This window comes from Apostichopus japonicus, chromosome 11 (assembly GCF_037975245.1).
Source record: "Apostichopus japonicus isolate 1M-3 chromosome 11, ASM3797524v1, whole genome shotgun sequence".
Classification (NCBI taxonomy): Eukaryota; Metazoa; Echinodermata; class Holothuroidea; order Aspidochirotida; family Stichopodidae; genus Apostichopus; species Apostichopus japonicus.
This window is the reverse complement of record NC_092571.1, coordinates 11,205,252-11,430,907: the sequence shown is the minus strand read 5'-3', so window position 1 is coordinate 11,430,907 and position 225,656 is coordinate 11,205,252. Positions and strand designations below refer to the sequence as shown.

The window sequence follows — 225,656 nt, the reverse complement described above, 5'->3', positions numbered from 1 at the left end:
GCACCCTCCCAAATGTATTTTTCATTTGAAGGGACACTGGGATGGTACGGCCCAAAACGAACCTCGCCTTCACCCACTAACGGGCCAAGACAAACCTTGAAAAGGGGTGTTACTAAAACGAATGACAATTGCGTTACACATAACGAATGACAATATGTTGTACACACTAAAAAATGCGTTGACTAAAACGAATGACAGTAATGACAGCACAGACATTTGCTTCAACCGGATATCACAGTTCAGACTTCGTGGGTATCTAGATCTAGTAAAGTACGAACAAGATAAAAACGCACCTTACAGTAAGCGAAATTGTAAGTCTAATTTTAAAAAGTAAATTTAACGTCACTTTTTCCGATATTAATTGTTAGAAACTAACAATACTATATAATCTTGAAACGGCTTCAGTTATCTTTCTATATAAATCTACAGAGGTAAAAAGCACAGCACTCAAGCGCAATCTCACACAAAAACTTTCCCTGTGGTTTCTATACGTAAATTACACCAAAACCCTGCAACCATGCACGTGATGCGATTTTCCTCAAATCATTTACCGCATTTACTCCACTCCGTTAATCATTCATTCTCTTCTCAACACTGTCCTTCATTGTCATTCGTTGTCGTTCGCTGGCATTCGCTGTCATTCGCAAATGATAATTAACCCTGTACAAAGTCAATTGTCATTCGGTCATTCGCTGTCATTCGTTTTAGTTTGTCCCCTTGAAAAGACCCCTCACCGCAACTTGTACATATTTCGAAAACTGATCTACCCACATTGCAATGCCTGAAGTAGGCCCATCAGGGTCCAATTACTAACAAAACTCATCCATACTATTCGCCATGACTACAAACAACAGGGAGAAAAACTCCATATTATTTATAACACTTTTTAAAAGGGGCGTATCCAGGATTTTCACACCCGGGGGGCGCGAATTACTATCTAAGCGGAGCGCCACCATCGAAGTTGTACAAAATTTCATCTATGGACAACCAATATAGAAAAACTACCTTCAACCCCTAATAGACCGGTCAAAATTGCACGAGTAGAGGGAAGTGTGATGCAGAATGTTGGTCAGAAATTTTCGAAAATTCAGACACAGTTAATTTATTGGTGTACAAATATTAAACCTCTTATAACGGCTATTATAAAACTTGGTTGAAGGAAATGAAAAAATAGCAGATATTTCCGAAACCGAACACTACACACATAGGCGTAGGAGGCGCGGCGGCAGTGGCGGAGCTAGAGGTATTGGTCAGGAGGGGCGAGAATGGTCTGTAGGGGCGCTTTCGACACTATCTAAGCGGAGCGCCACCACTGGTTGGCGCGTAGCGCACAGACAAATTTTGAGTAAAGATACTCCCTAGATCGCCGGAAATGACCCTTTCAGGGCCTGGCTAATTTGCATATAAACGAAGAATAGGGTGTCATCGCCAAATTACACCAACAAAATGTGACAAATGTCAATAAGTAGATGAGAGCGCAATAAAAAAGTCAATAATCTAGAATAAGTAAAAAGTAGTAAAAAAAGAGCTGAAAAAGGCTCCAGCAGTCCATTTGAGTCCATCAGGGGGGGGGGGGGGGCATCCGCCCCCTGACCGTATGGACGCTCCGCCACTGCGCGGCGGGGGTGCAGCCCCCTAATTCGCCATTACTAATGTAAAAGAAACTTTTGACATAATTGGACCTCCATGCTTTTTATACATCTACATGAGACATTTCGTTGTTTACATTAGCATCCCGCGGTATACTGCGCAATTTGAACGGACCGTACGGTACATGATGGCATGCGATGTAATAACCGATGCTTGCTTATATGATATTGACATTGACACGTTGAAATTTTTGGTTATTTTTTCAAGCAAGTCGGACAGTTTTGAGGATTTTCATCCTGGAACGCCATTTTCATGCTCACTGATATGATGTGATATCTGCTGTTTGCGTTACAAATTCGAACAGGCGCGTAGCGAGGAATTTGCCAAGGGAGGGGCGAAGCCTGTAGGCAAATTATCTAAGCGTAGCGCCACCATAGGTTGGCGCGAAGCGTACAAGAAAATTTTGGCCGAAAATGCCTCCCAGATCGCTGGAAATGGCACTACCCAGGACCATTTGTTAGCGCGAAGCGTACAAGCAAATTTTGGCCGAAAATGTCTCCCAGATCGCTGGAAATGACACTTCCCAGGCCTTGTAAGTTGCATCTAAGCACTTTCTATTTTGAAATTACTTAGCGATATCATTTAAAAAAATGCTGAATGGGGGGGGGGCGGTCGCCCCCATCCCAAAATGCGTCATGTTACCCGACGACACGGTCGAGTTCGAGACCAGCCACAGTTGGTTTCATAGCACAATTCTACACACGCGTTATGATAGACCATATATAGTATATATATAGATCATTAGTGAGAGAGGAAAATGGAATCCAAAAATGGAGTTGTCGGTGTAAGGGGTAGGGCGAGGCACACTTTTACGAAATCATTAATCCATCACTGGCTACCCTTCAGCGCTGTAATGATGTCACTGTTCCTCTTTCTCTTCCCGGTGTCTTCGCGTTTTTCTTTTACTCCCTCCTTTTCTCCTTCTTCTCTCTTTCTTCTTTTTCTTTTCCCTTCCTTCCTCTCCTCCTCCTCTTTTTCCCCTCTTTTTTCCTTTTTTCTTCTCTTTTTTTTTCTCTCCTCTTTTTCTTACCCGGGGGGCGCGCGCCCCAACGCCCCCCCTGGATACGCACCTGTTATAAATTTCTGAAGCTTTATATACATTAAAACTTCTAGTATTTCTATTATTAGCGTTGGCCTATCTAGCAAACGACTGGATCAAATCCACACGCACAATGTATCATAACTTCCTAATGTACTTACTCAACTTCAAAATAGTTTCGTATATATATATATATACATATGTATTTGCACTGAGGATAGTTAAAAATCTGTTATTTTTTGTATTCGAACATGTCATTGTGAAGATAAAGGTGGTGTCTTCAAGCAAAGGACAGCCAGGACAGGAAGTGTAATTAGAACAATGTCATAAATTACACGAGCAATTTCGTAGGCATTTATGGTATTCATATTCGGCAATATAGCCTAAATTTGGACACCTAGAAGGTGTCATGAGGTCAGAACAATCCTGCAATATTGTGCACAAGGCTGATATTCATTTAAAGGCAAATGCAACCATCAAGAACGTTTCAGAGAAGCCTCACTGCTTGTTTTGTCGCCGACATCGAACTTTCTGTGTCTTATTGTTACTTTTAAGTACCAACTAAACTATCTATCTTACAAATGATGATAAATGCCTATAGGTATGTGTGGTAATAGGGTATAGACACAGCTATTTCTGTATGTTATCTTGTGTGGACAAAGCTTTGTCTGTTTGTTTTGTCTATTGTGTGGCATACCATGAATAAAATAAACATAATGCATCAATAAACTAACATTTGGTAATGCTTTTCTATCTGGCTTGCTGTATTATCTTTTAATTAGAATGGTTACGTGCATGGTTAACTAATGAATATTAAATTAACACCATTCATCACCCTAGGTTGAAAGTTTTTATTCTGCTATATTTGCTCCGAATAAAGAGATTCAAATCTTCGATAAACAAGAAGGATTTTTTTGGCACCAAAGGTCATGTTTCAACTTGTACGATATGTTATGCAGTTTATGTCAATAAGTCATATTTGTACTTAACGCAGCAAAACCAATCTATAAACGCACAAGTTAAAATGGCAGCGTACAGGAGAGTAGTCCTACTCGGCATCGTGTGGCAATACCTTACCTTGTGCATGATAGCGGAAGAGGCGCCAAAATTAGGTAAATCTATATAATTTTGTTTGAGTCGAGGCTAGATATCCGAAGTTTTAAATCTTGATTATTTCTGATATGACTATATCGATCTGTTTACGGACCAGGCGGTTAATATAGTAGGGATTCATTCTGTGCCAGCTCGGTGGTATACTTTTTCTATCAACTGTCAACTCAGAGACTCATCCAAGCTTTAATGACGGCGGGGTGGAATGTTACGGCCGTGAAACCGACGGTCGTAGAAGAAGAAGGGGTCTGGCTACCCTCCTGAAAACATTGAAATTGTATCGATGTCAAATGGTATACATTTGGAGGCATATTTAGACTATAATTTAGGCCCGCAGTTGCGCTAATAACTACGGTACTTCGTGGGGTGGGAAAGAGGGAAGGGACTGCACACTCTCACTTCAATTTGATCAATTTGAAGGCTTCCTTTGGAATACAGTGCATTATAATGGAGAAGAGATCAAAGAAGTTGACAAGCATGTTCTGTGAGTTTGCTAACACATGTATCGTGAGAATAATACTGACATGGAAAATGTCCTGGCAGGGGACTATTTGTTTCAATTGAACCATTAAACATATACTTACTATCGATCTCGTAGAGTACATTAGTATACCTCCTCCACCTCCCCTCCCTATACATCCCCTAGTTTGAATGTCTAGAAACGGTAAGACTGACTCAGATCATGGCCGGTAAACAAGGATACGTTAAGTTGAAATGTACGTCTTGCCATATTTAGCCAAAATACCAAATAACAACTTGAATCAAATATCCTGTTCACAGAATTATAAAGTTATCGAAGAAAGTGCGAAAGTGCATGGCATGTTGTTAACTCGGTTGAACCACTCCGCACGCACCCCAACCCACCCACCCTGTCCCTGCACCACTACCAGCTACCTATTCTCTCTTTGATCACTAATGTTCACACAAAACCATAACAAAAAATAGTTCTCTACAGTTCTCTCTTGTCAGGCTGGTTGAGAACTGTGTAGGAAATATTATTACATAGGCCTATAACTTCACTTTTATTGAAAGAAAGAAACTCTGTCATTCTTTCTTCATGTTTCCAGAATTTTCTTGAATTTCCCGAATTTATGCAAAGCCGACGGAGTCTGTTTTGAGACTTTATAATGTAGGTAGATTACTTATATTGATATGACAAGAAGAAAAACTACAAGTGACGATTGAATGCTGTTTCGATTTTGAAATTATTTTTTAACAAAATGTCTGATATATGCGAACTATCTAATTATCGTCCCTAAATCCTTTAGAAGTTCTCATTTGCTTCCCCCTTGCCCCCACTAGACAGACACGTTGGTCATTTATGGCACTTTCAATTTCCGTATCATGAAACTGTTTTTGTCACTTGTAAACAAGTTTATTTACCTGTTTATGAAACGCTGCTCTTGGAATGCCGAAATTCCGGTTCTAAAATTGCTACAATTTCACCCTTACATGTACTTCTTCATATTTCTGTACTCTGACATCCGAGCCACACAAAAATAGAGAAATGCTCATAACATATCGAAAAAGATTATTTACTGTTGCTTTTCTGATATGAAGTATTTTCCTGTGGTTTTTCTGACCTTTCAAGCTATTATCATTCATGGCGTATAGTGTTAATAAAAATATCTCAAGCAGCGAGGTAAAAATGCCTCTGTGATATCGTGGCATGCAGTTAAAATGTAAAATAACTGTAACAATTTTTTTCATCATACTTTCGAGCAAACTTGAAGATACATACCGTCTAAGCCGATCATGCCGTCAACTTCTAAGTAAAAATTTAGATATTAATGTTAATTTATTGTTTTAATTCAGTTCTTAACTTCATACAAAAAAAATGGCATCAATAAAAGGTTTCATGTTTTTCTGTTGAGTTTTTACGTTGCTCATCAAAGGATGAATAATGGTCCGTCAAGATAGACTTACAACCCCAGCCGCTTTAAATGTTCATTTACAACAAAATGAAAAACGACCATTATAATATACAACCTGCACTAACAGCAGTTGGGCTTCAACGGTGTGCAAGAAATCAACAGAGTTATTATTTGTAATTATTTGTTATTCATTTCAAATAGCTTTTCGCGTTGAATTTGATCAATATCCTGTTGTTTTTGTCATGCATGGTGACTATTATTGTTAAAGATAGTAAAATCCTTAGTAATCCAATATAATTTTACCATGCAAGTTCGGAGATACATTATTTGGGTGACGAAACTTTGAAACTCGAATCAAATTTGTTCACCACTCACACAATCATTGAACTTCACTTCGTGAGAAAAAAACAAGAATATTTCTAAGTGTTGGTCAAGCGATAATCAATAATAATATTGATTCATTAATCATCAATTATGAAAGAAAAGGTTGACCAAAGGGAAACCTAGCAACGTAGGTTATATATTAAAGATTCTCAGGCACTTGTACTTTATATGGCGGCCTTGTTTACAATCCCATTACACGTTTCTTGAATTTTGACCCTTGATCAAGAAACAAATAAAAATTATAGTTATGATTAAGTTCATAAGATCAACAGAATCGTATATATACACGTTCCTTTTGATAACTCAAGATCGTATGTATATTTGTTCCTTCGTTGTGTACCGGATCCAGTGAGTGGGCAATATTTGTCTATGGCAATGACAGGAAGTCTAAAATAAACGGAAAAAAGTCGTAATATGTAAACAAGACCGGACTTTCGGAAGGGTAGGTGGGTGGGTGGGTGGGGGGGGGGGAGAGGTGTAGGGAGGAAGGGTGGAGAAGGAGTGGGTGGGGAGGAGGGAAGGGGTTGCAGTGGTAGGGATAGCGGTGGTAACGAAAGCGCTTTGACATAAGCCGCTATAGGCAGTGTTAGCAGTTTTGTATTTTATATTATATTGTGTCTTAAATTAGATTTAAAAATATCTTGCAATCGAACTGCTAGGCCTAACTTAGCAGGTGCGTATCCAGGGGGGGGGCGTTGGGGGCGCGCGCCCCCCGGGTAAGAAAAAGAGGAGAGAAAAAAAAAGAGAAGAAAAAAGGAAAAAAAGAGGGGAAAAAGAAGAGGAGGAGAGGAAGGAAGAGAAAAGAAAAAGAAGAAGGAGAGAAGAAGGAGAAAAGGAGGGAGTAAAAGAAAAAGACACCGGGAAGAGAAAGAGGAACAGTGACATCATTACAGCGCTGAAGGGTAGCCAGTGACGGATCAATGATTTCGTAAAAGTGTAACTCACCCTACCCCTTTCACCGACAACTCAATTTTTTGACGTTTCCATTTTCCTCTCTCACTAATGATCTATATATATACTATATATGGTCTATCAAAACGCGTGTGTAGAATTGTGCTATGAAACCAACTGTGGCTGGTCTCGAACTCGACCGTGTCGTCAGGGACCATGACGATTTTCGCCCGCCCCCCCCCCATTCAGCATTGTTTTAAATGATATCGCTAAGTAATTTCAAGATAGAAAGTGCTTAGATGCAACTTACAAGGCCTGGGAAGTGTCATTTCCAGCGATCTGGGAGACATTCGGCCAAAATTTGCTTGTACGCTTCGCGCTAACAAATGGTCCTGGGTAGTGCCATTTCCAACGATCTGGGAGGCATTTTCGGCCAAAATTTTCTTGTACGCTTCGCGCCAACCTATGGTGGCGCTACGCTGAGATAATTTGCCTACAGGCTTCGCCCCTCCCTTGGCAAATTCCTCGCTACGCGCCTGTTCGAATTTGTAACGCAAACAGCAGATATCACATCATATCAGTGAGCATGAAAATGGCGTTCCAGGATGAAAATCCTCAAAACTGTCCGACTTGCCTGAAAAAATAACCCAAAATTTTCGCGCGCGAAGCGCGCGTTCAACGTGTCAATGTCGATATCATATAAGCAAGCATCGGTTATTACATCGCATGCCATCATGTACCGTGCGGTCCGTTCAAATTGCGCAGTATACCGCGGGATGCTAATGTAAACAACGACATGTCTCATGTAGATGTATAAAAACCATGGAGGTCCAATTATGTCAAAGCTCTCTTTTACATTAGTAATGGCGAATTAGGGGGCTGCACCCCCGCCGCGCAGTGGCGGAGCGTCCATACGGTCAGGGGGCGCATGCCCCCCCCCCCGACGGACTCAAATGGACTGCTGGCGCGTTTTTCAGCCTTTACCACTTTTTACTTATTCTAGATTATTGACTTTTTCATTGCGCTCTCATCTACTTATTGACATTTGTCACATTTTGTTGGTGTAATTTGGAGATGACACCTATTTATTCTTCGTTTATATGCAAATTAGCCAGGCCCGGAAAGGGTCATTTCCGGCGATCTAGGGAGTATCTTTACTCAAAATTTTTCTGTGCGCTACGCGCCAACCAGTGGTGGCGCTCCGCTTAGATAGTGTCGAAAGCGCCCCTTCAGACCATTCTCGCCACTCCTGACCAATACCCCTAGCTCCGCCACTGCCGCCGCGCCTCCTACGCCTATGTGTGTAGTGTTCGCTTTCGGAAATATCTGCTATTTTTTCATTTCCTTCAACCAAGTTTTATAATAGCCGTTAGAACAGGTTTTAATATTTGTACACCAATAAATTAACTGTGTCTGAATTTTCGAAAATTTCTGACCAGCATTCTACATCACACTTCCCTCTACTCGTGCAATTTTGACCGGTCTGTTAGGGGTTGAAGGAAGTTTTTCTATATTGGTTGTCCATAGATGAAATTTTGTACAACATTATGGGTATGTTTTCAAGTGAGTTTATTCATGAGAACTGTGAATTTTCAAATTCTGAACAAATATGGGGCTTAAAACCTTGAAAAGTGGGGCTGACGGGTATTGTGGGCCGCGACGTAGAATCACCTACAAAAGCAAAGACACACAGGAGATGCGATCAGGTCGAACATGATGTGTGCCGGGTTGACAATCTTCAAAAAGGTTATGGATGGAAAAAAAAAACTATTAGGAAATACTTGGTTCTCAGGCAAAAAGTGTACATCTGGTTGGTCATTTCAAGCCCGAGAAGTGCCGTTTCCGGTGATCTGGGGGTATCAAAATAAGAAATTTTCTTGTACGCTGCGCGCCAACCGATGGTGGCGCTACGCTTAGATAGTAATTTGCGCCCCGGGTGTGAAAATCCTGGATACGCGCCTGCTAAGGTATTGTAATTTATTAGTTCGAACACACTAACCTTGCCTATGTATTTAGTTAACGCTATACATATTGATCATTTTAAATATTCGTACGTAACAATACTTCAACGTTGGGTCCAAACGTTATCAAATGTCCATTCCTTGTGCAACGGGCAATACGTCTTAAAACATTTTAAGTAGTGACTTTATGCAGCCGACTTAACTGATAATAGTGTTTTCATAGCTGTTCCGGTCTTCAATATATATATACATTCAACATTAAAATATGCTAAATCTCTGGAATCCTCCTCTATCTATTAATAAGTTGGGCTCCTTAGTCGGCAGACATAAATGACAAGAAGCGGTTATGATACACAATCAAACTTCCACGGTATAGACGTGAGTCACACTGGACTTGCCTGGTCATAATTTCATATTAATTGGCTCGGATTTTTTTCTTCAAGATTATGTTTGGCTTTTAGAAAGAACATCTACTAAACCGTTCTGTCTCGATTATTATGTGTAATGTGACATGTCCACAGTTGGACTAATTTAATCCAAATTAATTTACGACAATAGTCTTAACTATACCATGTCTTATATTTGACTAGACTTAACTTTTAACAACACATTCAATGATCTCGACATCAAGGTTTATACTAGACCGTTTTGACAAGGTATACGTACAAATTAATGTGACTTGACTCATGCTGGACTCGTTAATACAAATTAATTTATTACCATAGACTTGACGATACCTTGTCATTTATTTGACTTTGACTTAACTTTTAAAATTTAAGTCTATAGTCAAATAAATGACAAGGTATACGTCAAGTCTTTGGTAGTAAATTAATTTGTTTGAATTGACAACACATTCAAGTTAGTCAAACTTGATACCATTCTGATTCAGATTCACAGGTTTAATGCGTCTTGAATTATAGAGCGATTATTAGCGTTTCGAAAAAGGAAGAAAATGTTTGATCCTATGATTTGTCTTATTTTTCAACGTACCGCCGATGTTGTTCGTGAATGAAATGTGTCATTTTGATGACTGAAAATGACAGTGATAGTTGCTAAAAGTAACGGAAAAGGGGTAAAAATGGTAAAATTTGGAAAGCATTTTTGAAAAACGGCTCTTGTTATAAGAGCTAGACCACGCCAATATGTGAGTTTAGTTATGAATATGCAAAACTTAACAGCGACGGTGTCACACCGGTGTTACACATGCATATTACTGCAGTTTTAGTTTTATATTTGTGGTCGCTTACAGGGGCGTCGGAAGCTATATGGGATTGGTACGGCAGATCAGAGTGTGGCCATCTATCATAATTATCGGGGGGACGTTTGGTAGGTCAAACTACGCTACCCGCCACCATGGTTGGCGCGTAGCGTAATGGAGCCAATTTTGAAGAAATACCTCCCAGATTGAAGGAAATAGCACTTCCCGAGCTTGAAAACAAGACCCCTGCCATGCCAGAGTTGTCACATTTAGCCTACTTGCTTGTTTCATTTGGGTTCTTTATTTTTTGCCATTTTGTTTTCTTAGTCCCTTTTTTTTTGGCGCCGTGAATATTGGTCCGTACCGGCTCCGACGCCCCTGGCTTAGTGTCGTAAAAATAACTGCCCCATGTATTTATTATTTATCCCCAAATGCATGGTCTGTCAGCAGTATTTGGTACTGATGATGATACTACATTGCTGAGGTATGCATACAGTACATATACATACTATCAGGGAATGTTATTCCACAACTCCCTGATAGTACACACATCCTGTTAGATAGTAGTATAGGCTTAGTGATACTGTTTGTTTTCTCCTCGACTTTAAACTTCCTGTGCGTTAGGTTTTATGACAGGACAACTATTTCATATAATAGGACTTCGGAAGAGAGATTATTGCTGAAGTGAATATACAATAAAGATGGTAAGTCAATGTTCCTTCAATCAGCTTCATCGAACGTCATTTTTAATGTAAGTAGGTCTTAGGTCTGAATGTAATATTAGTAGCCTAGGCAGAGACCTAGTTCTCTACAGTAACGCTAGTAGGCCTAGTCAGAGAGAGGTTGTGATGATGATTGCAGGTTGTGCAAAGTGTAGTAGATTATGTGTGATCATATAGGCTAGACTTTGCACACTTTATACTGTTATCACTGAATCTGCTAGTCGCATTGACAAATCAGCTGTTCTTCGAGCTTCCTTGGTACTGAATATGCATAACAGTGCGTTCTCTCATTGACTTGTTTAAATCAAGAGGCACGGTGTAACAGACCCAATGAATGAAATCTGTCTTCAGCTGATATATTTTATGATATACTTTCGATCATTAATTTGTTAGTTAATTATTGAAACGTTTTGGCAAAATTATGCATTTCCTTTTTCGAAACGCACGGAATCAATTTAATTGGACTCACATACACCTAAATTCATTCACTCGAATAGAGTTAACGGTAATCTTGTTGTTGTGTAGATTTTAGTTTTGACTGCAGCGTTTACTTGACTCGACTCGACACTTGACTCGAACATTTTTACTCGATTTACAAGTTTAATGTGACTTGACTCATGCTGGACTCCTAAATCCAATCCATGACACCATTTGACTTGAATGTCACTTACAAACACCGTGCAGGAATGGTTTTACTTTTGACTAAACATTCATTTCACTCAACACTCGAAAGGTGACGCTTGTCTCGATAAACTTTCATTCCGGTCACATGGAACGTGTAACTAGGACTCAATTTCGAGTCATAGATACAAATTTGGGTACACGAAATTTCACACGGAATCACTGCTTTACGCAAGTTAACTTAATTTTTGACTCAACATTCAATTAAGCCGTCATAGGTCATCTAGGTCATGACATTTTGAATTTAAATCATTAATGATAGTTCAAATCAACTCTAGTAACCAGTTAGGGCTATTATTTAACCACCACGCCGTTTACATGTGTACAAGTACACGTTGAGCTATATATGTCTCTTTAAGGTCTCTTTTTTTCAGAAATGAAAGGTACCCAAGTTAGAGCCCGGACAGGGAAACCAAACCACGTTATCTAGTTTAAACACTAGTCCCCTTTATACATCGATACTCTAACTTCACAGATCAAGGCATTGGAAAATTACACATGAAGAAGTATCACTATAGTCCCTTCAGAGACAGTTTATCTGTCATGTGATCTTGGTTAGGTTGTTGAGCAATCTATACTTTGATCTCTGTATCTGAGCTGCTGAATACTGCAGATATAGGCTGCACATGCTCTAAGCCAACAGTATATAAATATAGGTATATAGGTATCGTCATAGAGTCGAGTTTTAGATTGTCAACCATGCAAGTATGCAAGCGTCAATATACCTTATTTGCAGATACTTATCGTGAAAGGTCATGTGTTTATTGTCTCAAAATTTCATTATGCATTGTTAATAAAAAGAAGAAAAAACCCAAAACAAACAAACATCAAAAGCAATATGGCAGGTCTTCTGAGTGACGTTGCTTTCTTGAACGTCAATATCAAAAGTCGATGATACGGTGTTGAACTATAGGAAATATTATAACTATTGTGACTGACTATAGATTTGCAATGACTTTCAAGTATAGACTTCTAGTCAGGCGCGTAGCCAGGAATTTGCCAAGGGAGGGCGAAATTGTAGGCAAACTATCAGAGCCGTTGATACGGCACTGCAAACTATCTAAGCGTAGCGCCACATAAGTTGGTGCGAAGCGTACAAGACAATTTGGGCTGAAAATCCCTCCCAGATCGCTGGAAATGGCACTTCCCAGGCCTTGTAAGTTGTATCTTAGCATTTTTTCTTTTGAAATTACTAGCGATATCATAAAAAACATTATTATTATTTTTTTTAATATGCTCAAGGGGGGGGGGGGCGGCTGCCCCCTTCGCCCCCTTGGCTACGCGCCTGCTTCTAATGAGTACACACTCGTTACAACCTCAGTAACTGTTGTTCTCCTATATAGTTTAAGTCCGACCGGACATTATTTGCAAGGAAAATATGTCCGACCGGACAAAGTAAATCAAATTTAATTCTCACATCACAGAAAAGTTTGTCTCCTTGGAAGTAAAAATAAAATCGTCTGCCCGGAAAATGTCTTAAGCATGTCAATCCGTCCGGTCGGACAAGTCGTGATAATATCATCAGATACAACTTATTAGATACAGGACGTGTTAGGTTTTCAGCGATTACATAAACGTTGGCGTATCATTCAAATGGGAAATGATTTGTGTTATGGTTTTTCGATTATAAACTTTCGAAAGAGTTTAGACTCCCGACGGAACAAGACTATATTACTTAAGATATACATAATAAATCGGTAGCTTTTTGAAATTGCTACTCACCCCCACCCACCCACTAACACACACACGCTCGTCGTCGTGATCGTCACCATCATCATCCTCACTAATACTAGTACCGTCTGATGTTTCACTCGGCTCATCCGAACTATTATGTTCATTACTTCCCTCAGTATCCACCAGGTCATCGTCTTCTTCACTGCGGTCATCGGTCGAATCACTTTCACGATGTTTGTATTTCACGCCGACACGACGCGTATTCACATAACGATCTTTGCCATTCACACTGTCAGTGTCATCCTCGCTGTCAGTTACCATCCCCGCCTTTTGATTACTAGCGTGAATGATGGATTGTGTCGACGAAGATTGAAATGACGGTTAAATCCTTTATCGCATATTTTACAACGAAATCTCATCTTGATATGGTGTACTTCTTTGTGTCATTCGATGCATTGAGAGCTTTTAAACAAAAATGTGCATGATATACTTTTTGAATATTTCAATATGAGCATATGCTCAATTGCTCGTCTAAACGACTCTCTTTTGCTCACGGTGTGCTCTTTTGCCCTTTGAGTCACTCATTTTGTGCTCGCGTGCTCACCACATGAACCACATCATCATGCGTTTTTGTTTTGTTGCTAATTCGAACACAGTCTTCGCTTCAGTATCTTTCAATGATGTCCATGCAGAGTCCATGATACGTCTCGAGGATGTGGCAGTGTGATTACGATGCGATAAGATTATAACACCTTAGCGTCACAAGCAATGGTACGAACTGATGGTTGGTAGTTGTGAGTTTGTCGAGTCCAACTCAAGGAATGAAACTCACTGGGAGGCAAACGCCTCTTTTATAGCCAAATCAGAGATGCGCCATACGCTTCTATGGTCAGTGGCAGTTTTACATTCATATCCAATTAAGCTTTTCGCAGTAAAAACGATATGCGATCATCCCTGACGACAAGATTGTTTAGATGATCCCTCGAAGCTCCATTTGTAGGTAAATCCTCAAAGATTTCAGAAAATTCGTCGAGATGGTCCCTGAAATAACCATAGAAAGGTTAGTCCCCTACGCTCAGTTCAGCTTTGAACCGTTGCAGTATTTGAAGTTCGTTAAGTGTAAGCTTTGCTTCCTCGTAACTGATACCATGCCATGCTCCCACCAGGGCCTTCAGAACGATCAAACGCAATCGGTATCGAAAGGGATTGTTTTTCTTTTCGATCGCATGATTCCGTACAGCTTCCCTTACAATATCCGACCCATACTTTGTTCGAGCATCTCTGATGAGGTCTATCCAGTGTGTCTCCAGTGTGAAAATGGTATTCGGTAATAAAGCGTTTTCTTTCACGCGTGAGATACCTCCTTTTTCGCTTTTCCATAATCCCAGGATAGACGGGTACATCCTGCCAAACCGTCGAATTCTGCAGTTTCCTTCACTTTAAGGATGGCTAAAATACGGTCAAAAATTCTGTGGACGACGTCACGGTCAATACAGTCTATGATAGCTTGCCACATAGAGTGATCATAAACGATGGCATCCATGACACACGGGTGATGCGTTTGACTGGGGTGATCAATGTCACAACCGTAGCAGATCCTGTAAGGATAGGTAGTGATCGCATCCTCCAAACAGTGGAAGAACGATGCCTCCAAGACGTTGAATATCATCTCTTTCAGACACTTTGTTGTGAGAGAGTACACCAAGAGGGCTAGTAATTGTTTGACTCAAACAGAAATTGATCGATATCCTACCCAACGGACGAGTCGCTATTGTTATTGTCACTAAAGCCACTATGGACTTATCTTTGTGTTCAATACGTGTCTTCTATTCACATTCGTTGATGTTTTTACACTGTAACATATAGCCAGCGGTACACAGGTTTTTGCGTACAATAGCTACCCCTAGTCTCCTCACCGTTATGGTCAAACGATAACCAAAGTAGTGATGTACTATCGATATCATTTTTGTTTTTACATGTATGACTCAATGACCCATATCTTTCTTGTTTGATGTGAAGATATGCTGTGATGCACTCGAATAAATTGAAACAATTGTAGAAAAATGATGCTTTGTTTTTATTTTGACATGCCTGTCTGGCTAGAAGGGAGAAATGGGGAGGGGGGTGGGGTCATATTGATTCTATCTTACGGAGCTTTAGCGAAGGACACTTGTGTCCATAAATGCGCTATATCGGGTCCCCAATGTCTATTTTGTCCTAGTTCGGGTCCCCCTGTCCATTTTGCCCTAGTTCGGGTCCCCCTGTCCATTTTGCCCTAGTTCGGGTCCCCCTGGCCATTTTGCCCTAGTTCGGGTCCCCTCCCCCTTGTCGATTCTGCCCTAGTCTGACACCATACACTACTTCTGTCCAATATACGACTGTTAACTGTCCAAAACGAACGGTAAAAGGAAGTAAAATAGGAATTGGGGAAAAAAGAAAGACAAATTGTTGTTACACTTAAAGATTGATTACCAGGTTAACCATGTGATAACTGGTTACGTTTAGCAACTATTTAGTGTCATGTGATAGTATCGCATATATTTAGCTTACGCTGTAGTCTGACACCATACACTACACTGACAGACCATGTTAGTTACGGTACTTGAAAAGAAAAACTTGCATGAACTTCGCTCATTGTATATGAATAATAAATGTAAATGGCCTGGGAGGGTTTGCAGAGTTCGAAGCCTGAAAACATTGAGAAAAAATGCAAAAAACAACAAAACAACAAAACAAAACAAAAAACAACGCTAATTGCTTATATAGGCAAAGCAGCAAAAGAACTTCATTCTCTGTACACAGATCCACACTCGTTGATTACAAGAACCTTGTTATTCGTGCATGGATATGTGTTGAACAAAGGCGCATTTGAGTTCAATAGAAGTCAAAGTCTCAAAACCTTGTTTATATGATAACTCGAAAATGAAAAAGCTATGTAATTTACTTCATACTCGATATGTGGGCTAAGATCATGTGTAGTTCACTATAGTATCCGTTGCCTTTCGAGGGGAATGGTGATGCACACCTGACGATGATCACACAGTCACAGACCCGATGCAAGGGGACTGGGGTTGAGAGCGGATCAGTCGTTTGGTAGTTTGGTTTTCGCGCCCAGGTTTTTTCCTTGGTGGCTTTTTCTTAAAAAGTAGTATCTTGCTGGTTAACAATAGCCAAACTTGCCAAAGTATCTGGAAAAGCCTGTAAAACTCATGTATGTAGTCTTCTATTAAATTTGTAAAATACATACCAAATATGGCAGGGAATCACCAAGCCGTTTGGCTTTCTCGTTTGCAACTGCAATTGGTTAGAATTTTTTCTCTTTATTTCGTGTAGAGACAAGTTACCATGTATAGAGAGTCGTCACTGTGGTTTTCATTGTATCCATTTCTCAACAGCGCCACCTGCTGACACGTTAGCAGATGTGCTTAATACCACCACATACCCTACCGTCTACATGGACCAGGCATACATCACCGTTAAAGACACACATTTGAATCAAGTACCAATCCGCATCAACCAATCAGACATTGTTAACTATCATACGTCTTTCGGTGAGTAAACATCTTCCAATTTACAACATTTTGAGTTTATTTTGTCCATGATATTCGACAGTAACATCCGAAGACCATATAATTCATTACATTTATTGCTCAGACATGATATACATTGGAACAGAAGTAAAAAGTTCCAGTATTTGAATTTTTCAATTTGCATGCAGTAACCCGTATAAAATAAGTTCTCTACACCAGTGACTGTATGTTTTGTCGTTTAAAAGCACATGTTCCAGCCCGTTAGATACATTACTCACATCTTAAAAAAAAAAAAAATATCTTAACGTACATAACATTTTTGTTGCCCGCGTTATACTTCTATGGTGGATATCTTGTTAAACCTAGAATTCTATATGATAAAGAAAATATTGTATATTACATAATTGTGTATAACACATGCCAATGGTAGTATGTCAACATTGGTACAAGAGGGGCAAAGGCATCCTGCATAAGAAATTTACGGGAGGTGAGGAGGGTGAGGGTAATTGCGTTACAGTGCAATTTTACACGTTCGGCTCTCCATGGGTAATCCCAGTCTTCCTCATGCCCCCCCCCCCCTTTGTTCTCTCATCTTCTGGAAACAGGACGTTTGGCAATGAGTAACCTAATTTACATAACCTCTGTACAGCTATGTTTTTTAAAGCCATTTTATTAGTGTTTTGAGTAATTGGGTCAGTTGTTGTTAAAACAATAGGTATTTCATTAGTAACAATTCCGATCACCATGGAAACATTCTTCATTTTCAAGTTGACTACAGTGAATGCAATGTTTTTGTTTAATAAAAAAAAAACAACAACTATCGTGCATTAATGTTTTATTTGTCTTAACAGAGCTCTACTTGAATACAAGTGCCAGCCAATCAAGATACGCGTATTTAGAACAAGAGTATATTACAATTGAGGCCGGCGATGATAACTTTACCACATATCTTAGATTTGACGGAGAAGATTCCGCGTTCAGTACTAATGACAGTATATACACGATTGGTTTAAAGTCTTGTATTTATTGTGAGCTGGGAGTTCCAACCGCTACAGTACTTACCGTTCAGTCATCGAAAACTGGTAAGCTCACTCTATCAGACGCCGTTTATGACTTAAACGATGACCAGTATTGTCGTACAGATTCTATATATTATATCGTTGCTAAAGTTGATATCTTTTGCTTTATAAGTTTATCTTTTTTTCTACTCACGCACTTAGACATATTATTTACTTACATTGAGGGATGTTATTTTAAAAAATAAAATAAAAAATAAGGCTACTAACGGCTGCCGTTTATGACTTAAATGACGACCAGTATTGTCGTACAGATTCTAACATCGTTCCTAAAGTTTCTATCTATTATTGCTTTATTAGTTTATCTTTTTTCGCCTCACGCATTTAGGCTTATTATATACTTACATTGAGGAATGTTATTTAAAAAAAAAATAAGGCTACTTACGTCTGCCGTTTACTAACTTAAATATACCTATATGTTTTATACTATAGATATTCTATATAAGCATCATGGTTTAATTTTCTACTTTTACTTTATTAGTTTTTCTTTTTATTTTTTAGGCATATTATTCGCATTATATTTGAAAGGTGTTAAAGTTATAGCAAGTTAAGCATCTCATGGAAGGAAATTCTTTAGCGGTGGTAGTAAATGATTGTTGAGCTCGGGTTGAATATGAGTGACCAGTGCTTTTTGTTTTAATGTTTCAAACAAATGTAGGGGCAATACTTATGCATACTATACTCCAGTATGATAAACGTGTAGACATATCTCTGGTGCTTCAATCAAACGGGGCCTTTGTATTAAATGAATCTCTCATTGACAATTTCCCTATAAAGTTGCAACATTCTTTGTCCTAGTTTTGTAAGCAGATTTTGCTAGATACTGACATCCATAGCTGGCAAAACCAGGGAAGGGCGCACGTGCAAAAAAAAAAATGTTAAAAATCAGTGCCCTTTCATAAATTATACGTACCCCATTATTTTGGTAATAAAAAGTAACATACTCCAGTTTCATTTTCGTAAGTAAAAATGAGCCATGTTGTTATTTGAAAAGTAGCCTATTATTTAAATATAGTGCCGTTGTTAAAAAAAAGTGCCCATATTTGAATAATTAAGAGAAAGGGTCATCAAATTGTGCTCTTATACTGGAAATAACAGCACACTCAATGATACTGAAATTTGTGTTACGAAATGTACAGAGAATCCAATTTTTTAAGATAACATTGCGGGTTTCCCCACTCAAATCAAACACAGTTGTCACCCTGCCCATAGATGTTTTTAACCTACAGATGACCCTTCTTCTGTCCCTTGCCCGCTCCCTCCAACCCCCTCTGGTGACATTCCTGATTTGGATTTGATGACGTAGTAGTACAGACAGAGAATCTACTCTGCTGTACTCTGTAAGACGAATGGCTAGAACTCTTATAGCTTCTGCACATTTATGATTATTCATCATGCCTTTATATAAGCTTAAATACTGATTTTTCGCATTAATGAAAAACATGATTTATGAAATACATTGAAGCACTTTAAGAACTATCAATCAGATTAAAAGATGTGGCATTTCTCATGTGAAGTAACATAGCGATGGCGGATCCAAGATTTCTCGAAAAGAAAAGGGGTCCCGTGCCTCTGAAATATCAATAGATGTTGATAATAAAAAAGTGGAGCAAGAGGTATGGTAAATCTTCTACCTTTATTGGACATTGCTTTGAACACGAGCGTCCCGATCCCCAGGGTCCCAGGATCCCAAGGTCCCAGGGTCCCAGGCCCCATTAATGGATCCGTTCCCTGATATAAATGATGGAAATATGTTGCTTGATTTTACGCTTAGTGCAGTATTTTGCTCTTTTTTTTATATACAGTGAATGTAAGCTTTAGCTATGATACGGCGTATGGTTACGAAGGCGCTTGCAGCAATCCAGAATATTGCTACAAAACAATAAACGTTCGAACGAATCTTTACCTGAATGAGCCAGTCATGTTACGTAAGTGCATCAACAATAAGCTATACTTTGTCATTTATGTACTTTTAAAGTACTCGTCTCCCAACGGCGTTCCATACATTACGAAATACGGTCCGGAAGTTACAACGTATTTTGCTCACATATTTATATTGCATGTTTTGCATCGGATCATGTTTTATGAAAGCTGAGCAAAAGACAATCAACATTTATTTTGCAATGAATAGTAAAATATTCAGTTTGTGTAAATTATTGTATGAATTGAATACAAGTTTTTTTTTTATGAATGAAAACAAAAAGAACAAAAACAAAAGTCTCTGCATGTTATGACAATTATTCTAAGACACCTGTACTAGTTCAGTGTAACAACTTATTAGCAAACACGTATAAGCCCTAGTGGCTGATAAATACTCTATAACTGCTTAATAAAAATGTCTTCAGACTAGGATTAAAGTGCCGAAATGTTGTGTTTCCTTGACGATATAAAACTTGCACTGAAATCTGAGGTGAAACAATAAAACTGTTAAATATTTTCTTTTACTCCTCCTTTCGATCGAAACTTTTGTACCTTACACATTTGCTTTTCTTTTTGTGTATCTTTCGTAACTGGAAAGCTGTTGATATCTTTACTTATCTGTTTTTATTTCATAAATCAACATCGCAACTGCTTCTAACCTTTTCCCTTTTGTAGCATTACTTATCAAACCAAATAGTACGGCGACATATTCTCTCGACTATTATTTGGACAGCGATCCACCGGTCATTACATTGAACCGTGACGAAAGGTATCACTCCTTGAAGATATACATCAAAGATGACAAACTCTTCGAGGGGACAGAATATTTTTACCTCTCATTCGATGAAGTTAACTTTCCAGACGGGTTCGAAGTAGGAGAGCCAAGTTCCATTGAATTTCGCATAGAGGACGACGAATATGGTTAGTTTTCTACTCAGCTCGTTGCGTAAAGATGCATGGTTTCCAGCCTCAAAAATTTCATGATTTCGCTCATGCGCAGAATAGTACCAAAATAGTTACCCTGGAGATTGAATTGCAATCAAACATTTCGTTTTGTGGAAGAGGTATGGTGGGGGATGTTGGAGGGAGGGGGATAGGGTGGGGAGTATATGCCTACAGTTAGCTAGTTATCAAAAGACCGAACATCTATCCTGGTTTTAAAGGCTTGTTGATGGACCACATTGAGTATAGATTAACGTGTTGTTTTCATTGGAGGTCAAACGTCAGTTGGAGTCATCAGAGAACAAAATCAGAAAACCTTGTAAACCCAATACCAGGAACGGAATCTTCTTTGACCGTCACATATTGGTACCAAGTTAATTGTTTGTATAGTAGAGTTCAATCGTTATTTCATGTCAATTAAGCAAAGAACATTTGGAGTTAAGATGGCAGCCTTTAGATTTCAGTTCCCTGAAAGATGCAGCTAATTATGTCATCGAAAGGTCAATGCATTTTTGTAGTTCTGATATTATTTCTATTTCTATGTATTTCATTTTTTCAGGTCTCCTGATTGTGAAAGGAAACAATGAAAAATTCTCAGAGAGCGCCGGGACAGTGGAGATCACGATAGAAACCAATATTATTCAAGAGACGGAGATGCTGATTAGTAAGTTGAAAGGTTAAATAGGGTTATACGAACGAAATTTATGTTTGGTTGATAAATATTAACATAATCGATGCGGTGCCATGTATATGATTTCAGAGGTGGGGGAAGGGGTGGAGGGTAGGGGTAGGGGTGGAGGGTAGGGGGAAACTCTAAATTTACCCCGACTGATTTAGGTAGGTACATGAACCTTTATGATACAAGTGCCAGAGGCAAAAGAAGGATGTTAAAAGGAGAGGTGGCTTGCCCTGGGATCGGTACAGCCGAAGATTGACGTTAAGAACTTAAATGGTATATTCTGAGGCATATTTAGACTTGAACTATAGGTCTACAGTAATGTACAACAGCATGTGTGCACTAAAAGTACTCTTGAAATCTTTGTGGGAAGTTGAAACTAAGGGATTGTATACATTCGAAGGAATGACTTAATCCTTCCCCCGACTGAATATAAAAGGAGTCATTCCCTCCGTCGACTGAATATGGGAAGTGGAGTGGGGGGGGGGTGAGGGGGAAGAGGGGAACTGGTTCGATGTTTCCTAGTGAAATGAACACCCATTTCCTAGATAATGTTGTCATATATCTCTGCTTTAGAATTTGGTTAAAATATTTTTCTCTGTGACTCAGATATAACCACGGCACCTTACTACGACAGTGAATGGTCTTCTGCGACACCTGGGGAAGACTACGTGCCTTTCCACGGTTTATATTACATACCAGCCGGAGAGAACACTACAACGATAACTGTGACACTGATTGACGACGACTTAGCCGAAAATGAAGAAAGAATTTCCTTTGTTGTTGAACTCTACAGCAAAGAGCGCGATATTACCTTATACGAATACGGCCATATTACCATAGAAGATGACGAAACAAGTTAGTTAACGCGTTTTATACAACACCTAATTATATTCCGGCCATTTGATTGGTCAATTGCTCGTCGATTGCATGCAAAATCCGCTCTATTGCACGCTATGAAATAGAACCATGTGTTATACTTTTTTGATAGCACTTTTTTCAATGGTAAGAGAGCAGAGAAACCTGTCTGTTCAAAACAATCTGTTGCATGAGTGCATTTTACATCCAATTTTATCCAAATTGGAAGGTGTTGTATAAAACAAATAATGAATGGTTTCCATTCGTGCAATAGTGCAAATATTTCATTTGTTGAAAGATTGAATTTGTTCCCTTCAACTCGGCTGCGCCTCGTTGAATGGAACATTCCATCTTTCTACTCATGAAATATTTGCACTATTGCACGAATGGAAACCATTCATTATTTGTGTAATAACGCATTTCTGTGTCTTTCCACTTGGGCTGTTTTCACTCGTGCATGCTACTTCACTTGACATAACAATATCATGATCACATGGTTTCTGTCGAGTCGATCTATATAGGGGACTAGGGTTGAGAGTGGATCCAGTTAGTTATTTTTTTCGTGATCAGGCTCCATCTTGGATGACTAATCTAAAAACAAATATAGTAAAACTCTTATAACTTCGTTATAGTTCAGTAGCGTGACTAGTTAGGATTTTTTTCTTCAAATAAAGGTAAAAATCGATAATGGATATCAAAGTTTGCCAATTGGTTTATTGAATGCCATTTACTGATATAAGATGGAATTACTTGGAGTAATTAGAGTATGCTGTCTGAAATCATAAGTTACCATACAAAACACACAAATTCAAACGGACTTTTCAAAACGAGAAAAAAATCAAGATGGAAGAAATATTTACAAACTGACCGAGCGGAATTATGGTATAACGTTACAGTACGGACGTCAGCCGGAGAACCGAGTACAAATTAATGACTTGCAATTTTAGTCTCTTCTGGCGTCCCTTATGGGGCAGTGTTAAGTTAACAATCATAAATTTAAAATTCTTCAGGTTATTACCCGACGTGAAATGTAAGTTAAAAAGCCATTTGGTTTCTTCCACATGCATATCCCTGCAAGTTAGTGTCATGATGTATAACTGCCATCCAGGCCGATTTCTAATTACCTCATGAAGATAATTGGGTGATGTAAGGTCTTGTTCAGAACTAGTTGTAGCAATTCTTCGCTATTTTAGTAAGCTCATCCGTTGGTTTGTTATAGTTCGTATAGTAGTACTGAACAATTTCATATTCTGATCCTTAGAAAGCTCCGTGTTCTGTCCAAGTCATCTCATATAGACTGGCTATACTACACGCCTATATGCGTACACCAGAAACAAGACTAGAACTAATTTGTCCGAAATTAACGACTACATATTTTGGCTATAGGCTATAGCGGTCATTGTGAAAATTCATGCAAACACTATTAAAGAGTTAAACAAACAACAAAAACCCCCTACCCCCACCCCGCCCCGCCCTCCCCCCAAGAAGGAAACACGTAGGACAACATTTTAAGCATATGTTAATTTTGTCATTTTTTAAAAACAAAATCATAATTAATATAATCAATTTTATAAAATATTTCTGTTAATTTACTCACAGAGGACAATCCGCTGGTTTTCTCTTTCGTCAACTCAACCATCGTTGCTAGCGAGTCAAGTGGCACTTTAAATATACACGTCAGAGCTAATATTAAGAATGATGCGGTAATCTGTAAGTTATTGACACTTTATTTAAACAAAAAAACTACTTATTTTTGCCAAATAGGCTATGGTGTTTATCGTCTAAGGTTCCTGAAAAGGTTGCCTAAAGAACGTTTTTCCATAAAAAAAAATTATCACCCCAAAACTTTAACATACGTTACGTGGAGTTTCGAAACCGATATTATTGCCACTGAATTTAATTTCATTGCACTTCTTCTGTACTGTAACAGAACAAGGCGCCCTAGAATTGAATGCAGTGACCAAATTCATTAACATTCATTTACTGTCACGTGGTATACGCAGTGGCCTCTATACTCCATTACGAATATGTATAAAGTCCGTTTTCGGAATCATTTATATTAAAACTCGCAACCACTATATTACTTTACAGACATTTTCAAACTTAAAAATTAACAAGTTTTGTACATGTGAGAGTTTTACGTCATCATGATGCTTCATCGTCACACATATCACTAAATAAGTCTGCTTGTCAGACTTTTCTGTGTCGTTCTTGCACTTTTCTTCCCATTTTTCTTGATTTTTTTGTTACATTATTTTTCTTTTTTTGAATGTTGTGCGAATAAATCCAAACAAATCACTAATCAATTCAACTCATGCACATAATATGCAATTTCATTGTTAGATAACCCTTATCACATTTTGTTCTTACGACCTTTCAAGTTAAAAAATCGACCTATACTCTTGATGACGTCATTTTTCTCGTTTAGCGTTAGAATACTTACCGGCTGAGAAGAATGGCATGGTGGAGTACCGGGATTACACTGCGTTCTTTAATGCCACGATCAGACGGGACTCATTCTTCTTCGCAAAGTCCACAGAATACGTTATTGAGATACACATCATCGACGATTGTGACGTAGAAGACAGAGAGGAAGTGACGTTACTTATCAGTCAAACTCCTATCGGATCGATCGACCCTGCATTTAATAACGTAACAATTATTATAGAAGATGACGATTCAGAAGGAGATGTGCATTGCGCAGGTGAGTAGTGTGTCTTGTTAAGACCGCAGTATGAACAGCCTAGTATGAACAGCCTAATATGTACGGCCTATTATGTACAGCCTAGTATGTACGGCCTAGTATGTACGGCCTAGTATGTACAGCCTAGTATGTTCAGCCTAGTATGTACCTTTCTTTTTCACAAAGCTATTTGCCCGTATCTAAGCGTTACAAGCGACTTGGCCAAGACTAGTGAGTAGTGTGTCTTCTGTGTGACACAGAGGCGTACCAACTGAGTATCTGATATTCAGTGACGCGAACACGAAAAACTTGTATCATTCAATCTTATCTTAACAACAACAAGTAGCTAGGGTGTAGCCAGGGTTGCAGCGACCCAAGGCTTAAAAAACTGCACTTAACGTAAAGCCATAAATGTAAACCCACAAAGCTTCATATCGCTCACTTTACTGACAGTATTGTTGACAGTATATGGCTCAAAATGTCGGAAGCAACCCTCGGTGCCCTGGACATGTGGCCCCTGGTTCAATGAACCGCCTATTGTCACGCCTCTGACTATGCTTAAGTTATTTATATAGTCCTATATAATAAAATATGTTACGGTTTCATCTTAGTTCTCATTGCCAGAAACGTATCACGTATGGTGATAACGTACATCACCGAAAATTGGTAACTTTAACCCAGGGTGGGAACGAAATTTATCTTACCCGGAATCAGGGAAAATAGGGTGTATCCATTCTATGGGCCTCATCACATTATAAGAATGGATCTTACTCCCATAACAAAAAATATATATGGGCAGTGGGCCAAAGGATAATTAAATAATAAATGATAAGTAAATATAATAGATACTTAATAGAAATAATAAAAATAAATATATTCTAGGCCTAGTAAAATAACAATAACAATGAATACAAACTAAAATACAAATTTGTTTCTTTTTCAATATAGCATGCTCGTGTAGTGGCAGTGTTGCATTGCCGACAGATGAGCCTACTACGGAGCCTGGCCCTCAGCCATTGATGTTTTACTTTGAGCTTGATGAATTTACCATTTACGAAGGAGAATGCAGCTATTATGACATTAATGTACTAGCCACACAACGGACTAATGCGACCGTTTGTAAGTTTATTGTATCATAATCAAAAACTGATATATATCGCCTAAAGTCAAGGAGAAAGAGGGAAATTTGAGAGTAACTACACTTCAATCCAATGAATTGTATTTGTGCTCGAAAATCAATGAAAGAATACAACATATATCTGAAACCTCGTCATCCTCTGAGGGCTTACCCCCCCCCCCCCGCCTATAGCCTGGACCTATATGTCCCCTTGTTGGACCCTACACTTACAGCCGATGATAAAGTACCCCACCCCATCGGAGGGTACACTCAGGTCGAGGTCCCTATTTTTAATTGTCCCCTCCCCTGCCACACTTGTGAATTCCTAAAACAGGCCCCTACTTTATATTCATAAACCAAAACCCAATGGTAGCCTATACTTTTCACTGAACGAATTTACTCTCGCAGACAAGAAAAACACTGCCGTCTGCTGATAAGGTTACAACACAGAGGCACCACATTATAACATTCTATACAGCAAACTAAACAATGTTGGGTTCCTAAAAGGAGACGAAACCCATCCATTATTATTAGTCAATGTGATAGAAATAACTGTCATGAAAAACTTCCCCAGACATCTACGAAATATCTTGTTGCATTTGGAAGGTTTCTGCAAACATACGACTAAAGACTTGATCAAGTCAAACTATGACATCATCGAAACACTTGTGTTTCAATTTCAAACTTGTGTTTTTCTTTATTGCAATATTTTATTTTCTCTAATGTATAGTCTTGTTTTGCAAATGCTTTATTTAAATTATTGATAATATTGATACCGAAAAGTTTCAAAATTGAGGTGGTGTTCGAATTTTTTTGGGCGGTGAGGTGGCAGAGCGGTAGGCTGCATAGGATGCGCCAACGAATTCTTCATGAGAGATCGTTTTCTGCGGTGAGAAGGCATAAAACTGTTCTCCGATCAACAATGGGCAAGGAACGTCTCACAGCTCTTGTTCTCATGAACACGTATTATAACACTCCTATCGACACTGACGAAGTGGTCCGAAAGTTCATTGAGAAACATCCACGGCGTTTGTTCTCTCCAATCTACCATGAATAGATCATCAATAAAACTAGCTAACTCGTACTGATGCAGATACATTTCGAGTGACTTTTTGTAGGTGCTTTGAATGGCTAAATTGAAGGGGGTTCCCTGTTGTACTTAAATATCCAAGAATTTCACAATGGATAGAGGGAAACCCACTCCCCTTAGACCCTAGGATCACTGGAGGCCAAACCCCTCACCCTTCCAGAATCCTGGATCCCGCCCTGCATCAAACAGTGGTGACGGAACGGGAGAGGGATTGGTGGCTAAAGGCATTATGATTTTTGTATCATCTCAACTCATCTGATATGTATTACCATATTTCATAGACTGTTTTTTCTCATCAATTGAGAAATTGCAGACATGAGATCCATATTTTCAGGCTAGGTACATGCAGCTTAGAATACTCGGGAAGTGCCGTTTCCGGCCATCGGGGGGGGGTTTGTAAAGCCAAAAATTTTCTCGTACGCTCCGCGCCAACCGATGGTGGCGCTCCGCTTAGATAGTCTTTCGATCAGGCGCGGCTGGACCAGTCAGACCCCCCCTGTCAAAAATCCTGCATCCACCCCTGTTAAATATATGAAAAGAAAAACAGAGAAAAAGATATAAGATTTCAGATTATATAGTGGCACTATGACATCACAGATTTGCATAATGACAGCTCGCAGAAGCAACTTTTAAAACACCGATATCTCGCGAGTTTTTTAAATTTTATTTTTGATCAATGTGGTAGATAAGTTCATTACAAAGATCTCTGACATATTAGTTAAAGAGGATGGTTCGGTTTGAGTCTTTTTTAAGGCGATCGCATTGAGTAGGGTAGGGAGATGAGGGTGGGGGGGGGCTGGCGATGTGCGGGCGACACGGTTCTATCGTATCATAAGTCAGGTATTAGTTCGGTTAGGGAATAATCATGTGTATTTTCTTTTGCTGCAATTCTTTGTAATTCTGCGAAGTTTTCAAAGAAGATATGAAACTTACCGGGAACATTTCCTTTCTATGCGGTTCATTAATATTGTTATGTATTATGTTATAAGAGTTAAATATTTTTCCAGTCATAGGAGTGCAACCGTGGGAACTCACATACGGTGACGATTTTACGATCAGCGACAAGAAACTTGTATTTCAAAACAGCGACCGTCAAAACTTCTCATTCAGAGCTATACAGGATATGGAAGACGAAAATGTTGAGAGCACCCTGGTAACCATTGCTTACGTATCTGACGGAGAGATTGGTCAACAGAATGCTATTCTCGTCAACGTTATGGACGGAAATATCTCTTCCTCCGGTAATTATTCATTTCTAATATTTATTTGATATTTCCAGTCAGGCAAGATAACGTGGGTTACATGATAATCATACTAGCAACACCAATCAATCGCCACACCAATATCACCTGGTGGTAGTCACATCATAGTCGCACCAGTATCATAACACCGTAATATGAATATCGCCAAACGATAGCCATAACATAGTCTCATCAACGTTAGATCAGTTCAACTATACAGTCTATTATCAGTTCGCCATAAATACCAGTCGCATACATCATTACACCGTCATCATACTGTTGCTATATCACGGTCGCACCATTAACATATTAGTGTGATAGAATATCATCAAACCCTAGTCTAACCAGCGTTATATAGAACAATTTCATAATAACACAATCGACACCATTGCCGCACCGCCATCATGCCGTCGTCACACCATAATCATGTCATAGTCGCACCGTCATTATATCTCAGTCACCGTTTCTCACCACTGTCACACCATCATCCGATTAGTGAAATGCAAATGATTTCAAATATGGGGGGGGGGGGGGGGGGAGCTGTTGTGATAAGAATTCGAATGTATCGGCCAATCTACTTTTGATTTATAACCGATTATGAACTAATTCAAGGCATATATAATACCTGTACATATACTTTCTCTTTAAATGTTGCCCATAGAATTTAACATCCGCAACGAACGAAGCGTAGATGGAAATCTCATTCAAGAGACATCAACTGTGAACTTTGCCTCTGACAGCATCGCTACGGGCTTGGTGGCTGGTCTTGTTTCCTCCCTCTTTGTTGTCATGGTAACGGGAATGCTACTTGGCATATCTGTTGTGATCAAAAAGAAGAAATAAGACGAGGAATAAGCTGTGCTGAGATCATCATCCGCCATAGCTTACTAATTAATGGATTAGATACATACTCAGCTGGTGTAGTGCAGTAGATCTTTGCCTGAAGTGACTAGATTTGATTTCATCCGTTTCTTCCAAAAGGACCAATCAGTAAATTCGATAATCCAAAAGAAAACATATTAGAACTTCAAAGTAATACTGAAAGGGATGGCTATGCCTCGTTATAGTTACTACTTCTCTAGTACGGTTACATTACGTCAAAATGCCTTGTGAGGCACTTACATCGAGACTGTGGTGGATACAGTAACTTTATGATCAGTTTTAATCCATGAGAGCCCGGACCGATTGAAATGGTGGCAATAAAATCAGAGGCGTAGCGATAGGCGGTTCATTGAACGCAATGTCCAAGGATTTGCTCTGAAATTTGAAGCAGGCGGATCACAACTGCCAGTCATGTTTTGTATGAATAATTAAAAGAATCCCAAACGTGGGATATACCTTAGTCTGTTTAATTCAAATTACTAATTTACTGGCTATTCTAGTTGTCAAATTCAGTACACCGTTCAGTACTGGCAGATCATGTGGCCTTTTCTCATATTATAACTTTGCATTTACGGCTTAGCGTCAAGTTCAGCATAGATGAAGTAAGGATAAAGTACCCCAGCGGTATCTCTTGAACCGCACCCCCCCCCCCCCTTAAACTACAGTTATACGCCACTGAATAAATTCACTGCATACACTATGGTATTTTAAATAAACCAGAAGCAGACAGTATATGCAAATATTATTTACTGAATCGTAGCATGAAATAGCATCTTTAGAGCTGCACAAGTTGCAAATATAATACAGGAAAGCATTGTAATCATTCTTTTGTATTGTTTGGACTGGACAACATAGTTTAGAAAATGCTAAAATGCCCTGCACTGTGGAGACAAGCTGCGGAATTTCAAAGTGTGATATATCGGCCAATTTTGAAGTAATGCAGAATATGCTTATTTTGTTGTGGTAATTTTGGTAACTTGTTTGAAAGATGTCGAACCAAAACATACTCCAAAATTTGGTGGTTTGATATGGAATGACCCATCTATCTATCTATATATATATATATGCATTTAAATGACTAATTAATGAAGCATTTCTTGATGGTAGCAAACTACAGTGAAGTGTAGCCTTTGTAAACAATGGATCATACGTAACTGTCAAAGAAGATGTGAAAAGCTTCTGCAAATTGTGGTCATATTAGCACACCTGGCAGTTTTGTGTCACCTCGTGGTCTCTTTATATATTTACCTGTATACAGTCTCACTAGACAACATCGTGAGATTTAGTAGTAGGCCTAATTGTCAGATTTACGCGACACAACAAGGGCTCTACTTTGTAGGTTACTACTATTCATACCAAGAACTTACATCTCTGTTAACTTCCGTTTCAAATGCGGCGTTCGACTTCTTTATTTTGTCAGCGAGTTTATTTGAGGAGCAGATTGGCTTACGGAACTGTTTAGGCATATTAAAATGACTTAGGAGGATGGAGAAGATAAAATTTAGCACCGAGACTTGATTATTATTAGGATAGCTTAGGTACGGAAGAGGAATGATGATTGCGTACAAGTGGCGGTGATTATTATTTTTAGTTTAGTTTAGTTTAGTAGAAAAAAGGATCAGGAGGGACACTTAAGTCCCCATCAAGGACCCTATAAAGAGAGGGAAAAAACTGAAGACACAAACACTCAGACCCGATTACAATGCTTAAAGTGCTTGTCCAAAGCATTCTTAAACCCATTGACACTACTTGCAAGTACAACTTTCTCAGGCAAACTATTCCACTCATTCACAACCCTATTAGAAAAAAGTTAAACAGCGCCACCTTATTATGTTGTAGTTTTCGATACGCTTTCTAGTCACTTCGCCCAACAACCATTTCGCCCAACTGCCATTTCGCCCAACCAGCCTGGTCATTTCGCCCAACCAGCATGGTCATTTCGCCCAACCATCATAGTCATTTCGCCCAACCAGCATGGTCATTTCGCCCATCCGTGTTGGTCATTTCGCCCAACCTTATTTTTACTAATATTCAGTCAGAACAATATTACTTTTTCTATTCCACTAGTTCAATTTGATTTATTTTGGATTAGGTTACTTCGTAATAGGTAAATAAAAACGTGAGGTTCGCTCGATATCGATCGGAGTCTGAGCAGTTATTTCGGGTATAATGGGAGGATTACACTACCTTAGGCGTTTACGCATACAATGGAAGTTATATTATTATACAAACACGGGGAATCATAAAAACCTATCAAACCTAACCCCTAATACACTGATCGATCCTCAAGTTTCCTCAATATTCGGTTCGTATATCCTGTAACGTTAACAATTCCCGAACGTTTCCTTTTCAAGTATCATATTTAATAAAGGTTGGGCGAAATGACCAGGCTGGTTGGGCGAAATGACCAGGCTGGTTGGGCGAAATGACCAGGCTGGTTGGGCGAAATGACCAGGCTGGTTGGGCGAAATGACCAGGCTGGTTGGGCGAAATGACCAGGCTGGTTGGGCGAAATGGTAAGGTTGGGCGAAATGGCAGTTGGGCGAAATGGTTGTTGGGTGAAGTGTCCTGCTTCCCACAATACCCACCGACGTAATACTATAAACACATAACCCTATATATTCTCGCTCTGTATGATTTTTTTTCCCAAAAGAATACAACAGAGTAATGAGAAAATATCACAAAAGACACTCCCTAAAAGATGAAACTTAGCAAGACCAAATTGTTACAGCAGCTCACCATTTTCACCTTCACGCCATATCGAAGTTTGTTAAGTCATAATTCATATCCTGTTTCAGTATGTGTTTGTGAACTGTATCGTCCAAGTTAGTAACAATGGACCTAAGCCCGCGAAGTGAGAAGCAAACGTGGGAGCTGGGGTTGGGGAATTTGTCTAAAACGGTTGTTACATTCCGTAGTAAACTCCAGATTGAACACATATATGCTCTTGAAATATGTGTTTGCTTTGTAACCTTCATCAGTAAATTGTGCTGGAATAGATCTGAATTAAGCTAAAAATTAGGGGTTTCTTTTATCAAATCAGCCTAGGCTACTTACATGAAATACGCCCTACCCGGCTGCTGTTCTTCTGGTCGACTCCCAGCACATGTCTTTTCTTAACATACGCATATGCGGAAACTTTCCATGGAATATTCCAACAGTGAAAACATATGTGAATCAACGACTGACGAGCGCGGCTGTGTCATGAAATGTCACAAGGCGTAGACTAAGCTCCGCAGCCGTTGTTTCAACAATAAAGAAGAGTAAAAACAAAATTAATGAATACAGTCGTTTTCGTTACACCATGTATTTTGGTGGGTCAACATGGCTTTCAGGAGAACTTCAACCGTTCGATTATATATATTCAGACACAAAGATAGAGAGAGAAAGAGAGTGGTTTCTAAGCAGTTATAAAGTGTATTTCACAAATAAAACAAGTATAATACATTTACTTAAAATAGGTGTTAAATGAAATAAAAAGGCATTTCTCTGTCATTGTGTATTTCAATTTAAAACCAAAATAACCTGTCTCCTATTGACGTTCAAATGCAACAACAGCACTTTAAGAGTTAATTATGGTTGAGCGCACTTGGGACCTATACCCCCAAGTCCCTGCCCATGCCCTCCTTTCTCCCCGTAGGGACAGGCGATGACTTAGTTCCTGTTACCTGCAGCTCTACTGGTGTTCTGCATCCAAATTGCCCAGCATCTTGGCACATGAGCAGCAACCTATTTGTAGAGCGTGTCCCCTGCTCAAATTCGTCCCAATAATTTAATAATCATTTTCTGGATGTTTTTGTAGCCTTTTCTCTCCACTCTATTTAAATTGCCCTCTGACACGAGCAGAACTTGAAGTTTGACATAGCTGGCTGCCTCAAACATGGCCCACACCAGAGAATAAAATGGACTTTTAGCCCCTTACCTTCTTGTTGAGAGCATGCATGGTGCCACCCTGTAAAGAAACAAGTTAAATAGCTGTTAATATAAATTGAGCAAAGTCTGCAACAAGTTTAGTTATTAATGTAATGCATTTTGTAATATGACTATTAAAAAGATATAGTTCAAACAATTAGTTAAAGGATATAAAGTATCAACTCCTATCAATCTATTACCTTCTACATCATGTTTTGTATTGATGGATCTCCGATACATTCACCATGAATCAGTACATGCATCATTCACCATGGATACATGCACCATGCATCAGGTGCCCACAGTCCATGGCCAATCCCGGTCTCCCGGATATATGTACAGAGGGCCTTCATTTGATCTGATGATGCCTCCCCTGCCAGAATATCAAACTGGGGCCGGATTTGTCCCACTGGCAGCATGAGCAGAGCCATCATTTTTTGTTATGAAGGCCTGTGACCCACTGTCATCAAGGTAAGCCGTCCGTAGGCCTAAATTTTGCACCTACAAAAGAAAGGTTGATAGTTGGATGTTACTAAAAATAACATATAACAAAACATATAAAACGAGACATACATATTTCCACCGAAAACTTTTCCAATGAAATAAAGACATTTTCTTTATTTACCTTTCTCCAAACTGCTTGACGCCAGTGAAAATTGCTGCCCAGAATGGTGACATCCCTAAAGATGAATTGAGCTCCTCTCCATGAAGCTGCCTCGAAATCCATCATCATTCACCTCACCCTGGGTTCTGTAGGGGGGGGGGGCATTCTTCACTGCTTTCAGGACTTTTCTTTAATTTGTCCTTCTTCTGCGAGACATTATAGCAAAAAAGTAGAGGTAATTGCTTGATGTTTTTCCCTTGCTGTATGAAAGCATGGATTGAAAAAAAGTTGGCTGAAGGGAGATCGGCATACCTTAAAAGTGGTATCAGCGTACCTGTAAGAAGAAATTCCAGAAAGGAATTTATAATATAATATATGTCCTGCATAAGATGGAATGAACGATCTCAGATGTAGCATGCCAATGTGAACACTTAGAAGCACACTGTTAGAGGGTCATAATGTAATAAATGAAAAACACTCACCAGCACTTTGATTTTGAGAGTTAAACCAAGCTGTTGCTCTAGTAAATAAAACAAATCGGTAGGATGAAAATCGATTGATAAAAGAAGAACATAATACAAGTGTGACGGGGTCCTGTACATAGCCTGTATTACACAACAAGTACCGGTACAAATTAAGACGTGAACAGTTAAAATGTCATTCTGCTCTTTACTCCTCCCCTCTCTTTCCGTGCTCCCTATCTCAACGGCCAAACCAATCCAACGCAAATATACATAAAGGTAAAGAATGTCACTCTATAGTAAGGGTACAAACGCTGTATCAGACTAACAATAGGGCACACTCTCCATGCATGATTAAATACAATAGGCACCTGAGGTGCAGGAATTTAGTTATGCAAATACATGTTGTCACCTAAAACACACGCGCAGTTACCTTTGGACATGCGTAGTCGGCTGGAGAGCGCCCCCTGTAATACGGATGGAAGAAATATATAATCAACAAGCAATTATTAGACAAGGTAACAGACTGTGACACAAGTACTTACCTGCATGGTAAATGTTGCATTCAATTCTTGGATGAAGTTGTCAAGATGAGCTTGAAGCTGTTGTAAGATACGTATACTGACAACAAGAGTTTTAATCCAATTTAGGTATATGCTGATCAAATGTTGTTTCAAGCTTTTAACACCCCCCCCCCCCCCTTCGCAGTTTTGCACATTTTTTTGGCATTTGGAAATCTTACTCCCTAAAGTAACCAAAATTACCTCAATATAATATCACTATACTCTCTGGGACCTGACCTGTCTGAGCTTAGAGGCTCAGAGCATAGCAAACAGTATCCAAAGTCAATGGATGTATATACTTAGGCCTACAGTACAGTTAGCTTAGACGAATGTGTCAATTTAGGGGTATGAAAGAACTTGACACGGCAGACATTTTGTGGTCAAATTCTGCTCGATTGTACATTGCATAGACACAGAACAATAAATATTTTTAGATCATGACATTTCCGGGGAACTATACATATATGAAAAACGCATACAGTTGAGTGATTTTGGATTGTTCGTTGATAGACATCGTTAGTCAAACCCTTAAGTGCGTCAATTATCAGCCCATCATGCTACTCCTTATTTGTCAATTGTTTCGTTTTGGAATACACGTGGTTCTTCTTTATAATTTGTTACGAAGTCAGATACAAGTTTGCGGGAATGGTTAAAGAAGAGTCAAGACAGAGGAGACAGAGACTTCAATTATACGTTAACATAATTTTATTGCTTCCAATAAATACAAACAATAAGAGATACTATATATTTATATTTATATAAATATATATACATATATAGCCTATATATAGCCTATATATATAGCCTATATATATATATATATATAAAGCCTATAATATATATCTATATATATATATATATCTATCTATATAGATATATATATCTATATAGATAGATAGATAGATATATATATAGATATATATATATATATATAGGCTATATATATATATAGGCTATATATATATATATAGGCTATATATATCTGGATATATATATATATATATATATATATATATATTTATTATATATATATATATTTATTATATATATATATATATATATACATTTATTATATATATATATATATTTATTAGGCACCGGTACATTACAAATTAAGAAAAAAACTTACATAATCAATGCTAAAGCGCGAGGAGGTATACCGTACCTCCAGGAACGCTCGTCAACGGCAACGCTGGCTACTGTGGCTACTGTAACGTTGGCAAGTTCGCATTCCAGAAACGGCGTTGGCTACCGAGAAGTTTGGGGAGTTCGCTTTCCGGGAAGGAGCCTCGAAATTGGGTGAAACTAGGTGGCAAGTTTAACAAATTGGAAATTTAAGTCCTTTCATCAATAGTGTCCGAATCCAGTGGAAGTATAGTATAGGCAGCAGGTGTTAACGATTGAAAATTGATAGGAAAGTCTGTCAAATAAAGAAACCTTCTCAGAAACTTCCCGAAAATAATTTAAGGAAGAAGATCGAGATACAAGACGACAGACATAACAAGGCCCTGACAGCGTCACTAAAAGCAGTGAGAACGACCATACGGCTCTGGATACAGATTCGCTTCGAATAAGATTCCACCGGTGATATCGTTAGCGCGACCGTTACCGGATCTTGCGTAATATGGCTTTTGTTAAGATTCCAGAGATACAAACAACTGGAGAGCCAGGTGCGTGAGGCTCTTGCGAAATATGGCTTTCCAAGTAAACATGTTAACAAACTTGTGAAGTTAATTCATGAACTTCTTAGCAATATATACATATCATTTATGAAACAGCAACTATTAATTTGACCTCTCACAGCCTCGCCACGGGCTTCCTAGCTGGTCTAATACCTGGTCTTTGTAACGGTCATTACCTAACCTAGCTGTGTTGACTATAGGAAGGAGAAGTCACACGTGGAAGTAGCCAAAGTGGGTTAAACTACTTGATAATTCCGAATTCTTCCAAGCAGAACCATTTAATCTAGATAAGCGAATATGAACACAAGAAATTCATTTGTGGGAAAAGGTTTGATGCAGCTTTCCCACGCCTATGACAATTTCGCCCTGTAAGAGCCCCCGCCCCCTAAAAAAAAAGCATAACAGACGTTACTTTTATTGGAGATATGTCGATTTCAGGATTTATGATGACACGCTTGGCACATCGTAGACGGAAAGATGCATGTTTATAATAACTTTACTACCTGCATTCTCGATAGAGAAAAGAAGCCTCTTATAGAAAGCAGGGTTAGACCATCTGCGCCGACTCTTTGATCTTTCTTAACAACTGTTAGATGACAATGATTTATATATATATATATATATATATATATATATATATATGTGTGTGTGTGTGTGAGTTAGTAAAAATCCGTCTGTATGATTGTTAACATATCGAAATAACTGTGAAAAAGAAACATTGTTCTATTTATATTGCATTATTCTTCACCATATCACGCCGTAATGATTGTAATGATAAAATTAAAACATTTTCGATTACATTTGTTAATTTATTCTTCTTTTTTATGGTGCAAATGTGAAGAAGGTGTTTAAGATGCTGCGGCATTATATGTATTCATTGAAATAAATGAGAAGCCTTAAAAAAAAATTCCACGATAATTCCGGTGTACGAACAGATTTAATTAAAAAAAATTGAAATAGCCTCATAAAGGCCACCAAATCGCCATTTGAATGAATCTTGTCAACTTACAATGTCTTTGACCAAGAACAACCCAAGGAGAATACATAGGCAGTATCACACAAGTGCAAAAACACAAACGTTTTCCCGCCAAAGAAATAGAGTCCAAAAAGAAGAAAAGGAAAAGAAAAGATAACAGACAGTAGGCACAACACATGCACAACACATGCACTTGCACAATACAACACATGCACAAACGATTGCATTGCATCCCAACGCCAATCGCGGCGGGTACAACTTTCATGGGAGGATTTCTTGTTTTCAGTCGGGGAGGCCTTAGACCACTTCTCCGCCGGGGCTCAGGACGCCTTTCCATAAAGGTTCATGCCTTTATCTAAATCAGTCGGGGAATACAAATTTGGCAACCACCTCTGAAATCCTGCGTGTGTACGTCAGTGGTTATCAGAAATGGCCAACGGTCGCCAGGACGCGAGCATGATCACTTGAAAATTCAATTACGAAAGTCGTCATAACTGTTCATTCAGGGAATGATTTAGTCTTATCTTCTCTATCGCAAGGGAAACGAAGTTTATTGAATAGATTGTCTGGTGCCAGCCATATACTGAATATCCAGCTGTAGCACCTTTTCAGCTTGCAAAATATTTTCCTACAGAAAAATTCCAGACGTTGTTACCCAATATATCACAACGTTCAAGTAAATCCAATCTGTATTTGTTCGATCATTATAGCTACTGCACGTATGACCATGTTTCTACATAGCACAGAAATCCCTACAGATAAAGTGGCAACTCACTACGTATGGTCGAGCATATATTTTGTATAAACATCTATGTATATAAAATATCAAATAGAGTAGGCTTATATTGTATATTCATGGACATGGTATAGAAAAATTGTTTTCACGTGTGAGGGTCTAGTGTATATACAACCTTATAGGGATCGAGGGCTCATGCTTCAAAGCACTTATACTGACAGTATGAACAGTTTCTAACTTGTTGTCATACTACTCATAATGCTATTACGATTATACTTAATTGCAAAGCGGGATATGAAAGTAAAATATAGGAAATGTTTTCCTAACTGGTTGCAATACTTGATACAAAATATATTCAGCGTACTATACAAAATACTAACTGACATCACTAGCCGGCCATATACACATCAAAAAGTAATGCATAATATTACAGTCGGCCTGTGAAATACAATAAACAGACGTAAGATTGCTTGAGAGATTTTCTGGGGCACGAAAAGCAGACACAAGTGGGGAATATCAAATATGCAAACGTGCGAGGCATTTTACAAACTGAAAGACAAGGATATTCAGTGTTTTCCATCCTGGAGCAACTTAAGTCCCCGATGGCCCCCCTTGATGTGACGTGCACTTGTACCGGTATCTTCAAATTCACTCTCACTTTACAATTGCCACAGAACGGTGTGTAGTACTAATCATTTCTTAGAATAGCTGGGACACTTTTCGTAGTACAGAATTAAACGGTTCAAAAGCGACCTGGACATTTTTAATGAAAAAAAAACGACTTTCGAAATAAAATTGGACCAATCAATCTTTTGTGACCTATACAGTGATATGGGATTTTGATATTGAACGGTACCACAAAATTGACCAAAATCATCTCAAAACTGTAAATTTTGATTAAATTAATAGAGGATGAAATAGAGTGAGACAAAATCAGAGGAAAACTAAAGACAAACCCAAAATTTCATTTCATTTTTCATGTCATTTCATTTCATTTATTTGTTTTGTTATTTATTAATTTGACGTTGTTATTTTTCCTCTGCAGTTTTCTTCGAATAGTACAAATTAATTTGTTCTTTGTTAATATTATAAACTAAAGCTTATTATGATATAAAAAGATTTGTAGGAGTCATGTTACAATACAAAAGAAATAAGGGGAAAAGACCGAAAGATGACTGTATATATATATCGTGTATAATTCCCTAAACGTACGGGGCAAAAACTGGCAAGTTATTAGCGATAACTGGGGGTCAATCAAAGTCATTTCTTCGAATATGCCATTGTATGAGTTTTCTGTGTATTTAATACAACGCTAAATTATAGCAGATGTACACAGTAGCGATATAACGGTGCATGCTTGTACATGCCTCGAAATAAACTTCTGATTTTCAATAACATGTAAGACTTTAATTACTTCAAAAGTGAACATTTTGGGTTACAAGTAATATAATACAACTTTGAGTGGCTCTTACAGGAAGTGAAATGAGTTCACGTAAATAATCTTAGTACGGTATCGCAACCAAACCACGCGAGAACCACTTAACTCAAGCTAAAAGTCTTCTGTATTGACCCCAAATTTTAGTAAGCCTATGGTGATTTTTTTTTAGACGTTTTCAAAAGTACTTTCCTGCAGGTTCTGGTCATAGAAATGAATAATTAAATGTCTCAGTGTGTGTAACTACTCTTACAGTGACCGTAAAAGGATTATTAAATTTTGAGCATGGGTGACCATTAATTGACTTCCTAGCCTGTTTAGTGGGCAATGTTGAGAACCATTAAGAAGCGATTACATAAAATATTGCAGCCAAATTGTTACTTCATTACAAAACAATATACAAGACTATAATAGCCTATATAAATGCTTTGCTACAAAGTCCCACAGTATACTAATAATGATTTATTTAGCAGTTTACCCAACAGAAATGACATTTGCTACCGAAAATATTAACAACACCAACATGTCGAACAGGTTATACGGAAGCTGATAAGCACCATTGCAAAAGTCTTCCAGACAACAATATATACATGTCTCTATCCCATTGACTTCCGTACAAATATTAAAGCACGAAGACCCACAAGTGCGGTTTATTGCATGTGGACGATAGTGGCTGGGAATCAATGTTGATACACGGACTTCATGTTTCTGAAAAAAAAATGTATTGTTTCGCCTGAATACTAAATAAGAATAATTTTTAAAACGCATTTAAAACGGAAATTACAATTTCATACTTACGCATATACTATATGACTTGAGGGTTATCCTTTATTATCTTTGTCATGGCTGGTATACATTTAGTAAGAGGGGTAGGGGTAGAAGAGGGGCAGGGCAGAGGAGGGGTAGGGGTACATCTAACGCTATTTACATTTTTGGAAATGGCAATACGGAGGGGCAGTAGAAGGCGGAGAGGAGGAGAGGAGGGGAAGAGAAGGGAGAGGGGAAGGGGGGAGAAAAAGGAATATAATGATTGAAAAGGCAATTAGCTGAGAGAACCAAACTGCGTAACTCATACCCGAATCTATCCGGTAGTTACAGTACAATGGAATAGGCAGCCCTTAGCTAAGTATGGCTACATAAGGGCACGCCCCCACCCCGTGTAGACTACCGGCCCGTCCCCTTGCATATGTGCCACTACCAGGTGTGCAAAACCTTCACAAGTTACAGGACACGAACATTGTGTCCTTCTATAAATTGTTGATGCCGATCATTAAATTATTGGTTCTCTCTTCCAAACGCAGGAGAAATGTGTTTTACATGCACTGTCAGAATATTATGCATTGCATAACCTAACTAAAGAATTCTTTATTGTTTTGATTGTTCTTATTTGTATGGTTTAGAGCAAACATAAAATACAGATGGTGTGAAAATAAGGAAGATTGAAGGTGATTGAATGCATTTTATAAATGTTTTGGTTAATGTGGATATATTACTCCGAGCGAGCTGACGGAAAGGGTTGGAATTCAATACGCTAAACTCCTTGCTCTTCTAGCTCAACCTCTAAACCTTCATGGTTTTTGAAGATTACAGGCGCCACGAAAGGCCAACTCATCAGCCTTCTGAATTATGCCAGTTGAAAACTTCTATCTATGCTTTAGCAGGCTCGGAAAGTGACGAATTCAGTGTGTGAGTCAATAGAGCAATTAATTGTGCTACGATACATAATTTGGAGTATGTTTACATCGCAATGTTTCATAGGGGTTCTCTCTGTGTATATTTAAGTGCATTTTACCGCCAAGCTCGGTACTAGCACGTTATGCATTGGAGAAGGTATTGTACTATGATCAAAACAACCAATCGAACTCACCAGACAACGTGACTATGAATTTTAATGTCAATTTAAAAGCCAAATGCCCTGTAAAAGGTTTATTTTCTAGAAATGTCGTACAATAGCCAAGGGCATATAGGTCTAAGTTCTCCGATGCGAAAAAAAAAGTTAGGGAAAAATTCACGAAGGACAAAACTAGCCTGAAGTGACTATTAGATTAAACAAATTTTAGTTGTAAATGTGTCATGTGTGCCTTTATATGTTTCACTCTAGCATAATTATAAGACTTTGAAATGGTCATGCTTACAATACAATATTTGTCACACGAGTCGTCAACATTCACCGATGTATTTTCCTTGTACATGAACTCGTCCTCACAATCGTCGTTCGAGCCATCAGTCGTTGAGCAGATGTAACAGCTATTACCGGCAGCTAGCCCTGTACGAATAATTGTGAAAAAGAAACATCAACTGCATACAGGCGCGGGAGAAGGGGTGGGTGTGGGGGTAGTAGGTGTGGGGGAGGGTCCACCAAAAATTGAACGTAGTTATTAGCACAACTTTTCGTGTAGACCTAATTTCTAGCATAAATATGCCAGAATGCACATTTCATGTGTAAAATTTTAAAATTCTTTGGGGGGGGGGGGAAAGCAGCCCCCTTCATGGGAGTCGGCTTGAAAATAACTCTTGCTTGACCTTCGTGGGTCAATGAACCTTGACAAAATGACATTATTGTGGTTAGAACGTCAATAGTGGGAGTCAATTAATAAACTTAGTAGGGGTTGGAAAATACTTTGCACATCTTATCACTAGATACCACGTGTTCTCGTTGATCAAAGTAGTCCTCCTCCCCCACCCCCTCCCCCACCCCCAATAAAAACGTCCACTTTTAGTATACCAGATCTGCGAGTTCAACACCGGGCGTCTCGTCGTCTAAGACCTGTAATTACTTTTTACTATTATAGAAAAAAAGCACTCTGTACAGTTTTCGAGCTAACTGATCACAAACTCACACGTTTATCAAACTGGCATTCATTCCTCCAAAGAGTCATCACCATGGAAACACTCAAGGAGTGAAATTCTCACCGTATTCCAAATCAAGTTTGTATTCTCCCTAGGGTCTGTAAAGTCAGGTTGGGTTCGTGCACAGTTATGTCGCCCTTCCTCTGAAGTTTTCATTTATCGTATAATTGTTTGATAAACGCGAGAAGAATCAGATATTTCCCCTGGCGCTATATAATTGACTCCGGACGCCGCGGCTGTATATATCTCCCATATTACCCCCTCTATAGCCCTCGTTACCCCCCCCCCCCCCGGAGACCTGATTCTCACACAACAAAACGTTGTCACTTAAAACAGCCATTTTTACGTGACTTTCGTTGTGATATTTGATTAAAAATTCCCGTTAGAAACATATTTAATTATCTCAAGTTTTACTACAATTTCAAACATTTGAGTAAAACTCAATCTCATTGGATTTTATATACATATTTTGCTTGTCCATGTGGTTCATAGCGGGCATTAAAATTTGTCTGGTTGATTAATTAAATGTTGAAAATTCATACAGTTGGGACAATTTTTTCTATACTGCTGTGTTATGTCCCGCTTCAGAGCATTCGTATTGTGAATACGAGCAGTATGAATATCAGTTTCTATCAGATCAAGGTTAGGAACTGTTTGTACTGACAATACCAGTGCTTTGAGAGCATGATATTGGAGTACAGTTTTAGAGAGGTATTAGTATTAGGAAATTGTCCCAACTGGCTGCGGATTCGATATACCCACTGATATTAATTTCCTTCAATAAACTAGGCGCCTCAGGGTGTCTTATATATTTATGATCAATTACTATCTTAGACTATTAGTCGCTCGATAATTGGATTGATGAAATTCCAGACCAATCGAAAAAAACTGTATTTTACGTCGCATTTAGTGACAAATCACACTTGAAACTGCTTGACAAATTTGTAATGTACTGTGAACATGTCAACTGAGTTCAGGGGAGTAGGAAGCTTCCAAAACGTGGGGGGGGGGGGGTGGGGGCACAACATCAGAGGGGCACTTGCTCATTCCACAACCACCACTCGTTATGCTATAAACCGATACACACCGGCCATATCACTTAAATATATATAATGTGTTAGTATGCTATCAATACTCTTATGGTGCGCTGCAACATTGTTTTTTTTTATTTATTGAGATTGTTTATTGTTAACCGTTCTACAAAACGATCTGGGATGGAATTTTAAATTTTCATGTACAGACTAAAAATAAATAATTAAAATAAAATATTTCAATTAACAAAGGCTTAAGATATCCAAAAGACAGTTCTTCATCAAAGGGGCACATTTTATTTGCCAGAAGGGCACATTTGCTAGTTGGAAAAAAAGAGGGGGGCACTTGCCCCCAGTGCCCCCCGGCTCCTATCCTCTGTCTGAGTTCGTGTATTCCCGTTGACATTTATTTTGCATCTGAGACACTGGTCTAATGGTCTATGTATTAGACTCAATACTCCAGTCACTTTAATTAATGAACATCACTTGCTTAAAGAGTCATTTATCCAAACTTACAAGAAATATAGAAATAAAACCGATACCGATGTACCAAGAATATCAGTCAGAATACCAATACATTAAGATGGCAAAACATCTCCTTAATTATTTGTTAAGGCAATTTTACTACTGGCTCACAATTCGCAAAGTATAGAACAATTTAAGGAGTTTTGAGACAAGTTTGCTGTTGTTGCTGCTAGGATTTTTTAGAAGATAGATGCTCTTACAACCTCAGATTTTCATTGCGTAAAATATCGCTTTGATTTAGGCAGTGTAATGGAGTAATAGCGATATTTTCTCGCGCACCAATCTGCAGCTAAAAAACAAGATGAATAATTGGGAAAATGTACGCAGCCGCTCTAATCGAGAGGCAGTTCAAAGTAGCAGTGAGGTACTGTATAGGCTTAGGACTCGCGCACACCTAGTTACTGTATAGTATATGCCTAGTAAAATAGATGAGTCCTAATGTTACAAAAGCCAAGCTATCTTCGTAGGTATTTATAACAGATATTGTAGGCCTATTTTTAATTATTTGAGAAACTATAGTAGGCCTAGCTGCTTATTTATGATTCTGCGTCATGTTTTATTTTGTTCATACTTTTGGTGCAAAAATGTTTAATTTCATAATGCACAGAAACATACTTTTCCAATGTGCAATTACGTAGCACCATGCAATCTGCCTAAGTGTCTTTTCTTTCTTCACAGAAAGTATTGATGTTGCAGATCTGTACTTTGGAAACGTGACCAAATATCATAGGCCTAGTGGCGAGTGGAATTTGGCAAGTAGAATTTTATTCACGGTCGCCAAATAGCAAGTACTTTTAAAAATATTTGTCGAGGCCTGAAAACCTCTAAGACATGATTTCTCATGGTAGAAATCATGGATACTTTTCATACATGGTTTATGGAGTTGCCACATTGAATGAATACAACAATCTGTTGCTTGTGAGGTCAAATCTCATTTGAGGTCACCCAGAGGTCAAACTCTAAACCCTGTACATTATATCTAACGATGGGAATCGTGGATACTTCTCATATTGTTTTTGGTGGAGGTGTGTATTGCCACGTACAGTATACTAACCTGTGTTTATCATGCCATTGTGTAATTGTACATCAAAATAGTGGTTCGGACCATTTATATTGTAACAGCTACTTCTGGTTAACAAGCAGAAGTGAAGTGCATTGAAGTCATTGAAACCTCAATGCATTTTGCATTCTGGTTATGTTAGTTTAGGAGGGGTTCTTTACACGTGACTTCGTATGGACGATAACACTAACTGAGGATAAACTGAAGAGTGCACATCTTAACAGCAAAAAAATATTCAAAATTCAAAATATGTTCGAATTGATTTATTAACCCATTTTAACTTATAGTTAGAAAATAAGCTAAAGTAATTATATGCAGAAGCTGCATCTGAAAATAGATGCAGCTATATATAACTACTGTAAGCTACTTACCATAGCTGTTGACGAAGACGAACAACACAGTAAAAACCTTGGCAAATTTGATGTGTAGCTCTCTTTTCGAACAAGCTCTCAGTATGCCATTAGTAGTGAAAACTCGCACTAGAAGAACCATTATGAAGTCTCTCGGTTATTCGAAGCAAAGACAGCAACAGCCAGAAAGATGAAACAGAATGTAAAAGACTTTATATACATTCTATAATGAGATTTAGTAGCCGTGGTCTGTGCATTTTTAAAGCCACAAACAAGCTCTTTCCAACAGCCGTGGGGAATTGAAGTTAGCGGAAGCTTTCATCGCCTGTATCGGTTCAGCTGCAAGCGTTCCTATTCCTTCTTTATCGATTTCTGTGTTCTAAATCAGTTATATAGCTTTAGACTTTTTTTAAATAATCCAAAAACCAACCGACAAAAAAGCAAGGACTTTCTCGGGATAATTGGTATTGATTGCTAGACTAGAACCGATTTATGAGATGAACAGTCCTCATTGTTTAGTTTTATTTGGTAGTCAGTGAAGTATAACTTGAAGAAAGAAGAGATTAAACTAGTAAAAAATCTGCATGGACGAGTTTATCAATTACTAGTGGGTTTCTTTTTAAGGCGAAGGTTGGGGTTTGGGGAATAGGGGAAGATGGAGGTGCAGTTGGGTAAACAACATCAGTCGAATAGGTAATCCGACATACAGCTTACCATTTAGATCACCGGCGACATCCAGTCCCGCCAATGCCAACTTGTTAAGTATCAAGTTTCATTCAGTATGTATAATGTATATGATCCATAAAAAGATTAAATTAAATTAATCTTTGGAAACACGTCACAAGATGAGATCAACTATATTGGTAGGTTTGGGGAGGGCACTACATGAACGTCACTTTTGTACAGTTTATCTGTGTCACTGTCCTCCCCTCCCCTTAAAGTCTTTATTTTGCCTTAAAGGGTGTGACGACTCGCGCAAAAAGAAACGTCTAATGCCGGTAATCTGACCTAGTTTCGAATGAGGTGTAACAGAAATGTTAGACACCATCGATCCCAGAAAATACACACACAGCTTGCTACCGTCGGTAATTAGACACTAGTGTACAGCCAATACATGCAGCTGCGGTCAATACCCACAGCACAGTGTACAAACGATACAGCGATGGACATCTCAGGTCCAGCTAAAGATAAACAAGGTATCACGTTTTATTACTGTCTGCATTTTGTAGCGACACGAACAACACGTCACTTGCAAGCAACGGAAAGTTAACTTTTTCAGATGGCCGCACGCGTTATGGGGCGAGTCTTCAATGCCTTTAAAGTATATTACGAACATGAGACTTTAGGATACATTATTCTTTATCCCGTATATATATCCCCATGGTCCCTATAATTTATCCCGGAACCTGCCGTTGTAGCAAGCTCTGACTTAGGGGTATCCCCCTAAATTAATCTAGCATATAAATAGGTAAGCAAGGATGTGCTTATGAACTTTGTGTGAGGTTGTACACCCATATAGTGGTGGTCTAATTCTTCCCCGGATGAATGCAAAATTACCCCGACTGAACCATGCCCTCGACTGAGCCCTTCCCCCGACCGACGAAGGGAGGTGGTCACTCCTCTCCTTTGTGCACGCCTCTGATGTAAGCCATTTTTCACATCCCAACAGTAACGGCGAATTAGTAAGCAAATAACACATTTTAGAGGAGAGTGGACTATTCTCTTTTCAAAACCTATAGCTACGGTGGGAAAGGAGGGATTTGAGACTTTTTTATATAACTGTAATTAAGAAGAACTTTTACTCAGCATCCAGATGAAATTTGCATTTAATTAGACTATTTTCCATTTTCGCGATTAAAACATGTGAAGTTGACATGTTTGGTATACCAACAGTAAACTTTAAGCGAATACGTTTGATATCATAGGTGACATTCTTTTAATAATAGCTTACGTTTGTATGGAAATTGAAACAAAGGTAGATTGAGCTGTGTGTACTAATACATACTAGCCGCAATGTAGTTGACCTCGATCGTTACGCCAATGATGTCATACTATCACGTGATCGACATTTACCGATTTAAGGGAGAATAATCCATGAAATGCCCTATTGACTTACACACTAATGCATAACAGTAATGTGGTCTCTAAGTCTGGCTTTAGCTCACCCCTACCTATTACTGTATAACTGACACAGTTGACCATTCATGGCACCTTTAATATCCCGTATCATGACCATGTAGATTTTTAGTTATGAGAGCTGGAAGTTTTCGTCACCACCTCTTCACTCACCAATAAACAATTTTCGTACTCTCAGTTCTTGGATGGCCATAAGTGGTCTAAATATGCCTCAATTTCCCCCATATTACACCACTTGTTCTTCCATCTATGCTCATCGACATCCAAGCAGCAAAAACCAGATCCTGGTTGATAAAATATCGAGAAAGATGTTCTCCTGCTGTTCCTTTCTTTGTTTCTTGTTTTGCACTTTTCATTGAAAGAGAACACCCGTGCGGACTGATATATACTCTATATGGAGTATACCACCTTGATATTTGGTATATGTGTATATACTTAAACTGGCACAATGCTATGTAGCTTTGGAAGCTGATGTATCATGGTACTATATTAGTCCCTTGTCTTAAAATTGCTATAGAGAAGTTAAAAAAAAACAATGCTTTCTTGCAGGTTCTGGTCCTCTGATACTCGGACATAAGCGGCTTGTTAGAATGTTATATACGCAGAATTAAACAGTGTGGGTAATTAATTTTAGAGTGACAGTAAAATTACTTGCTTAAAATTTAAGCAGGCGTGAGTATTATCTGAATTTCTGCCATATTTGGGGGCAACACTAACGATGTAATTTAATATTTAACAATTGTTGTGTAGTAGCCTTCGTGGCTAACTATGCACTTAGTGAATTTCAAAGTAACAATTGTTATTGCCACTAAACGATTGCTTCAATTACTCAGGATATGACCGAGTCAATTGAAACGCAAACAGTTTTATTGTCTTAACGGAACAATGAACATTTGTAAGTATAAACTTGAGTAAGCTAACAGCGAATCTGTTTGGAAATTAAACTGGTTATAGAACTTTAGCGAAGAAACTCAACCAGCACCTTCCTGAAATACTTATTGATAATTACTCACTCTAAAGCTACCGTATTGTTTACGTGCCATCCATGCTAGTTAATCTAATCCACGTCAAATCTAATTGAGTATAGTCGTTTTACATCATCTCACTGTGTAAGTCTTGTAATTTTGTTTGTATTTGTATGTATGTATGTTAGATCCTCCTGCAAGTAGGAACTCGCGAGGGAGCCTCATTGGCTTATCAAAGCCGCAAGCTGACCGAAGTCAGTCTCTTAGATCCATATTTAACGTCCATGAATGTGAATTGTCAATTGTCAACAACTCTGTAACATGACGACATATATTAATCTTGGAGTGACTCAAACCGAGGACCCTATGATTGGAAGGATAATACTTACTTTTGGATAATACTTACTTTGTAATATCTTCCATGTGAAAATATTTGTATAACGAAGTGTACATTTCACTTGATGCATATGATAGCGGAGAAGGGCCATGGTTGGGGTTTAGTTATGGGAAGTAAACAGTCATTTGGTGGTAGAAGTATTCGTCGCACTGTTTCTCACATGTATATTCTACATGTATAGCTTAGAAAGCCTATCACAAGCATAGCTTGCACGTTTGATTGTTACGGTTAAGGTTTGAAAGTAGTAAGTACCTGGCAACACCCATTCTCCCACCTTGGCCTAGTAATCTCCCACCTAGGCCTTTATGACGACATAAAGGAAGGGGAGATGACGGGCCGTGTTAAGGCCGCTGCATGCCTCACCGTACACAAGGGCGGCGGAACCGGGGGGGGGGCACAGGGGGCACGTGCCCCCCACTTTTCCTCAGGTTAAAAATGTGCCCTTTTTCTACCTAAAAATTTCTAAATAAATAAAGAGTTTACAAAGCGAAACCCACGTCGAATGAAATATTTCGGGAAGTTTTAAATGTTTACTACCACAGGCGTAGGAACCCAATTTGATTTGGGGGGGGGGGGGGGGCTGTAACAACTTGCCCGAAAAACATTACCAAAATAATATCAGTTTAACCATTGAAAAACACATAGAAAATTATTTTTCTTTCAGTATTTTGACATATTTCATTTGCTTTCATGCATGTATCGATCGCGTGTGCAGGGACTTGGACTTTATAATGATTTTCCAATTTCCCAATTTGCACATTAGATATTGCAGTGCTAGTATGCATTGTTTACTTGAGGGGGGGGGGGGCGTTGATGGAGTGATGTGTATACGCAAATAAGATAATACAATAAGAGTTATAAAGGGTACTACATATCAGGCTGCAACAGTCCAATCGAATTTCTGCAAAGTGCCCTTCGACGTTGGTGCCCCCCCTGATTAAAAGTGCTTCCGCCGCCCTTGACCGTACATTAGGAAATGGAAAAAATCACGAGTTTGTCAGTAAGATGACATTGTGATGATTATATGATATTAATATAAGTTCAGACAAAATATCCTTGACATCCCAATGGGACGTTGGGAGCTCCGTACCATTAAGTTCTCTACTTAATTTGGTTTCAAACGATAAACGAATTAATATATAAACATAAATCAGTTCTTCTGGAAGTTTGATGTAGGCCCAATTATAGCCGGCTAACTACAAATTGGATAATTTAAATACAAGTTTTTGTTGTTGTTGCTATAGGTAGTATAGTTGAAGTTCGTTTTTTATTTTATTTTTCAATACTTGACTTAACTTTCAGAGGGAGGAAGCACAGTTTCATGATTTTAGACGGCATACGTGTTTAATCAGTGATCAAAATGGCGGCCAAGGAGTCAGTTGATAAACCTGACATGAGAAAGAGTTTGCCAGAAGCGAACACAGGATTAGTACGGTTCGTGTTTCCTGTACATTATTGTGTTTTATTCATAAATACATCAGCTTGGTAGTAATCGTAACTTGGCTCTATATCATATAGCATCAAATTTATATAAATAAAAAAAAACCCAAGAGGGGCTGTTTCTTTACGTCTTGTTACATGATACGGCAATGGCTCCAGAAACTGCACGGAGGGACGACTTGCAGTTCCTAAAAATCCATTTGCAACTGGAGGACCTAATTATATGCCACTAGTAAAAACACGGTATTTCATAGTCTGATCAGGGCCAAACAAAAATAATAATAAAAATCATAAAAATCATAATAATAATAATAATAATAATAATAATAATAATAATAATAATAATAATAATAATAACAACAACAACCATTCTATAATTTGTATTGCATGTATACGTTTTAGCACCATAAATGATTCATTTCTTAATTTCTTCGACACAGGGATATGAATCAAATGGACAAAGAACGGATGGCGCCTGCGTCAAGATCAGATGAAAAGAAGCCGATAAGTCAAAAAGCGGCACCATGGCAACGTATCTCTGATCGTAAGGGACTGATCTTTGCGATTTTCTGCGGTATAAGCAGCTGTGGGCAATTCATTTTCGTGAGTCTGGCCGAATTAGATGATAATTTTACACCATTTCAGTGCATATTTTTCAGAAATATACTGTTCTTATTTGTTATGCCGTTGGTCTCGTGGGAGAGGAGTAATACGTATGGACCATACGACACCTTTCTTTGCATATTGTTCGGATGTGGCAGTAACTTTGCTGCTATTTTCCTCTATACAGCTTTCCTGTATGCTGATATTGGAAACGTTTCTGCCGTGGCTCTTAACACTCCAATCCCTTCCGCCATCTTGGCTTATCTACTTCTCAGGGAGAAAATATCGGTCTTTTCTTCGGGTTTCTTTTTCTTAAATTTTATTGGAATAATTTTGTTAGCGAAACCACCCTTTTTAATGGGGAACGTCGATAGCGCCGACATCAATGGCGATGATTTTTTGGGAATAATGTTGGCATTTGCTGCCCTAATGTCTGTATCTTTGAGTCTTATTCCTATTCGTCTGTTATCTCACCGAGGAAAGTGTGATTCGTACCTAAACATTGTAATAGTTGGCTACGTAGGAATGATCATCTCTGGAGTGAGTCTCTCTATTACAAGCGGGTGGGCCATAAAGACTGACATATTGCATTTTATTTATTTGCTAATATTCACTGGCTTTGCTTTTACGACCAATCTCTTCGCTATACTGGCCGCTGAACATGAAGTTATTGCCAACGTGTCCGTATTAATTGCTTGTTCATCTTTACCGCTTAATTTCCTTGCTCAAGTCGCTTTATTTCACCAGATGGTAGACATGATTTCTATAACTGGTCTAGCATTGATCATAGGGTCGACTGTGGGGTACTATATGACCCGGAAGTAGATATTGACGTCGCTAACGAACACTATGGAGACATATCCGTCGGATACAATTTTTGCTGTGTGCAAGGAAAGCTTACTTGAATTGCGCTACGAAGTCATCAGAATATACTATATTTATCAGGGAGCAACCACATATACTTCTGTGGGAGGGTTACAACTATCACCTCCTAATAAAATATGGGGGCTCCACACTACACCCCCTTCTCTCCGCTGGCAGGCAGAATATTACCCCAAAAAATATTTAGTTTCAGTACATAAACATATATCCTTTATGTGTGGTACAACCTAAAGAGTCGAACATATGAGTTTTCATCATGTCCCATTTGGTAGAATGTAAGGTTTCTTCGTTATGGTACAGAAATCATACTTAATATTTTATAACCTGTAATCAGGGGCGGTGATTTATTTCAAATATTGGGGGGGGGGGGGTTGCATTTGCTTGGGTGCAGGCGCGTAGCAACATTCATCCCCAAAATTGTTCGTGCGCTTCGTGATATTTTGTGTATATATGTATATATATATATATATATATATATATATATATATATATATATATATATATATATATATATATATGTATATGTATATATATATATATATGTATATATATATATATATATATATATATATATTTATATATATATATATTTGTGTATATAGATGGATGGGTGGATGGATAGAAAAGTTTTAATTTTGATTGTCAAAGTTTATATCTCATAATGTATAACATAAATATTGACGTAGAAGGGGTGAGGGGTTGATAATCATGGGCCAGCACCTTGTTTCATTCAAGTCATAACTTACACTCCTAATTCATAATTAATTAAAAACAAAACTGTGTTATTCTTATTCACCCAGACCATTCCTTTGAAGCTCTGCTATTTTCTCATATAGGTATTGAGAAGTACCCTTAAAATTCCTCATACAATAACTCAGATAATAAACACAGAGGACATTATAATTTTTTACAATATTTAATCTTTTCTGTCGAAATGGTTTCGTTTATATTATATTTATTTCTTATATTTGTATTATACAAGTAATATATGCTTGTCAATATCTCTGCAATATTCAAAATGTGATAATAATATTGTTTCTTGTGTACTGCTTATGTGTGTACTGCTTAATCTTTTAATTTTTTTTGGTTTGCCGCTTTCAAGTTAACTCCTTCTCAATCCTCATGATTTCTGCTGGGATGGTGTAATCGCATTTGTCGACATCGAATATCGAAGACTAAAATCCTGGAAGAGAGAAAGAGAAACAAGAAATAAGAAAAAATGTAGCTCGCTCACAGGCTAATCCCTGACGCACCCCTCTGCCACACCCTCCCCACACCTTAGCCAATGGCTTTTAACTATATAAAACCACAACCTCTTCCACTCCCCAGGCGCCCCCCCCCCACCGCACCAATTCTTAATCAAAGGTCCCGATTTGAATATGTATCTTCTATTTGCCTTTTGTGGTCTTCCGGGTGTTAGGAAAACACAAGCAAACCTAGTCACAAAGTGTGATGTGGTCCTTTGTATTCAGTAAGTTTGTTAAAAGTTTGGTTTAGGAACATGCTACGAACATGTTATAGGCAATTAGTACAGGTATGCAAAAAAAAGTCTTACAAAACAGAAGCAAAAAGTTTATTGGCTTTAATTTAAAATTTTATTGGCTGTTTTAAAATTATAATCGTTTAGCGTAAAACAAGAAGCCTGTGGGCTATAATGAATGTGTATAGAAACGTAGTATGCACTGTTGTTTGGCGATTAGCATATACACAGGCGTATGTTCATGAAGTGGTGACAGTTTGAATTCTTACCCTAGTTCTTCTTGATATCGTTGACATATCTTGATGGTTCTCAGATTGTATTATCCCCTTCATTGTCTCTCATCTAATTGATACCTTCCTGTGGTCTCCATCTCAAACTGATCTGGTTGATGTTTCTCTTGTAGAGTCTCTGGTTCCTCTAATGATTCTCCAGCGATGACCTCTCCAGACGTTTGACTTTCAGATGGATTGTCGACTCTAGCGATATCCTAAGGAATAAACAACTGAATATAATGATTTGTTTTATGTGTTTAAACACCTTTCCGCTGTTTCTACTCTTTAACCCTTTTCAGTACTTTCAACCCTCCACCCCTTCCCTCTTATCAACAGATCATGTTCAGTTATTTCGGACGTTAAGTACAATTGATTGTACTGCCTGTATTCTTACATTGTGGTTATTCGAGTGTTGTTTTTTCTCCACTGAAATGACGGCTTCTCCTTGGCGTTTTTTTTTATCTGCGTTTTCATCTTCTTTACAAGTTCCTGTATCCTCGACTGATTCTACGTATGTTGAACTCGTTCTCTTCTTTCCTTTAACAGATCTTCACATTTTCCCCAAGCAAACAGGGTTCTGTTTCCTCGGGTAGTTCTGTGACAAATAGAGGGCGCTGTTCAACGTCTCCATCTGTTTCGGCTTCCTTTAAAGACTTTGCTGCCCTCTTTCTTTCCTGGTGAGTAAAACACATTGTCAAAATAAATCCATTAAATTTCGTTTAAAGGTCCACAGCCAACCGCCTGCTGAAACAACCTATTAACATAATTTATCCTAAGTAATATGCCTTGAAATGTTTAATCGACATTTCCCAAATGAACTAAATGTAAGCATAATTACTTTGACACAATGCTTAATGCAACATCTAATAAATATATTGAGAAGACCCAATTTAAACTCCTTTCTGATTAGTTTAATATTATGGTAAACCAGGCTCGTTTATGAAGCTTCTCAATTTCTCTATTTTAAACATAATCTCGTTTGTTCAGCACATTTGGAGGCCACCGCAGTATGAACGACCCAACATCTCTAATGTAGGTGTCTAGATCGGTTGCACGACATCCACGCGTAATGCATAGTGATACGTTAGGAGATTAAATCTAAGAAATTCACATTTCATTCAGAGATAGACAACCCCTATCTTCTATACAATATATGCCTTCCTCACCTTTTGCCTCTTTCTTCTGGCAAGATGTCTCGATCTCTTTTTATTAATAGCTTCCTCTCTTTGTTCAAGATTCACAGAATGAAGAAGCACTGGAATGGCGTTAATATCCGCTGAAGAGTTTACCTCGGTGTTGTTAACGACCTCTTCGGAAGGAATTTTAGCCTTCATGGTTGATATATCCACGATGTCGGCTTCAACCCAATCTTTGGCAGTCGCTTCAACCTTGGTGGTTGATTTCAACTCGGAATCGGTATCAACCTCTTCGTTGGTGGTCGTTTCAACCTCGGTAGCGCACATCAACTCGGTTTCGGTGTCAACCACTTCGTTGGTTATCGTTTCAACCTCGGTGGTAGAGTACAAATTGGTTTCGGTATTAAACTCTTCTTTGGTAGACGTTTCAATCTCGGTAGTGCACTTCAATTCGGTTTCGGTGTCAACCACTTCGTTGGTAGTCGTTTCAACCTCGGTTGAAAACTGCAACTCAGTTTCGGTGTCAACCACTTTATTGGTAGTCGTTTCAACATTGGTGGGGGATTTTAACTCAGTTTCGATGTCAACCTCTTTGTTGGTAGTTGTTTCAACCTGGGTATTGCACTTCATCTTAGTTTCGGTGTCAACCAGTTCGTTGGTAGTCGTTTCAACCTCGGTAGTGCACTTCAGCTCGGTTTCGGTGTCAACCAATTCGTAGGTAGTCGTTTCAACCTCGGTAGTGCGCTTCAACTCAGTTTCAATGTCTACAGTTGTTTCGGCTTCCTTTGAAGACTTTGCTGCTCTCTTTCTTTCCTGGTGAGTAAAACACATTGTCAAAATAAATCCATTGAACTTCGTCTAAAGCCCACAGCCAACTGCCTACTGATAAAACCTACAAACATAAGTTATCCAAAGTAATGTTTCTTGGAATGTTTAATCGACATTTCCTTAAATATACTAAATGTAAGCATAATTACTTTGACAATATGCTTGATGCAACATTTAGTAAATATACTGAGAAGACCCAATTTAACCTCCTTTCTGATTATGATGGTAAACAAGGCTCGTTGATGAAGCTTTTCTCCCTCTATTGTAATCATAATCTCTTTTATCCAGCAAATTTGGAGGCCACCACAATATTACAACCCAACATATGTATTATCCACGAGTCCATATCGTTTGTCCGACATCCACACCCCTATCTACTATACAAGAAATGTCTTCCTTACCTTTTGCCTCTTTCTTCTGGCAAGACGTCTCGATCTCTTTTTATTAGTAGCGTCCTCTCTTTGTTCGCCAAACTGCGTTTCTTTGCTTTGATTGGCTGCTATTGTGACGTCTGTGTTCTCTTTCTTGCTTTGATTGGCTGTTACATTGGTATCTTTAGACTCAAAGATGTTCAGTGCTCTCTTTATTTCGTCTTCGATCTTATTGCACAATCGTTCTTCCTCGTTAGTGCACTTCAACTCAGTTTCGATGTCAACCTCTTCGTGAGTAGTCGTTTCAACCTCGGTGATTAACTTCAACTCAGCTTTGGTGTCAGCCACTTCGTTGGTAGTCGTTTTAACCTCGGTGATAAACTTCAAATCAGTTTCGGTGTCAACCACTTCATTGGTAGTCGTTTCAACATTGGTGTGGGATTTTAACTCAGTTTCGATGTCAACCTCTTCGTTGGTAGTCGTTTTAACCTCGGTTGTGCACTTTAACTCAGTTTCGGTGTCAACCACTTCGTTCGTTTCAACCTCGGTTGTAAACTTCAAACCGGTTTCGGTCTCAACCACTTCGTTAGGAGTCGTTTCAACCTCGGTAGCGCACTTCAACTCGGATTCGGTGTCAACCACTTCGTTGGTAGTCGTTTCAACCTCGGTAGTGCTCTCCAACTCGGTTTCGATGTCAACCACTTCGTTGGTTTCAACGTCGTTTGTTAACTTCAAGCTAGTTTCGGTGGCAACCTTTTGGTAGGTAGTCGTTTCAACCTCGGTAGGGCACTTTAACTCGTTCTCGGTGTCAACCTCTCTGCTGGTAGTCGATTCAACCTCGGTAGTGCGCTTCAACTCGCTTTCAATGTCTACAGTTGTTTCGGCTTCCTTTAAAGACTTTGCAGCCCTCTTTCTTTCCTGGTGAGTAAAACACATTGTCAAAATAAATCCAATAAACTTCGTCTAAAGCCCACAGCCAACTGCCCACTGATACAACCTATAAACATAAGTTATCCAAAGTAATGTTTCTTGGAATGTTTAATCGACATTTCCTAAAATATACTAAATGTAAGCATAGTTGCTTTGACAATATGCTAGATGCAACATTTAGTTAATATAGTGAGAAGAACCAATTTCAACTCCCTTCTGATTATTATGGTAAACAAGGCTCGTTGATGAAGCTTCTTTCTCTCTCTCTCTATTGTAATCACAATCTCTTTTATCCAGCAAATTTGGAGGCCACTGCAATATCAACGACCCGACATTATATATAATATGCAAGAGTCTATATCGTTTTTCCGACATCCACACGTAATGCATAGTGATACGTTTGGAGATGAAATCTAATAAAATTCATACCGACATAGACGACCCCTATCTAGTATACAAGATATGCCTTTCTCACCTTTTGCCTCTGTCTTCTAGCAAGATGTCTCGATCTCTTTTTATTAGTAGCTTCCTCTTTTTGTTCGCAAAACTTCTTTTCTTTGCTATGATTGGCTGCTATTGTGACGTCTGTGTTTTCTTTCTTGCTTTGATTGGCTGTTGCAATGGTATCTTTGGATTCAAAGATCTTCAGTGCTTTCTTTATTTCGTCTTCGATCTTATTGCACAATCGTTTTTCCTCACCGACATCTCCGTCAACTTTCTGTTATCAACATGCATGGAATTTTTTTTTACACATCAGATCGTTAATAGGAAGATACATTAATGTTTCTAGCAAATTCTTAAGTCATTTACGATCAGAATTGACTGGGTTTCTGGCTATCATGTCTTGGCTTCAAATAATTTACAAGCAGCTCCTCCCTAGCTCCGCCTATCCCCAGCCTCCCCCTCTCTCTTTCTCTCTACAAACACACCCACACACAGGATGGGCAACCTCTAGGTACCCCAAAACTACAAATAAAATAAAAATAAAAGCACAACCGTTTCAAGGATCTTACTGACAAACATTGAAGCTAGATTACATTTTCTCAATATATTCATTAGATGTTGCATCAAGCATATTGTCAAATTAATTATGCTTACATTTAGTTTATTTGGGAAATGTCGATTAAACATTCCAAGGCAATATTACTTTGGATAACTTATGTTTATAGGTTGTATCAGTAAGCAGTTGGCTGTGGGCCTTTAGACGCAGTTGAATAGATTTATTTTGACAATATTTCGTCTGTATTTTGGATGTCTGCATGATGCGGGAGAGCAACGGTCAAGTTGATGGTCTCGAGATGGTCAGCAAATAGAGCTCTCACCTGTTTATTTCTGAATTTCTTGGTATTATTCAGATTTTTCTTGTAAACCACTGGAACCTGCCACTGGAGTTGTTGCGGTAGTGCTGGTGTAACTCCTATTCGATATCTCCGAGGTTTGCGTGATTGATTCTGGATCAAGAAAGAACACGAGAAAACGTATATTTCCTAAGGGAAACTAAACCACTTGGTTTCTACAAAATATTGATATTGATATTTTCTACCGATAGGATATTCTTAAAGTATACTCCTTGGTCTAGGAGAGTTCATTGCTTGTACCGTTACCTGGTAAGGAGATGTGAAGAATTCTCGCCGTTTTGTTTCCTGATATTTCGTTGTTCTGGCTTTCTGTTGATGACCCATTTTCCTTGTTTCTTTATTTTCCTTGTCCGTTTGTTGTTTATTTGTTATAGTTCCTGGTGTCTTCTTTTTGAAATAGGTTCGGTTACGTGTTCCACCTCCAATCTTAGGTGTTTGAACCTGTTTTGAAGTAATTAAAATGGGTAAAGCACATAACTATGCAACATCTTAATGATTAAAGAAAACATTGTAACAATATTTCTTTAAATAAATAATTCGACAGTAATTATATCTGTATATTTATATGACAAGATTTACAGAAAGTAGAAGCAATGGATTGGCTTTAATATCCTCTGATGAGTTTACCTCGGTGTTGTTAACGACCTCTTCGGCAGTAGTTGTAGCCTTCATGGTTGATATAACCAAGATGTCGGCATCAATCCACGCTTTGACAGTCGCTTCAACTTTGGTTGTGGATTTAAACTCGGATTCGGTATCAACCTCTTCGTTGGTAGTCGTTTCAACCTCGGCAGTGCACTTCAACTCGATTTCGGTGTCAACCACTTCGTTGGTAGTCGTTTCAACTTCGGTAGCGCACTTCAACTCGGTTTCGGTGTCAACCTCTTCGTAGGTAATCGTTTCAACCTCGGTAGTGTACTTCAACTCGGTTTCGGTGTCAACCTCTTCGTAGGTAGTCGTTTCAACCTCGGTAGTGCACTTCAACTCGGTTTCGGTGTCAACCTCTTCGTTGGTAGTCGTTTCAACTTCGGTAGCGCACTTCAACTCGGTTTTGGTGTCAATCTCTTCGTTAGTAGTCGTTTTATCTTCGGTAGCGCACTTCAACTCGGTTTCGGTGTCAACCACTTCGTTGGTAGTCGTTTCAACCTCGGGAAAGCACTTCAACTCGGTTTCGATGACAACCTCTTCGTTGGTAGTCGTTTCAACTTCGGTAGAGCACTTCAACTCGGTTTTGGTGTCAATCTCTTCGTTAGTAGTCGTTTTATCTTCGGTAGCGCACTTCAACTCAGTTTCGGTGTCAACCACTTCGTTGGTAGTCGTTTCAACCTCGGCAGTGTACTTCAACTCGGATTCGGTGTCAACCACTTCGTTGGTAGTCGTTTCAACTTTGGTAGCGCACTTTAACTCGGTTTCGGTGTCGACCTCTTCATTGATAGTCGTTTCAACCTCGGTAGCGCACTTCAACTGGGTTTCCATGTCAACCACTTCGTTGGTAATGGTTTCAACCTCCGTAGGACACTTCAACTCAGTTTCGATGTCAACCTTTTCGCTGGTAGTCGTTTCGACTTCGGTAGTGCTTTTCAACTCGGTTTCGGTGTCAACCACTTCGTTGGTAATCGCTTCAACCTCGGTAGCGCACTTCAACTCGGTTTCGGTGTCAACCACTTCGTTGGTAGTCGTTTCAACCTCGGTAGTGCACTTCAACTGGGTTTTGGTGTCAACCTCTTCGTTGGTAGTCGTTTCAACCTCGGTAGTGCACTTCAACTCGGTTTCGGTGTCAACCACTTCGTTGGTAGTCGTTTCAACCTCGGCAGCGCACTTCAAATCAGTAACGATGTCAACCTCTTCGTTGGTAGTCGTTTCAACCTCGGTAGTGCACTTCAACTGGGTTTCAATGTCTGCAACTGCAATTGTCTCAACCTCCGCGCTAGTGTGAACATTCGTGGTTTTCTCTACCGTTGTAGTAAAATCTGCTACGATGGTCTCGTCATTCTTGGAGGTCCCGATGACTTTATGAATATTTTCTCCAAACACCATCAAGTCAGCAGCTGTCATATGAACAAGAAAAAGTAGCTTTTGTGTCTTAAAATAATATACTCTTAGGTTAAAATTGGTGAATTGTTTGATAGTTAAATGCATGAAGGGATCCGGAGGAAAGCGCATCAAATGCACATACATACAAACAAATAATCACAAACATATTAGATATCATCTAATATATTCTTATTTTATTAATTGCTCAATATGACTAACAGTCATGGAAGAGTGAAATTATCACTAAATAGCTTCAATTTTATACTGTTATTTATCAACCGAAACCTTATACCAGCGAACTTTATATTCATTATCAGGCCCGTACGGGGCGCCCCCCCCCCCCGACACCCACACTCCCCAAGAAAAGACATCTCTCCATTTTCGCTTTAATTTTAAATTTACTTTGGGTAAAATAATTCCGTTTTTTTCAGCAGTTTATAAGCTGGAGGTAGTGGCAGGCGAGTTCAATTCATCTTGCACTATTGTCAAAACCGTATAAAAATTGGAATTATGTAATGGTTGGAATGTTTTTAATGTGAAGGAATATTTGGATTTTTCGACTTTTGTCTTAATTTTCTTCGAAAAATGACAATGTTAGCGCACCTTTCGTTTCTCCAAGATGTTTCTTATCAAGGCCAGATTTCTTGCAAAAAGATCGCGATTTCTGCTTCATCCCAGCCTGTAAACGTTGGGCATTTTTTCGAGCCTCAATTTCAGCAAGATATCGTTTGCAGAGTCTCACAGCCCGATCCCTAGATCGTCTCGTCATGATCCGCTGTCTTGCATTTTGTTTACCTGGACAAAGGGTACCTGAAACATATAAGCGTTTGTACTTAATAGCATACATCCATGTTTAGGCATGCGGTATAGTCAAGATTTCAAGACCCAGGAATGATTCGTATATCGTTGCCCTTATGTCTTTCCAGTGTCCTTTTGTTTTTATTTATTAAAATCAACGTTCAATTGTAAAAAAATCGTTCAACCATGTTTTCTTCAAAGTACAATACACTTCGAACGTATATGAAAGACGCAGCTTTTATCCTCGAAATTTAAGGATTATTCATTAACCTAGCTATATACGACCAAGTTTGGACATTTTTCTATACTGTAGTGTCATATCCCGCTTCCAAGAGCACTCCTATTGTCAGTACGAGCAGTATGAATATCGTGTTTCTATCATATCAAGGTTAGAAACTGTTTGTACTGTCAATACCAGTGCTTTGAAGCACGACATTTGAGTACAGTTTAGACAGGTATGAGCATTAGGCAATTATCCCAACTGGCTGTATATACTGTCCTGTACTGTAAAACCTAATTTCTAACTTGTATGAGATTTAAGATATCTTTTTTAATCCGTACTATGTCATGTAAAACGCAACGCAAGAACGTTCAGGAACACAGGGATTGCGCCACCTATGACCATATTGTAACCGGCACACCTCTGGGATCTGGCGCCTAATATAAGTCTTGAAAATGAACTACATAATCTTACCTTCTCGACGTTTCCAAGGCAATATCCCAAATATCCAAATTAATATGAAAACAACGACGAAAATGACGTCTTCAGTAGCCATTTAATAATCACCGTGTAAATTATTTTCTTCAAATAGTTCGCTATACGTGCACAATAAGTAAACGTATCAGTAAGTATGATGTGTATATGTTTACTGTACTGTATATGTATCCTTACAATTTCGTTGTTCAGTGATACGTTCTCTGTGACGTACCTACTTTGGAAACACTTGATTGGTCCAAAGTAGAACGCAGAGACTGATCCCTTCCAGATGTTTCTTAGCCCTCTGTGACGTAGTGCGAAACGTAAGATCGAGTCAACAGTTGCTATTGGCTATTCTTTTTATTCGCACGTATCGGGCAGAATGGCAACATAACGAGGACGCGCTCGTCGTCAATTCCAAAGATATTGTATGGCGTCGTATGCACTAGTATACTAACTTGTGTACTTCTTACACAAAAATAATAATATGAAGCCAGAGCACGCGCCCGCCGGCACGCGCACGCTTTTAATAACATGGCTTTATACAGTGCGTTCGTATACACAACATGATGATACAAACTAACGCATCATACGCGCGCCTATTCGTTTGTTTTGCTGATAGTTTAAATTTCGTGAAACTGCCTTGCCGTATGCCAAAGATCGCGATCAAAACTAAATGAAAAGAAAGAAATTATGAAAATCCTACCAAAAATCACAATTAATTTGCAGTAACAATGTGAATTATCTGTCATACGAAGAAAGAAAGTATAGCGTATTTCTTAAATATGTTTATAAAAAAAGTACAAAAGCAGGCGCGCATCCAGGGGGCCTTGGCCCCCCCCCCCCGGGTAAGAAAAAGAGTAGAGGAAAATAAAGAGAAGATAAAAGTGAAAAAGGGGGAAGGGAAAGGGGAGCAAGGAGAGAAAGGAAGGGAAAAGAAAAGAAAGAGAGAAAAATGAGAAAAGGACGCACCCAGCCAACAAATTGTGACACGGTTAGATAGGCGCGTAGCGAGGAATTTGCCAAGGGAGGGGCGAAGCTTGTAGGCAAACTATCTAAGCGTAGCGCCACCATAAATTGGCGCGAAGACGTAAAAGAAAATTTTAGCCGAAAATGCCTCCCAGATCGCTGGAAATGGCACTTCCCATGCCTTGTGTCTTGCAGCTAAGCATTTTCTATTTTGAAATTCCAGCGATATCATAAAAAAATTACAAACATAAAATATGCTCAAGGGGGGGGGGGGGGTACGCTACGGCTACGCGCCTGCGAATAGAAATCTTGTAGGAAGCAGGCCAAATGGAAACCCAGTGAACCCATATCGATGTGGATCATATATATGATTGTACGTACTTAACACTCATACACAAGAGATGTACAGACATTATGATAATAATCATAAGTGAAAACTTGCTATACGGTGACAGATTACAGAAACGACCACGAAGTGTCATTTACCTCATGCAGCATGTGTTGGATGAAGTTTTAACCGCCGTCTAGTATGATTTTGATAAATAATCTCAGCCTTATTTTCAATTTATAGCCACAAAAAAACTATGCCACCAAATGTTGGGGGGGGGGGTATTAGATACTATACCCCACCTAAAATATTGGGGGTGACATGTCGACCCCCCCCCCCCCCCCCCCCCCCCATGATCGCCGCCCATGTCTGTGACTAACTTGACGGGATAAAAGTATAATTGCGTCTCGGTTTTAGGGTAAATGTGAGTTATAGTATAAATGAATGTCAGTGGCGAAGAAGTTTTATTTTCCAGTGTAGAACTTGAGGGAGGGAAGGGGGGGGGGGGCGGAGAACCGAGGTGGATAAAATATCACTTTCCGTTTCATCCGCTCTCAAAGATAATTTACTAAATTATACGAATGAGACTATTAAATTCCAGTCATGTAGGATTGGAGTGTACAAAGGTATAAGCGAAATGTAACCATAGGGAAAACAAAAGGTTAATAAGAAGTGTTGTTCATATACAGAGACATGCGCTGGGTGAGTGGGTTTGGGGAAAATTCTAAATTTCGCCCGACTGATTTGTAGGTAATGACATGAATTTTCATGGAAGGGCCAAGGACGACTCTCATGTAGCGGGTCTGGGCGTGCTCGCCTATTAAAAACAAATACAAGTTTCGGCGTCAAATGGTGCAATCTTGTGTATGTTAAAAACTATAAACTAGGTATGTAATTATATCTAAGCGAAAGACTGCTAATACATACAGTCTCGTGATTTCTGATTCGGCTGAACTTTTAAAACATGCTCCGACTGAACCAACCGCCCCCTGCGCCATCCTCCCATCCCACCCTCTCCCCTTTCTGCATCCCACTGCTTATATATATATATATATATATATATATACATATATATATATATATATACATATATATATATATACATATACATATATATATATATATATATATATATATATATATATATATATATATATATTTATATAGTTATAATATTCGAGGATATTGATCCTGAGGTTAGAACAATTCAATGTGACACAGTGTGTGGTGTGGTTACTAAGTGGTGATGGTCCCCTTACGTTAAATTAAACTAATAGCTCAGGTATCCCACTGAACATATTGATGTGTCACTATCCATCATGCGTGTATAAAATTAAAAGAGCCCGAGCATGGTATAAGTTCGATTTATTAAGTCTCTCAAGGTTCTTGCTTTTTATCTAACACTTCAACAAAAGAACAATGTCATTTTACTCTTAATAATGAATATCACCTGAACAACAACATTTGGGATGAAACTTGCTCAATGGTGCTTCCTATCCTCCTTGTAACGGACTAATTGTAGCAGACTCTTTCAGTGACTTAGTGACGTACAAAACTACATGCACATACATGAACATCAATCTGAATCAACTCCCTCTTGAGCCCACAATGCATGTCTAATCTGTTACTTTCGTCTAAGATTTACACAGAGTACAATATCATTTACTCTTCAAACTGGATATTACCTGTCTTCTGAACAATGACGTTTTGGATAAATTTGCTCAACATTGTGTTTGCTTATCCTTATTATAATAGACTAATGCAGTGGTGAATAAGAAACAGCTTGCAACTCAATGAGTATTAACCTGAAACGATCAAACACCCCCTCTCCCCCCGCCCCCCAAGACACCAACATTAATAATCTGTCATCGTCGTCTCTGGCATCAACAATACAGCTACAGGATCAAGATATGAAATTAAGGCATAAACTAATTAAACAAGTGAAGAAATTTCATTAGATTCAAGACAAAGAATATTCTTCATTGAACTTTAAGTAATATTAAGTTGCTCATTTTAGAAGCATTCAAAACATTGTAACCTACACAAATTTCTTTGTTACACTGGGTATGTAACTATGTGTATGGCTTAGTCAGAGTTTTAGCAAAAATAGGGGAATTCCCTTGAAGAATCTAGAACTATGTTCTAGCTATGAACTACGCTAATTATCAATCACATATGAACTGAACTAACTTACATTGAAGATGACATTAAAAATGCTTCCCCACCCCCATGCCCCTCAAGCAAAGCTAGCGTATCAGGTAAAACAAAAGACTCTTATCATGCTTAAGAAGTCTCTGTGTCCATGAATTATGATCCTGAAGTTACTGACAACCTTATTAAAGTATTGAATTTAGGCACAAAGTAAACTTCCATATGTTGTAGACCAATAAAATCCAATGCAAATCAGTCCAGGTTAAATACTTCTATAAACACTTTTAATTTTTTAAGAAATGACCCTTAAACAGCTGAGTTTTCATCGATTAATTAAAGTGACCAGATTTATATAGTCAAATACACAAAACCATTACATTGCAAACCTCGATGGGATAACAGAAGAATTATATGACCTCAAATGACACGTTTAAAGGGTATGAAGACTCGCGCAAAAAGAAACGTCTAATGCCGGTAATTTGACCTAGTTTCAAATGAGGTGTAACAGAAGTGTCAGCCACCACCATCGATCCCAGAAAATACACACACAGCTTGCTACCGTCGGTAATTAGACACTAGTGTACAGTCAGTACATACAGCTGCGGTCAATACCCACAGCACAGTGTATAAACGATACAGCGATGGGCATATCAGGTCCAGCTAAAGATAACAAGGTATCAAGTTTCATTACTGTCTGCATTTTGTAGCCACACAAACAAAACGTCACTTGCAAGCAACAAAAAGTTAAACTTTTTCAGATGGCCGCATGCGGTTTGGGGCGAGTCTTCAATGCCTTAAAGTGTAGTTCAGATTTATCAAGGACGAATGTTGTTTAATGTCATACAATCCTGCTCTGCTCTTTATATGGAGCTCAAAGGACATGTTTTGGTTGAGTTATTATAATTCATAAAACAATGGGTTAGAGTTTACATTCAGGCCTGCACTGAGCAGCTGACCGCATCATCAATTTAGCCTTAAAGAAGCATTCCAGCACTTTTTAAATATGAAGATCTTGAAATACAGAATAGCTGAAACCTTACTGCTTTTTTTTCCTTCTTTTTTTGGAGACTATAATATATCATAAGTACAATTCTGGCTGAAAGATGATATTATAATTTGCCTCAGAGCAAATCTAGGGTATTAACTAAACAAAGGACCCTGATTGCACATGCCCCACCCTGTCTCTGTATTCCAACGTCAACGGTGACCACGAAGTTCCAGACATACTTGATATTTATTAAGGTGATGCTGATATTCCCCGGCTTGAATAAAAACCACTGTTAAAAGTCAGCTGACAGATTCATACCCACCGGAGTTACCATTATGAAAGGTTGAGCCATCTCAAAGTCACACCAAATCATTGAAAATTTGCCTTTTAAAGCAAATGCAAAACATGGATTTCTACTCCTGTTTACTATATACCATTAACCGTATCCATGACATTTATCGCATGGGTAAATGTGGATGCTGTACAGCTGCACTTTGAACTGTGCAGAATATGGACATACTCCTTTAACAGTCTACACAATACAATTTCTGCTCTCATAGTCAAACAAATGTACATCACAGCTCAGTCACTATCAAAGTCGACAAAATTTTTTCACATTTTCTGTCGTACTGAAATCAACAAAATTCTCCTTCTTCAAATACATATCATGTTCAGATTCTGTGAGATCAAAAAAAGCTCTCACTCTTTTGAACCATTGAGATGCCAATCCTGATGTAATCCAAGAGACATTGATGTAATTGTAAATTACACTTTCCAACGCTCGAATATTCTTTGCTCATGTTCGAGAAAGCTAAGAATGTCATTGAATTCACCCCTCTCTAGAATTTTGAGGCCACTCTCGAGATATTTAACTATTACGTTAAAGCTCGGCCTGCGGTGTCGATATGAACCAAGGACCGGGCGTGAGAGCACGTTTCCTTGGTGTGACCAAAGAGGGTGTCAAGAATGTCTTTAACCGATGTTACGGCACAATTTTACTTCTTCACTCACAGACAACCGCAGCGAAAGGCAGCGGATGATTTGCGGACTTCTTCAAATTTACATCCGGCACAGCTTGTGTGGAACCACTGATCGCAGTCATCACACTGAACCTGTTGCAGAGAGAAAGAGAAGCCCATTACAGAGTGAATGAACATATACAAAACATAGCCACAAACATAGCCACAAAAGGTATGCTATGAATTTGTTTCTATTGTGTGTGTGTGTTATTTTGTCTTTAATAGCCAAGTGCTGATGACTGTTTTGAGATACAAATAAACTCTTTATTTATAACTTCTATTCAATTGTATTTACCTGGCTAAGAGATGTTCACATGGGAAACACAAATGGCTCCACCCTTAACTTACCCACGGTATCATGATCCCAGTTGGTCTGAGACACTCCGACGCTGAACATACTTCAAACTCTGTGGTTGTCCTCTTGGCTGAGGGGAGCACACCGTCTGATTTCCTCTTTCTTGCATTGAGTTCAGTGGTTGATGAAAAGGATGTTGCTGAGGGAAGGATTTATCTCAGAATTAATAGCAGAATTGATCATGCAAAATATGATGTCAGCAGTAAAGACAGAATTAATATCAATAGTTACTTCAGAATATCAGTGGTGACTAGATCATTGGTGATGTCCGAGCTGACAGCAGTGGTGAAACAGAATTGATAGCAGTGTTGTCAGGATAGATATCAGTGTTGTCAGGATTGATATCAGTGTTGTCAGAATTGATGGCAGTGTTGTCATGATTGACTGCTCAGTGTTGTCAGGGTTGATATCAGTGATGTCAGGATAGATATCAGTGTTGTCAGGATTAATATCAGTGTTGTCAGAATAGATATCAGTGTTGTCAGGATTGATATCAGTGTTGTCAGGATTGACTGCTCAGTGTTGTCAGGATTGACTGCTGAGTGTTGTCATTGTTGATATCAGTGATGTCAGGATTGATATCAGTGTTGTCAGGATTGATATCAGTGTTGTCAGGATTGATAGCAGTGTTGTCAGGATTGATATCAGTGTTGTCAGGATTGATATCAGTGTTGTCAGGATTGATATTAGTGTTGTCAGGACTGATATCAGTGTTGTCAGGATTGATATCAGTGTTGTCAGGATTGATATCAGTGTTGTCAGGATTGATGTCAGTGTTGTCAGAATTGATATCAGTGTTGTCAGGATTGATATTAGTGTTGTCAGAATTGATATCAGTGATGTCAGAATTGATATCAGTGATGTCAGAATTGATATCAGTGTTGTCAGAATTGATATTAGTGTTGTCAGGACTGATATCAGTGTTGTCAGGATTGATATCAGTGTTGTCAGGATTGATATCAGTGTTGTCAGGATTGATGTCAGTGTTGTCAGAATTGATATCAGTGTTGTCAGGATTGATATTAGTGTTGTCAGAATTGATATCAGTGATGTCAGAATTGATATCAGTGATGTCAGAATTGATATCAGTGTTGTCAGAATTGATATCAGTGTTGTCAGGATTGATATCAGTGTTGTCAGGATTGACTGCTCAGTGTTGTCAGGATTGATATCAGTGTTGTCAGGATTGATATCAGTGTTGTCAGGATTGATATCAGTGTTGTCAGGATTGATGGCCATGTTGTCAGGATTGATATCAGTGTTGCCAGAATTGATATCAGTGATGTCAGGATTGATATCAGTGTTGTCAGGATTGATATCAGTGTTGTCAAAAGAAGTTAAAATAGCTCAAATTTGTTAAATCTAATTTGAAAGAGATGAACTTTGATGAGGCTCTGGAAAAACATTAATGAAGTACATAAACACAGCTCCAATAAACCTTGATGGATCAAATATCATTATCATTCAAGTTAGAGTGCACCAATTGTAAACAGCGGGGACTAATTTAATATTCACATTGTGTGTAGCAGTTTTGAACATTTGTCTCTCAATTATAAAATACTATGAATCCTGTATACAAACCTGCTATGTGTCTTTTTCACTGGTATATCAAATTTGACCATTTTGGGATGTGATACCAGAAAAAATATTCCATGCCTAGCAGTTTAATTCAGATGAAAAATGAAAATATTCAAGACTTTCTCTATACCTGGCTTGACTCCTGACTGAGGAATAGATTTCCGCCTGTCGTTGTAGAATCTCGTGCTGTTGTTAATCCCTCCGATAGAAGTCCCAGCGGTGCCTAGAGACGTCGGTAGGGCATCGTCAGAAAAGGAGGGAAACTTTGGCGAGAAAGAATCTTCCTCTTCCTCCTCATCTAGAAGCCTCTCAACTTTGCTCTTAACTTTAGACGTAATGGCAAAGATATCTTCATCACTCTCTAGAAAAATATGAAGAGATCATGATAGGATATGATAGGAGACACAGAACCTAACACTAATCTTTCATTGGTCTATAGATGGAAGAGAGATAACTGCCATGAACAACTTTGCCAAATAGCTAGGTTTAATGATGACAATTTTTGACATAACTTTTCTTATGAGATAGGGCATGGTTACAGCTGCTGCTATATTTTTAACTTACCGATAGTCGAGTCCCCGTCGCCTGTTTCATCATTTTTATATGCGCTGGTGCTTTCCACTCGGCTAAGGAAGGGAAAGTCGAACTTTCGTTCGACCGTAAATGTCTTTTGTTGAGTTACAGGTTGAACTCTGCATGCGGGCACTCCCAGAATAAGTTGCTTTGGAAGAATGTCACTTGGTGGCAGCACGATACTTTCACTGAACGAAGATGTAATACAGTCGTCACCCTCTAGTCGATTACTGATCGGTTCGCAACTAACAGCGCCCTCTCTCCTTGTAATCTCCCTTATCTCTCGTAAGCGTTGCTCATCTCGGTTACAGTTTTCTTTGATTTCTTGACTGTCAGCATCCTTACCTTTAGTGTCAGATACACTTCCAACTAATCCAACGTGACAGTTACTCAACGGTGAAGATCTTCTCGTCAATTTTAATTTCAAGCCATTCCTTGTTTCTTGGTCTATTTTTTCATCGTGCGTTCCTGCGGGTATGTTCTCTATCTTCCTGACGGCATCCTTGACAGAAACGCTCAATGTTTTATTTATGTCTCCATTCAATGTCTTGTTGGATTGGTTGTGATTATAGCTGCCCAAAGGTTGTCTGTTGGAAGAACCATCATCAGCGAGTGTCTTGGATGGACTATTCTTACAGCTGCTCAACGATCGTCTGACCGACGAGGGACTGCAAATAGGTTGCTGTTCTGTGACCTCTTCTATCTACACAATATCATTTCAAGCCAAAGAGAGAATAGGAGATAAGCATCAACTATAGATTGATAGATAGATATTTATTCAGCCAATCATATAAAAATACAATGGAAATTGGTTGATAACAAGAGCTTAAAACATTAAAAATTGTAAACAACAAATAAGACGAATAATAATGTACATAGATATTAAAACGTGTATGTAAACTTGGATGATGTTCTCACACATTGAATTACCATTTTCAACACTATATTAAGATATCTTCACATTACAATGCGTTTTTTCTGGTGAAACATTTTTTTTTATCATCATTTTGCCCCGAAAACGTTAGATTCCAGAATCAAAGAGAAAGGTACTGCATAGTCTCCAGTTTACTCAAGTACTTTAGAGGCAACTTATTGTTTTTTTCACTTCAAAAAACTTGCTTTGTCTTTATTACAAAAACTTGGAGAATTTGTCGTTCAGGAAGCAATTACTTTATCAATAGAGTTGTTACCAATATTTATTCATATTTTTGCCTTTCTCCTCCCCCCTTTTTTTTAATGCCTTTAGTTGGCAGTGATTTTTCTACCAACAAATATGAAATCGAGATGGATGCTGTATTTCAGACAATTTTTTTGGTTTTCTACAACTCTATATGAACCTGTAAAACATCATGCGTTCACCTACGTCCATAACTGTAAATAGCGGAAATGGTTTACCCAAAATCGGTCTTCAAAGTGATTTTTTAAGTTTGTAGATATATAAAACGAGTCTCTCACCTTGAATCTAAATTCAGAGTTGGGTTGTTTAGCTACTTCCCATGGTTTAACTCTGATCCCTTGAAGATGGCCAAATGTTACAGTGTCACCAACAGAAATGTGGATGGAGCCTTGAATCTGTAGCAAATTTGAGTTATATAATAATAGTGTTACTATAGATTTTTTCCCCCCTCCCTTCATTTATCGTTAATCATCAATGTGATCAGAAACTTGCATATGATTTGTTACATAAATTCTTCACTTTTTATATGTATACTACACTGAACAACATTGCAAGAACATGTACAATCTGCAAACAGATTGGGTAAAAGGAAAGTGAATCGAAAAAAGCCTAATTGAATAAATCAATAAATCAGGACATACATAAGAGAAAGGCGTTCCATAGCTCCACAAAAGTGACTTAATGTTTCTTAATCTGCAATTTCTCAAATAGTTGAACCTTTCAATACTAATTATGAATTTAAATTTAAAGAAAAACTCATCGTTAATTGGATTTTGTTCATTTTGTTTGTAATCATAAATATAGTATTTCATATGAAGTATGAGACATATAGTGTTACTATAACAGGTACTGTAACAGGCATCGCTCAGGCACAAAAATTTATGTTTTTTCTTCAAATGATGAAGGGACACCGAAATGAACATTCTGCATGACTAAGACTGGACAATAGTTTGCAAGGCTTGACATCCTTCTCAAAAGTAATTATGATACAACTAAATAACTTAGACATGTGGAAGCGCCAAAGATGAGTGACATGTATTGTATTAACAAGAAATAATGAACTAATCTGAAATGGTTTTCTTTTTTGAGCTTTTCTTCTGAAAGGTATCGATTGATGACTGACTGCTTGATTGTTATTTCATGACATTGATAACATAACAATGGTGGTACCCAACAGCAATGATAACAATGATTCTGACAATGATGTAAATTAATGACAGTGAAAACCTGAACTACAGGTCCCATAAAAGTTCTCTATACAGTACTGATCAAGTTTTTCATATCAACATAGTGACAAAACATCAATGATAGAGACGATGAAAATATTGACCTACCGGTGAAAGTCTTTGTGTTGTAATAAGAAAAGGTAGACAGAAACTTGTGTTTCTGTCAGAAGTTTTGCAAAAGTCAGACAGAAAGTTTTGTACAACAATCTGTAATTTTACAAACTGTTTTGGCAAATTGTTAGATGTGCAACATTAAAGGGATATGATCCCTTGTGTTCTTTTTCTATCATTTCAACAGCTTCACACTGCAAGGTGCCGACAGTTACTGCAGTGATTTGTATGTACAGTATGTATGTATTTTAGATCCTCCTGCAAGCAGGAACTTGCGAAGAAGCCATCATTGGCTTATCAAAGCCGCAAGCTGACCGAAGTCAGTCTCTTAGATTCATATTTTAACGTCCATGATTATGAATTGTTAACAACTATGTAACTGTACGACATACATTAATCTTGGAGTGACTCAAACTCGGGACCTTATGATTGAAAGGCACTGACTTTAACCACTGAGCTAACACTCCTTAAGTTAGCTATGGAAGGTTGCATATTCTATGGACAGTACACCTTTGGGGCATGAATACAACATTGCAATACTTTTTTGTGCTGAAGTTTATTTTCATGGCAATCTTGAGAGAACATTTGGTTGTAAATGCAAGTGGTTGCTAAAACATTCTGGAAACGTTACCTTTTTATCATTCACAAATGTTCCATTTACACTTCTGTCTTGAATGGTTAATTCGACCATTCCATTTTCTGTTCTCGTCTGAGAAATAATGGCATGTTCCCTGGAGATTAACTTAGGATGTAGTGATGAGTTGATATAACAGTCAACAACCATGGAGTTGCGACCAATGGCAGTCTCATCTTTCAATAACCTGAAAGAAAACATGAAAATAGTTCATCATCTTTACTTTCAATCATTTAAACTCCTAAAATATTTCTAGAGTAATGTGATCATGAAGATTTGTATATAATTGGTTCCTACTTTGATACTTTGAAAGGCTGAGAGCTGTACATTTTCCATGAAACACATTCGGAGGCTGTTTGCACCTGGTTGCCAATTTCAGAAACTACCTTGGATAGCATTGCTTAAAAAAATGTCTTTGCTAAAAACATGAAGAAATTAAATGTCAACTATTTCACATCATGCTAATAATATTTTTGACAAGATTCTTTTTTTGCATCAAGCAGAATGTGCAAAAAGCTGTGAAGTTTTCCTCTCTCAATGGAACTAAATATTGGTTTTTAACAAAAGGAGGTAGACCTAATGCATGTTCAACATTATAGTGGTGGTAGGTCTACCATATTCAATATACTGTACATTTCTAATATGTGTATGCTCAGGTTGTTGTAAATTCTCCCATGCTCCAAGTCCCACAAACGTAAAAGGCATTGAAGAATCACCCCAAACCGCGTGCGGCCATCTGAAAAAAGTTAACTTTCTGTTGCTTGCAAGTGACGTTTTGTTCGTGTCGCTACAAAATGCAGACAGTAATGAAACGTGATTCCTTGTTATCTTTAGCTGGACCTGAGATGTCCATCGCTATATCGTTTATACACTGTGCTGTGGGTATTGACCGCAGCTGTATGTACTGACTGTACACTAGTGTCTAATTACGGACGGTAGCAAGCTGTGTGTGTATTTTCTGGGATCGATGGTGGTGTGACTGGTGTCTTATACTTCTGTTACACCTCATTTGAAACTAGGTCAGATTACCGGCATAAGACGTTTCTTTTTGCACGAGTCTACACATCCTTTGAGTGGTGGCCTACTCAAGTATAAATATTATATAGAGCAAAGTAGGGAAATCATGCACCTCACAATTAGCCTGAAGCAAATTCTTGACATTGTAGAATAAGCTAGGCATACCTAGCCCTTTATCCTCATATTTAATATTCAAGTTACAAATTGATATAGCCTATTAGTAACAGTTCCAGCTTCCCTAGGAATAAACTGTGATATACTGATGCTTTTTTACTATTAAAGTTAATGCAGGCCTACCCGTTGTTACTATGGGTGCACAGTGGAATAGCCGCCAGTATTAAGTGCAAGGTAAGACTGCAGGCTTTAGTCAACAGCTTTGCATCTACCATACCTTTACAATTACACCGCGCAGCGTTATGTTAGGTAATACACATTTATGTCTATGCATAGGCCTTCAGTCTACAAGAGTATAGATGGCGTAGCGCTAACAGTAACACTAGTATCAGTAACCTGTTATTATTGAGTTAGGCTAAAGGCAACTGAGCTGACGTTTGTATACACTAGATATAGGCTTGCGTAGACAGATTAGTTACCGAAATGTATCTTTCACGCCGTGACAGGTGGCTGGATTCCCAACCCTTCTCATTTGGATAACACTGTTGCTCATAGTAACAATGCTCGTGCATTTTGTATTTCATGGAATAAAAAGTATTTATTTTGCGAAAGTGAAAACTCCCGCTATTGAGCGATTGGGTAGCACATTAACAACTAAACGTTCCATCTGCCAAAACGAACGATGACACAAATGTACAGTCTCGATGCAAGGGACTGGGGATGGAAGCGGATTAGTCGTTCGGTAGTTTGGTTTTCGCTCCCAGGTTCTTTCTTGGGCGACTTTTTCTTAAAAAGTAACTATATAGTAGTGTTGTAATGGAGTTTGGAGTTCTCTACTGCATTCGTTATTCCTGTCTTTACAAACACATTTATCAGCCAGAAGTTTATTTGTTTATTTATTTGTTTTATCAAAAAAAAATTACAATGTGAAAGGAAGTCTTCTATAAAGCCTGAATTGGCTTAACAGAGTAGAAGACTCCCTGGTAAGGAAGAAAGATATAATACAAGTTGAATGAGCAGAAAAATACAGATAATTTAAGGAGTAATAACTAGACAGTATAACATTGTCCTAGTTCACAGAGAATTTAGCTATACATGTATAATTACTTAATAAATATAAATATAGCATATAGACCGTATAAGTATGTTGTGATGATGTATTTTCTTATATGCTTCTTAAATATACTCAACGACTTTTTGGTCTTTATATTATCTGAAGTAGCTTTCCTTCTGAAATAACTTTTCTCCTAAGTCATCTTCTTAAACCCAACTACTTTCGTTGACCTGTCTGATCTGATGAATACACACTTGAGACAAACGTAAGAAAAGCTGCATTGGTTTAGGAATATTTTCGATGTTTTATACGCAAGATTATCGGATTGTATGAGGCTAAATATAATACCACATATAGCCACGTATACTGTAACTCTAAATGATGTACTTAATTCTAAATTGACCGGAAAAAGCACCCCCACCCCCCAACAACAGCATGCTGGTTTCTTCCGTGTGTATTTCAGCAAAGAACAGACGTTCATCGTTGCTGCGTTAGTGAGAAGTTACTATAGTAACATCGCATAAAACTCATTGACATGAAGGGATGTGTTCAGGCTCGTAGCCAGGGGGAGGGGGGGGGGGGGGCGAAGGGGGCAGCTGCCACCCCCTAGCTTGAGCATATTTTAAATTTTTTTTAAAATGTTTTTATGATATCGCTAGTAATTTCAAAAGAGAGAATGCTAAGATGCAACTAAGAAGGCCTGGGAAGTGCCATTTCTAGCAATTTGGGAGGCATTTTCAGCCAAAATTTTCTTGTACGCTTCGCGCCAACCCATGGTGGCGCTACGTTTAGATAGTTTGCAATGCCGTATCTACGGCGCTGGTAGTTTGCCTACATTTTCGCCCCTCCCTTGGCAAATTCCCGGCTACGCGCCTGGATGTGTTAGTATGGATATCTAACGACAGAGATACTCTTTGAAGCGAGATTGTTGCCGACAAAAACCCATTTTCATTTCGCTGCTAAACCTAATTCCTAAGTACGCTAAGTAGCTTACATTTACTAAATAATACACCACTTCTACTGTTCAACCTGTTGAAATTTGAAGATCCGATTTTGCACGGAAATACTGTTGCAAGTCGTTAAATATTAATGTTCAAATTGGCAATTTTCTATGCTCTGTACGGTGTTCCCTCAATTTCATGAAAACTGAGGGAAACTTCCCGTTGTTACTTATAGAGACAGGATCCCTGTTAGACCGCAACTGAACATTTGACAAATTCTCGCATAGATACCTTTTGCCTTTGGCTGTGAAAGGAATCAAAACTGGAACCCCACCTATTCCTATTTAACCACGATGTTCCTCCTATAGTACCTATTAATTATCGACACCATGTAATTCCATGGTTACTGTTGCTATGGTAACCATAGGTTGCAGCAGCCAACTGACTACAATATATCCGGCATCCCCACGTACAATACATGTTTATGAATGGGATAATAACAGCAAGAAGAAGGACAAACATATATGAAAGCAATTTTCCATTTTCACTTGTAATTTATTTCAGAACTATTTTGTGAATGCACAACTGCTAAACAAATATATTTTTTTCAAAGTCTCGATTATCGCCTCTTACTGATTCCTCCAATATGATGTTTGCTTTTAATATGTTTACTAAGTTAATGAACATTTGTTAAATACCTCAATTTAACTCATTTTAATAATTGGTGCGCTGTTTTCTTTCTCACAGAGATTGACAATTGTTTACAACTGTTTACCACATTAATGTAGATTATGAATAATCAAACTGTTATTTCTTACCTCTTTAAAATGGTCATGAATATTTAATACCTGTATGCTTCTACAATGAATATACATGAGAATTGGAATATTAATAACACTGCCATATATTACAAATATGTACTATAATTCTACATATCCCATATTTTGCTACTTGAGAATGTCTCTATGTGAACATTTATCTTTATCTAACATCTGAAAACGATTATGTAAATAAGAATGCCCGGAGAGAGTTAAAAATCTGCAAATATGCTTTTGATAAAAACAGCTAAAAGGCAACATCAGTGGCAACAATCATGCCGCTGATTTTGAGACGAAAAGGACAAAAAGTAAGAAAGTTAGAATCCCTGTTTTGGATACTAACAAATTGATCGACATTGTGAATTATTTTATATGAAGTATATATTTATGAAGTGTAAAAAAATCACTGAATTAATCCAGTGTTTTAATAAAGTAAGTTAAAATTTGTACTTTCTTCCCTCGTGGCATTCTTCTAAAACACAACTTGGGAAATGATAAAGCATTGCATAACTGTCATGGATATCTGAGGAAGTTGTGTGTTTCTATGGTTTCAAGAAAATTCAAAGGATCAACATACACTAAGTGCTGAGAAAGACCTGGGCCCTATTTCATTAAGAATACTTACGAAACTTCTTAAATAATTCTTCGTAAGTCACTTAAGAAGTTTTAACAAGAAATAGTTCATATCTTACGAAAGATTAATCTTCTTAAGTCCAAGATAAGAATGTTCTTAACTTTTATGAAATAGGGCCCCTGGTCATCATGGACGGATCTTCAAGGTGAATTGTCAACTCCCCACAGCCTGTTCATGTCTTATAATGAACACAGTCTTTGGCAGTGGTACATCATTTAGTTGACATCTGGCTATTTTATTTTTGTTATAGAAGGATAGAGATTTAATTCTTTCAGTTACAAAGATCATGTTATGTGATCATCCACATGAAAAGGAAATCCAGTGGTAGAACTTGACAGTTGAACAACAGGTGTAGGACTATAAATGAAAGTTATGCCAGCCCCTGTGCATATAAATAAACAAATACACACAAAAAGGTGCATGCCACTTAATTGTATCACAGGTAAAGTATCCCCCCTCACCTTAACCCTAACGTCCACCCCCAATACTCCCCCATCCACTCCAACCTAACCCTAAATGCCCGACTGCAAATCAGGAAACATTAGGGGCCTGTCACTTAAATGGATCACAGATCAAATTTCTCCCTAGCCCTATCCCTAATGACCCCCTCCCTTCTCTCTCTAACTCCAAGCCCCCTTAACTACACCTGCCTATCACGCACCCTCCAATATAACCCAAATTACACCTCACCCACCCCTTCTTAACTTTCATTCCAGGATTCCAGCGATACACTTCTTATTTCTACATATCCTGAGAGATTTAAGCTCACTGGCACAGCAAACAAACCTAAAAATAATCAAAACTTTTTTAAAAGCAAATGTTTACTGTACATCTGTAACAACTACATGTGCTTTCTACAATACTTGAATAAAAACGAATTCTTTGTTTAAAAAAATGTACACCTAATACTCAGCTATCATGTAATGACACAATACACTTACATAAATACATATATTACAGATAATTGTTGAAGTCACAGATGGTGCTATGGTGGGTAAGAGTTAGAATTCAGACATGAAGAATTTGCCCACTAGCAATAGCTAACTAATTTGCCCACTTGCCATAGCTTACTAATTTCAACACTTTCTGGAGCTCAGCTCACGGTAACTTTATCTCTGCTGTAAACAGATTATGCCCCGTGAACAAGCAGAGTTGATTTGCTCACGCCTTTATTTACATGCAGCTTCCGTCATCCTTCTATGCACCGAGGCCACGTTTATATTACGTACCAGACCCCATACCTTTTTTTTTCCAGATTTTAAAACAACTTGAAGATGAATTGATCTGAACCTCTGTGCATTCATTTTAGCCCCTGTGCTTGTTATCAGACCATGTTCTCATGATCACTTGAACAGGAAGATCACGTTTGTCTAATAAAAGATGAGGTGCAAAATCATGAGTTTTGTGATGTGATGGGCTGCTATCAATACCTCTACTAATGTGTCTATTTTCCCGCATAACAAACAACAATGGTGTTAAAGGTCACCTCTGATCCTAATCTGCATTTTCATTACAACACACAGAGTCTGAGGTATGCAGAGGTATGGTCATTCTTTGACCCCAGTCTATTGTAGGATTTCAGCTGGAAAACCGGTCTACAACCCAGATGGTGGTTTGCGGGCTCAAGCTTATAGCTAATGGGCACTTTCTTGGTATGTCTTTAAAACATTAAATTATGATGTTATAGCATACATGGAATTTCAAAAGATCACAGCTTCAAAAAGATTGCAAGAAATATGATTACTATATTCAAATGTCTTCACTAAATTTTTTTTTCTTGGATAAAAAGCAAATATTTTATGAAAGTGGAAGTGACAAACAAAGGTAATTTGGCAGATATAAAAAATATTTTGCCATCAATTTTGATAAACATTTCAAGGTGAGTTCAGAAGAATTGTAAAAATATCTTAAATACATGTATTGGTGAATACAAAGGTTGTACTTATGGGATAAGGAGGTGTTCAGTTGTAACAATATAAAGTATAGTAGATGGAGAGTCTTAACAGTATTAACCCCAAAATGGGTCACAAAATCCTTTGGGTGGGTAGCTGGATCTTTCAGGACGTAAATAAATTTATGTACAGCTTTGGAAGATTGCCGCACTGAGATCGATGAAGTGAATTTTTAAGACCAAATCCATACTCCAGACTAGATTTCATGCATTATAAACTTTGATTCTGAAGGGTGGGTGTCTAGTGGGATGTGGCTCAGTCCTAACAGCAGATCGTGGGTGATGCATCCTAACATTTGATGGTCCACTGTTGAAGTTTATTCATTTTATTTTGCAGTTTTTTGATCTGTGATATCATATATGAACCTCACCAACAATTGCATTTTTTTTAAACTTTGAATTGTTTGAAGTATTATGAAGTGTTTAAGTCAGTAAGGTATAATTGTGTGATATTTTCTATATACTCTTGTTTTCAATAGTTAGAGGTAAACTCAGTAGGAGAGGTGTCCTTATTGCAACAAGTAAAAACAAAAGACTTGTGTTTGCCATGTATGACATCACAAGTGATTGTGTAAATATACCAATCCAAATCAAATGAACAAGATTCAAAACTTTTTCGGCGATAACTCATACGATATCGAGAGGAGAGGTATTGGTGGACCAAGGCGTGTCTTTTCACCTGCTTTGTGTTAAATATCTTTCAAATCTTAGACCTTGTTATCCATTTTAAGTTTAGAGATGACAACTCAAGCTAAGAATAGATAGTTAATAATTGAATGCACAGTGGTACTTTATATTCCTGGCTACTTTGCTTCGATGGTAATGAATATGCATGGACGTTTATTTCGGTGAGATGCGACATAGTATCGATAGAAACGCTATAGAATGAATATAAGGTTCTTAGGACGAATGATTAAACTCTGAAAGCCCAATAGAATAATAAAAAAACTAAATATATCAATATATGGACAGAGGGGTACAACTCCCATACCAGATGAGACACCTCTGTATTTTGACATTGTCATCTTTAATTCGCTCCTTAACTATCTCCCTTTGACTCCTTTCTTTCCTCTGGTCTGTCGTGGGACCTGTTTCCCAGTGGCACCGGGACCCTTCTTGTCCTTGACTGGCAGTTTACCTTAATGAAAGAATAATTAGTGATTTAAGAAAATCCTTAATGAAAGAATAATTTGTAATTAAAAAAAACAAAATTAAGATTTTTGTTGCAAGGTGTGCTTATAACTACTTTGGAATAGTTTATTTAAAATTGATAAAGGGGTGGGTGGGTATACATCCCCATCAACTACCCCCTGCATCCACACCCATGAAGCAATGATTTTATTATTATTTTTTATTATTGTCATCTTTAATGAGGGTAGTTCTGCTCAGCATAGAAGCACTGCTTTTCCAAAGGAGCCCTTAATACAAACTACATATACAATATTATGCAGTAGAAAAACGGTAAACATCCAAAAGCACAAAAAGGACTGCAAAAAGTTAGACAAACAAATATCAGACATCTAAACAAAATACATAAGTTTTCATGATGATGGATTGATTTACTCCTCATTTTAATCTTTAAAGATTCTTACTTTTCTTTCCTCCTTTTCGGGGATTCAGTGGACAACCATTAGGTCCCATCAGGTGACTCTTCCAGCTCTCGTCATTGGCCGGAATTTGTGTCTCACAGAGTGGACAGCGAGCCATTCCTTCAGCGAGCGCTGAAGGCAGAATGTTTAAAAGTAGATTTAAAATATTCAGTGAGCACAGTCCCAACACAAACAGGTATCAATACCAATTTACCTTTGTCATAGGAACACGTCCATCGTGTGCTCCAAAAGAACTTAAAAGTAAACAGTTTGGTCTCTCTGCATGCTAATACACCGATATTTAATAAAACTACACAAAAATGCAAAGATGCATAACCCTATTATTCACAAACCGCCGGTATGTTCACAGTATTTTATGACAAACAACTGTTAGAAATGTCAAAATTCGCTATGTAAAATGAAGCCATTAAATTAGTCCACGTTATGGTCACTAGAGATGTTAGACTTTGCATGAGAAACTGTTGCTTTGCAAACCAAGCATCAACATTTAAATCTCTGACTATAAGACTTTATACGAAATCTAGCTCCAATGGGAAGCCTGCTTTGTCTTGACCACCCCTTGTTTCTTTATAACCCCATGCTGCGGTGTCTCTCAGCTAGCCGTAAATTCAAAGGACTAAAAACCACCTAATATATATTCCTTAGTGACTGATGATTTAAGCCTACTGCATACTGGATGAAAGTTAGTAAACAACAGCATATAGACATTTCTCACTTTAATCAACATTTCAAATATAAATCACCGTGTAACAAGTGAGAAACTTTCCTGTCAGACTCCATGGGGAAACATTGTTTACTGATTACTTTGTTATTTTCCTGCTACCCAACAGGTAATGCTCTGTAATGCTTGGAAACCCAATTTTAAAACCACCAACTATATAGTTTAGGATCTAGTCTACTTTACATACAGATGTTGACAACTTGTCGTCATTAACTGCTAATGGCAATGATCAGCTAATGGAACCACACAGTTGAGAAATGGGTATAAGAAATACCTCATTAGCATAAAGACTGCACCAACTAATTTGATTTCCAAAGCATACAAGTATCTTTCAAATAATTTACTTCCAGAATTAATTATCTAGCAGAGATTAAGCTTATCTCATATCACAGGATACAGCCGGCTCGGTTGCTCTTGAACCATTTTGCAAGTTAGTTTTACTTACGTTCACATATCTTTTCGGTGACATATCGGTCCAGTTCGGTTTTCTCGTGAGCCTCTGAGCACCTCGGACATTTCGCAAATTTGGTCCTGCTCTCACACTCTGTCAAGAGATGTTCAGTCTGGCCAGAAACTTCCACCACCTAAATTTTATGAGAAGTCAGAATTGTTCAGTACCATGCACCATGTCAAAGAGAAAACCTGCAGCAGCTGCAAACTTCCTTGCAGTAAAGGCTGAGTCATTATCAAATAATAGAGATCTTTGTAGACCATCATGCAGCCTGGCTGCAGCTCCTTCACCATCCAATGTTTTACACAGTGTCTTTATGAGCTGTTTATATTGAGATGATTGTCCTTCCATATTTTGATTCTTGCTATATTTCCTAAGAATGTTTTATACAATGTCTAACTAAGCTGTTTAAATAGAGACCATTTTCCTTCCTGCTATATTTCCTAAGATCATCAAGCATCCTGTCTGATATAACATTATTTCTGAAACATATTAAATCCAGGTAATGAAAGTTTTATCACTTACCTGTTTACATTTAGGACATTTCTTCAGCATAGGACACTGTTTCCAGTAATGTACATCCATTCCTCCATCTCGATATGCCTCATTCTTGTCTCCACAGAAGACGCACTGGTCATCCTCCCCTGCCTCTGATTGCTCTGCGATGCTCGGAGTTCTGGTGGGTATCTTCGTCTTTCCTTTAACCCCAGGACTTATAGCTGTTGTCATTTGTAGAGAGAGGGCAGCACATTGTTATCGTCTTAATAAACAGTCTGTTTACATGTAATACATGCAAGGCAGAATTTTGCATTAAATCTAATTCCTTTTCTTATAAATCTCAATGCAACTCACAACATCAATAAAAACATTTTGTTACTTTTCAATCGACCTAGAAAGACCAAAAAGATTATTTTAATTTGAAACATTTGAAAAGGTCCAGGGGTAAGTTTATTTCTCTTGGGAACAATAAAAGAGGAAAGTGATCAAATCATCTTGGTGAAATGAGCATTTGATCTCTAATATAACAACCAGGGCTCTGGGTCAATTCGATAGCCTGGCAAATATAGAGCAAAAATTGCAGGTTTTAGAATGTCTGGAAAAACTCATGACCCAACGAAAATGTACATAACCTACTCTTTAGTCTCGCCCAACAGTTTTTGCGGACTTTCTTTCCTCCTAGTTTGTGAACCATCGCCCTGGACTATGATGTATCCCTTGGTAGTTGTTCAATGAAGCAAATTTAACCAGCAGTTTTCTTACCGACCAAAGTTAGGATAAATTCGACAGAAGCTTCTTAAAGCTCTGCCTAATTTTATCGATGAGTTGTAATCCTCTGGATTTTTTACGTATTACTTTATGTAATAGGACCCACCGAGTCTATCACTTTTAAAACTAATCATAAATTTAAATCATAAATGGTTGCTCACCTCTTGGTGTTTTCGATTGGTTGCCATTGCTGTTGGTGTTCAGAGAGCCGCCTTCTTTATTCTGCCGACAAAAAACAGCATAACCAATTCAAGAAAAGATTCAAGGTTAGGATAAAAAATTGCAAGACCTTGGAGCTCTTATCATTTCTTATTGGAACATTAGATATGAATACTTAACCTGTTGGCATTATTTATGATATTTTGAAGATGAAATAATAATGTCCATTTATGGTAATGATTATTTACATTTTTGGCATGATGAATTTAAACAAAAATCAATATCTGATATTTAACCAAAGAAAGGAAGGCAGTGCATGTGAAGCTCCTTCATAAATAAAATATAAAAACTTGTTTGGGAGCTTTACACCCCAGATAAGACATTACCTGAATAGCTGGCATAGACAAAGGACATATGAAGAGGGTCAAAGACAAACCTGGTACAGCATAACACTATCCAATTATTACCTGGACTGACAATACACAAATTATATGGCTACACGAATTCAAAATCAGTTTTTAAGAGTGGTCGTACGAAGATCCATTATGTTTTTCATTATTCTATAAGGAACAACATTAAAAAAAAAAAAAAAAAATTGCCATTGCAAATGTAAATGCTAAATGATCCCTGCTAAATTAGTCCCAGCCTATTTTTATCTGTAGCTACTCAGATTAAATATTCTCCAATATCTCACCCTTTTTTTGGCTGCTTCAGCTGCCTGTGTTGCTGCTTTTAGATCAGCCAGTTGTTGCTCTAAGCCCTCAATTTCTTCCTTCTTGGCTTTCTCTCTTGCCAATTTGCCTTTCTTTGTCAAAGCCTAGAACCAGAAAACAAAAGCAAACAAAATGATCTTAAAATTTGACAATTAGCAAACAAACTGATCTTAAATATTTCAATTAATCTGCTAGTTAGCCTAATGGTTTTTAAGATTTAATATCATGTTCTATTTCAAGTGTTTTTTCCCCTTTCTAAGCACTCAATTATCCACCACTTATCTCGCGACTAAAATACTCCTGTTTGTGACGAAATACCTGAAGGAATTGCCTTCTTTTGTTTAAGTAAACAGTTTCCTTTGGAATATTCCCTTATCATTTACACCTTCTTCCTGTGATAACAAGGTGAACTTAGATAAACATTTCAGGAGACTTCCATTTAGTGCATCCAGAAGATAATTTTCACCACATACTCATGCAATCACAATATTTCTCCTCCAAATCTATGAAAATAGTATGTGATTAAGTGTCTTTATAATTCTTAACATGACCGTCCCCTTGAGAGAGGACTAAGAAATTACATAGGAACTTGATATGTGTATTAAGTCATATTAATGATGGTTTGAAGTGATAAACCCTTTTGTCCAGAAATGCTGAGTCATGTTCTGGTTGAGCTTCTAGAATTAATAAAACAATGGAACTAACATCAACGTTAGACCTGCGACGAGCAAGTGATGTCATCATCAAATCGGTATCAACGGAACATCCCAGAAATTTAATATATTTTAAAGGTGAAATGATGTGAATGTCTTGAAAACTGGAATAGCTTTTTCCTTAGGGTTTAGATTATGATATATTAACACTTCCTTTTTTAATGCGCTTGTAGAAGATCTGTCATTATCAACTGCGTTCACAGTTTTGATAAAAATTATAGCAGCAAGGTTTCTCGATACCAGGTAGGTAATACGCTCCAATGCAGACATTGGACTATTGTACATGTATTTAAAGTCATGTACTTTGTAGCAAGTTTAAAATACTGCCTCTGGTGATTTCATCTACCAGGCAAATATTGTAAACCCAACTTTTGGGAGCTAATATTCGAATAACTTCTAGTTGGCATGTGGTACGATCCAGATATCCTGCATACGGCAACCTGCATATATAGCTACCTGCATATATAGTTACCTGCATATATAGTTACCTGCATATATAGCTACCTGCATATATAGCTATATGCATATGGCAACTTGCATATATAGCTACCTGCATATATAGCTACCTGCATATGGCAACCTGCACATGGCAACCTGCATATATAGCTACCTGAAAATAAAGCTACCTGCAATATATAGCTACCTGCATATGGCAACTTGCATATATAGCTACCTGCATATATAGCTACCTGCATAAAAAGCTACCTGCATATATAGTTACTTGCATATATAGCTACCTGCATATATAGCAACCTGCATATATAGCTACCTGCATATGGCAATCTGCATATATAGCTACCTGCACATCATTACCTGCTGTTCTTGTCTGGTAGGTTTTCCGTCTATCTTGTTCAGCCCGTTAAATATCTTTACATAAAGAGGATTCTTCAGGACTTTGGGGTCTTCTTCGTTTGGCAACCTCGACTTAACCTCGGGCCCGTTGACCTTGTAGAGTTCACAGATTAATTGCATTCCTGCATCTCGCACCTCCCCTGCCATGTGCTGGACAGCTTTCATCGCGAACGTCATGACATTATCTACTGTCAAGCCACTGTGAAATATCAGAAGAGAAAATAAAGCAACAATAGGGAGGCACTTCCAACTGCAGGTCAAAGGTCAATGTTACTGTCTTTACCATTATAGTCATGATTTTAAAAGTAGTTGAGAGGATTGTTAAGCAAGCTAACATTAGAGACTATCAATTTCTCATCCTGAATAATAAATAAGGCTGACCGGGTTGGCCACTCTATTCTTCACTGAATACCATACCATCTCATGCTTACTCTGGCCAAGGTAATTTTACAAACAGCTATATGGAGACCACTGAAAATATGCAATACTGCAGATAATTATCATCGGAGGGCGCAAGGCCAGGGGATTGAGAGGAGGAAAGGGGGGTAGGCATTGGGCCCAGCGCTCTTCTGAACCTCTTTGGCACGGGATAGTTGTAGGCTGCTGTGAAGGGGAACCAGAGGAGGAAAGAGGGTGAGGGGGCATTGGGCCCAGTTCTCTTCTGAACCTCTTTGGCACAGGATAGTTGTAGGCTGCTGCGAAGTGTAACCAGAGGAGGAAAGAGGGAGAGGGGCATTGGGCCCAGCTCTCTTCTGAACCTCTTTGACATGGGATAGTTGTAGGCTGCTGCAACTGTTACGTTATCCATCGCCTTCTCACCTGTTATTGTCTACACCAAGATCCTGAACTAGCCGGATAACAATATCCACCTTTGTGACGGCCATCTTGGCTTGACAATTTGGCTTGAAAGGAATAGTACATTGACCAGGAACGGTATGCAAATGACGCACTTCACGCAGGCTGGCAAACTCAACTATGTAGTCTACAGCTGCCCCCTTTAACCTCGCATTCTGTAAGATGTAAAATGATTGACAGCTAATTAGCAAACAAATATGGAATTGGAATCAATGCAGCTACATGAAAGTCTAAGGACTATCGATAGCTGAATTTAAAAAAGAAACAAGAAGGGCAGAAACATCTAAAGATGTTTCTGCCCTTCACTCTGCTACTGATACATAAATATAGTTTATCTTTAAATAGAAAAATTTGACAAATGAAGATAACCTATGACCCTGAGGATGCAAATCCCTGTCAGTAATGCTTGTCATGGGAGTATGGGGTGTATGGCAGGTGAGAGGAGACTGGTCTAGTTGATCTTATTGCTAAGGACATACCTCTCAAGTGGCACATAATTAAATTAAATAACATATAAATTGGCCTAAACACATAGAATGTTAAATTATTTCACAGATTTTCTTTTAATGTATGGAAATTTCCTGCAAAACCTAAAGTTAAATAAAGAAGTAGTTGAAAAAAACAGTTTCTTAAAAAACTTCTTTTGCACTTCATATTATACAAGCAGTAACCCTCGGCCAATTGTGTGTGATAGTCATAAACAGGGCGATAACATTTGCATTCTGGGTGAGCTGAGGTACGCTATATCGACTATGTGATTTCATGCAAATTTCTTTCCAAGTTCTCGCACACCGAGACAGAACGCCAGAAATGGCATTCTCTGTGACTGAGTGAGTGAGTGAGCGTGCCTCCTCCCTCCCAGCTTCGTGCCAAGGGTAACTGAAATTATGTAATATTACACAGAAATGGGACTTCTACTACTGGAAGGTCTGTAAGGGTGGTGAGACAAATGATTGTGAATTATCAGATACTTGTCAAAAGACAGATTGGGGTTTATACAGTCATGATGAATAAACCAAGCTAAAGAGATTGAAAAAACTCTTGAAGTGCTTTACCTTCCTACGTTAATCCAACCCCTGAGAGGAATGACAGCTCAGGGGGGGGGAGGGGTGGAGGGAGGGGACAGTTCAGTTTCTGAGAGGCTACAAATATGGAGGCAACAAAATCTCTAGTTTCTGAACTATTGACATTTAAAGTCACCACTCTTGTAGCAAGAGGCATTAACCACATTTGTTGCAGGCATTCTGATCACACCCAAGTACGGTACTGGGCTGTTTTTTTATGTTATTCGTCAGGGAAAGTAACATGTAGACATTTGCTAACTCACTTTGTTCCTAAGATCAGTGAACATACAGCAGTGGGTACAAGGTATCATAAAAATAAATGTTTACGTAGCAACATTCAAATTACCGTGTCCCCAATTCGGCCCATGAGTTCCGGTAGGACATTCTCCACGACATAGCTGGTGTCGTTCTTGGCCATTTTATGTTTCACCAGCCAGTCTGCGATGGTGTAACTGATCAGATCCAGGGTAGCAGTAAAGACCTAGTGAATTAATTCATATACAACACTCATGGAGACTGATATATGTGTGATTACTGCATTTTATGTTTCACCAGCCACTCTGCGATGGTGTAACTGATCAAATCCAGGGTAGCAGTAAAGGCCTAGTGAATTAATTCATATACAACACTCATGGAGACCGATATATATGTGTGATTACTGCATTTCTAATCACGTTATATATTGAAGTAAACAATTACGACAGGTAAACAGAGAAAACTATTGGAAACTTAGAAAACTGTCAGAAACAGTCTGAGGTGAAAGTCTTTAAAATAATATATTTTAAGCATAATCATGATAATGGTCTTAAACATTCATTTTTATATTTCACAAAATTTCTGGTCTTTGGATTACTGCACATGTTGGTTACTGATTCAACTAAATCTAACAAGGAACCATGTCAAAAAAAAAGCTGCAGCAGCTGCAAGACCACCTGCAGCAAGGCTGCATCAATATGAAAAACAATAGAGATTATCTTATCATCTTATGATCTTGTTACATGTTAGTTCTTACATTCAAACTGAATATTGCATTTACACCAATGTCTTTTTATAACAATTATATTTAAGAGGGCCATGGGGAAGACTAGCCTCAGCTTACCGAGTAAGTTGAAAAAAAATAAACATAAAAAAATAAAATAAATAAATATGACTGACTGCCTGACTGACTGACTAACTAACTACTGAAATTGCTTTGCAAAAATTATTTTGCAAGACGCAGACTGCTCTGTAAAAGGTACCATTATTATGATACCACTCAAAATGACTTACAGCGATAACTTTATCTTTCAGCAATTTTACAATCAGGAACACTGTCGCCCTCAGGATGTTTCGGAGTAACTCTTTGTCCCTCTCTTCGACTCCATCGAGATGAGATCTGACCTCATTAAGTCCTTCTTTCCTCAACGACCAGTTTTTGGCAAAAATTTTGAAAACCTGATAAAATGAGAGAAAGTATGTTATCTCACTATGAAATACTGACATGAAAAAAAAAATTCATCTGCTTTGGGTTGACGAGATAATTTTTGTATTCATGATTATATTACTATTTTTTTTTTCCTCCCTTTATTTCAACTATACATTAATATACAAATATACAAATAACGTATCCATTCAAAAATAGCAAAAGTTAAATAACAATAAAGTTGAGCAATACCATGCAGTATCATAACGACCAACGTGGCGGATAGAAAACAAATAAATATGATAAGAACAATTACAAGAAGTACTACAATTTAGAGAAGAAACCACAAGAATCCCTGACTTACTAGAAAAATATCACAATGAATAGCAGCAAAATATAAGAATTGAGGATACGGAAATTGCAAAAAAATCAAATATTCGAGATATTTATTAATGAGGAGAAAGCATCCTTGAGTTCCTCGAAATTAAATTTACTCTTAGTATTCTTTTTTGTTATGTTGAGTTGTTGTTGGGTTGATGAGATAAATACAGAGCTAGTTCCACATCTATATGTGAGCACATACCATTGCTTGGTGTATTTATAGCATCCTGTGTATTGGTCACACTTGGATAATGCTTTATTCAAATTGATTCGCTTGAAATAATTAATCAACCTGAAATTTTTTTTTTAAGAAACATTGGAAATTACCAAATTTTCAACCCCCAAAAAATCAGACAATTTTTCACTCACAGTTTGTTCCCCGAAAGTGTCGATTGCACTAGATGCTTCTCTAAGTACATCAGATGTTACACCTGGAGGAAGTTCACTGGTACCCGCAGTCTCCTCTTGTTTCTCCTCTTGCTCTATCTCCTCCCTCGTAACCTCCCGCTCTGGACTACGAGGTGATCCCTGGGTGGGATCGGGTTGATCCCGAGGCGAGCTGGGCAGAGGATCAAAGTTTATCATTAAAGAACACAAAAACCCCACAAAAGGTTGTAACAAACGGGAAACAAGTGCTGCTGGACTAAACTTCCAGTATTAATTTTAGGCGGGTAATTTCTTTAGAAAACTTGCGCGTTTTATCCTATTATGATGACTGAATTCACCACAAAGATTGAAAAGTAATTGATATTACGCTGGATATTCAACAATTTTATGACTACGTGGCATTGAAGATGTGTCAGAGTACGAAGCCAGACAAAACCTGCTGCTATATCTATCTGATATGACTTACACAGACAATACCAAGGTAACTGTGGGAAGTACACATCAATCAAAAGGCTGAAATGAATTTCTTCTCCTTCTCAAGCAAATTCTAGATCAATATGACACAAAGGTACAACCAAACGAATGCAGCTATAAACTACAGTGAGGACACACCTGTACAGCTTTAATAATATATGGGTTTACTTTTGTAATATCGATACCTTTAGATTTAGCAATATTCTAGAATGTATTAAATGAGCTTTCAACTGCTATTCAAAGTGACATTTAAATACATTTTTAAATGTAATGATATTAAAATAATCAGTAGTACCATTAATAAACATAATAATAATCATAATAATTATCATAATATTCATAATATTAATCATAATAATAATCGTAATAATTATAATGATATTCATAATAATAATCATAGTAATAATAATCATAGTAATAATCGTAATGATAATGATAATAATAATGATAATAATAGTAATAATAATCATCATAATAAACATAATTATAAAAATAATCATAATAATTATAATCATAATCACTTTTTAGGAATTGGCAAGGGTATGTAATAATAATCATAATAATCATCATAATAATCATAATAAACATAATAATAAAAATAATCATAATAATCACTTTTTAAGAGTTGGCAAGGGTCTGTCCTCTGCTCTACTACTAACATCTACAGTATCTCTTTCTCTAAGTCGAGCATTTCTTGGTGACCGCTCTTCAGGATTCCTTTCACGTCTTGGACTCCTTTCCTTTGGAACATCAGATGGAGTATTTTCACTCTGGGGGATAAAAAATAGTTTACAAGCTTGAGAATGCTTCAAATCTGTTTTTGTGTTTAAAATGTAACAGTTGTAGGATTTCACATATGAAATTAGACCATGCTGTTGATACAAAGTTATGGTTACATTTATTTCAATTTACACATCATGACCCAGAATCATGTGACTGTATAGCATTACCATATTATATCGTCTGTGTCATATTTTTCCTCAAATTTGTCAGACGTTAGTAAAATGAAAAGCTAGTAGGATAGTAATTGGGTGACCAGACACAGGTATGTGGAAAGTGCTAAAACATTAACATGTTCTGTTAAGTTAGAAAGGAGTACAAGTGTGTATAAGAGTATGTAAGGAACAATCTTCAAGGTCTTCAATATGATCACCCCTCCATCACCCCCCCCCACCCCTCCTCGCCAGCATCCTAATTCCTAAACTTTTTCCTTAGTGACTCATGTTGTGATTTCCCTAGGATAATCATCATACATAATATGTTAGATACTATACAATAATTACTACTTTGGTGATTAAATTCCACATTTGACTGATTTGGTTGGAGTTGAATGCACATTGATTGAATGCAACAGCAACACAGACATATTTATTAACATTTGACAAACAAATCCGCCTGTGACAGGGAGGATGTTTACAGTCATATACCAACATGAACCTTATTTAGTAATAAAAATTGTTTTTCCTTCTACCCAGCTCAGAGCAAGTTTGGCGACCCACTTTTTGGAGTTACGACTGATAATTTGGGAAGCGTGAGTATGATAAGATCCTATCTATCAAAATTGATCTCTTGATTAGCATTGACAATATTTAGTACATTGATTTTGAATCTAGTAATTAGTCCCAGCTATAAGCAAATGCTAAATCCTTAAAAACAAAAGAATGTTTGAGAGAGAATGGCAGTAAAATGCTTGAAGTTTTCGATAAATTTGACTATTATTTAAATTTTTTCAGCGACATTTAGGAACACTTTAGTGACGTGTAAATGCTGTATTTCGTGGTATTTCAAACCTCAACATTTGATACACAAACAATACCTTGATCATGGTTGCAGATAGTGAAGAAATTAAAAGAAGGAAGGGACACCTGTGCAGTTTATGGATTGCGATCCATTAGATTTCCGTGCACTTGAGGAGCTAAATAACTCCTCAGTCCACCTACTTAACCTTTACTTTGGAACATAACTGTACACGTATATTGGTGGTTTAACACCCTGAATTTCACAACAGGACTGGATGTTAACGGTAAATATCTTGGCTAGAGGGTAAGAGGACGAGTTAGGGGGAGGGGGTTGGGGGATGCAGGGGGAGGGGGTTGGGGAGGATGCAGAGGGGAGGTATTGACCCAACACTTTCACTACCATGTACGTTGCAGTTCAGGGAGGTGAATATCATAGCTGAGGTTCATGCAAATTCAAAAAACTCTAGAGAATGTTGTTAATATTCAACTCAGTGATGATGTTACTTTTAAATTGGAGGAGGTGTCTTGTGCACTCTCATAGGTTGATGGCTGATATTGTTTGGTGAGCATTAACTTCACCTTGTAAAAATATCACTCAGTGCATTATGGTAAAATTGTATTAGAGAGAATTCAACCAGTACGGAAAAAGAGATTGTAAGGAGAAAGGTTATAATCATGAAAACTTGTTAATTTTAGCGGGAACATTGATCTTTCTACTAGTTTTCTACTTACATCGTTTGGAGGCCAGAATAAAAACTAAAATAAAAAAATGCATAGAAAGGAATTTTTGCACAATACAACCAACCATGTAGATTATGACATTTACATCATTTACTGTTCACTCCATCTTAACAAAAATGAAAAAAATGCAGAACTTATTAATTAAATCCATTTAAATGTAAACCTCCTTTCTTATTTTATTAAACTTATGGTATTTGCATATATTGTGAAATCAACCTCAAGTAAAAAAAATCCACTTCACATCAAAATATCAGGTCACTGCTAGGTCAACAGAAAAGGTCAAAAAGAGAATGACATGGCCATCAAACTGTCATCCTTCATTACATGAGTCACAATGAATATCAAGTCACCATGTGTATCAAGTCAACTTAATATTTAGATTTGTAAAAAGTCCATTCCAAATTTATGTAAATCACCTTAATTCTATAGCTTTTCATATATATCATGTCAAATTGATACTTGTATGAAAAGTATGATGAAAATATGTCAATCTTTGTTTACTAATCATGATCTCATTTGATGACATACTGTTAATATCATGTTAACTTAGATTCTTACATTAATGTTATGTACAGTCACATGTCCTTCCACCTTAAGGTTAAATCAGGGCAGTTTTTAGTCAACAAAACAAGTCATTTGAATATGAGATGGCCCTCCATTCTGGTTTTTGTTCTATGATCTTATTCCATGAGTTGTCACTTATCTAAAACAAACTCAAAGGTTTGTACTTTGATTTGTAACAATTCTCTTTCATCTTTAGTTCATTCCCCTCATTCTCTGGTTTCTCAAGTATGTAGCAAGTCCTTCTGCCTTTTAGATGAAATCATCTCACTTCTTAACTATCACTTTCTACGTCAATTTGATACTCCCATTTGTAACAAGTTACTTTAACAACCTTCAGTCACTGGCCTCATTCCATGACTTCTCATGTATATGTATTTTTTCTTTTTTAGATCCTCCTACAAGCAGGAACTTTCGAAGAAGCCATCATTGGCTTATCAAACCGCAAGCTGACCGAAGCCAGTCTCTTACATTCATATTTAACGTCCATGATTATGAATTGTCAATTGTCAACAACTCTCTTAACATACATTATTCTTTGTCAACTTGATACTAATGTAACAAGTATTTCAATACTCAGTGGCGGCGGAACCGGGGGGGGCTTGGGGGGGCTCAGCCCCCCCAATGAAAAAGTTGAGGGGGCAAATACATGATAAGCCCCCCCAATATTTACCAAGGCTCCGAAACGTGCATCTGCCCATTTTTTTAATGCATACTTGTCGATCTGTCCGATGCACACGTATACTACATAGGTGTAATAATTAAATATGATAATTGATTGTCTGTATCATGCCTCATCGAATGTTAGTGTTTTAAATAAGAGGGTAATAAGCTAAACGCTACACTCATGAACATTTGCGTTTACACTACGAGTACACGCAAGGCGTGGAACATGGCTTTATTTTTAAACGCAATCAATTATTAAACGAACAAAAACACAATATTAGCATTTCACCTGTACTGTATAGGGTACATGCATTCATGACATGATGACAGTGCTAGGTCATAGAAATTTGTTGGCAACTGCACATGGTTTTGGAATTACCCATTTGTTGACATTAAGAAATGCTTTCTGTTTTTTTCTTATGACATTTATTTAATTCAGGGCGTCGGAGCCGGTACGGGCAGGTCCGGCGAACGCCGGACCAATATTCACGACGCAAAAAAAAAAGTAAAAAAAAAGTAGGACTAAAATATGGGAAAACAAATTCTCGGAGGTATATGTTTCAATAATTTTCAATAATGATGACGGCAAGTAGGCTAAATGTGACTACTCTGGCATGGCAGGGGTCTTGTTTTCAAGCTCGGGAAGTGCCATTTCCTGCAATCTGGGAGGCATATTTTCAAAATTTTCTCCATTACGCTACGCGCCAACCATGGTGGCGCGTAGCGTAGTTTGACCTACCAAACGTCCCCTGATAATTATGATAGTTGGCCACATTCTGAACCGCCGTACCAATCAAAAATAGCTTCCGACGCCCTTGTAATTATTGCATTTAATTGCAAGTAGTAATTTACTACACTCAAAAACGTCTCTGCGAGTACACGTCGAGTATACTCTCTTAAAACACCATCGAATATACAAATTACAATGCTTTTACAAATTTTTACGTGCAATCTGAGAAATTGCAGGCTTGAGACCCATGTTTTAGGGCTAGGTATTCGCAGCATGAAACACTCGGTAAGTGCCGTTTCCGGCCATCTAGGGGGTTTGAAAAACCCAAAATTTTCTTGTACGGTCCGCGCCAACCGATGGTGGCGCTCCGCTTAGATAGTCTCCACATATTAGCCCCCCCAATAATTTTTCTGTTCCGCCGCGCCTGTCAATACTCACTTTGAGTTATCGATATCTATATCATGTCAACTCGATACTAATTTGTAGCAAGTCCATCCATCTTACGTTCAAATCAAACTTATTTTTACGACTTGTAAAGTAACAAATATTAAGTCAAAATAATACTGAAATTTTCTTAAAAAACATATTTTTCGTTACAAATTTACCTTTGAACTCTCCAAGAGATCATGGAGTTCCAGCTGTTTATAGATTTGTAATCTGTACTCATCCATTTGAATTTTCTTCACTTTGGCCAAGTCATAATCTTCTGTTTCAATCGCTCTCCTCTTCTCAACCTCAAACCTGCCGATCCTCTCGCCGACCTAGTAAACCCGACGAAGGGCGGAGAAGAGACATATAATGAAAACAATTTCCTTAGATGAGATGTGATTTATACAGAAGCCCATTTGGGCCAAGGTTGTTTTTTTCCCCTTGAAATCCGAAATCCTTTTTTTAAAATCCTAAATCTATTTTTTGAAATCCGGAATTTCAAGGAAAAAAAACAACCTTGCCCCTTATGGGCTTCCGTAGATTTAATTTACTTAGTTTTGATATTATTTCCATAAACTATTACTTATATCAATATTAGGACTTTCTTCAATGCAGGAAGGTGGAAGGGGAGGGGGGAGGGGGTAATTGAAACTAACTTTGCTTGAAAGAACAAGGAAATGACTTGCCTCACAGAAGAGATGTTAATATGATAAAAAATCCCTGCTCAACCAACTGAGTTATTTAGCTTGGGACATTTATCGGTTCTTCTTTATTAAAGACTGGAGACTTAATCAAGTCTAATAATGACATCACAGACAAGTGCAAGACGGTTGAATAAGGGGTTAATCAACGGTCTAGCGTGCGTTACTCACAGGATTAATGCACCATTGGGGGATAATGCAAGCGATGCACGAGGGCGGAGCCCGAGTGCATCCAGCGATAGCATTAACACCCGGGGTGCATTAATCATGTGAGTAACGCACGCTAGACTGTTGATTAACCATGTTCATTCATACACTACCATTTGTGTGGGGGAAAAATCATAAAACAAAACATTTTTGGTTACATATAACCAAAGATTTATTAAAGTGATGCCCCGTAATCTTACCGTGTGTTAGTCACAGGAATAACCACGGTCAGCTGACCTGAATGGACCAATAGGATTTAGGAATCTTTACTAAGTATGAATGAACATCTGTTTTTTAAATTCATTCCTTTATCCAATATTTATTTTTGAGGGTTAGGATTAGTGTTAGCTAACCCTATGAAGGTGTTATAAACGTAAATTTATGTTGCTACATAACTACCAAAATGCTGATGGTTTTTAATACCAGAATATATTAACTGGCATTTATAAGTTCTGATATTGTTTTCCACAAGCTTTAAAACATGGTTCACAACTGTAGCAGTTCATATAATCTTCTTGTACCTCCGCAAGTATTCAATGTGTGAATGTAAATACAGCATGGTTCCTATACTGATACCAGTTAACAAGATTAGTTGAAAGATGAAATATCAAGGCATCCATGATCAGTTCTTGAAGCTGGGAAGCAGAGAAACTAAAATTTTAATTTAGGAATAAAAGATGTCAGGAGATAAATAATACCTTCTGTAGATCTACGATGGCTTGTTTTAATCTTTTGGCAACGTCGTATTCCTCCTCTGTAAGATATAAGATCGATGGGATTAAAAATTAAAAAAAATATTTACAACGATTAGTTGCAATTGCAGCATAATTTCCTATCCAACTAAATAAATACTGAACATAACGTGATTGCCTTGTTAGTTTATTGCATTAACGTCACAGCAGACAGTCAAAGCATTTTAATTTTCCGCATAACATTAACTGTAGCCTATCGATTTACTACACTCTCTCAGAACATGTGCCTAGCCTAACCTACTGCACACATAATAATAATAAGGGCTGAAGCTGTTGTTATTATGAAAGGGTTGAGAATTTGTTTTATTCCACCCTTTGTGGAGAGAGAAATATTTTGTAGTGTCAACACCACTGAAGTTAGTTTATATTCAAGAGAATCTGGGTTGGACAAGGAATATTTCTTTGAATTTTGTTAATCAAGCCACATGTAATCACATTTATGAAATTTGATTTTAATAGAAAGAGAAAACAAGAGCATAAAAAGCCTCAAAAGGAAAATATTTTATTTTTTACTTTCCAATTTATCAATCATCCTTTCAAATCGATTATGTAACAAACAAATATATACAGTACATAGTTTTAAAAGGCCACTTTTACAGCCAGTTGGGACAATTTTTTCATGCTAGTACCACTCCATACTGTACTCTAATATCGTGCTCCAAAGCACTCGTACTGACAGTAGAAACAGTTCCTGGAACCTTTCTCTGATAGAACAAAGGATATCCTATACTGCTGATACTTTGATGATGCTAATACCCAACCACAGTGGAGTTCACTAAAAATGCCAAGTCGTGTTTCATTTCAATAATGCAAAGAACAAAATATCTTTGGAACATTTGTTAATTTGCTTCCGTTGGCCGGTTTTTTGGTTTATGTAGTTTGTTAAACTGTGTCTGGAAACACCAGTAAACTGGTTGAAACACAAATAGTTAAAACACTTTTGACAACACAAATTTGAAGTCACAACATCTGCAGAATTGTCGACCAGCATGGAACAGATAAACTACTTACGAAGAACAGCTTCATTTTTCCTGACGTCCAATTTCCGGATTATTTGAGCAACCTCTGGATCTTGATACATGTCAAAAGCCAGGTCATCCATCGGTGATATAAAGTCTGGGCTTTAGGATTAAAAAAGATAACAAGATAATAAATATCACATATTTTTCCCCACTCCATTTATGATAAATTCTTCTGGCATCTTAATATTTATTGTCCTTTGGTCGGTTTTGTGTTTAACACAAAAGCTACAAGTCTGAAGTAACTTCGCATGATATTAGCATGAACATACAGCATTAGTTTTCTTATTGAAGATTATTTGATCAGTTCATTCGGTGAATGTCTAGAAAAGATTGAAACTTGCTTCCTTTATTATATCCAATCAACATGAATGATATTTCAGATATAAATAGATGAAAACAATGTTCACATATTGACTGTAACCATGACCATATTCAGGCGCGTATCCAGGATTTTCAAACCCGGGGGGCGCGAATTACTATCTAAGCGGAGCGCCACCATCGGTTGGCGCGCAGCGTACAAGAAATTTCTTGTTTTGAAACCCCCCCAGATCACCGGAAACGGCACTTCTCGGGCTTGAAATGACCAACCAGATGTAAACTTTTTGCCTGAGAACCAAGTATTTCCTAATAGTTTTTTTTTTCCATCCATAACCTTTTTGAAGATTGTCAACCCGGCACACATTATGTTCGACCTGATCGCATCTCCTGTGGGTCTTTGCTTTTGTAGGTGATTCTAGGTCGCGGCCCACAATACCCGTCAGCCCCACTTTTCAAGGTTTTAAGCCCCATATTTGTTCAGAATTTGAAAATTCACATTTCTCGTGAATAAACTCACTTCAAAACATACCCATAATGTTGTACAAAATTTCATCTATGGACAGCCAATATAGAAAAACTTCCTTGAACCCCTAACAGACCGGTCAAAATTGCACGAGTAGAGGGAAGTGTGATGCAGAATGTTGGTCAGAAATTTTCTAAAATTCAGACACAGTTAATTTATTGATGTGCAAATATTAAAACCTCTTATAACGGCTATTATAAAACTTGGTTGAAGGAAATGAAAAAATAGCAGATATTTCCGAAACCGAACACTACACACATAGGCGTAGGAGGCGCGGCGGCAGTGGCGGAGCTAGAGGTATTGGTCAGGAGTGGCAAGAATGGTCTGTAGGGGCGCTTTCGACACTATCTAAGCGGAGCGCCACCACTGGTTGGCGCGTAGCGTACAGAAAATTTTTGAGTAAAGATACTCCCTAGATCGCCAGAAATGACCCTTTCCGGGCCTGGCTAATATGCAGATAAACGAAGAATAAGGTGTCATCGCCAAATTACACCAACAAAATGTGACAAATGTCAATAAGTAGATGAGAGCGCAATAAAAAAGTCAATAATCTAGAATAAGTAAAAAGTGGTACAGAGCTGAAAAGGCGCCAGCAGTCCATTTGAGTCCGTCAGGGGGGGGGGGCATTCGCCCCCTGACCGTATGGACGCTCCGCCACTGCGCGGCGGTGGTGAAGCCCCTAATTCGCCATTACTAATGTAAAAGAGAGTTTTGACATAATTGGACCTCCATGCTTTTTATACATCTACATGAGACATGTCGTTGTTTACATTAGCATCCTGCGGTGTACTGCGCAATTTTAACGGACCGTACGGTACATGATGGCATGCGATGAAATAACCGATGCTTGCTTATATGATGTTGACATGAACACGTTGAACGCGCTTCGCGCGCGAACATTTTTGGTTATTTTTTCAGGCAAGTCGGACAGTTTTGAGGCTTTTCATCCTGGAACGCCATTTTCATGCTCACTGATATGATGTGATATCTGCTGTTTGCGTTACAAATTCGAACAGGCGCGTAGCGAGGAATTTGCCAAGGGAGGGGCGAAGCCTGTAGGCAAATTATCTAAGCGTAGTGCCACCATAGGTTGGCGCGAAGCGTACAAGAAAATTTTGGCCGAAAATGTCTCCCAGATCGCTGGAAATGACACTTCCCAGGCCTTGTAAGTTGCCTCTAAGCACTTTCTATTTTGAAATTACTTAGCGATATCATTTAAAAAAAATGCTGAATGGGGGGGGGGGGGGCGGGCGGTCGCCCCCATTCCAAAATGCGTCATGTTCCCCGACGACACGGTCGAGTTCGAGACCAGCCACAGTTGGTTTCATAGCACAATTCTACACACGCGTTATGATAGACCATATATAGTATATATATATAGATCATTAGTGAGAGAGGAAAATGGAAACGTCAAAAAATGGAGTTGTCGGTGTAAGGGGTAGGGTGAGTCACACTTTTACGAAATCATTGATCCGTCACTGGCTACCCTTCAATGTAATGATGTCACTGTTCCTCTTTCTCTTCCCGGTGTCTTCGCGTTTTTCTTTTACTCCCTCCTTTTCTCCTTTTTCTCTCTTTTTTTCTTTTTCTTTTCCCTTCCTTCCTCTCCTCCTCCTCTTTTTTCCCCTCTTTTTTCCTTTTTTCTTCTCTTTTTTTTCTCTCCTCTTTTTCTTACCCGGGGGGCGCGCGCCCCCAACGCCCCCCCCCTGGATACGCACCTGATATTTATACCATAAACTAAAAACTATTACCAACTGCACCTCACCAGGAAAAAGGAGTAATTGGTAAAATTTGAAGAGGACAGTGTTAATTTGACAGAAAACTGAAAATACCAGAAACATTTTGTTCGGAACAGAACTGATTGTTTGAGCTGTGTACCAAATAAATTATGCTTTATAATGACTTCTTTTAAAATTATTAGCAATCAGTGATGTTAATTTATGCCTGGCTTGTCATCATGAAATTCAGGCTAATGCTCATCAACTCTGGCACAAAGTTATTTATAAAGGAAAAGAAGTAAAAACATATACGAAGTAAGTAGTCAACTTGGAGATCCAATACCTAATGATCAAACAAGGTATTTATGGAATAACTTGATTATTTTAAGTTTCTACACCACTGCAAGAAAATTTGCATCTTGACTGTTTCTTTTATTTTGAACACGTGGATTTTTAAAGTTTTGACAATGAATCTTTTTTGGAGACAGGAGAGTACTTACTTATTCATGGCCCCGAGTACGGAAGGGTCAATAGGATTCTGAGTTGTGGGTTCCTCTTCGCCTGGGTAGGCCTGTCCATTTGGCATGTATCTATTAATGAGTTCGTTGACTCGCTGCTGCTTGTCATCCGGGATGACGTTACCTTCGTCATCAACCTCATCACCCAGGACATTAATGGCAATAACTCCGACCTGACAGACAAAAAAAAAGGTGCTAATATAATAATAAAACAGGTATATCCAATCCTGATGAACCAACGAACAACAAGAAAGTAGTCTGTGGCATAGAACTTGATGAACCAACAAACCACAAGAGAGTAGTCTGTGGCATAGATCCTGATGAACCAACAAACCAAAACAATGTAGTCTGTGGCATAGATCTTGATGAAACAACAAACCACAACAGAGTAGTCTGTGGCATAGATCCTGATGAACCAACAAACAAAACAGAGTAGTCTGTGGCATAGATCCTGATGAACCAACAAACCAAAACAATGTAGTCTGTGGCATAGATCTTGATGAACCAACAAACCAAAACAATGTAGTCTGTGGCATAGATCTTGATGAAACAACAAACCACAACATAGTAGTCTGTGGCATAGATCCTGATGAAACAACAAACCACAACAGAGTAGTCTGTTGGACAGATCTTGATGAACCAACAAACTACAAGAGGGTAGTCTGTGGCATAGATCTTGATGAACCAACAAACCACAACAGAGTAGTCTATTGCATAGATGCAATAATTTAGGGAGATACAGAACTAACCACCGGCCATTGTTAGCTTATATGACAGAGATATTTGTTATGGACAGATCTTCCAAGTAGCTACATAAAACCTTGCTTCTAGTTTAAAGTTGTGTCTGTGAGCTGTTATTTTGTAAATCTGTGATGTTATGGACGCCATTAGGTATCTGACATATTTTCCTTTCTCTTACTTTGCCTCTCCACATTTTCAGGGTAGACTGTGTTTCCAATGTTGAAAATGATACCAAATGCTATCATAAGGTCATGTTAAGAGCTGCATTATATTTACGAAAATTGGCCTTTGTAAGATCCATCTCCATTACAGGAAACAACCATTGTAATACAAAGACAAAACATAACAAAGGGAAGCTGATGTGGGTCGATGATGTCATATTTAGACTTGATCAAGTCTTCAGTCTTCTGTGTGAATTAAGGGACATTATTTATCTGTGTTATATCTAAATATAATTTTTTCTATAGATTTTCCTCTTTCGCTGTTGTCGGTGACTTATAGACCAATGGTGACATCTGGTTTGTGCCTCCTTTACTGCCCAATACCATGTACAGTACTATAGTTAAGGCAATATTCTAATCTATGGTATAGTATAATCCTTTAAAATAAATCACAGGACAAATTTGTAAGCTTTTCTTCTGTTTGTTGTTGAACAACCAGGCCTAACATGTTGGTTGTCTCAACAGCAAATTTGGTTCTACAAAGTAATGTAGCAATAAAACAATGACCAATATGAACACTGTAGGATAGATGTGTAGGTTGGTATCTTTGGGGTGGTATTAATTTATCATTTTACTTATTTTGGGATACATAGTTACAGGGCAATCTGAATTTGATGTAACTAAGTGGGTGATTGGCCGGACAACCTCCATAGCTAATTTTGGTCATCCAAACCCAAAATTTGGTCCTCTCAGACTAACCGACTACCGTTATAAATTGCCCAGCATAAACCTCACAGGTTGAAATGAATTCCAATCAGCAACTTACATTACTGGTGAGAAAAGAATAAAATGATACCATTTGCATCTAAAAGAATCAATGCAAGGTCATTAGAATTGACACTAAGTTTTGCTACATTTAACATTGTGGAAATGTTTGAAAAATTTGTGTAGAAGAAATGATTGTTGGGGAAAGAAAGTAAAAATATTGCACATTTTAACTAATAATGAAACACAAAAATGCCTTTTTAAATCTTTATCACTGCATGCTCACAAGCTTTGGAAAACCTGCGAAAATAGTTTACAAAGCAACTGTAGACTCACCTGGTTATATAAATTAAATTTATTGATGTAGTTCTTATGCAAGACCAATCTGAGGTACTGTCCGACAGCATCGATGTGAACAGACTTGAGTTCCCTTGCTTTGAAGGACGTCTTCTCGTTGTCTGACATGGTGACGTATCTACGGAAACAAACAGCAGAAATCACAACAACATCAACGGCCATTCATTGACATATTTGACACTTTCATTTAAAGGGATAACCAAGGCTGAGATTTAAACAGAATATACAAGGCAGAGCTTGCTCAAATTCCCAGCTTCATGGCTTGTTCATTTGTTGCGAATACACAGTATGAAATATTGCATGTTATTCAACTTCACTTGGTTGAAAGTGCAAAGTAAAATTTGTTATTATTTGATATTGACTCTACAACTGAGTTTATTTTCTTGAAAATCAGAATGATGATATGACCCTGGAAAATAAGTCAATTGTGAGATGGACCAAGCAATCAAGATGCGAGGTATTTGACCAATTTGCTTCATTTTATTAGCTGAAAGTAAACCTTTAACTAATTACTTATAATTGACTGAGCTCAAAGAACAAAATATAAGCACATGCTCTCCATGTCTCCCTTTTCTGAAACCTAACAGCACCATCAATGCGTTTACAATACAAACTGGTGTCGTTGTTCTCACCTAAACTACGGTGTAACTAGATAACTTTGTACATAAAGGGTGCAGAATACAATGAGTAGTTGGACTTGAGTTAATACACACTCAATGTTTTTAACGTTATTGTACGTTACTAATTTATATGAGTTTGTGTTATATACCATACCATACTATAAAGAAATTTGAGAGAGCAAGATATTTTTTAACATAGTATGTGCTCTATCAACTGAGTTACTGAGCCTTCAGTCAGTTGTGATCCAATTTCTTTGAAGGGAGGGGGGGGGGGGGAGAAGAAGGTGGGGCCATCAGTCACAACTCACATGACTTTCAACAATATCAATATAACCAGCAATTACTGTATATGCCAGTTTATTTACATTTCTGAAAAACAACAAAACGTAAGGATAATAACAAAAAAATGAAATCAAAATGCTCCAATGTTTTTCGTTCATTTTGCTTTCTTTCTACTGCCCTCACTCACTTCAAGATGGAATCATCGAAGAAGAAGGAAAGACATTGAAAGCAAATAAGACTCACCCAAGTCGTTTGTAACGAGTTCCATGGAGAGATACCACATGTTCTGGGGGGTAACTACCGAGATAGACTTCAATTTTGGTAGCTTTGGTTTAGCACAAAGAAGAAAAACAAAATAATTATGTATTAACTCATCTTTCATCAAATTGGTGCAAAGTTTAGCATGATAATATGATTAAACCTGGACAAAAGATCTGAAACTCCTGATTGCTCTGACTGTGTTCAATTGTTCCCAAACATTTACAGAAAAAATAAGCGATGCCCTTAATAGCAGAGTCTACAGTATGTACAGTAGGTGTAGTTTGCATTATCTCTTAACAGTTCTATCTGAGAGCAAGGGTACCCAAATATGAAGGCTAAAAACAACGATTTCACAGCAGCTGACTTCAGCAACAACATATATTGGAAATGAAACTATCGATAACAAATGAACTGCACTGCCATTGGATTTTAGTTGGGAAACATTTTTTGAGATCAACATAAAAAGTGCTTGAAAATAACAGATTATTAGGTAAACCAAATTTCGCTTCACCCTAACATCTACTATTGTAAGGATATATGCAAAAGATGAGCGCTATCATAATTAATTACCAAAACCTTTAACAATTGTGTGATCTGCAAAACTTTTTGAAAATACCAAAAAGGAAACTCTTACGAATGAGGAACTGATGAGCTAAGAGCTGTAATTTCTTCATCCTTGTCTTTTTGGGAAGTTTTAAGATGATTTCTTGAGGGTAAGGGCAAAATTTGATAGACTGCCATCCCTTGACTAGAGGGTTGTGAATCTCCAACTCTTTGGTACTGTATCCACTGTCCGTGCTCGTAGCATGTAAAACCCGAAACGACAGTTTATGAGGCATTGTTCATTGAGGGAAACACCTGTATGAGGGACACAAAATGCTCATATTACAAAATGTAGTGCTAATCATGGTTTACCTTTCTATAATTTAGATGTGTAACACATTATAGCACATTACAAAAAAGCAAAATAAATAAATACAAAATCTGAGCCACGATGACAGTCATGCAAAACTTCATTGTCTTTCTCTTGTATAGAACAAAGCCAGACTCATAGTACCAGTCCTAAATAATTGCTATGAGTAAAAGTAGAACCTTTCTGAGCATGAGTAACCTATTTAAACTTACACTCAGTATACTTTAGGCCTAGACTGCCAGTATTCAAAATTTACGAAAAGTAAAACTATGGGGGTGAGTAGGCTACACGCACAGGTTACTATGATAAAGTATGAGTACATGCAAATACGATTACCTGGGCCAAGATTAGAATGTGTGCCTTTGAAAGATTTAATAATAATAATATTAAATCATTGATAGACACTGCACTTTGCCAGTGTATAGCCTACTACTACCTACTGTATCACTTGAAGAAGGCCAAGCAAAACTTAGCACTTGAGTCTAGGCCTATAGGCCTGTTACTGTAAGCTTTACTGCTTCAATTACTGAATCATGTACTGGCCACCCAAACATTGTATACGCCCATAATTTATAATCATACTGTGTTGGATACACTGTATGAAAACGTTGCCATGTATGAATCTGATGTAGGCTAGAACATCTTTGCCTAGTCTAAGCCTAGGCACTCTTCCCTAGCCTAGTGGCAGAGTGTTGTTACATCTTATGTAAAACGTTAGGACTTACACTACAGTAACATTACCAGTTAGGATACACTGATTGGGCACTCTTCAGTTAACAATAACACTGACGTTATACCTGTATATACTTACTGGCTGTGTCGCAAATCTAGGCCCCAGCTACTAAGCCTAATGCTGTAACACATAGCCTAGGCCTACTTGAGCTTTACTCTGTATGCGAACGAAGCTTAGGCCCTAGGCTAGGTTAGGCACGACTGTAGATTAGACTTTTGATTGTTTCACTTGATACTGATCGGTAACTAGTGTACCACAACTTAATCAGCAGTCTATTTAGCCTATAGCAATTCGATCTCGGGATTTAACACATACCTGCCCAGAATAACTGCACCAGCTACCCTTTTCAACGAGGCTTTTAGTTCATCTTACGTGAATCATGGAAAAGTATCCTCGATTGTTTCCAATCCTAAAATAAAACTCTTTGGTTTCAGTAATTTTTCAACCTGCCAATCGAGTTAGAATTGGTGGCGCTATTATGGTTTATAATGTGTCTCTGTTTGCATTATGAAATGACAAGTGAAGAAATAATGCTAAAATTAAACGAGACCCTACCGTTTTGTGTTCAGAATTCACAATTTGGGGAGGACCGTTCTTATATTCTGCTCTTTTAGGAGGACTGGGCGGTGTAAATGGCCATTTACTGTACAAACAGTGCGATGCCAGTTTATTTAAGTAAGTAATATGATTTACCTGGGCCCAAAATTCGAATACATGTATTAAATATCAGTTTGCAAAGGTTTTGTTAAAGTATAGTAAAAATGTGTAATGTGCATGCACATTACATATTTCTACTATATTCCAATCCAGTTGAGTACTGTGTTTCTATTTTGCGTGTCTTGCTCTCTGTATGGGTCTCCATACCCAGTACAGATGATCACGCTGGAAAGTTACTCTCAATTCTAATCCAGTTTTGGCCACTGATTTCCTATTTGATCGACATAACCCGCTTACATACAGTTATTCCACATTACAGATAAAGATTTATATGGCCATGTAGAACCAGATATAACTGGATTATCTGGTTTTTTTTTTTTAATATATCAACCAGATAAAGTTGTATCTGGCCCAGATATGGATGGCAAAACATTTAGCCAGATCTTTTTTTTTTTTTATATTGGCCATAAAAAGTTTATTTTATATCAAGTTATATTTGCCCAATTTTTTTATCTGGCAAGATATAAATTCCAGATCTGGAGCAGATCTAGCCCAGATTAAAATTCCAGATCTGGGCCAGATCTGGATTTTTATATCCGGCCAAGATCTTGAATTTCGGTAAGGGAGACCTTCACCCAAGTGATTATATTATGCAATATAGGCTACTTGTCAGGAAAGGTTCATGCAATAGTTCATGAACAGCAGCCCATCCCTTATGACGAAAGAAAAAAATCACACTGCAGTGGAAATTTTGAGATAAAGTAGTCGACATGTTTTGCAAATAAATTGGGATATTCGGATATGATTCTTATTCAATTTTTACGATGCAGGTGACAACTTGTAACCTACAGTGGGATTACGACCTTCCTTACCGGTTTCGAACCTCTGGACATACAATCAGCGTTCATAGCCTAGTGGTTACTAGGGTAACGGCATACTAAGCGAGTGGCCTGGGTTCGAATCCCGGTGGAGGCCGGAAGTTTTTTTTTCACTGTTCTGGATTTTCCAACTCATTACGTTTTCAATATATATATATATATATATATATATATATATATATATATATATATATATATATATTGTATAAGAAATGTTTCATTCTTTCTTCATCATACAAAAAAATTGTAGGTCTATTTGAATATCTGAAGCGTGCGGTTGCCAGGCACATTAATTGTTTGGCGTAAACTAAATTCGCACATGCTCATTCGATACTCAAAGCTTTTGATGCGTGGCCACGTTGGCGAATCACGCGCTCTTCAGCCAGAGTCTCTTGTACGACGCCTCGGCGCAATTAGATACTTGACTTCTTAATGAAAGTGAAACCCTTCTGTCCTTTTGTTTTGACATTTACCCGGGGGGGGGGGCCGCTTCAACGCCCCTGAATACGCGCCTGCTTTTGTACTTTTTCATAAACATATTTACGAAATACGCCATACTTTCTTCTGCAAATTAATTGTGATATTTGGTAGGATTTTCATAATTTCTTTCTTCACATTTAGTTTTGATCGCGATCTTTGACACACGACAAGGCAGTTTCAAGAAATTTAAACTATCAGCAAAGCAAACAAATAAACGCGCGTATATGCGCTAGTTTGTATCATCATTAAGTGTATACGAACGCACAGTATAAAGCCATGTTATTAAAAGCATGCGCGTGCCGGCGGGTGCGTGCTCTGGCTTCATATTTCTATTTTTGTGTGTGTGAGAAGTACACAAGTTAGTATACTAGAGCATACGACGCCATACAATATATTTGGAGTTGACGACGAGCGCGTCCTCGTTATGTTGCCATTCTGCCCGATACGTGCTAATAAAAAGAATAGCCAATAGCAACTGTTGACTCGATCTTACGTTTCGCACTACGTCACAGAGGGCTAAGAAACATCTGGAAGGGATCAGTCTGTGCGTTCTACTTTGGACCAATCAAGTGTTTCTAAAGTAGGTACGTCACAGAGGACGTATCACTGTACAACGAAATTGTAAGGATACATATACAGTACAGTAAACACATACACATCATACTTACTGATACGTTTACTTATTGTGCACGTATAGCGAACTATTTAAAGAAAATAATTTACACGGTGATTATTAAATGGCTGCTGAAGACGTCATTTTCGTCGTTGCTTTCATATTAATTTGGATATTTGGGATATTGCCTTGGAAACGTCGAGAAGGTAAGATTATGTAGTTCATTTTCAAGACTTATATTAGGCGCCAGATCTCAGAGGTGTGCCGGTTACAATATGGCCATAGGTGGCGCAATCCCTGTGTTCCTGAACGTTCTTGCGTTGCGTTTTACATGACATAGTACGGATTAAAAAAGATATCTTAAATCTCATACAAGTAAGAAATTAGTTTTTACAGTACAGTATATACAGCCAGTTGGGATAATTGCCTAATGCTCATACCTGTCTAAACTGAATTCAAATGTCGTGCTTCAAAGCACTGGTATTGACAGTACAAACAGTTTCTAACCTTGATATGATAGAAACATGATATTCATACTGCTCGTACTGACAATAGGAGTGCTCTTGGGAGAGGAATATGACACTACAGTATAGAAAAAATATCCAAACTTTGTCGTATATAGCTAGGTTAATAAATAATCCATAAGTGATGAGGATAAAAGCTGCGCCTTTCTTATACGTTCAAAGTGTATTGTACTTTGAAAAAAACATGGTTGGACGATTTGTTTAGAATTGAATGTTGATTTCAATGAATAAAAACAAAAGGACACTGAAGAAAACATAAGGGCAACTATTTACAAATGTTTCCGACCATGTGCTCACCTGGGTCTTGAAATCTTCTTGACTATACCGCATGCCTAAACATGGATGTATGTTATTTAAGTACAGAGGCTTATATGTTTCAGGTACCCTTCGTCCAGGTAAACAAAATGCAAGACAGCGGATAATGACGAGACGATCTAGGGATCGGGCTGCGAGACTCTGCAAACGATATCTTGCTGAAATTGAGGCTCGAAAAAATGCCCAACGTTTACAGGCTGGGATGAAGCAGAAATCGCGATCTTTTTGCAAGAAATCTGGCCTTGATAAGAAACATCTTGGAGAAACGAAAGGTGCGCTAACATTGTCATTTTTCGAAGAAACTTAAGACAAAAGTCGAAAAATCCAAATATTCCTTCACATTAAAAACATTCCAACCATTACATAATTCTAATTTTTATACGGTTTTGACAATAGTGCAAGATAAATTGAACTCGCCTGCCACTACCTCCAGCTTATAAACTGCTGAAAAAAACGGAATTATTTTACCCAAAGTAAATTTAAAATTAAAGCGAAAATGGAGAGATGTATTTTCTTGGGGAGTGTGGGTGTCGGGGGGGGGGGGGACGCCCCGTACGGGCCTTGTAATGAATATAAAGTTCGCTGGTATAAGGTTTCGGTTGATAAATAACAGTATAAAATTGAAGCTATTTAGTGATAATTTCACTCTTCCATGTCTGTTAATCATATTGAGCAATTAATCAAATAAGAATATATTAGGTGATATCTAATATGTTTGTGATTATTTGTTTGTATGTATGTGCATTTGATGCGCTTTCCTCCGGATCCCTTCATGCATTTAACTATCAAACAGTTCACTAATTTTAACCTAAGTGTATATTATTTTAAGACACAAAAGCTACTATTTCTTGTTCATATGACAGCTGCTGACTTGATGGTGTTTGGAGAAAATATTCATAAAGTCATCGGGACCTCCAAGAATGACGAGACCATCGTAGCAGATTTTACTACAGCGGTAGAGAAAACCACGAATGTTCACACTAACGCGGAGGTTGAGACAATTGCAGTTGCAGACATTGAAACCCAGTTGAAGTGCCCTACCGAGGTTGAAACGACTACCAACGAAGAGGATGACACCGAAACCGATTTAAAGTGCGCTACCGAGATTGAAACGTCAACCAACGAAGTAGTTGAAACCGAAACCGAGTTGAAGTGCCCTACCGAGGTTGAAACGACTACCAACGAAGAGGTTGACACCGAAACCGAGTTGAAGTGCGCTACCGAGGTTGAAACGACTACCAACGAAGAGGTTGACACCGAAACCGAGTTGAATTGCACTGCCGAGGTTGAAACGACAACCAACGAAGTGGTTGACACCGAAACCGAGTTGAAGTGCGCTACCGAGGTTGAAGCGATTACCATCGAAGTGGTTGACACCGAAACCGAGTTGAAGTGCGCTACCGAGGTTGAAACGACTTCCAACGAAGAGGTTGTCATCGAAACCGAGTTGAAGTGCACATCCAAGGTTGAAACGACTACCAACGAAGAGGTTGACACCGAAACCCAGTTGAAGTGCACTACCGAGGTTGAAACGACAACCAAAGAGGTGGTTGACACCGAAACCGAGTTGAAGTGCGCTACCGAGGTTGAAGCGATTACCAACGAAGTGGTTGACACCGAAACCGAGTTGAAAAGCACTACCGAGGTTGAAACGACTACCAACGAAGTGGTTGACACCAAAACCGAATTGAAGTGCACTACCGAGGTTGAAACAACTACCTACGAAGAGGTTGGCACCGAAACCGAGTTGAAGTGCGCTACGATTGTTGAAACGACTACCAACGATGTGGCTGACACCGAAACTGAGTTGAAGTTTATCACTGAGGTTGAAACGACTACTCACGAAGAGGTTGACACCGAAACTGAGTTGAAGTGCACATCCGAAGTTGAAACGACTACCAACGAAGAGGTTGACACCGAAACCGAGTTGAAGTGCGCTACCGAGGTTGAAACGACTACCAACGAAGTGGTTGACACCGAATCCGAGTCGAAGTGCACTGCCGAGGTTGAAACGACTACCAACGAAGTGGTTGATACTGAAACCGAGTTGAAGTGCGCTACCGATGTTGAAACGACTTCCAACGAAGAGGTTGTCATCGAAACCGAGTTGAAGTGCACTGCCGAGGTTGAAACGACTACCAACGAAGTGGTTGACACCGAAACCGAGTTGAAGTGCGCTACCGAAGTTGAAACGACTACCAACGAAGTGGTTGACACCGAAACCGAGTTGAAGTGCACTGCCGAGGTTGAAACGACTACCAAAGAAGAGATTGATACCGAATCCGAGTTTAAATCCACAACCAAAGTTGAAGCGACTGTCAAAGCGTGGATTGATGCCGACATCTTGGTTATATCAACCATGAAGGCTACAACTACTGCCGAAGAGGTCGTTAACAACACCGAGGTAAACTCCTCAGCGGATATTAAAGCCAATCCATTGCTTCTACTTTCTGTAAATCTTGTCATATAAATATACAGATATAATTACAGTTGAATTATTCATTTAAAGAAATATTGTTACAATGTTTTCTTTAATCATTAAGATATTACATGGTTATGTGCTTTACCCATTTTAATTACTTCAAAACAGGTTCAAACACCTAAGATTGGAGGTGGAACACGTAACCGAACCTATTTCAAAAAGAAGACACCAGGAAATATAACAAATAAACAACAAACGGACAAGGAAAATAAAGAAACAAGGAAAATGGGTCATCAACAGAAAGCCAGAACAACGAAATATCAGGAAACAAAACGGCGAGAATTCTTCACATCTCCTTACATGGTAACGGTACAAGCAATGAACTCTTCTAGACCAAGTAGTATACTTTAAGAATATCCTATCGGTAGAAAATATCAATATTTTGTAGAAATCAAGTGGTTTAGTTTCCCTTAGGAAATATACGTTTTCTCGTGTTCTTTCTTGATCCAGAATCAATCACGCAAACCTCGGAGATATCGAATAGGAGTTACACCAGCACTACCGCAACAACTCCAGTGGCAGGTTCCAGTGGTTTACAAGAAAAATCTGAATAATACCAAGAAATTCAGAAATAAACAGGTGAGAGCTCTATTTGCTGACCATCTCGAGACCATCAACTTGACCGTTACTCTCCCGCATCATGCAGACATCCAAAATACAGACGCATCCATATTGTCAAAATAAATCTATTCAACTGCGTCTAAAGGCCCACAGCCAACTGCTTACTGATACAACCTATAAACATAAGTTATCCAAAGTAATATTGCCTTGGAATGTTTAATCGACATTTCCCAAATAAACTAAATGTAAGCATAATTAATTTGACAATATGCTTGATGAAACATCTAATGAATATATTGAGAAAATGTAATCTAGCATCAATGTTTGTCTGTAAGATCCTTGAAACGGTTGTGCTTTTATTTTAAAATTGTTGTCGTTTTGGGGTACCTAGAGGTTGCCCATCCTGTGTGTGGGTGTGTTTGTAGAGAGAAAGAGAAGGAGGGGGAGACTGGGGATAGGCGGAGCTAGGGAGGAGTCGCTTGTAAATTATTTGAAGCCAAGACATGATAGCCAGAACCCCAGTCAATCCTGAACGTAAGTGACTGTAAGCTGATGTGTAAAATTGTTTTCCATGCATGTTGATAACAGAAAGTTGACGGAAATGTCGGTGAGGAAGAACGATTGTGCAATAAGATCGAAGACGAAATAAAGAAAGCACTGAACATCTTTGAATCCAAAGATACTAATGTAACAGCCAATCAAAGCAAGAAAGAGAACACAGACGTCACAATATCAGCCAATCAAAGCATAGAAAGGCAGTTTGGCGAACAAAGAGAGGAAGCTACTAATAAAAAGAGATCGAGACGTCTTGCTAGAAGAAAGAGGCAAAAGGTGAGAAAGGCATATCTTGTATACTAGATAGGGGTCGTCTATGTCGGTATGAATTTCTTAGATTTCATTTCCTAACGTATCACTATGCATTACGCGTGTGGATGTCGGACAAACGATATAGACTCTTAGATAATACAGATGTTGGGTCGTTGATATTTCTGTGGCCTCCAAATTTGCTGAATAAAAGAGATTATGATTACAACAGAGAGAGAGAAGCTTCATAAACGAGCCTTGTTTACCATAATAATCAGAAAGGAGTTGAAATTGGTTCTTCTCACTATATTAACTAAATGTTTAATCAAGCATATTGTCAAAGTAATTATGTTTACATTTAGTATATTTTAGGAAATGTCGATGAAACATTCCAAGAAACATTACTTTGGATAACTTATGTTCATAGGTTGTATCAGTAAGCAGTTGGCTGTGGGCCTTTAGAAGAAGTTTATTGGATTTATTTTGACAATGTGTTTTACTCACCAGGAAAGAAAGAGGGCAGCAAAGTCTTTAAAGGAAGCCGAAACAACTGTAGACATTGAAACCGAGTTGAAGTGCAATACCGAGGTTGAAACGACCACCAACGAAGTGGTTGACACCGAAACTGAGTTGAAGTGCACTACCGACGTTGAAACGACTACCAACGAAGTGGTTGACACCGAAACTGAGTTGAAGTGTGCTACCGAGGTTGAAACGACTACCAACGAAGTGGTTGACATCGAAACCGAGTTGAAAAGCACTACCGAGGTTGAAACGATTACCTGCGAAGAGGTTGACACCGAAACCGAGTTGAAGTGCACTACCGAAGTTGAAACGACTACCAACGAAGTGGTTGACACCGAAACCGAGTTGAAGTGCACTGCCGAGGTTGAAACGACTACCAACGAAGAGGTTGATACCGAATCCGAGTTTAAATCTACAACCAAAGTTGAAGCGACTGTCAAAGCGTGGATTGATGCCGACATCTTGGTTATATCAACCATGAAGGCTACAACTACTGCCGAAGAGGTCGTTAACAACACCGAGGTAAACTCATCAGCGGATATTAAAGCCAATCCATTGCTTCTACTTTCTGTAAATCTTGTCATATAAATATACAGATATAATTACAGTTGAATTATTCATTTAAAGAAATATTGTTACAATGTTTTCTTTAATCATTAAGATATTACATGGTTATGTGCTTTACCCATTTTAATTACTTCAAAACAGGTTCAAACACCTAAGATTGGAGGTGGAACACGTAACCGAACCTATTTCAAAAAGAAGACACCAGGAAATATAACAAATAAACAACAAACGGACAAGGAAAATAAAGAAACAAGGAAAATGGGTCATCAACAGAAAGCCAGAACAACGAAATATCAGGAAACAAAACGGCGAGAATTCTTCACATCTCCTTACATGGTAACGGTACAAGCAATGAACTCTTCTAGACCAAGTAGTATACTTTAAGAATATCCTATCGGTAGAAAATATCAATATTTTGTAGAAATCAAGTGGTTTAGTTTCCCTTAGGAAATATACGTTTTCTCGTGTTCTTTCTTGATCCAGAATCAATCACGCAAACCTCGGAGATATCGAATAGGAGTTACACCAGCACTACCGCAACAACTCCAGTGGCAGGTTCCAGTGGTTTACAAGAAAAATCTGAATAATACCAAGAAATTCAGAAATAAACAGGTGAGAGCTCTATTTGCTGACCATCTCGAGACCATCAACTTGACCGTTACTCTCCCGCATCATGCAGACATCCAAAATACAGACGCATCCATATTGTCAAAATAAATCTATTCAACTGCGTCTAAAGGCCCACAGCCAACTGCTTACTGATACAACCTATAAACATAAGTTATCCAAAGTAATATTGCCTTGGAATGTTTAATCGACATTTCCCAAATAAACTAAATGTAAGCATAATTAATTTGACAATATGCTTGATGAAACATCTAATGAATATATTGAGAAAATGTAATCTAGCATCAATGTTTGTCTGTAAGATCCTTGAAACGGTTGTGCTTTTATTTTAAAATTGTTGTCGTTTTGGGGTACCTAGAGGTTGCCCATCCTGTGTGTGGGTGTGTTTGTAGAGAGAAAGAGAAGGAGGGGGAGACTGGGGATAGGCGGAGCTAGGGAGGAGTCGCTTGTAAATTATTTGAAGCCAAGACATGATAGCCAGAACCCCAGTCAATCCTGAACGTAAGTGACTGTAAGCTGATGTGTAAAATTGTTTTCCATGCATGTTGATAACAGAAAGTTGACGGAAATGTCGGTGAGGAAGAACGATTGTGCAATAAGATCGAAGACGAAATAAAGAAAGCACTGAACATCTTTGAATCCAAAGATACTAATGTAACAGCCAATCAAAGCAAGAAAGAGAACACAGACGTCACAATATCAGCCAATCAAAGCATAGAAAGGCAGTTTGGCGAACAAAGAGAGGAAGCTACTAATAAAAAGAGATCGAGACGTCTTGCTAGAAGAAAGAGGCAAAAGGTGAGAAAGGCATATCTTGTATACTAGATAGGGGTCGTCTATGTCGGTATGAATTTCTTAGATTTCATTTCCTAACGTATCACTATGCATTACGCGTGTGGATGTCGGACAAACGATATAGACTCTTAGATAATACAGATGTTGGGTCGTTGATATTTCTGTGGCCTCCAAATTTGCTGAATAAAAGAGATTATGATTACAATAGAGAGAGAGAAGCTTCATAAACGAGCCTTGTTTACCATAATAATCAGAAAGGAGTTGAAATTGGTTCTTCTCACTATATTAACTAAATGTTTAATCAAGCATATTGTCAAAGTAATTATGTTTACATTTAGTATATTTTAGGAAATGTCGATGAAACATTCCAAGAAACATTACTTTGGATAACTTATGTTCATAGGTTGTATCAGTAAGCAGTTGGCTGTGGGCCTTTAGAAGAAGTTTATTGGATTTATTTTGACAATGTGTTTTACTCACCAGGAAAGAAAGAGGGCAGCAAAGTCTTTAAAGGAAGCCGAAACAACTGTAGACATTGAAACCGAGTTGAAGTGCAATACCGAGGTTGAAACGACCACCAACGAAGTGGTTGACACCGAAACCGAGTTGAAGTGCACTATCGAGGTTGAATCGACTACCAGCGAAAAGGTTGACACCGAGAACGAGTTGAAGTGCACTAACGAGGTTGAAACGACTACCTACGAAGTGGTTGACATCGAAACCGAGTTGAAGTGCACTACCGAGGTTGAAACGACTACCAACGAAGTGGTTGACACCGAAACTGAGCTGAAGTGCACATCCGAGGTTGAAACGACTACTAACGAAGTGGTTGACACCGAAACTGAGTTGAAGTGCACTACCGACGTTGAAACGACTACTAACGAAGTGGTTGACACCGAAACTGAGTTGAAGTGTGCTACCGAGGTTGAAACGACTACCAGCGAAAAGGTTGACACCGAGAACGAGTTGAAGTGCACTAACGAGGTTGAAACGACTACCTACGAAGTGGTTGACATCGAAACCGAGATGAAGTGCACTACCGAGGTTGAAACGACTACCTACGAAAACGTTGACACCGAAACTGAATTGAAGTTTACAACCGAGGTTGAAACGACTACCAACGAAGAGGTTGACACCGAAACCGAGTTGAAGTGCACTACCGAGGTTGAAACGACTACCAACGAAGTGGTTGACACCGAAACTGAGTTGAAGTGCACATCCGAGGTTGAAATGACTACCAACGAAGTGGTTGACATCGAAACCGAGTTGAAGTGCACTACCGACGTTGAAACGACTACCAACGAAGTGGTTGACACCGAAACTGAGTTGAAGTTTATCACCGAGGTTCAAACGACTGCTCACGAAGAGGTTGACATCGAAACTAAGTTAAAATCCCCCACCAATGTTGAAACGACTACCAACGAAGTGGCTGACACCGAAACTGAGTTGAAGTTTATCACCGAGGTTGAAACGACTTCTCACGAAGAGGTTGACATCGAAACTGAGTTGAAGTGCACTACCGAGGAAGAACGATTGTGCAATAAGATCGAAGACGAAATTAAGAAAGCACTGAACATCTTTGAACCCAAAGATACCAATGTAACAGACAATCAAAGCAAGAAAGAGAACACAGACGTCACAATAGAAGCCAATCAAAGCATAGAAAGGCAGTTTGGCAAACAAAGAGAGGACGCTACTAATAAAAAAAGATCGAGACGTCTTGCCAGAAGAAAGAGGAAAAAGGTAAGGGAGGCACATCATGTATAGTAGACAGGGGTTGTCTATCTCGGCATGAATTTCTTAGATTTCATCTCCTAACGTATCACTATACATTACGCGTGTGGATGTCGGACAAACGATATAGACTCGTGGATAATACAGATGTTGGGTCTTTGATATTGCGGTGGCCTCCAAACTTGCTGAATAAAAGAGATTATGATTACAATAGAGAGAGAGAAGCTTCATAAACGAACCTGGTTTACCATAAAAATCAGAAAGGAGTTTTAATTGGTTCTTCTCACTATATTTATTAAATGTTGCATCAAGCATATTATCAAATTAATTATGAAAATTTTGAAAATTATGAAAAATATGAATATGAATATGAATATGAATATGAATATGAATATGAATATGAAAAATATGAAAATATCCAAGAAAATTGAACCCTGTGGAGCCGATTGAGAATGCATTTTCAGATTGTCACTTTAAACTAGAGTTGATTTTCTTCTCTGTAATAAGACTACTGGAAAACAAAGCTTGCAGATAAATTCAGAAACGAAAGGAGACATATACCTAATCCACCATCAAGAAAAAAAGTGCAAAGATCACCTGGAGGCCATGCAGTTGCATGTCCAAGTAACATACCCATTAGGGAGGATGGAAGAGCATGGAGATGCATGAAAAGTAAGATTTGATTCATCATTTCTTAAATACACAATCATACCATTGTCTTTAATATAGTTGCAGAAACACTCCAATATTTCATGTTTAATCATTTGGAAATGTTAACAGAGAGGTACACTTCCAACAGAAGATTTTAGAATTGCTTTCAGTTTCAAAAATGTACCTGTACTAGCTTGTGTAAAGTTCACTAGTCTTGCTTCTAAATTTGAATATAAAAAAAACTAGGCTACTTATCTGGGGTTCTGTACTTTCAAAAGATTCGCAGTTATACTTTGAGGGGATCATGTTAGAATAAAATAAGAGTATTAAATATCGCAATTAGGAAACACGCTTTTCATTTCTACTTAGTCCCGTTCTTGTATGTGCATGATCATTGTCTTATTTTCTCAGGTCCCCTAAAGTTTGAGCTGCCATCTGTTAATGTCCAGGAATTTCTTCCTTTTATCACTAATAAGTTCTTCCAAATTTTGTGTTAACTAATGCTCTGTTAATCAAAACACATAAGTAAAATCACCATGTTAAACATGATAATCATTGTCTTATGAGTACATTAATTCAATCGTCTGTGTTACCAAGTGATCCGCCATTTTCCACTGCTGTTAAAAATTCCCACTCCCTTCCCTATTAAAGCATGTCAGGATGCATATCACACATTGTGAATTGATATAGGGATTAACATCAAAGTGCTTAAATATTAATGTATCACACAGATGGATTGTGCAAGAAATGAAGAAGAAGCATCAGGACTGTGTGAAAATAGTTCACCTATTTTTAGAAGACAAGATGCTCATTGCCAACATAAAGACCAATAACCCTGCTCTGTTTACATCAGCTGAGGTAAGTAGCTGATGAAGGTGCTGCAGACTATTTCTCAGTGTTTTGCTTTTCCTTTGCAGTGGAGTCCAAAAGTTGTGAAATTGATCCTTTTCTTTTGACTCCTTAAAAAAGGCAAAGGTAATTACCTACATAAGTATGTTGTTGATTGTGTGATTCTCTCAACTCAAAATGTACAGCTTGACTGACCTTTCAAGCTTTAAACTTGTGATGTAGACTCTCATGGAGATTTATACAAGCTTACTGGTGAATTTGGTGCAAATGTAGATTAGCATTTGAGGTCAAGAGATAAATTTTACTCACATTGTATAACTGAAACTAACAAATTACATCGTGGTTTGTTTCTCAAATTGATTTCCTGCATTGACTTGTTTCTTTAGTGTGCTGTTTGAACATCATAATTTTACACAATTTGTTACAGATATCAAAAGAATCCAAGAGGATCACATGACTTGACATTGAAACCATGATTACCAACCTCACAAAGCTAGCAGATGGTATTTTGAGACAGAAATACACAGATGAGTTAACCGAGATCATCAACAGAGTTCATGCCATAACCAGCAACGCTAATGTTGAATATTCTGGTAAGCATTAATATCCATTGCCCTAGGTAGCTGTTCTTAGCTGCAGGGTTGAAACTTACAGACCACAATCCTGAGGGAGACCATGTATCTAGGGGAAATTATCAGGTTTAAGAAACGTTTTGATGAAACCCAAGAGACTTCCCACTGGTAAGCATTATGATATCTAAGTTATATACCTCCAGAAGTTTTCTAAAAGTTAGTTTAAGATATCATTCAGTGCTTATGTCCCAACACTTTCATGATCCAAGCTGCATGTAAAACTTGCAGTAACCATTTGTGTTGTGCACAAGTGGTAGGCTAATTTTACACTTTTGAGTATGAAGAAAATACATCCTGGTATTTACAGGCCATGTTTACGTTTGGGACAATATTAAAGGACATTTACAAGATATCTGCTAGACCATGGGATGCAACTCAATTTGATAAGTTAGCCAATCCCTTTCATTTATGTCAGGAATTATTGAAGGTCATTTGACTTGACATAAGAAATTTCTTATTTTACCCTTTTCAAAAAAGCTGGTAATCATGTCATATCAACCTACCTTTCTCATTTTGGAAATGTTTTGAGAACCTAAAATGATGATACTTTAATGTGAATATTCCTGAGATGTTGGGCCATGTTTTATGATTGGTTACTAATAGTTCATTGAGGTGGAACAACTTGCTTCCTTTCCCTTTTGAATCATCAGCCATTGACATGTGAATTCCTTACAGTAAGAGTCTTACGGTAAAGACTGCTATGTTTTCATCAAACTGTACTTCTCAAATACCAAATTTTTAATCTATACAGAAAATGAGAAATATTTTGGCAAGGATAACGCACTAACTAAACGCTCTGCTGTATTGGCACCAACTATAACCTGCTTACACGTTATACCTCCACATAAAACTTTCTAGAACTATGCTGTAGACTCGATGAAGCATTTTATCAGTGTCTATGCAATGAGCAGTGCTGGCTAATGTGTAGACAGGCGACCATTGCAGAGTGATTATATAATCACAGACACTTTACAGTGATATCATGATATATTTGTGGTCAAGGCAGCATATCATGATGCAGACTCTTATCTTCAAAATAAGTGGGACATTCTTAAGTTATTATATGATCTCATAAAAGAAGGAAATCCTCTAAGCCAAAGGCCTTCATCTTTCAGTATGTGCTCCATTCTTGTGTTTGATGCATTGTTTGATGCATCTTTTTTTTTAGCGGAAGCGATTACTCTTTGTTGTTTTTTAAACAGACACATTTGGTTTGCATATGACATGTTATTTGTGTCATGCTTTTTTCTTGTAAAAATTTTTGGATTGATTTGACATTATGGAGGCCTTTTGAATGAAGACGAGTTATTCTAGTAGCAGTACTTACAAGACAAAGAACGAAATTTGATCTACCTTATAAACATCCCAAATCTACCTGGCTGATAATAGGAATTCTGTTAGGTTAGTTAACAGAAACTTCTATTCAGATTTAGAGAAGTTTATTTATTTTCTTTATTATTTTACTGAGAAATGGTTTTATCAGTAGTGTTGATTTTTTTTTTTGCTTTCTGTGTTTTATTTTATACTAAGATGCCTTGTTGTTATTCATAAAAAAAAAACCTTGTTAAAAATGCACTTTTCAAAATAACATTTTGACTTTGATACGTTATGTGTGCATGAGTTTGTGTCATCATGGGTCTGTTTTAGCTCCATGGTGTAATATACTATATATATTATAATCAAGGCTCAAATATGTATATATATGGCAAATGCGACTTCTGATGGTGTGTATATGGGAATTACAATCAGTTATCCTTACTTAGCAGTCACTTAGGAAAACCGTTTGCTCTGTATTTTATAACGTTCTTATCGTCTGGTAAGTATCAGCCATTGCATCATGTATTGCAAGTTTTTCAGGCCAACAAACATGTTTGTTATTTCTCTCCATCTCCATCTCACAGTAAAAATCTCATATACCGCAAAAAGGTTGTTTGATATTTGTTTTGTTTGTTCCTGATTTGGTTTGCAACTGATGTAGAATAAAGTGATAAACGTAATACCCTCTCTTTACTTCGCTAATATATGTCGTGTCCTAATCAACTACATTTAGCCAGAAGTGAGTATAAAAACTCGCATAACGTGTATAGTTTGGTGATGAGTAAATCTAACACATTTGACGAGTAATGATACACACTTACATTGTGAAAATTTACCAAATTTTGCATAGAATATAGGCTGTAAGTCAATCACTTAAAGAGAAGTGCAAAAAAGCGACAATAACTGCACTGAATCAGCAGCAGTTAGAGAAGCACATGGTTCATGCCTACTAAGTTCTCTATACCTGTGCATATTAACCTATTTTGCAAAGTGAAAATTAATACAAACACAATTGGCCATTTTTTCTCATTTCCCCTTTTCTTATCTGAGTGATTAACAGTTTATAAAGTAGTTGTTAGCCTTATTTTGAACAAAATACAATTTTGGGGTGAAAAATACAGTTTTAAAGTGTGGAAAATACGGATTTGTGTTTTGAAAGTGGGCAGGTCTTACAAAGGCAATGAATAATTAAGTAATCAAATAAAACGAATAGAAAAAGGATAAGACCAACTAACGAGCTGGTAACTATAATGGTTAATTATTATAATTTAGGTCGCTGATGTAGACGTGCCTGTCGGTACCACTGGTACCGCTTGCATCTGAAAGGAAACACGAATGATTTTGAATTTACTAAGAGATCATTACAAAGAGTTTTTCGTACGATGTAAGTTCAATATCATTCACCTTTCTACCACCCTTCTCTATTCCATTACTTTCCATATGCTCAATGATAATTGTTTATATCTACAGTAACAGAGTTCTGTCCTCAAACTCAATTTGGAAGTATTCTCCTAGTCAAAGTGGCAAATATTCTTACAAAATTTTGACATTTAATTGATTGATTAATGAAAAACACACATTGGAATTAAACTGAATGAAGACATGTCAATTTCTCATCTCATGAGGAGGAAGGGGTTGTCAGGGATGCCTACAATTGTGTTATAAATGCACTAAACGCTAATACATGGCCAATTAATATCGACTTCTGTTGAAATTCCCAGAACTATGTGTAGAAAAATGCAATGAAGCCGTAGCAATCTTTATGGACAATGTGTTTATTGAAAGACACAAGGACATATATACTTACATGTCTACGACAGTTCGACTTTGCAAAATATTTCCTGATGACTATGAGCGCTATAATGAAAGAAAGAAAAATTGACAAGTTTTAATTGGGCAAACAAGACATTCTGACAAAGTTTGACAAATTGCTGAGTTGGTTCGTTGCATATAGCTTGACAACTCGACAAACATCTTAATCATTCACTTAATTGGCAACATATTTTAAAGGAACTTTAAAAAACTAAAAAAAAAAAAAAAAATCACCAGGTGACAATCATCCGTTGTTTAGTTCTACCCCCAATGCAAATTATACGTGGAGATGAAAAAGGTTGTCGAAGGCCTTTGGCCAGCAGAAGTGTAAATTATACAACTTTAGACGCCAAAATGGTACATTCGGAGGCGTAATTAGCTGATTAATTAGTAGTGAAGAAAGAATATTACCAAAGTGCAAAAGAAGCATGGTGCTTCACCCTATACATTCCAATTTGCAATACATTCCAGAGAAATCGAATTCCTCTATCCAACATCTGTATTTGTGCTATAAACTCGCTACAAAACAGCAAGAAATATTTTTAACAAGTTACATCGTCCGGGCCTTCCCCCTGAACCCCCTCTAGAACTCTTAGATAAACACTAAGAACGTAATATTAAATCCTCCTTCTATATGTGTTTGCATATATATTTTTCTCTAACAATACTGCAGCTTCCGGTAACTTCACACCACCACCTGTGCTCCCAGTAAATGATATTGTGCAGTTGTACCATAATTATTAAACAAACTGCCCACTTTGTAAGTATACAATACTTCGTAAGCAGAATTGTTTTGGTTTTTAATTGACTAGTTTCTGTGATCTGCAATATTGGTTAATTTTGTATCAATATCAACAATACATGTTCACACAAGGGGAGGTCTAAAACATCAAGGGCATACTCCCGTGCCCCTGGTCCCCTCCCACCGTCAGGATATTACAAAAAATCATGTCATACATGTAGCTTAATTGTACAGTACAACCGTGGACATTTAAAAAAATGCACAACAAATAGCACCAAGCTTGCATCTAAGCACCTACCAGTTTCTCAAGTTTCTCTTCAGTCAAAACGCAAACCGCCCCTCCCCACCCTCCCAACAAAACTGTTCCCGTCTCCCCGACCACAGGACGTATAATAGTTAGTGGCTGTGGGCAGTCAATGTATTCTGAATACTTTGTAATCATATATATATATATATATATATATATATATATATATATATATATATATATGACATAGTTGCATATTTGTAAGTGTCTGTTTAAAATAAATTTCAATTGTTGTCCAATCCACTTGCATGATGATTTCTTTTGCTAGATATCAATGCAGCTGAACTACACTGATGCAAGCCATCCACCGGAGCCACATTACTTCACAAATTAGGCCTACTTTGTTGCGCCTTAGACAGTGAAATGTTCATTTGCCTATACTTATAGCATGACTTTATAAGTTGCTTTCATATTTGACTTACAAACTGGCGGCAAAAGTATATATGACTTGTGACTTGACTTGCGATAGCAACGCAAACTTACCAATGAAGACCATAAGTAACGTTACAGCAATCGTCAAACATATAATAAGCCCTACTCTGTTCTGCACTTCTTTGTCAGCAGGAAAAGGAGCATCCAAAATTTGAGGACACTTTACCTCATCTGCAAAACAAAAATAAAAAATTATCACCAATGACAACCAGTCGTGCATCCAGGATGTAATAAAGTAAAGGGTGTGAAGGGTCTCCTTGAAATCGATCCCCATGTAGGGCGCCTGGGAGAATCTTCCCGGGACTAGACGCAAGGTTTTGGCAATAAATACTCAGTATGACGTTACACGTTCATGTACTAATTGAGTTATACCGGTAGAGATTACGTCAAAAACAAACCGGCAAATCATCACCTTCCAGTATACTTTTTAAGAAAAAGTCACCCAGGAAAGAACATGGGCACGAAAACCAAACTACCAAACGACTGATCCGCTCTCAGCCCCAGTCCCCTTGCATCGGGACTGTGACTGTGTGATCATCGTCAGGTGTGCATCACCATTCCCGAAGGGAACAGATACTACACATGATCTTAGCCAAAAGGCTAAGTATATTCCTTTATACTTTTGCCAAGGATAAAATGCTAGTTTTTTTTTTCATTTTTAATTTGATACTAGTCCTCTTGTTTTATATTCTTTCCATCGTAGTGAAGTCAGACTAGTAGTCCTTTGTAACAATCTGCCATTTGTAGGTTTACGAATAGAGCACAGAGAATGAAGTTCAGCAATATTTGTATTGAGTTTAATTTGTGTTGGTTGGAAGGTATCACTTTTCCTGATACTTTACATCTTCATGCCATTGGTTATCGCGGACTTCTAGTTCAGTGCACTCTGTGTATAGACACAGTGCAGTGACATAGATTTCAAGATGAGACAGTGGATGCCTTTGATAGTAAGACCAGGGAGTTGTTATAACAACTCCATGGTAAGACAGGGGTAGTTTCTGGAAATATCATGTGGCCAGGTTGTACCAAAAGACAAGACAAAGTCGATATTAGACTTGAAGGTTCATATCCAAATATCTTCAAACAATTGACATAAATGGTGGCAACATTTTGGATTTCTGGTAAATAGTATTGTTACAACGAAATAACGTGTATAGAACAACAATATACTTACGAGATGATATTGAGATATAAGCATCTGATTTGAAGACGTTGGCAGCCGGTCCCACAGCTTGACAATTGATAGTTCCGTTAACTTGACAGCTAGCATCAACCAAAATCACGTCTCCATGAATGCTAGTGTAAAACAGCCCCTTGTCTTCGTAGGTTGATACCTTTGTGTTAATGACAGCAAGATTAGTTGACATGACTATTATCTTGAGTTCCACCTCAGGATGAACTCCATTCACTTTACATGTAATGCCTTTTGTTTCGGAAATATGGAAACTACATGGTTCAAAAAGGTTGCAACCTTCAACCAAGACTTTTGGTGGTGTGGGTTGAACTGTAAATCAAACAAAAAGAAATATATACGATGAACCATGCTACATGTTATCACAATGCCGAATCAAGTACAAGTCTGCACCAAAACTTCATTTACAGCATATCATCTAGCCAAAGAATGACAATGCATGGTGGATAAGCAACTTAAAGCCAACAATATCTATCTGGCCATATCTATTTGGAAACAGGTTGCTACACCATTAAACAGGTTTGTATCTCAACGAATCACACCATATACTCTAAACAAACAAATCATAATAGACATAGAACATGTTCGTATCTGGTTTGATGTTAATGGATTTTATACTTTGGTTAAAAACATACATTGAAAATGAAATATCTTCAAAAATAATAAGCAAACTGTTATCCTCTAATTAGCCAGCATACTGAGAAACAACCATTCGATTAAAACATTATCTGCCTTGTATGGTATCGATGTCCGTGATAAAGCATTCTCTCGTCCTACAAAGACTAAAGATTATTCTGTAACTCTGCTAGACACCCACTAATGTATGAAGATTAAAGAAATGTAATTTATATTTTTCTTGATAGATTCTAATTTTTGAAATGTTTGAACAATTTGGAAAATGGTGCAGATGATAAATAGCGGAAACAGTACACAACACAAATACGTTACCCACCTATTACTTCAACACGCTGCAGAAATGATTTTGTGGTGTTTCCCGTGCTTTGGACACATGCATACAGCCCGTCGTTATGTAATCCAACTTGTGAGATGACTAAGTCACTGCTTTTGTCGAGACTTAATTGCTCATCGGTCTCCACTGACGGAACAACACCATAAGCCGAATATTTGAGGTAAACACTGTTTCTTGTTTCAAGCGATTTGGCCATCCACAACACGATTAAATCTTCAACAGCAATGGTTAGTGGGCACTCTATTACCAAGTCTTGGTTTTGAATAGCGTAAACTGGATCCGGTTGTTTTTCGAAATGGTCATTTTGAGAGAGATCAAGCAATACTTTGCTATCGGATTCTTGTACCAAAGAATATGGGTTGTGAGACTTGCACACAAGTAACACGAAGGACTGCATTTTAACAAGAAAGGGTATTTCGCCTATGGCCATCTCTGAGGTTACCGTAAAAGTAATCAAATCTGCAGAAAGAGTCTGATTTGTGGCGGAGTTCAGTGGTATGTCGTGAGTCCCATCTCTCATGAACCACGATATTGTTGCTGCTGGTCTTGTATTGTGATGGACACACGAGATGACTCCATCTAGATTTCCTTTCATGATGCAATCAGATTTACCCAGGCACTCTGTAATAACCGGGATTGGTTCGATTGGTTCAACTGCGAAACGAAGTCATAAACTTTACTTGTGTAGAGTTATTGTGAATGCCCACGAAATGTTTTCTTATTCACTGCAAGGAATATCTAACTGAATTATTAAAATGGGGAATCAGGACCCAATTTGTCCAATTAAACGTCTTAAAGCTGGAACGGATGACGATTTCGCTTTGTAATATACAAGCAGGACGTATGCCTTGTGTGCAGATGCATACAGTTTGATCTATGATTTATAGCAGTAATAGTTGTGACGCAGCATTTTAAATGTCACTGGGTGTAATTCTCCATAGCTTGTCTGGTATATTGTCATAACGTTTTTCTTTCTTTCTCAATGACCCAGTCGCTCACTTGCAAATTGCACGCTGCCAAAGGCCATACTATATACAGAAATTACTCACTCACTTACTGCGTAAAGCGTTAATTTAATTTAAAGTAACTCTGACGAAGCTCATATATACATTACTGCTTGCCGCCAATAATTGATGTGACAAACTTTATTCAACATGTTTCAAATTATAATTAGTAAGTAAAACGTGACAAATTCGACTGGGAGACGATAGTAGTACTACCTACCATATACAATAACTGTTATGTCATTGCTTCTAATCAAGTTGGGGCTCAGACTTTCAAAGTGAAGTACTCTTTCGTGCTGAACCGTGACTGAGTTGATAATCAACGAGCCATCACTGTCTATGTTGAATTCCCCTCTCGTATATCCTATTCCGCTGACTCGTCCATTCTCCAATTTGATCAATAGAGTATCGCCTCCTTCATTATTCGTATCGAACCAGAAGAAACGGGTACTGTTAACGTCAAGTCGGCATCTGATGATTCCTTGACTTCCCAACAAGACGCTTTGTGTTTTGAGACAGTCTATTGCAAAATGTGAGAAGAATATTTCGCACATTTTGTATGGGAAGGCAAATGTTAAATAAGTTAATAAATCATGTTTATCGGTGGATAAAGTTTCCCTTGTTTATCAATCATAAACGTGGTTTATCTGTCGATAATCCGGATATAATGCTATCTGTTCCGACAAGGCTATGCTTAGGCTATATTTGCCAATCATCTGACACATAATGTTTTGTTTGTATTAAAAGAACTAGTAGTTCAACTAGCATGCACAGAAATGACTAGTAGGCGAATAGTGAATTAACTTACCACTAATATATTTGCACATATTGCACGCTGCTTAGGCCAGATGCAGAAATTATTCACTATTGAAATGTTTTTGATCGTTTGGAGTTATGAAGAATTCCTAATCATGATGCAGAAATAACGCAATTACTGTAACTATCTTAGTTGTCATAGAAGGAAAATCTCAACCGTCGCTATATATCTTCCAATCCTAAAGAATGATCCCTCAAGTATATTACTGCATGAGTTTATTACGTTAGATTGATATTCTGTATAAATCACTATGACTTAGGAAATGATACACGAACAATTAATTGCGTTCTATATTGGTTCGTTCTCTCAGAGTGTTATGTGATGTTCAGATATATATAGGTCGATGGTTGCAAAGTAGAAACGTACATTTCAATTATAATGCAAAACAATGAATAATACGGTTCATGAAGAAGATCCAATTTTCCTTACCTTTCTCTTGAAATGCTTCGTAACTGATTCATCTCGCTAACATTACATATCCCTAATTCCCTTACCCTTCCCAACTTGCATACACACAAAGTGGCAGCGCCAAGGTGCCCGCCCCTCCCCCCCTCCCACAACCGGCTGTTGCAAAACCAAACTGACTCTCCTTTCTTACGTCCAAATTGCTTGATATAAGGATACCAAATGCTCACCTTCCGGGGCCCCTATACAATGTAATACATTCAATCGAAATTGTACCCCTAGAATGTGTTTCTGGGCTAAGTTAAGATAGGTACAAGAGAACAGCCTGAATGCACTGCAACGCCTTCCACAAGAAATAAATTCCATATATAGGATTTTCTCTCTCACATGCATTTTGCGGTGTAAACTCACTGCGAAAAAGGAATATTTGAAAACGCGTGAGCTTCCGGAGCCGCCCCCCCCCCCCAACTAGGCACCAACTGAGATACGTTCAAGATAAATATAAGTGTAATTCCTCTTTGTGACATGCCTTGTGTCGTCCTGATGTACGTTTTATACATGTCCGTTTGTTGCCCTCCCCAAACTGTTTGCTACCCCTACACTGACGCCACCCCTTTCCTACCCCTTTGAATTTCTGGTGCCGCCACCGCAAACACAAACTTTGGAGCTTATATGCATATCTTAGCTTATATGCATACGCTTATATGCATGTACTTATATGCATAGCTTATATGCATACCCCAAGAAAAATTCGCAACTTTTAGTAAAAGATTAGTACTGTTTAAGTTACTGTCTCACCTGTGTTCCCTGTTGCACCACAACACAAACCAACCAATGGCATCATTATTATTGCCCGAGTTAGAATCCTAAGAGCAAGAATAGAACATTAGCGTGACATATGCATAACTCATTTAATGCTGAAATGTATGAAGATATTCATAAGACTTTGAAAGCATTAAAATAAGAGACCGTACGAAATTCAGCCAACTGGGCTACAAATGGATGCATTCACAAACCACTGCATCACCACCAATTTGTTTTAATTAAGACTTCTCCCCAACTAAACTGGTTGATCAGTTAAGTCGTTTGGTTCTTTCACGGATGACTTTTCATTAAATTACCGTTCCTGATTTTTGCAAATATTTCACATAGTGTGAATTACCAGTTATAGTATTTATTGCAAAATATTGTTACTAACATATTATAATTCTACGTGTTATTTTACACACTCTGATTATAACGACTATTTTAATGACGACACATTCCATCTGCTTTCGCTCATGATAAACTTTCGTCTCAATTTAACAAAATATAATAAAATATTACAAACCGTTGCTACGAATCGAGCTTTAAAACTTATTTCCAACACGATTGATGTAGAAGTGAATGTTAATTGTACAAAGTAAGACCACCTATAACGATCTTCATAACAAAAGAAATGATCGTGTACCAAGAAGTCGTCAGTTGAGGTCGTGGTTTGTGTTTCGGCGAGATAAGTCCTTGATGTAGTTGAACTAAACGATGTGTTCCTTCCTAAAATGAAAACATAGATTTGCGCTGGTATTCTGTTTATTTTTATTTTGCTTGACGTATTGATGAAAAACTGTATAACCTGTCTGAATCTCGGTGATATATATATATATATATATATATATATATATATATATATAAATCCATACGTGAATTTACTCTTCACTTGTAGATAATAAAACCGTAATTTGTAATGGAAAAATGCTCCATGCATACACAATATGTGGATAATCCACTATATATTACTGCAACCATTAATAATAGATATTGAAGAGTATACTACCCTATCAGAAACGCATGAGAGTAGTTATGATTGAGTTAAATTGATATGGTTGGGGACTGGAATGCTACCGGGGGGGGGGGGTAGCAGGACCATGGTGGAGGTCCGTACAAGGTAGAAGCTGCGTAGAGATAATCCCCTCCTCGGTTCGGTACGGTATTCCCAATACGTAACTAAACCCGAAATCATTTCGCTCTTTATCTCTAAATATTTTGCCGTCCAGAGTCATTTTTTCAAAACTTATTCCCCTTTCAGTAATTAAACCATAACAAAAGAAGGGAATCCATTTCAACTGCTGGATACTGATAAATCACAATTTTACTTTAATTAATTCAACTGTCAAATCATGAAACATCGGTCAAAATGTTAGCATATCGACTAAAAAATTGTATGGTTGAGCTACGTCGCTTGCTGGCAAGCACTACAACAGATGAATAATAGGTGAAACTTTTTAACTGCCTATCCGTGTATTTATGCAAATTTATTGTGTCATTTAACTTTCAAAATAATATTCTATTCTGTAATCTCAGAAACTGAACCCCAAAATATCGTAACATTGCGATATAAATGCTGTACTTAAAATATGATCCGCAGATATTCACTTCTCTTACGTGCATCTGTTCTTCCGCTAACTGCATTAGATGTATATTTAATTATATATTATTCATATTATTTTATTTATGATTATTCATTAATAAAAATTAAAATGTCGTGGATAAAAAGGATAATTACATTACACTTTATACATGAAGTGGTATGGCTTGGTAACTTATACCTTATTCAAAACTCTATCAGTAAATTGACGACTTTCTGAAGACATTTTCGTGTATGTCTGAATTCTAGATGTAAGGGTTATCTTCCTAGTTTGATAAAAAAAAATGCTTTTTATGTTGTTAACAATACTTCCTGTTCATTCTTACCTGCTTTGTTGATTTCCTAAACTTTATATGAAGTAAAGAAGAAAAAGATTTTTTTTTTCATCTTCTAGTAGATAAATAAATAGTAGCATATGCGATAACACATTAATAATTCACATGTACTATTTCTGGTTAAAAATATGGAGGATTTGTCACTCGTTCATTTTCTGAATAATATACCAGTAAGTAGACACAATTCTAGATTTTTCGGTCACTTCTATCTTAATTCAAGATGTAATGATAATACTAAATATTGGTTCTATTCTTTCTCATTGGAAATAAATATTGTCATTTGTTCATTCTTACCCGGTTTTCGTTTTCCTCTATCTGTATAAGAGAGAAATATTTGAAAATACATTTGCTAGTAAATTCATTGATAAATACGAGCATATGCAATAACGTAAAGATAATACACGCATACCAGTTATTTAGAATAAATGTGAAAGATTGGTCAACCATCAATAATTCAAACGTTATCAGTAAACAGACACCTTTACATTGTCAGGAAATTCCTGTCTCATTCAAGGGTTGGGTATTTTCAAACAGTAAAATAAATGCTCTACTTAACATATGATCCGCAGATATGCGTTTCTCGTGCCTGCATCTGCTTTCCCTCTAACTGCTTTAGATGATTTAATTATTATTTATAAATAAATTTTACTATGACTTGAATAAAAAGGTTAATTAAAATTACACTTGATACATAAAATGATAGGGTTTGGTAACTTATACAATACTCAACACTCTATCAGTAAAAATACCACATTATGATGTTGTGTTTCAATTATATCTGAATTCTAGATGTATAAGGTCCTTTTCCTCGTTCGAAATAAAAATTGCTTTATATGATGTCTTCACAACTTCCCCTTCATTCTTACCTGCCGTGTTGATTCCTCGAACTATATTTAAAGGGAATAAGAATAAAGAAATTTGTGTCATATTTTCACGTAGATATATAGTAGCGTGTGCAATAACATATTGCTAGTACTCATTTACTATTTCTGCGGGGATTGTTTCGGTCATTTCTATCATCTTAATTCAAGATGTAATATTCATACTAGATTTAAGTTTTATTCTTCCTCGTTGGTCCTAAATATTGCAATCTTTTAATTTCCTCTAACTGTAAAGAACAGAAAAATACTGGCAAAATGCTGGTAAATTCACAGATAAATACGAGCATATGTGATAACCTATAAATAATACACGCATAGTATATGTCGTGGATAGAAAGGACAATTACATTAACCTTTGAAAATGATATGGTTTGGTAACGTATACCTTACTCAAGACTCTATCATTAAATGAACACCCGATACTCATAGCTAGTACAGCAACTACTGTTCATGTTCCGTCACCGTGCATCAGTAACTACTGCGCTGTGTGCGTAACACGGTAACATGTGTTAAAGGTGGCAAAGTAGATTACTGCAAAGCTGTTACACTTTGAACTACGAGTCCGAAAGGCGAAAATGCGTGGCGGCTGGGTAACGAAGACTACTCCCTAGTTTTATACTGCATACGAGATTCAGATTTTATTTTTTCTAATCGTATTAGTAAATCCATTTGATTGAAACATTCTTCACGGACAGGTGAGTGTGTGCAAGTCTCAAATAGATACAAAACAGATACACAAAATGGGCCCTAAGGTGGGGAGGGGGAACCTAGATTAGCCTTATGGGTAGCTCCACGTCTAAATTAGGCCTAAATGTAGTAATAGTTTATCACGAAAAAACTCATAGACTCCTTGTCCAGTCGCACAGTTCTTTGTCCTACATGGGAAAGTGTAACAGCTTTGCAGTTATAACTGTGCCACCTGTAACACATGTTACCGTGTTACGAACACAGAGCAGAAGTTTCTGATGCACGGTTGTGGAACATGCACAGTAGTTACTGTACTAGCTATGAGTATCGGGTGCAATGAACCATTTTATGATGTAATATTCCATCTATATATGAATTCTAGATATAAGATTTCGTTTTCTCATATGAAATAAAAGCTGCTTTTTATGATGTTTGCACTACCTCCCTATCATTCTTACCTGCCGTATAAATTCCTCTGACTATATTTGAAGAAAATAAGAAAAGAAATTGTAATTTCTTATTTTCTCGTTGATAATTAGTATGTCGCGGATAACAAGGTCAATTACATTACACTTGTTACATAAAATTATAGGGTTCGTAACTTATACCTTACTCAACATGTATCAGTAAATATGTTTATGTTTATAGATGCCAGTCCGTCGTCATCGATAACATAAAATCTGCACCTTTGTTACTTAAATATGGTGTTCCTCAGGGATCAGTACTAGGACCAAAGTTATACACCATGTATACTAAACCACTGGGCGATGTTATAAGGCAGCATGGCCTTGATTACCATATGTATGCTGACGACACCCAAATGTACCTTTCGTTTAAGCCACATGATTCTCCTGATACAATTAAATCCTCTACATATATCGGAGACATGTCTTGAAGATGTCAGAAAATGGATGGCTGATCATATGCTTAGCTTAACGAGTACAAGACAGACGTGATATTTTTTCATTCAAAGCAATGAGCAATGATGTTATTCTACCCTCGACATCAGTACGGGATCTCGGTGTGTTGTTCGACTCGTATTTGTCTTTGGAAAACCATATAAATTTAAGTAGTCGCTCTTGTTACAACCAATTACGCATCATCGGAAGAATTCGTACATAACCAAGGAGGAGGTAACTAAGTCTCTCGTCCATTCGCTGGTTACATCTCGTCTTGATTACTGTAATGCTCTCCTGAATGGAACGTTATGCTCCCCAATCAATAAACTACAGAGTGTCCAGAATACGGCTGCCAGAATTATCACCAGAACCCGTCGTTACGAACACATCACTCCGGTACTCCGAGACCTGCATTGGTTGCCAATTCATGGCTGGATAAATTAAAAGCTCATTCTGCACGTTTCTCGTATTCTTCATGACTCAATCTCCGAGTTATATGACTGATTTGGTGAAACGCTACACGCCAGCTGGAGCCGGTCCCAAAGTAATCTTTCTCTAGTCATTCCTCGTACTAACAAAGTCACATATGGTGATTGTTCGTTCAGTGCAGTAGGTCCTAAACTCTGGAATGCTCTTCCTCATCACTTGAGAAATGTCACATCTATTGACACTTTTATTAAGAAGCATTTGAAAACTTATCTTTTTAGGCTTGAGTATGGGCATTAATCTTATTCGTTGTTTTATTCACATTAAAGTGCCGATTTTTATGTATATTTATATTTGTATGTTCCTTATTGTGGTTTATAACCCTGTCTTATATCATTTTTTACTTTTATTGCTGTTGTTATTACTTTTAGGTTTTCTTAAGTTTGGTATTTATATTCCAGGTACTGGTTCTTTTGTACAGTGCTCTTGAGCATGTTTTATTTCATGAATAACAGCACTTAAATATATGGTATTTATTGGTATTATTATTATTCTTCTTCTTATTATTATTCTTATTATTATCATTATCATTTTATTATTATTATTATTATTATTATTACAATAAAAAATAAGCCACTTTATGATGTAATGTGTCATCTACATCTGAATTTTAGATGTATAAGGTTCTTTTCCTCGTTTGAAACGAAAACTGGTTTGTTTTTATGGTGTTTTCAGTACGGTAACCTCCCATTCATTCTTACCTGCCGTTTTGATTTCTCTAACTATATATGAATTAAAGGGAAAAAGAAATATGGCTAATATTTTCTTGTAGATAAATAGTAGCATATGCAATAACATATTGATAGTACTCCTTTTACTATTTCTGCGGGAAAATATAAAGTATTTGTCACTCATCCACGTTATGAATAATATACCAGTAAGTAGATTACCTTTAAGATTTCTTCGATCTTTTCTATCTTAATTCAAGATTTAATGTTAATACTAGAAATAGGAATTTTTCTTCCTCATTGATTATAAATAGTGCCATCTTTTCATTCGAACCTGTTTCTGGTTCTCCTCTAACTGTATACGACAAAAAAAGAGAATTTATTTGCTTCATTCTTACCTGCCGTGATTCCTCCAACTATATTTGAAGTAAATAAGAAAAAGAAATAAGTTTTTATTTTCCCGGAGATAAATAGTAGCGTGTGCAATAACATATTGATAGTAATCATTTACTATTTCTGCGGGAAAATATAAAGCATTTGTCACTCACCCACGTTTTGAATAATATACCAGTAAGTAGACTACTTTTAAAGAAGTTATGAAATGGACAGATTTTATCATCGTATTCTGTACACTCGTAGCTTTCCAATGATATCCAATTTGTGTCAAACGAAGCTTGCATCCTTGAGGAATAAACGATCAAAAATACAGTGTAATATAGTTTAATAAAAACTTTCTAAAAATTGTTGTATATACGGTAATGCGGCGTGACGTCAGTCGAGGAACTCAGCTCACTTCCGGGACGCTATGTTTACATTCTTTAAGTTCTGAGAACACACAACAGTATACACTGTTGCAGTGCTCTGTAGTAATTGAGATTTGAGGTTTGGAGTTTTGTTTTGACGTAAATTTATATCGTAACTGTTATATATGCCGAACCGATGTGTGGGTGCAGGTTGCTCCACCACTAATTAAAGACGATTTCATCTGCACGCTTTTCCAAAAGATGACAGAAATCGGAGAATTTGGACACGACTCGTTCAAAACACTACACATACACAACGAGTGCTTGTAGGCCTATACTATTGTCAAATTACCTGCAATGACCATAGCCTAGGCCTCCTTGATGCAGCAAATGACAATTTTTGTTATTGGTTACCTAATATTTTACACAAAACTAAAAACCAGTTGGTTTTAGAACAATCACTACTAGATTTTTTTCTTTTGTGGTAAAAATGGCGTTGTGTTATGACTTTACGTAACAGTTAAAATATATCATTACACGGGCTAGCCTGTTATACAACGTATATTAGTTAGGTCTATACCCCATGTTACCACAACTATAGTACTGTAGGGTTGAACTTGCACTGTATAGAATGTCACATTTTCCTTGCATTGTACGTAACCAAATTCTAGAAGCTTCGCTACGAAGTTAAAGAAGCAGGATCATCGACATTTGAGATAATTTAAATCATATTATGGTCTTAATAACGGTGGTTTTGTTTATGCTTAACCGACCAGTTTCGGTTCAGGATTGTCCAAACGTTCTGCTCGGGGACTTCGATCGGCAGCGACGCGTCTCGACCATCGTGATCGTTTAACAATTCTTCTGCAAGGGGCTCAATTGATTAATTCCAGATGTTATTATAATATTAGATACAAATTTTGATCTTTCTCATTAGAAATAGTATTCAAAAATATCAGTAAGTAAACACTTTATTATTTGTTAGGTCATTCTTGTCTAATTCAAGGTGTCGGGTCCTTTTTGGTCTTTTTTGTCGGGTCTTTTTTGTTTTTAAACAGCGACATAAATGCTGTACTTAACAAATGACCCGCAGATATTCGTTTCTCGTACCTGCATCTGCTTTTCCTCTAACTTTATTAGATTTTTAATATAATTATTTATTATTTATTTCTTTTATTAGTATTAATAAATAACCAGTAATATGTCGTGGATAAAAATGGCAATTACATGAACATTTTTTTTACATCAAGTGATAGGGTTTGTAACTTATACCTTATTAAAAATTCTATCAGTAAATAGACCATTTTCTGATGTTATGTTTCATCTATATCTGAATTCTAGTTTTTTCCTTCTTTTAACAAAAACTGTTTTTTATGATGTTTTAACTACTTCCTTTTCATTCTTACCTGCTTTGTTGATTTCTTCAACTATATTTGGAGGAAATCAGATAAAAAGAATTGCTTTTATTTATACTAAAAGATAAGCATATCGTAGACAAAATGGCATTAACAGATAACATTGTTACATAAAAGGATCAGTAAGTAGATACCTTTACATATTTTGGCCATTTCTATCTAAATTCACGATTTGAGTCTGGCATAATATAGAAATTAGACACCCGTTTCTTTTAATTATTATTCATAAATAAAGAGTAGCATATCCTTAGTAAATTTCTAGATTTAAGAAATGTTGTCCTTGTTTAAAATAGGTAGCCATTTTATCATGATTGCCCGTTCATCCTCGTTGGTAATAACTATTGATTTTTCTGAGATATAGTAAAAATATAAAAGAAAGTGGTGGTGACAAAATATATCTAGTAAAAGGAAACTGAATATTTTGGCATATTTAGTTCCCTGACACTGTGTGCACATTAAGAGAGAAGTTGTTTCAGTTTTACTTCAAGGATATTTGAATGACCATGCTATTAACGAAAAGAGAAAACAAACAATATGACAGTTATACATGGTTATATAGTTTCTCTGATGTTGATGTATATAAAATTATTTATGGGTTTGTCTTGACAATCATGATCTAAAATGTTTCTAGTACCTGGATGAGAAAATACGCGATACCAGTTTTGCATATAGTTATTTCAAATACTTCATATCTTGAGAATTTGTCAGATATAATTTATTCCCCAAAACACGGATGTACCCAAGAATTTTACTCTTTTTTATTTGTGCCATATATAATAAATCAAACTAAAACTGTTTCAATCCGCACCCTAGTTTCTTCCTCCAATAAAATGTTTCTTTTCTCCGTTCTCTGTAATTTTGGCATTAACTCAATGGGATGTTGCATATTATAATGTGAACGAAAGAGAAAAACATTAAGACAGTTATACATGGCTGTAGTTTCTCTGATCAGTCTGATGTTTCAGTGTATACATGAAAGTCTTGATAGGAGTGACTTTGTCTAGAATATCATGATCATGAGGTGTTGCTGGTACCTCTATCAAATGAACATTGGCAGTATAAAAAGTTTGAGCTACAGGCGATATGGGAAATAATGTGCGTTTGTTACAAAAGGTAACTTTATTGTAAATCCGGCGGCCTACATTGAATGGTTTTCTCCAATACAGGACGATATGTATATAAATTTGACATAGGCCAATCTGCTATATGATGATACAATGGATAGACATTTAGAGAAAAACATGACGATATGTAGCCTATATGAGTTTGCAGGTCGGGCATTTCCAGATTTTGCACAAACACAGCATATTTTGGGTGAAAAGTTCAACAATAAAATATTTTGACCTAGTTTTGCAGATAAATTAGAACCATTTCCTTTTCAAACATAAACATGTACTTTAGTGCGCTAAAATGCCCTGGCTGAACTGTATTTCTAGGTAGTATAACGATTTAATTGATCAGAGTTTATTTGTTGGATGCGGGTTTGATCTTTCTGGGAATGAAATCAAAAATATACAAAATATGCTGCATCAAATCATGACAACATTTATGCATCTCATTATTTAATAGTAATATGTGCCAGACGTTCAAATGGCCACACCATTTCTGCAAATACGTTTTAAAGATTGGTCATATGTGTATATGTATACAAGAACAGAAGACATTTCGGATTGTGTGAGTGTACACATAGAAGAATTTTTTCTTAGACATCCAGTTCAACACAAAACTGCACAATCCCCTGTCGAAAAAAGGCCCTTGCCGCGACCAGTTGCAGCGACTTCGCAGCAACTAGTTGCAGCGCAGTCGCTGCGACTTCACTTTTCACAGCAAATGAGGCTTGTGGCGACTTCGCCGGAAAGGGGGTTGCGGTGACTTCGCCGGAAAGGGGCCTGCGGCGACTTCGCAGGAAAGGGGCTTGCAGCGACTTCGCAGGAAAGGGGCTTGCGGCGACTTAGCCGGAGAGAGGCTTGCAGCGACCTCGCCGCGACTTCACTTTTCACATGCAAATGAGGCTTGTGGCGACTTCGCCGGAAAGGGGCCTGCGGCGACTTCGCAAGAAAGGGGCTTGCGGCGACTTCGCAGGAAAGGGGCTTGCGGCAACTTCGCCGGAGAGAGGCTTGCAGCGACCTCGCCGCGACTTCACTTTTCACATGCAAATGAGGCTTGTGGCGACTTCGCCGGAGAGGGGGTTGCGGTGACTTCGCCGGAAAGGGGCCGACGGGGACTTCGCAGGAGAGGGGCTTGTGGCGACTTCGCAGGAAAGGAGCTTGCTGCGACTTCGCAAGGAAAGGAGCTTGCGGCGACTTTCCTGGAGAGGTGCCTGCAACAAAACTAAGACAGAAGAACTTTGTAGGTCTAAACTACTTTATTTTTAGTTCTATACTGTTAATTGTAAAACTTCTTATGTTATTACTGTCTACTCTAATTTACCTCTGCCCCCCCTCCCATTATCCCCAACATGTCAGCATCACTTCAGTTTCTTCATCAGTCTCCTGGCTCTGCTGCACTTGCTGTTGATTGCCTATGTGACATCAGCATAGATCTTCAGTACATTGCCACCATACACTGGAGAAGAAAGGCAAATTTCCCTCAGGTTAATGACAAATACCAATAAGTATCCTCTTCAATTTATCATTTTTCAATACTCATGGAATTGCTGAATTTTTTCATTGTGGATATGAAATTTGAGAGTAATTATAAGTCTTTTCTCTATGCTTAGCCATTACTCTCCAGATCATTCCAAGAAAGGAAACTGAAGTGCCAGTTTCACATGAAATATTTGCATTATGTATATCTACAGCTGATTTGGGGGGAAGCTGTACAGAATTTATGTCAAATGTTTTTTTTTCAACTACCTAACCTCCTTTAAAATATGTGGGAATTCTGCTAACTTACATCTAATAGCTTCCATCTGCAGGGGAAACAGCTTTACCACGGATGAATTGTTCCCCTCAAACATATCTTGTGGCTCGAAGAAACCATCCATCATTTTCTTTACACGAAAAGCCTTAGATTTGAGACTTGGAGAGAAGGGTACTGTACTATGCCAAGCAGCTGGTATGACAACATTGCAGTTGCCAAGTCTCTCCAAATGTGGTGACGCATCATCCCTATCACTCAAAATGACCTAAAAGAAAGAAAAAAATAACAACAAACTGATTAGAAGCAATCTGGATCTCTGCAAATTAAACATATTATTCATGGCCTTTTTTTTTAATACCACTTCTGGACACTTAGACACGCCTCAACCCTAACACTCATCAACCCAAGTTCTGTTAAGAAATATAGCAAGAGAATTCTGAGCAGAATCTGTTGATCTGTTCTCACTGATATCTATGTCAAGATGTTTTTAGCTTGATGAAAACTCAAGTGCCAGCCTTCCCTTAAAAATGGAGTGATCCTGAGGGTGGGTACTCCATGCATACAGGTCATTCTAGTTTCAGATATCAACAATTGGGACTTTAACATTTGGTGCTGTTGACTCATTTATATGCAAGATAATAAATACGCCAAACTTGTGTTTGGCTTATAACTGGCTATTCAAGGAAGATTGGCGAAGATTGAATGGCTATTCAAAGAAGATGTTGAGAGAAAATTTGCGCACTTTGCGGATATCAAGAAACCACTGAAGAACTTTCTCTTTCTGTGAGATATTTTCATTTACATTTAAGAAAACTCAAGTGCTCAGTTTGCAAACTCTAATTTAACTTAAAAAAAACGTATTGGATCTAGTATCATGAATCATACTATCTTTATTTAATCACTCTCTAGGGTCCACCACAACAGAAACACAGGCAATATCTTCACATCATTCTTAGAGGAACACACAGTTTCATAGCATATTTATCCCATTTCCACATCTGTCATATAAAGACAGTACAGACTCAATTGTTTTGTGCTATATCTGTGGTTGAACCATTGTTCCAATTAAAAAGTTCACTGGCTGGTTTGTTTGGAACTGGAACTTAGATTGATCGCGAATTTAATCAACTAGTTACAGTAGCTTAGTTATACCCCTTTAGACATGGGCAAATTACATTCCAAGCAGACATGCTATAGGCTTTAACATTTAAAGTTAACTTCAGGATTCTTTGTACTGAAATACTGTAAAAGAGTCCCTAAAGTGATAATAGTGATGCATGCCGCCTAGGCCTAGCCTACTCTGTGTTCTGCTAAAATATGCTTAACTATACTGCCTAGGCTTAGCAAGGCTATAGTCGATTTATATCCTTTAGATTACTGGAACTTACCACCATAAGCAAACGATGCATCATACGTTTCTGAAGCTGTATGAAATGCCCAGAATTTCCCCCCAAAGGCCATTGAGATTTGTCCCTCGTCATCCATTGGCTACACCAAATTGACTGTCTATCAACCAGAAAAGACAGATATGCTAGCAATCACCTCCAAGCGAAGATGGCAGCCCAAGATCCCTAGCAATTGTATCCACTTCGTCTTTTGAAAATTGCATTTTTTTCGACGTTAAGAGTTATGCAAAAGCAAGAAGGCTGGATTAGGTTTGCTTCGTTACTAACACCAATACTAACAGTAACCTACGCACTAAGTTTTAAGTTAGGCTACTCAGTCAGGTAACGTGAAAACCTAGCAAAGTAAAAACGTTAACAAAGTCACAGAAAATCTCGATTTCTGTTCAACAATATAAATATATTCCACAGAACAATGGTCCAACGTATTGAGTATTTCGTAAAGAATTTTAATAAAGAATTCATGTAAGAAACCTAAAAGTCGAGATAGCTAGAGAATCAGAATGTCAATACAGCCGGTATTGTATTTGAAAGATGGATTGTTACGCAATCGAAAGCCTTCGCAGTTTCTGATTGGCCAATCATCTTAATAGACAGCATCTGACTCAATTTGTACATTTTTACGTTGTTGGTTATGATGTAAATTCAATCGTGTGGGTGAAAAATGAATGAAATGTAGTATAAATTTTCAAAGGAATCACGCATCCAGACATTAAAACCAACTCAATTCAGTATCCCTTTGTCAAACTGTACGAGATGTTGTAAGTATACCACCTTTTATCAGATCCTTTCTAGCAACTTGTTACTGCGTACTTAAACCTGGTTGAAACCAGCTAACATATATGATTGTATGAACAAAAAAAAAACAGTAACCTGTTGTGTAGACTTGTTTACTTCAAATTTACACAACAGTCGTCGAAGTTCCCGTGCTGGTAAGTATCATGAGCAGTTGCACGAGACGTGAAAAATAATTTTACACTCACTATACTACAGTAGTAGTACAGTCACTACTCGGTCTATATTTATTTTACTATCATTCCCGGCAGGCTGCAGCATATCGATTGATATACATGATGGAGTAAGTGGTTAATCATTTTTTATTTGGTAGATGCCAAGCCAAGTAATAACGATCCCATCGAACTACTTGAATACTAATTCTAGTAACGCTCAATCTAGGCTAGTGTGGTAGTACTACTAGTTAGTAGGGGGGCTTATGAGTAAGGCTTCTATATGCCTTCATGTCAGTGTAGGAGAGTATCGATACAGAAATAGGCTAGGAGGGTCAAGTCTATGTTCTGCTACAGTAAGGGCGAGGCCTAGTAGTGGTACTACAATGCTTGTAAGTAGTAGCCTAGGTCTAAGAGTATTTTACTAACTCTAATAATTAAAGATTAAAGTAGTATCCATTGGCTGCATATGCTGATTACTTATGTCTGTGCCTACACCTACAGTGTCATTGAACCCTTTTTTCCCTGTAGATCTACTCTCAAAAATCAACAACTCGGAATGAACTTACAGCAAACTATTTCCACCAAACAAATAATATACAAAGCCTAGTCAGCAATTGAAATTAGCCTGTTGGTGGGTCAATGGCCACAGCAAGTCGGAATGATAATTACGCCAGTCAGCAGCAGCCCCCCCCCCCCCGCAGACATGACGTGCTAGATTAAACAGCATGATTTCACAACCTTAGCCCTGGCTTTATGTCTCAGTCAATAAACGCTGCGTTTTAATCATAACATGTGGTGCCTGCTATTAGGCCTAATGCATCTATCAACTGTATGATGCACCTCAGATCCCCAGGATATTTGCGTAATGTCAAAATTAAGCTGAGCATTGACACTTCATTACGAATATAATATGACGCCCCATTGCATTATTTAAATTTGACAGGTATTAACTTCATTTCATATATTATTTTCAGAGCCCAGTGTTACTCCTGATTTCAGAGTGAACTCATGAGGCCAACTTAGGCCTACTTGGTACAACCAACCACGTAGAAGAGAAATACCAGCTTCATTCAATGTTCAGTCAGTAGCTTTTACTCCAGCCTTATCTGAATTTTATATGGCTGGCCATACTGAAGGTGGCTCATCATCCTTTGTAGAGAGCTTGCAGCCAGATTATCAGTGCACTGAGGAAAGTCCCACAACAATTATCCAACCATCATCTATACCTTTAGCAATGGAAGTAAGTGAACTAATGAACATTACAAACTGACGGGCAACTCTTGACCAAGATGGTCACATTTCTGATAAGTAGGAGGATACGTTGGGTGAGCCCGATGATACCTGTGATGCTTCACCTTTGGAAGATGATGAAGAGTCAGAGACAGAGTCCAGGAGTGGTTCATCATACATCTATAGAGGACATTGGATAACAGTAGAAACAAGTCTTCTCGTGATACTCACATTTGCAACTACGCATTCCATCACTGATGTCCAGCTGTCTGATATGCTAGCACTAATTAGTCTCCATTGTATGGAAACTCACTCTGCCCTTGGTAGTCTTTTTAAGTTTAAGAACTATTTTGAAAAGGCAGATTCACCAGTGCAAAAGTATTATTACTGTGGGTCCTGTTTTAGCTCTGTTGAAGATGGCCAGACCAACGTACTGTAATATATGCAGGATGACAATTGACTTTGAGAAGAACAAATTCCTCAATGTAACACTAGAGCCTCAAATTCAAAACTTGTTTCAGCATCCTGGTTTTGTAGATAAAATTCAGCATAGATTTAAGGGAAGTATGGATTGTTTCCCAGTGACTTTCCAAATTTTAAGAACCTGATTAACATTTTAAACCTATTAACTGAAACCTATTAATTGATTAACAGAAACTACAGTGAAGTTTGGTAGAATTATGAATAAGAATCTTCCTGAGTGTTGTTCTCAGAGTTTTGAGATTCTTAATTTTTTTTTTTATTCTTTTTTAAGATTCTAAAGATTTAATAATTTGCATTGCTTAGTGTTATTTGTGGGTTTCCTGTACGAATAAAAAGAAATGAAAGGATCAGTAATTTTTTAATTGCTGATCTATAAGCCTTGATGTTACAGTAACCTATTTGAATTAAAGTACAGAAATCATAATCTCTAATGTGCCTCTCCTCATGTTGTAACCATTACAGTTTGTTCAGTGGTACCACATATTTTCTATTCCTACAGGAAAAGTTAAACACTTAAAAGATGATGGCTCTTTAATTAAAACCAATAAAAAGAAATCCTAAAAAATGTATGATATCTGTTTGGTTTGTGTAGAGTTTGAGTCTGTAAGATTGTATGTAAGTTTCTCCTTGTTGTAAAGATAAGTTAACTGCAGAACCCCTGCACTATGAGCTTCATTATGCTGCACTATGAAAGCTTTCTCACTGTGTAGTAAATACAGCTAATTGCAGAAGGGAAACCTGCCCATGAATCATGATCATGCAGTAATAACTTGAGTTCCCACAACTAGTTGCAGGAATGGTACCTTTCTGTAAAGTGATTATTTCTTGATGTAAAGTATCTGCAACTGGTTGCAACAAGAAGGCCTGTCCTGCAAATTAACTTTCCTTGCCGCGAAGTAGCTGCGACTGGTTGCAACAAGAGGGCCTTTCCTGCAAAGTAATTTTCCTTGCTGCGAAGTAGCTGCGACTGGTTGCAACAAGAAGGCCTTTCCTGCGAAGTAACTTTCCTTGCCGGGAAGTAGCTGCGACTGGTTGCAACAAGAAGGCCTTTCCTGCGAAGTAACTTTCCTTGCCGCGAAGTAGCTGCGACTGGTTGCAACAAGAAGGCCTCTCCTGCGAAGTAACTTTCCTTGCCGCGAAGTAGCTGCGACCAGTTACAACAAGATGGGCCTCCTGCGAAGTCATATTCCTTTGCTGCGATGTTGCTGCGACTAGTCGCAGGAGCAAAACCCTGCGGCGAAGTAATATTTCTGCTGTCGCGAAGTTACGGCAAAGTCACAGTAAAAGTGAAGTACTGCGAAGTCTTGTAGCGAAGGAATTCCTTCGCAGCGAAGTCGCAGCGACTGCGCAGCGAAGTAACCCTTTTGGTAGGGGAATGGTCTGGAAAATATGCGTTGCCATTTTTTATTTAAGTTCTTCAGATGTTTAGAATGTCATAAATTCACGATGGCTCAGGGAACCCAATATTATTTTTTATGACAGATAATGTTCAAGCTGCAACTGCTTCAATCCAATCCTATGTTGATTGTTAAATGCAACGTCACTCTTTTCTGTTCTCAGTGAAATGCATTGACAAATACTGTGCTCGTATTTCAACGTGAGTTTTTACTCACACCCAGTGACGCTTTATTTTTGCTCGTTATCTCGTCATATAAAATCACAAAGACAATAAACTACCCGAAGAAAAAACACCAGCACTGATAAAGCAGAAAATATGGAAAGCATAATGCATTGGTCGTTAAGTTTATATAAGTTTATTGTTATGCTCGGCGATCTAGTGACTACTTAATTTTAGAACAAGCGGGTTGAGACAATCAACTCATTCACAGAATCACGGTTTTTATTTTGCTTGGAATCATGCTTGTAGTTACGGTGGATGTTTTTAGCCTGATATAATTATAAAGTTGAAGGCTGACAAACAGGCTTCGTGCAATCAGGAAACAATTTGTTACAACTAAGAGATTGTTTGTAATATAAATATAACTCAATTTAATGGTTAACCTGGCTATTCCTTTACTGTAAGATATTTAAATCATCTGTTAGTTTTAAAGCCATAGTAATCGAATTCTAGATCTGACATTCAAGCCTTACATAAGTTTATCACTAAAAATAGCTTATTCTTGTTGTGCTCTACTCAACGGACAAGTCGACTCAAGGTATTACTTTGAGACAGCAAACTCACCAATTTACTGGTGTCACAAAGACCGCATTCCATCTTGAATACTTATGAAGACTATAAAATGAAAAAAAGGAAAAGAAAAAGGTAAATATCATTAATGTTTGATGTTTAATGTTGCTGACTATCATAGCAAAAAAAAAACTCATTGAAAGGCATATATAAATTAAGTCAGACGGACGGAGGGATGAAACATAACAAAGTAAGCCACATAGTTTTCGGTATAACCGATATAACTAAATATCACAACCTCCCCCGCCTCTTCCCTCCACCCTCTTGGCAATAATGGGAATTCCGACAACAACATGATTTAAAACATTTCGAAAATGAGACTAACGACGAGTCTATTTATGCTTTCCAGAATCTGCTTAAATCAAAGTTATAAAGTATGCAGAAATTGACTTAGAGTAAGTATGCAGAAATAGATTGTCAAATGTTTTAGCCATTAAGGAGGCAGAAAGACACAGCAATAATTTCCGTTTGTATACTTATGGTTGCATCCTTCACCTAAACCTGCTAAATTGCTTAGGACAGATAAAACTTAAAGAGTATCGATGTACTTATAAGGAAGCTAGAACCGATTGGTAACAATAAATAAAACCGCTCAACTACCATGCCACACATTGAAACGGATGTCACAACGCACAGTCGAGACTGCCGTATATAGTGCCACTGGTAGGAATTATATTACACGTCATGCAGCTCAACAACAAACGTTTGACTTACAACGATGCCTTTCAGGGAAGCAATCTGTGTCAGCATTTTATTTGTGTATACCTTTCACTTCAACTCTAGCCAATGCTAAAGAAGGTCCCATGGGAACCGGAATTTTAATACATATTGTAATTAAAAAGCTAGTTTGCTTTGTGATTCCTTGCTATACAATATGCTCAAAATTTCACAAAGTATATTACTAATGTGGAGCAGTGAGTTTTTTTGTACAAGAATTAAGTGAGAACCAGAAAAGGTCAGAAATTTTCAGTTCGTTTTGGTCACTGTCAGTGCATCAACCGTTTAATCCACTGGTAAAAACTTTACGGTATAGAATTTTTATTCCAAAATGTTGCAGTATCCAGAAAGAACAGTCTTACTATGTGAAATATAGGCACATAGGTGTATAGATAAAAGGACAATTTCTCTTAAACATTTTGAACTAGCAAATCAGCTCTGTCACCAACCATCCCTTTAATACATATGTTGTTTAACGAATGAGATCTCTACAAGACATTATTATACACTGTGAAACATGTTCTCAACTTACTGCCAAAGTGAAAGTCATCTACTATACTGAATCACAGAGAAAGTGGTCAAGTTTGAGAAAATTTTAGATAGCCTGTTGACACCTTGTGGTATTTTTCCTTTTCCACCATTTGAAATGGCCTGTTGAACCATTGAAGCTCAGAGGTTGAAAGTGCCAAGGGCGCGCATGAGTGTGTTTAAAGACTATCAACTCTTTGAAGCAAATTTCATTTCCTGGATGACTGCATGTTTTGTTGAAGAATTATAGAGCCCCTTCAGAATATTAAACCGAACTGAATTTGACCAAACCTTTTCGCCATAGCATTGGAAAATTCACAGATTAATTGTAGTTTAAATTGTGGAGGTATGATGTTTTAAAGGTTTTCGTAATTTGACACCTGAATTCGTTTGACATTTGACGTCTTTTAATTTCAGTAGGGTTCTTGCACTCAGCAAGCTGGATCTAAACACTATATGTATGAAGTTCAAGAAAGATGCACTTCTTGAGTTATCTTGTTTACAAGATGTTCAGACCCTGACCTCTGCTGACCCCACATGACCACTGAACATCACAGGAAACAATAGGGTTATTGTACACAATAAGCAATACCTAGCATGATGTTAATCCACCTTGAGGATTATGACATTTAATTTAAATCTTATTTTTTATCATTGATCTCACAGTTAACCTTCCACGATGTATGTAATTAAGTTTAAGAATGTAGACCAGCCGTTGTCCTTTAATATCATATGTAGTTTTAACACATCTCGGCTTCTACAGGTTAAAAAATATTATTCAACTTTTTATGTTAAGTATGTAAAGAATCACTTCATAAGGAGAGGGGAGGGTTAAGGTTGGGTTGAAAAGACCAGCAAGAACTGTCAATCAACTTATGAAATCGTCCTAAGGGATGGATGAATTTCAGGTATCTATTGATGGGATTTTAGATGGGTAACGATACCTTTGTATATCCATTTAAATAACATATCCCTTATTGTACTAGCACTATACTGTATAGTAGAAAAAGTCGTACAATCCCTCGCAGTATAGTCGCAATACATGTCTCGACCAACAAAAGTGGTGTCTCTAATTAATGAGCTATTAGCTTGCCATATAGACGTCAGCTGTGATTGCAGAGAGATAAATGTCGAAGTTCATATTATACAGATGGATCTGTATGACGATTTGTTCAGCATGTAATATAAGATACGTTATTGATATTTTGATTTTTGAGTATTCGTTCAGTTCGTATTTATGATAGTTAAGATCGGTAATTAATAGTTTGTTTTTAAGTTTTTCCTAGGCTAGGGGCTTAATCTTTCAGAGTCCTATATTTATACACATATAGGTCTAGGCCTATACATGCATATACAGCATTTGCACTTTTATGTCTTACATTAACATCCATTTTTTGCTTATATTTCTATCTTCGAATTATGTATATTAACTAACTCTGTTTTATTAATATTTACTCGTTTTAAGGATATATGGAGAATAAGGACTGCAAATCGCATATATCTTCTGCGATACTTTGGGACTCTTGTAACAATATGAGACGCTTTGCGTCGCTTTGATAAAGTGGATATTAGCATACACAGTCAGTTTCATTGCGCAATCGGAAGAATTCCTGTATTTCGCACCTACTAAATACACATATGAACGAAAAATGAACGAATCAGGAACTACAGCTTGGTTGTTGTGAGGGAAAACACGACATAGAGATCAAGTTCCTTTGCGACGTTTAGCGACGGCAGTTTATACATCCGAAACGAAATTTTAGCTTCGACACTACACTGCATGTGTATGTAAATAAGGTCAATATAACCAATATTGATCACATGCAGAATGCAAGTAGGATACGACTATATTTGTTGCGCGGAAGAAAGGACAAACAGATCACGTGCAGTCGCTACTTTGCAACGTTTTGCGAGGTGTTAAACTTTTTGTTTATTGTGTCCTGCAACGATAAATTTACTGTACTAATAAAATAAGCAGTGAAGGATTATTATAACTCAATTACATTGAAAAATGGTGTTTTCCTGTGAGGATAATCATGTATAATGAAAGCTTTGTAGCATAAATATAAAGTCGTGATAGCAAATAATCATATAAAGACAATAACATTGCTTATTCTTATTCTCATTTACAGAATATTTTGAGTACATAGAGACGTCAGGATGGGGATGCAGCTTAATCTCAAGTAATTAAAATATTCCTTCGCATGGGAAGAGGAGGAGGAGGTGGTGAGATTTAGAGCAATTACAGTACCTTATCATATTCTTTGTAAGGGATGAGGAACAGTTGGGGAAGATTTAGATCGCAGCGACCAGTGCAGAGTTTCGTAAATTATCTTGCAGATTGTTCATAGTTACTTAATTATCTTCCTGCAAGATATTACAATTAAAAGAAGAGTTACATAAAATATATGTATAAGCCATTTCAGGGGCGTATCCAGGATTTTCCAATAGGGGGGGGGGCGCCAGGCATGAATGATCGCCGTCCTGGGGGATGGGTCTAAGGGGAGGGGTGTACAATTTTTGCTTTCAAAGAAGGGCTGAAATGCAAAATGGTGTCAAATGCATGGGCGGCGATCCGTACTTCCGAGTGGGGGGGGGGGGGATATGACCTTGTTGACTATCTAAGCGTAGCGCCACCATGAGTTGGCGCGAAGCGTACAAGAAAATTTGGGGATTAACAAACCCTCTAGATGGCCGGAAACGGCACTTCCCGAGGTTTCCAAGCGGCATATACCCAACTTTAAAATAGGGATGTCATGTCCGAAATATCTCATAATCAGGATCCAAAATACTTTTTTTTTTTAATTTCGGGTGTTATTTTGGGAAAATTGCCCCTGTCAATCTTGTTTCAGGCGCAACGTTAGAATGTTCGAGAGCTCTTTTATATTATTCGATGAAGAAAATGGCCTCATGCAGGCTATTATAGGCCTATACACATGCAATACACAATTACACATAGTTACATTCCTAGGTACCGATTGCTAGGGCATCCAGGTGAAACGTGTATTAAGCATTACCCTGGTAACATGAGATTCTCAGCTGTTCGAGGGAACATGTACGTGTGTAGGCCTACTATAGGGCCTATATGAATACTATGAGGGTGCATATATGTACTATATCAATACCGTGGGCGCAATAATACATTTTGTTGTTATAGGGCCAATGAAGCCTACAGTCAACTATTCTTGCTTTATAAAGACGCTTTATTTGAAAAGATCGCACTGCGTTTATGGTAGGCGAGAAATGAAGCTAAAAAAGAGCCGTACATTAACGAAGATGCATAAATGTAGGCATGAATATATTCTTATCCCTGGCATTTGGTGGGGGGGGGGGGGATATGGTGCATTACATCCCCTCCACCCATTTTCATGGGGGATATATCCCCCCTCCACCCAGGATCGCCGCCCATGGCCATATGTGATCCATTTTTCGACCTTAATAATAAGCAACATTTCCAGTAAATATGGACACAAAATGCACAATTTAGTATGGCTGACATGTCATTTAGTGTTTATAGTGATAATACAAACACAATTACCATCTATGTTTCTAAAACTATTATGCCGCCGAACTTCGCCAGAACCTTTTTTTGGCAAACAAAAAATAAAGCATACGGGAGGGGGGGGGGGGGGTTGAGCGATCACCGACATCTCACATAAAGGTCATCAATTTTTTTTTTTTTTTTTTTTTGGTGACGGCCAATAGGGGGGGCGCGCGCCTCTTGCGCCCCCCCCCTGGATACGCCCCTGCATTTTAAGCGTGTTATTATATTCTCTTGATCTCGGATTGTAAGTTAACTATTATATTAACAGAAATACCAAGCAGCAACCATTAAAAAACAACACTAGGAATGGAACTGCTACATCTCAAGCAACTTTATGTTTTACCCTATAACTGAAGAAATTACATATTACCCAATAGTTAAAGTCTGCATATTTGTTTACTGCTGAATTGCGGAAACAAACTTCCGACGCAGATTAAATTTTTCATATTCTAAATGAAATCTGACCAGGTGGGTTTAATGGAGAAAAGCTGTCGCAATCGAAAGAAAGAAATTTATTTTCTGTTGCCCTAAGTATGGTACGAACGATTTACCGTAAAATCACTGCGACCGCCCATATCATCATGCTCATAACACAAATGTAACCTAGATATACTCGTATCGTCCACTCGTAAGTCCTATGCCTAAGGGTCGTAAACGAAACGTTGTTGCGGAGCTTGTAAATTTTGAGTAAATTATGTAGAATCTACGGACTCGTTAAAAAATCTGGCGAATTTTATTCAGCTCAAAATGTTTAACGACATATAACTCAATACAAATAATGATTATTAATATGAGAATTGTATAGAACGGTGCTATTTTCATTGAGCTTTTAGGGCAGTAAGCTGGAAAAAATCGAAGTTAAAATTTGACAAACACACATTGAGACTTTAAGGAAAGAAAGTGCTAAACCCATATGAGAAAAAAACTAAAACTGTTTGAAGTGCTATGTGAAAGGGAGTAGGAAATATATTATTTCCTATACCCCCTTCCCTTAATCCTCTCTGTGTCCCTCCACTGTTTATCTCCCACCTCTCCTCTTACCCTGCTGGTTTCTTTCTTTCGTCTCTCCATCCCTTGTCTACTAATCCCCTTACATCTATCTCTTTGTGTTCACCTTTCTGTATTCTGTGCATGTTTTTGTCCCTTCTGTTACTGTTACTTGTCATTTAGCCTTTGAAGAAGATCCTGCTAGGATCGAAACGTCAGGCCAACTTACTTTTACACATAATTATCAACTGTTACAAACTTCACAAAGTTATTAATCACTCTGGTTAAGCAAGTAAGCAACCGAGTATAAGTTATCTGCTTGATAGGCTACATAGACTACTGACTACAAAAGCTATGTTAATGTAACAAAGGGGAAAAGATTTTTCAACAAATTATATTCGACGACATAGTGAATTACCCAAAAATACAGTGCTTTTTCCTAGCGCGCTTAATATTATTTTCTTGGGGGGGGGGGGTGGGTGGCGGGCTATTTATCACTCACATGCAAAAATGTTCAATTTTTCACTTCATTCCAACTGAGCATTTGGAATGAAGTGAGCAATTAAACAGTTTGCAGAAAAATGCTGAGTTGACGAGATACGATAAGTTGTCAATTAAATATTTTGCAGAAAATGTTTCAATTGCTCAGTTGGAATGAAGTTAACAATTGAACATTTTGCAGCAAAATGTCCAATTGACGAGACATGATAAGATGTCACTTAAACATTTTGCAGAAAATTGTTTCAATTGCTCAGTTAAGGCAACTGAGAAATCCAACATTTTTCTGATTTTTGATAAGATTTTATCTTGTTATCTAAACAAATTACTGAAAAATGTCAACTTATGGGGCAAAGTTTTTCTTATGTTAATGGCACTTTTAAGCTTCCGTATTGGGTGTTCAAACTTAGTACATAAATAAACCGAATTGAAGCTGGCGAACGTTGTACACTAGTTCTATGAGGCATTTGCTTTGAGTATTCAAAATCATACGAAGTGTTGTATGGTGGAGCAAGGACGTAGCCGGGGGGGGGGGAGCAGGGGGAGCGACTGCTCCCCCTTTCAGTGCCGAGTTTTTTTTTTTAAACTGTACTTTTTTTAGCATGGTATTTTGTCAGTGCTCTTTTGATCTTGAATACTCGTCAGCTCCGTTAACTCGATTGTAATCGTAGTAACATTCACGCCTACTGATTCAACCACTTACTTTGTTTGGCAGATGCAATTAGCCTAATTTAGCCTATTACATGCCTACAGTTGGCCACTGCGTAATAAAATACATATTGCCTACCTAACCGCACTCTATGGAATGTCACGAACCGTATGCACAACAACGTCGACAACGTTCGTTCTCATCCTTTCTATGATTCGTCCTAATTGTTGTTGCACCAGAACAGCATGTTATGAAGCTAAGCTAGCAATCGTACGTGATACGCACTTCCTATATATAATTATTACACTGCTAATACACTGCGATAACGATATTTGTTTTTTGGCCACTGCATATCTGGCTATATTACAAAATATGAAAGTTGATATTGTCCATCAGTTATGTTCGTCAAATGTATCAAAGTCCAGACATTGGACAATAAACAAGAATCATCCTACTGGAAAAAATGTAAAAGAGCACTATGTTTGTCTTTCTGATATATTATTTAAAAGAACATGTAAAAGAATTCAAACAGGAAACAAAATCTGCTGATAGTATGATATCATATGATCAGGGGCGTAGTCAGTATGTAGCACTAGGCCCGGGCCTATACTTTTCTTGTCCAAGTTATCTTCTTTTTAAAAACACCCATAATTCAAATCCATAGGCTTAATGGACGAGTCTAAGACAGGAAAAACTATTGAAATGAACGTAGCAAGACTATGGCTAAATTAGGTGACCTATTCTTCTGTCATCTAGGCTGTCATTTCTATCGCGTGCCGTTTCATTCAACACTCTACCCGCCGAAAAAAACTAGGATCCGATCTTGTCAGTTTTTCCACTATAGTTAAAAACCCGTTTACGCAGATGATATTTCAGTTGAGAAAACAGTTGAGAAATTTGCATCAGATGGCAATCGTCGGATTGCTCTCGCCTTCTCTTATTAGGCTAACTTAAACATTTACTAGCTACAGAGTTTTAAAACGGAATCCCGCCATGATTTATCGAACTACAGGCCGATTGCAATTTTACCAATTCTCTCAAAAATAATTGAAAAACATGTCCACCTAGCCCTCAGTAAGCATTTGAATAAGTTTGACCTTTTACGTAATACACAGTCGGGTTTCAGGGAAAAGCATTCATGCGAAACGGCGCTATTGAAGGTTGTGGATCAGTGGATGGAATCTATTGATAAGGGGTATATTTTGGGAACTGTTTTCTTAGACCTCAGTAAGGCATTCGATTTGGTAAACCACGAGATTATGGTAACGAAACTACGTATTATATGGTGTATCGAGTAAAGCGATTAATTGGTTCAAATCCTATTTAGTTAATAGAAGTCAATGCACATACTTAAATGGTGTTTTATCGAGTTCAAGACGAATTGCATGTGGTGTACCCCAGGGAAGCGTTCTTGGTCCACTTCTGTTCTTAATTTATATTAATGATATCGATCTCACTTTGGAATATTGTTCAGCGGATATGTATGCTGACGACACAACATTTTATGCCAGTGATACATCTACCATTAACTTGAATAACAAATTGCAAAGAGACATGGAAAAAGTTAGTGCCTGGTGTGACCGAAATAAAATGGCAATCAACACCACTAAAACGAAGGTATTATTGATGGGATCTGGTCAGAGACTGGCTTCATTACCTGACAATGCAAATACTCTTTCTGTGACACTCGGGGCAAAATTCTCAAGACTGTCAAATATGAAGAACTATTAGGTGTAAAAATTGATAACAATTTATCCTAGCATATTCAGGTTGACAACGTTTGTAAAACAGTCTCAAATCGCCTTGCCTTACTGAGACGCATACAACCATATATTGATTTAAATACGAAAATTATCTTCTATAATGGGTATGTACGACCCATTCTAGATTATTGTAGTATAGTCTGGGGTACGTGTGGAGCAAATGATTTAAAAAAGTTGTTACATATGCAAAACGCAGCAGCGCGTATTATTACGAACTCGGGAAGATATGAAAGCTCGACAGAATTATTTAAAATGCTAAAGTGGCACCCTGTCGATACGCAAATACGTATACGACGATTGATCATGATGTACAAGACCATGAATGGCCTCTCCCCAAATTATCTAACCCAGTTATTCAACTTTACACACGAAATTCATAATCACAATTTGAGATCCACGACCCAAAGTAACTTATACCTGAAAGATGGTAAAACGGAATATCACAAGCGTAGATTTTCCTTCATAGCTGCCAAAGAATGGAATAGTTTGCCAGCTGAATGCAAGTATGCCAAATCTTTAGCTATTTTTAAACGTTTAGTCAATGAATTTTTCAAGTCTTAATCATCTCATTACGCTTTTATGTTCTATACTCATTTTTACAGTTTTGTGATTTACTGTTGTATATTTGTATGTTTAATAGTCTTACTCTTTGTTTATTATTTTATAATATTATTCTTTTTATATTGATTTTATTTTAGGGCCTCGGGGAAGATTAGCTTTGGCTAACCGAGTCACCCTTTTAAAGGTTAATAATAATAATAATAATAATAATAACAGTTGTATCAAAGACAATTACTTGCTATTGTTGTATCAAAGTCATTTCTGGCCTATCTTTGTATCTACAAGTATCAGAAGTTGAAAAGTAAGACTACTGATCTGTACATGAATACCTTGCTAATTTTAAATACATTATGTAGTATTGAATTACGTACTATTTTAACTCGTTTGTTTTTTGGGGGTTTAAAAGTGATATTGAATGAGGTGTCTCAAGTTACCAAGAGGCCAGGAAACCATAATGAACACTCGGGAAGGGCCGTTTCCGGCCATCTGGGGGGTTTGTGAAACCAAAAAATTTCTTGTACGCTCCGCGCCAACCGATGGTGGCGCTCCGCTCAGATAGTCGTGCCAACAACTTTGAAAATCCATATCAATCGCATAAAGTGCTCCCTCCCCCCTTCAAATTCCTGGCTAAGTCGCTGTGGTGGAGTATAAGAATCGCGAGGTACAATTTCTCAAATGGCAAGGAAAACGTGGTAAATTATTATAACTGATTATGTCAATTTTGACCGAACTTTTTAGGTCATTCACAAGAACGTGAATATATGAATAGGCCTTGGTAAATTAAAGTGCGACAGTCGGAAATTCCGACTGTCGGACTCAAATTTTCCAAATATCGTCAGTTTTAACGAGATTGGGGTGAGACACCCCCACACCCCCCTCTAGAGACGACCCTGCCTATAATTGGAACCGATAGCCTGATGATAATTATTTTACTAACTGACAAGACAAGAAACCATGTGAATGGCATGCGGAAACTCTTTCACTAAAATTATTACCTAGCATCATGACGGGAAATAAGGATCATTTCTGGAAATTATGTCATTTATCATTATTTGTGTCGGTGAAACCGATTCCTACTACTTTCGTCAGCCATGTAGCGCAGGCAGTAGCCGCCATTTTGGCTCGGTTCTGCAACCTCGATGATGATATATTTGCAATCTGTTTCTCACAAGGAATTTGTCTATTATATACCGCCAAAACATTTTTTTTTTCACAGATTGACTAGACTGTTGGTATAGAATAGTAGCTGTTTCCTAGACGATAAATTTCGCTTTAGTTGATTTATATATCTTAGACTGTACTTACATAGCCTAGCCTATCTTTCATACTTACAAAGGAGCCCTTTTGGTTTATAATTCTCACGCTTGAAAGCACAGTGCAACATACAGCATCATAACGTCATGTACATACAAATGTATTTGGTGTATTGTATTATATTCCACTACGGTTGATCAATGTGATGAACATCAACTGAATTTGTATGGAACACCACAAGGGCCAACCTGATGGATGATATATTTGATCTTATATGGTAATAATATAAATTTATATCATAATATACAACAAACAAACACAAACATAATATACTAAGTTTACACGATGATAATAATTATAAAAAGTCCACGATAATAAAAAAAAAATGAAAACCTGTTTAGTATTTTGCAAGATTTACCGGCTTCCATACAGTTCGATGCAGTACAAATTGACAAGGAAATCCGGACTATCTTTTATCCATCACAGTGCAAGGTCAGATATACAATACTGTATCAATACACGTCATAGTATGCTTTGTTCAGCTACAACTCGTTGTATGGTACATCAATGTACGTATTACGAGCGAAACAGGAACATTCATTATCGTCTGATGGCGATGATCTGATTGTTTGACTTTACAACTTAAATGAGAAAGGTGTGTTTTGTAGGCACAGTTGTCTGAGATAACAAAATCGTATTTTTTCCCCCCCGAAAAGACCGAGTAGGCTTACTCGAATAGACTAAAGTATAAAGGCCGAGTACATCAATGTACCTTTAAAATGAGCGAAACAGGCGGTTTGTTATTGTCTGACGTCACGTGAAAGACATGGTTTCATTTAAAATATGAATAAAGATAAAGATGTAGCTTGCATGTATAAATGTTTGGGCCAACAAACTTGTCAGTTTTTACGAAACGGTTAATTACTCTTTAATTTGGGTTCGCCGAGTATAAATTCTACAGACGGTAATCTCTCGTTCATCAATCTCTAGTTGCTGATATGTAAGTGAAAATGGAATGCTAAAAATTCAAGATAAACGCAATATGAACCTCCAGTCTGGAGTCATGAGCCGTATTTGCCTGTCTTTAGATAAGTTAGTCATTTTTTTTTAAGAACAAAATTGTTCACATAGGAGACGTCAAGTACGTACCATACTAAGTTTGCATATGTACATAAATTGGTCAGTTTCCGGATGGCGATATTCAATATAGCCTCAGTAAAGTATGCATGCATGTGTGCGAGTGCTGATGAAAGGCTTCTCCGAAGGTGACCTTTATCAGCTGTGTAATTTAGTGTACGGTATTCATTCTACCATGTGTATGTATGTATGTATGTATGTATGTATGTATGTATGTATGGAATCAATAAAAAAATAAAATAAAATGATATTTAATAGGACTGATAAACGTTACGACGCTTTCAGCCCCTTCAACAAATCAGGCACATCGGTTCGAATTCGGTACGTGGATTTGAACAATGGAAAATACAATGGGGTCCTCCGTCTGAATGTAATACAAACATATGTGTGTGCGTGTGTGCGTGTGTATGGGTGTGTGTGTACGTGACGCTTGGCTTGTGTACACGATATCTCAATAAAGAAATGATGTATCATGATCAAACTTGTTGGGTGGATAGCCCATAGTAAGAGGAAGATCCCTATTGTTTGTGGTGCCCGCAAAGGTCACCAAAGGTCAGTTAGATGCCAAAAACCAAAATATTAAAAACAGCAATAACTCCCATTGACAGGGCCCAACATGGTTGACATTTTGGGTGTAGTTGTGAATGGGTTAAGGGATCGTTTCCAAACATAACGGTAATGTGATCGAAGGTCAACAAAGGTCAATTAATGATAAAAAAAACTAGTATTTTTGCGATAACTTGAGAACGAAATGTCCGTTAGGGTTGGGAGTTGCTTCAATGTTATCCAATTGTAGACCCGCATCTGGGTGACCCTTGACCTCAATTTGACCTCTGGTGACCTTTATGTGTTTTGGGGGATTTTTACAGTTTTGATGCTATTTTCAGATGTCAAAGGTACCTTCTGATCATAAATGTCAATAGGTTGACCCCGTGTGACCTTTATGTGCGAAGTTATATGGGGTCAAAGTTTTTCGGTCGGAGTTAGGATGGTTGTACAGACTTGTCGTTTTGTTTTTTGGAATCAGGAGATTAAACTTCATCTGAAACCAAGGTCAAACGGTCAAAGGTCACATTAGAAAAAATGTGCTTATTTTGGGAGGAAATGAGCAAAAAAGAAAATGTTTGGTTTTGATGCTAGATTTGGATATCAAAGGTACCTTCCGATCAAAAATGTCAATTGGTTGACACCCGTGTGACCTTCGTGTGCGAAGTTATACGAGGTCAAAGTTAATTTTCAGACATTTATTGCAATAACTCCCAGTTGCAAGGTGTGACAAGGTTGATATTTTTGGAGTAGTTGCAAATGGTATAGGGGAATATTTTCAAGATTAACGGTCATGTGATCCAACGTCACCAAAAGTCAACTAATGTTAAAAATGTAGTATTTTGGGGGGAGAAAATGGGCAAAGAAAAAATGTTTGTATTTTTACAGTCATGCTCTATTTAGGTCTCACCGATCAAAAATGTCAATTGGTTGACCTCCCGGTGACCTTTGTGTGTGAAGTTATGTATACAAGTTCAAAGTTAATTTTTAGACATTTAATGCAATTAAATCTCAATGCCAAGGTGTGACATGGTTGATATTTTGGGACAAGTTGTGAATGGGGTGGTGGAACATTTTGTAACTTAAAGGTCATGTCATCTGAGGTCACCAATGTTATCATATCTGTTGACACGCTTGTAGGTCTCTTATATTTCTTACATTTTCGACGCCATATTTAGACCTCAAAAATGCCTTTTCATCAAAAATCCGATCGCATTTTGTGATCACAAAAGTGTTGGCTATAGTGTTGGTTACTTTATGGGAACATGTAGGACCACAATTACTTGGACTATTTGAGCCCAATCTTGCTTGATAATATAATGTGTATTGTCATATACCCCAAGCAAGGAACCACAGTGCCCTTGGGATCTTGTTTAAAGCTTTTAACACCCTCCCATCAGTTTTGCACATATTTTTGGCATTTGGAAATCTAACTCCCTAAAAATAACCAAAATTACCTCAACATGATACCACTACTCTCTGGGTCCTGACCTGTCTGAACTTAGAGGCTCAGAGCATACAGTAGCAAGCAGAATCCAGAGTCAATGGATATACTTACAGTACACAAAAGTTACCGTGAGCTTATCGACAGTTTTCAGGGTATGAAATCATTTGACTCAGCAGACATTTTGTGTTCAAATTTTGCTTAATTGTATGTTGCGTAGGAGCAGAACAATAATTATTTTGAAATCATTACACTTCTGAGGAACTACATATATGAAAAATGCATACAGTTGAGTGATTTGGATTTTTCCTCGATAGACATCATGATCAAATCCTTTGCGTCAATTACAGTATGAGCCCACCATGCTATACTTACATGCTGCAAGAAATCATGTTGTCAAAAATTGGATGTCTTCAGATGCACATGTATGTGTTCTGGCTCCATGTGTTTAAGAGGCATAGGAGGAGTCATCAGTCTAGCGGCGCTATGATTCTTTGATTACAATCTGGTGGACAGGCAACCTACAACTCCATCTGTCTAGTTTAAATGTGTTCTCAATCTCTTTTTGTTTCATAGATCCTGCTAGGATAGCTTAATTTACTTTCATACTGAATTAGCATTCAGTAGCAAGTTCTTTTGAGGAAGTAAACGATTCCACTGTTACCCCATTTAGGTTGTACATATTAATCAATATAGGCAGATTTTATGCAAAACCATGCAGAAGTATTATGTCACCAAACTACTTTCATTTCAATACAAACATTGAAGGAAAGGAAAGAAAAATGAAACAAGAAAAAGTAGGAAAGCAATGATACTTTTTCATCATTTATCTTGTAAATCCTTTATTCTTTCAGGTCACACACCACTTTTAAGATGTTGCATCCAAAGTTGGAATGAAAATGATAAGTCTACAGTAGGAGTCCAGCCATTTGTAAGAAGTCTGTTACTTGTTGTGGTACGGTAAGTTAATAATACCTTGCGGTGAAATTCTTAGTGTGATATATATATATCACTGTATGAACACTTTCTTTTACTGCAGACTGTGCAGAGCAACATACTATGCAAAATTGTTGTGGTAAGTTAATAACACCCAGTGGCGTCGCCAAGGGGGGGGGGGGGGCCAGGGGGGCACGTGCCCCCTGGAAAACCTAGTGCCCCCCTGAGTGCCCCCCCCATCTGAGATTTGGGTTGGTAAAAAAATTTATATATATTTTGTTATATTCAACTCCCATCATCTGAGCTGGTTTTTCATAAGGACAAAGAAGCACAGTAATTCGTATTTTCTTCAAATGAGCTGCGAAAAAATGAAAAGTTTATCCTTGAACGTCGGGTATCGAAGTCGTAACCCGCGCCATCACAACATGTGTCGATATTTACATTGAATGTGTCAGTACTCACGCCATACCAACGGATATACACGCCCGCTTCGCGAGCTACATGACTGTGAGTAGGGAGGGTACTGCAATATGTTGCCTTGGTCTGAGGTTGACAGGTTAGGAGCTGACGAAATGTGAGAATGTGAGGGTCCGCAGGCACCATACTTGCCTATATTTGTGGACCCATATATTAACCCTGTTGTGTAGGGGGTGCATAGGTCATTTGAGGTCAGATGCTTGTAGGAACAAATGGCGAATGTTCACACCTGCATACTGAGCCATACTCGATGTGTGATCAAACTTTGGATTGCATGGTGAGATCCATGATAGGAGCCGATAACGATGCTGGAACCTGTTACATCTTAATAGATAATGGGCGAAAACGAGAAGGATAAGAAAGGAGTCGGGGTCATGCACACATTAATTTAACAAATGTCGGTTCTATTGATATAGGGTTAGGCATAATATCGACAGCATGTGGTTCATATCCTCTGCAAAATTCTGCGCCTTGTTAAAATCATTACCTCAAAAATAGCAATTTCTGGAGATATCTTCAGATCGAATTTAGCATCAAATGTGGCAGCATTTCGCATCTAGCCCATCCTCCGTATGCGAAAATTTTCCAAAGGGGAGGGGGGCAGTGGCGGCGGAACCGGGGGGCTTGGGGGCTCAGCCCTCCCCCCAATGAAAAAGTTGAGGGGGAAAATGCATGATAAGCCCCCCAATATTTACCAAGGCTCCGAAGCGTGCATCTGCCCATTTTTCAATGCGTACTTGTCGATCTGTCCGATGCACACGTATACTATATAGGTGTAATGATTTTAGTAAATGGTGGGGGACCCTCGGACCGTCCCCTGGCTATAGACCACATTGTCACCCCAACCGCGTCTTCACGCCCCGTGAAAAGTGGAAGCAGTGAGTGTGAGTACCGGTAAGCGCAACACAACTTCGTCTTAGGCCAATGATTTGCTTCATTTCAGCCAGTTCTCCAACATCCCCTTACTACACTCAAAAACGTCTTTGAGAGTGCACTACGAGTAATAGCTACTCTCTTAAAACACCATTGAATATACAAATTACAATGTGTTTACAGACTTTTACGTGCAATCTGAGAAATTGCAGGCTTGAGACCCATATTTTAGGGCTAGGTATTCGCAGCATAAAACACTCGGGAAGTGCCGTTTCCGGCCATCTGGGGGTTTGAAAAACCCAAAATTTTCTTGTACGCTCAGCGCCAACCGATGGTGGCGCTCCGCTTAGATAGTCTCTACACATTAGCCCCCTACCCAATATTTTCCCGTTCCGCCGCACCTGGAGGGGGCACCCCGTCCCCTTAGACCCCTCCCCCAGGACGGCGATCCGTATCCACCTAAGTGCCCCCCATCAAATGCTGGTGCCCCCCAGACTGAAAAGTCTGGTGACGCCACTGATAACACCTAATATCTTAGGGTGCAATTTTCAGTGTGATAAATAGCACTGTATGAACAATTTCTTTTACTGCAACATACTCAGCAAAATTGGTAAATTGTTGCACAGCTACAAACACGTACAGAAGGTCTTATTCACAGAACCGCGACATCTTCATTATTTTATGAGGAAGCAAAGTTCAGAAATCTCGAAACTGCTAGATATAGGCCATCAGCTGAAACTCAAAAAGAGGCTGTAAAATCAGTTTCGTTCCAGCAACACTGGGTCTAGATTTTTAAAGCATTTTTGGGTAGTTCAATGCATCACAGACATTATATCAAAAGTTCTCCAAAAAATTTCCTGCAGTATTTTCGTAACGCACCCTCGAAATTGGGTAGGTTATATAGACATTACGTGCTACGATGCTATGTATTAGGAACACACTAACGTTAGATTTGGTACAGAGGTGCATACATACCACTCTTTTCTTATATGTTTAATTACGACTGATATATTTGTTTTGTATAATAGTTGGGTCAGGGTTGTAAGACTGGTGGAAGAGGATTCTGGTCTAAGGGTCAGTGAGGGTGTTTTTCAGGCATTACAAGTTGTGCCCTCCCCCCCCCCCCCTCCCTCCATTTTCGCCAAAATGGTAAAAAAGCACATTCTCAACTTTGAAATATGAAATGCAAATTTTACACATTATAACTTAAGGGTTTTAATTATAAAAATGTACCACTTTTAATAAACTCAGATATAATGCTTTGTAATATATCAAATATTTTGTTATGAATGCATTTCGTCTGTGCATGTATGCGTAAATATACACATATAATGAAAAGTTCCTCTCCATAATTGTTACACTCCCCATCCAAACTGTTTTACACATGTGACCCCCTCCCCCTCTACTTTACATGTAGCTAAATCCCTAGTTACAGTGAGATGTGCCAATGCCCCAAGACCAGTGAGCTATTTCTTTTATATAAATCAATATATAAGTTGGCACACTAAGACGTCATGGTATATCGTAGATGTGGAATAAAGTTATAGTCGGTATATATCCGTTACCTTAGTACTCTTTCTACAGTCTTCTGCAAAACTAGGTACTTTATCCATGTTACTAAAACGACATGTTTATAATTTGTATTCCTGCAAAAAGAGTTCCAAGGGAGTTAACGTATAAAAGAAAAGATTGACAAGGTTTCAAATGGTATTTTGAATAATAATAGTTCTATATTCTACAAATAATATGAATAATAAAGGTGAATGGTACAAATCAGTGAATAACGAAGACAGTTAACTTAAGCCCCAGATAGAAAGAAATAATGTATCTATTAAGACTGGGTCGATACACTCAATGGTGTAGTAGAGCTGGGCCTTTGCGATGATTCAAGATACAGGTTCTTCATCAAAAGGCGTGGCGCGGAATTAATAAGTGATTAAAAGTTCATCCAAGGACAGTTGTACTAGTTATAACAGGATCCACTTCAATTCACTGCATAGAAGTCAGATATGGTATGGAAAAGGGAAAGTCCATTCCGTAGTAGAGGTGAAGATAATTAGATGAAATAAAAGTCACTAACGACTTGAATATCCTTCAGTCAAAACTTGAACAGGTTCACAGAACGTATTAACAATATGAATAAAACAGGTAACGAAATGTTACGGCAAAACAATAAAGAACCGTGATATTGGAACAGAGTCAGGGGCGATGGTTCCCCAACGCGGTATTTGCGTCATAGTCATCAGTAATATAGTTGTGAATATGCAAGAGGTAAAGCATGCCCATAACACCCTCCTCCCCCCTCCCCTCTCAGCAAAAAAAGTGTGATTTGAAGAAAATGTGGATATTTATCATAAGGTGTCTGGTAGGTAGGGTAATCTACGTAAAACTACTTACAGCTAAAATGAATATATGAATAAGATTATGTTGTCTGGTTCCTTTAAACTCTGGGGAACAAAATAATGACAACATGACTTTGAAAAAGTTAACCCTCTTCACAAACTTCAAACTTGATTAAAATTTCAGACTAAGATATCAAGATTTAACACCATCACAGTTCATCCTCCAAATCATCTTCCCCTGCATCAGCAATCTCAACATCTTCTTGGAAGTTGCAGCAATTTCTATATTTACATAGGTCTGTACACGGTAGTTGTGCATTCATTCAGGAACATCTTCCTTTAAGACGTTTGCCGACTCTACAGCTACTGCTGACACACTGAAGCAAAACATCTGGGTCAGGTGGCTTCGTCATCCAAGTGATTATAAGGTCATCACTTTCAAGTTTCCATCCATGTCCCTCTGGTGAGAGTGCATCAATCCTTTGCTGCAATGCCCTACTGTGAATAGCAGCCTGGTTGGTGCAGCGCTTAACATACTGGATCAGAGCATCTTTTGTTGGTGGTAAACTCTGCTCTGAGGATGGAGATGAACAGAACACCTTGTACCATGAAATTGGATATTTTTGAGTCTCACATTTTATATGGGGTACCAATAAAATTACAATTCAGCTAGAAATATGTTGCAAATTACTTTAATAATTTCAATGGAAAGATTAACCTGATATTGCATCTCAAAGCGTTTAGAGAATTTTTTAATTTTTCTTGGGGGAGGACCCCCATATTCCAAAAGTCCTAAATCCACCCCTGAACACTCAATGAACCACACATTGAAGACAGTACTTTACCTTTCAAGATCTGTATGCCTTCCTTGTCAAGAATTGTATCTAGTTTCTGCAACATAGAGAGTGGTACAGGTCTTTTTTTTTCTAACTAATATAATATCTCTATCATTTAAATAAAGGGCCACAGTAAGAAAACTATGAAGCCTGTATTTAACACTTAGGCCAGTGCCCCAGATGGAGAATTTGAAACAAATTTCCATTCCTACCACCTTATAACAAAACAAATCAGATGACCATGCCACTAATTATATTATGTTCAGGTCCAACACTGTGCCCTTTGACTTGGACTCTATCCCTCAAGAGCTACTGATCTTGCATTATGCAACTTCTCTTAACACTTCCACTATGCCACAGAAGTATAAGTAGAGTCATGTAGTATGCTTAGGCTTACCTCCATCGAAATTCTCTGCCTGCTGCAGCTTGTCCTGCACCCGTTTGCAACACCGAGTAATGCATTTCATATGGGGTCTCCTCTGGTACTGTCCGTTTTCTTGCAGCAATGTGCTTGCTATCAATGAACCGCCTGTAAAACTTATCGTGGAACCCCATCATACTATGCTGTTGAACACACGCTTGATCGTAGTAGGCCATGTAGTAATCAGTAGTACGGCGATATAACTGTCTCCGCCGAAGAGATTAAGCCAATCTTTAGCGCAGGAAGTAACTTTAGTCCATCGTTTATTCGTCAGTGCCTTGACTGCTTCAAATTTTACAGATTCAATGTGCACTTAGCACTGTAGATTTCCGTGTGTCGGAGACTGACTAGCACCCGTGGGAGCCGCCATGTTTGTTGTTTTCTACAAAGATTGCACACAGAACTCATGGCTCATTGGACAATTCATATCACATGGTACAGATATCTCACTAGCGCACAACTTTTGAACGTAGAACGGCAGGTTTCTTAACATACGCAATAAAAAAATAGTTCGATCTTTCGAGCGGAATTGCAAAGAAACTGCAGGAAAGTACATGGAGAACTTTTTAATCATTAATCTTAGTTAATTTATGTATTCAATGCTGTAGAGAAATTTTAGACCCCCAGTTGCTGGAACGAAACAAGCGAATTTCGACCTTCAGCTGATGGCCTAATATTAAGGTGACCATATTTTCCTTACTGGAATCGGGGACATTTATTGCGTGACTGATATGAGAGAGGGGTCTAAGGGGAGGGGGTGTCCCCCTCCCCTTTGAAAAATTTTCAAGTGCCTAAGGTGCTTAGATGTAAAGTGGTTGTACTTAGTAGCACTGTTTAAATCAATTTTATTTTCAAAAATGTAGCTTTTTTTAGATGAGATTCACTAACTTTACGTGGTTCTTTAAGAGCTTGTGAGTTGCTCATGCTCACACTATAAGTGTCGTGTCGCCGTAGTTGCCAATTATACGGTCGAAAGAGTGCTAGGCTAGATCGATCTAGCATATTTTTGTACAGTGTTTCCACACTGGCCCACCTGTTCCGTTCTGCGACTGCTGACTTGACTAAATTTGTTTTTACAATTATTTTACTAATAGTGTGGGATATTTTCGAAATTCCTGAACATTTTGACGATTCGGGGACATTTTCGGGGACACTTGTTCATCGGGACAGCGCACTGTAATCGGGGACTGTCCCCGAAAATCGGGGACGTCTGGTCACCTTACCTAATATAGCTATTTATATATGCCCCAGAATTCACTGTTTGACATCTAATTTTTAAATTGTCTCTGGAGGAGAACCCCCAGCTCCCCCTACATGGGGTCAGATTCAGGGACATTTAGAAGACCTTTCTTGAAGGTTAGTGCTCCTACCTACAAGCCACTGATTTAAATTGCTTTTAATTATGTATGTGGATGATGAATGGGGATGAGGTTATTCACCTCTTCCTCCACAGCTACCCACCCCCCCCCCCCTCCCCGCACCTTACCTTGGATCCATGCCTATAACCTTCCCTTACAACCTCCAGCTTGTTCTCTGTTAAAACAGTAACTTTACTTTTCTACTTTTGCGGAGTTTGAGTGTTTCTGTCGCCCCTGTCAAAACAGAATTACCACAGAGTACTATTACATGAATCAACACAATAGGCTATATGAGATGAAAAACAGGTATGAGTATTAAATAATTAATCAAGACCAAGAAACTGCTTAATTTCTTAACTAAAAGATGAAGACAAATTCAAATTACGATAGTATGCATAACAAGAAATTACTTTATGTACAGTATGTTGTAATGTTAGGGACACAATCACAGTCTGGTATTACAGATAGAAACCATTTTTAACATTGTACAGTGATAGATAGATCTATAAGATTGGATGGAGGACGGGGCAATTGGCATAGACTATGACGATTATAATTTGTAGTAAAGTAACTGTATAATGATTCAAATTTTATGAAGTCTGGCAAGGCATGTTGTATGCTTAACATTACAGGCAGCCTACATTGTTACTGTTACTTTAGCGTACCCTAGGTCTAGCTTCAGTGTGCTTGTTTAGCGTCGCCTAGGCTTTCTTTTTAACAAAAAATTAAGAACTCATTTATGTTTTAAACTGTGTTGGGCTTAAAGGAAATTGCCCTAGGCCTAGCAACAACAGCTGAATATTTTCCACGGGGAGTCTACCACACCGAAAATGACTTTGATACAAGAGTTGTTCCTCTCTAACGTCATCAATATGAAATTTCAGCTATTGACGTAATCAATGGCAGCTTTCTTTATTTTGTGGTGAGGCCTTAGGAGCCAATTTTCAGGGTATTCAGTCAAACAGGAAGCGGTTAACTTCAAAATATTGGCATGCACATTGTCCGTTAACTCTAGCTTTTTTGAAAAATAAATTATAGGAAAGGAATATATTAAAATACGTACCAAGGTCTATCAAAGAAGATTAGATTTGAATTTCAGAATCCAGGCAACCGCCACATTGTGGAGCTGGTCACTGAGAGTGTAGAGAGGAAGAAGAATTTCATGGTCGTTAAGAGTGAGTTGAAGCATTCTCTTTCATTTGAAACATTAATTTTAGAACAGAAGTAAAAAACAAGATGAAACTTGAGAAAAAAATTGAAAATTTGGCATAGTTAACTTGACGGAGCTAAGAAGTAGGTTCATGACTTTCCTTGAGTTGGGGCAGCAACTTGAAGGAAAGGAGAGATGGGGGTGGGAGGAGTGTGGGATTGCAAAAGTACCTGAAATTCCATAGCCTGTATCCAAGGATCACACACCAGCTTGATTTGTAACAACTCAGAAAGCAGCCCGGAAAGGACTGCAAGCTCAGTTCAGCATTTTGTGTACTCAGTTAAATGAAAAATTTAAAACTGATTTTCAAAACAAACTCAGATGTTTATGAAATCTGTTGCTTAAATTTGTGTGGGCTGCTCTGTGTGGGCTGTTCAGATTCTTTTTAGCATCTATACTTATCGAAGCAGCTCTGGTCACTGTAAGATGTTTGCTATGCAAGGAAATTTAAGAAATTCTGCTATTTTAAATGTTTCTCTGATCTCTTACCGGTATGTCTAAATCTTCTCATCCATAGAACAACCTAGTGAGAGATTTTGGAATCTTCAAGTGCCCGAACATGTGATTGAAGTAATTTGTGACAGAGTTATAACTGCATGCATTCATGATGAATGGGATGCCTTGATTCACCTCCTTCAGCACTTCAGAAAGTGGTCAGATACTGAGTATTGCTTTTAAGGTACACTCTTGATGGTAGCATAGACCTGTTAGGTTACGAGAGTAGGAATGGATGCAGAAACTACACGTCTACCTTGTAAACTCTCTGAATACTCATTTTTTAATTTTTTTATTGTCATCTTTAATGAGGGTAGTCCTGCTCAGTGCAGAAGCACTGCTTCCAGAGGAGCCCTCAATACAAAATACAATATGATGCAGTAGAAAAACGGTAAACATCCAAAAGCACAGAAAGGACGGCAAAAAGATAGACAAACAAATATCGGACATCTTAACAAATATATAAGATTTCATATTTGGCAAGCATTTCAAATTTGGGGGACGACTGTTCCACGACCTGCCTCCAGAAAATTTAAAAGGACCTTTTACCATTCCCAGATCTAACAGGAGCAAGTAAACTATTATTAGAGCAGGTAGATCTAGTTATATACGAATGGCTATCTCTCTGTAGAATAGTATTATCAGTAAGGTAATCTGGAGCTAGGCCATGGACACATCTATTGTATACATAAGAACATTCCTGAATATAATGCACGTTGGCGGACATTTGGCCACATTGATTCTGCTTAATATAAGCTGTGTTGGGTTTCAAAATAGCATCTTACAGTATGACTCCATATGACTTGGGATGAACTATATATATAGCTAAATTAAACTTAGCTACATCATTTATGTCTCCAAACCATAACCATGTAAGCAATGTTTTAGTGTGAATGCTCAGCTTCACCTTTTGCTGTCAGTAAATCATAATTAACCTCAAGTCAACAAGTGATGACAGTTTATAACAACTTGAATAACCAACGTAGGTACTGGGTATGTACTTTCTGCTATGGAAAATGTTGGAGGCCTCGGCAAGAGTTGATGTTTTGAAGGGCAATAAACGATCTCTGCATACTTTCGTGCTATCTAAGAAACAAATTAACATATTAAACTCTAAGAAATTATACCACAATCACACTCAGCCTCTTTATGGAGGACAGATGAATTGGCAAGGTTACAATATGTGGCAATGCATTGTTTTAGTATAGTTTGTGGTTGCCTTTCTTATATAATTAGATATTTGATTTACTTCATCAACAGATGTTGTGTATGTGAACCTGGAACAGGTCAATCAACCCTCTGAGAACAACTGCACGTACTGTATACAGAAGACATTATGTCCAGATCTAGAAGTAAGTTAATAGTAATTTCTAGTCTAGCTATCCTCTCTGTAGCTCTGTCATTGTTAAAGCAGCTGTTTGCGTTTGTCAATGTTTTCCTACCCTTTTGACATGTACAGTACATTGAGTTATTTACATGTATTCATCTCAAAACAGCAAACTAAGATATTAGCCAATTTTTTCCCTTCCAAGAGCATTAATTGGCGAGTAATTAAGGACTGCTGCAGATAATGAGTAAATGAGTCTTCCGACAAATTCCTCAATTAAAACTAATCGCATAAAGTTCCCAAAAACAAAGACGTGTTGGATTGAAATCATACTTGGTACATATATGCTCCATAGTGAGTAGAAAGGTGTGAAGGTGTTGGTAAATAGCGAGTACATGATACTGTCTGTTCAATGTGATATTATGCACATTTATTAGGGGGCAGGGCTTGAGTTGAGTTTGCTAAATTAGTTTGTAAACATTGTCATTTAACATATTTAGTAGGTAGGTCCACAGTCAGTGAAAGAACCTTGCTGATCAATTAAATCAACAATGACGAAAGCTTGGGATGTTAATTTCAAATGGCAAGGAATCACAACAAGCCTACTGGCTTTCTGGTTTAAAAACACAACCAGAATTTTGTAAAATTATGAAAGTTAGAAATTTTGACATTTGCTAATAAATCAAAATTATTCAATTTATTATTTAATAAATATCTTTCCTTTGGGGGACCAGACTGGGGAGGGGGTAAAATTGCTCCACTTGGGGATCCACATAGTCGGCTGGTAGGGGCCAAAGTCCCCAGTTTGTATGTAAGAAAGACCCTGAGATCCTATGGAGTATACAGTAAGCATCATTCCTGTTCAGTTTTGGGTGTGGTGGAGTAAGTGTAACAAGTGACATATGCATGGGCAACATGGCTAGAAGTAGTTATATTAAATTTGCAATTATATTTAGTTTGATGACTGGATCTCATACAAACAACTCAATATGCAGGGAAAAGACAGCCGGATGCATCCCATTTGGTGAGTACTTGAAAGAAGACAAATGTTTATCACTAACTTCAAAGACCCTTCAAGGAAACAAAGGCCCTCCGCTATCCAATAATTGGTCAGTTAACTAGATCTCCTACTTGGTTGTACTGTCATGTACTTCAAAGATTAAATTTATTTTCTGGGCTAATTCTTAACAATTTATACATAATTTAGGCATTAATATTATACTGTACCTTTAATACACAATTAACAGTGGATGTCTTGTCATGATTTTTGTTTCTTCTGCAAAGTGACAATATGCTGTACTGTCGCTGAAACAACATTGTTGGGAGAATGTACAAAGCTCATCATTTTAGCAAAAATAAATTGCACAGATCATTTTGACAACCTATTAAAGGAATGCACGAAGAAAAACAATGAAACTTTATAGCACTAGTGATGTCGTTGTGAGGCTTGCTTGGTTTGATAGCAACCCATTTGCTCATCATAAAGAAGGTTGTCCACAAAAATGTAAGTTGAAGGTCAGTTGGGATCACGGCAGGTCCAAACATTAAATTTCTTTCAAAAAGATTTTCTCCTAGTGGGGAGAGGGGGTTGAGGGAGGGAGGGCTGAAGTCTCCCCTGTCATTCGGTTTCCTTCACTTATGATCGTTAGTCTGTATTTCTACAAAAAAAAAAAAAACATCCCAGTGGAGGGGTCCGCAAACCCCATCTTATAGTCTCGACTGTCTGTTATTTTTGAGGCGTGACAGTGTTCCGGAATTTTGGGCAGTAGCTAACAGTGTTTGCTTCAAAAGACTTTCCTATAACTAAGAATATATCATCATTAATTATTTTTCAGATGTAGGGAGCCAGACTTGGAAGAAAGAATTAGAATGAAAATGACAGAAATCTAACCTCGCTGAAAGATCTGTTGAAAGAAATGTCTTGCTGTGATTTGTTAAAGGTACTAACTGTTACCTGTATTGTTACAGCGATTGCCTATATGGTGTAGATTGAAATGGGTACCTTCATGGTTACATGATGGTCATTAAATGCCAATGTTAGGATAACATTGACTGTTGCAATACCCGAAGATTGTACTTGGTGTAAACACTACTTTCATCATGATGGAAACATGTTCTTTACACTGAACATTATTGTATGGTATTTAATTAAACCTTAAAAAAGAAAAAAAAAAATCAAATTTTTCTTTGATTGGAGTAAATGTTTCACATCCAAGGGCGTAGGAACCGGGGGTGCTGGGGGGGGGGGGGCGCCAGCCCCCAGTGAAAAATATGGGGGCGGAAGTATCATTCCGCCCCCCCTTTTTCCTTTTCAAATGAGATGTTTTTCTCATTAGGAGCACTAAATTACATCTAAGACCAGGTGAAAATGCAAAATTATTTACAAAATGGAGTGGGTGTTGAAGTGTGCTATATTGCACCAAATTGCATCTGAGGCCACCTGGAAATGCAAAATAAATCCCTCCCCTTAGACCCCTCCCCCAGGCCGGCCATCAGTTTTCAGCCCCCCCCCCCCCACTCAAAAGTACCTTCCTACGCCACTGTTCACATCAACATGTATATGAAAACCATTCTCACGGATGTGCTCACACTGGGCGGCACCGGGTGGGGAGGGGGCACCCCACCCATGAGATCCCTCTCCCAGGGTGTGGATCACACTTCCGCACAATCTGCACGGCACTCGAATATTCCTGAGCACATCCCTGCATACTGCACAGTAAGGTTGCCCCAAATTTCATCAGTACCATCTAAAACATCATTTGGACTGTTAACTTTTCATATTTATAGCATAAAGCTTGGCTAGTCTAGTGGAACTGGCACATGTGTAACCCGTGGTTCGTCCGCCCTCTATTTAGGTTAGAGTAATAGCCCCCTAACCCAGAAGAAATAAAGACTCAAAACCCAAGTTATTAAATTGTCCCAACACGTACTGAATTTACACGGTCAGGGTAATCGATTATTGAGACGGGAGAGATCAATTCCCCCGTTTGAATACGGTGTGGTATACACTCAAATGCTTAAAACGATTATGCTTAAAGTAACAATGAATGCTATCCCACAGTAGTGAGATAAACCCCCTTCTAGATTAATACACTTAAATACTTAATACTGTACTGCCTAATATAATAACAATGAATGCTATCCCACCGTAGTGAGATAATTACCCCCGTCTAGATTAATACACCCCCCCGTTGCATGCACTTATCCCCAGCTAGACTATACAAATTTTCCCTAATTAATATCGCGCGCTAACTGATCAGTTCGCGGACATCACAGGCTCAGGCGAAGTTCCTGCGACCCTCAAAGTATGGAGCACCGGTCCTCAACACCAGTCTGGAGAAAAGGTTACCAAACAGTGATAAAACATTACCACTACGATGACATTTAAAATATTTCAATATGCTTAACTACTGTTGCCAAACACTTTAAATCTGATCAAATCAATATATCAAAATAATACAACAATGAACTTCTTGCAAGGGTGTATAAACTCCACGGTAAAACATGAGATAACCCTTTCTCAATCAGTACTAATCCCTTATCACGATAGTATACCCGTTTGTGTACAAACGAGGATCAACAGTATTCTGCAACAACGCCCCCACTTGGATATAACACAAAGCTCAGGTCTCTGTACTCATGGGCATATTGCTAAGCCTAACAACCCTAGCTATTAATACTAACATCCAATACAGTAGGGCTCCCACAACACAATTATATCGCCTTATAGGCCAAAACAGCCTATTTATCTTAGAAAACCCCACATTCTACACATAATCTATCACACAGTAAACTTTATTCAATAACTGTCACCGTAAACAATTTAGTCTTTCACCAACTAATCAACTAATCAAATGCTCAGTTATATCAGCGAACAATGCTGACACTCCGCTGTGCACTACACACAACAGGCTACGCATGCTACAATACACTAACAAACACAGCACATCGCATGGACTCGCTGTGAATACTTTATTACAAAATTAACTTAAAACAAAAGGGAAAAACCGTACCTGGAGAGCTGCCAAGTAATCTGCTACAGAAGGTCTCAAGATAAAACCACAAAACACCAGCTGACAAACGGAACTAACTAAACTATGCCTTACAGAGGATAGCAAGGCTAACAGGGCTGCACGGGTAAAGATGGCTACCAGGCAACAAAAACCTAGACATGTGCAGTGGCATAATATAACAGTAAACCCTCTAATTAATTCTATACAGCGCCACCAATTAAAGTAACACATCACTTTCAAAGGGTTACACATGCAACAGAACACCTAAGGTAAAATTTCAGATGTGGAAGTCTACAATTTGGAATTTTAATTTTTAGGACCCATATGTGCAGAACAGTTCAAATGTTATACAAGGGGGCTGAAACAGACATCTACCTGCACTGACTGCATGATTGGTAGCCTGATGTTAAACCTGCTTAATGAGTTCCTCAACAATGCAGTGATGTGGCAGCGACAATAAACATATCAGTTGCAGAAACAGTGCAAGACAGCTAGTGACTGTGTTCCTAAAGCACAGTAACCTGTGCTCTGTAATACTGTAAACCTTGATGGAGTCAAACTTAGGTGACATATTCAGATTTCATCTAAATCTTACCCTTTGCCTTCAAATTCCATCTGGCTTCTATTTCTGTACATAACTGCATTCACTGGCGGATCCAGGACCTTTGTTTGGGAGGGGCCAAAGTGGCATTAGAGTGATATGGGGAAGGGGTGTAAGGGGAGGGGGCCCCCTCCCCTTTGTAAACTTTTCTTTTGCCGAATGCCCTCAGATGCAATTTGGTGCGACAAAAGTGTACAATGGTGATGTTAATTTACTTCTAAAAAAATGTTCCCAGGTGTAATTTTCTAAGATATTTATAAAACAAAGTTGGGATCATCTTTCTCAAGAAATTTTATTTCTCATAGGTTATAAATTTCTTACAACCAGCCTGTAACTGCAAAATTGTGTTAAACTGTAAATCCTCATACTCATACAATTACATAGCTCCCAACTCTTGAGAAGGCAAATGCTGGTTCATGCCACGAATTGCCGTCCTGGGGGACAGGTGCGGCGGAACGGAAATATTATTGGGGGGGGGGGGCTAATGTATGGAGACTATCTAAGCGGAGCGCCACCATTGGTTGGCGCGGAGCGTACAAGAAAATTTTGGGTTTTTTCAAACCTCCAGATGGCCGGAAACGGCACTTCCCGAGTGTTTTATGCTGCGAATACCTAGCCCTAAAATATGGGTCTCAAGTCTGCAATTTCTCAGATTGCACGTAAAAGTCTGTAAAAACATTGTAATTTTGTATATTCGATGGTGCTTTAAGAGAGTAGCTATTACTCGTAGTGTACTCGCGAAGACGTTTTTGAGTGTAGTAAGGGCAGTGGCGGAGCTTGGGGTATTGGTCGGGGGGGGGGGCAAGAATGGTCTGTAGGGGCGCTTTCAACACTATCTAAGCGGAGCGCCACCACAGGTTGGCGCGGAGCGTACAGAAAAATTTTGGATAAAGATACTCCTTAGATTGCAGGAAATGACCCTTTCCGGGCCTTGCTAATTTGCAGATAAACGGAGAATAAATAGGTGTCGTCGCCATTTTGTCGGAAAATTACACCAACAGAATATGACAAATGTCAATAGGTATATATGAGAGCGCAATAAAAGAGTCAATAATCGCGAATAAGTAAAAAGTAGTGAAAAGCTGAAAAGGGCGCCAGCAGTCCATTTGAGTCCGTCCGGGGGGGGGGGGGGTATTCGCCCCCTGACTGTGTATATATACGCTCCGCCGCCAAGTAAGGGGATGTTGGAGAACTGGCTGAAATGAGGCAAGTCATTGGCCTAAGACGAAGTTGTGTTACGCTTACCGGTACTCACACTCACTGCTTCCACTTTTCACGGGGCGTGAAGACGCGGTTGGGGTGACAATGTGGTCTATAGCCAGGGGACGGGCCGAGGGTCCCCCAGCAGTTACTAAAATTATTACACCTATATAGTATACGTGTGCATCGGACAGATCGACAAGTATGCATTGAAAAATGGGCAGATGCACGTTTCGGAGCCTTGGTAAATATTTTGGGGGCTTATCATGCATTTGCCCCTCAACTTTTTCATTGGGGGGTTGAGCCCCCCAAGCCCCCCCCGGTTCCGCCGCCATTGCTGGGGGAGGGGTATAAGGGGAGGGGGTGTCCCCCTCCCCTTTTGATTTTTTTTGGAATCCTGGTGATGCCTACATGTAAAATGGTGGCACTTAGAAAGGCTTTGTCACCCAAAATTTTCTGAGAAATATGCATTTTTGTGTGTGTAACATCAATAAATTGAATAGTAGGTGATAATTCATTCTTTCCCGTGGCATGAAAATGTTCGCTGCTCGCCACAATGAAAAGAATTATAGGCTAATTTGAGGTTCAAATGATGCTGTAAAGGAGGTTATATACTCTATTATGCTAAATGCTAAAGAAATGATGGTTGCTAAGTCAAAATTTGATGCCAATTTCTTTATGTATACTTGACAATTACAATGCGGTTTTTTCGGACGCTTGTGCGGGTCAGCGGGTTTGGGTGTTAGAATGCGGGTCTAATTCCCGCGAATTGCGGGTCAGTTGGGAGCTCTGCATTTAATTTTAAACCAGAAAACGAAAAGGTTAAGACTAGTCTACCACTGCTATTCCTCTCGATTTTTTTAATTTCCAATCATATGATTCAGCGGATGTTCGGAAACACTTTTTGGCTCACCTTTGGGGGGGGGGCATGGCCCCCCTTGGCCCCCCCCCTTGGATCCGCCAGTGACTGCATTGCTCCCATCCAATAATTCTTCAGATACATACTGTATATACAAGTTCAGTATTTACGTACAGTAACTTACAGTTTTGCTGAAACACAAAATACACCACACCCAGTCCAGGGTATTTTCACTTGACATAGCATTACTGCCATCCTCTTCTCCGCTTTCCGTACGTTGGCTCTCTCTAGTAATGACCAATAGCCTAGACTAAGCCTAAACCAGCTGTAGCAGATAATGTTGTATGAGGTCTATATGTTAAGTGGAGTGGCAGCTGCAGTGTTAATACCTTGCACAGAGAATGTTTTGAGTCTTATAATACACTAAGGTACAATATGCCATTTCCTGCCCTTGCATTTGTGCATCAAGATTGTATTAAGCCTACTCACTGTTATCAATTGTCTGCTCTTTTGCAAATTCTCAGAGAAAGTTGGAAGTCTACAGCAATCACAGAGAAATACTCTGAATGGGTGTGGGACGTGTCAATGGAATTCACTTGTTAAATGAGGTAACAGCACATCCTATTACATAACTGGCAGCAGAAATAGGTATGCTGATGCTACCATGAGAGATCTACTATTGGAACTACAGGAGCCAGTGCTACCCACCAATTATAGAAAGTAAGGTAAATTGTCATTGATTTTCTTTGCCAAGCCACAAACTTGAATGTTTTATCATACAATGTGCCTTCCTCCCCGCCTCTCTTCCCCTATAATTGTCTTTAAGTACAGTGTAACAACTCAGATGCACAACCTTTTACTGGACAGGATATGCTTTAGAGGTGAACAGTGTATCTACTTGTAAATAACATTTCAGTCAGATTTCTTTTAAACTATTGTACATGTATTATTGCAATATGTTGTGTGGTTTACAAATCCTGATGAGCCAGATTTTGGCAAATTGTCTTCTTTTATTCGTAGCAACTAACAGTTGCAATGGATTGACAATTTCAGATTATACCATGTTCTCTACAGACCTGGAATACATTAGGATATTCATGAAGGTCAGTTTGAGAGGAATCAGCTGAACTAAATAAAAGTACTTTTCATCACTTTTCAGAACTAGGGATGAAAAGCCTGTCCCACTGACCATTCTCAGGATGATGGTGTTGCAGTTAGGTCAAGCCTGACCAAATCCACTGTGATCAGAGATACCAGTCAAATCTAGAAGAATCCTTAATCAGGCGCGTATCCAGGATTTTCTAACCCGGGGGGCGCGAATTACTATCTAAGCGGAGCGCCACCATCGGTTGGCGCGGAGCGTACAAGAAAATTTCTGGTTTTGATACCCCCAGATCACCGGAAATGGCACTTCTCGGGCTTGAAAATGACCAACCAGATGTACACTTTTGCCTGAGAACCAAGTATTTCCCAAAAGTTTTTTTTCCATCCATAACCTTTTTGAAGATTGTTACCAGTCACACATCATGTTCGACCTCATTGCATGTCCTATGGATCATTGCTTTTGTAGGTGATTCTACGTCACGGCCCACAATATCCGAAAGCCCCACTTTTCAAGGTTTTAAGCCCATTATTTGTTGAGAATTTGAAAATTCACATTTCTCGTGAATAAAAATCACTTGAAAACATACCCATAATGTTGCACAAAATTCAATCTATGGACAACCAATATAGAAAAACTCCTTGAACCCCTAATATACAGGTCAAAATTGCACGAGTAGAGGAAGTATGATGAAGAATGTTGGTCAGGAAATTTTGGAAAATTCAGACACAGTTAATTTATTGGTGTAGAAATATTAAAACCTCTTATAATGGCTATTATGAAACTTGGTTGAAGGAAATGAAAAATAGCAGATATTTCCGATATCAGGTATATCGAAACCGAGCACTACACACATAGGCGTAGGTCCCGTAGGAGGCGGGGCTGCAGCCCCTCCCCCCCCCCGCAACCAAAATTTTCCCATTTTTTTCGGGCACCTACTGCATGAAAGAAAAATAAATAGCAACGAATAGCTTAAAAATGATCTCCTTGGTAATTAAAATAAAGTTCTAGGCTTGGCCGACATTACTACTGTAAATGAGAGTTTTGACATAAATGGATCTGTATGCTTTTTCTCCATCTACATAAGACATTTGGTTGTTTACATTAGCATCCGGCGGTATACTGTGCAACTTTGACGGACCTTAAGGTACACGATGCCATGCAATGTAATGACCGATGCTTGCTTATATGATATTGGCATCGATATGTTGGACGCGCGCTTGGCGCGCGAAAAAATGTTGGCTTTTTTTTTCGGGCGAGTCGTTACAGCCCCAAATCCAATTGGGCTCCTACGCCTTTGAATACACACATAGACAGTTTTTTAGGCTGTTCATCGTGGAACATGCATTTCAATGCTCACTGATATGATGTTATATCTGCTCTTTGCTTTACAAATTCGAACAGGAGTGTACGTAGCGAGTAATTGCCAAGGGAGGGGCGAAGCCTATAGGCAAACTATCTAAGCGAAGCGCCACCATGAGTTGGCGCGAAGCGTACAAGAAAAATTTTGGCCGAAAATGCCTCCCAGATCGCTGGAAATGACACTTCCCATGCCTTGTAAGTTGCATCTAAGCATTGTCTATTTTGAAATTACTAGCGATGTTATAAAGAAAATCTGCTCGGGGGGGGGGGGGGGGGGAGTGTGGTCGCCCCCTTCCCGAAATGCGTCATGTTCCCCGACGACTCGGTCGAGTTCAAGACCAGCCACAGTTGGTTCCATATAGCACAATTGTACAATTGTTTAAGGCGTCCATACACACACGCGTTATGATAGACCATATATAGTATTTATATAGATACATTAGTGAGAGAGGAAAAATGGAAACGTCAAAAATGGAGTTGTCGGTGTAAGGGGTAGGGTGAGGCGCACACCCCTCCGTAATCCTTGATCTGTCGCTGGCTACCCTGTGTATATAATAGGGATCAGCGCTTTAACTATGACTGTTCCTCTTTCTCTTCCCGAGGTCTTGGCTATCTTCTACTCCCTCCTTTTCTCCTTTTTCTCTCTTTTTTCTTTTTCTTTTCCCTTCCTTTCTCTCTTCCTTTTCTTTTTTCCCCCTCCTTTTCCCTTTTTTCTTCTTTTTTTTCTCCTCTTTTCCTTACCCGGGGGGCGCGCGCCCCCAACGCCCCCCCTGGATACGCACCTGTTAATGCACCCACACTGGAAGCGTTGTGGCAGTACTTAGACCTGGTTACGGCATGCACAGCATGTCCCATATTTGTATTACACATTGTGTATTCTGAAATCTATGAAATACATCTTTATGGACCTAACATGATGACTGCATATAATTATAGTTTTTGTATATTGTGATGACCAGTGGCGTCACCAGACTTTTCAGTCTGAGGGGGCACAGGGGGGGGGGGCACCAGCATTTGATGGGGGCACTTAGGTCAGTGTAAGGTGGATACGGATCGCCGTCCTGGGGGAGGGGTCTAAGGGGAGTGGGCACTGGGTGCCCCCTCCAGACGCGGCGGAACAGAGAAATTATTGGGAGGGGGGGGGGCTAATGTGTAGAGACTATCTAAGCGGAGCGCCACCATCGGTTGGCGCGGAGCGTACAATAAAATTTTGGGTTTTTCAAACCCCCAGATGGTCGGAAACAGCACTTCCCGAGTGTTTTATGCTGCGAATACCTAGCCCTAAAATATGGGTCTCAAGCCTTCAATTTCTCAGATTGCACGTAAAAGTCTGTAAAAACATTGTAATTTGTATATTCGATGGTGTTTTAAGAGAGTAGCTATTACTCGTAGTGTACTCTCAAAGACGTTTTTGAGTGTAGTAAGGGGATGTTGGAGAACTGGCTGAAATGAAGCAAATCATTGGCCTAAGACGAAGTTGTGTTGCGCTTACCGGTACTCACACTCACTGCTTCCACTTTTCACGGGGCGTGAAGACGCGGTTGGGGTGACAATGTGGTCTATAGCCAGGGGACGGTCCGAGGGTCCCCCCAGCATTTACTAAAATTATTACACCTATTTAGTATACGTGTGCATCAGACAGATCGACAAGTACGCATTGAAAAATGGGCAGATGCATGCACGTTTCGGAGCCTTGGTAAATATATGGGGGGCTTATCATGCATTTGCCCCCTCAACTTTTTCATTTGGGGGCTGAGCCCCCCCAAGCCCCCCGGTTCCGCCGCCATTGCCCCCTCCCCTTTGGAAAATTTTCGCATACGGAGGATGGGCTAGATGCAAAATGCTACCTCATTTGATGCTAAATTCGATTTGAATATATCTCTAGAAATTGCTATTTTTGAGGTAATGATTTTAACAAGGCGCAGAATTTTGCAGAGGATATGAACCACATGCTGTCGATATTATGCCTAACCCTGTCAATAGAACCTACATTTGTTGAATTAATGTGTGAATGACCCCCGACTCCTTTCTTGTCCTTCTCGTTTTCTCCCATTATCTATTAAGATGTAACAGGTTCCAGCATCGTTATTGGCTCCTATCAGGGATCTCACCATGCAATCCAAAGTTTGATCACACATCTAGTATGGCTCAGTATGCAGGTGTGAACATTCGCCATTTGTTCCTACAAGCATCTGACCTCAAATGACCTCTGCACCCCCTACACAACGGAAGCCACTAAATACTAACCCCTACAGCGGGTCGGACCATTTCGAGTGCCCTCGGAACTCGGTTTCGGGTGCAACTGTGCTCGGCGCTCTCGGTTCCGAATTACGTTATTTTGCCCAGGTCTCAGAAGTTAGTTGACTCTATGTAATAACTTGTGAGGCCTGCTACTCGAGACAGAGATAGATATAATAGCGGTTCGAAACGGTACTTGTAGTTTTTAAATGATATTTGTAAATAACCAGGTCTTGGAGGTTAGTTGACTCTATGTAACAACTTGTGAGGCCTGCTACGAGATAAAGATAGATATAATAGCGGTTTTAAACGGTACTTGCAGTTTTTAAAATGATATATGTACACAACCAGGTCTTGGAGGTTAGTTGACTCTATGTAATAACTTGTGAGACCTGTTATTTGAATTAAAGATAGATCTAAACGTTTGAAGTGAATTTTGCAGCTTTTAAATTTGATATTTGTACACAACCAGGTCTAGGAGGTTAGTTGACTCTATGTAATAACTTGTGAGACCTGTTACTTGAGATGAAGATAGATCTAAACGTTCGAAGTGAATTTTGCAGCGTTTAAATTTGATATTTGTACACAACCAGGTCTAGGAGGTTAGTTGACTCTATGTAATAACTTGTGAGACCTGTTACTTGAGATAAAGATAGATCTAAACGTTTGAAGTGAATTTTGCAGCTTTTAAATTTGATATTTGTACATAACCAGGTCTAGGAGGTTAGTTGACTCTATGTAATAACTTGTGAGACCTGTTACTTGAGATGAAGATAGATATATGGGTTTTAAACGGTACTCACAGTTTTTAAAATGATATATGTACACAACCAGGTCTTGGAGGTTAGTTAACTCTGTGTAATAACTTGTGAGACCTGCTATACTTGAGATATAAAGATAAATACAACAGTACTTTATGGCAGCTTTCTTATATACATTTGTTAACTTAAAATGTCAAGAATAAACCGTGAAACGTTTGGATATTTGTCTCCTATTTTCCCATCTTTTACTTTTAATCGCGAGCGGGACTTGGCCCGGCAATTCGTACGTGTTACACGAGCTCGTACCCGCACTATACACGTGAAATGTACAACATGTGCATCTACGTAGTTATGCAAGACTGTGACGTCAGGTGAGATCATTCTCGCTCGGGATCCTTACCGATGAACCGAACCGCTACGCGGGTTAGTATTTAGTGGCTTCTCTACAACAACAGGGTTAATATATGGGTCCACAAATATAGTCAAGTATGGTGCCTGCGGACCCTCACATTCTCACATTTCGTCAACTCCTAACCTGCCAACCTTAGACCAAGGCAACATATTGCAGTACCCTCCCTTCTCACAGTCATGTAGGCTAGCTCGCGAAGCGGACGTGTATATCCGCTGGTATGGCGTGAGCACTGACACATTCAATGTAAATATCGACACATGTTGTGATGGCGTGGGTCACGACTTCGATACCCGACGTTCAAGGATAAAACTTTTTTCAATTTTTCGCAGCTCATTTGAAGAAAATACGAATTACTGTGCTGCTTTGTCCTTATGAAAAACCAACTCAGATGATGGGAGTTAAATATAACAAAATATATATATATATTTTTCCAACCCAAATCTCAGATGGGGGGGCACTCAGGGGGGCACTAGGTTTTCCAGGAGGGCACGTGCCCCCCTGCCCCCCCCCCCCCCTTGGCGACGCCACTGGTGATGACTACAGAAATATCGTTTTGGATTTTTAAAAATGTCATATTATTAAGATGGCATAACCTATTAGAGTCTATATCAATCCTTCCGGAAAAGTGCCAAAATGCAGGAGAATCAATTTTAATACAGTTGTTAGGCTTATATTTTATAGTTCCAGGTATAAGTTGGTAACAGTAAGCCGGGCCTTACACTAGTAACGTTAAACCGAGCGTAAACATGAAAGTCTTCATAAATAGTCTTCAAAGGCGGATATTTGATTATAACTTAAGTTCCTTTTTATTAACTCTTGGTATACAAAAATGATGAATATAACTGTAACTTGGGGTGATAAAAGTACACGAGCATAAATGCTGATTATGAATATAAATTACGGAGCCCTCTGTTATACGTCTGTAGGCAGTGGCGTAGGAAGGTACTTTTGAGTGGGGGGCTGAACACTGATGGCCGGCCTGGGGAGGGGTCTAAGGGGAGGGGGTGTCCCCCTCCCCTTTGGAATTTTTTGCATTTCCAGGTGGCCTCAGATGCAATTTGGTGCAATATAGCACACTTCAACACCCACTCCATTTTGTAAACTTAATTTTGTATTTTCACCTGGCCTTAGATGCAATTTGGTGCTCCAAATGAGATTTTTTATCTCATTTGGAAATGAAAAAGGGATTTTCTGACTTGCGAAGTGGGGGGGGGGGGGCGGAATGATACTTCCGCCCCTCCACATTTTTCACTGGGGGGGGGGCTGGCGCCCCCAGCCCCCCTACGCCCTTGTCTGTAGGCTTTGAAGATAAACTTAAACTCCCTGATACGTAGGAGACGCTTAAACCCCCGATTCGAAAATAACAAATTACGACGCGATGCACAGGGCACACCCTCTGCCCTTGAACCTGATTGGTCCAAACTTATAGCTAACCCCTCACCCAACTCTTGATTGGTTGAGTGCCAACCCAGTATGCAGATGAGCACATGCAAATGAGCACTCAACCGATTTGAATCAGTTTGGCTGTCTTCCAGCCCCACAAACCGAATCTTTCAAAACAAAACATCTGAACACGCTTCTAATAGCGCGTGATTCATAGCCCGCCTCACCACATAGCAAACCACAGAGCAATAACAACAACTAAACAATATGTTAACACAAACTAGAATACGCTTCACACAGTATGTAATCAATCAGGGCTCTCCGTTGTGAAGCTGCGGTAGGGCAGACCTTATTTGCATGTGCAAAGTGAAGCCACAGTGAAATTGTAGCAACTTCACAGTCAAGTCACAGTAGGCATACCTCCCAACTCTTGAGAAGGCAAATGCTGGTCCATGCCACGAATTGCCGTCCTGGGGGAGGGGTATAAGGAGAGGGGGTGTCCCCTCCCCTTTTGAATTTTTTGGAATCCTTGTGATGCCTAAATATAAAATGGTGGCACTTAGAAAGGCTTTTGTCACCCAAACTTTTCTGAGAAATATGCATTTTTTTGTGTGTAACATCAATAAATTGAATAGTAGGTGATAATTCATTCTTTCCCGTGGCATGAAAATGTTCGCTGCTCGCCCCAATGAAAAGAAATATAGGCTAATTTGAGGTTCAAATGATGCTGTAAAGGAGGTTTTATACTCTATTATTGTATCTCTTTTTCAGGTCAATCAGAATCTACATGCAATAGAATCGGTTCAGAGTCAAACCCAAATGTCAAAAAATGAAACAACATTACATGACAAATGAGAAACATCATTCATAATTCACTCCCAACCCAGACTTGGTTGTTGTTATCATATAAAAACATTTAATTCTCAAGTTCTTTTGCCATAAATTATGCATTTATACACTGTAGGATGATATAATAACTTCGTCGAAATTATCCCAGTATGCAGTACACTGAAAACTTAAATTGGTTCACCGACTAACATAACGTTAGTCCATCTGGTGCCTCTCCCGACTAACATAGCCTTAGTCAGTTGCTATACCGACTAATTCATTCCTTAGTCAGTTGGATTTCTTAGTCGGTCATCTTAGTCCGTCAGCTTAGTGGATCAACAATTTGGTAGTCGGTAAATGTATATTAGTCAGTTACATTAGTTGGTGACATTAGTCGGTCTTTATCGACTAATTTATATGAGCCACCGACTAGTTTATAGCAGGTTTTACATTAGTCAGGATGGTGCCTCTCCCGACTAACCTTTCTGAGTCGGTATCGACTGACTAGTTGCACTGACTAGAATCACTGAAAGAATTAAACCCGACTAGTTTTACTGACTAGCATCACTGAAAGAAAAGAGAGCAGAAGAAACACAAATAATGTGTACGTTGGCAGTATTTATTTCTGATAAAACTTCTGATGTCTACAAAGGCTGACTTTCGACAGATAGAGAAGAAATCACTGTAAATAAAATCTGAAAATCTGTTTTTTTTTCAACAAAGTTAAGACAAGTTAATGGATCAAACATGAATCGCAAAAGTATAGCACTGCACAATAATGCAAAGTTGAATCTTGGGCAAGAGTTCCTCACGACTTTCGTTTTAATGTGGTACCCCAAATCGACACCAGTTAAGTCTTCACGAACAAAGAGTGTTTCTCTTAACTACAAATGGCCTCCCATTTGTCTTCAGGAAGCCAAAATCTGCACCATTATTGACCTGTGAACAGAAAATATGATATACGTGTAAGCACAGATACAGATATAGCACATGATAACTCACATTATCATAAACATACATTTACATTAAAATTTTATAACATATTGGGAGGTATACATTTAAATCTAGGTCCCTCAAATTATAAGCCAGGAATAGCAGCTTTACCAAATTATTATTAGCTTTGCACAGCATAACACCAAGTTATTTCTCAAAGCTTAATAATTATGTTAATCATGTTAATAATGATCCCAATAGACCGGGATCCCAGAGGGTTTGGTTAGCTGGGAAGGTAACCAATTGCCTTGTACATCACAATGTTCACAGTGCATTCCTGTATATGAAACCTGACGACTGGCAAACCGACTGTGGTGGGTGTGGCTGGGAGAGCAATTTTAAAGTCACCTGATAGCTAACCTAGATCAGTTTTCATGGTAACACATCAAAGTAAGTACAATGTGTCAGGTATGGCCCCAAGAGCAACAAATGGCCATTGCCAGTAATTATTGGTGGTGGGGTACCCCTGCCAGTGATCTATAATTGACCCCTCAAGGCTGACCTAGGTCAGCTCATGAGGTAACCACTTGAAACCTACTGGAAAATGTTGGTTAGGACTTCAGATACAACTGATGGGCATTGCCAGTAATTTTTATTGGTGGGGTACCCCTGCCAGTAGACCCCCAAAATGCCCATCCCCCATTGACCTAGATGAGCTCATGATGTAACCAGTTGAAAACTACTGGAAAATGGTATCACTTCATATGTAAGGGATGGGCATTCCAGTAATTTATATTGAGGGGGGGTACCCCTGCCAGTAGACCCCCAAAATGCCCATTCCTTCATTGACCTAGGTCAGCTCATGAGATAACCAGTTGAAAAATTACTGGAAAATGATAGTTATCACTTCATATGTAAGGGATGGGCATTTCCAGTCATTTACATTGGTGGGGTAACCCTGCCAGTAGACCCCCAAAATGCCCATCCCCCATTGACCTAGATTAGCTCATGAGGTAACCAGTTGAAAACTACTGTAAAATGATTGGCAGGACTCTATATGTAAGGGATGGGCATTTCCAGTAATTTATATTAGTGGGGTACCCCTGCCAGTAGACCCCCGAAATGCCCCCCCCCCCCCCCTCATTGATCTAGGTCAGCTCATGATTTAACCAGTTGAAAACTACTGGAAAATTATTGACAGGATTCTATATGTAAGGGATGGGCGGACTCTGGCAGTGGTGGCCCACCAATATAAAATACTGGAAATGCCCATCCTTACATATGAAGTGATACCTATCATTTTCCTGTAGGTTTCAACTGGTCAAATCATGAGCGCACCTAGGTCAATGAGGGGATGGGCATATTGGGGGTCTACTGGCAGGGGTACCCCACCAATAAAAATTACTGGCAATGCCCATCCCTTGTATCTGAAGTCCTAAGCAACATTTTCCAGTAGGTTTCAAGTGGTTACCTCATGAGCTGACCTAGGTCAGCCATGAGGGGTCAATTATAGATCACTGGCAAGGGTATCCTACCACCAATAATTACTGGCGATGGCCATTTGTTGTTCTTGGGGCTATACCTGACACATTGTTCTTACTTTGATGTGGTTACCAAGAAAGCTGATCTAGGTTAGCTATTTGGTGACTTTAAAATTGCTCTCCCAGCCACACCCACCACAGTCGGTTTGCCAGTCGTCAGGTTTCATATACAGGAATGCATTGTGAACATTGTGATGTACCAGGCACTTGGTTACCTTCCCAGCTAACCAAACCCTCTGGACTCCCGCTCTACAGATCAGTGAAAATTTGACCAAACTTATGAAGCTTGCACGTAAATGATATACTAGACTGTTTTTTTTTAAAACAGGTTATGAAAAGTATCTTAAATATCATTAAACAGTTGGGTACAATAGTTAAACTCACTCTTCCATCTTTTTTCTCTATGGTACTTGTTCCTTTGCTTTTTGGACTCTTGGATAAACTCTTTTGTTCTGCGAAGGGTACCAATATATCATCTTAAAACATGTCTTTAAGCCATATATAACACAGTTCTCCTCTTCTGTTGTTGCCTCCACACTGGTGTCGTACATCACAGGAAATCTCACCCTTGACTTAGATATTTGGCTTTTCAATTCCTGCTGGAAAAAAGAAACAGCAAAGTATTCATCATTTGAAAAAAAAATTAAATAAAGTTGTCACCACAAAGTTATGTGAGATTTGCTTCCACTATAGTCTCAAAAGCAATCCCAAAGTTTGAAGCAGACTGTATAAAGCTGAAAATTTGAACGAGAGTGTCATCACCATTGCAACCAGAATCAAATGCCCAGAATACAGAGATAATAAAACATGGGCTAAATCTTTGTTTGTTTTTATGATCTTTAAAAATATAAAATTTTAGAAACAGAAATGCACTGAGCCAACTTATTTATAGGCCTAATCATTTTTAGTTGTTATTTTGCTTGCTCACATAACAAGCCTGTTTAGACCTAGGCTAGAGGAGAATCAGTACTTTGTTACACTAAGTTTGTCTTTCGGTCGTTTTGATTTAGTCTTACTAGTAGTACTAAAGTATATAATGGACCGGCGAAGACTAGAGAATACCCAGAGTTTTAGCAACTGCGTTAAACTGTATCATCTGATCTATTATTTACGTCAATGAGTTTCATTCAATCTAGGATCAAAAAGAGAAATCTAATTAATCTTAACCTTTAAACTTTGCTACTAAACAGATATGCTTGAATTACAAATAAATGTCAAAAAAACATCATAATCTAAGATTCGATGCATATACACATAAACAGAATAATTTGAATTCGCGCAAGTGAACCCTGCACTACATTGGACAGAAAAAAAAAACGTGCAATTAGACCAAACTAAACATACTAAATTTTCCGTTACTTCTACATAAAATATCCATACAAATACAACAACTTACTCTTTTGGCAGTATACTAAAAGCACATGTTATAATAACTTCAGACTATCAAGCTTTCCTGAGAAAAAAACGGTTAATACTTCTTACAGTAAGCAAGTCGACCGTGAAGGAATGTCGCAATTGTTTCCTGGGTGTGACCGGAAATTAAATACTAAAAAATGATAAATGAAAAGGTTAAATACAACTGAAGCGTGCATCCTGACTGCTCGCAACATATAATACCGTTGACTATCCAACATAATTTGTTCAGCCTACTGTGACTGTACGTTTGAAGGTCTAGCCTTGCTTATTCAATATCACAAAGCCTACCCATTTAGATTCACATGGGAAATTACAGGAAATCTTTACCAAATGAGTGTAGACTTCAAATAAACTATTGAGCCTTATAGTTCCAGCATTTGTTTGGGAATAAATTAGAAGATTATGTGCCTCTGTTCAATCTAGCCCAATACACACATAACACATTGTTAATTGGTGTTTAGAATGCACACTTTAGTGTTGAGAATGCACTGCAGTACCCAGTAGAAGCCTATAGGCTACTCACTGTCATTGCACTTGTGTATTGCGAAACGCCAACGTGACAACGGTAGCGTTACACTAACCATAATACAGTACTAGTGCCAGTGGCCTAACAATTAACTTTAATTTTACCTTCAAGTTAAAGGAATAACAGGTAGGCCGATGATGCAGTTAATACCTCCATTCTTCTAAAGACCTTCTTGGGTGATTTACGGTTGAAAGTTGCTTAGAGTGATCGTATGAAACTATGCCAAGTCCAGCAAGCTGCCGTTGCCTCTCGGTTTCCAAATTAAAGTGAATCGAATTGGGTCAAAATACATTAGTCCGTCGACACCGACTAAGCTACGATTATGGCGTAAATCGGGTGTCCGTGTCGTTCTTAGTCCATGGGTTAAAATACCTTAGTCCGTCGCCACCGACTAAGCTGCGATTATATTTTCCTTAGTCAGTGTAAACTGACTAAGAAGCAGCGATGAAACGAAGATTTTTGCTAGTTCGTGTGCATTGACTAACGTTACAAACTAATTTAACGTTAGTCCGTGGCAATATTGACTAGTTTATTTTTTCAGTGTAGGCCTATATACAGGTGTTGATAGACTCCAACCGCGAGTTGTTTTGAGGGTAAAAACGATGAGGTAACGCGCGGAGTAGGAAACAGATAATCGCGTGGGATGAATGCTAAAGAAATGATGGTTGCTTGGACAAAATTTGATGCAATTTTTTATGTATACTTGACAATTACAATGCGGGTTTTTCGGACGCTTGCGCGTGTCAGCGGGTTTGGCTGTTAGAATGCGGGTCCAACCCGCGAAATGCAGGTCAGTTGGGAGCTCTCCAGTAGGCCATCAGCTGAAGGTCGAAATTCGCTCGTTTCCTTCCAGCAACTGCGGAACTAAAATTTCTCTACAGCAATGAATACATAAATTAGCGAAGAATTATTGAACCCAAAGTTCTCCATGTGCTTTTTCTGCAGTGTTTTGCAATCAGGCGCGACGGAACGGAAAAATTATTGGGGGGGGGGGGGGCTAATGTGTGGAGACTATCTAAGCGGAGCGCCACCATCGGTTGGCGCGGAGCGTACAATAAAATTTTGGGTTTTTTCAAAGCCCCAGATGGCCGGAAACGGCACTTCCCGAGTGTTTTATGCTGCGAATACCTGGCCCTAAAATATGGGTCTCAAGCCTGCAATTTCTCAGATTGCACGTAAAAAAGTCTGTAAAAACATTGTAATTTGTATATTCGATGGTGTTTTAAGAGAGTAGCTCTTACTCGCAGTGTACTCGCAAAGACGTTTTTGAGTGTAGTAAGGGCTGTGGCGGAGCTAGGGGTATTGGTCAGGGGGGCAGGAATGGTCTGTAGGGGCGCTCTCGACACTATCTAAGCGGAGCGCCACCACAGGTTGGCGCGGAGCGTACAGAAAATTTTTGAGTAAAGATACTCCCTAGATTGCAGGAAATGACCCTTTTCGGGCCTTGTTAATTTGCAGATAAACGGAGAATAAATAGGTTGTGTCGCCATTTTGTCGGAAAATTACACCAACAGAATATGACAAATGTCAATAGGCATATGAGAGCGCAATAAAATAGTCAATAATCGCGAATAAGTGAAAAGTAGTGAAAAGCTGAAAAGGGCGCCAGCAGTCCATTTGAGTCCGTCCGGGGGGGGGGGCATCCGCCCCTGACCCTATATATGGACGCTCCGCCACTACGTAAGGGGATGTTGGAGATCTGGCTGAAATGAGGCAAGTCATTGGCCTAAGACGAAGTTGTGTTACGCTTACCGTACTCACACTCACTGTTTCCACTTTTCACGGGCGTGAAGACGCGGTTGGGGTGACAATGTAGTCTATAGCCAGGGGACGGGCCGAGGGTACCCCAGCAATTACTTAAATTATTACACCTATATAGTATACGTGTGCATCGGACAGATCGACAAGTATGCATTGAAAAATGGGCAGATGCACGTTTCGGAGCCTTGGTAAATATTGGGGGGGCTTATCATGCATTTTCCCCCTCAACTTTTTTCATTGGGGGGGGGGCTGAGCCCCCCAAGCCCCCCGGTTCCGCCGCCACTGTCAATTGCAATGCCGCTCGAAAGATACCAACTATATTTTAACCTGCCGTGTTACATTCAAAATTCGTGCGCCAGTGAGTTATCTGTATCATGTGATATGAATTGTCCAATGAGTTCTGAGTGCACTTTGACATGTAGAAAACAACAAACATGGCGGCTCCCCTTAGTCAGTCTCCGACACACGAAAATCTACAGTGCTTAATGCACATTGATTCTGTAAGATTGAAGCAGTCAAAGCACTGACGAATATCCGATGGACTTAAGTTACTTCCTGCGCTAAAGAGTGACTTAATCTCAGCGGCAGGGAGTGAAATCGCCGAACGAATCCAATACATGGGGTTACTCAATAAAGGCCTACACCACCATCAAGCGTGTGTTCAACAGCATAATATGATGGGGTTCCACGATACGTTTTACATGCGGTCCGGTCCATTGATACAGTAGCAAGCGCATCATCGCTGCAAGGAAACGGACAGTACCATTGGAGACCCCACATGATTTGAAACGAAGCAGCTACGGAAATGATCGAGGCAAGTAAGCAGAAGCTCTGGTGTATTGCCTGTACAATGTATTAAATGTGGGAAAAGAAACTGATACATTATCCTACTCTGCGTTGTAAACGGGTGCAGGACAAGCTGCAGCAGGCAGATACTTTCGATGGAGGTAAGCCTAAGCATACTACACGACTCTACTTGTACTTCTGTGGCATAGTTGAAGTGTTAAGAGAAGTTGAATAATGTAACGTCAGGAGCTCTTGAAGGATAAAATCCAAGTCAACTCAAAGGGCACTGTTTTGGACCTGAACATAATTCAATTAGTGGCATGGTCATCTGATTTGTTTTATTATTTGGTGGTAGGCATGGAAACTTTGATTCAAATTCTCCTTCTGGGGCACTAACCTAGGTGTTAAAGGGTGTGAAGACTCGCGCAAAAAGAAACGTCTAATGCCGGTAATTTGACCTAGTTTCGAATGAGGTGTATCAGAAGTGTTAAACACCACCATCGATCCCAGAAAAAAAAACACACAGCTTGCTACTGTCAGTAATTAGACACTAGTGTGCAGTCAGTACATACAGCTGTGGTCAATAACCACAGCACAGTACACAAATATACAGCGATGGACATCTCAGGTCCAGCTAAAGATAACAATTAAAGTATCACGTTTCATTACTGCCTGCATTTTATAGCGACACGAACAAAACGTCACTTGCAAGCAACAGAAAGTTAACTTTTTCAAATGGCGGCACGCGGTTTGGGGCGAGTCTTCAATGCCTTTAAATACTGGCTTCAGTTTTCATACTGTGGCCCATTATTTGAATGATAGAGATATTAAAGTAGTTAGAAAACTAAGTGTAACAAAAGTGGAATAAGGTTTGCAAGGTCTATGGTCAGCCTGCCTAGCTATACCAAAATGAACAACCATCTGATTCCTTTATCATTTGTAACAGATATAATCTACCATTGTATCATTTAAACCATAATATTAAGAGATAATGTACTGCCAACAAAAAAAACCTGTTTTAATTCTTCTTTGCATGACTCTGGTTTGCAACAAATTTAATGTGTTTTTGTTCATCCATACAAGCTGAGAAAAAGATGAGCAAACCATGTGGTATATTTAAAGGAAATTGTCTTAGTTCTTACAAGTTCAAACTTACATTTTATCAGCAGTAAATGCAACACAATTTGCTTTCTTATTTCATTTTATTAAAGGATTGCTTCGACCAGCAGCCGAGCGGAAATAAGATGATCCCATTTTGATGCATATTAGAAGGAAAGACTGTTGCACCGAAGTGAGGTACCACTCTCTATGTTCTAGGAACTACATACGATTCTTAACAAGGAAGACTGAAACAGATCACGAAAGGTAAAGTACTTTCCTCAATGTGTGCTTTATTGAGAGTTCAGGGGTGGATCTAGGACTTTTGGAATATGGGGGTCCTCACCAAGAAAAATAAGAAAAATTCTCTAAACTATTTGAGATGCAACATTAGGTTAATCTTTCTATTTTATTAAGCCTACTCACTGTTGGAATTTTTAAAGTAATTTGCAACATATTTCTAGCTGAATTGTATTTATATCATAAAATGTGAGACTAAAAAGTCTCCAATTTCATGGTACAAGGTGTTCTGTTCATCTCCATCCTCAGAGCAGAGTTAACCACCAACAAAAGAAGCTCTGATCCAGCATGTTAAGCGCTGCACCTACCAGGCTGCTATTCTCCGTAGGGTATCACAGCAAAGGATTGATGCACTCTCACCAGAGGGACATGAACGGAAACTTGAAAATGATGACCTTAAAGTCACTTGGATGATGAAGCCACCTGTCCCAAATGTTTTGCTTCAGTGTGTCAGGCTGTAGCTGTAGACTCGGCAAATATCTTAAAGGAAGATGTTCCTGTATGAATGCACAGCTGCCGTGTACAGACCTATGTAAATGTTGAAATTGCAGCAACTTCCAAGAAGATGTTGAGATTGTTGATTCAGGGGAAGATGATTTGGAAGATAAGCTGTGATGGTGTTAAATCTTGATATCTTGGTCTGAAATTTTATTCAAGTTTGAAGTTTGTGAAGAGGGTTCACTTTTCTAAGTCATGTTGTCATTATTTTGTTCCCCAGAGTTTAAAGGAACCAGAAAACATGATCTTATTCATTGGAGTAGTTCTACCTAGATTACCTTTATACCTACGAGACACCTAATGATAAATATCCACATTTTCTTCAAGTCGCTCTCTTTTTTTCTGAGAGGGAGGTGGGGGGGGGGGGAGGAGGGGAGGAATACTTAGTTTTGCAGAAGACTGTAGAAGGAGTACTAAGGTAACGGATATATACCGGCTTTAACTTTATTTCACATCTATGATATGCCATGACGTCTCAGTGTGCCAACTTATATTGATTTATACAAAAGATATAGCTCACAGCAGTTGTGGGGCATTGGCACATCTCACTGTAACCAGGGATTTAGCAACATGTAAAGTAGAGGGGGAGGGGGTCACATGTGTAAAACAGTTGGGATGGGGAGTAACAATTCTACCTAGATTACCCTTATACCTACCAGACACCTAATGATAAATATCCACATTTTCTTCAAGTCGCTCTTTTTTTCTGAGAGGGAGGTGGGGGGGGGGGGAAGGGAGGAATACTTAGTTTTGCAGAAGACTGTAAGAGGAGTACTAAGGTAACAGATATATACCGGCTATAACTTTATTTCACATCTACGATATGCCATGACGTCTCAGTGTGCCAACTTATATTGATCTGTACAAAAGAAATAGCTCACAGCAGTTGTAGGGCATTGGCACATCTCACTGTAACCAGGGATTTAGCAACATGTAAAGTAGAGGGGGAGGGGGTCACATGTGTAAAACAGTTGGGATGGGGAGTAACAATTATGGAGAGGATGGGGGGGGGGCACAGTCGTAATTAAACGTTATACAAGAAAAAAGTGGTTCGTATGCACCACACCAAATCTAACGGTAGGGTGTTCCAAATACATAGCATCATAGCACGTAATGTCTACATATCATACCCAATTTCAAGGGTGCGTTACGAAAATACTGCAGGAAAATTTTGGGAGAACTTTTGTAGGGATGCACCGGATCCAAATTTTTGGATCCGGCCGGAACCGGATTTTGCCGGATAGTACATGAAATCCGGCTGGATAAAATCCGGCCGGAACCGGATTTTTTCATTACACAAAAGAAAATCATTAATAAGAAGAAGAAGTATGAAACAAGGAGCAAATCTTAGGTGAGGTATACACATATTATAAAGAAGGTGAAATTAAGACCCCATTTATGAGATTAAATATGACTTGAAGTGGTGTAATCTACATTCTTTAATAAAATAGCTACAATATAATTGTTGACAAGCTTGATACAGTATGTAAATTTGTTTGCTGGAAAAATACTGCATACTACCTATGAAGTTTGTTTTAAAACAGGAAGCTACATTTCACAAATCTCATACTTTAAACTGAATAAAAAGACTATTTAATTGTTGTAGTAACACTACTATCAGGACTTAAAATTGTCTAGTATTATTATTTGGTAACAAATTTTTACACTGCAATATTATCTGTAACAAAAAAAGCATTGCATCTTTCCAGAAGTGGAAGAAACTTCTTATCTATCTTTTATCTATCCGTTAAAATGGAATTGAATGTTCATTAGAACACTAAATGATTTAGGTTTTTCATGAACTTTAAGGAACTTTCATGGTGACAAGAGATATATCTTTCTGTCAGAAAATTAGATACTGTTTTTTTCTGTGACTGGCACCCCATTTGGTGGAAACTCTTATAGTCCATTGCTTCATCTATTTATAAAAGTGCCAAGATTACAATTTGCATATTGCCATGACCACAAACAATGAGTAACAATTGACAGCTTTATAAACAGGAAATGGACTGTAGTGGTCCACAAAAAGATCCATTGTTTTGGCTTCTTAAGGTCCTAATGCACATGTTTGGATTTTGGACATTTCATTTCATGCAAGTGTTTCTCTCTGACCATATAAGAGATTGTTTCACACATAAAAATTCAGAGAAAACATGAATGCCAACAATAATGGGAAAGTAAAGATTCAATGGAACAGTACTTTGACTGATAAGTATATGAATGGTCTATTTTAACTGCACAATATTAAACTGATGAAGGCTGCAAGAAATGATTTCACTGCAAACTGTATTTGTTGTATATAGCTTCATATTATTACAGTAGTTGTATTATTTTGGTTGATCTTTAGAAACAGTGGGTCAGACCATTGAGAAAATTAAATTAAACATGTTAAACCTAATTTTTCCTTACTCTGAATGTTTTCATTAATTTTTGAAAATAGTTTACATTGATTTAAGTTAATACCAACACCTTTGGAATAATTCAGGCCAGATTTTGAAAAAGATCCGGCCGGATTTTGAAAAATATCCGGCCGGAACCGGAACCGGATAATTTCTCACTATCCGGCCGGATAGTCCGGCTGGACCGGATATCCGGTGCATCCCTAAACTTTTGATTGTTTGTGATGCATTGAACTACCCAAAGATGCATTAAAAATCTAGTCCCAGTGTTTCTGGAACGAAACTGATTGAATTGCAACCTCTTTTTGAGTTTCATCTGATGGCCTACAGTAACTGATCGCTGCAGGCAGGACGTTTTGGTAAAGGACCGCAGGCACTAATTTTATGAACTGGAAACAAGTTCTATCCATTGTTCACATTTTTCCCCATCAGGATCCGGTTGACAAAGCATACTTAAGAGTTGCAAGTTATCACTAATATTAGATATGATTGCAGCATACTAATGAGGTACATGTATCATGTAGGCAACTGTATCACATGCAATACACTGATTTCTGAATTATGTGATCACATGTACAGTAAACAGTATCTCAAACACCTCTTTTAAACATAAAACTTAAATGGTTCTTGGATAATTATTCTGGGTTTCTTGAAGAAAACAAAAATCAAGCTACCAACTTTAATTGTAATTCTAGGGCCCTTGCTTTCAGCAAAGGAAATTACAATACTACAATTATTACAATTATACAAATTACAAAATTACAATATATATTCACCCGTTTACTGTTCATATAAGTTTATTCTATCTTCGGTTTGTTACCCTCTGCCTCCTCTCACCACAATGAATACAACTTTCCAAAGAACATTTAATATATCCCATCCAGTAGTAATAGTATAGATTAACCATTGTAAATTTGTACACATCATTTATTTTCAGTAGATACCATTTAGATAGAAATTTAAAGGCGATATCGCTCGTAGACTTTTTTTAGAGGGCGCTGGCATTTTCGAGGTTTCAGCGAGGTTTAATGGGACCCCGAAAACTCACGTGACCTCGGTGGAAAATTTAGATCAGTGAATAGCACAGGCAAGCGTATGCGTAACAAGCCCGTACCCATGCACACATAATGTTATAACACAGCATTTCAGATTATTGTACTGTTTACCGCAAAGGATTTTCGTACGCGATAGTTTGTTGTTTGTGTGCCTTTTGAGTAAAGAATACTGTACGATTTTCGTACAAATACATTCGATTAGACTAGAGTATAGTGACAATCATGGAAAAGGGATCAGGGCAGGGAGAATCGGGCGAAAGAAAACGACCTTATCCTGGAACGAGCGTAGGTTCCAGTGGAGGAAAGCCATTGTTGCATGGACCTGACAAAAACAGCAGTGCAAAGGAACAACAGCGACGAAGAGATGCCACGAAGATCTATCTTCTACGTTCCTACGTAAACTGGCAAATGGAGAAGGAGCTCTACAAACATGTCCACGATTTGACTTCTGTTAGCAACGCAGATTTCGCAGAACATTTGCTTCAGGATCACACAAAAAGGTAATGATTTGCTAAGCTAGGCTAAAACTGTATAGGGTAATACTAGTACATAGTAGTACTACAGGGTATTGTCCTAGGTAACTGTCAGTATTGCGAAGTACAGAAAACTGCAAAGTTCGGACACCCCTAAGAAATACACAATTTCACCATGATAACCTACAAGCGAAAGCCAATATCACTAAAAACTAGGAAGCTACAGTTATTTCCTCTCCAAAATGACCCGTGCGCAAGTATGTACGTACATATCTGTCAATAAAATGAAGATAGTTTTGGGGGTATTTTAAGGCTTAGGTGTTCGAACTTTGCAGTGTCTTTTGTAACAAACATGATTTGATGAGCCTAGGCTTTGTAACTAGGCCTATCATTCATTATTTTTCCAATGGACCTAGCGTATGCTAACCTTATCATACTTATCCTAGCACAAAATAGCAGTAAGTTGTATTACTGAGTCATCATCATCACTGTTTGTGAATGCTTGTCATGAGGATACTGTATAGGCCGTGGCTATTCTTACGACTACTAGTCGTAACAATTATTTATAAACTATTCTTACGACAAAGGCAAATTCAAGTGCAGTAAAGTAAATAAAGCAACTGCGCATGTAGTAGGGGTAACCCTAACCCTAAACATAACCCTAAACCTCAATCCTAACCCTAACCGGAAGTTATTGTTACTCCTCGTCGTAAAATTAGTACTCCTAATCATAAAAATAGCAACTGCCCATGCGTAGTCGGAAACTATTCTTACAACTAGTCGTAAGAATAGCCACTTTGTACTGTATACAGTTAAAAATTAAAATATCCTTCCTAAAGAAGACTGACAGGGACTGGGGGTCTTTAGTTTCACTCCTCATATTTATGCCATGGAAAGCTGGGCCTTCTCATCACCAAAAAGTAAACTGTTTTTTTGCCTCAACAAATTGATGGAAATATATTTTCTAACCACTAGGCCTAGGTGATCTGTTCATCCCCACCCCTCCAGGTTCTAAATTGTTATCAGCTGTCCTTGTTTGAGGAATAATTCTTGTGAATGAGCATTTGAAAGAAAAGCCTCACCTATGCCCAGTCATAATTAACTAGGCATATAACATAGGACTAAGGCCTATAGTATTAGTAATAAGTATCTGAATTTAGTGTTCATAGTAACTGTATTCCCTAATTTTGTAATATACACCAGTGAGGAAGGCCTACTGTGCTGTACAAGTACAACCACATGAACCTGCAATTTTTCCTATAAAAATAATGCATCTACTGTACATAAATAATTTAGAATCACTACTAACTGATTCACATGTTTTCACACCGCTGCGTATGCAACTAGACCTTATGTTTTTCTAAGGTCAGCCACAGCCAGCATATATGCAATCAAGTTTTAATGGTTCATGTGGGCAACAGGGTGTTATACTGTTATCTACTGACTGTCTGTCCAATATTCCAGCAATCATGTGTACATTTCTGTGTTTGGGATTTTTGAAGGAACCCAACTGCTATGCAAGAAATTAGGTAAATTAGCCTCACAAATTGAGGGACCATATTAGTACATATAGCTATACCTTTATAAACCTTTATATAGCCATGCCTGGAGGTAAGAAAGTACCAGTTTTTTTTTGTGTAGGCCTGATGCTCATACTTTATGATGCTGTGCTAAGTTATCATATTTTTTATATATAGTCAGTACTATGCTTGTTTTTGTTCAGCTTCTTGTGAATGATCTGATGTTTAGTGTTCAAAAATTATAATATCTATTAAATTTGGTGGCCGAAACTATCTCTTGTGGAGAGTAATCTAGCGTTAAATTAATGGTAGTCTGAAATCAAGCTATTCATGTAAACAGGAATTTTTCACAATGGTGTCATGGAGTAAGCTAGCATCTCAATTCTCACTCATGAAACCAACTGCTCACATAAACAGGAAGTTTACACAGTAGGTAAATAATGAGTGTACATCAAACTTTGATCAAAAGACTGGACATCTTTTAGCGATATGAAACCAATCAGTTCACTAAGACAGGAAGTTTACATAGTAAATTTTACATTGACATGTGAGCTCAAGTTGTTGGGCAAGCAGTTGGGCAACACAAAATTATCCTTACAATTCTTGAAAGGTACCGCGGTTTATGGATATGTTGAAGAAGAGTATGAAAGAATATCTCATCCTTATCTGGGTTTAAATCAATGTGGGTTAACAATATGTTATGATTGAAATCTGCCTAAGTGTTTGTTTGTTACTTTTCTCTTTCATATTTTTTCTTGGGTAGGTATGATAAAAACATGTATGTTTGTAATGATTTGGTCATTACCAGATTCATTACGCATACAATTAAGCTTGGGGTGTACAGTAAAATTACTATTTCAGTTATATGATTTACAGACAATTTTTTTTGTTTCATTGTATAGGTTTCAAATGCATCTTTTCCGGAAAGATGCTGAAAGTCAAACAGAGGCATTCTCAGCGGCTGTCACCACAGAAAGATCAGTTGACACTCAGAAAGGAGAAGGTAAATTTATATGTTTATCCTTGCATGAATTACAGACTGGAAGAGCAGTGCTAATCTTATCTGATCTGGTGTGATCAGAAAAATAATACAATTTCATTCTCATTAAATTCCAAAAGAAAAGAAAAAGATGGTAGCATATTGCTCATCCACTAAAAAGCATACATGTGTATGAGAATTTATAAAAGTAAGTGGGCCTGATATTATCAGGATCTTCTTTAGAGGCAAACTGACTAGTAACAGTGAATTAAAGAGACACAATAGAGCCTGGAACAGAGAGGACATGGTGAACACAAAGAAAGAAGTTAATGGTGTATTGAACAAAAGGAGTCAGTGAAAGCAGAGGTATTTAGATAAACTGTGGAGTACAAAGCGAGGATTAAGTAAGGAGAGAGGGCAAATAAACTATAGCAGAATACAGAGATGGAGCAGGATAAAGTTAGTCATGTCCTTCCTGTATATTGAGCCCATTCAGTTGAATGGTGCTAGGGCACTCCGTCCACTCTCTCTATCTCTGCTGTGGTGTACTGTGTCTGAGATGGTTAGTCTACGAAGTTAGTTACCTGTTGGGACATGTCTTTAATGGTATGATTGGGGAGCTGAAAGTGTTCCCCTACTGGAGTCTCCATTTTCATGGTATTGACTTGTGACTAGAACTGCTTCTTGAAGGTGGTCTTGGTTTCACCAACATACTTGTAACTTCAATGTCCTCTAAACTCAATGACACCATTTAAATTGAAATATCAGTTTCCAGTGCTGCATAAGTGTGATAAGTTCTAAACAAAAGGTACTGTATATTTTTAGTCACAGCCATAGAAGCTATAGCAGGATACTTGCAATCTAGTAACTATTGTTTTATGTAATCTCTACAGGTACTCCTGATCCAGTTACTTCAACACCTCTCAAGAAGCCATCTGCCAATGTTCTGTCCAATGTCACCAGAAGGATTAGATATGGAGCAGCATGGGAGAGAAACCTCAGACTATACGAATACACATTGCCACATTTACATGATCCTGAACAAAAGAGATCATACATATGGCAGGGGCAAACACTTTTCCCAGACTTTTGTTGACAGGTTGTGCGACATTCACAAACGTTGGATTAGCAGCTAATGATACATCTGCATCACCAGATTGAGATAAATTGCTTTCGTCCATTTTGCTCGATAGTAGCTATGACTGTAAATCAGGAGCTTGGCCACCCTCTAAGTCAAGGTGGGCAAGGTTGGGGAAATTCAATCAAGGAGTAACAATCAGAGAATGGCCAGCTTTATATTATTGTATATAGGCCTACACGCACAGCGTGTATAAATATCTGTATCGGTTTATTTATACTGGTGTTCATTTCCGTTGCCAGGAGGGGATATGATTTGAACGTGGGGGAGGGTGTGGGGGGGGGGTGGGGAGGGGGTCCCATTTGAAGTGTCCAAACGATGCTAATCTTTACATCTATCTTCTTGAATCACATGTACCCCTATCGACACGATCAATCAGTCCTGTCTCTCACCTCCTCTCATGCACTGGTGTATTTATTTCCTGGCAAGATAACAGTTAGGCATAGTAAGGGTCAGAGGTCATCACAACTTAAAGAGTTGTGCGAGTCCCTGTGGTCTCTTACATCCTGGTAGCAGTAGAGAGAAGAAGCCTAATAGATCAGAAACCATAACCATCTTCTGTTGTGTCTTATTTTCCAGCATCCTTGAAACATTATATCCTTCCCCTTTGATTTGTTGATGTCATAAAGCTGTATTTATGTTGTGCATTATTTAATTCCAGTATTTAGATTGTATATTCTTCTTGTGTATTTGACAGTATCCCAGTGATCTGCATTTTTCTGCTCTTGGTTTTTTTTCTCTGTACTTTCATATCATATCTATCTCTACCCATAGCCTCCATCTCCACATTTTCTTTACTTTCTTCCTCCATCCCTTCATCTGTCTTTCACTCTTTCTTTTTTTACCTCTTTCCTCCCCTCTGTTTACCCTGTATGTTTTAGTTTGCCAACTCCCCCCCCCCCCCCGCATCTCACCCCCAAAAAAGTTCACAAGGTTGACAAGTCTCCCCGTGCTAGTCCCAAGCTATACACCCTTGTTGTGGTGACCATTCAATATACTTGCGGATCAAATGGAAAGCCCCACCCCTTATTCCCAGTGTAATGAATCGGCAAATGGAAGATTATTCGGAGTTGTTCGTGATGGTTCAATGATCTTATAGTCAGGCATGGGCCTATATGGTTCTCTTTGTCCTTCATTGCCGTCGAAGTTTGAAATGAATTAATCCTGCTAGGAACTTCAGGGCAATGTTTAATTTTCTGTGGCAAGAAAAAAAGCTTCCCCCCAGTCTCTCCTGGTTGACTATATAGAGCCTGTACGCCTATATGGTCACACAATAGTATAGATAAGTATGATCCATGCAGACAGCTAGTATATATTTTTTTAAATTCAATCCAATTTCAGTTAAAGTTTCGAGTTGTAATTCGAGTCAGTCGAGATGAGGTGCCCCATGGTGGAGCTGGGTTACCCACCCCAACCCCGTTGCCGACTTTTTGGCATTTCGTTGGGAGCCGTTCGGAACAAGAAGCAGGAGAGTCAATTCTGGGAGTACAGTACGCTGGAAAGCAATACACTGACGTGATTTAGAAAAAAAAGTTTTTTGCTTTGACGGCCGATGCTCAGCGAGACACTTTTCAATGGAAATAATATTAGTTTATTGTTCATGTACTTATTCCCTTTTTGCCAATCCTTTCTAAAGAGGGTGGAGCCGCCCCTTATGGCAACGTATTTTCCTTCCTTTTTCCGTTCAAGTTTCGTTATTTTTTAATTTGGGTCAAGGGGTGCAAGGACAGGGTTTACGTGCACCGGTTAGGAGGACGGGGTGCAGCTAGGGCAAGTGCTCTGTGATCGCCTAAAGGGCCCGTTGCCAGGAGTCCAAAAATAATTAAATATACATATTTATCTATATATGGTATATGACATAAAATGCTTTGTCTTACCCTCCTGATATATAACTAAAATTTATATATAAAATACAATGTAAGCTGTGACTCTGTCTATGTATAATTAATACCTATATTGGCTGAAATACCAATTGTTCACACATGACGGACTTGACTTTACGTTTGATACCCAATTTTGTAATCACTTCAGTCAATTTTTTCACTCATTCGCGTTTGTCTTTTTGTGACACCAGTCAGCGTGAATCAGACATAAAGTTCATAACTATTAGTTTCTTGAGCTGTTTCTTGACTTCGACTGCTCACCATGTAGGCCTAAAAGAGTAAAAGCAGGGAACTGCTAGAGCCTAGAGTAGCAGCTCCCTGGTCAAACTATTACGCCTGATGCAAAGCTCGACCGTAACCTATACTGTACAGCCCATTAGTTGTGAAAAGTTCTGAACGTAAAACAAAGCACAGAGTTTTGTATCACACAACACACACGAAAACGCGGCGTACTACCGCATGCTACTGACCAGGGAGTTGTTCCATAACAACTCCCTGTACTGCCACAGACAAGAAACTATGCAGGAATTTCGCCAAGGCCACCGTTCAAGTAACCGAACCCGTTTATTGCTTACTAGCCGTAAATACTGGATTGCTGAGAAATTACGAGACAACAGCGACGAACCGGTAGAGGGTAGTATTGATATTATTTTTGAATCGGGTGGTGTGAAGGACAGAATTTACGAGGAAATTACGAGCGATCCCACCTTTAAAATACAACACATGTGGTCAAACCATTTAGCATGTTTAAGTACTGAAAGTTATCACTGATGTTATTTACAACTGCAGCATACTCTTGCTGTGGGCCTATCACATGCAATACACTCTGATTTCTTAAGTAGGTGACAAATGCAGTTAATCTCAAACAGTGTATCATTGTATTATTCATGGTACTGTAATATCAGACCTTGCATCAAATTTTATGTTGGTTTTGGCATTGTGATGTAATACCATAATTTATTGGTAATACTGTAAAAGCAAATATTTACAATTTTTTTTCTATATTCCCTGTATGTTAATCATGGAGGTCAGTTTCATTATTTGTGAAATCTGAGCTTGCTGTAGTTTAAAAAAAAAGATCAATTTAGAAAGTATATAGTCTGTTTAAAAACAGGCACTTGTTGTGCACGGTATATAACACCAGCACTGAGATTACCTAGCACCACTGAAGGGGGGAAAAAAATCATTTTGTTCTTTCCTACTTCCACAGAGCTTGTTAAAAGGAAAACAATGATACTGGACTTAGATGAAACTTTAGTACATTCGCAACACGTGGGTAAAATGAGACCAAATAGACCCCCCAGCACTCCACCAGATTTTGTACTTAAGGTATGTATGTATGTATGTAAGATATTTAATGTTCCCAGTTATAGAATGTCATAAATGTGTATCTATATACTGTATATGTGGTGTCTAGTGTACATAACATGTAGGACATGTCATTCAGTAAAATTTTGCATCAATAATAGTGCACAGTATACAGGGTAAAGTGCTTGAGGTTGCTTGTTGTGAATGTTGTGTTGTGAATGTACAGTACATTGGATGGAGCAGGCAAGCACTCATGGAAATGTTGCACAGAAAGATGTGCTGACTACTGTAGGTAACTGGTAACCATTTATTGTGTTGTCTATATATATCGCACCGTTTGTGAACAGTGTAGACAGTAATATATAGGTGTGCCTATCAATTCTATCAGCAACTTACAGACTTATTTGTTTATATCATGGGTCAGTTCTTTTAAAACCTGGACAAAGATACTTTCATGAATATTCATGACATGAAGGCTATGTGCAACTTACTAAGGAGGAGTGTAATGACCATTCACATTACAGTACTCATAATATACATTGCATGAGCTATTTCCTGCTTCATTAGCCTGATCTGTTTCTGTTCCAGGATGTGACCCTGTTTAAAAGTAGAAAGATTTCGGATAACAATTATAAAGTACTGTAATTAGTAGCGTGAAATGTGTACTATTATAAACTCCAGCCACTACAGCAGTAAAAGTAAAGTGGGTTATGTGCAGTATTTACCATGCAGTTCCATTTAGCAAACAGGTTGTTTACTGGTAGGGATGAATGAAAAACAGAAACCAGCTGTAATGTGCCACTCATCGACCCCCAACTCCCCCCCTACACTTTCCACTCAACCACACATCTTCTCCCCTCCCCCCACTCATCCCCTCAACCATTGGTTCAATTAACCATTGGTGCCATTGTTGAGATACAGCACATTGTACTAATGTGTGTCTGTTACTGTGTGTCTGTATGTTCATGTAGCCATTGTCTGGGTGCAGTTGTCGTCATTTTTAATTTCACTATTTATTAAAAGGAGAAGCAATCCCATCCATCATCATCATCATCTTGTGTTCTAAAGATTTTTGCGATTGAAAAACTTCCATCCAAATGTTGAAACAAAAATTTTGTCTCCTTAATTTTTAAGAGAGCCAAGGTTTCCATGTTTTGTAAGGTTAATTTTGTACCTCTGTTTTTCTGCTAATATTTTAATGGTGAAGTCAAATAATTAAAGTAGTGCCTTTAGTGAATTAAAGACAGTGATAAGTAATGTTCACAATGTACAACATTACCTACTACCATACAGTACATCACACACTGAAAACAATGACAAACATGAGATACAGATATATATCAAGCAGTGTACTCTCTACATAGCACAGCTCTGTAGGATGTCATAAATAGGACTTGCACAAGTCTTTGTCACTTTCAGTTATATCAAGAACCGTGAACACTTATATCTCTGAAGAGAGAAGATTTATCTTTGTTGTTTATGGGGAATTGAATCATTCAGTAAATGGATCATTTTGATCTTATTGTGTATTTTGATAGTTGAGTTTCAATGATCTGCCATTAGTCCTTTAAGTAGGCCCCTTAATCTGTTACAGACATCTTTCTGGAAGTCAACCTCGCCAAAGTGAAACCTTGGTTGTGTTATACAGTATGTACAGTAAAGGTATTCACTAAATGTAGGTACTGTATATGATGCAGGAAATGAGACCTGGGTTTGAATGTCTACTGCCCTAGGCTTTACAAATGTGTCGTCCTGACAAGCTGCTATAAAACTGTTTTATGTTCAGACAGACTGTTGATGTAAATGATTGGTACCGTAGAACTTGTAGCAGAAAACTGAAGGCGTCCAACACCCACTCAATTTCTTCTTTCCCCTCACTATTAACCTCTTGCATATAGATTGTTCTTTAAATAGTCTCTGATGAACCGTTATTTAAAGCATAGTTTGAAATTTGATGCAGTTGAAAGGTAAACAGAGAATGGCCAAAGTCGGCAGTACTGTCAGAAAGAGCAGTCACAACTGAAAGACTCAGTGTTGGTTCAGATTGTATCACAGTACTTGTCATCAGTTCAGTACTGTAACTTGTCCAGGATTTATCATCCAGTGGTCAATTATTTGAATGCCTGCTAGTCAAACATTTGTTTCTTTGCATAATTTATTTTCTAGATCACTCTTCTAACAGTTAGCAGAAGTTTACAACAATCACATTTGCTTGCACAGTCATATTTGTGTACTACTTGCAAGAACAGACGATGAAAATTTGAACTCCAGGGAGTGGGTGGAGGGGAGTGGTGGAGGGGAGTGGTGGCGGGGAGCTGGAGGGCATAGTAAACTTCCATGTTTAAAGGTCTTACAAATTACAGGGGACTGTGATGCAAGCATGTACAAAAGTGTGACGACATTTGCATAAATTTTGATCTGTTGGAAATCATTTTCTTTGTTGGAGGAGGATACAGTATGATTAACAGTTAGTAGCTGTGCCCATTGGCCCTCCACTCCCCCTCCCCCTCACCCTCTTCTAAACAACCATAGTTTAGATCATGCACTGGCAGAAAACAAAGTGTGTAGTGGGTTTTATTTAGTATTATTAGTTTATAATGTGGTACTTAAAATGACTGTTTAACTCCTTTTTGTTTTTTGGAAGTACAAAACTTTTATTAAAAAAATTCTTAATATTTTCTCTTTTTGCAGATTACTATAGATGGTCTTCCTGAAAGGTTTTATGTTTACAAAAGACCTCACGTTGATTTCTTTTTGAATGTTGTAAGTATTTTATTATTGCTTCTTGTTTTAAGAGTTTATAAATGTATTGATTCACTTTCATTGTAAATAAAATTGCAAATATATACTGTACAATAGTTCAGAGTACCCTCCAACATACACAATGACACTACAACCAGAGTGTTGACTGCTAAATTTATTCATAAGTTACAATCTGTGATGATATGGCTCAAATGACTTGCAATTGAATTTACAGTACACGTCTCTTCTTCCTGGACCCTGTTCCCAAAACAGTCTTCTACAGTAGGTTGTTACAGTGTGATGATATTATTGACAATTATCATACATTTACAGTATGTTAATATCCTGTTTTTTAAGATTTTTTAAATTTATTTTTTGTGGTTGTCCCTTGGACAATCAGGGAGGGGTTTACTGTTTGGTTGTTGGACCAGCAATTTGGATGACCTAAAAAATTGTAGCAAATTAACCATGACCAATATGTACTGTACATAGTACTGTAGGAGTGATATGTACAGTAGAGTTTGTGGTCAATGTATTTTTATCCAGTGCATTAAAATAGGGGTATTCATTGACAATGCAATCTGAACTTTGTTTTAAACAACTAGTCCTCCCTTGGACGACCTCCAAAGCTGATTGTCGGTCGCCCTGGGCAACAGGAATTTGGTCGTCTGATGCGACCGGAGAGCCGCTAAACTATACCTTTACTTCAAAGTAGTAAATACTTTTGATCTGTTAGTAAACCGATGTTTGACCAGAAAGAGTGAACCAAAACGATACAAAACGATACACTGTTGACCAGTCTAGTGGATTTAGGATAATGGCCAGTGATGTTTCAAAGCCATTTTGTAGCTTTGTTTCAACAGCTGTATGTTCGGCACATTGAAGGCATTTTCATAATACTGCAGTCCGGCCACCTTAGGTTGGTAGTGTGGAACCATAGGAAGTTTGTGAAATGTGCATAAATTCATACTGACCAAATATTCATGGAATTTGGACCATTTTCAAAAATGTTAGAAATTTCCTCCCAACTCGTCAATCAGAGTCACATGTGCTTTGGGATATAGTTGTTTTTAATATCTGCAATAGCTTTTAAAGTAACTCTGATTTTTTTTTTTGTAGCAACACAACCTGACAATTCAGTTCTATCAGGTTTTAATTACATAAAATTAAAACAACAACAAAAATAACAACAGGTTGTAACTCTCTGCCAAAGGCTGTTATGAAAGACCAAGCATGAAAACTACTATTAAAAGAGCTCTTTTAGTTTATGTCAAAACTTGGTGATAAAAAAGCAATGACTCGATTTCCTGTCAAATGCATTCATGACCGACACTTCATGTCAGATACTGTATGTTTTGATCAAATGCATACTTCAAATTGTGAAGCTTACCGAACAAGTTGACTTTCAATGCAATATTTATGTCCAACTAAGACTAAATATTGTATTTTTCACTAATCATGAACTTCGCTTTCGTACGTGATTTACCCTCAAAATCATTGTAAAGTGTTCTCTCAAAATCAACTCAAAAAGCTGCTCTAAACACGTTTTGTTTTGGGAGACTGTATCTGAGAGCTCAGACAGAAGAGTAAGTTATTAAATAGTCTAGATTCACAGTATATATCTGTGAAGTGTATTTCCAATCTTTATTAATTATTAAACCACCAAGCCAGTTTTTTAATTAACACACATATTTTGTGATGTCCTTTTGTACAGTAGTACAGTAGGTCTTGTTATGCATACACAGGTTTTGAACTTTGTACGTTTATCTGTTGCTATACTGTAACTGTCATTTACCAGATCTCCAAGATAAAAATTCAATATTTACTCTTCTCTTTCAGGGCTGCTTGTAAAAGTAATTAAATTATGTAAATTGTATGATTTTAAGTTATGGTGTCATAGACTAGTCTAGGTGAAAGCATTTAATTATAAGATTACAATACATTACAGTTAATCTGTATCATACAAAGATTGCCTGTAATGTCATGTGTATACAGTAGATCTCATAAGCGTACTGTACATGTACTGTCTCTAGGCAGATCATACTCCAGCATTATAAAGTGATTATCTCAAAATCCTGTAGATAGGTAAAAATCTGATGAACTTCATACATAGTACATACAGTTTAGTAAAGTGTACAAAGACCTTTACTGTGTTTTGTTGGAAGACCAACAGAGGTCTAGTTGGGATCGTTTGTATTAAACTTGATAAGACTCATCCCTTTACATATTCACTTGATTGCGATGGACTTGCTTTGTCTTAAAGCACCTAGGGTAGCTACTTCTTGTTTCTGACTTGGTGCTATATAAATCCACTGTATTACATTAATATTATTTCAAATTGTAAGACCTGGGAAATTCAAAATTATCATGTTTAGGGAGCTGAAATGCTTTAACTCTAGGTAAAGGTCTGAAAACCTTGTAAAAATAGCTCCCAAAGTAAACCTTGTATGAATTTGATACATGATTTAACATGTAATGTAAATTAACTACACTTGTAGTGTGTACATACTTGAGAACTAAGTAACCTGCAGTACAGTACATACTGTCTTTAGTAGAGGTCAAAGTCTGTAACCCTTGTTTACAAGAGCTCTGACTTCAAGCACAATATGAATGAACTCTATTCTTGACATTAACAATATTATTACTGTATGCTGGTAGGCTACAGATCCATAGACATATGAGAATATCACCTTTTATCATTTCAACAATAATCAAAAACAGAAATCTTTTGTATAGTGTTGTGTCTTTTATGGAACAATTTTGGCAATGAGTCAATAAGCATGAAAATTCTGCTTTCTGTTTAAAGGCTAAGATCTGTATTGATATTTATTTGAGTACAGTAGGTGACTATACATGTGTTTGTACATACAGTAGTATCATATGATTTAGCTAAGATCTGCATACATTGAGTTGTACTAGTACTGTGCTCATACTGTAGTACAGTGGTTCGGGACGGAGTGTGGTTCTTTCCAGTAAAATTATCAAATGTTATACAGTGGTATTACCACAATATACAATTAAGTTAGTTAACTGAAACTGCAAATGAAGCAAGGATACAGGATTGGAGGAAATTATAATTTAAATGGTCGAAATAAAATAAGGATTGGAGGAAATTAGAATTTAAATAGTCGACATAAAATATTTGAATCAGATATTCCCGTGTAATTCTTTCCCAAATATTCTGCAAATTTACTAAACTTTACACTTGTCAAGTATTTCTCACCAAAAATGTTGTTTATATATGCAGCTCATCAAAGTAATACATATTTCCAGCTTTATCATGACCTCTGCCATATTCAAAGTAAATGAATCTATTTGATCTAAACTAACATTCTGTAACCAAGACACCTCAAGTACTCTTAGTAAATCAATCACCAAAGCAAACTATCAAAAAATGTCAAAAGTTTTCACCTTTTTCTTTATTTTTGGGGTATAAGACTTCACACTAGTCAATTTCATGAAGTTGTTTTTAACAAAGTTCTTTCAAATTAAATAACAAAATCATCCAAAAAAGCAATGATATTTATAAACATGTATATAAGTTTTCTTGATATTCATATTATATACTTCTTATTGCTGTTAACGGTTTTCAGTCTATTTGGACATTTATTTCTTCTGTGCAGTATTTGTATTGGATGAGCTGTTCAATATGGTTGTGATACATACATGTATACATGTACTGTACAATCTGTGTGTGATTATGAACGTACATCAACTACAGTAGTACGTACATGATGTGCCTAGCTTCCGTTGCAATCTGTGGCATTGTGACTTATTTAACCTTCTATAAATAGTTTTGAGTATAAACAAGTGGAACAGTTCAGTTACAGTTTCTGAAGAGTCAAAGAAAGGTTACAATCCAAGCAACAGAGTTCTTTGGTTCTCATTTTCTGAGGTTCTTTCCATTTTGGCCAACATGTAGTATTGTAGTTCCCTGTCTATTATTGATTAAATTGCATTGCATTTGCAAGCAATTCTACCAGCCTATTTTAGTATCTGTTGTACCAACACTTTGCAATATATATACAACACATAATACACATTATTGTTGAAATTTGAAGGATCAAGTCAACGATACTGTAGTGCTCACTTGAAGGGCAGACTGTAGCATGCACCCTCAAGCAGAACAACAACCTTACCTTGTCTTATATTATTGTTTTGCCATTTGTACTGGAGAGATCAAGTGTGTAAATTTCCAGAAATGTAAAAATAGTTACTTACAGTTCTACAGCTGCCCTGGATGTTTTTGCTATGCACAGATGTTTACTCAAAGGTTTAACTAAGGGTCAACTAATGTTGTTAATGTTTTCATCAAGTAAGGTTTAGTTGAGCACAGAAAATAATTTGTAGAAAATAGTAATAAACACTGACAAATTTTGTGGCTAAAAAATCTCTTTCAATGTGCAGTCATGGTAGGGTTTTTCAAGTAATATTTTTTTTTGAGTGCCAGAGAGAAGTGCTCTTGGTTGTAAGCCAGACAGACAAAGATTCACCATACAGTATGGAGATTGAGATTTGCATTTCAAAAAAAAAAAAATGTTTTTGGTTTGTTAAATGATTACCTTGGGAGCAATATTCTTAGTATCAAATGGTGTTATTTAATTGTTCCCTACAAATTTTTGTAAATTTTTTGTTGGTGAGGGGGGGGGGGGGGCTTACTCTAGTTCAAGTTCAACTGTACATTTTTCATAAATCAGCATAGATAGGGTACATTAGTATAGATATCAAGATTGGCTTCATGCAATGAGTCACTAAATACCCATAACTTTATTAAATATAGATCTGGTTTACTTATTTTCTTCATATTTACATAAATTCTACCCCCGCCCCCTTTATAACAATACAATATCACAGAAATGAGATTGGGATCATTGTGTTAAAGTGAAAGTAAGTTATACACAAACTAGCTAAAGACTTAGTCAAAATACTACAGAAACTGTACAGAACCGTACTGTACTGTATGGTGATCTTTTCATTACAAGTTCACAGCATATTTTGACACTCCTAACAATGGTTTTAACATGTTTCCGTAGCAGTCTACCTAGGGTAGGCAAACAGTCTTGGCCTATGGAGGTTCACGCTCTTCTCTGTAGACCTTTCACAAATTGCATAGTAGACTCATGCTGTACTTTACCTACTACTTCATTGAATGTGAAACACATTTTACCTTCAAGGAAATCAAATTTTACCGTAAATTGCTGAGTATAGTAATGACACACTGTATGTATACTTGAGAAAGTACATCCTGTTTTGCAAAGAGTTCAGAAAGTAAGATGCATTCCGAAAACAAGCAAAATTTTGATCGGGTGTGAGTGAACAATGCAGTATAGTAGAGGATGTTAGCCTGCAGTAATAAAGATATACAGTACTGTATGAAAATAATTGTATTTAGACATTAATATTTGTATGTAAATGTCCTATACATTTTCCATTTTACAAGTAGTTGTACTGTACTGTACTGGACCATGTTTGGCCACTGCAGGGATACACACATGTACTGTATTGTACTCATCAATATTTGAGTGCTGGGCAGATTTGTGTGATAGTGTGATCCAAGTCTTGGTGGAGGGGTCTTGGGTGGGGTGCCCCCTCACCTTTGGAAAATGTTTGTAAATGAAATAATGCTCAGACTGCAAATGGTGCTATCGTTTTCCTATTCTGATGCTAACTTCCAGTATTCACCCATATTTGGTAATGGTAAAATTTGTTAAATTAAGCATAAGAAAAAGGTTCCCGGAAGAAAATGTTTTGAAAGTTACTATAACTTGTGCTGGGCAGCATTCAGAACTGCCGGGCGCAGCCTCCGGAGATACTGTACCAGCGTTATCACGTCCATGCACTTCCTCAAGTACAGTATGTGGCACATACTGTGTGCACATTGTACATGTATGTATTCTGCCGTGGTGCTGTGTGTTAAAGTTTTAAGACGTATGAATATTTTCTCATTAAGTATTGGAGGCGTTAATGTCAATCATTGTTTCTGTCTCTCTATCTATTTCCTCAGGTAAGCCAGTGATATTATTTAGGTGTCTTCACGGCAAGCATGGAAATATATGGTTCACCCGTGGTAGAAAGGTTAGACAATGGAAGGGGGATTTTAAATAGAAGATACTACAGACAAATAAGTATTTTAGTAACCAAGCTTTAGTGGGACTGAATGGAAACAAACTGGACAAAGACATTCCTTGATATGTTATTGTTGATTCAGTGATGAACAAAGACTGTCCTACCCAGGTTGAAGATTTAGTAGAAGAGGTTAGCATGTCCTCTCCATGACAATTAGGTTCCCAGTTCAAAACTCCAGTCTAGCATTGATTTGGTATTTTTGGTTTGCAAACTGGGACATGGCTCTGTCCTTTCAAAAGCTTGAAACAATTGTGTTCACCATGGCTGTAATGGGGTTATAATGAGTGGGTGCCTGCACATCATGACTGGGTATAAATTGAGAAGATGGTCAGAAGCTGGGTCCGCTCTGGTCCATCATATGGACAGCTAGATGCGAGTCTCAGTGTACTCTGGACACTCATCAGAACAGAAAAAGAATGTATGTAAGCCAGCATTCATCCACAATTTAGGGATTAAAACAAAAAAACTGACATTGGCTTCCTTAAACCCTTGAGAATTAACTGTAAATTCAATACTAAACCACTTTAGGCTGTGTCTCTATGTAACAGACAATTGTATATTGACATGTTTTTAAAAGTCATGGTCATTTTGGCATACAGACCATATTCTAGCACTTTACCAAGTTACTCTTTGACCTGTTATCAGGGATTGTCAAGTGATCTGAACAGTGTTGCTGTACAAACTTGTACAGTATCATATGATATTGGATTTACTGTATACAGAACGTACAATGTCAATGGTACCTGAGTGACTGCAACCGGCTGACACCTTTAATTCACTAGTCATATTGGCAATTAATTTATGAAGTACTAAACACACTCTGTTTACATTATCAGGAAAACAGTTGAATAACCTACCTAGAGTACTGAATGATAAAGAAAATGCAAAGGACAAACTTTGTAAATAATTATCTGATCTGATCTGATCACTGGAGTCGAAGAAACAAAATTTGAAACTTTGTTTTTCAGAATTTCTAGTTTCAATCTAGGCAATATAAATTTGCTTTTGTATCTTAATGAGACTGAGTGCCATAAAACTGCACAATTAACTATGGAAGTAGCATTTTTGGATCGGAAAGAAATCTGAGCACAAAACGAACGTTCTAGACACTTTGGGTGGTAGGAGGATGAGAAGGGAGGTCATAAGCCGCAGGTTTCCAACCATAGAGGGCCCACAGTGTTAAAAGTTTAGCAGTTCACTCTAGATAAGTTAGAACGAGAATGCTGAGGTTATGAGGGGACAGGTAAGCACATCACTGGTAAATATCCAAACTCGGTAAGTTTTGGAATTTTCACTAACCGTTAATGGTTAACACTTTCAGTGAGCTTGATTTCTTTGTTTTCTTTTCCAGCATTGTAAACCTGACTCTGGTTATTATGCCAAAGACTTATCAGCTGTTAATAGCGATCTTTCTTCTATATTTATTGTTGATAATTCTCCAAGCGCCTACAAACTTTACCCAGGTAGTATTCTGGAAACAAACAATATATCTATGGTTGTGATTTACAAAAGAAGTTTAAATTATTTTGTGTGGTGCGTAGATTTGTAGGTAAGATTATTAAGCTATATCGTTAACTTACTTGCCTGTTACCGGTTGCCAAATTGGTTGTTATAACATTGATAAGTTTCTATGATTCTGTTTAATCCAGTTATGGGTGAATATTCTGTGGCTTGATAAGACTGGTGAAATTAAGTTTCCATCCAACCCATATCACAAATTTTAATTTAGGGAGTTTTCCCAAATACTGTACCTCCATATTGAAGCTACCAATCAAAGTTGAAGGCCTTCTAATCTGCTATACAAAATTTTAACCAAAAATTATTCCTTGCTTATAAATGTATGTGTAGCTCAAAAAAGGTTGCACCAGTAATTGGCAATGAACAGTAATTAAAATTGCAGATCAAATTGGTGGGACACAAAAATGTTCATACAGTATGTGTAGTAAACAGTTTAAATACTACTTATTCAGATCTCTCGGTCTTATTAATCCATGGGTATACAGACTTTATGTTGAACTATTATTTGGATTCGTCAAACCAAACCTTAAAAACCCAACTAAAAATTAGTACTTGTGGTTCCATCATCTCGGTTACATGATTTTGTAATACCTTTTTGTGTGGCTTGCCTTTTGGAACCGATCTACTCAGATCTACAATAGTCAGTGGTTTTGAAGGCAGATAGATATTACTGATGCACAATACCACTCAGAAAATGAGAATGGTCTAGCTTTGGAATGACTTGTCTGGGTCTGAAAAATGTGTGGAATACAATTTTTTATCTCGTCAAGGTTCGGTTGCTGGGTGTAACTCACACATGATGTACTGAAATCTTTCAAGAATGATCCTCCATCAGTCAAATTTGTATAAGTCTGTAGATTAGTCAATCTTTCAAATTTAGTTTAATTTGTTTTTGTACTTTAAGTACTAGATGGTTTTACACAACTAGACCAATACTTTATGTACTAATTGCTGCTGAAACAGTGTAACATGGTCCTATTGCAAACTAGCTTTTTTCCATGTTTCACTATATCGTGGTATCAGCAAGAGAACAGACACAAGACACTTCGATTGCTCTTAAATGTTTCTTTGTTTGGTAAATTTTGTTGATACAGTAAGTTGAACAACCATTGTACCAGCACAATTTATACTGTACATCACACTAATATGTAATAATAGAGTGTTTCAAAAGTGTAGTATCTGTTCCCTTTCGAGGGGAATGGTGATGCACACCCGACCATGATAGTCACAGTCTCGATGCAATTGGGACTGGGGCTGAGAGCGGATCAGTCGTTTGGTAGTTTGGTTTCGTGCCCAGGTTCTTTCCTGGGAGACTTTTTCTTAAAAAGTATATGTACAATAATAGAGTGTTTCAAAAGTGATCAAATATCCAGCTTTTTGTGGATTAATTTAGTTTGTAGGTTTAATTATTTTGTTTTTGTTTTTTGCTGCTCAAGTAGACCAATAGCAATTATACAGAAACATGTGCTATTGCAATTGAAACGAACAACATCCTATTGTTGCAAAATTTATTCTAGGTATTAGTATGCCCTGGTTTAACCTGCTTGAAAACAGGAACAACACACTTTTGGCTAGCTTTCAGTTACATTCTGTATTCCTAGAAGCTTGTCGGTATGTGAGACTGGCTATATAATAAAAACAGACAGCTATCCAGTACATTAATAATGAGTCTGCACTCACATTGAACCTTTGCATAGTGATTTATCATCATGACCGACTCGTGAGTAAATCACAGTGCAGTAGCCCCCTGTAGCCCCCATGTAGCCCCCTGTCACTTGCCAGATAAATGCACTTTGATCTGAAAAAAATATGAAACATTCAAAACTCCACAAAAATCAATTCTAACTACAGTATTTAAAGAAATTTTAAATACTGAAGATTTTTTGGGGTCAGATTGTGTAACTGATGTTTACATTCATGACATAGATTCAAATGAAATGCATATATCACTGAAAGCTGAACAAAGTATGCCAAGAGACATGCTTGTGACAATGTTGTACCACTCTGAAGATTCCATCCTAATGATATCTCCAATAATCTTGTTCTTCTTCAACAGATAATGGCATCCTATCCTATCGTGGATGTCCGATGCATCTGACATCAACCTTCTCAGTTTACTACCGTTTCTCGACGCTCTCAGGTTTACCAGCGACGTAAGATCAGTTTTAAGAAGGAATTCATACACTGTGTCTTGGAAGAAGAAATCCATAGGACACATTACTCCTCAGAAGACGTAAAAAATTGCTCTATCATCTCTCTCTCGCTCGCTCTTTCTTGCAGTTGAGAACATCGTTTGGTTATTATTTTTTCCATGAATATACTTTTTTAGCATTTATCCCAGCTGTGTTGGGGATGTACATAAAGAAGTAGTTGCAATGTAGATAGAAAACAAATTTGAAATATTCACTCTAGACAAAGGAGTCCAAAAACACAAAAAAAAACACAAAAAAATCCACAATTTGTGTTAACTTTCTTCCTTTATTTTCAATGCTGCAGAATTTTATGTAAAAGAAAATTACGATTTCATAGTATTACCGATATATCTGCTTCATACGCCATCCTTACACATGAGCTTCAATTGATCCATTTAATGGATGTCATTCTCGGGGATGCAGGAAGCTGAGGGGGCTGCAGCCATTCTGCATCACACATGACCTTTTGTGTCATGCGGTTCACACAATTGACACTGTCTGCAGGTATAGTCTCTATTGTTTGAGACTGATTCAGCCTTGCCTACATGCTATCTGGCAGGAAGCTGAGGGGGCTGCAGCCATGCTGCATAGCACATGACCTTTTGTGTCGTGCGGTTTCACACAATTGACACTGCGTATCTGCAGGTATAGTCTCTATTGTTTGATACTGATTCAGCCTTGCCTGCATGCTATTTGGCAGCCATTGCAGTTTCTCTAATTGACATGGTATCTTATCATATCGTCATAGTAACAAGCTGTCAGTGAGTTATCCTGATTGGTCGTTGGAGGTCGATCTTTTACTGATCTTGCCAGGAGGGTTCTATGATCAATTTCCTATTCTTTCTTTGTTCCTTTTTTTCTTGGCATGCTGTGTATACCATGTTAATGTAGATACATTTATCAGGTCAAAAGACATAGAGAGGGCAGCCACCATTTAATCATATATTTATTTCCATATAACATATTTTGAAAGCAGCTGTTCACATTCTGTCACCAGTTTCAGGACAATTTTACCAAAACCTACCACATCTTACACAAATTACCGGTTGAAACTCAAGGATCTCATTTTCTTTTCTATTTTCAATTTATCGAGTGATAAATGATACTTTTCTTTTTCCTTTAATATTTGAAAACACTTTGAAATGAAACCATAGCAGTCAAGCTAATTACCTGTATTGTTTAATACGGGATTTTAGTGTAAATTAAGAAAAATAAAAGGAATTAAACCTCATCTTAATAGATCAGCAGCAAATGCTGCTTCAAGTTTTGACTGTTATCACCTTCCTGTGAAATATTTGGACTTCCATCTGCAATTAAGTTTCAATGAGTAATAAATTATAAAGATATTACTCCATGCAAAGATCATAATTTCTACTACATTTGGACATTCTTGGCTCTGTAGTGGTACTGTACTATATATGCATCACTGTGTCAAAGGTCATGGATAACCTGTAACTATACTACTGCCAACAACTTTGGCATACATTTTTAAATCAGCCTTGTTGGATTATTGCAGTCATGATTGTGATGGGTATTTCCTTACAAACTTACCTGTTCTCTTATAAATGATATTTGTTATCTGCTATTCTGATGTTCCTCCCTTTATACTAATTGTAGTCTGCGGTTTATTTTTGACTGGATGGAATAAAAACAGGGTTTGTTTAATTTGGTAGAAGTCAAATATTATGTACATCTTTGCAATGTGTTAGGGATAATGTACCTTCTGCCATGTTGTCATTTGGTTAATTGCAGCTAACAAAAAGATAGATGATTAGAAAAATGTCCATGATTCAGTAGCTTGCCCATGAAGAGATAATATCATGTCATTGACATGGCCAAATGCCCCAACCATGTAGGTAGACAAAGTTTTGACTCTCCTTCAACAATCTACAGGTGTAAATGCCGGTTCATACTCCAAATAATATCGTAGGGGGATAGATAAAGGATAAATGAACCATAGTAATATATAACAATATCTTTATCGCATGCTGTATTTTGACTGTGATGATATGTGGTTCATTTTTTTCCGTCGCCCACAAAATACATCGGAAGTAGAAACCAGCCATATTAAAGAAGTAAACAGAACAGAAAACAAAACAGACTTGTGTCCAATTATGAGAAGTGTTAACGAGTATTAGATTTTGTGACTGACTTTTAGTTTTCTGATTTGGGTTATGAACTGGTTCTTTTTAATGTTTAAATTACATTAAACATGTTCCAATTGTTGACTTGAAGTGTGTCCGCTCAACTTGTTTACAATTAGGGGGACGGGTGGAACGGGGTGGGGCAGGTTATAAAATTTACAGTAGCTCAGTAAGAATAATAACTATAACATTGATTCTGAATGTGAATTTGACCTAAACAGCTTTACAACTTTAGAGAATTAAAATGATTAAGAGTAATATAGATCACTAAAACTTGATCCAGGGATTTCAAACATTAGGTTTTTTGTCTCAATGTTACCATCTCTGACAGGATAAATGACAGAAAAACAGCTAGAAAATACACATTTATAGTTATTTCCCCAGTGAATTATTTAATACCGCTTAGGTAACTGCATTGTCTGAATAATACATGTACTTCCAAGTTGTGGCTTTTAAGTTCAGAATATTGTGTCGGGTTGTCCAGTTTCGTTTATTAATTGATAATGACATTGCTTAACATTGGCCAGTATGATTATAAGTTGTATATTGTGTTGCAGAGAAAAAGTTTCTTTTAAGCTTTGTCATGTCTCATCGGCTAACAGATACTTATACACAAGCCCCTAACCCCCCCCCCCCAATTCCAGAAGTTTCAAACAGAATCAGGATGCAGGGAATTCCATTTCAATATCTTTCTCTCCTTAAGTTCAATTTCATTTTTATAGAGACTACTTGTATGCAGATTGGTGACAATTTTCTCTGTTCCTCACACAGATAAATCAGCATTATTTATCTCCAGTATCTCAATTGTGAAGTCTCTATTGGTTCTTTCCCACTTCCCTTCCCAGTGTTTTTTTTTTCTCTCTTTTGCTCTCCACAGCTGGCTAATTGCCGTAGTATCCATTTTAATATTGTATACTTTACTTCTTGTTCTTCTGGCTGTTATGGATGCAAATAGTCATTATCTCCAATGTGTAGCTGGATCAGGGTCCCTGGTTAAATTTACCTTGGTACACACCCCTTTCTTGACTACCATCACCAAAATCTTTTGCCCTTTGTGTACTAGAGGGGAGAAAACAGAGATTACTTGCAAAAATAATATCTTACTATTGAAGGTTGTTGATCTTGTTAAAGAAAACTGGTATCTATCCCCTTCTCTGATACTTCCTTCTCCTCTCCCCCCCCCCCCATCTCCCAGAAATAATTGCAAATGTACCACTATACTGATAGTTTCTAAAAGTTTGCCAAACTGGAATATTGTAGGATTTACTTTTGTTCTTTGCTTACCTGTTACCTCACAGTCCCAGCACTCTTATCATGGCTGGACTGAAATGGTAAACATTTTGTACTGTATTCCACCACCAAGGAAAGAACTTTCAAAATTTACTGGCAATAAGAGCATTTCATAATTCGTGAAGTGAGGCAGGCAGCACATGCCAAAATTTGTTGGGGCTAATTGGTCATTATAAATTCTTATTATTATTATTAACCCAAAACCTGTTTAAATCGTTTACCCAATCCCCCAAACCACCATTCCAAAACTACTGCTTGAATGATTAGGTATGTTTTGTAAATAACTTTATTATATGTATAGTCATCTATGTTTTTTTGGTTTTTTGAATGTTAATAAAAATGAGGCTTAAGTTAATCAAATGGATCTGAAGTTGATCTTCAACAAATTCCTTTATGTGTCCTCATACTAATATAATTTATTGAATTCAAGATTACATTTTACCAAGTAGAACATGTACCCCATATTTACCTTTTCTCCTTCATCTTTGACATCTCTATCTCTCTATCTTATTTATAGAAATTCCAGCTTTTGACTGCATGTTGCGGTATATTTAATCTAAGAAGAGAAGGTGCATTTGGGGGGGGGGTAGGGGTGGAAGAGACATCACTTTTGGAGGTTAAGGATGCACTGTTCACTTCATAGAGCTAGAGTATTGGATTGCTTGCCCCTCCTCTCCCCTTGGAATAACGCTGACCCCTCCTCGTCACCCCTAACAAACTGGAAATGTTTCTGTTCTATAAGATTCGGAATGCTGTACAATAAAAGGTCTTCATTACTGCCTCCAAAACGTGTTATGATCTTTGACATATTTAGTCACTCCAAATGAATCACAAACATTGAAAAATGTTACATTATGTAATTCTGTAAGAGAAATGCTGTGGAATACTTAAACATTAGTTGCCAGTTTTGGCAACTATTTACAAACTTACATTTCGCAATTACCATTGTTTGCATGCATTCTGCCATTTTCTCTCGAAGTGATATTAATTTAAGCAGTTATAGTGTATGACTTTTTAAGGGAATCGTTTGTTACCTCAGATAATATGCTAAAAAGGCTAAAAAATGGTCACATAATGATGTGTCAGTGCTATGCCTCTTTTCTGCCACCCTGACACGATTGTTAACTCTCTTCGAAACAAACATGAATAAATTTGAAAGTTAAAAATGTTTAGAAAACTATTATTGTTTGTACAGATTTTCCGAGTACTTACCAGTCTAAAAATAAATACATGATGTTAACCTATGGTGGCTGCAGTGATTTCCAATGATTTTTTTTTTTTTGTAGGTAATAATTGAATATCCGAACTACATGCAGATAATTCGGATGTTAGTATATGCATTTTACTAACCGGTGTCATAGCAGCATCACGCTGATGTCATAGTGATGGTTATATTTTAAGAAGATTAGTCTGACATAGAAGAGTAAGGGTGGAAAAATGTTTAGTAATGTTATTGTATATTAATTATTATGTTTTATTTCTGGATATTTTCTCGTTCTTTTTTCTGTATGTGTATTGTCCCATGTATACATAGCAAACATGATATCTTTCATTTATGAAGATGGTTTGATATCATAAATTAACAGTCATATATAAAAAATGTTTGGCTCGTTTTGTTTGTTCCTGTGTAGACAACGGTGAGAAACATGGCCTCTCACCAGGGGTGAGGGGAAAACGAATCCCCTTCCCTCCCGTAGAGTTTGATAGTAGTTAAAGGAATTAACAGCTGCTCTCTTCTGAGAAGTATCCCCTATTTTTAGCTCATACCAGCATGCTGGTGTGAGCTATTGTTACAGTGCAGCGTCTATCACTCTATCCGTCAACAATTGGTAAAACCGCTGCCACTCGCACAGTGTTTGATGGAATTTCATGAAACTTGGACACAAGGACCATTGGGTATAGGGCCATCAGAGATGATCCAAAATTTGGGGTCAAAGGTCACCTGTGGGCCGTAATGGGCCATTTTGTGGAAATACGCAAAATGCTTCTCCTACAGATTCCATGGTACAATGTTGAGGGTTTGTCACGATAGTACTATGGTACTTTTACCTTCAGGGTGTTCATGAATTTGAGATCAAAGATCAACTAGGGGTCTTTTGTGGCCCCGGCCGCGGCCCTATATTTTCAAATTGCTCCTGTTCGTACAGTGTATGGCCAATTATAATGAAACTTGGTCACAATGTTCCTCGGGATGAGAGTTACGAGGGGTGTTCGGAAAATTGAGGTCAAATGTCATTTAGGGGGTCATCGGGGGTCATTCTTTGTAATATTTTCAAATGTCTCAATCTCCTCAAGATTTTGATGGATCATATTCAAAGTTGAACTGATGATTGTTGGATTGTGTATGAATAAGTTGATGCCTAAAAATTTTTGGTCAAAAGTTAATTAATTACAATTAATCCCCATTGTTTAAAAAAATCTGAGCCTTCACTTTTTGCCAAATCTCCTTTAATTTGTCTCCCAGTCCCTGCAGTGTTTGTTTACATTTGTGGTTAAGCTCTGCAGATGCTGTTAGTGGAATTAAAGCAGGACTGGGAGTTGTTATTAACTGTTGAACTGTAAGCATGAGAGCCCTATAGCCAATCAGCACTTGCCGATTCTTAGAAGTCTTTGAGCCTGAGGTATGTAGGCAGCTTGTGAAGTTATGTCTTGTAGGGAGTGCTTGTGAAGTTATTTCTGCTAAGGTAGAGGGGAGAAAGTTTAATAAGGTAGGTCAGTGGTATTGTCTGAGAGAGTGGGTAAAATAGGATTTAAAGGGGAAAATAGGAATTGTGGCCAGGGTTCGGCTAACGGAGGGGGGGGGGTATCCCTCATGGGCCCAAAATTGGTTTTGTGGGCCATACATTTTTAAGCTCGAAAAGGTATGAGCTTCTGCACCATTGGTGCTCTAGTTAAAGGTTTGCTGATCAAATGAACCCCGGCTACACATACATAGCTGTATATGGCACACTAATGTCCAGGTTTTGAAGAAACCAGTAAATCGTTAGTAGATGTAAACCCATGGGAGGCTCCTACGGTCAATTGTTTTTATTTATCGAAAACCCAAAGTTTGGTATCCTCCCCCGAGAGCTTTATACATATATATATATATATATATATATATATATATATATAAATATATATATATATATATTTATATATATATATATATATATATATATATATATTTATATAAATATATATATATATATATTTTTTTTTGGGGGGGGGGTGAGATGCCCATGATAAGAAAGTGAAATTTTGCTCCCTCACACTGAACAAGCCACTGGACGGTATGAATAACCTCTATAGTCAAGGGCGTAGGAAACCCCCCATCCTGCTTCACAAGTCAGAAAACCTTTTCATTTCTCAATAAATGATAACATCAGTAAGGAACTAACTGCCCTTGGTGCTCAGAACATTTTGGCAGAAAAAAATCTCATTTGCAGCACCAAGTTGCATCTAAGGCCAGGTGAAAATGCAAAATTATTAACAAAATGGAGAGGGTGTTGAAGCGTCCTACATTGCACCAAATTGCATCTGAGGCCACCTGGAAATTAGATCCCTCCCCCAGGCCGGCCATCAGTCTTCAGCCTCCCCACTCAAAAGTACCTTCCTACGCCACTGAACATAGTTTATGTTGAATGAATTTGAAGTCACTTTTAATATGGTCATCTTTGGATGGAGTGCCCGAGGAAAGACGTTGGCATACGATATGTCAATAATCATCTGGAAATCACTTTAGAAACTGCTAGCAGTGTAAAGTTCCCCAAAGAAACATTAATATGGGTGATTTATAACCCCTCCACCTTTCTAATGTACGGGTGTTTATTCAAAATCAACACTACAGTATTAAACTTTCCACCGAAACGTAATTAGGGCGATATTGAAGAACTTAGCATGATAGACCTGATTCATTCGCAGATAACATTGCATGGTCTTACCTGTACCGCTGTCACAGGGGTTCTACTCGTATTGCGCACGGTTGGCATGTAATATTCGTTTTCGAATAGTCATATGTGAATTTATTTCAGAGTACAAAATAAAAAAATAAGTTTCTTACACTTCATCTGCTGTACAAGCAGTTGTTTACGTTATAGACATATATATCCAGGTTTGTTTTTATAAAAAGCCGTCTTACGTAACCCCTATTAACATAATGGGCAAACCCACAAAGCTTATGGTATATGCACTATAAAATAGGGGGTTAACATTTTTTGTATCAAACACAAGGTATTTTAACATTCAAATACGTGTTGACTACAAAGTAATTATCAACATTTACTCATTTAATAGTACCAAATCAAGCTTAATATACCTTGAAAATATCATTCTACCCGTTGAATGTTTTCTTCTAACATTGACAAACAGTGCAGACCATATGATTTCAGTAATGACACCTTTCTGAGAAATGACGTCTCGCTGACCAAAGGATTTGTACCAACGAAGTCTTCCGGGCTCGAGTACAGCGTTTCTGTATGTTGGCGTGTTGAAAGAATCGAACCGTAATAGCATTTACTGATTTTGAGATCCCCGTTATGGTCATTGTCGACGTTGCATCCGCAACCCACTCACAAATTATTAAGGTCGGTAAGAGTGACTCCATATAGTTTTCCCGTTCGGGAAACCAAAAAGGTACACTGAACCACGCCATTGGGACATTTGGAAACGGCGAGTGATGCAGTTTTCATATCGTTTCCAACCATAAATAAGAGCTTCATCAATTTGGAAGCAATGATCGGGTAAATAACTTAAACCACCACCTTCTTTATTGACGATCGTGTGAATAGCTGACTCCTTTGTTTATTAACAAGTTATTTTTTAATATATCATTACCCTCAAAGAATTTGTCGAATACATCGGGAACTCCTTAACTTCTGGACAATAATACGTATGCATTTCGGCGCTCAAGTTACAAAAACAATATACCGTAGACTGCCAAGGGTAGCCGGTCTGGCCAGCTCCGTCTGGCCGGATCCGGTGCCTTGGCCTAGTATTTTCTTTTCCTGTGACTTGCACTGTTAAGAGCAAGACAACATCGGAGGTTTTTGTGCGTGATTTTAGCACTCACTCAGCTCACCTGGAAGCCCAATTTCTCCCGATTTGGTGAGTTCGCTTCTTTTTAGTCCCTTTGGCTCCTCCTCCCACCCCGAGTACATAGGGGAAGGGGGTGTCCCTCCCATCGTGTTCGGCCGTAGCGTAGCGTGC

General features: G+C 38.1%; 8 protein-coding genes, 8 long non-coding RNA genes and 1 pseudogene across 23 annotated transcripts; 7 read left to right on the top strand and 10 right to left on the bottom strand.

The window, feature by feature from the left end:
* The first annotated feature begins 3,666 nt into the window (after positions 1 to 3,666).
* Positions 3,667 to 29,858, top strand: LOC139976073 (uncharacterized). Its single transcript, XM_071984508.1, has 12 exons — positions 3,667 to 3,801; positions 16,580 to 16,735; positions 17,566 to 17,796; positions 19,596 to 19,718; positions 20,386 to 20,631; positions 21,212 to 21,316; positions 21,938 to 22,186; positions 23,786 to 23,896; positions 24,615 to 24,890; positions 25,818 to 25,988; positions 28,084 to 28,317; positions 28,979 to 29,858. The coding sequence occupies exons 1-12, from the start codon at positions 3,714 to 3,716 to the stop codon at positions 29,158 to 29,160; spliced, it is 2,172 nt and encodes a 723-aa protein (XP_071840609.1). The 5' UTR covers positions 3,667 to 3,713; the 3' UTR covers positions 29,161 to 29,858.
* Positions 29,859 to 32,695: 2,837 nt separating this feature from the next.
* Positions 32,696 to 37,038, bottom strand: LOC139976074 (uncharacterized). The gene is made up of 5 exons (XR_011795986.1): positions 35,869 to 37,038; positions 34,198 to 34,797; positions 33,737 to 34,049; positions 33,312 to 33,612; positions 32,696 to 33,151 (listed from the first exon to the last, which is right to left on the bottom strand). It is a non-coding gene; the product is annotated as an uncharacterized lncRNA (long non-coding RNA).
* Positions 37,039 to 38,962: 1,924 nt separating this feature from the next.
* LOC139976280 (uncharacterized) lies at positions 38,963 to 45,731 on the bottom strand. Its single transcript, XR_011796069.1, has 3 exons — positions 45,406 to 45,731; positions 41,704 to 41,834; positions 38,963 to 40,276 (listed from the first exon to the last, which is right to left on the bottom strand). It is a non-coding gene; the product is annotated as an uncharacterized lncRNA (long non-coding RNA).
* A 4,511-nt stretch (positions 45,732 to 50,242) lies between these two features.
* On the top strand, positions 50,243 to 53,708 carry LOC139976394 (solute carrier family 35 member G1-like). The gene is made up of 3 exons (XM_071985100.1): positions 50,243 to 50,316; positions 50,763 to 51,465; positions 53,691 to 53,708. Exons 1-3 carry the CDS (start codon positions 50,243 to 50,245, stop codon positions 53,706 to 53,708), a joined length of 795 nt encoding a protein of 264 aa, XP_071841201.1.
* Positions 53,569 to 56,939, bottom strand: LOC139976393 (uncharacterized). The gene is made up of 5 exons (XM_071985098.1): positions 56,768 to 56,939; positions 55,907 to 56,707; positions 54,726 to 55,508; positions 53,954 to 54,233; positions 53,569 to 53,774 (listed from the first exon to the last, which is right to left on the bottom strand). Exons 1-4 carry the CDS (start codon positions 56,828 to 56,830, stop codon positions 54,099 to 54,101), a joined length of 1,782 nt encoding a protein of 593 aa, XP_071841199.1. The 5' UTR covers positions 56,831 to 56,939; the 3' UTR covers positions 53,569 to 53,774; positions 53,954 to 54,098.
* Positions 56,940 to 57,001: 62 nt separating this feature from the next.
* On the bottom strand, positions 57,002 to 62,061 carry LOC139976392 (uncharacterized). The gene is made up of 8 exons (XM_071985097.1): positions 61,709 to 62,061; positions 60,820 to 61,026; positions 59,185 to 60,230; positions 58,810 to 59,124; positions 58,429 to 58,623; positions 58,147 to 58,275; positions 57,300 to 57,542; positions 57,002 to 57,136 (listed from the first exon to the last, which is right to left on the bottom strand). Exons 1-8 carry the CDS (start codon positions 61,788 to 61,790, stop codon positions 57,002 to 57,004), a joined length of 2,352 nt encoding a protein of 783 aa, XP_071841198.1. The 5' UTR covers positions 61,791 to 62,061.
* A 2,308-nt stretch (positions 62,062 to 64,369) lies between these two features.
* On the bottom strand, positions 64,370 to 74,628 carry LOC139976195 (uncharacterized). Of its 2 annotated transcripts, none has more exons than XM_071984705.1 (7): positions 74,431 to 74,628; positions 72,818 to 73,007; positions 71,128 to 71,244; positions 69,664 to 70,375; positions 69,230 to 69,460; positions 67,515 to 67,660; positions 64,370 to 67,259 (listed from the first exon to the last, which is right to left on the bottom strand). In XM_071984705.1, exons 1-7 carry the CDS (start codon positions 74,502 to 74,504, stop codon positions 67,155 to 67,157), a joined length of 1,575 nt encoding a protein of 524 aa, XP_071840806.1. In that variant the 5' UTR covers positions 74,505 to 74,628; the 3' UTR covers positions 64,370 to 67,154. The 2 variants fall into 2 exon arrangements, with proteins under 2 accessions (XP_071840806.1, XP_071840805.1); XM_071984704.1 differs by lacking the exon at positions 74,431 to 74,628 and adding an exon at positions 74,135 to 74,268.
* Positions 74,629 to 76,477: 1,849 nt separating this feature from the next.
* LOC139976020 (centrosomal protein of 104 kDa-like) lies at positions 76,478 to 106,752 on the bottom strand. Of its 4 annotated transcripts, none has more exons than XM_071984401.1 (21): positions 106,171 to 106,516; positions 104,844 to 105,067; positions 104,192 to 104,273; positions 103,026 to 103,164; positions 101,005 to 101,195; positions 97,935 to 98,044; positions 96,870 to 96,925; positions 95,440 to 95,595; positions 92,869 to 92,892; positions 91,013 to 91,167; positions 89,906 to 90,095; positions 89,023 to 89,187; positions 88,100 to 88,234; positions 86,654 to 86,844; positions 85,796 to 86,033; positions 84,251 to 84,373; positions 83,559 to 83,619; positions 82,657 to 82,850; positions 82,126 to 82,264; positions 80,942 to 81,070; positions 76,478 to 80,487 (listed from the first exon to the last, which is right to left on the bottom strand). In XM_071984401.1, the coding sequence occupies exons 2-21, from the start codon at positions 105,046 to 105,048 to the stop codon at positions 80,393 to 80,395; spliced, it is 2,778 nt and encodes a 925-aa protein (XP_071840502.1). In that variant the 5' UTR covers positions 105,049 to 105,067; positions 106,171 to 106,516; the 3' UTR covers positions 76,478 to 80,392. The 4 variants fall into 4 exon arrangements, 3 of the variants coding, with proteins under 3 accessions (XP_071840502.1, XP_071840503.1, XP_071840504.1); XM_071984402.1 differs by lacking the exon at positions 106,171 to 106,516 and adding an exon at positions 105,934 to 106,123; XM_071984403.1 differs by lacking the exon at positions 92,869 to 92,892 and having other exon boundaries at positions 106,171 to 106,508.
* A 1,117-nt stretch (positions 106,753 to 107,869) lies between these two features.
* LOC139976391 (uncharacterized) lies at positions 107,870 to 117,697 on the top strand. The gene is made up of 12 exons (XM_071985096.1): positions 107,870 to 108,689; positions 109,388 to 109,594; positions 110,186 to 111,726; positions 111,913 to 112,107; positions 112,255 to 112,383; positions 112,954 to 113,196; positions 113,677 to 113,817; positions 113,866 to 114,216; positions 114,403 to 114,597; positions 114,745 to 114,873; positions 115,444 to 115,686; positions 116,167 to 117,697. The coding sequence occupies exons 1-12, from the start codon at positions 108,608 to 108,610 to the stop codon at positions 117,448 to 117,450; spliced, it is 4,740 nt and encodes a 1,579-aa protein (XP_071841197.1). The 5' UTR covers positions 107,870 to 108,607; the 3' UTR covers positions 117,451 to 117,697.
* A 103-nt stretch (positions 117,698 to 117,800) lies between these two features.
* Positions 117,801 to 146,223, bottom strand: LOC139975768 (uncharacterized). Of its 3 annotated transcripts, XM_071983934.1 has the most exons (16): positions 146,176 to 146,223; positions 137,057 to 137,077; positions 135,306 to 135,323; positions 134,941 to 134,961; positions 133,313 to 133,333; positions 132,153 to 132,173; positions 131,581 to 131,601; positions 131,278 to 131,298; positions 129,998 to 130,080; positions 129,346 to 129,413; positions 127,546 to 127,845; positions 126,304 to 126,975; positions 125,334 to 125,663; positions 124,211 to 124,330; positions 122,674 to 122,723; positions 117,801 to 122,185 (listed from the first exon to the last, which is right to left on the bottom strand). In XM_071983934.1, the coding sequence occupies exons 1-16, from the start codon at positions 146,206 to 146,208 to the stop codon at positions 122,135 to 122,137; spliced, it is 1,851 nt and encodes a 616-aa protein (XP_071840035.1). In that variant the 5' UTR covers positions 146,209 to 146,223; the 3' UTR covers positions 117,801 to 122,134. The 3 variants fall into 3 exon arrangements, with proteins under 3 accessions (XP_071840035.1, XP_071840037.1, XP_071840036.1); XM_071983936.1 differs by lacking the exon at positions 131,278 to 131,298; XM_071983935.1 differs by lacking the exon at positions 134,941 to 134,961.
* On the bottom strand, positions 138,996 to 141,870 carry LOC139975769 (uncharacterized). 2 transcript variants are annotated; one of them, XR_011795874.1, is made up of 3 exons: positions 141,316 to 141,870; positions 139,926 to 140,192; positions 138,996 to 139,630 (listed from the first exon to the last, which is right to left on the bottom strand). It is a non-coding gene; the product is annotated as an uncharacterized lncRNA (long non-coding RNA). The 2 variants fall into 2 exon arrangements; XR_011795873.1 differs by having other exon boundaries at positions 139,336 to 139,630; positions 139,961 to 140,192; positions 141,316 to 141,852.
* Positions 146,224 to 163,800: 17,577 nt separating the features above from the next.
* Positions 163,801 to 166,072, bottom strand: LOC139976194 (uncharacterized). The gene is made up of 2 exons (XR_011796031.1): positions 165,671 to 166,072; positions 163,801 to 165,011 (listed from the first exon to the last, which is right to left on the bottom strand). It is a non-coding gene; the product is annotated as an uncharacterized lncRNA (long non-coding RNA).
* Positions 166,073 to 167,259: 1,187 nt separating this feature from the next.
* LOC139975773 (uncharacterized) lies at positions 167,260 to 170,067 on the top strand. The gene is made up of 4 exons (XR_011795878.1): positions 167,260 to 167,358; positions 168,152 to 168,227; positions 168,780 to 168,941; positions 170,018 to 170,067. It is a non-coding gene; the product is annotated as an uncharacterized lncRNA (long non-coding RNA).
* A 14,951-nt stretch (positions 170,068 to 185,018) lies between these two features.
* LOC139975771 (uncharacterized) lies at positions 185,019 to 189,801 on the bottom strand. Its single transcript, XR_011795876.1, has 3 exons — positions 188,714 to 189,801; positions 187,702 to 187,916; positions 185,019 to 185,782 (listed from the first exon to the last, which is right to left on the bottom strand). It is a non-coding gene; the product is annotated as an uncharacterized lncRNA (long non-coding RNA).
* A 1,520-nt stretch (positions 189,802 to 191,321) lies between these two features.
* On the top strand, positions 191,322 to 193,577 carry LOC139975770 (uncharacterized). Its single transcript, XR_011795875.1, has 3 exons — positions 191,322 to 191,967; positions 193,018 to 193,171; positions 193,454 to 193,577. It is a non-coding gene; the product is annotated as an uncharacterized lncRNA (long non-coding RNA).
* Positions 193,578 to 197,054: 3,477 nt separating this feature from the next.
* Positions 197,055 to 201,817, top strand: LOC139975772 (uncharacterized). Its single transcript, XR_011795877.1, has 2 exons — positions 197,055 to 197,890; positions 200,052 to 201,817. It is a non-coding gene; the product is annotated as an uncharacterized lncRNA (long non-coding RNA).
* Positions 201,818 to 204,170: 2,353 nt separating this feature from the next.
* Positions 204,171 to 222,044, top strand: LOC139976390 (CTD nuclear envelope phosphatase 1A-like; annotated as a pseudogene).
* Positions 222,045 to 225,656: the final 3,612 nt, after the last annotated feature.

Coding starts and splice junctions, on each gene's coding strand:
- LOC139976195 (XM_071984704.1), bottom strand. CDS start 74,226: ATGGTAGATGCAAAGCTGTTGACTAAAGCCTGCAGTCTTACCTTGCAC. Junction 70,376..71,127: donor ACTCTGAATTTAGATTCAAG/GTGAGAGACTCG, acceptor GATATTGTGTAG/ATAGAAGAGGTCACAGAACA. Junction 67,260..67,514: donor CTGGGATCATGATACCGTGG/GTAAGTTAAGGG, acceptor TCTCTGCAACAG/GTTCAGTGTGATGACTGCGA.
- LOC139976391 (XM_071985096.1), top strand. CDS start 108,608: ATGGCTGCTGAAGACGTCATTTTCGTCGTTGCTTTCATATTAATTTGG. Junction 109,595..110,185: donor ACATCTTGGAGAAACGAAAG/GTGCGCTAACAT, acceptor TTCATATGACAG/CTGCTGACTTGATGGTGTTT. Junction 113,197..113,676: donor CTAGAAGAAAGAGGCAAAAG/GTGAGAAAGGCA, acceptor TTTACTCACCAG/GAAAGAAAGAGGGCAGCAAA.
- LOC139976020 (XM_071984401.1), bottom strand. CDS start 105,048: ATGCCTCATAAACTGTCGTTTCGGGTTTTACATGCTACGAGCACGGAC. Junction 95,596..96,869: donor CCATCGTAGATCTACAGAAG/GTATTATTTATC, acceptor CGGGTTTACTAG/GTCGGCGAGAGGATCGGCAG. Junction 86,034..86,653: donor CTTGGTGTAGACAATAACAG/GTGAGAAGGCGA, acceptor GATATTTCACAG/TGGCTTGACAGTAGATAATG.
- LOC139976393 (XM_071985098.1), bottom strand. CDS start 56,830: ATGTGTTTTACTCACCAGGAAAGAAAGAGGGCTGCAAAGTCTTTAAAG. Junction 56,708..56,767: donor TAAAGGAAGCCGAAACAACT/GTAGACATTGAA, acceptor ACCAGCAGAGAG/GTTGACACCGAGAACGAGTT. Junction 55,509..55,906: donor AGGTAAGGAAGACATTTCTT/GTATAGTAGATA, acceptor TTTACTCACCAG/GAAAGAAAGAGAGCAGCAAA.
- LOC139976392 (XM_071985097.1), bottom strand. CDS start 61,790: ATGGCTACTGAAGACGTCATTTTCGTCGTTGTTTTCATATTAATTTGG. Junction 61,027..61,708: donor GCCTTGGAAACGTCGAGAAG/GTAAGATTATGT, acceptor TATATGTTTCAG/GTACCCTTTGTCCAGGTAAA. Junction 60,231..60,819: donor ACATCTTGGAGAAACGAAAG/GTGCGCTAACAT, acceptor TTCATATGACAG/CTGCTGACTTGATGGTGTTT.
- LOC139976394 (XM_071985100.1), top strand. CDS start 50,243: ATGGCGGCCAAGGAGTCAGTTGATAAACCTGACATGAGAAAGAGTTTG. Junction 50,317..50,762: donor GCGAACACAGGATTAGTACG/GTTCGTGTTTCC, acceptor TCTTCGACACAG/GGATATGAATCAAATGGACA.
- LOC139976073 (XM_071984508.1), top strand. CDS start 3,714: ATGGCAGCGTACAGGAGAGTAGTCCTACTCGGCATCGTGTGGCAATAC. Junction 16,736..17,565: donor TAACTATCATACGTCTTTCG/GTGAGTAAACAT, acceptor TTGTCTTAACAG/AGCTCTACTTGAATACAAGT. Junction 28,318..28,978: donor CGGAAATATCTCTTCCTCCG/GTAATTATTCAT, acceptor TGTTGCCCATAG/AATTTAACATCCGCAACGAA.
- LOC139975768 (XM_071983934.1), bottom strand. CDS start 146,208: ATGGAATGCGGTCTTTGTGACACCAGTAAATTG. Junction 130,081..131,277: donor TTAGGAAATCAACAAAGCAG/GTAAGAATGAAC, acceptor TTTTCATTTTAG/GAAGGAACACATCGTTTAGT. Junction 122,724..124,210: donor GTTACTTATGGTCTTCATTG/GTAAGTTTGCGT, acceptor CTTTCATTATAG/CGCTCATAGTCATCAGGAAA.